We start from the raw sequence: 288,358 nt of genomic DNA, 5'->3' as shown, positions 1-288,358 counted from the left end.
CTGGGCCCACCAGAAGTTGGGAAACAGGCCGTTTCTGGCCTCCAGAGGGCCTCTGGTGCACGGGGGAAGCTGTTTTCACTGTTCATCTCCAGCTGATTTTTTGCCTTGCATTGAGGTTCTAGGGAGGGCATTTTTGGCCTCCGGAGGAACTCAAGAGGGACGGGGGGAAGCCGTTTTCACTCTCCCTGGGCTCCAAGAAAGCCTCTGGCACCTTGGAAGGGTGAAAAACAGGCCTACTGGAAGTCGGGGAGCAAGGGGCCTCATGTGTGGGAGGCAGGGCAGTGGGGAGGGGGTCACACACGCATGTGTCCAGGATGGGAAACTGGGGCACTGAATTATGGATGAAGGCAAATGGGTGCACGCTTTCAGCACCCAAGGGAAAAAAGGGTTTGCCATCACTGGACTAAGGCCAAAGGCTGACCCCTACCCCCTTACCATCGCCGTCGGGGTCCACGGCACGGAAATGCATCTTGTTCTCTTCCACGGCCTCCTGGAAGTGCTCCTCGGTCTTCTCCATGATCCACCGCTGCATCTCCTTGGCACTGATTTTCTTGTCGCGGTTGATGTCAACCCTGCAAAGTTCAACAGGGGTGGGTGGGTGGGTAGGAGCTGTGTTAGAGGATTCCCAATTCCCCTCCGCTTTCGTGTCCAACAAAAAAGCTGGACAAAGAACCTAATAAGATATGGAACAAGTGGTACGAATGGATCCAAAACAGAAATAAGATAGAATGACACAATGTCTATACAGTGGTACCTCTACTTACGAACATAATTCATTCGGTGATCAGGTTCTTAAGTAGAAAAGTTTGTAAGAAGAAGCAATTTTTCGCATAGGAACCAATGTAAAAGCAAATAATGTGTGCGATTGGGGAAACCACAGGGAGGGGGGAGGCCCTGTTTCCTCCCAGGAGATTCCTAGAGAGGCCCCACGGAGGCTTCTCCCTGCCCTTTTCAGCCCTGTTTCCTCCCAGGAGATTCTTAAAGAGGCCCCACAGAGGCTTCTCCCCACCTTTTCCAGCGCTGTTTCCTCCCAGGAGATTCCTAGAGAGGCCCCATGGAGGCTCGGGTTCCTAAGTGGTAAAATGGTTTGTGAGAAGAGGGGAAAAAATCTTGAACCCCTGGTTCGTATCTAGAAAAGTTCGTAAGTATAGGCGTTCATAGGTAGAGGTATCACTGTACATACAATACAGATTTAGACAATAGTAACAGACAAAATAACTATTCATAAGCACACTTACCTTTTTTACCTGTTAGATTAATTGATACTTTCATTTATTCTTATTTTTTCCTTAACTATTACAAATACACACATGTATGAATACATACATACACATTCTTTCCTCTATCTTTACTTTATTGAATTGAACTTATTGCATATGGAAGTATAAACATGAAGTGCAATAAAAAACGGTTATGATCTGTAATAGGCCATCGAGACGTATTCTCTATTTTGTGACAATCAATAGATAAATTAAACAAAAAGCTGGGGTGACGCAGTGGTTAGAGTGCAGCCCTGTAGGCTACTTCAGTTAACTGCCAGCTGTAGTTCACCAGTTCAAGTCTCACCACTGGCTCAAGGTTGACTCAGCCTTCCATCCTTCCGAGGTGGGCCATGTGAGGACCCAGATTGTTGGGGGTGATATGTTGATTCTGTAAACCGCTTAGAGAGTGCTGTCAAAGCACTAAGAAGCGGTATATAAATGCTATTCCTAAAAAGGGGAAAACTCCTCTTTGCTCAACCAAGAAAGGTTAAATAAGGTTCAGGGGGCAAGTGTTTCTAATAGGAAAGTAAACCCAAGAACAAGGGAGCCCAATCTGAGGTTAGTTGGGGGAAAGATCAGAAGCCACGTGAGAAAATATTATTTTACGGAAAGAGTAGTAGATGCTTGGAACAAACTTCCAGCAGACGTGGTTGGGAAATCCACAGGAACTTAATTTAAACATGTCTGGGATAAACATGGATCCATCCTAAGATAAAATACAGGAAATAGTATAAGGGCAGACTAGATGGACCAGGAGGTCTTTTTCTGCCGTCAATCTTCTATGTTTCTATGCCACTTTTGCTTCCTTGCTATGCTCTTTGTTCCCTCCCCCTTTGCTGGCCTCCCTATATTCCCCTCTTTCCTTCTAATTTTAGGAGAGCTGTGGCCATTTTCAAGTTGAAAGCCAGACGGTGCTCACTTTGAGAATATCATCACCAATTTCTTCCGGTTTTTCCGGGGTTCCGAGTCCTCCTCGAACTCCTCCATCTCTTTCCCCAGGAAAACCTCCTGGTGGAAATCTTTGTTCAGATGTCCGTCCAGCTCCATCTTGACCCCGTTCAGGTGGTCCGGAGGGAGGATCTCGTTCTCGTCTTTGCTGTCGGGCGCTTTCTCTTTGAGGGCGGAGCTGTTGGCGGGTCGAGCGTAGACATCCATGAGCAAAAAGACGAAGAGGAGGGATAAATAGATGGAGCCCAGGCTGCAGATGAAGACCCGTTTGGAAACCATGGTTACTGCTCTTCAGGGGTCAGCAGGACGAAGGGTCAGTATGGTGCCCGGATAACCTTGAAGGGAACAATGGGTCAAAAAAATGAGCATTATTTATTTATTTATTTATTGGATTTGTATGCTCCAGAGACTCGGGGCGGCTAACAGCGACAATAAAACAGTGTACAATAGTAGTTTGGTATTGATGATTAAAAATCAATTAATATAAAAACCAAACATACATACATACCATGCATAGAATTGTAAAGGCCTAGGGGGAAAGAGGATCTCAATTCCCCCATGCCTGGTGGCAGAGGTGGGTTTTAAGTTGTTTACGAAAGGCAAGGAGGGTGGGGGCCGTTCTACTCTCTGGGGGGAGTTGGTTCCAGAGGGCTGGGGCCGCCACAGAGAAGGCCTTTCCCTGGAATGAAAAACAGGTAAGGGTCATTCTTTGTCAAGTGGACCAGGTGTCCACTTGACTGATTTTTGCAGCCTTGTTTGAAGAAAAAAACATGACAAAAACAGCATATATGATAGTAAAAACCGTGCTCTTTCTAATGAAATAAAAATGAAGATGACTGAAGGTGAGAAAATTAGTTTTAATTATTAGGTTTATTTTTGTATTGTTTCATTGTTGTTGTGAGCCGCCCCTAGTTTTCGGAGAGGAGCGGCATACAAATCTAATAAATTATTATTATTATTATTATTATTATTATTATTATTATTATTATCAACAAGGTTTTTTTTCTACTGCTGTTTTCTCACCTTCAGTCATCTTCATTTTTATTTCATTAGAAAGAGCACTTTTTTTCCTATCATATATGTTATTTTGGTGATGGTTTCTTTTCAAATAAGGCTTCAATGTCACTTGGTCTACTTGACAAAGAATGACCCGTAACCGTGATTGGTTACGCCCCTAAGAAGGCAAACACCTATGTTTACATTTTCCTCTTTCTTTTAACAAATTTGTTCACTAAAAATCTCATTTAGTGAGATTCCCCCCACCTTCCCACTGGTTACTAACTTTCTCAGCATCAATTGATGTGTTGGAATTTCTTTAATATGAGGGAACTCCGTTTTCAATCAATAGATGGAAGAGTAAAGACCTACTGGCCATAAGAGAATGAGTTAAAATAAGAGAAAACTTTAGTGAGAAAGTAAGAAGGGAGATACAGTATATATATATATATATATATTTATATTGTTTTTAAATTGTTGTATGCCACCCTGAGTCTGTAAGGAGTTGGGCAGCTTATAAATTAGATGATAGGTAGTTAGATAGATAGATAGATAGATAGATAGATAGATAGATAGATAGATAGATAGATAGATAGATAGATAGATAGATAGACATATAGATAGATAGACATATAGATAGATAGATATATAGATAGATAGATGAGAGATAGATAGATAGATAGATAGATAGATAGATAGATAGATAGATAGATAGTTAGTCTCTTGCTTGGGCAGTGGGGTTGGACTAGATGACCTGCAAGGTCCCTTCCAACTTTGTTAATCTGTTAAAATAGGGGGGGTGGGGTTTGATGGTCGTAAATCGAGGACCAGGGGGTTGCTGGTCGTAAGTCGAGGACTGCCGGCATTGCCTTACGGATTTCAAACCTGGCTGCCTGGATATGATCCAGCAGCCTCGGATGGATTCGGCTTCCTCGCCCCCCTTGGCAGAAAAGCCCCCAGGAACGACCAGAGATGAGGAAAAAGGACATTTAAAAGGACAGCACTCTGCACATGCCCAGAGGAACCGTCACCCGAACACCAAAAGAAAGCGCTAGACACTCTGCGCACGCTCGGAGGCGACCGCTCTTCCCCTTCTCCCCGCCCAAAGGGTCTCTGACCTTCCCGGTCGGTCGCCCAACCTCTTCATGCCCGACCCTGGCGCCAGGGCAACGGCGGCCTTTCTTCGCCTTCACACCGGAAGCCGGAAACTTCAGCCGCGCTTGGAAGCCCCGCCTTTTCCGCCCCCCGGGGGGGCTGTCCATCGCCTGTCCCGCGGAAAAGATCCTCCAGCATACGGGGCTCGGTTTTTATTTCCCTCCCTACTCGATAAGATAAAATATGAAATAAAAAATACAATAAATAAAAATACGAAAGGTTTTTAATCTTTTAAATCGATAGTTACGAAACGAGCAGGCGCCCAGTTAGACACCTGAACGATGAAGGCAAACGGGAGTGTGTCCTTCGCAGCAAGCAAACCCAAAACAGCCATCTTTGTTTCGGGCACAACTCCTCTTTGAGGCCGCGCCCAAATCTGGAATCATATTCGGGCATAAAAGCGCATTTTTTCCTCCAGAAAACCATCCCACTATCCTTGCTGGCTGGCATTAACTACGTCCTCAGAAATTTCCCCAAGCCAGACTTCCCTTGCCCTAATCCATCATGGCGCGCCGCCTACCCTCAAAGATGGCGGCAGGCGTCGGCCTCACTTGCCCTGAGACGGGATGGCGTGAGGGAAGGGGGACGCGCGCAGGGGAACGGGGAGAAGAAATGAGAAGCGGTCACGTGGCACTGGCGTGCCTCCCCCCCCCCCAAGCTACAAGACCCCGCTCTTTCGCGTTTTCTCTCCGTCTCAGAAAACCAGCGAGGCCTTCCAAGAACGGACTTTTCGCGGGCCCTCGCGTCAGGACCCGAGCGCGCATGCGCCGCGGTCCATAACACCGCTTCGCCGGGGCTGAACCCGAAGCAGAAGACAATGAACCTTCCGCTGGAGACTATCCAGCAGGCGCCCGGCAGCATCTTCGAACGCAGCCCGAGGAGGTGTGTCCCAACCCGCCGCCCGTAGCCGTGGGGAGGGGGGGGAGGAAATCTTCCCGCCAAAACCTGAGGCAAAACCGCCAGAGAAAGGAGGGGGGGAAGGAAAGCGAGACTCGGGCCTGGCCGAGGGGAGTGGCCAAACTCGCAAGAACGGTGGGCGGGGACTAACCCGCTCTTAAACCAATCGGAACCCAACGGCCGCCGAAGGATTGCATCGTTTCCGCGGAGAGGCGGGGCTGAGCCTTGAAAGAGAGGCTTGGCGCCGCCTTCTGTGGGAGGAGCAGTTTCAGCACCTCCCTCAACGGGGTGGGAAAAAAAGAAAAAGGAGCTGACCATTCTTCCCTCCCTCTTGAGGGCGCTATGAAGCTGGTGCGCCTGCTCTGTCGTCACAAGACCCTTCTGGGGGGACTGTCCCTCTTTGGGATGGTGCTGCTCTACCTGGCCAAGTGCACCTCAGAAGGCCTCAAGCCCTCCCCAGGGTGGGGGCTCCCCCACCAGCAGCAGGCCCCCGCCTGGGGAGGGGCCCAGGGTGGCCCTCACCCTCCCGCAGCGGCCCCTCCGCCCCCTCCAGAGGAGGCCACCTTCCTAGCGGTGCTGGTGGTCAGTGGCCCTAAGTACACGGAGCGGCGGAGCATCATTCGAAGCACTTGGCTCTCATTGGCCGGGCGGGTACCCCGCAGCGACCTCTGGTGTCGGTTTGTGGTAGGCACTGGCGGGCTGACTGGAGAGGAGCTGCACAGCTTAGAACTGGAACAGAGCCGCCACCATGACCTCCTCCTTCTCCCCGACCTGCGGGATTCCTACGAGAACCTGACGGCCAAAGTCTTAGCCATGTATGTCTGGCTGGACCAGCACCTGGACTTCCGCTTCGTCCTGAAGGCCGACGATGACACCTTTGTCCGCCTGGACGTCCTGGCAGAAGAGCTGCGGTCCAAGGAGCCCCGCCGCCTCTACTGGGGTTTCTTCTCAGGACGCGGGCGTGTGAAGTCGGGTGGCAAGTGGAAAGAAAACGCCTGGCTCCTGTGTGACTACTATCTGCCTTATGCCCTGGGCGGAGGCTACGTCATCTCGTCCGACCTGGTCCGCTACTTGCGCCTGAGCCAAGACTATCTCAACCTCTGGCAAAGCGAGGACGTCTCCTTGGGAGCCTGGCTGGCTCCCGTGGACGTCAAGAGAATTCACGACCCTCGCTTTGACACCGAGTACAAATCGCGCGGTTGCAACAATAAGTACGTGGTGACGCACAAGCAGAGCCTGGAGGACATGCTGGAGAAACATCAGACTCTGGCCAAAGAAGGGAAGCTTTGCAAGGAGGAGGTGAAACTACGACTCTCGTATGTGTATGACTGGAACGTGCCTCCTTCCCAATGCTGCCAGAGAAAAGATGGCATACCTTGAAATCCCTGGACTGGGAGGGAAGCCGAACTGGGAGGGCGGGCTGCAAGAGACAGACAGACAGGTGTCACCCTCAAATCTCTCCCCTGTGCTGAACTTTCACCCAGTATGCCTAATCGTACTTCGTCGTTTTTAAACTTTCAGAGTGATTAGACCTAACAAAATGTTACGGAAGAACACAGAGCCATCTGCGTTCCTCTAAAAATCTAGGACCATAAATTTTACCTTCATAAAGGGGACGTCACTCTGTGGGATGTGAAATATTTTTAAAAAACAGAGTTCTGAAACAACTGTGTTAAGTGACACAGCCATTCTCCACAACAATACGCATACATTTTGGGCAAATGCCAGTACCGGCGACCGTTTCTCCCCTATCCCTTACTTCAAAAGGATGTAGATATTTTTTCCACACAAGGCTGTTGTTGCGTTAATAGTGTCCCGTATCAAGAGAGCCATTCCAACATGAACCCCAATGGAATTACAATTTAAGGTGCTGCAGTCGAGTTATTTCTGAACTGATGTAGCGACTTCTGTCGGAGATTCACACACTAACATTTTAAATAAAACAACGGAACAAAGAAAATGGACTTGATGCTTGCATTTCACTTGGATAATTTCTTGAATGTCCGTTATTGCAACATCTTTCACTTCCTGATTGCGACAGTCTGCTCTTTGAATCAACTTTCCCTTTACTCAAAAGGGGGATGTTTTAATTTGTAAGAGCAACATTTCCGGGTGATCCACTTGATCGGATGCTGGGGAAGATCCGCTATTTTTAAGAGTTTGCTAAATTGCTGTAGGAGGCAGCTTCATTTTGACTGAAAATCCACACTGCTTCGTCCCCAAGGGAATTGGATGCTTTTTAAATTGTGGCTGTTACTTTTTTTGAAATATACTGTTGATGGGATTATGTTCTTTTCTTAGGGACAAGTATTTGAGCTAAAACTCTAGATTATGATGAGCTGAAACAGGAGGTGACTAAGTTGGATGCCTTCCTTGATCAATTTCTCTATTTGGACTATTTGAGAGCAAATAGGTTGCAAATAAGGATACTCATTTGCACACCCTGGTTTTTGACAAGTAGAGCTTAATTCACTCAGAATTTATGTGCTGTCACCGCTTTTCTGGTGGTGGTAGTATACAGCCTTCAGTTAAAATTTCCTCAAAAACTTTTATTGTGGCCATGATGCCCAAGGTGTTAAAAGAGTTCTGAACAAAAAGATTTTTGGAAATATCTTATAGATAAATGGAATTGTTTCTTTTAGGGATGAATTGTGTCCAGTTGGATGGAGGGACTCATAATTTTTATATTGTTGGGGATCCTTTAACCGTGTTTGTTTTTTCTGGCATCTACAATAATCCTGGGTCTAAATATTTCCATTTTCCATTTAGATATTTGAACTGTTTCTCTCTCCCCGTCCCCCAGCTTAAAAAAACCTTAGGGCTTAATCTGCTTTTCATTCAGAGAATCTGAGGTACATATCTATTTATGCTTAAATTGAAAAAAGGGAAAATTATAATGCAATTATGCTTTAAGGAAAGAGTCGCCCAATTACATTTTTATTTATTTTTCTGGTGGTCTGCCATGCACCTTCTATCAAGACCGACCGCAATTCGCTTTTTTCTGAGATCATTTTAGCCCAAATAGTAGCTGCTACTTTGCTACTGTTGCAAAATTAGCTTGTTCAAACAATTGACTGTTGGCTCTGTTTGGCCAATCATCAGTTTTTCCAAGCTTCCTTTGAGCAATTAGTTACCAGAAACAATTGAAAATATTTCTCCCTTCCCAAAAGGAGTTAGTATTGTATGTAAAAATTATGTGCTTATAATAACAGTGATAATTTATTTATAAATACTGTAAATGTATTGTGCATAGTTTCAGGCCTGAAGAAAATGGTTGAATGTCATAATAACTTTAATTTATTAAAGGAATGTGTTGAAGCTCAGAATAGTCCTTTATCAAATGTCATTGTTTTCTGCGGCACATTTTTAATTTAAAATTCTCTGGTGCCGACTCTTTATTCAGATTCTGCCATGTTTATCTCTGGAGTTTGCATGAAAGGCAGTATAGATTGATCCTTTCGGTTGAAGCATTACTGCTGCTGAAAGCTGTTTAAATATTGCTGATATTGATTTATAAAAAGGGCCGTTTTCTCCGTTTATCTGCACACAATGGCCTAGGTACCACTATCCTAATTCTTCTGTAGTGATTGAAATTTTTTTTAAGCGTCAAGGGGGGGGGGGGAATGAAAAGATACCAAATGAAATATGACAGTGGGAAGCTCCTGTAGGTATTGCTCATGACTTTTTATAGGGATTTTTATAACTTCCCAGCTGGAAAACAGACCTTTCATTCTGGGCGTAAAGCGCTTATGAAGTTTTATGATGTTTTAAAGCAAAGGGAGCAGATTTGACGCAAAAAGACACACACCAAAAAAGAAAGCTACACATAAACTGCCATTATTTCACTACAGCGAAAGGAGGCCTGTGTAATATATTACATTCCGCAATGCTAAAATTCCGCTTTTTTGTTTTCACATTTGAAACCACGATTGATTTCTGGTGAGAGGATTGACAGTAAGAACCCCAGATTCTACCCTTTAATCCTTCTGCTTTAGCCAAATCATGCCCCCTTTTTTTATTATCTAGCTGCCTTATACCTCTAGTCCTATTAGCCCTGTATCAGAATTAATCCTAAAAGGCTTGCTCTGTATACAGGCAGTCCTTGATTTTCTCCTGGCAAGCAAAGTCGACAGGGAAGGCCGATTAACAACCGTGTTAGTAACTTCACAACTGCAATGATTCGCTTAATAACTCTGGGTAAGGAAAATTACAAAATAGGGGCAAAATTCACTCAACCGTCTTGCTTAGTGACAGAAATTTTGAGCTCAATTAATGGTCGTACGTGGAGGACTATTTGGGCTGAAAATGACTGGAGTGCCCATGTTTGCACGGTTTAATTAAGAAATTTAAAGACCTTCAACATCAAACTATAGTTATATTTCATCGGCTTTAGCAGGATGGAAGAAAGGTTTTCCTCTATACCTACAACTAGGATCTGGAATAAGGAGTATGTTGCATGGCTAAATTGCTCTTGGGAGCATGGCTTTGTATTTACTAGCACAAGCTATGAATCAACACCATATCAACACCACGTCCTGGGAAACCCTGGCACAAGATCGAGGCTGCCAGACATCTGAGGACAGAAGAACAATCCTAGCAGAAGAGAAACGAGCACTCCGCAAAGCCAGAGCTGCAAATGCTGCGACAATGGTGCCCACACATTTCTGCCCGACATGTGGCAGAACATTTTGTGCCCTTATAGGCCTTATCGGCCACCTGCAGACACATTATGGACAGCCCACGACCTGTTAGATGTCAAGGTCCTCTTCGAACATGATGGACAAACATCATGGCTATGTATAATACAGTGGTACTTCTACTTACGAACTTAATTCGTTCTGTGACCAGGTTCTTAAGTAGAAAAGTTTGTAAGAAGAAGCAATTTTTCCCATAGGAATCAATGTAAAAGCAAATAATGTATGTGATTGGGGAAACCACAGGGAGGGTAGAGATCCTGTTTCCTCCCAGGAGATTCCTAGAGAGGCCCCACGGAGGCTTTTCCCTGCCTTTTCCAGCCCTGTTTCCTCCTAGGAGATTCCTAGAAAAGGCCCCACAGAGGCTTCTCCCCACCTTTTCTGGCCCTGTTTCCTCCCAGGAGATTCCTAGAGAGGCCCCACAGAGGCTTTCCCCCGCCTTTTCCAGCCTTATTTCCTCCCAGGAGATTCCTAGAGAGGCCCCATGGAGGCTTCTCCCTGCCTTTTCCGGTTACAGTTTCGGAGGCTCGGGGTTTGTAAATGGAAAATGGTTCTTGAGAAGAGGCAAAAAAATCTTGAACACCCGGTTCTTATCTAGAAAAGTTCGTAAGTAGAGGCGTTTGTAGGTAGAGGTACCACTGTATTGGATTCCATTGTGATTCCCATCAGCTCATCTCTGTGAGTTAAAATATCGACAATATTCTACAATTATGAAATAGTTAAACAACAACAATATCAACAACTACAGTATTCCGTAATTGTAGGATTACCAAGCTATGTAAAATATTGCATTGCTCCCAGATAAAGAGTGGCACAATAACGGTTAGGAATTGTTGTTATTAAATGATCCTGCAGTGGATTCAACCGGCAAGTTCAAGATGCTGAAGGCTTTAAAGCAAAGTATAAAGCCATAAGCTTTGGTTTTTTTTAAAAAAAAAAAAACCCTTCCCTAGCAAGTAGGGTACACGGACAAAAATTGTTTGTATCCATGGGCCAGATTCTTAAGTAGCATTAAAAAGAGAGAGAGAGCAATGCAATTATGTTTGCATTGTCAATAATTAAGTCACTGTCACTGACTTAATTAGATCAGCCATTCAGATAACTCAGGGGAGTTTAGACATCTGTATTAAGTACCTGCAATCACAAAAGAATATGCTGAAGTCAAGTGGTGTCAGGGAATAGTTCAATGAATAAAAGCCAAGTCCTATCGATTTAGTATTCTCATTGAATACTTTGTTCTGTACAAAATTGAATGTGCTGACAACAAAATGAAATTGACTGTCAATCAGTGTTGCTTCCTAAGTGGACAGTTTGATTTCGCAGAAGTTTGATTTACTTGGAGTTATATTCTGTTGTTTAAGTGTTCCCTTTATTTTTTTGAGCAGCGTATATTTCACAACCTTCCCGTTAGCCATGCAAAAGCTGCAAATTGGAGATTTGCCATGGACTCGATACCTCAAAGGTGCTTTTTCAAAAAGCAACTGGACTGTTCCCCCCTCCTTCCTTGAGGAAAAAGGAAGACGTTTGCTTCTCATCTAAGAAGCTTCATCAGTTCTGAACCGATGCAAAACTTCTCCTTCCTCAAGGAGGGAAAAAAAACCCCAACAGTCCAGGTTTTTCCTTGAAGTTTTGAAAAAGCACTTTGGAAACAACCATGACCTGGATGATTGAGAATCTCCAAAAGATGTTGACTTGATGTTGAATCTGCCGTGATGTCTGGAATGTCCAAAACATCTTTTTTGATCTTATTGTGCTTTAAGGCGGGGGGGGGGGGCTTGAGGGGGGGAGAGAGAACACTTCTAGGCTGCATTAACAGAGGGATAGAATCAAGATCACGTGAAATGTTAATAACACTTTATAAGGTCTTGGTAAGATCACACATAGAATTCTGCGTTCAGTTTTGGTCACCACAATGCAAAAAGGATGTTGAGACTCTAGAAAGAGTGCAGAGAAGAGCAACAAAGATGTTTAGGGGGCTGGAGGATAAAATATATGAAGAACGGTTGCAGGAACTGGGCACGGCTAGTTGAATGAAAAGAAGGACCAGGGGAGACATGATAGCAGTGTTCCAATATCTCAAGGGCTGCTCCAAAGATGAGGGAATCAGGCTATTCTCCAAAGCACCTGAGGACAGGACAAGAAGTAACTGGTGGAAACTAAACAAGGAGAGAAGCAACTTAGATCTAAGGAGGAATTTCCTGACAGTGAGAACAATTAATCTGTGAGCCCAATCTTGGGTACTGGTGATGAGTGTAACTCTGGCCCTGGACTCAGGTTGCTGCTGCTTAATGCCAGGTCGGTGGTCAATAAAGCTCTCCTCATCCGGGATCTGATCCTGGATGAGGAGGCCGACCTGGCATGTATTACTGAAACCTGGCTGGGCCCAGAGGGAGGTGTTCCTCTCTCTGAAATTTGCCCAGCTGGGTTTCAGATATGGCACCAACCTCGACCCCAGGGAAGGGGGGGAGGAGTGGCTATTATAGCCAGGGAGAGCCTTTGCCTACGTGGACTCATTGCTCCGGAAATTGCGGGTTGCGAGTCACTCTTGATGAAGTTGGACTTAGGGGTTCAGGCGGGCTTATTTCTCACGTACCTGCCTCCCAGCTGCGTGTCAAAAGCCCTGCCTGTGCTACTCGAGGAGGTAGCCGGGTTGGCGGTGGAGTTCCCCAGACTTATTGTCTTGGGGGACTTCAACCTGCCGTCACTCGGCGAAACCTCTGGGTTGGCACAGGAGTTCATGGCCACCATGACAGCCATGGACCTGACTCAAGTAGTACGGGGTCCGACTCATGAGGGGGGGCACGCACCTGACATGGTATTCCTTTCCGAGCAATTGAGCAATGGTCTGAGACTAAGGGGCTTAGAAGCAGTGCCTTTGTCATGGTCAGACCATTTTCTACTACGGCTTGACTTCCTGGCTCCAATCCTTCCCCGCAGGGAGGCGGAACCAATGAAGATGTTCCGCCCCAGACGCCTGATGGACCCAGAGGGCTTTCAGACGGCGCTTGGGGTTATTCCAGAGGCACTCATCCACAGTTCGGCGGAGTCTCTTGCGGAGGCCTGGAATACGGCTGCTGCGGAGGCTCTCGACCGGATTGCGCCTTTGCGACCTCTCCGTGGCGCTAGACCCCGTAGAGCCCCATGGTTCAACGAGGAGCTCCGGGAGTTGAAACGCCAAAAGAGACGTCTAGAGAAGCGATGGAGGAAGAGCAGGTCTGAATCTGATCGAACACTTGTAAGAGCTTTTATTAAGACTTACAAAGTGGCGCTCAAGGCGGCAAGATGCGCGTACCATGCCGCCTTGATTGCATCAGCGGAATCCCGCCCGGCCGCTCTGTTTAGGGTGACCCGCTCCCTTCTTAACCAGGGGGGAGTTGGGGAGCCCTTGCAGAGTAGTGCCGAGGAGTTTAACACGTTTTTCGCTGATAAAGTCGCTCAGATCCGGGCCGACCTCGACTCCAATTGTAAAACAGAGTCGACTGACAATGAGTCAGTCGAGGTGACTGGGGCACGTACTTGTCCACCTGTCTGGGAAGAGTTTGATCTGGTGACACCTGATGAAGTGGACAAGGCCATTGGAGCTGTGAGTTCCGCCACCTGTTTACTGGATCCGTGTCCCTCCTGGTTGGTCTCGGCCGGCAGGGAGGTGACACGGAGCTGGGCCCAGGAGATTACCAACGCTTCCTTGGGGAGGGGAGTTTTTCCATCACTCTATAAAGAAGCGCTTGTGCGCCCCCTCCTCAAGAAGCCTTCCCTGGACCCAGCCGTACTCAACAACTATCGTCCAGTCTCCAACCTTCCCTTCATGGGGAAGGTTGTCGAGAAGGTGGTGGCACTCCAGCTCCAGCGGTCCTTGGAAGAAGCCGATTATCTAGGTCCCCAGCAGTCGGGCTTCAGGCCCGGTTACAGCACGGAAACCGCTTTGGTCGCGTTGATGGATGATCTCTGGCGGGCCCGGGACAGGGGTTTATCCTCTGTCCTGGTGCTCCTCGATCTCTCAGCGGCTTTCGATACCATCGACCATGGTATCCTTCTGCACCGGTTGGAGGGGTTGGGGGTGGGAGGCACTGTGCTTCAGTGGTTCTCCTCCTACCTCTCTGGCCGGTCGCAGTCGGTGTTAGTGGGGGGTCAGAGGTCGACTCCGAGGTCTCTCCCTTGTGGAGTACCTCAGGGGTCGGTCCTCTCCCCCTTGCTATTTAACATCTGCATGAAACCGCTGGGTGAGATCATCCAAGGACATGGGGTGAGGTATCATCAATATGCTGATGATACCCAGCTTTACATCTCCACCCCATGCCCAGTCAACGAAGCGGTGGAAGTGATGTGCCGGTGCCTGGAGGCTGTTGGGGCCTGGATGGGTGTCAAGAGACTCAAGCTCAACCCGGATAAGACGGAGTGGCTGTGGGTTTTGCCTCCCAAGGACAATCCCATCTGTCCGTCCATTACCCTGGGGGGGGAATTACTGACCCCCTCAGAGAGGGTCCGCAACTTGGGCGTCCTCCTCGATCCACAGCTCACATTAGAGAACCATCTTTCAGCTGTGGCGAGGGGGGCGTTTGCCCAGGTCCGCCTGGTGCACCAGTTGCGGCCCTATCTGGACCGGGACTCATTGCTCACAGTCACTCATGCCCTCATCACCTCGAGGTTCGACTACTGTAATGCTCTCTACATGGGGCTACCTTTGAAAAGTGTTCGGAAACTTCAGATCGTGCAGAATGCAGCTGCGAGAGCAGTCATGGGCCTACCCAGGTATGCCCATGTTTCATCATCACTCCGCAGTCTGCATTGGCTGCCGACCAGTTTCCGGTCACAATTCAAAGTGTTGGTTATGACCTTTAAAGCCCTTCATGGCACTGGACCAGAATATCTCCGAGACCGCCTTCTGTCGCACGAATCCCAGCGACCGATTAGGTCCCACAGAGTGGGCCTCCTCCGGGTCCCGTCAACTAAACAATGTCGGTTGGCGGGCCCCAGGGGGAGAGCCTTCTCTGTGGCGGCACCGACTCTCTGGAACCAACTCCCCCCGGAGATCAGAACTGCCCCTACTCTTCCTGCCTTCCGTAAACTCCTCAAAACCCACCTTTGCCGTCAGGCATGGGGAAACTAAACATCTTCCCCTGGGCACGTTGAATTTATATATGGTATGCTTGTGTGTGTGTATGTTAGTATAGGGGTTTTTCTTAAATTTATAATATTTTAATTAAATTGGATTATGTATTGGATTGTCTTTTCACTTGTTGTGAGCCGCCCCGAGTTTTCGGAGAGGGGCGGCATACAAATCCAAATAATAAATAAATAAATAAATAAATAAATAAATAAATAAATAAATAATCAGTGGAACAGCTTGCCAGCAGAAGTTGTGAATGCTCCAACCCTGGAAGTTTTTCAGAAGATGTTGGATAACCATCTGTCCGAAGTAGTGTAGGGTTTCCTGCCTAAGCAGGGGGTTGGACTAGAAGACCTCCAGGGTCCCTTCCAACTCGGTTGTTATTATAACTTCGGAGTTCCAAGTCCCAGAAGGGTCTAACTCTCCCAGCCAAGTGCATCCTTGCAAACCATTGAGACCCTGAGGCTGGGAAGAGCAGGAAGGAAAAACAATACCTTCGGTTTCCTCTCAATGTTTTTTGGCTGAGGATAAAAGCCTGGTCCTTCCCCCCCGCCCCCGCCCCCGAACCCTTTTTATTTCTCAATCCCTTTTCAGGAAACCCAAGGTTAGAGGAAGGAGAAAGGAGTCGGTTTGCATCTCCTTCCTGGGCGAGGCATGTCCTTTCAATTTGTATCTTTAAAGAGAGGCTTTGCTAGAAGGCAGGATGAATCAGGCATGAGGGTCCCTTGCTCTCCTCCCACCCCACCCCACCCGCCTCCCCTACTGCTGGGGAGTCTGGCCGATCCTTCTCATTAAGGATACACTTCAAAAGAGACATAGAAACTTTGGAAAAGGTGCAGAAAAGATGAACCACAATGAAAAGGGGACTAGAAACCAAGACATACGAAGAGAGGTTGCAGGAACTGGGCATGGATAGTCTAGTGACAAGAAGGGCCAAGGGGGACATGATAGCAGTTTACAGGTACAGTGGTACCTCTACTTAAGAACGCCTCTACTTAAGAACTTTTCTAGATAAGAACCCGGTGTTCAAGATTTTTTTGCCTCTCCTTAAGAACCATTTTCTACTTAAGAACCTGAGCCCGGAAAAAATTCTCAGGAAATTTGAGAGTGGCATGAAGGCCTGGCCAGTTTCCTGCCATTCCTCCTTTAATCCCAGCCATCTCTGGCTTTTCTGGGCTGCCAGAGGAGCCTTTCGGTGGCGCTTAAGGAGGCTTTGGCAGTCCAGAGCGAACAAAGCATTTTCCTTTCTCTGGGCGCTTGGAGAGGGAATGAACCTCTGCCAGCGCCCAGAGAAAAGAAACGCTCCCTTCGCTCTGGGCAGCGACTGTCCTCCTCTTCTTCCTCCTCCTCCCACCCAAATTCCGAGCTTTTATTTTTTTTCCTAATGGGTTTGTATGTATTATTTGCTTTTACATTGATTCCAATGGGAAAATTTGCTTCTACTTACAAACTTTTCTACTTAAGAACCTGGTCACGGAACGAATTAAGTTCGTAAGTAGAGGTACCACTGTACTTGAGAGGTTGCCACTGAGAGGAGGGGGGTCACACTATTTTCCAGGGCACCAGTGGGCCAGACGAGGAACAACGGATGGAAGCTGACCAAGGAGAAATCCAACCTGGAAATAAGGAAGAACTTCCTGACGGTCAGAGCGATCAACCAATGGAATGGCCTGCCAGCGGAGGTTGTGATTGCCCCAACTCTCGACATATTCAAGAGGAGATTGGACTGCTATCTGCTATCTGGGGAGGTGCTGGGTTTCCTGCTTGAGCAGGGGGTTGGACTTGATGACCTGCAGGGTCCTTTTCAACTCTGATAAATAAATTAATAAATAAACAAGAACAGTTAGGAAGTGTGTGTGTGTGTGTGTGCTAGCATGGGTGCATGTGCCCACATCCCTTTCCTGTTCCCCCCAGGTATGCGCACCCTCCCGCACTGCCCCCTGTACATGCACACAATCCTGTCCCCATCCCCTGCAAATGTGCACAGGCCTCACTGAACGCCTGGGACGGTGAACAAATGGGCAAACTGGAAGTTTGGAATAACAGACTTCCGGTTTACCCACTGTGCTGTTTTTCGCCACTGGAATTTTCAGGGAAGCTTCTTGAAGACTCTGGAATGCCAAAAACAGCACAACGGGCAAACCGGAAGTCCGTTTTTCTGAACTTCGGGTTTGCCCGTTGGCCTGTTTTTCGCATTCCGAGCCTTCTGGAAGCTTTCCTGAAGCCTCTGGGGGGCAAAATGGCCTTCCGCAAGGCCAAAAATCAGCTGGCTAGTGTGGGCATGCGCACTGGAACTGAAACAGGGCAATGCTTCGCGTTCCCTTCTATATGGCTCCACGTGTCACCTGTGTATAACAGACTTCCAATTTGCCCCCTGGGCTGTTTTTTGCACTCTGGGGCTTCAGGAAGCTTCCTGGAACCCTCCGGAGTGCCAAAAACAGCACAACGGGCAAACTGGAAGTCTGTTTTTCTGAACTTCTGGTTCGCCTGTTGGGTGATTTTTTTTTTTTTTTTTGCACTCTGGACCTTCAGGAAGCTTCACAGCCTGTTACAACTGCAGAGATTCACAACACCTGAGGCAAGGAAGCTCGTAATCGAAACATTTAAATGATGATTGAAACATTTAAATATGTTAAAGGGTTAAATAAGGTTCCAGGAGAGAAGTGTTTTTAATAGGAAAGTGAACACAAGAACAAGGGGGCACAACCTGAGGTTAGTTGGGGGAAAGATCAGAAGCAACGTGATAAAATATTATTTGACTGAAAGAGTAGTAGATGCTTGGAACAAACTTCTAGCAGACGTGGTTGGTAAATTGACAGGAACTGAATTTAAACATGCCTGGGATAAACCTATATCCATCCTAAGATAAAGTACAAGAAACAGTAAAAGGGCAGACTAGATGGTCCATGAAGTCTTTTTCTGCCGTCAATCTTCTATGTTTCTATGTAAAACGAGGCAAAACTCACTTAACGACTGTATTGTTCAGCCATGCAAATTGTGAGCATAAGTAGAGGATTATCTGTACTAAAGTAAAAAAAAAAGAAAAGGCCAAAAAATTATAAAGGAGCCAACTCGTTTATTGGGCTCAGACCGTTTTTTATAATTGATGGCTGTTTCATTTTAAACAGCCGTCTCCCTCTTGTGGCTGTTTGTGGGTCTTGTGTCTTTTTTGTATACCACATGCCGACTTTTTGATGGAGGGAAAGCCTATAGTCATCCACATGAACGGAGCATTTAAAATAAGAGCAACCGATAATGGGGGATTTTTCTCTATCCAACCATTTGCGTCGGATGTGGTCACTGACCTGGAGCGCCACAAAACTTTTGGCAATAATAAATGTGTACTTTTATGGAAGCTGAATTTGCAGCCTTAGTAATTACGACAAGAAATGTGGGGGGGGGGATTTATGCAGGGAGAAATAAAAGGGGAGAGATTGTGGTGCTTTGCTATAATGTATTTGGTGGGATTTTATCAAACCAGGATTCCCTCTCCTGAACTCATGCTATTCCGAGCTGCAAAAATCGAAATTGCCACCAGATGGCTGCAAAGAGACCCCATGCATTGTCTAGTGCAGTGTTTCCCAACCTTTTTTGAGCCGCGGCACATTATTCACATTTACAAAATCCTGGGAAACATTGAGCGGGGGGGGGGGGCTAAAAAAAGTTTGGACAAAAATAATCTCTCTCTTCCTCCCTTTCGCTCTATTTTTTCTCTCTTCCTTCCTCTTTCTTTCCCTCTCTCTCCATCCCTCTTTGTTTCTCCCTTCCTTCCTCTCTTTTTTGCTCTCTTTCTCCCTCCCTCCCTCCTTCCCTCCCTCTATGTCTTTCCCTCACCCTCCTTCCCCCCTCTTTCTCTCTCTTGCTTTCTCTCTCTCTCTCTCTTGCTGTCTTTCTTTCTCTTTCTCTCTCCCCCATCTCTCTCCCTCTCTCTTTCTCTCTCTCTCTTTCTTGCCTTCTCTCTCTTTCTCTCTCTCTCTTTTTGCTTTCTCTCTTTCTCTCTCCCCCCTCTCTCTCCCTCTCTCTCCCTCTCTTGCTATCTCTTATGTTATTAGATGTTTGCATATCAGTTGACATGTACATGTAATCATTCCCATTTGCATATGCTCCCAAATAAGAGGAGGTGCACAGCTCAATACTGTGTCACATCACCCAGAGAAAAATATGTCCAAGTCTTCTTCTTTCTAGGATTGGCGTTCGTGAGTGAGCCCCCTTGGCTGGGTTGCCCTAAGTCCCTCTGAAGACATCGCTCCCCTCAGGGACTTTGCAGCACCTCAGCGGCACACCTGACCATGTCTTGTGGCACACTAGTGTGCCGCGGCACACTGGTTGGGAAACACTGGTCTAGTGCAGTGTTTCCCAACCTTGGTAACCTGAAGCTATTTGGACTTCAACTCCCAGAATTCCACAGCCAGCGAATGCTGGCTGGGGAATTCTGGGAGTTGAAGTCCAGATATCTTTAAGTTGCAAAGGTTGGGAAACACTGGTCTAGTGCAGTGTTTTTCAGACTAAGTTAACTGAGTGGGTTTCAACTCTCAGATTTCCCCAGCCAGTCTAGGGAATTCTGGAAGTTAAAATCCACACATCATAAGTCCGCGTTGTCTGAAAAACAGCACTAACTCACTCCAGACCCATCAACCATTCCTCCTGGCACTTCATTTCAATGGGGCTCCCTTAAATTTGTGCCAAGAACAAGACCTATGATTCAGAACCAGAGTAGCGATAATGAGGATAATCCGATTTGGTGTATGTCTCCACCTCTTCTTAGCTCAATTCCTACATTTGCAAAGAAGAGACAAGCCAGGATTCCCTCTCCTGAACTCATGCTATTCCGAGCTGCAAAAATCGAAATTGCCACCAGATGGCTGCAAAGAGACCCCATGAGACCCATTGCAGCCCTCTAGAGGCCATCCCAGAGTATTGCTACCTGCTTTGGGCCCCTGAGGATGGCTTTTCGTGAATTGTGCTAAGAAGCCGATGCAGCAGGACTTCATCCTCGGATGCATGTATGCGCACGCCCATCCATGACTGCCCATAAATCCTGCTTAAAGAGCCGTGGTGGTACAGTGGTTAAGAGTGCAGTACTGCAGGCTACTTCTGCTGACTGCCGGCTGCCAGAGTTTTGGCAGTTCGAATCTCAAGGTTCAAGGTTGACTCAGCCTTCCGTCCTTCCGAGGTAGGTAAAATGAGGACCCAGATTGTTGGGGGCTATAAAACTGACTCTGTAAACTGCTTAGAGAGGGCTGTAAAAGCTCTGTGAAGTGGCATACAGTGTTCCCTCGATTTTTGCGGGGGATGCGTTCCAAGACTGCCTGCGAAAGTTGAATTTCCGCGAAGTAGAGATGCGGAAGTAAATACACTATTTTTGGCTATGAACAGTGTCCCAAGCCTTGCCTTAACACTTTAAACCCCTAAATTACAATTTCCCATTCCCTTAGCAACCATTTAGATTATTACTCACCATGTTTATTTATTAAAGTTTATTTTGAAAAATGTTTTTTAAAGGCAGATGAAAGTTTGGCAATGACATATGACATCATCGGGCAGGAAAAACTGTGGTATAGGGGAAAAAACCACGAAGTATTTTTTAATTAATATTTTTGAAAAACCGTGGTATAGACGTTTCGTGAAGTTCGAACCCGCGAAAATCGAGGGAACACTGTATGTCTTGAGCACTATTGCTATTTTCCTTCCTTTCCCCCTACCTTCCTCCCTCCTACCCTTCTAGTGGTTAGAATGCAGTATTGCAGGCTAACTCTGCCCACTGCCAGCAGTTCGATCCCGATCAACTGGCTCAAGCTTGACTCAGCCTTCCATCCTTCCGAGATGGGTAAAATGAGGACCCAGATTGTTGGGGGCAGTAGGACTGACTCTGTAAATGGCTTAGACATGGCCATAAAAGCACTGTGAAGAGGTATATAAGTGCTATTGCTTATCTCCAATGCAGAAGGCCTGCAGAAAGACCCTCCCTGGATTTTTCAACCTTAGCTGGCGGGTCAAATCTCCATCGTTGACTTTTTAGAAGCTTTTTTTTTCTTTTGCAAAAACTCCCACAGATTCCGGAGGGCAGGCATTTGCGTGGGCGGTGGAAGGCTTGGGATAATTCACCATGCAAGCCTCCCCTAAGCCGAAAGTCCACTTATGGCCTTATTAGAGTAAGAATCCGAGTGAGCTCCCGTAAACCTTCACCAACAACCTTTAACAACCTGGATCTGATTTCGTAGGAATAACAGACCCGGCCTGTTTTTGTAATGGTTTCTGATAAGATCGACTCAGGGAGGCCCCAGACGCCGAGGCCGATGGCACTGAAAATAAATTCTAAAAAGCTGAGACCAATTAAGGGCAACCATATGCAAAATCCAGGGGGCTTTTCTCCTCACCCCCACCCAAGCAAGGAACCCAAGGGAGAAATCTGCCTTGTCAGGTGGGGACAGCCATTTTCGCAAGAAGTCAGAGGAGATGGACGCTGACCTCCACTATCTCATATTAAACAATGATGTGTAATGCACATAGAGCAGTGATGGTGAACCTATGGCACAGGTGGCACATGGAGCCACACGAATCCCAGCGACCAATTAGGTCCCACAGAGTGGGCCTCCTCCGGGTCCCGTCAACTAAACAATGTTGGTTGGCGGGCCCCAGGGGGAGAGCCTTCTCTGTGACGGCACCGACTCTCTGGAACCAACTCCCCCCGGAGATCAGAACTGCCCCTACTCTTCCTGTCTTCCGTAAACTCCTCAAAACCCACCTTTGCCGTCAGGCATGGGGGAACTAAACATCTCCCCCTGGGCACATTTAATTTATACATGGTATGCCTGTGTGTGTGTCTGTTAGTATATGGGTTTTTTTAAAAAAAATCTTTAAATATTTTAATTAATTGAATTATTTATGATTTGTTTTACACTTGTTGTGAGCTGCCCCGAGTATTCGGAGAGGGGCGGCATACAAATCCAAATAATAAATAAATAAATATAAATAAATCTGCTGGCACGCGAATGGTTGCCCGAGCTCAACTCCAGTGTGCATGTGTGTACTGACCAGCTGATTTTTGGCTTGCACGGAGGCTCTGGGAGGGCATTTTTGGCTTCCAGACTGCTTCCAGGGGGATGGGGAGGGCGTTTTTACCCTCTCCTGGCTCCAGGGAAGCCTTTAGAGCCTGGGGAGGGCAAAACACGAGCCTACTGGGCCCACCAGAAGTTGGGAAAGAGGCCGTTTCCAGCCTCCAGAGGGCCTCTGGAGGGTGGGGAAAGCTGTTTTCACCCTCCTCGGGTATTAAATTATAGGTGTGGGCACTTGCGCACGTGCGACACAGCGCACACACGCTCTTTTGGCATGCATGCCATAGGTTTGCCATCACTGCCCTACACCATTTCTAAGTCGAGCACTACCTGTATACAGTCTGTTTCTGTTATTGAGCCAGGGCGGCGCAGTGGTTAGAGTGCAGCACTGCAGGTTACTTCAGCTAACTGCAAGCTGTAGTTCAGCAGTTCAAATCTCACCACCAGCTCAAGATTGACTCAGCTTTCTGTCCTTCCGAGGTGGGTAAAATGACCCAGATTGTTGGGGGCAATGGGCTACTTGTGTAAATCGTTTAGAGAGGGTTGTAAAGTCATTATAAGGCGGTAAATAAGTCTAAATGCTATTGCCATTGTTTTTAAAAAAAACCCCAACCCTGGGTTCTTGGAAATCGCTGTTGCAAATTCCACCAAATGTATGCTTGGCACATGCCCCACTCTGTGGAAAGCGAGAACACCCTCAAAGACTATTGAAACCGGGCACTGTCTCTTTAACGGGAAAGACTCCAGGGTCTTCATTTATCCCAGTCCAAATCTTACATTTAGTCATTCATCCTTGGACGATCTTTTGAGTGGATCAATTCCGTGGAATCTGCTTCTGGACACGGTCGTTCGCTGCTGATTGAAGCCAATTTGCAATTCGTTGACCTTTCTCTCTTAAGCAAATACATTATAAGTCTCCCACTTCCATGTAATCAGAGTTTGTTTATGCCTTCCCTTTCATCTTTGGCCTCTGGCTTTTTTTTTTTTAAAGTCCTTCTAGCCTACAAAGAGCAATTTTCTTGTCTTTTGTCAGCTAAATGGGCTGTAACAGACTTGAAAACAAAGAAAATCAGTGACATCCGGTTGGTTTTTTTTTGGGGGGGGGGGCATTCATTAAACATGTTTCCCCCCGGGTCAGCTTCGCCCACTCTCCACAAAATTTATAAGTATATAAATTAATATAAGTATATAAATATATAACCTTCATCATGCATTTTACTATGTGTATATTGATATATACCCACTAAAACCCTCATTGTGTATTGGAGTTTTATATCCTTTCTTTATATATAATAACTCATGTCTATCCTCTTCAATATGTATTGTGCATTGGACAAAATAAATAAATAAATAAATAAATAAATAAATAAAATAAAGTGTGGAAATGTGATTTCCCCCCCCCCCAGATGGGGTAGCTGGTTCTGCTATGCCATTTTGTAGAGAAAGTTGCAATCTTCCCCCTTCGTTTAACCAGACGGTTAACTAACCAAACAGTGGACTTACTGAGCAATCTATGAAAAAAAGTTATTCCATCCCAAATGTTCACCATCGCTCGTGAATAGCAAAACCCAATTTTTTTTTTAATTGACATCTGGCCATGCAGTTTGCAAACTCGCTGGGCCCGTCAGTTCCAAAAGCTGAACGGGGTAACAGAAACACCACAAAATACACGCTTGCAAAACTTTCGGGAATTAAAGAAAAGTGTGCACAAAATACAGTGATACCTCATCTTACAAAAGCCTCATCATACAAACTTTTTTTGATACAAACCCGGGGTTTAAGATTTTTTTGCCTCTTCTTACAAACTATTTTCACCTTACAAACCCACCGCCGCCGCTGGGATGCCCCGCCTCCAGACTCCCGTTGCCAGCAAAGCACCCGTTTTTGCGCTGCTGGGATTCCATTGAGGCTTCCCTCCATGGGAAACCCCACCTCCGGACTTCCGTTGCCAGCGAAGCGCTTGTTTTTGCGATGCTGGGATTGCCCTGCTGGGATTGCCCTGCTGGGATTCCCCTGCTGGGATTCCCCTGCTGGGATTCCCCTGCTGGGATTCCCCTGCAGCATCGCAAAAACACAGAAGTCTGGAAGTGGGGTTTCCTATGGAGGGGAACCTCAGGGGAATCCCAGCAGCGCAAAAATGGGCGCTTCGGCTGGCATAAGGGGTGAATTTTGGGCTTGCACGCATTAATCGCTTTTCCATTGATTCCTATGGGAAACATTGTTTCGTCTTACAAACATTTCACCTGAAGAACCTCGTCCCAGAACCAATTAAGTTTGTAAGACAAGGTATCACTGTATACCTTCCGGGAGAAGATATTTATGCAATTTTAAAAATCCTTGGCAAACCAAATTTGAAAGATGGCTTCGCCCAGGTAGCTTACCCAAAGACACAAACCCTGGAGAGTAAATAAAACATGAATATTGCCTGTTTGTCCAAGACTTAAGTTCCCAGTTGATTTTATGTCTGTCTTTATTTTGCCTTTGATTAATTTAATTTAATTAATTTAATTCATAGCCCACCCAACTCCTTCTGGACTTTGGGAGGCGTATATAGGCCTTCCCACCAAAGGGATATTGTGCTAGACTAGAGCATCTATGAATCTTTTTGGATTCATTGCCTTGCATGGTTAGCAAAGAAGACTGTAAAACAAAATGTTCCCCAGGCCACAAGCCGTTTATTGTGGAATGTTTCCAGCATTTGAGTTGGCTCTAGTTTCACCTATGCTGGGATTTTGGGTTACACATCTATTTACTAGCTCTGAGTATCAGGTAGTTCTCTCCCCTCTTGCTGATCTATTTCTGGGAAAAGCAAAACTTTTTTTTTTAAGGATGGAGGCAGCAGGCGACTGAGAACTTTTCCATTTTTAGCAATTCCCTTGGTGGCAAAAATCTTAATAATTATTTTTATTCCCCCCCCCCTCCAAGTTACTTGGATGTTGGATCATTGGGAGGCTCTGGGGATGGGGATGGGAGTAGTGCTATCTGCTTTAAAAAAAATGGAGAAAAACTTTTGAGGGGTGATGAATATGAGGGGGGGGGAAGGGAAACAAAATTGTGCACAGTTTTATCTGCCCTAATTTCATTCACTTATCTGAATTGTAAGCCTAGGTTCACCCTTGCCTCTTGCAACACCAAATTTAAAATTGAGGATATTTGAATTTCAGGTCTGGCTTAAACAGAAGTGGTACATTATTCAGAAACGATAGAGAAGAGAAGAAGAATAAGGCTCCCTTTAAAGAACGTTCGGAGACTGCAGCTAGTCCCAAATGCAGCTGTGCAAGTCACTATGGGTTATCAAGGTACACCCACATATCACCATCACTCTGTGGGCTGCATTGGCTACCGGTTGGTCTCCGAACGCAATTTATAGTCTTGGTTTAAAGCCCTACATGGCTTAGGACAAGATTACTTATGGGACCATCTCCTGCATCCCAGTGGCCGGACAGATCCCACAGAGTCGGCCTTCTCCGGGTCCCGTCAGCCAAGCAATGTCACCTGGCACAGCCTAGGGAAAGGGCCTTCTCTGTAGCAGCTCCAGTCCTCTGGAATCAATTCCTTGCACCACCCCCATTCTCCTGGCCTTCCGTAAGATTTTAAAAATTCATGTTTGCCGATAGGGCTGGGGCCGTTGAGCACTGACATTCTGCTCCGGTGATAGTATGACTGTGATTGGATGAATCTGGTTGAATGGTTTTAATTGTCTAGGCTAGGGCCAGGGGTAGGCAAAGTTGGCTCTTCTATGACATGTGGACTTCAACTCCCAGAATCCCTGAGCTAGCATGATTGGCTCAGGAATTCTGGGAGTTGAAGTCCACAAGTCATAGAATTAAAATTATTTAAATAATTATTATTTTTTAAATGCTATTAAAATTCTCCCTTTTTTCATTTTTTTTTTATTTTTTTACAGCCTAGCTTCACTTCTGAAACAGGTCTGCAAGTTTATCCTTGCTATACTGGTAATCTGGAGCATCCTAGGGGATGTTTTGTCAATATATTATGGGGGAGAAAGAACAGAAACATTTAGGGCCTCTTAATGAGTTTTTGTCACTCTCTTTTTGAGGCTGTTTCATCTGAATTTTGTAACATTTTACACACACACACACACACACACACACTAACACAGAGACAAACACATATCCATCTACCCTCCCTGTTTATTTTAGAAACAACAGGAGAAGAATTTGGCTGTGGGTGATGATGCTATAATCAGGGCTACTTCCATGGCTAATTTTAAAGTTATCCGGTGAACACAAACAAAATTTCCTGGAATGATTTGTCGGCTGATTTTGTGCAAATGCAAGAGTTCTCTTTTGTGCCTCTCTTGAACGCTCTCCCCTCAGGGATCTGGCTGCCTTTCACCAGTGTTTTCCTACCCCCGATGCTTCCAGAGGAAAAGGGGCAGAAGGGGGTCAATGACAATACGTCTCTTAACGTTGCTGCCAAACACAGAGAGGCTGAGACATTTCCACAGGGCGAACATAATAGCATTGGAGAGCAGAAGAGAACAGAGGAGAGGAGAGAGTATGGAATAGGAGGGGAGAGGAGAGGGAATAGAATAGAATAGAATAGAGTAGAGTAGAGTAAAATAGAATAGAGAATATAAGAATAGAGTAGAATAGCATAGAATAGGAGAAAACAGAAGAGAGAAAATAGGATAGAGAATAGAATAGAAAAGAAAAATAGAAAAGAAAAGAAAATAGAAGAGATTACAAGAGAAACTAGGATAGAGAAGAGAATAATAGAAAACAAAACAAGAGAAGAGAACATAGTATAGACCAGTGTTTCCCAACCTTGGCCACTTGAAGATATTTGGACTTCAACTCCCAGAATTCCCCAGCCAGCATTTGCTGGCTGGGGAATTCTGGGAGTTGAAGTCCAAATATCTTCAAGTGGCCAAGGTTGGGAAACACTGGTATAGACAATAGAAGAATAGAAAGGAAAAGAGGATAGGCAGAACAGAACAGATAATAGAATAGAATGTCCCTCTGACCTTCCTGCCAATCCACTTCAAGCTCTGTTGGAAGAATTGGTGCTAGACTTATGGTTGGGGATCACCACGACACAAGGAACTGTATTAAGGGGTCGTACCATTAGAAAGGTTGAGAACCACTGAATGATAGAGATGCTTTTTCCCCAAAGCTCATAGAGAAGGTAGGTTGTTGTTGTTGTTTTTTAAAAAAACCTCTTGGCAGAGTCGTTTCTGGCTGACCAACTAGAAGACGCGTAAGACGAGAAGGTGTCTGACTTGCAAACCCGCCACAGCTGAAGACGGGCCCAGAACAGAAGGGCTGTGAACACCTCAGTGGAGGAAGAGATGATTTCACCCCTCCCAAGGCAGGACTGCTGAATTTACCCTTGTTTGCTTAATAACTGGGGCATTCTTAATGTGGGCGTGCATGAGGAAGGACAGTGGAACTGATTTAAGGTTTATAGTACTGAAAACGTAGGCCGATTCGCAGAGCAAACCGTTGACTTCACATGACGCCGTCAAAGAGTTCACTCACACAGGGTTGGCAATGAAAGGCAGGAACGAGATAAGACGCGAAGCTCCATGCGGTATGGACTACCTTGCCTGATCTTTCTGTGCATTTCTATGCATCTCTCCATGCGCAAACAATCTTCATTTGGCTCACAACTTGAACCCAGAGAAACTCTGGGTTTCCCAAAAGGAACATCACATATAGAAATTAAGTTAAGTACTATTGAACTCAAAGGACAAAAATAACTCGGAATTAAAGAGACGGTAAACTGTGCTAAGAAAAAAATAAGGGGGCTGTGAAACAATGAAAAGCGATTGATGAAAATACAGTGGTACCTCTACCTAAGAACGCCTCAACTTACAAACTTTTCTAGATAAGAACCGGGTGTTCAAGATTTTTTTTTGCCTCTTCTCAAGAACCATTTTCCACTTACGAACCCAAGCCTCCGAAACTGTAACCGGAAAAGGCGGGGAGAAGCCTCGGTGGACCCTCTCTAGGAATCTCCTGGGAGGAAGCAGGGTCGGAAAAAGAAGGGGAGAAACCTCCATGGGGCCTCTTTGGGAATCTCCTGGGAGGAAACAGGGACAGAAAACGTGAGGAGAAGCCTCTGTGGGGCCTCGAGGAATCTCCTGGGAGGAAATAGGACCGGAAAAGGCAGGAAGAAGCCTCCATGGGGCCTCTCTAGAAATCTCCTGGGAGGAAACAGGGTCGGAAAAGAAGGGGAGAAGCCTCCATGGGGCCTCTCTAGGAATCTCCTGGGAGGAAGCAGGGTCGGAAAAGGAGGGGAGAAGCCTCCATGGGGCCTCTCTAGGAATCTCCTGGGAGGAAACAGGGACAGAAAACGTGGGGAGAAGCCTCCATGGGTCCTCTAGGAATCTCCTGGGAGGAAATAGGACCGGAAAATGCAGGAAGAAGCCTCCGTGGGGCCTCTCTAGGAATCTCCTGGGAGGAAACAGGGCCTCTACCTTCTCTGTGGTTTCCCCAATCGCATGCATTATTTGCTTTTACATTGATTCCTATGGGGAAAATTGCTTCTTACAAACTTTTCTACTTAAGAACCTGGTCACGGAACAAATTAAGTTCGTAAGTAGAGGTACCATTAAATGTCGAAACTGGAAGAAGTTTCCAGCCGATAGTAAGCTCGATCCTTTCCCTTCTCCATAACTTGCTGAAAAATCCCTCCAGGCTGGGGTGAAAAAAAAACGTCAAGAGTGTTGAGTGTTGGTCTTTCTTAGCTAACTGATTAATGAGGAGAAACATCGGAACTGCCAAGAATAATTGAATAACAGGAAAGCACAAGCCTGCGTGCAGCAGGCCAGACGTTGCTTGTTTGAGTTCAAGGAGGGAGGGGAAAAGCTTTACGCCCCGGGAGGCTATTCAAAGCAGCTCTGTTGACAAAGACCTACAAGGAGACTTCAGTTACCACTACCCCCTGTCCACCTCCGTAAGTCCTCTGGAGGTGTTATCATCCCAAATGAAGACCTCCCCAGTTGCAGCCACAAAAGCTTGTTGGGTCAACATGTGGCCACCAGGTGTGATCCCCTCACATCACACTTCTAGTTGGCTGGAAACCTTCTAAAAGGACGTGCGGGCCTTCACACAGGTGCCTCTGGTGTGAATTGATGCTGTCTTTGAGCTGAAGACCTTTGTTCTGGTCATCAGGAGAGTTGATGGATAAGACAGCCATCTTTCTTCTTTTTCTTCTTCTTCTTCTTCTTCCTCCTCCTCCTCCTCCTCCTCCTGCTCTTCCTCCTCCTCCTGCTCTTCCTCTTCCTCCTTCTCTTCCTCCTCTTCTTGTTCCTCTACTTCTTCCCTATTCTTCTTCTTCCCTCTTCTTTTCTCCTCCTCTTCTTCTTCTTCCTCTTCTTCTTTTCTTCTTCTCCTCTTCTTCTCTTCCCTCTTCTTCTTTTCTTCTCCTTCCCCTCCTTCTACTCCTCTTCTTCCTTCTTCATCTTCCTCTTCTTCTTTCATATGCGTCATTGGACACTGGCAATCATGTTGGCAATCCTATATACTGCACAAGTCAAAAAGAGGGCTGTGACTGACCCCTCGTATCCTGGACATAAATTGTTTCAGCTCCTACCCTCAAAACAATGCTATAGAACACTGCAGACCAAGACAACTAGATACAAGAAGAGTCTGCTAAACAAATAATTCCTTCAACACTGTCAAACTATTCACTAAGGCTGCGTTACTATTTCTATTAGTCTTCTCAATGTTCCTATCACCCATCTCCTCCCACTTATGACTGTAACTTGTTGCTTACGATTTATATTAATATGGATAGTTTCCTGATTGCTTATTTGTACTCTATGACAATCATTAAGTGTTTCTTGATGAATGTATCTTTTCTTTTATCTACACTGAGAGCATCTGCACCAAAGACAAATTTCATGTGTGTCCAATCACACTTGGCCAATAAAGAATTCAATGATCTAGGAAGTAGGAAGCTACTTATCATGGGTTAGACAATGATCTTATTTTCTCACCTGCCACAAGTGCTGATTTTAATTCAAAACACACCCCAATATTTGTTTTGGATTTATATACATTTATTTTATTTTTTTTAATAGAGAGGAAAATGGGGAGAACCAACATCTTGTGTTGGAAATGCATCTTCTGCTAGAAGGAAATAATATGTAAGCCTTCCCCAGGAGCAAGAGAAGGTGACCAGCTGCTGTGGCCTATAGGTGGAGCTCTTGCCTCCACAATCAGGAGTTCAATTCTAGGTAGAGGCAGATGTTAGGGTCTCCCGCTTGGTCAGGGGGCTGGACTAGATGACCTGCAAGGTCCCTTCCAACTCTTATTATTATTATTATTATTATTATTTATTCTTTGTCCAATATACAATACATATGAGAGAGAATATACATTATGAATATATATATAAAAATAGGAAGTAAAAAGAAGGGAAGTGGATAGGAAGAGAATATATATAGAGGAGAGAATATATAAGATAAAAGAGGTAAGAAAAGAGAATTGGACAGGGGACGATAGGCACATCAGTGCACTTATATACGCCCCTTACTGGCCTCTGAGGAATCGGGAGAGGTCAATCGTGGAGAGTTTAATGGAGAAGTGTAGGGGATTGGGGGTTGACACTATTGAGTCCGGTAATGAGTTCCACGCTTCGACAACTCGATTGTTAAAGTCGTATTTTTTGCAGTCAAGTTTGGAGCGATTGATATTAAGTTTGAATCTGTTGTGTGCTCTTGTGTTGTTGCTGTTGAAGCTGAAGTAGTCGTTGACCGGAAGGACGTTGCAGCATATGATCTTGTGGGCAATACTTAGATCGTGTTTTAGACGCCGTAGTTCTAGGCTTTCAAGGCCCAGGATGGTTAGTCTATTTTCGTAGGGTGTTCTGTTTCGAGTGGAGGAGTGGAGGGCTCTTCTGGTGAAGAATCTTTGGACGTTTTCGAGAGTGTTGATGTCTGAGATGCGGTGTGGGTTCCAGGCAGATGAGCTGTATTCAAGAATGGGTCTGGCATAGGTTTTGTAGGCTCTTGTGAGTAGTGTGAGATTGCCGGAGCAGAAGCTGCGTAGGATCAGGTTAACAACTCTGGAGGCTTTTTTGGCGATATTGTTGCAGTGGGCTTTAGCACTTAGGTCATTTGAAATGAGTATTCCGAGGTCTTTTACTGAGTGTTGGTTGGTAGTGAGGATTTGTTTATTCAGTTCATATAAGTGGTTTGGATTCTTTTTGCCGATGTGGAGGGTAGAGCATTTGTTGGTTGATATTTGAAGTTGCCAGGTGTTGGACCAATCTGAAATGAAGTCAAGGTCTTTTTGAAGAGTGAGTGTGTTGTCGGTGGTGTTGAAGAGTTTCACATCGTCGGCAAAAAGTACACAGTTGCTTACGATATTATCGCAGAGGTCATTGATGTATAGGATGAAAAGAGTAGGACCTAGTACGCTGCCTTGGGGAACGCCGCTTTTGACAGGGACAGGGGAGGAAATGGCACTTCCGATTTTGACAACTTGTTGTCTGTTTGACAAGAATGTGGTAATCCAGTTGTGGAGGAGTCCTGAGATGCCGTAGGATTTGAGTTTTAGGAGAAGTTTGTCGTGAACCACTGAGTCAAAGGCTTTGCAGAAGTCGATATAAATTGCATCGATGAATTTTCCTTGATCAAGGTGGGTAGTCCAGATGTTTTTGCAGTGGAGTAGTTGTAGGTTGCAGGATAGTTTCTTACGGAATCCAAATTGTTTTTTTGATAGTAGGTTGTTAGATTCTAAGTAGAGAGTGATTGAACGATTTATAATTGATTCCATGATTTTACAAGGTACACAGCATAGTGATATGGGTCTGTAGTTGTCAACTAGTGATGGGTCTCCTTTTTTGAAGATGGGGATGACTACTGCTTTTGACCACAGTTTGGGGAGAGTGCTGGTCATGAAGGAATTTTGGAAGATAATGCTTAGAGGTTCAGCTATGGCAGATGAGAGTTTTCTTAGGAAGTATGCACAAAGACCATCTGGACCGACAGATAGGGAAGGTTTGAGATCACGGATTGCTTTTTCAACGTAGTCTGTGGTGAAGATGATTTGGCTTAGGTTATTTAATGAGTTAGGAGTGCGATTTGCGAAGAGGGGGAATGAGTTATTACTGTTAACAAAAACGGAGCCAAAGAAGGAGTTGAAAAGATTTGCTTTGGATGGGTCGTCGTGGTACTCTTTGTTGTGTGGTCCAATGAGAGGTGGAATAGGTCTGGAGTCGTTAAGTTTGTTGTTGACGAAGTTGTAGAAGGCACGGTTAGATTTGGTGCGTAGGAGGTTTTCCTCTTGTTTACTGCGGTAGTTCAGACATTCTACTTTTATTTGTTGGCATATTCTTCTGTAGCGGTTTTTAAAGTTGTTTACAGGACCTTTTTTGTTTCTACGCCAGAGGGATCTTTTTTTGGTTTGTAGTTTCTTTAGTGAGATGGGAATGTTGTTTTTCTGTTTTCTTCTAGGAGGAGTAATTGGAACATACAGATCTATAAGTCTATTGATTTGGAGTAAGAACGTGTTGTAGAGGTCATCGATGGAGATGCAGTTGGAGAAGAGGGATTGCCAATTAATAAATGAGAGACTGACGTCTATGAGTTCGTAGTTAGCTTTCCTGAAATTGTACTTAGGTGACACGTTGTTCTGTTGAATGTTATGATGGCGTAGGTTGAGGTTGAAGTTGATCATACTATGGTCGCTGTTGGAGAAGGGTTCTATGATATGCAGTCCATAAATAGCACTTTTACTATTGCAGAAGATGAGGTCGAGGCAGCTGTTGAGTCTGGTGTTGTTTAATACTAATTGTTCCAGTCCCAGGCTGGTGACGGTGTTGTAGATGGCGGTATGTATAAGTTCGGTGGAGCATTCGTTTAGTGTCCAGTTGATGTGTGGTAGGTTGAGGTCACCTAGGAAGATGATGGGGTAGGGGCAGGAGGATGCCCATGTTAGTAGGGAAGTTAATTTTGATGCATGGGAAGTGTCATAGTTTGGAGCTCTGTAGCACAGTAAAAAGCGGAGAGTGGTGTTAAGGGAAAGATCGCAGATTAGGGTTTCAGGAAGGAATAAATCTTGTGCAACTTGAATGTTTTTTAGATTGAGTGAGCTTTTGTAGAATATGGCTACACCACCTCCTCTGCGGGATTCGCGGTCGGACCGGAAAACCAGGTAGTTATTTTGTGTAATGATGGAGTCAGGAAAGGAACAGTTGAGCCATGTTTCGCAAACAAAGATTATGTCAAATAAGTTGGTGTTGAGCAGAAGGAGGAATTCTGATAACTTGTTGATTAAACTTCTTGCATTGATTAGTTTGCATTTGAGGTTGTGTTTGAGTTCAGGAAGGGGATTGGATCGCGTTGAGTTGTGGCAGGATTGAGGCAAGGTAGTAAGGGGCGCATTTTCCTATTCATTGCTGGAGGTGCTGGGGAGGTCCGATTGTTGATGTGGGATGGTGGGTGGAGATTGTTGATCTGTTCAGTTAAATCATCATATTTCTTCAAGCCTTTGTGGAACTCTCTGCAATAAGGTTTCACTCTTCTTTTTCATAAACTTTTCAAGACCCCCGTTATTCACTTGCGGCATCTTACATTCCACTTGCCACCCTCCCACCCCCAGGATGACATCTCCAGAAGCAGCAGGAGATTAAATTAATTTGTGTAAACATTACTCATCCTACCCTCCCCATCAGACGGGGGAGAGACCGAGACACCTTGATGATTGGAGCCGAGACGGCTGAAAAGAGCAATGAAGCGAAGATGCCTCCTGGCTCAAGTCAAGGATGGATATCTGTTGTGACACTCAAATGTCTGTCCCGGAATCATCGTCTCCATTCCCTCATCATCGTCCGGTTCCCCCCTCCCCCGTTTCCACCCTTGTCTCTCTTCGCCAAATGTCAAAGAAGAGACGTTAAGCAGGGCAAAGACAGATCAAGATTGTATCTCTAGGTGGCAGATTTGTGGTTCCATCAGGCTCCGGGTAGAAGGAATGAAAAAGCATTTAGCTTCTCTTTCACTTTGCTCAACTGATAAATGGTACCATAATTTTCAAATTCCTATTCCCCCCCACCCTCCCCACTGCTATCTATCTATCTATCTATCTATCTATCTATCTATCTATCTATCTATCTATCTATCATCTATCTACTTACCTACCTACCTACTTACCAATGTATCTACTTATTTACTTACTTATTTATTTATTTACTTATGTATTTATTTACATACGTACATATTTAATTACTTGTTTTCTTTCTTTCTTTCTATCTTTCTTTCTTTTTTCTTTCTTTCTTTCTTTCTTATTTATTTATTTTATCAGAACTTATACAAGATAGCATGTATTGGCCTAAACATGAACAAATTGGCATAAACATAAACATCATGCTACCCTCCCTGTCCTATTGTCCTCATTTGTCATTACTGCCCTTTTTTAAAAATATAATTTTTATTGAAGTATTTATATGAAAAAATACATTAAAAACATTGAAAACATACAATATACAATATATAACATACAAAAATAGAAAAAGAAAAAAGAACAGAAAAAAGAAACAAGAAAAAGAATAAGAAAAGACTTGTTTGTTTGTTTGTTTGTTTGTTTACATTTATATGCTGCTTCCTCTCAGACTCAAGGCAGCGAACAACAATAAAATAAGATACAAAAGTCAAACCCCCCCGGAATATTTTTTTTAAAAAACATTCCTCCATTCAGCAGTTAGGCCAGAGCAAGGTGTTGGTGCTCAACATCCCCCTCAAAACAAATAAAATAAATAAAGTAAATACAGATAAATGAGGATAGTAAGACAGGGACGCCCCCTTACAGACCTCTTAGGAAAGAGGGGAGGTCGACAGTAGACAAGGCCCTGGTTCCCAACGTGGGGCACACTCCCCACATGGGGTCAATTTGATTTTTGAGGGGGGCAATTCGAGAATTAGTTATTAACAGGAACTTGTTTGCATTTCATATGGCTCTAGGGCCCCTGTTACGATAAATACGTGTTTTGATGGCTGATTAGCCTTATTAAATTTAGCAGTGTCTTATTTCTAGCAGAATGTGTGCACTTCTATTTATATCTGTTAAATTCTCCAAAATGCTAACTATAGTTGGATAATTATATTCAACTGAGTTTAGTTAATATTATTTTTCTTCCTTTTAATATTGCCACTTACCACTGCTTCTCTGTACTGCAACGAACCACTGACTGCTCAGTTGAGGCCTGCTTTTTTGTCAGCAACTTTTACCTCAGAATCTTCTGTTTTGAGTAAGATTTTCAATCTTCTCTTCTCCTGAATATTCTTATATTCAGCACTTTGAATTCTTTTCTTTTTTCCCCTCTCAGATTACTGTTTTTCTTATATTTCACTCTTTACTTTTTACATATTTCACTCTTATATTTTGACTCTTTACTTTCTGAGACCTCACAATTTTCCTTTCAGGGCCTATTCTCTTTACTTCCTCTCCCGCAAGTTGTTTTATTTCACTCTCCATAGTTCCCTCTAAGCTGAGCAGTGAGCAATCGCTCACTTAAAAATCATCATCAACTCAGAGTTTTCCAAACCTGCCCAGAAGCCGAGAGAGAAAGAGTGAGAGGGAAGGAGAGAGAGAGGAAGAGAGAGAAACAGATAGAAAAAAGAGAGGAAGGAAAAGAGAAAGAAAAAGAATGGGAGTAAGGAAGAGAGAAAGAAAATCAAAATCTAGTTTGAAACTAGCTCAACTATTTAAGTGGCATTTTGATATTGATAGAGTTGCCCTATTATGAGCTCACTGTTATAGACACACAGTATTTATTTATTTATTTATTTATTTATTTATTTATTTATTTATTTATTTATTTATTTATTTATTTATTATTTCTGTGCCGCCCAGTCCCGAAGGGACTGCCGCTCAGACACTATACTTTTCCGCCCACCCCCCCAAAAAATTAGAGGGAACACTGTCACTCTCTGTCAATTTTTCTATTTATTTGGACCTTTAGCAGCACAAGCTGTATAAAAATGTCTTTATGCTCTGCATATGATTGTAGGAAGACATCTGTGAAAAAAATCCAAAGCACAATTATTACTTTCATAGCTAAGTCAATATTTTAGCAAGAAAATTCATATGAGGCAAAAAAAAGTGCTTAGAGCAGGTAGCGGCCCAGATAGTGGGTATACTTATTTTATAAATAATTTTAAATTAATTATATTAACTTTCTTATATATATTTGATACACTGAATTCAATAATTTGTTTGTCTCATTCATTCATTCACAGAAAGCCTGCTGATAATTTTATAGTCCACATTTCATTTGATATATTAAATTAATTTTAACTGGTGTTTTATTTTAATCTTAAAGTTTGTAACATTTATTTTCTAAATAAACAATGTTATGTATAAACTGAATATTTCTTTTCATAATTTGCATGATTAATTTATTTTTACCATTTTTTTAAAAAAAAGTGTGTGTGTGTGAAACGGACATAACGTTTTAAACTCCAAGCCCAATATCACAATATAGTGTATCACCACCATCGCAACCATCAAAATGAATTTCACTTCATACGTTTTTCTCACATTTATTTCTTTCCGTCCCAAGTCCCATGCATAAAATGAGTAGTGCATGCAAGAAAAAAGTTTGTCAGTATTCACAGAACTACAGTATTTAAAATTTGGTTAATTTTTGTTCACTTTTTGCATAATAAGAATTATACATAATGGGTAGGGGGCATCAGGATTTTAGAGAGGCTTAGGTGGGGCATGGCCAAAATAAAGTTGGGAACCACGGGTCTAAGATTAAAGGTTTTGGGGTTTGGGCAAGAAACCACAGAGTTAGATCACTCTATTGCTGAAGTCGCATTTTCTGTAGTCGAGTTTCAAGCGGTTTACATTCAGTTTGAATCTATTGTGTGCTCGTGTATTGTTTCAGTTGAAGCTGAAGTAGTTGTCAGATCAGACATTGTGGCAGATGATTTTGTGATAGATAAAAATGTAAAAGGAGCTAACTGAGAGATATGTGATTATGATATTTTGGATAGAAATATAAAACTATGCATGTCTTGATAATATGGTTTACGTAGGGATGTTTGTGTAAGTTTGGTGAAAAAAATAATTAAAAGAATAAAAAAGCTGAGCTCCAGCAATGTGAGAATCCAGTTAGTTAGGCAAATGCCGTACAGTCTGCAAAGCAAACCCTGAAAGGCTGCCTAGCCTTGGTTTAGATGGGGACGAACCATTGCCCTCCTTGACAGGTTTGATTAATGAGCCCTCTGGATTTGCAAGTCAGCCATCCAAATTTCCTCTCAAGCATGAACCAGATGAGTTATCAACCGAGAAGTTGGTGGGCTTCCCAACCATCGCTCTCTCTCTCTCTCCTTTCGCCCCTTCGTCTACAAAGAGCAGCGCGGCTCCACCGAGTCTCTATGCATTGTTGTGATTGAAAAACGCAACATAAACTCCACGGTATTATTATAGACTTTCCAGTGATCGTAATATAAACGAAGCAAAAACGTCGTCGCCAAACTGTAGCCCAGCCTGGACATACAATCCAAGTTCTCATAAATAAGAAACTGTCGAAAGTCCAAACCTCGATGTCTGAAAGGCTTCTGTGGAAGCCAAAGAAAGAGAGAGTTTCCCAGGCCAGAAGAAAGCACTCATTTCTGAGTAGAAAATTTGGGGGAAGAAACCCTGCACAGAAAGAAAGTGATTTCCAAATGGAGCCATTTTTGGATTCTGTACACAGCATTGAATCCTAACTCAATTAAGCTACTTTTGTTAAGGTCACACTTGGGATTCCACATCCACAATGGGTGCATTCCTCATCGGTGCGCTCTTCGAGACTGACGCGGGTGTGGCATAGGTGCGGGTGCAACCGGCATCTAACGTGAGATTTGCCTTTTGCACATGCACCACAAGTGAAATCTTGCACGAGTAGATCATCGACTGGTGTTGTGGTGAATATTAGAGATGAGCATCCTCATTCCGTTTCCTGCCAAGTGCGAATTGCGCACTGTAACATGATACCTGGATGCTAAGGGCATGAACGCTGCTGCAATTCACCACGAAATCCTTTCAGTTTATGGAGAGGCCATCATGTCAAGGCAGCATGTGACAAAATGGGTACAGAATTTCAAATTGGAGGAAAAAACTTTTCCAATGACGAAGTGGTGAAAATCGAAATAACGAACTGGCTGAAAAAGGCGGTTGGAGACTTCTACGACACAGGCAACCAAAAACTCATCCCATGGATGACAAAATGTATTGAACAGGATGGTGATTATGTGAGAAAATAATGTAATACCTGTTCTGCTGGCATGTCCCAACCGCCCGTAATTACAGGGTAATAGTCCAGAAAGACACACACCACACAATAGAAGGAAAACCAAAAGTCTTTATCAACAGAAAAGTAGAAAAACTCCCTTTTAAAATGTCAAAGGGATTTTCTGATACACACAAGGCACAGGTTAAATGCAATCCAATTTCTCACCCAGTAACTGGGAAATTGAGTCCAATTCCAAAGTCTAGAAAGTCCACACACAGGCTTGAACAGGGAAACAGCAAAACCACGATCTTGATGAAACTATGAATCAGATAAAGTTCCACAAGGCTAAATCAGCACACTGCTCTTTTTATCTGTAGCACTAATTACAGCAGCCCCACCCAAACACAGGCGGCCTCACTTATCTCCTGTAATAATCCTTCAGTTGTTCTCTTCTATGCATCACTCTCCGCATGCGTGGGTCTGTCATAAGTTCTTGTTCAGAATCCAGGGATGATAAGGAAGATTGATCTCCTCCTGGGCTGTCTGCCAAACTCCCCTCTCCCCTGTCACTCACGCTTCCTTGGTCAAAGGAGACTTCGTCGGCAGATTCTATCGGGAGCAAAACAGGCCTGTGGCATGTGGATGTTTCTCCCACATCCACCTCCACATTCCTTGGGGCAGGAGCTGGGCCAGAGCTAACCACAACAATACCTACGCTACAATCCATGTAACTTTTATTGCAATATCTTCATTCTTTATTTTTATTTTTAAAATCTTGTAACCTCACTTTCCGGATAACCTTCATAGATATATATATGAAAAAGACTTGCAATGCCAGCATTTTAATAATAAATAATAACAACGAAGTTGGAAGGGACCTTATAGTCCAACCCCTGCTTAGGCAGGGAACCCTACACTACTTCAGGCAAATGGTTATCCAATATCTTCTTAAAAATTTCCAGTGTTGGAGTCTTCACAACTTCTGGAGGCAAGCTGTTCCACAGATTAATTGTTCTAACTGTCAGAAAATTTCTCTTTAGTTCTAAGTTTCTTCTCTCCTTGTTTAGTTTCCACCCATTGTTTTTTGTTCTACCTTCAGGTGCTCTGGAGAATAGCTTGACTCCCTCTTCTCTGTGGCAACTCCTGAGATATTGGAAGACTGCTATCATGTCTCCCCTGGTCCTTCTCTTCATTAAACTAGCCATGCCCAGTTCCTGCAACCGTTCGTTATATGTTTTAGCCTCCAGTCCCCTGATCCTCTTTGTTGCTCTTCTCTGCACTCTTTCTAGAGTCTCAATATCCTTTTTGCATCGTGGCAACCACAACTGAATGCAGGATTCCAAGTATGGCCTTTCCAAGGCCTTATAAAGTGATATTAACACTTCCCGTGATCTTGATTCTATCCCTCTCTTTTGTCCTCTTTTCCCAGTCAAAAATGCTCCCCATTTGGAAAATGTCAACCTACAGCACTCGGTAAATGCCAGCCATGCTTGTGTTCCCAAGGGGGTGTGTGTGTGTGTGTGTGTGCTTTGGCAGCAAGGTTTAGAAGCTGATGCAGGGGGTCCAGTCTTCTTTTCTGCCAAGTTGCCCAAGACAGTTTCTAAATGGCACCTCGTTTGCCAAGAGACACCATTCTCGGCTTGTCAGACGCAGCAGCTGTTCTTGGCAACTAAATAGTGAAGGTCTTGATGAGACTTTGCCCATCTGTATCTCCTCCTGGTCCTCACACGCCGTACTGTGTTTCTGGTGCCAACTTTCCATGTAGCAAGCTACTGTTTGGGGCACAGCGGTGGCGTAGAAGGATCATCCCAGGGGGGTATATATAAAATATATATATAAAATTTTCCAGCAAATTTTTGTGTCAGCTTCTCTTCCCCCAAAAGATGTCACTTTTGAGCATAAAAGATGCTTTTTCTTTCTGGAACTAAGAGTCTCCTAGAATGGTTGAACTAAACAAGGAGAGAAGCAACTTAAAACTAAGGAGGAATTTCCTGACAGTTAGAACAATTAATCCGAAGAACTGCTTGCCTTCAAAAGCTTTGTTTGTTTGCTTGCTTGCTTGCTTGCTTGCTTGCTTGCTTGCTTGCTTGCTTGCTTGCTTGCTTGCTTGCTTGCTTGCTTGCTTGCTTGCTTGCTTGCTTGCTTGCTTGCTTGCTTGCTTATTTATTTATTTATTTATTTAATTTAGCATACAAATATAGTATTGTATTGTAGTATGTTTAACATAATATAAGTATAAAGTAGAGATAGAAAAGATAAAAAGACAGGAATGGTAGGTAGGAAGGTGCACTTATGCATGCTCCTCTTAGAAAAGGGGAGAGGTCTATTGTAGATAATGTAAGGTTGAAGATTTTGGGATCGGGGGAAGAAACAACAGAGTCCGGAAGTGAATTCCCGGCGTTGACCACTCTATTGCTGAAATCATATTTTCTGCAGTCTAGTTTGGAGCTATTTACATTCAGTTTGTATCTATTACGTGCTCTTGTGTTGTTGTTGTTAAAGGTGAAGTAGTCACTAACAGGGAGTACATTGTGATGTATGATTTTGTGAACAACAGTTAAATCAGTTTGGAGGTGGCGTAGCTGTAAATTTTCTAAACATAGTAATTGAAGTCTGGAAGAGTAAGGTAATTTGTTGCTTGAGAAGGAGTGGAGGATTCTTCTTGTGAAGTATTTCTGGACTCCTTCAATTGTATTAATGTCTGTTATGCAGTGTGGATTCCATACAGGTTAACCATGTTAACCATAGTTAACCATGTTTTGCATATAAAAATGATGTCAAATTTGGTGGGTTTTAGTAGGAGAAGAAGTTCAGGTATTTTGTTAGCAATGCTTCTTGAGTTTATTAGTTTACATTTAATGTTAGAAGCGGTTGATGATGAGGAAGTTGTGAATGTTGTTTAAGAGAGATGTTTGAATCAACTCCCCCCCCCCCGAGATTCATATTGCCCCCACCCTCCTTGCCTCATTTAAGACTCATTTATGCCGCCAGGCTTGGGCTATTAGATTCTTGCCCCCTGGTCAATGACTGTGCGGAGAGAAAGTTGATTGAATGGGATTGATGCTTTTTATGGCTGGATTTTTTAGATTTTATATTTATTTGATTAGATCTAAAATGTTATACATTGTTTTATTATATGTTGTAAGCTGCTCCAAGTCCTCAGAGAGGGAGGCATAAAAGTCCAATTAATAAAATAATAAATAAATAACCATTTGTCTGAAGTACTTTAGGGTTTCCTGCCTAAGCAAGGGGTTGGACTAGAAGACCTCCAAAGTCCCTTCCAACTTTGTTGTTGTTGTTATTGTTATTTTTGTTGTTGTGAGGGACAGCATAACTAATCTGAATTGGGTAGAGTCAATCCAGTTCCAGAGAGATTGCAGTAATACAGTTTTACCACACCAGGTAATCCTCCCATTCCTGTCAGAGCTGAAGAAGCTTATAGTATGAGAAGCGAAACGTCTTCAAAAGAAAAAAAAAACCAGGAAGTCCAGGTGCTTCTTGAAAAAAGCCCCTTTGGGACAACCGCGGCCTAGATGATTGAGAATCTCCGTAGACACACCCAGTAGCACAGATCAGACATTTGTAAGGGCATCAAAAGTGTTTTTGGATAAGTGACCAGGGCAATTTTTATTCATCGCTCGATCAAATCGTCATTTATAACAGCTGTAAGAGCAATTTAGGGCTCAGTCAATGGAAGCCGTTGGTTGGCAAGAATGAGAAATGGCGCATGGACTTACAAGGGGCCTCTGATCTGATCCAAGGTTAATCCATCACGCCGCCTTTATGGAAGGTTCAGGATTTAAAAATTAGGAAACTCAGACCAGGCTGCCATTTCTGTTAATCCAAGCCCAAGGATGATTCCTCCAGTGTTGTCACTCACACTCTCTCTCCCCTAAAATACTTGACATGACGATTCCGCACAGACGAAACGAAGGCTGTGTGCGAGACGCTGTGTTTATTTTACAAAGAAAAGATATCAGAATTCCAGGCTATCATTAAACCCCCAAAACGGGGCAGCTTAAACTTCAGCACGAGATTCTTGGGAGAGAGCCAAGTATGACACGATCTCAACACACTCTTAATCCTGTTTCGTGTGGATTTGCTGCCGGCTTTTGAGGAAGGCTGCTCTTTTTAAAGGCTCCGTTCTCCTTTCGCCGTTGATCTCAGACACATGGCAGTCACACGAATGTCTGGATGGCTGCAATTATTTTAAATTGAAGTATTTTTATATGGATCCGTGTTTGTTTTTGTTGCGAGCCGCCCCGAGTCCCTAAGGAGTTGGACGGCATAGAAATATAATTAAATAAAATAGGGGAGGGGGACATCAAGAGGGCCCGTGGAGATGCAGACTGAGCTACGGAGCGAGAAAAGCTTGGCCTCACGAGCAGAAACTGAATATTTGGCCTAGAAAGATAGCAGCCTTTGCAGACTTCATTAACAGGAGGAGGTCTTAGAACAGGGATGGCGAACCTTTTTCCCCCTCGGGTGCCAAAAGAGTGTGGGCATGCAATGGAAACTGCAGTTTAATGTTTCCAAATGTAAAATAATGCACTTGGGGAAAAGGAATCCTCAATCTGAGTATTGCATTGGCAGTTCTGTGTTAGCAAAAACTTCAGAAGAGAAGGATTTAGGGGTAGTGATTTCTGACAGTCTCAAAATGGGTGAGCAGTGTGGTCGGGCGGTAGGAAAAGCAAGTAGGATGCTTGGATGCATAGCTAGAGGTATAACAAGCAGGAAGAGGGAGATTGTGATCCCCTTATATAGAGCGCTGGTGAGACCACATTTGGAATACTGTGTTCAGTTCTGGAGACCTCACCTACAAAAAGATATTGACAAAATTGAACGGGTCCAAAGACGGGCTACAAGAATGGTGGAAGGTCTTAAGCATAAAACGTATCAGGAAAGACTTCATGAACTCAATCTGTATAGTCTGGAGGACAGAAGGAAAAGGGGGGACATGATCAAAACATTTAAATATGTTAAAGGGTTAAATAAGGTTCAGGAGGAAAGTGTTTTTAATAGGAAAGTGAACACAAGAACAAGGGGACACAATCTGAAGTTAGTTGGGGGAAAGATCAAAAGCAACATGAGAAAATATTATTTCACTGAAAGAGTAGTAGATCCTTGGAACAAACTTCCAGCAGACGTGGTTGGTAAATCCACAGTAACTAAATTTAAACATGCCTCGGATAAACATATATCCATTGTGTTGTGATTCCGTCTGAGGCTCCTCAGGGAACGGCTGAACCTCTGCCGGCTCCATGCTCAGAGGGGGAGGATGAGGAACAGGAGGAGGAGGCCTAGGCAGATGGGGAGGAGGAATATCAGGCCGAGGGAGAGGGAGAACAGCCTGAGTCCCCTGGGGTGGAGCTCTCCCCAGCAAGCAGCCTGGAGTCCTTGGATGAAAATGCACAAGCCATCATCGATCTCAGGCAGAGAAGAGCAGCACAACGAAGGGGACAATTAGCCAGGTATTTCCAGCCCTAAATAGGCAACAGCTGGGTTTGGGTGTGGTTCTCCCCAGAAAGGCTGAAAAGGCAGACCCACCCTTCCTGTATTGTGGAGTATTATCTTTGGGAGTCCTGGGACCTGGCTGTGATATTTGGCGTTTCTGACTCTGGCTTGTGGCCCTGAAGGCTGAAACCTTGGGGGGAAAGACGTGGGTCTTATTCTCTACAGTGGTGTGTGTGCCAGCAAGAAGTCTGCTGTATTGTCTGGCCGTCATGACTCTGCTGTGAAGCCTCATAGCCTGTCTGTTGGGAAAAACAGGTTTTCCTCTGTGTTTGTTTTTCCAACTATAAAGTGCCTTTGCTTTTACCAGCGTGTCTGGCTGCTTTTTCCAGTTGGTGTTGAAGTCTGGGGGTACCCAGACAGAACACATTGTAAGATAAAATACAGGAAATAGTATAAGGGCAGACTAGATGGACCATGAGGTCTTTTTCTGCCGTCAGTCTTCTATGTTTCTACACCAATAATTCAATGCCTGGGGAGGGCGAAAACAGCTTCCCCAGCCCCCTGGAGGCCCTCTGGAAGCTGGAAACGGCTTGTTTCTCAGCTTCTGGTGGGCCCAGTAGGCTCTTGTTTTGCCCTCCCATGACTCCAAAAGTTTCCCTGGAGCCAGGGGAGCCGGAGGCTCTCTGGAAGCCAAAAACGCCCTCCCAGAGCCTCTGTGCGAGCTAAAAATCAGCTGGCCAGCAAACACATGCCGTTTAGAGCTGAGCTAGGGCTACAACTCGTGTGCCAGCAGATATGGCTCTGCTGCCACCTGTGGCACCCGTGCCATAGCTTCGCCATCACTGTCTTCAAATCACCCATGCTTCCCCTCTTTGGATCCAGAGCTTCATGTCCCTGGAGAATTTCCCTCGAAAACCTTTCCCAATGATCCCTGCAATCTAGATCTAGGGAGGTACCACTCTATAAAGCCTTAGTTAGACCACACCAAGAGTACTGCATCCAGTTTTGGTCGCCATACTAAAAAAAAAAAGACGTTGGAAGTCTACAGAGAAAGTGAAGAGGAGAACCAGGATGATAAGGGGACTGGAGACTATAACAAACGGAAGAGCGGTTGCAGGAACTGGGCACGGCCAATCTGGCAAAGAGAAGGACCAGGGGTTGTCATGATAGCAGTGTTCCAATATTTGAGGGGCTGCTCCAGAGAGAAGGGGGGGCAGATTGTTTTCCAAAGCATCAGAGGACCAGACAAGGAATAATGGATGGAAGCTGATGATGAGGGGACTGGAGGCTAAAACATACGAAGAACGGTTGCAGGAACTGGGTATGTCTTCCAATATCTCAGGGGTTGCCACAAAGAAGAGAAAGTAAAGCTATTCTCCAAAACACCTGAGGATAGAACAAGAAACAATGGGTGGAAACCAAACAAGCAGAAAAGCAACTTCCTGGCAGTTAGAACAATTAATCTGCAGCAGTTAGAACAATTAATCTGCAGCAGTTAGAACAATTAATCTGCAGCAGTTAGAACAATTAATCTGCCTCCAGAAGTTGTGAATGCTCCAACAATGGAAGCTTTTAATAATAACAATAATAATAATAATAATAATTTATTAGATTTGTATGCCGCCCCTCTCCGAAGACTCGGGGTGGCTCACAACAATAATAAAACAATGTTACAGTGGAACAAATCTAATATTAAAAGCGAAAAAGACATATAAAACCCTATCATTTAAAACCAAACAACACATACATACCAAACAAAGTATAAAAGCCTGGGGAAGGTGTCTCAATTCCCCCATGCCTGGCGGTATAGGTGGGTCTTGAGTAGCTTACGAAAGACAAGGAGGGTGGGGGCAGTTCTAATCTCCGGGGGGAGTTGATTCCAGAGGGCCAGGGCCGCCACAGAGAAGGCTCTTTCCCTGGGGCCCGCCTAACGACATTGTTTACTCAACGGGACCCGGAGAAGGCCAACTCTGTGGGACCTTATCGGTCACTGGGATTCATGTGGTAGCAGGCGGTTCCAGAGTTACTCTGGCCCAGTGCTATGTAGGGCTTTAAAGGTCATAACCAACACTTTGAATTGTGACCGGAAACTGATCGGCAACCAGTGCAGGATGTTGGATAACCATCTGTCTGAAGTGGTGTAGGGTTTCCTACCTAAGCATGGGGTTGGACTAGAAGACCTCCAAGGTCCCTTCCAACTCTGTTGTTACTAGTCAGGGTTTCCTGACTAAGCAGGGTGTTATTGAGCTGAGTGCTGACAAGGGCGGTCAGGAAGGGTCTGAGGAAGCTTCCGACAGCGAAAAGCCAACAAAAGGCATTTAAAATCCTCGTCTCTAAGACAGTCTGGCCCTGTCCTCAGCTTCTAAATCTCCTGACTTGCAGGGTTAGCTGATTAACCCAACCGTCAACCTGCTTCAGAAAAACGCCCTGATCTCCAGGCCCCGATCTCCCAAACCCGAATTTGCTCCCTGTTTTTTCTGCAGCCCCACAGGATCCGTCCGCTCTCTTCAACATTTTTCCAGCCCTGAGTCCTGGAATGCAATCGGGGTGGGCAGACAAACGGCTCATCTTCGCCAAGTATGGACCAACTTTGGCTCCGGCGAGAAGTTTCCAGCCACCGCGGAGCCAGACACATTTACATTCTTCTATTTGAAGTTAAACCCTAATCCTTTGAAAGATTTGCAGTCTGAGTTGTGGAGTCACTACTCGCCCCCGTGGTGTGGAGGGGTCTCATTGGGTCTTGGAACCTGAAGCAAATACAGGGGTTGTGCGAGGGAGGGACAGAAATTGGGGAGGAAAGTCAAAGAAGAAGCTTTTTGATTTGAGGGGCATTCCTTACAAGGCAAGGATGGACCCCAAAGTTCAAATCCAAATCCAGTTAATAATAATAACAACAGGGTTGGAAGGGACCTTGGAGGTCTTCTAGTCCAACCCCCTGCTTAGGCAGGAAACCCTACACTACTTCAGACAGATGGTTATCCAACATCTTCTTAAAAACTTCCAGTGTTGGAGCATTCAGAACTTCTGGAGGCAAGTCATCCCATTCGTTAATTGTTCTAACTGTCAGGAAATCCCTCCTTAGTTTGAAGTTGCTTCTCACCTTGTTTAGTTTCCACCCAGTGCTTCTTGTTCTACCTTCAGGTGCTTTGGAGAATAGCTTGACTCCTTCTTCTTTGTGGCAAGCCCTGAGATATTGGAACACAATTCTTCTGACTGAATTTAAAACAGCACTACTTAACCTTTTAGGCACCGGAAAACTGGTTCCACAGAGGGCTTTCTGCAGATCGGCAGGCATGGTGCCTGCACCCCCCAGGTGGGATTTTGCTTGTTTGTGTGGTCTTGTGGCTAGCATGCCACGGACAGGTGCCAATCCACAGACTGGGGGATTGGTGACTCCTGCCTTAAGTCATCTGCCCACCCCAATTACTTTAGTGACTGGCCAGGCAACCCCATTGAAGGTGGAATGGAATGGAATGGAGTGGGGTGGAGTGGAATGGAATGGAATGGAATAGAATAGAAAAGAATAAGAGAATAGTATAGTATAGTATAGGATAGGATAGGATAGGATAGGAAAGAAAAGAAAAGAAAAGAAAAGAATAAGAGAATAGGATAGGATAGCATAGGATAGCATAGCATAGAATAGAATAGGACAGTATAGTATAGTATAGTATAGTATAGTATAGTATAGGATAGGATAGGATAGGATAGGATAGAAAAGAAAAGAAAAGAAAAGAATAAGAGGATAGGATAGGATAGGATAGGATAGGATAGGATAGCATAGCATAGCATAGAATAGAATAGAATAGGACAGGACAGGACAGCACAGAAATTAAATAATATCATAGCATAGCATAGTTGGAAGAGACCTTGGAGGTCTTCTAGTCCAACCCCCTGCTCAGGCAAGAAACCCTAAACCACTCCAGACAAATGGTTATCCAAATGGTTATCCAAATGGTTATCCAAATGGTTATCTTCTTAAAAACTTCCAGTATTGGTGCATTTACAACTTCAGGAGGCAAGTTGTTCCACTGATTAATTGTTCTGTCAGGAAATTTCTCCTTAGTTCTATGTTGCTTCTCTCCATGTTTAGTTTCCACCCATTGTCATACCCTCAGGTGCTTTGGAGAATCTTCTTTGGGGCAACCCATGACGCCATCCTGATGTCACTAGCGGGTTGCTAGCAGTTCGGGCAATCTTGTCCGAACCGGGAGGAAGCCACCCCTGGAGTAGAAGCTGGAACAGGTAAATCTAAGTACAGTGGTACCTCTATCTAAGAACACCTCTGGCGCAGTGTATGGGAGGCAGCCTTACACCTGGTGTATGGGAGGCACGTGCTTCTCCTCGCCGCCTCAGAGTCCCTCTTTTTTCTTTTAAGTCTTAAAGTTTTGGATTTTTTTTATTCCCCTCACCCTCACCTTCTTCCTTCGGCAGCGACTGTCCTCCTCCTCTTCTTCCTCCTCCTCCCACCCAAATTCCAAACTTTTATTATTTGCTTTTACATTGATTCCTATGGGAAAAATTGCTCTTTCTTTCAAACTTTTCTATTTAAGAACCTGGTCACGAAATGAATTAAGTTCTTAAGTAGAGGTACCACTCTATACCTAAGTATATTACTGCAGCTTTAACTGCAATAATACACGGGCAAGCAATAGAGACAAACTCAAGGTCAACTGCTCCAAACACAATGGCTAAAAATACAAATTCAACCCCAGAGTGGTTAACGCTGAAATGCTCCATCTGAACTCTGTTTTTACTTACTCAAATCCCCACAGCTTCAACCTTAAACTGTCTACCGCGAACCTCACCCCATTCCTAAGAGGTCCATAAGGAGCGTGCATAACAGTGGTGAGTAGCACTGGTTCTATGAACCAGTAGCATCGGTGATGGATAGCGCTCAGCGGTTGCAACACAGGGCAGTGGAAATGATGGTGAATTTCAGACAGTGCCCTGAAAAGGAATGGAGTTTTGAGCCACATTCTCTAACCCCCAAAAACCCCTTCGGCCAAGCCAGGAAGACACAGGGGAGCCTGGTGAAATCTAAGACGTTGGCATCCATTGTGTGGCTCCGAGGGAAGCGAAATTGGTTAGAGAACGGACTTAGGAGCTGGGCTATTGGGAGCTCATTAATATCATCCACAAAGCTATAAATCCATCCAAGGTTCTGGATTTCCAGCCGAGGGCTTGGATCCAATTATGCTGACCTTAGTGGATTCTCAGCCTCCCACTCCACATTTGAAGCCTATGATGTGAATTTAGATTGGCTTTTCCCCCTCTCCTTCCTCCTCTCGTTTTCCAAATTTTCTCTCTTATTTATTTATTATTTATTATTTATTAGTTGGACTTGTATGCCGCCCCTCTCCGAAGACTCGGGGCGGCTCACAACAAGTAAAAACAGTCACAACAATCCAATTAATTAAAATATTTCAATTTCGTACATTCTTCAATTTTGTACATTGTAATTGTATTGTATTGTATACTGTATTGTAATTACAGAAATTGTAATTTTTCAAAAGTACAAGCCTGCCTCAGGGATCCCTTAACATGGATTCCTCTTCCCCACCCCATCCCCGCACAAATAATTCGTTTTTTCTTCAGAAGTAATGATTCTCAGATACAGTGGTACCTCTACCTATGAATGCCTCTACTTAGGAACTTTTCTAGAGATTTTTTTTGCCTCTTCTCAAGAGCCATTTTCCACTTACAAACCCCTAGCCTCCGAAAAGGCAGGGAGAAGCCTCTGTGGGGCCTCTCTAGGCATCTCGTGGGAGGAAACAGGCCTGGAAAAAGTGGGGAGAAGCCTCTGTGGGGCCTCTCTAGGAATCTCGTGGGAGGAAACAGGCCTGGAAAAGGTGGGGAGAAGCCTCTTTGGGGCCTCTCTAGGAATCTCCTGGGAGGAAACAGGCCTGGAAAAGGTGGGGAGAAGCCTCTGTGGGGCCTCTCTAGGAATCTCCTGGGAGGAAACAGGGCCTCCACCGTCTCTGTGGTTTCCCCAATCGCACACATTATTTGCTTTTACATTGGTTCCTATGGGAAAAATTGCTTCTTCTTACAAACTTTTCTAGTTAAGAACCTGGTCACGGAATAAAATAAGTTTGTAAGTAGAGGTACCACTGTAATTAGATCCTGACAGCCTTGTAAATAACCCGTTGGCACCAAGTAATTATGGTTGTTATACCATATATATATTAAAAACCTAAAACAGGCTTCCAATTTTGCGTATGATACAACAAATTAGATAAAGACCAAATCTGAAGACTGCAAACTGAGGTATGTTAATTGTTGACCAAGCCTGGCAGAAAAACATAAACATTTAGAAGGTGCCTGAAATGTGAAATGAATTGCACTGATTTGAAAAAGGGGATAAATTGTAAGGATACAAGCAACGTGTTACAGTTATGCAGTCATAAGTGGGAGGAGATGGGAATGAGAAGGCTAATAGTGATTGTAATGCAGCCTTAATAATAATAATAATAATAATAATAATAATAATAATAATAATAATAATTTATTAGATTTGTATGCCGCCCCTCTTCAAAGCCTTAGTAAATAGTTTGACAATGGTGAGGGAATAATTATTTCTTTAGTGGAGTAATGGCATTCGGAAAAAAGCTGTTTTAGTTGTTCTGGTGTGGAATGCCCTCTAGCATCATTTTGACGGTTAGGAGTTGAAACAGTTTGTGTCCAGGATGTGTTCTGGTCTCCGTCTAGGGCCACAGATAATTGGAATAAAGGATCGCTAAATGCATATATTTGTAAAACACCACATCATCTTTATTTTTTTTCCCTTTGTTCCACACTGAGTCATCTCTGCACACAGCGCTAATCTCTTATCTTAAAACTTCAGTATGCAAGGCAACATCAAAATCATTAAAACATTCCACAAGTCATTCTAAGATTTATTGCTAGTCAGAGCTAGCCCAGAGTCATAAAAACTGCAATTAAAAGCACAGAAGGCATAGCTTATATTCGGAGCTGCTTGAAAAAACCTCCATATTTCTTAACGGCAGATTGACGACTCAACTTTTCTCTTCCACTGACACCCAGACGTGACATATTAATTACTTAATTAATTAACCCATTCATCTCCTTAATATTTCTTACCTGGCACTTGCTCTTTTCTCCTCTGCAAGTATCTGAAATAAGGATTTATCCATCTAGCATCTGTTTCTCCTTCACTTGAATCTGAACCCAAAGAAACATCCTGTGGTTGGTCTCCTACTTCTTCTACCTCTAAATCAGGCTCTACCACTAATTCATAACCACTTTCTGAATCAGAATCTGAAAAATCCCCAAACTGAACAGGAGTATACACAACAGGATGCGAAGAGTCTGTAAATATTTTCATGACCCTCTTTTTAACACATGCAGTATACAGGTCCTCAATGGAAGGCAGCAATTGGTTTTTCCTGCAGTTTTGATTCTCTTCTGTGTCTGACTTGTTGGGTTGCAGAACTAAACCAGACAGTTATAGAGGTGCAGATGACAGACTCAATGATTCCTCTGTAGAACTGGATCCGCAGCTCCTGGGGCAGTTTGAGCTTCCTGAGTTGGCACAGAAAGGACATTCTTTATTGTGCTTTTTTGATGACGTTTTTGATGTTAGGTGACCATTTTAACCTGCTTATTCTTAACAGAGATCTGAATTGGTCAACTGCAAAGAGCTCAGAAATGTCAAATACGATGCAAGCCTGGTTGTTCATATATGATCACATTGCCCCATGAGAACTTGAATTCTTAAACTAAGTTCATGCAAAGCCATGTTTTAACTTTAATTTGTGAAATGATCCACCGCTGGTGGGTTTAGATTTTTGAGTTGAGCCCTAATCCCGATTTACAAGCCACCGTGGCTGGATTCAACAACTCAGAGTGTAGACTTCAAGCAAGGCACGTAATGGTCTAGTAGTGTAGCAACTAAACCCAGCCAACATCTCCCCCGAACTCAGTCAATGACGGCTAATGGGGAGCTAACCAAGGTTCTGAACCGGATTTTTGCCTCTCTTGACCTGCCTTGAAAGGATTTCCCCCCCAATTAGCTCCACTTGTAATTTGAGGAGTCTTTGAGAACCATATTTGATTCCTCTTGTGGCTAAATAGAGAAAATTTAGAGAATAGATAAAATAGAGAAAAAGCAAAAAGGACAAATTGTGGCAAGGTTTGTTTTTTTGGGGGGGGCAGGGGACAATTAACCTCTAACTCCTAAGTCTTTTCCCAGTTTGGTGGCTTCCAGATATGACAAGATTATATCTTCCAAATTTTTAGCACTGGGCACACAAACTGAGTTGCACCTGATTTAAAGAATGCTGGTTTGAACCTATTCTTGCCTTTGCCCCTAATGGAGAGTGTTTTCCCAGTTGCATTCTGCTTCGAGCCCACAAGAAGAGGCGGCCAGGTGGGGCAGCTGCGTGGGTTCTTGTCCTTGGTGGGCACCATGATACTCATGAACGGCAGGGCAAACCTGCTGCTGGACAAGGAAGAAGCTGGGCGAAAGCTTCGAATGGCACCTTAAAGCCTCCTTACACACCATTCGCTGTGAGCGCCTGGCAGAGGCAGTGCTTATGGGCCAGGCCGGTGACCCCAAAACACCGGCTTGATTAAGCCGGCCTGTCCTTGTGGCAAAAGAGGACCCTAACGGATGGAAGGAAGGGGAAAAAAGGATTTCCCACCCACCCCGGTTCTTTTGTTTATTTGTTTCTCTTCCTATTTTTATTATTTTTTATTTTTTCTATTTTTTTCCATTTCCATTTTTTTATTTTTTTTTATTTTATCTATTAAAAAGAATTATTATTAATTGGGCTAATTGGGACATATGTGATAAATTATTTGGACCTCTCTGTTCCCCCCCCTTGAATTAATATACAGTGGTACCTCTACTTAAGAACGCCTTAAGATTAATTAGCCTTAAGGTTTTGGATTTTTTGACTCCTCTCACTTCATTTGTTCCATGACCAGGTTCTTAAGTAGAAAAGTTTGTAAGTTGAAGCAATTTTTCCCATAGGAATCAATGTAAAAGCAAATAATGCGTGCAAACTCATTGGGAAAGAAATAAAAGCTCGGAATTTGGGTGGGGGGAGGAGGAGGAAGAAGAAGAGGAGGAGAGTCGCTGCCGAAGGAAGAAGGGGAGGGGAGGGGAATCAAAATCTTAAGGCTAAAAAAAAGGGGGGACTCTGAGGCGGCGAGGAGGAGCACTCGCCTCCCATACATGGGAAAAATTTTCCAGGCTCGGGTTCTTAAGTAGAAAATGGTTCTTAAGAAGAGGCAATTTTTTCTAAAATTAGAAACCAAAATGCTCAGATTGCAATACTACAAGAAGTTCATATTAAAAAAGATAATCAAAAATTACTGTTGAATCCCAAAATTGGAAAAATGTATGCTGCATTAGCAGACCAAAAAAAAAGAGGTGTAGTGATGTATGTCAAGAATTCTATAAATTCCAAACAAATATATAAGGATAAAGAGGGTAGGATATTGATTGTACAAGTAGATATTGAACCTAGACCTCTAGTGGTTGTTTCTATTTATGCTCCCAATGAAGACCAAATGACATTTTATAAAAATTTACACCAAACAATAATAGATTTAGCTATTGACAATGTATTGATAATAGGTGATTTCAATGCTATCGCGAATAGACAACTAGACCACTCAGGAGGGGGAGGTAATAAAAAAAGGGGAAAAGGTAAAAAAACAAGAAGAAATTTGTTACCTAGTACTTTTCAAAAAATGAAAGCGGAATTACTACTAAGCGACATTTGGAGGGAAAGACACCCTCACAAAAGGCAATTTACCTTTTACTCCAATCCTCACAAAATTTGGACGAGAATTGACATGTTATGGGCACCAAAAACGGTGGCAGAACAAATAAGAGAGGTCGAGATAGACGTTAATACATGGGCTGATCATAACCCAATAGTGGTCTATATGACGATGAACAATAAACAGAACAACTGGGGGATGAATAGGTATATATTAAATGATAAGAAATATAAGGATTGGATTGAAAAGGAATTAAAAATATTTTTTGAAATTAATAAAACATCAGACACTACTCCACAGAATTTATGGGACACAGCTAAAGCGTATATAAGAGGTTTAACAATATCTTACACAGCAAAACACAATAAGGAAAAGAAATTAGAGTACTCACAATTAACAAATGAACTAAAACAATTAGAATCCTTATCGCAGCAACATACTAAGAACAGAGATCTAAAGACAGAAATAAACGTAATTAAACATAAAATTAGAGTTATAGAACAAAACCAACTAACTGAAAAGATCAAAAGAGCAAAGCAACACTATTTTGAACATGCAAATAAACCTGGCAGATGGCTAGCGTACAAACTTAGAAAACAGAGTCAATCAAAATTAATCCAAAAATTAGAAGATAAAGATGGTAAAATAAAATATGATACAGAAGGCAAGGCAGACATTGTTTATAATTTTTATAAAGAATTATATGCTAAAGATCATGTTATCGAAGATGAAGTTTTTAACTATTTAGAGGCTTCAAATTTACCACAAATAACAGAAGATCAACAGGCCACCATGGACGGACCAATAACAATGGAGGAACTCTTAACAACAATTAAAAAACAGAAAAACAACAAGGCTACAGGCCCAGATGCCATACCTGCAGAATGGTACAAGATAGACAACGAAATAATAAGAAACCATATGTTAGAAACTTTTAATTTATGTAGACTGGAGGGGAAAATTCCCAAATCTTGGTCAGAATCACTGACAACCTTAATACATAAACAGGGTACAGAACCAGAAAAGATTAAAAACTATAGGCCTATATCACTATTAAATGTAGATTATAAGATTTTTATTGCCATCTATGCAGAGAGACTCAAAAGAGTTATAAATGGAATAATACACCAAGACCAAAATGGGTTTCTTCCAGGGAGACAAATTAAAAACAATATTAGAACTGTAATAAATATACTAGAGTACTATGAACAACACCCAGACAAGACGGTATCTTTAATGTTTTTGGACGCTCAAAAAGCCTTTGACAACGTTAATTGGATATTTATAAAAATGCAATTAAATAAAATGAGATTTGGCCCAAAATTTGTTAACCTAATAGATACCATATATTCAAAACAAACAACGAATATAATATTGAATAACAGTCAATTACCAATACTTGACATAAATAAGGGAGTTCGCCAAGGATGTCCTATATCACCATTGCTATTTATTATGACCCTTGAAACCTTATTAATTAAAATAAGAGCGGACCCCAAAATAAAAGGTTTAACCGTAGGAGATGAAACCTACAAACTCCAGGCCTTTGCAGACGATCTAATGTTTATAATTGAAGAGCCGATTACAACAGTTCCTACTTTATTACAAACCATTGAACAATATGGAAACGTAGCAGGTTTAAAGATAAACAAAAGCAAAACACATTACTTGACTAAAAACATGAATAAAACACTAGAAACGAAATTAGAAAGTATTTCTGGAATAAAGATTGTAAAAAAGGTAAAATATTTAGGAATAAATTTAACAGCGAAAACAATAACATTAAAAAATGATAATTATATGAAATTACTAGCAGAAATTAAAAATGACTTAGCAATGTGGAATAATTTGAAAATATCTTTCTTAGGAAGAATTGCAACAATCAAGATGAACACTTTACCCAAGGTCTTATTTCTTTTCCAGACAATACCAATAAACCCAGGGGGTATCTTTTTAAAAACTTTAACAAACTTAGTTAAAAAATTTATATGGCAAGGTAAAAAAGCAAGGATAAGAATGAATTGTTTAGAAGATATTAAAGAAAGAGGCGGATTTGGCCTTCCAAATTGGAAACTATATTATCAGGCCGCTGCATTAACATGGCTTAGAGATTGGATAACTTTAGATAACAAAAGAATACTTGACCTAGAAGGACATGATTTAATGCTTGGATGGCACACATTTTTATGGTATGATCAGGACAAAAACCATTCATATTTTAAAAGGCATACGTTGAGGAAATACTTATTAGAAGTATGGAAAGACATAAAGAAAAATCATTTTTTAAGTATCCCAGACTGGCTAGCTCCTTTAGAAGCAATAATACATCCAAAGTCTATAAAGGATAGGAAAATAACTTATAGATATAAAGAACTATTAAATGATCAGATGAAGCTTAAATCTAGAATTGAATTACAAGAAGAAGGGATAATAATAGATTGGTGGCACTACGCCCAGATCCGATCTAGATATCAGAAGGATAAAACTCTTTACATTTTTAATAAAAGTAAAAATCCTTTAACTACTTTAATCACCATGAATTCAACAAAAATGATAGGGAAAATATATAAACTACTTATCGCTCATAAAAATATAGAGTTGACTTTAAAAGATACTATGATAAGATGGTGTAGAAATATTGGCAAGGAAATAGATATAGACACATGGGAGAAAGTATGGATTAATAATTGGAAAATGACTAAATCAGTTTCCCTAAAAGAAAATCAAATTAAAATGTTTTATAGATGGCACCTTCCACCAAATAGGATAGCAAAAATGTTTCCTAAAACATCCCCAATATGCTGGAAATGTAAGAAGGATATAGGAACCTACTATCATCAATGGTGGACATGTGGTAAAGCAAAAATATATTGGAAAATGATTGAAAAAATATTAAAAGAAATAATAAAGCAAGATATAGATAATACCCCGGAATTTTATTTACTAGGTGTTACAAATCAGACCTATAAGAAAGAAATCTTTTATTTAATCATACACATATTAACTGCGGCTAGAATAATATATGCGCAAAATTGGAAAGGGGAGGAAATCCCCAAGGAAGAAGAGGTTATAGGTAAAATATTAGATTGCGCTGAAATGGATATGATGACAAGAAGATTAAACGATCAAGAGGATACTAAATTTTATGAAACATGGAACAATGTCTATAAATGGATAGATAAGAAAAAATAAGATATATCTTTAGTTGTTTTTCTTTGTATTAGTTTTTACCTAGGTGATAATAATATTAATATTAGTTTAAAAGGACTTTTTGACGATTATGATATAGTAGTGTATGTATGCATAAGTATAAGCAATATACCAAGATGCATAATAGTTGAATTTAGCTTTATTGTTTGAATTGAAGGTTTGACACTATTTTACTATAGTAATTAAGATTATATTAAAGGTATTTTTTGGTAATTATGTTATACTAACCCTACTTAATACTCACATCAAGATTTGTAAAACTTTAACTCAAATTTATTAACTTTTTTTTTACTATAATAGTTAACATATATTTAACTATGTATTCTTTTTCTATATTTGAATGTATACTTTCAAAAGAAGCGGGGGAAATATACCCCCACTTTATGTTTATTGTTTGTATGTATTTGTTTGTTTTTATGAAAAAATAATAAAAAAAATTGGAAAAAAAAAAGAAGAGGCAAAAGAATCTTGAACACCCGGTTCTTATCTAGAAAATTTCTTAAGTAGAGGCAGTCTTAGGTAGAGGTACCACTGTATATTAATTCAAGGGGGGAAAACAGAGAGGTCCAAATAATTTATCACGTATGTCCCAATTAGCCCAATTAATAATAATTCTTTTTAATAGATAAAATAAAAAAAATAAAAAATTTCAAATGGAAAAAAATAGAAAAAAGAGAGAGAAAAAATAAAATAAAATAAAATTCCACGGCTGTGAGAAGAAAAGTTTCTTGTAGAAACTACTGCGGCTAAATTTCCAAGCCGCTTGATTGGGTTGTGCGGATGTAACCTTCCTCTTACAATTGAGTCATTCTTGGAGACCAAGTGTTATGACATGTCACTGGAAGGAAGGAATGCCTTAAACACACACATACACACACACACACATTTTGGGGAGGGGCAAGAAATAAGCCCATGTATGTGTGTGTAAGTAGAGTGTAAGCAAGCACCCACCAAATGCCTCCGAGCGAGAGTATGTCATCAACGTTATGTTGAGAGGCAAAGACAGATCTTTTAACAACATGTCAGCAGTGTTGCTAATTTAGAAGGAAAAATAATTCACTCAAGGCCTTAATTCCTCCTCCCCACCCTCCCTCTCCCGCCTCCCAATATTTTTCTATCTTTCCTCTCTTCCTCCTCCTTCACCTCCTGGTTCTCCTTCCGGGCAGATTAAAAATTCTGTTTGGAACTTTTTTTTAAAAAAAAGGGACAGAAAAATTAATGCATACCTGAGTCTCAAATGGAAAATTGAGCCTTATGTTGGCCCGTTTCACATAAGGACAGATAGTCCTTGACTTACGAACACCGTTAAGACCAAAAATTCCATTGCTAAGTGAGATAATGTGCTTACCTGCAAATAAGACACTGTCTTATATTTTTTTGAACACTTAATGATTGTCATAGGGTACAAATAAGCAATCCGGAAACAATCAATATTAATATAAATCGTGTTGTGGTTGGCTCTGGCCCAGCTCCTGCCCCAGGGAATGGGGAGGTGGATGCAGGGGAAACTTCAACATGTCACAGGCCTGTGTTATTGCCGACAGAATCAGTTCAGAGTTTAGTTTCCTTGGACGAAGAAGAAGGTGGGAGTGACTCGGTAGAGGAGGGCTTGGCACACAGCCCAGGCAGTCACTGTCCCTTATCTTCCATTGATTCAGATGATGAATCAATCTAGACCCAAGCAAGTGCAGAGTTATGCGTAGAAGAGACCAAGTAAGAACATATTACAGGAAATAAGGGAGGCCACCTGTGTTTGGGTGGGGTTCCAGTAATTAGGGCTGCTGCTATAAATAGCAGCATGTGGGTTTGGCCATTGTGGAAGAATATCTGATCGCAGTTCGTCAGGAATCCTGTGTTGTTGGTTTGTGGACTTTGTTTGTTGATTTTTCACACCTTTGAAACCAAAGCAGAGCAACGTGTGTGTGTGTGTGTGTGTCTCACTTCTTGGAAGAAGAAGAGGTGTAAAGTTTCTTCACAGATGCTAGCTAAGTACTTAATGACTGTTAAGGGAATTTGTACAGACTACCCAGTTGTTTTGGGACGAGTGCTCTTTGCAATACAAAAAGAGTGCTTTAGTTTATTTTGAATTTTGTGATAAAGAACATTGTTTTGAATTTTCAAACGTGTGTGTGTCTGAAATTTGTACCCTTGAATTTTCAGGAGGCTCCTATCAGAGAGCCCAGCAGTACAAACCATAAGGATACAAGCAGCAAGTTATGGTCATACAGTCATTAGTGGGAGGAGATGGCTGAGACTAGTAGTAATAGTAATGCAGCCTTAGTGAATAGTTTGACAGTGGTGAGGAAATTATTTGTTTATCAGAGTGATGGCATTCAGGAAAAAATCTGTTCTTGTGTCTAGTTGTCTTGGTGTGCAGCGCTATATAGCGTCGTTTTGAGGGTAGGAGTTGAAACAATTTATGTCCAGGATGCGAGGGGTCTGTAAAACTAATTCCGATTTAATGAAATAAAAACACCTAGTGTGTGTGTGTTCGTGTGTGTTTCTTTGATTGTGAAGATCACTGATGTCAATCAAGAGGCAGGAGGAAAGAATGCATGTTGTTAGGGAAGGCACATCTTGTCCTGGATAAAAAACCTTGCACCCTTTTTATTGTCATCCACTAGTCCTCAAGTTACATCTCATTGGATATAAATAAATAGGCCTTTATTACAGTCAAAGACCATCAAATATAATATTTTTTTTTTTTAAACCAGAACATCCAAGAACCATTTCAGATTCTTAGAATCTAGACATTTTAGTATCTCTTTGATCCTAGTAGCAGATTCTTGGGTGATAAATGTAGTCCTTGACTTACAGCAGTTTGTTGACCAACCAAAGTTGGTCGTCACCCATGTCAACAAAGACGTGCTAGGTGTTGAGTTTCTTGGACATCTGGAGACAAATTAATTCATGACTTTTAGCTGACCAACCAAAATTGACCCATTGTAAATATACAAAAGATGTACATATCTCGCTATGATGAAGGCACACACTTGCGACGAATCCCCACTGCTAAAGCGCAGAATCTGGCCACCTGTGTTGTAATTATGGCCTGTTTATCTTTAAGCAGCCACTGGAGATAGGTAGTGTCTGAGTGGCCAGGGATACTTTGCAATTAGTGGCAAAATATGTTTTTTTCCTAATGTCTGTATAAAAGGAGCATCTCAGGAGCATGTGTCCCTCAGTCTCCACCTCTCCTGAGCCACAAGGGCAAAATCTTTCAGTGAGTGGTATTTTTTTGTACTTGCCATACAAAACGGCGGATGGAAGCGCATGGCACCGTATAAGATATTAGAGAAAACACAATCTTATTGGCTAGTTTAAAGCATGGGTTGCCTCATGTTTGCCCCGTGGACAGTGAATGATCAACTGTGTTGTTTCATGGCCTACGTGCAGTTTTTGGGGTATCTCTTCTCTCCAGGGTTGATCAAGGAGGAAGTCTGTTTTTTAGGAAAGGTGGTATCTGTGGAATGCCAGTAATTTATCTAGTGCCTTATCACAGGATTTTAGCCAACTCCGTGGTATGCTAGCCAGAAACTGCTTTTAATCCTGTCTCCACAATCACAACTATGTTTTTTGCAACATGTAGCACACAAAAAATGTGTGAGTTGTGCGCCCTTAAATTAGAAGGGGGTTCCTCGGTGCTTCAGAGGGATACACGGTTTTATCTTGGATCATAAGGGGTGTACATAAGTGCACTGATGTGCCTAACGTCCCCTGTCCAATTACGTTTCCTTTTCTCATATATCCTATATATTCTCTCCCTCTCATCCACTCCTCTTCTTTTTTACTTACTATCCCTATATATACTACTTAATGTCTATTTCATTCTATATGTATTGTATATTGGACAAAGAATAAATAAATAAATAAATAAATAAATAAATAAATAAATAAATAAATAAATAAATAAATAAATAAATTGCTTCTAACTTGCTCCCTGCAAACTTTTGAAGGAAGGGTTAAACTCTGTGCCACTTAGAAGATGCTTATATAGCCTCTGCTCTTCATCTATTTTTCTCTGGTGAGAGAAGGCAGAAAGCCGCTGCTAATCCAACATAAATACCCATGGAGTCAGTCTGGAGCGTGGCATCAAAATCATTTATGCACATAAAAATAAAACTCCCTGAAATCTGAAGAAAGCTTTAAAAATGACATAACCTGTTGGAAACTCTGCCAGGGTAAACATAAGAGCGGAGCCGTGGAGCTTTCGGAGTACCAAATGAGTTGGTAGCAATGAAGGAGAGAGGGCAGGCACGCGATGGAAAGGGCAGGGGGCAACTTTGGGGCAAGGCATCCCCTTTGAGACCTGAAAAACAGGGTGTCCCAATTTTTTCTACAGAACATTTTAATAGGGAATCTATCTACCATGTTTCCCCCCCCCAAAAAAAATAAAACATCCCCTGATAATAAGCCCAATTGAGCTTTTGGAGTGCATGGCAATAAGACCCAGCGCTTATTAGAGGGTTCAAAAAAAATATAAAGCAGGGTCTTATTTTTGGGGAAAGGAAGGAAGGAAAGAAGGAAGGATGGAAAGAAGGAAGGAAGGAAGGATTGATTTTTTTTTTGAGGAATGCTTTGCCTCGAACTTTGATTTAGTTTTGGATGCTATTTGGAACCCTGACACAGAGCATGTTAATATGAGGCAACTGGCAGTTGGAACAGTGTTTTTTTTAGGTGGGGAGGGGGAGTGGACTGTTTAAACTCCCAGCTCACAGGCCAGATGAATCACACGCTGGCCGTGACCACACCCAGTTTAGTAAAGGGGTAGCATTAGAGCATGTTAATATAAGACAACTGGCAGTTGGAACAGACAACTGGCAGTTGGAACAGAGTTCTTTTCAGGTGGGAGTAGAATATCTAACTCCTTAGCATCAGAGCATGTTAATTAATATAATACTGTATAAGAAATATTAATCTCGTAAGCAGAGCTTCATGCTTCCCTTAAAGCAGCCCAATGCTATTCCTTGAGCTCTTTAATCCTTTTGTTAAAGTCAACATGTATCTTGCCAGCCAGCTAATAACATGGCAGACCACTTGGCAATGAACCTGGTGTGCTGTGATCTGTTTACAACTTTCTAGACTCACCCTGGCAGGGGAGAGAAAGGAAGGAGTAAGACAGCAGTGTATACAATACGGCTAAATATACAGATTTATTTATGTATCTTATTAAAACATAAGACAGCAAAGAAAAGCTAAGACATTTTGCTATAACAGTTGTACTTGCTTTGAAATGTTTTCCCCCCTCCCTCCAATTTTTTTTTGACATCTTCTTCAGCCTCGAAATAAGATAAAATAGAGTGTCACCCAGCCAAGAGGAAAAGGTCATATATATGTGTATCACATGTTTTTGCTGAATTTTCAAAATTAAGGAAGACTAGGATAGTACTATTTCGACCTTGTTCTGGCCTCATCAGCTAGCCATACCCTTACTGGGATTTGATCCTGTAGCTTCTGCCTTACTCTGTCATGTTTCTCCTTATGGCAATTCTTTCTACAATTTCGTCTGTATCCTGGCAACGTTGTGTGTTTCTCACGATGTATACCAAGAACGTATACCAAGCTCCCTATCTGGGACTGAGGCTGGAAGGTCTTCCCATAGTTACTATATATTTTCTCCCAGAAAGCAAGTCCTTTCCAGAGCAGGCCTGTCATCAATTCCCACCCTGCTGATGAACGCTGGGCAGGCCATGTTGCAAAGATGCCAGATCATCACATCCCTAAAGAGCTCCTCTATGGTGATGTGTCTCAAGGAAAGAGATCACATGGGGGACAAAGGAAGCGATGCAAAGACGCATTGAAAGCCTCCTACAAGTCCCTCGATATCGACACCACCTCCTGGGAAACCCTGGCACAAGATCGATCGACGTGGCGCATGCCGATCCACCAAGGCTGCCAGACCCCTGAGGACAGAAGAACAATCCTAGCAGAAGAGAAGCAAGCACTCCACAAAGCCAGAGCTTCAAATGCTGTGAGAATGGTGCCCACACATTTCTGCCCGACATGTGGCAGAACATTTTGTGCCTGTATATGCCTTACTGGCCACCTGCAGACACATTATGGACAGCCCACAACCTGTTAGATGTCATGGTCCTCTTTGAACACAATGGACAAACATCATCATATATATCTCCCAGAAAGTAGCCATACTATTAAATTGGGAAATTATACACACCTATGAAGGAGGCGTTCTTCTAGGTCTGGGGCTTTTCTGAAGTATTAGAAAGAGAGAGAGAAACCAGGCCTGCCACAAATCTTTAGCTGCCAGAACTCCTTCACTCACTGCTGATATTCAGTGAGCAGAAGGAAAGGAGCCATCCCACTATTTCATTGTTGGCTAGTTGTTGGGAGTCACAGGTGGACACCAAAGCCAAGTTGTTAGTACTATGTACAAGACAGTTGGGTTTGCAATATATTAACAAACTAACAATGAATGTTGCTTTGTATTGGCGTACTATAGTTTTAAGAGGTAGTGTTGCAGATTGCCACAAGAGGGAGCCAGAAAGCATGATTCTCTCTGTTCTTTCTGCTGATTCACTGTGACTAATGTAGTAAGCTCTGTGTATTCATATACACAGTGTTTGATATATTTGTAAGCTGATATATTTGAAGGGCTACCAAAAATTTTACTGCCACACCGTGGGCGTGGCTTATGCATTTTCTTTCAATGTCTTTCAGTATAAATTGGATGCTCTGGGGTGGAGCACCATTTTCGCTACCTCACTGCATCCCCCCCCCCCAATCCGGGCAGTAACCCACCCCTGAATGTATGTCTGATATGTAAGACAAAGGCAGGCTTGTAATATTATTATTGTATTGAAAAATATTGACTCATTTAAATGTGTATGACCGGACTGTTTAATTTGACTGTGTTATTTCTCTAGTAAACACTATTTTACACACTTTAATGTATATGTCTCGTATGACTGAATTGTTACTCGTATCTCCTGGGTATCTCATGTTTTCCCCTGTGCATGTCCTTGATAATTCAAGGGTTCTGCTCATTCCTTAACACAAGTCACCTTCTGCGATGGACAAAGGAAGGTGTCACAGACAGGGAAAGGGGGCAGCCCCTCTTATTTCACACAGTGTTCTCTTTCTGAAATCCTTTGAAATCCCACGCGAGTCTGAACGGGGTCACTTTCAACTTCTTTGGCACCGTCCCAAGTCACATCACAGTCACTTTCTAACAAACCAAGGTTGTATACTTGATTTCAGATGTGTCCAAAGATGGGAGCGGATTATTGGCTCCTGCAGTTCTCGTGCATATGTATTTCCTTCTTTTTGGTGTATGCCCGAGGTGGAAAACCGTGTTTATATTCCTCCCCCTTCACTTGCAATGGTCTCAACAAAGCCAGAAAACAGTTCAGTTTCACGTTGAAGCTTCACTCAGAACTGGTTTTGCACAATGAGGGCTGGGACCTTAGAGTTTAAATAACATACACTTCTTTCCATTATAATAATGTTTTAGGAACGGCCCTGGTAGCAAGGCATGGTAAAAAACTCGGAAAAAAACCACCGGCACCATTTCTGAAAATTGAGCTTAGAAGCAGATATCAAGAGCATGACACAAATGATGTGTGAGAAGAGAGAGGCTTAAACTATGCCGGTGTGGGTATATCATTTTCAGTTAACACGGTCTTGTCTCCTAGGCCTAACTCAAAACTCAGATTTTCAGCTTTGATTTGGCCAGTATAATTATTTCAATCATTATATCCCAGGGTTTGTTTGGGAAGAAACAATCGGTTGCTGCTTTTTCCTAAGCCGCCTCTAATTGTTCTCCAGAATTTCAGGTAGGAAGCCCTACTAGCCTTTCCCGGAGACATGAAAATTAAAATTGGGGTTTTCTGCAACCAAACTACACACCCATCCTTTCCAAGAGGTTTATGGAAGGGCCCTGCAAAGTGACCCCTTTAGAAATGACTCGAGGTCAAATGAGCCCCTCCTAATAAAACGACTTACCAGAAGAATTTTTCAGCCAGGCATAAACCGGCTCAAGCATTTTTAAAAATATTAAGGTAAATCTAAAAGGGTGCCCAAGTCTTCAAACTAATGAGAAGAGGGGTCAGAAAAAATGAACTGTCTTGAATTGGGACAGAGAAGAACTCTAGGTATCAACACAATACTCAGGATCGGGGAAAGGAGAGTGTTTGATGCGTTTCCCACCACCATCTGGCTGGCTAGTTCAGAACCCAAGATGAGGAACATAAGAAACGTTAGCTGCGTATTCATCCATTGTCTTTTTCTACGTGAATTGGCAGTGGCTTTCCAAACCCTAACCGATCTGGGAGATACCAATCTATAAAGACCAAATCTATTTTGCGCTAGGGTAGTGGGCCCCAAACCATGATTTGCGGCAGGGGCAGATTCCTGATTCCGCTGCTATCAGTGCATTGTGCATGCTTCTCCCCACTTTTTCCAGCCCTGTTTCCTCCCAGGAGATTCCTAGATAGGCCCCACGAAGGCTTCTCCCTGTCTTTTCCGGTTACAGTTTCGGAGGCTCGGGTTGGTAAGTGGAAAATGGTTCTTGAGAAGAGGCAAAAAAATCTTGAATACCCGGTTCTTATCTAGAAAAGTTCATAAGTAGAGGCGTTCTTAGGTAGAGGTACCACTGTATGTACCAAAACCCAATACTGACTTGCGGCCATCAGCACTTAAGATGGTTGGCCATTGTCTTCTCCTGACATTGCTTTTGACAACCAGATTGCCAGAGGTCTCCCATACACTAAGTCAGCAGGATTTCAAGTCCAGAAACGGTCCAGATTCCAGACACATCCTATAGTTTCTCCCAACGTATATTGTCTTCTTCCGTAGGTGTATGGGTGTTGAGGGAAGGGTAGCATCTCTGGTGTAGGAGAATGTCATGTCTTTTTAGATCAGCCCATTTTAGGGCAGCTTGCTCACCTTTGGTCCCCACCTGTCCCTCAGCTCTCACCTGTGGCTCCCAATAGTTTTAGCACGTGCAGCAACCACACCCAGCTCCAACAGGCTGGCTAAACCAGGTTGAGAGTAGCTGTTGGGTCATTGACCTTTGGTGAGATAGGGACTTGTCTATCCCAAGCACGTGGAGACAGATTCCGGCGGACTGAGCAGACGAAACCTACTAATATTAGCACAATTGTCCCAAAGGCGGTCACTAAAAGCAATGTGGTACACTAAGAGCGCAGCAAGACACGAAAGACACCCTGGTCAACTACTGCAGCCAGCTCATCTCCAACTGTCTCGACTCTCGTCCTGCTATTGGAGCAGGATGGAATCTGGGAAGAGAGAGTGAGGATGACTATGCGCACCTCTTCCTCGCTTTAATCCAAGTCACACACAACTCTTAACATCCCCTCCAAGATTTCACGGTCCTCATCGAAAGCAATGGACGAATGTCATCAGACAGGGGAATGAACATTTTCTATAAGAACCCTCGTTGCAGCTACCTTAAATTAGAACCCAAGGCATTCCTTGAGACCAAAATAATACTAAGAGCACAGGGGGGCTTTATTTTCTAGGGTTTGGACTTCCTGAATATATGGGAGAAACACTGGTTCTACCAATAAGCTCTGATGACCAGCAGATTCTCAGCAGCCTTACTGGAGTCAGAGATTTCCTTGGATTTCAGAACTGAGAATCTGCCAATGGAAGGAAACTATATCTGGGTTTTGAGTTCCATGTCAAAAACGATCTTCTCTCTTTCTCTTGGTTGCGTAGGCCTCCCTGGACAAAAAACCCAAAACACATTGAGCTGCAGAAACGCTATTGGCGAACAGGAGGTGGGTCCTTTGGGCAGGCAGGGTTCAGAGTTCAAGCTTCTCCATCGGAGGGCCAGGCCGCATTTTCTCCCCCTTCCTTTCCTCCGTTGCCGATCGTCTTGGGAGTTAGACCCCCACAAACATGCCCATGAAATCAGAGCCGTTCTGTATGGTGACGGGAGCCGCAGCGCTGTTGTCCACGAAGATGGAGGTATATTGTCCAGCCTGTGCCAAAAAAGGAATAATGGGCGAAAGGAAGAGGGAAAAAAATGAATGTGACATACATGGATGCTAAACCTCTGTTGGCTTCATCAACAAGCCACAATAGCAGAATAACAGAGTTGGAAGGGATATGGTCAGCTTCCTAGTTTCCTAAACCTTCTGACAAGCAACGTTTTTTCCCGAATGCCATTGCTCTGCTAAAGAAATATTTCCCTCACCTCTGTCAAACTATTCACTAAGGCTGCACTACTATTACTATTAGTCTTCTCATCATTCCCATCACCCATTTCCTCCCACTTATGACTGTAACTTGTTATAACTTGTAACCTTCTGATTTATATTAATATTGATTGCTTCCTGATTGCTTATTTGTACCCTATGACAATCATTAAGTGTTCTCGACAAATTTATCTTTTCTTTTATGTACACTGAGAGCATAGGCACCAAAGATAAATTCCTTGTGTGTCCAATCACACTTGGCCAATAATTCTATTCTGTTCTGTTCTGTTCCATTCCGTTCTGTACTGTACCATATCATACTATACTATCTTCTATTCTATATTCTCTTCTTCTATTCCATTCCATTCCATTCTATATTCTCTCCTCTTCTCTTCTCTATTCTATTCCATTCCATTCCATTCCTTTCCATTCCGTGTCATACCTTACCATACCATACACCATATCCTACCCTACACTACACTACACTACACTATACTATTACTATTACTATTACTATTACTATTACTATACTATACTATCTTCTATTCTATATTCTCTTATTCTATTCTATTCTATTCTATTCTATTCTCTCTTTTCTTTTCTTTTCTTTTCTTTTCCTATTCTATTTTCTCTTCTCCTTAAGCACTGCAACAAGAAAAGTCATAACATCAAATCAAACTTTCCGTGGAGCTCCGCGCTAGGACATGACGATGACAAGGCAGTAGGCAGGGATGCCTTCTGCAGGGCAGATCATTCACGGGTGCCAACATGAGTAAAATCTTGAGGGAGATGCAAGTGATTTGAAACTGTGAGTCCAATGAGCAGAGCTCAAATGGGTGACAACTAAGAACTTCTTTGATTGCAAATGAATTCCCAGAGCAACTAATTGAATCCCTATGAGATCTCGTTGAGCTGGTCACCAAAGATCTCTGACATGACCGTCTAACTGGCATCTGTCTGACATCCAGCCTTTATTTATTCCTAGAGTGCCCTAGTTGAAACTGGACTCACTGAACAAGACAGCTGGACACAGCCAGACATAGTGGCCGGCAGCATTTGGACACAGAAAAAAGAAACGGTGGGCAAAATTATTGGAACTTGGAATTCACCTGAGCCATCTTGTTGCACAGTCCTTACCTGGAGTTGAAGCAATCCATGAACGTAAACTGTAAATATTTTACTGTTGCTTTCCAGCCCAGCAATCACCTCCAAAGATCTAGGCAGATGCAAAAAAAGAGGAGACAGAGAGTCATTTGCTGGCCAGGATGTAACTACTGAGATGACATCAAGTAAGAAAGAGGGTGTATTGTTCTAGCACTGAGCCCCTCAGGAATCAAATACAGACCACCGGATTGACATAATAAAGGAATTTACTTTGTATAAGGGATATACACTGCTCAAAAAAATAAAGGGAACACTCAAATAACACATCCTAGATCTGAATGAATGAAATATTCTCATTCAATACTTTGTTCTGTACAAAGTTGAATGTGCACAACAGCCTGTGAAATTGATTGTCAATCAGTGTTGCTTCCTAAGTGGACAGTTTGATTTCACAGAAGTTTGATTTACTTTGTGTTATATTGTGTTGTTTAAGCATCCCCCCCCTTTTTTTGAGCAGTATATTTACAAGGAAAGTTTTTTGAATAAAGTGAAAGTCTTTTGGAGAAAGCAAAAGGCTATAAATGTCTTTGCCGAAAATGAGCAGGGAGAGTATTTCAGCTGGCAAGAGTCCCAGAAAGAGAGATAAGCACAAATAATTACCCAGCTGTAAATAGTCTGCAGTAGAGCTGCACAAAAATAAGCTTGAAGCTTGAAGTTTTTCTAAAAGCCAAGAATGTTCTTTCAAATACAGGGTGGAAAGATCATGAAACCACAAGCCAAAATGAAACACGTTGTTCTCTGCTCTGTTTACTCTTCAATACTCTGAGGGTGTGACCCATTACACAGCATTACTAATCATGAGCGACTCTTCTCTTAGCCAACCATTCAAGTCTCCTGGCTGCCCTCTGCACTCTGGCATCCAGAAGAGGCTCCTCCTCTTCCCCTGAGTCACTTAAGACAGGAAGTGCTGATTCATTCCTGACAGGAAGTGCTGATTCAAATAAGGTTTTTTAAAGCCTTAACCAGGGGATAAAATAATGTGCTGAAGCTGACCAGACTAAGGACACTAGCCAGATGAACACCAGGTAGGTAGATTTCCCCCCCTATTGTCCTCCCACAAAACTAAGTTGCGTCTTATACTTCAAAAATACAGTACTTACTAAAATACAATGTCCAAAAGTGGAAACCCAAAAATATAAAAATATTTTAAGTTTTCAATGTATTCTTGCAAGTATGGGTCATGGAAGAGGCCCAATGAATTTTGCTAAGAAGCTACCAAGTTTGGAAAAAAAGAGGATAGGAGGGAAGGAATAAACTGGCATGATGAGATAAGAGAAAGAGGACACTTATCAAAATAGAAAAGTATATAAAGAAGGAGCTCATAGCACCTGGGAAAGACAGCTCCTGCAGAAAGAAGAGGCAGGAATAACCAACTTAAAATGCTGAAAGATAATTTGTGGTAGATCTCCAGTGATCCAGTAGACCCACAAGTCTAGCAATTCGAAGGCACTTACGTATATCGGTGGCAGAGGGATTCAATGCAGATCAAAACACGGACGTTGTCTCTTGCTCGAAGCTGCAGTTTACTTTTCAGCTCACTGTGGTCTTGGAGAGAAAGAAAAAGAAAGAAAGAATTTGTGGTCATGGTGTGAGTGGTTTTTAGATAGATGAGAGAAAGAGAGAAAACAGAGAAAGATAGATATGGATAGACGATAGATAGATAGATAGATAGATAGATAGATAGATAGATAGATAGATAGATAGATAGATAGATAGATAAATAAAGATTGGGCCTAGAGGCAAAAAGGAGCTGTGACGTTCCTTCAATATACCAGGGTGATCCGACATTAAAAAAAAAACATATAGCCCCTCCCTGGTACAGAGCTGGAAGGGATCTGATCTGATAGCTCAACTGCTAATTCTCTGCCTTACAAGGCAGAGTCCACCAGATCAAATCCCAGTAAGGAAGGGTGTGGCTAGCTGATGAGGCCAGAACAAGGCCGAAATGGGACCATCCTAGTCTCCCTTAATTTTAAAATTCCAGCTAAAAAAAACATTTCACACACACACACACACACACACACACACACATATATATATATTCAAATAGATAGATAGATAGATAGATAGATAGAGAGAGAGAGAGAGAGAGAGAGAGAGAGAGACAGACAGACAGACAGACAGACAGACAGACAGACAGACAACATCAGAGAGCTCTCTGGTAGATGTGGCAAATGGATCTTTTTTAAAGCGGTTGAAGGAGAGTGGGAAATTAAATGTAATATTGGGGAATGATCTTATTTGTCTTTTTGGGAGCAGAGATAGCAATAGCACTTAGACTTATATACAGCTTCATAGTGCTTGACAGCCATCCCTAAGCGGTTTACAAATGTCAGCATATTGCCCCCAATAATGTGGGTGTTTGTTTTACCGACCTTGGAAGGATGGAAGGCTGAGAATGGTCGAAAGCCAACCGATAGATTGGAAATTGGACTTATTGTCTTGAATTGATCAGCAATTGAAAAGAGACCAATTAGGGTTAATATTTGGAATGATTTGGGATTGAAGTTGTGGTAAATGTCCTAGAGTTGATTTTTAAAAAGAGTTTGCGAACAGGGATTTTTGGAATCTCAACCTTGCCTTTATTTAATTATTAATAACAACAACTCTTTTTGATTTCATACTTTTATATAACATGTTTATTATTGTTACTTTTCTGTGTTAAATACACTGCTCAAAAAAAAATAAAGGGAACACTCAAGAAACACATCCTAGATCTGAATGAATGAAATATTCTCATTGAATACTTTGTTCTGTACAAAGTTGAATGTGCACAACAGCAGGTGAAATTGATGGTCCATCAGAGTTGCTCCCTAAGTGGACAGTTTGATTTCACAGAAGTTTGATTTACTTGGAGTTATATTGTGTTGTTTAAGTGTTTTCTTTATTTTTTTAAGCGGTATATTTTGTTATGGAATATAGATGACACAGGGATCTATGAAAGAGCCTGAGAAAGGGGAAACGGTCCAAGAAGGATAAAACAGGCTTGACTAACACAATTTGGATGCTTAGAGCTGTCCAAGGTCCTGTAAATTCAGCACCACGGCATTGTGCAACTTTACGTTAGTGTATGAATCCTGTGTCCTTGGCCATGTGCTGCTGCTTCAATTTCCTCACACAAATAGCACCCGCTATGATTCTCATACACTTCCTCACAGTGGACACATTTAGCCACTCTGTCTTTTCGTGTCCACAAAATGTTCTTTATGTGACGCAATAGACATGGAAGATACGGATAGTAAAAACCTAAGCTTTAAATGTATTAGGATGGTGGCGACATTATATAATAATATGATACAGATACTGTATAATGTAGTTTATGTTGGATATTACTTTGAATAAATCCTAATACTACTAATATTACTTTGAATAGATAAATTTTAATTTGATCTGTTGGGAGTGACGGAATTTTTGTTTTAGACGGTAAGAAAATGCTATAAGTATGGATAGACATTGGTAATTTTGATTTTTGTAGTTAATTTTTTTTTCTAATTAATGAGCTTAGATTTTGGAAGGATGGAGATATGATTGTTTAAATGTTAAAACAAAGTGGAAATGCTCCTGAAAGTTTTCTTTTTTTATTTTTCATTAGATAAGAAAATTTCATATATAAATAATGTTAGGCATGCAGGATGCGTTTTTACTTATGTATATTTTTATTGTATGGTGGAAAAAAAGTATTAGGATCCGAAAAAAAGTATTAGGATCTCTAACTAGCTAGACCTTTTATGCCTTGGCTATCAGCAGCAACCAATAATAATAAGCATTTGAAAATAATTGGCCAGTATAAAATCAACCAGAAGAGTTTTGAATGTGTATGGAAAACTCTTCCATTGATTTTTATCCTGCTCCATATTTTGTTTGTTTGTTTGTTTGTTTGTTTGTTTATTTGTTTATTCAATTTTTATGCCGCCCTTCTCCTTAGACTCAGGGCGGCTTACAACATATTAGCAATAGGACTTTTTTAACAGAGCTAGGCTATTGCCCCCACAATCCGGGTCCTCATTTTACCCACCTCGGAAGGATGGAAGGCTGAGTCAACCTTGAGCCAGTGATGAGATTTGAACCGCTGACCTTCAGATCTACAAGTCAGCTTCAGTGGCCTGCATTTTGAGCAGAAGACATCATTTTCTGGCTATTGATCTTCGGCAGCATAGATTTGGGGGTGGCTGGGGGTAACATTCATTCTCTTAAAGCAGAAAATTGCCCATAGAAAGGAAAAAAAATTGTTTTTGAACCCATACCATAGAAACATAGGAGATTGACAGCAGAAAAAGACCTCATGGTCCATCTAGTCTGCCCTTATATACTGTTTCCTGTATTTTATCTTAGGATGGATATATGTTTATCCCAGGCATGTTTAAATTCAGTTCCTGTGAATTTACCAACCACGTCTGCTGGAAGTTTGTTCCATAAATAAAATTCTAGCACTTACCTACATGGACGTTGGCTGAAAACTGATAAATGCCAGATACTGAAGCTGTATATCTCCCAGTTGTTAAATTTAATCCAGATCCTCGGAGAAAAGCTCCTTTGGCTAAAGGCTGTGTAGAAAGGGGGAAAAACAGAATGGAAATTTTGTTCCAGCCATTTCAACCATTTTGTATTCCCATTCCATAATATGCAAAGAGGTGTAATCAGCTAGGTTCATATACATTATGCCTGTCATCAACCTTCCCATTTTTCTCCCTCCCCCCCGCAAAAAAAATAATTTATTAGAGTTGTATGCCATCCCTCTCCAAAGAATTGCCCTTAAACTTCATGAAAATTGTATTCCTGTGCAAAAGGAAAATTTGGGATTTCTTTTAAACCAAATTTTCAGTCTTTTGACATATCTTTCAAATTTTCATGAAGGTGTATATGTTTATTTCATTGTCAATATCTGGAATGCTAACAGCTGCTTTCAATTAATATAAGAATAATAACAATAGAGTTGGAAAGGACCTTGGAGGTCTTCTAGTCCAACCCCCTTGCTAGGCAGGAAACCCTACACCACTTCAGACAAATGGCTATCCAACATTTTCTTAAAAACTTCCAGTGTTGGAGCATTCACAATTTCTGGAGGCAGGCAGTTCCACTGATGAATTGTTCTAACTCTCAGAAAATTTCTCCTCAGTTCTAAGTTGCTTTTCTCCTTTCCACCCATTGCTTCTTGTTCTACCCCCGGGTGCTTTGTAGAATAGCTTGACTCCCTCTTCTTTGTGGCAACCCTTGTGATATTGGAAGACTGCTATCATGTCTTCCCTGGTCCTTCTTTTCATTAAACTAGACATACCCAGTTTCTGCAACCTTTCTTCGTAGGTTTTAGCCTCCAGTCCCCTAATCCTCTTTGTTGCCCTTCCGTGCACTCTTTCTAACATCTTCACATCCTTAGCAATTATGTAAAATATGGAGATCAGGAAGCACAGTCTCTATGCTTCCTGGTCTTAAAAAAAAATCCACAGATACATTTCCCTTGGGAGATTGGCAGGCTGCAAAATTCAGGAGAGTGGATTGTACCCTGGCAGTCCCTGACAGGTGACTCTCTGCCCCTCCTAGTCACTTTCATAACTACATAAGTACTAGAACCTCAGAAATGAGAACATTCTTCAGTTATTTATGTATATACTGCTCAAAAAAATAAAGGGAACACTCAGAGAACCCATCCTAGATCTGAACAAATGAAATGTTCTCATGGAATACTTTGTTCTGTACAAAGCTGAATGTGCTGACAACATGTGAAATTGATTGTCCATCAGCGTTGCTTCTTAAGTGGACAGTTTGATTTTACAGAAGTTTGATTTACTTGGAGTTATCTTATATTGTTTAAACGTTCCCTTTATTTTTTTGAGCAGTGTATAAATGATAAATGATTTTTCTCCCAAAAAAAGTTCACAAAAGTTCATCTTCTCTCCCTCCCCCCTCCCATCCCAAATTTGAGCCAAACCCACACTGCATGAGCCAAAAGTAACAATAAACACGCCACGCTGGGTTTATTTTAACTTAAGTCCGATAATCTTTCCTGCACGCAGCCTGTCTAGAAGTGGTTTGTCGGGGAGTTGCTAAACCGGAGGCTTTAGACCGGCTCAATTTCCCCCGACACCCTTTATAAAAATAACAAGGACCAGAAAGACCCCCAGCATTGACCTCTGCAGAAGAAAGCAATTTAGGTTGCTTGAGGGAGGTGGGAAAATACCTGGAGCATTTTTGGGGCTAGTCATCTTTGCTTTTTTAAATATACAGTGGTACCTCTACTTACTAATTTAATTCGTTCCGTGACCAGGTTCTTAAGTAGAAAAGTTTGTAACAAGAACCAATTTTTCCCATAGGAATCAATGATTGGGGAAACCACAGGAGGGTGGAGGCCCTGTTTCCTCCCAGGAGATTCCTAGAGAGGCCCCACGGAGGCTTCTCCCCGTCTTTTCCCACCCTGTTTCCTCCCTGGAGATTCCTAGAGAGGCCCCACGGAGGCTTCTCCCTGCCTTTTCTGGTTACAGTTTCGGAGGCTCAGGTTTGTAAGTGGAGAATGGTTCTTGAGAAGAGGCAAAAAAAAATTGAACACTCGGTTCTTATCTAGAAAAATTCATAAGTAGAGGCATTCTTAGGTAGAGGTACCACTGTATATGTAAAGATTTTGCAGGAGAATGAAATGAGAAATGAGATGATAAATATGTGGGAATATCTGTATGTACCACTGTGTACATACATACATACTGTACATACATACATATTTCTGTCTGATCACCCTGGTATATTGAAGGAGCGTCACAGCTTCCTTTTTGTCTCTCGGCCCAACCCAAAGCCGAAATACTGTAGTGCTATCCTAGTTTTAATTTTACTCTTAATTTTAAAAATTCAGCAAAAAACATGTGATACATATCTATCTATCTATCTATCTATCTATCTATCTATCTATCTAAATGACTTTTTTGGTTCCTTTTGAAATGCCACAGGTGTTTTGCCAACTTAAAAACAATAACTGGTCTCTACGTATTTGCCGTTTTTCTTTCAAAGGTTTTGGGGATCTTTCCCCTTCTACCCCTTTCCTTTATCCTTCTTAAATTTGAAACATTGGGGGATTGAACCCGCAAACCTCTGAACATTAGGATGTTGAAATCACTGAGGTAAAAATCCTCCCTGCCTCAGCTGAGAGACTCCAAGGCATATCTCAAAAGTTGCCAAGTTTGGTGGGAGGGGCGGGGGAGGAAAAAAAACCTAGTTTGGACAGTGGACGAGGAAGAAATTAGACTTAAGGACCTCTGTCTCGAAATTCTTCGCAGTTCTTTGATCCCCTGCTAAGGTTTACTCCCGTCGTCTCAGGAGATGGCAGTGCTTTCTGACAGCTCCAACGTCTTGCCTTGTTTCATTAAAACCAATTAAACCCCCCAAAATATAAAATAAAACAGAGGCAGTGACTTAATTCCCCTCAAAACCGCTGACTTGAAAAATATAAAAAGCAAGTTTTCCGGCACCAGTAAATTGCCGCTTGAAACAACATTCCTGTTTCTTCACGTTTGGCTCCCGCTCTCTCAACACACCCACAAAGAGAAAGAATTAATGTGGTGCTGTGGGAAGGAATGGAATTAATTGCGATACGCTAATAGGTGAAGCCGCTCGCCAGTTATAGAACAATCTGCCAGTTTCTCTGACACAGCCCTTAAGCCCTCCAAGATAGCAAAATTGGTTTAATTATAGCTGGGGAAGGGGGATACAGCCATGAGATAGTTATGTGCGCCGCTGTAAACGTCCCCCCCATCCCAACTTCCAGGTACGGTGGTACCTCTACCTACAAACGCCTCTACTTATGAACTTTTCTAGATAAGAACCGGGTGTTCAAGATTTTCTTGCCTCTTCTCAAGAATCATTTTCCACTTACGAACCCGAGCCACCGAAACTATAACCGGAAAAGGCAGGGAGAAGCCTCCGTGGGGCCTCTCTAGGAATCTCCTGGGAGGAAACGGGGCCGGAAAAGGTTGGGAGAAGCCTCCGTGGGGCCTCTCTAGGAATCTCCTGGGAGGAAACGGGGCCGGAAAAGGTGGGGAGAAGCCAGACTATTTATGGGACCGCCTCTTGTCACATACAGCAACATCTCAACTTAGAACTTAAAACGGAAGTTTAGAACTAAGGAGAAATTTCCTGAGAATTAGAACAATTAATCTGTGGAACAAGTTTGCTCCAGAAGAACCGTTGAACTTACCTGAACGGTCTTCTCGCTGCACTGCGAAGAGAGTCCAACGTGGGGTAGTACTTCAGTCTTATTGGTAGGAACTGAGTTTAGAAATTAGCATAATTAACATGTCCCGCCCACCACTGCCCCCTCTTAGCCAGTGATAAAAACGAAGGAATAGTAAAGGAACAAAAACTTTATTTAACAACTGTAACTTCAATTAAACTGTGCACCTGGGCCAAAACAAGGCCGGGCGGGTTTGGACTCTCTTCGCAGTGCAGCGAGAAGACCGTTCAGGTAAGTTCAACGGTTCTTCTCCACTGCACTGCTCAGAGAGTCCAACGTGGGATATACCCAAGCCACACTTCAGGGAGGGATCGGCTGGCCCAGGGGCGCAGGAATACAAACTCCCTGTAGCACTCTTCTGCCGAAGGCTGCTTCCGTAGAAGCAAAGGAGTCTATACGGTAATGTCTGATAAACGTTGTAGGGGCAGCCCAGGTCGCTGCCCTGCAAATGTCCTCTAATGGCGCCTGAGTAGTCCAAGCGGCTGAGGTCGCCGCGCTTCTGGTAGAGTGGGCTGTAATTCTACCTGGTAACGGTGTCGTTGTGGTTCGGTAAGCTTTGATAATACAAGTCCTGATCCATCTGCTGATGGTTTTCGACGAAACCTTTCCCCCCAGTGAAGATGGGAGAAAGGATACGAAGAGAGCCTCCGACTTCCGAAAGGTGCTAGTGCGGCGGATATAAATCTTGACTGCTCTTCTAACGTCCACCTTATGCCACCGTAGCTCTGATGGGTGAGAGCCATGGGTGCAGAAATCTGGGAGGATAATGTCCTGGGCCCTGTGAAACCTGGTGTTAACTTTGGGAAGAAAACAGGGGTCCAGTCTTAGAGTAACCTTATCCGGATGAAAGACACAGAGGTCCGGCCGGACCGATAGTGCTGCAAGCTCCGACACCCTGCGGGCGGAGGTGATGGCGACTAGAAAGGCCACCTTGGCTGAGAGAAAACGAAGCGATACTTCCCTCAGAGGTTCAAAGGGTGGAGCTGTTAGTGCCCTGAGGACCAGCGGTAAGTCCCAGGATGGAAAGTGGTGTATGACAGGAGGAGACAGGTTTGCCGCTCCTCGGAGGAAGTCCTTCACCCAAGGGTGATGAGAGATTGGGGAAAATGGGTCTGGACGCAGGATTGTCGCTATAGCTGCCACCTGTCGGCGGAGTGTGTTGGGCGCCAACCCCTGGTCTAGTCCCTTCTGGAGAAATTCCAGAAGATGCCGTACTGATGACGACGAGGGCGTGATGTGTTGGGTCCTGCAAAAGGTGCTGTAAGCCCTCCAGGTAGCCTGATAAATACGTGTCGTTGATGGTCGCCGTGCTGCCTGAATGGTGTTAATGACACTCTCCGGAAGCTGTTTCTCCCTCAGGCGGTCCCCTTCAATCTCCACACGGCAAGCTTCCACCACTGTGGGTCTGGATGCACAATGGATCCCTGTGCCAGGACTAGGTGCTGGAGCGGGATTCTCCATGGTGGTAAGGTTGACAGTCCCATGAGGTCGGCAAACCAAGGGCGTCTGGGCCAGTATGGGGCCACGAGGAGGATGTCCGCCTCCTCGGCCAGAATCTTGGCCACCACCTTCTGCAAGAGACTGACTGGAGGGAAGGCGTAGAGAAGCCCCTTGGGCCATGGTGATAGCAGTGCATTGACCTGCTCGGCCTCTGGTGTCGGAAAGCGGGAGAAAAATCTTGGTAACTGCCTGTTGTGCTGTGTGGCAAAGAGGTCCGCTACCGGTACCCCCGTACCTCTGGGTTATCAGTTGGAAGGCCTCCGGGTTTAATGTCCATTCCCCGGGGTCGATAGTCGTGCGGCTCAGCCAATCCGCCTGGGTGTTTTCCACTCCCGAAATATGCTCCGCTCGTATTGATGCTAAGTGTCTCTCTGCCCATGACATTAGCTCGTGGGCCTCCTGCATCAGACGGCCTGAGCGCGTGCCACCCTGATGGTTCACATGTGCTCTGGTTGCCACATTGTCCGTCAAGATTAGGACATGTTGGTTCCTTACCATGTCCGTGAATGCCAGTAGAGCGTTGAATACAGCTCGTAGCTCCAGTCTGTTGATATTGGGGTCCCCCAAGTCCTCTGGGGACCACCTGCCCTGGGCCACTTGTCCCCTTGAGTGTGCCCCCCAGCCAGAAAGGCTGGCGTCGGTGGTTATTGTTACCTCCTGATGAGGTAAGAAGGGGGAGCCCCTGGAGATGGCTGGTGAGGTCCACCACGGGAGGGAAAGTCGCACTGTCGTGGTCAGGTGCACTTTTCGTTTTGAATTGCTGAGACGAGCTTTTTGGAAGGGAAGGAGGTACCATTGGAGGGGGCGAGCGTGAATCCGAGCCCAAGGAACGATGTTGATGCAGGAAATGAACATCCCCAGTAGTTGTGACAGCTGTGCTAGGGAGGTCCTGCTGTGATGCGAGACGGAACGAACTAACGCCCGTATCTTCTGCCTCCTCTCTGATGAGAGGAAGACGAGACCCGCTGAGGAGTCTATTATGGCGCCTAGATGAAGCAAGCGCATAGTTGGCTCTAGATGACTCTTGGCTCGGTTGATAGTGAAACCTGCCCTCTCCAGCGCATCTATTGTCCTGGCCAGGTCGTGCCTGGCTTGCTGAGGGTTTCTGGAGAGAATGATAATGTCGTCTAGGTATGCTAGAAGACGGATAGATCGAGCCCTGAGACTCGCTGTCAAAGTGTCCAAGATCTTGGTGAATGTCCTCGGGGCGGAGGACAAGCCGAAGGGCATGGCCCTGTACTGAAAGTGTTGGTTGAGAAGATAAAAGCGGAGAAACTGCCGATGTTGCGGATGAACCGGGATATGGAGGTATGCCTCCTTGAGGTCGATGGAGGTCATCCAGTCCCCGTGCCGGATAGATGCCAGTATGGAGTGCAGGGAATGCATCTTGAAGCGTTGGTACCTTATGTAAAGGTTGAGTTGCTTCAGGTTCAAAATGAGACGGCAGCCGCCGGAAGACTTGGGGACCACAAACACGATGGAGTAGAACCCTAGCCTCTGCTGATGCACTGGTACAGGTTCTATTGCTCCTATGTCTAGGTGGTGTTGGACCTCCTGCAGGATGATGACTCTCTTTTGTGGTTGTCCTAATGAGGTTTCTACAAATCTGTTGGGAGGGTGGTGGAGAAATCTTAGTTGCAGACCCTGGGCTATGGAGTCCAGAACCCAAACGTCTGTGGAGATGGACTCCCAAAAGTCGGTGAAGCACTGCAGGCGCCCACCTATGGGAGTGTCCCGGAAGGAGTCATCTCTGTTTGCGGTAGCCTCCCCGGTTACCTCCTCGAAATGGTCTACGGGATTGCTGGAACTGTTGGCCCCTGTTCCCATAACCTCCTCGCTCGGTACGATAGGTGGGATTATAAGTCCCCTGTCCATATGGTCTGGAGGCCGGGGATGAAACCGAGGTGGTGTCTGAACGAAAGGACTGCCGTCGGTAATAAGGGGCTCCCCTCCTGTCCTGGCGCCTCGCAGAACGTGGTAAGACTTTCTTCTTGTCACGGTCCTCAACAAGAACCGAGTCCAGGGATTCCCCGAAGAGCTTGGAGCCCTGATACGGGGCCGCAGCAAGACGCCATTTTGACTTGGCGTCTGCCTGCCACGAACGGAGCCAAAGCAGGCGTCGTGCTGAGAGGTTTGATGCCAAGGCGCGGGAGGAGAACCTTGCTGCTGCTAAGGTGGCATCCGCGGAGAATTCTGTAGTGGCAATCAATTTATTCACATCTTGGCGCAGCCTGGCGTCCTCCGGGCCTAGTCTGGTTAGCATGTCTTTTAACCAAAGAATAGAGGCCCTGTTAAAGAACGATGCGGCCGATGCCGCTCTGAGAGACCAGGCTGTCAACAAATGCATTCTTCTGGTCATATTCTCCGCCTTCCTATCATCCGGCTTTAGCCCATCTGCCATGTCTGATGGTACGAGAGCATTAGACATCAAGGATGTCACCGGGGTATCCACTGTAGGATACTGGAGCAATTCCTCCACCTCAGGGTCGAAAGTATAAAATTTTCTGTCCCAGGCTGATGGTCCTAGGGCTGCAGTTGGCTGTTGCCAGGGCTTTTTGATGTTTTCTGCGAATATAGGAATGGCAGGGAGGTGTTCAGACTCCCTCTGGGGCTCGTTGATGAGCCTAGCTGCTGGCATGATGCCCACCTCCTGTGCTGCTGGCTTGGCTGAGTTGTCAGGAGTCAAGGTGGCCTTAGCCTTATTCAATAGGACTCTGAAAAGAGATTGCTTGAAAAGGCCTGCCAGTGGAGGCTGCTCAGGTAAGGTGGTCTCATCTCCTGAGAGTTCATCCTCCTGATCCATGGGCATCTCCCCCATGTCCTGCTCATCCTGGAAGGAGTCCTGCACAGATGTGGCTACCTCTGGCACAGTCCAAGGGCTCTGTCTGCTAGGTCTAGGCAGTGGTGAAGGCCTTTGTTGAGCGCCTACTGCAATGCCTTGCGAATATGCAGAGGCAATCATGTCTTGCAAGGATGGAGACATTGTTTGCCAATTGTCTGTGGGTCCTCTAAGGCCCGCTGCAGTAGGAGTAAATGTTGCAGCCTGAGTGGCTTGTGGCCTTGGTTGAATAGCCTGTCTAGTCCACTCTGTCTCCTGCCCCCCTTGTGATGGGGGGGGCGCTCAAGGGGTGATCTGGTGATAATCCCCCTGTCCCAGAGAGTAGCATGCCCTCTAATGGTGCTTCAGTGACCGAGGGGCTTAGGTGCTGAGTGGGAAACATACTGGAGGGGCTAAGACCCTGCTTGGACTTACTCATTTCCAGTTGGGCCTCTAGGGCCTTGATCTTTTTCTCAGCCTCCTTGAGGGCAGTTGCTGATTGTGATGATTTTCCCTTAGATTTGCTACTGTGAGATTTCTCCTTCCCCTTACTAATTGAGGGGGCAGCCGGTTCACCGGTATTGCTCTGGGGTAACTGCGACATTTCTGAGTCAGTAATTGATCACAATAATTGCAGTTGGAAATGGCTTCTCAATGTAAACCACGCTGTGAATGATTCAGCTTAGTGTCGCCTGCTTAAGGCGTCATAGCTGTCTGGAGCCCTGATTGGTTCAGGAGGGCGTGACCTATGCCCTCGGCTCCTTGTCATGCCCTTCCAAAATGGCTGCCCGGGAGGATAGATTTTGCCTTCTCATCCAATATGGCGGCCGTGACGTAGTCTAGGGGGCGAATAATGGCGGGAAAGGACTTACAGTCCAACAATCTGCCCAGTGCTGGTTTAGGAGGTAAGAAGACTCTCCCTGCGGTCTGTAAAAAACGGGCTCTCTTTGCCTGCCGCTTCCCAGCTATTTCGCTCTCCCCCGTTTTCCTCGATCGTTGCCTTAGGGCTGCCTAGTGCTAGCCGCTTGGGCGCCGCCTTCCAAAGCCGCCTCACAGCTGATGGACACCCCGCGGCTGTCCGGGGCTTCCCTTGCCGCCGCGCTGCTTCCAAAGCCGCCCTACGGCCGTTTGGAATCCCCGCGGCAATCTGAGGCTTTTCCCTTCGCCTCGCTGCTAGCCGCCGCTGTTAAAGCCGACTCCCAGCTGATTCAGCTGCTCGTGGCAAACCGGGGGTTTTTGCGGCTCCTCTCTGATGGCCGGAGCCGATCCTGGAGGTGTCTGCCTGCGCTGGGTGTCCAGGAGGGCAATTTGGACAAGGGGGTTATGATCGCGGGCGTCAGGGACCCCATACCAGCGGACCCTGTCGGCAAGGCAATACTCCGGGGAGCAGAGGCCTCTCAGGGTTTAACAAGTTGGAGAACTATACCCCAGAGGGCAGAGGCTCTCTTTCCAGGAACTCTTCTTCTTCCTGTAGAAATGGAGAAAAAAGGAAAAAAATTATTAGTGTACAAACTTTATTTTACAAGGAGAACAAAACTCATATGTCCCTACTCTATGAACTGAGTTTTTAAAACTGGCTAAGAGGGGGCAGTGGTGGGCGGGACATGTTAATTATGCTAATTTCTAAACTCAGTTCCTACCAATAAGACTGAAGTACTACCCCACGTTGGACTCTCTGAGCAGTGCAGTGGAGAAGTTGTGAATGCTCCAACACTTTTTAAAGAAGAGGTTGGATAACCATTTGTCTGAAGTGGTGCGGGGTTTCCTGCCTAAGCAGGGGGTTGAACTAGAAGACCTCCAAGGTCCCTTCCAACTCTGTTGTTGTTGTTGTTATCATATTAACAATACAACACAGTAAACGAGATCACTATGCTGGATTTCGTACTTTATCACCAGCCGGGCGCTTCCCAAGCACCTAGGACTGTGTGATGTAGCGGCGAATTATGTTTGCCGATCCCAGTAAAGTGGCCTTTTGCAATTGACAGGTGGAGATTTTGTCAATTCTGATGGTTTTTCAAATGTACACTGAGATCCTTTGGCACTGCGCCCAGCATGCCAAGTACCACTGGGACCACTTTCACTGGCTTATGCCAGAGTCGTTGCAGCTCGATTTTTAGATCTTTGTATTTCATTAATTTCTCTAGCTGCTTCTCCTCAATTCTGCTGTCTCCTGGGATTGCGATGTCGATGATCCATACTTTCTTTTTCTCCACAATCAGTATGTCTGGTGTGTTATGTTTCAAAATTTGGTCAGTCAGAAGTCCCACAGAAGTTTTGCTTGCTCATTTTTGATCACTTTTTTGGGCCTATGATCCCACCAGTTCTTTGCCACTGGTAGATGGTAGTTCTGGCACAAGTTTCAGTGGATCATCTGTGCCACAACATCATGTCTATGCTTGTAGTCAGTCTGTGCGATGTTTTTGCAGCAGCTGAGTATGTGATAAGTTGTTTCGTCTGTTTCTTTACAGAGTCTGCACTTTGGACCATCTGTTGAGTTTTTCATTCTGGCTTTGATAGAATTATTATTATTGTTGTTGTTGTTGTTGTTGTTGTTGTTGTTTATTAGATTTGTATGCCGCCCTTCTCTGAAGACTCACAAGATACAATGCAAACAATACAACAAATCTAATCAATTAAAAAATTACAAACTAAAATCCCAATATATTAAAATCAGTCAGCCAATTCATTCACAATCACACATCTCATTTAGTAAATGGGGGCGCTTGATCTAGTTGCCCCATGCCTGGCGACATAAATGAGTCCTAAGACTCTAGCAAAAGGCGAGGAGGGTGGGGGCAGTGCGAATCTCCATGGGGAGCTGTTTCCAGAGGGCCAGGGCCACCACAGAGAAGGCCAGACGACATTGTCTTACGGGACCTGGAGAAGGCCAACTCTGTGGGACCTCACCGGTCGCTGGGATTCATGCGGAAGAAGGCAGTCCTGTAAATTATTGTTGTTGTTATTGTTATTATTAAAACACTCTTTCAACCAATATTGGGGGGTTGCCTGCTAAGTTCCCAATATTTCTCACCCACATGCCCTCACCCCCCTAAAAAAATCAACATTCCTGAATTACGATTGTCTTCCTCCTGTTCAATCTGGGCAATTAACGTCCTCTCCTTGCCAGGGATGTCGTCCAAGCGCCTTCGAAGTCAAACAGACTTTTAAAGCCCCAATAATTGCTCTTCGTCAACACAGTTTGCTGACGGAGGATCAAATGCCCAATTAAGAGAAACCCGGGCAGAGACAGGAGCGTTGAAACCCTTTCGGGATCCTCGGCCTCGTTTTCTTGTCATCGCTAGCCGGCCAAGGACTCTGTCATCGGGCCAGCCGTGCCTCCGATACATCATTGTGAGGAATGCTCTAAAACCCACCTGGCTCGGCCCTGCCGAAGATGGCACGAACAGCGCTGGCTGGCTGGCTGGTAGGGCCGGCGTCTGAGAACCTGCCCAAGCCCAATTAGAAAAATCACAGCCTGCCTCAATCCGGCCTTGGCCTGCACGTTGATGGCTATTAAGGTGGCGTCTTCTCCACGCCAATTAGAGCAGCACCAAAGTTATCCTCGAAGGGAACTTTGACCCCACTTGGACTCCAAGAGACTCTAATCTCTAATCTCCACTCCCCAGTACAGTGGTACCTCTACCTAAGAACGCCTCGACTTACGAACTTTTCTAAACAAGAACCGAATGTTCAATATTTTTCTGCCTCTTCTCAAGAATCTTTTTCTACTTACAAACCTGAGCCTCCAAAACTGTAACCGGAAAAAGCGGGCAGAAGCCTCCATGGGGCCTCTCTAGGAATCGCCTGGGAGGAAACAGGTCCAGAAAAGGCGGGGAGAAGTCTCCCTGGGGCCTCTCTAGGAGTATCCTGGGAGGAAACAGGGCCAGAAAAGGTGGGGAGAAGTCTCCATGAGCCCTCTCTAGGAATCTACTGGGAGGAAACAGGCCCGGAAAAGGCGGTGAGAAGCCTCCGTGGGGCCTCTCTAGGAATCTCCTGGGAGGAAACAGGGCCGGAAAAGGTGGGGAGAAGCCAGACTATTTATGGGACTGCTTCTTGCCGCATACCTCCCAGAGACCAATAAGAGCACTCAGAGTTGGCCTTCTCTGGGTCCCGTCGATGAAGCAATGCAGGTTGGCCGGACCGCGGGGGAGGGCCTTCTCTGTGGCCGCCCCGGCTCTATGGAACACCCCACCACCACCCATAAGGCCATAAAGACCAGGCTTTGCCGGCAGGCCTGGGGGGGGCACACTTCATGGATGGTATATATGTATGGAATTAGGATTGTTTTATAATGAATGGGTTTCTTTTAATATGGGGTTTTATAGTTTTGGTTGTATTCGACTTCTTTTTATTGTTCTGTATTTATCTCCATTTCTTTTAAAATTATTATTGTAAACCGCCCTTAGTCCTTCGGGATTGGGTGGCATAGAAGTATGGCATAAATAAACACAGAGGTTTTTCCTTGCATAAGAACTCGTGCAAAGAAAGGGTAGAAAATGTAACTCCAGCACAAATGAGAACAAATGTTGGAAGAAGCCAATACGATTTCATGTCTTTCCTACTAATCCTAATCTGGGCCGTCTCAACTGCTGTGATAACCGCATGGATAGGCAGACCGTGGAGAGGTTGGGGTTTTTTTGGCAACGTTATACAAATGGTTGCCACTGCCTTTACCGAGACCTTTTTTAATTCTGACCACCCAGGCTACTTCTGCTGCCTGCAATTGGACAGTTGGAATCTCACCAGGCTCGAGGTTGACTCAGCCTTCCATCTTTCCAGGGTGGATAAAATGAGGACCCAGATTGTTGGGGGCAAGAGGCTGACTCTCTGCAAACCGCTTAGAGAGGGTTGTAAAGCCTTGTGAAGTGGTGTATAAGTGCCATTGCTGTTTTTCCTTTTTCCTTTCCTTCCTTCCTTCCCTCCCTCCCTACCCTTCCTTCATTTTTCCCTTTTTTCTTTCCTTCCTTCCTTCTTTCCTTCCTTCCCTCCCTCCCTCCCTACCCTTTCTTCATTTTCCCTTTTTTCCTTCCTTCCTTCCTTCCCTCCCTCCCTTTTCTTCATTTTTCCCATTTTTCTTTCCTTCCTTCCTTCTTTCCTTCCTTCCCTCCCTCCCTACCCTTTCTTCATTTTTCCCTTTTTTCTTTCTTTCTTTCTTTCCTTCCTTCCTTCCTTCCTCCCTAATTCCCTCCCTAACTCCCTCCCTCCGAGTGGTTAGAATGCAGTATTGCAGGCTAACTGTGCCCACTGCTAGCAGTTCAATTCTGACCGACTGGCTCTAGGCTAACTAAGCCTCCCATCCATCCGAGCTGGGTAAAACGAGGACCCAGGTTGTTGGGGTCAAAAGACTGACTCCATAAACCACTTAGAGAGGGCTGTGAAGCCTTGTGAAATGGTATATTAGCCTAAGTGTCATTGCTATTTTCCCTTTTCCCTTCCTTCCTTCCTTCCTTCCTTCCTCCCTCCCCCTCTCCCACCCTCCCTCCTGCCTTCCACTCCCAGTGGTTAGAATTCAGTACTGCAGGCTAACTGTGCCCACTGCCAGCAGTTTGATTCTGACCGACTGGCTCCAGGTTGGCTCAGCCTTCCATTCTTCCAAGGTGGGTAAAATGAGGACCCAAATTATTGGGGGCAAGAGGCTGACTCTGTAAACCATATAGAGAGGGCTCTAAAGCTTTGTGGAGCGGTGTATGTCTAAGTGCCATTGCTATTTTCCTTCCTTCCTTCCCCTCCCTCCTTTCTTCCCTCCCTCCCAGTGGTTAGAATGCAGTATTGCAGGCTAACTGTGCCCACTGCCAGCAGTTCGATTCTGACCGACTGGCTCCAGATTGACTCAGCTTTCCGTCCTTCCAAGGTTGGTAAATTGAGGACCCAGATTTTTGGGGACAAGAGGCTGACTTCATAAAATCACTTAGAGAGGGCTGAAAAAGCACCATAAAGCAGTATCTGAATCTAAGTGCTATTGCTATTGCTAGTTGTGTTGTAATCAAACCCTGCGATGTGCATGTTGTTAGGGTTTTTTAAAAAAAAGATCTTTCCCAACCACCTAATAACCACCATTGGCCTCACCATCTGAAAGTTTTGGAGTTCCATCAAAGTTTTCTTGTCCACAATGATTTGTCCCTTGAGCTTGCAATGGAAAGCTTCCTCCACTCGCCGGTAGAAGGAGACCTCCTCCAGAGGCGGTAACATCACCGGCATCTCACTGGGATGGACTGGGAGAACTGGAGATGACCGCCGTTCGGTAGCTTCTGAGATGAAAAAATAAATAAAAGGATTGCAAATGCGATCAGCCCTAATCTAAACAAGTGCAAAGTTGTTGTTGTTGTTATTATTATTATTATTATTATTATTATTATTATTAATTAGATTTGTATGCCGCCCCTCTCCGTAGACTCGGGGCGGCTCACATATCGCATATCGGGGCAAAGAACCGATGGGGACCAAGCTTTCTGAGACAACCCAAGAAAGGGATAGAAATATAGAAACATAGAAGATTGACAGCAGAAAAAGACCTCCTGGTCCATCTAGTCTGCCCTTACACTACTTCCTGTTTTTATCTTTCGGTAAAATAATATTTTCTCATGTTGCTTCTGATCTTTCCCCCCAACTAACCTCAGGTGGTGCCCCCTTGTTCTTGGGTTCATTTTCCTATTAAAAACACTGAGGATCTTGGGATTTTGGTGGACAGCTCAATGAATATGTCAACCCAGCAGTAAAAAAAATAAAATAAAAGCAAATTTCATGCTTGGCATGATTAGGAAGGGAATCGAAAATAGGTCAGCAAGCGTTGTATTGCCTCTGTACAAATCGATGGTGAGACCACACTGTACAGTTCTAGTCACCGCACCTCAAGAAGGATAGAACTGGAAAAGGTGCAAAAAAGGGCAACAAGAATGATCAAGGAAATGGAGCCCCTCCCTTATGAAACCAGGTTGCAACGCCTGGGTCTCTTCAGCCTTGAGAGACGGCGTTTAAGAGATGACTTGATCGAAGTGTATAAAATCATGCATGGGATAGAAAAGGTGGATAGAGAGAAATTATTTTCTCTATCACACAATACTAGGATGAGGGGGCACTCCCTAAAGCTCATAGGTAAGAAAGTGAGGACAAATAAAAGGAAATATTTCTTCACCCAGAGGGTCCTTGGTTCATGGAATTCACTTCCAGAAGAGGTCGTGACAGTTGTCAGCCTGGAGAGCTTCAAGGCAGATTCATGGAGGCCAAGTGTATCAGTGGTTATTGAAACGGATGTCCATGTGCCGCCTCTATGTTGGTTGAGGCAGGCAGGGTTCCCTTGGGTCCCATTTGTTGGGGGGTCAAAGGGAAAGGGAGGGTTTTCTCCTTCTGCTCAAGATCCCCATGGAGAATTGGTGGCCCCCTGTGGGACACAGAATGCTGAACTCGATGGGCTTTCATGCTCGATTTAGCATGGCTTTTCTTATGTTCTTATGTTCTAACCTGATCTTTGTTTCCAAGTCAAGTCAAAGAGCTGGGGAAAAAGAACTGCTTTACCTTTTAACAGGTCTTTAAATTCTTGCATTAAGACTTCATGGGTGACTTCAGCCCCAGGAAAGCCAGGGGGCCCTGGAGGACCAGGGGGCCCTGGAGGTCCAACGAGACCACGCTAGGAAGGGGGGAAAGGTGAAGAAATAGAAGATGGATTTTTTTTAATAGCACAACTAAAATATATGCAACAAATGTATTAAGGTAATGGAATTAAAATGCTTCAAACAAACAGCAAAAGATCAACGGTGCTGGTTTCATTAGCCAAGTCCCCAATTTCGTGGTTTGATTTGCACCTGGTCTAAGACCTCAAACAGAGGTTATTAAGTGGGGCCAAAGACTTACTTACTTACTTTCTTTCTTTCTTTCTTTCTTTCTTTCTTTCTTTATTATTTATTTATTTATTAGATTTGTATGCCGCCCCTCTCCGAAGACTCGGAGTGGCTCACAACAAGAAACAATACAAATCCAATGATTAAAACAAATTTAAAACACTTAATATAAAAAAACCCAATCATAGATCTCATACAGACCATGAAGATCATCCCCACTGCTTCGGCACAATTCTCCAGGGAATTGTTCAATATTGCTTCCTTCTGCGGTCTTTCCCCAGGGCGAACAGAATATGCGACAAGGAAATGACAAAATGCCAGGGATTGTTTGGACAAAGAGTTGGCCAAAGACTCAACTAGGATGGATAGCATCATGGATAGCCGCATGGTAACACCAAAAATCTATCTATCTATCTATCTATCTATCTATCTATCTATCTATCTATCTATCTATCTATCTTCATCCAATTATCCAACTATCTTCCTCCCTTCCTTCATAGAAGAAACATAGAAGATTGATGGTAAAAAAAGACCCCATGGTCCATCTAGTCTGCCCTTATACAGTATTATTTCCTGTATTTTATCTTAGGATAGATATATGTTTATCCCAGGCATGTTTATTTTGTTCCAAGCATCTACTACTCTTTTAGTAAAATAATATTTTCTCACCTTGCTTCTGATCTTCCTCCCAACTACTCAGATTGTGCCCTCTTGTCCTACTGTTCACTTTCCTATTAAAATCACTTCCCTCCTGTACCTTTTTAAACCCTTTAACATATTTAAATGTTTTGATCATGTCCCCCCTTTCCCTTCTGTCCTCCGGACTATAATATGGAGTTCATGAAGTCTTTCGTGATCAGTTTGATGCTTAAGGACCTTCCACTGTTTTTGTAGCCCGTCTTTGGATCTGTTCAATTTGATCTGTATCTTTTTGTAGGTGAGGTCTCCAGAGTTAGAAAATCCAAAGGCTACCATCCCACCCTGCAACATTTTAATGCATCAACATCTCGGTCAGCATTATCAAACACCACCACCGCCACCCAGGCTTGCAAAAGCTTCCAGAAATGACCTACTTTTTTATCTTTCCCTTTGCATTTCTTTTTGGAGTTGTTGCCTTCACCCGGACGCCGTACAAATGAAATCCATGTCCGGCGTGGATCAGTGAGGCGGGGGTCTGGGGATTCTAGCATCTAAAGGTCGAAAGGATGAAAAAGAAAGGACACTGAGATTCTTTGTTTGATTTGTATGAGTATCAAAAATAATAATAACAACAACAATAGAGTTGGAAGGGACCTTGGAGGTCTTCTAGTCCAACCCCCTGCTTAGGCAGGAACCCCTGCACTACTTCAGACAGATGGTTATCCAACATCTGCTTTAAAATTTGCAATGTTGGAGCATTCACAACTTCTGGAGGCAAGCTGTTCCACTGGTCAACCATTCTGACTGTCAGGAAATTTCTCCTTAGTTCTAAGTTGCTTCTCTCCTTGTTTAGTTTCCACCCGTTGTTTCTTGTTCTACCCTCAGGTGCTTTAGACCTGTGTTTCCCAACCTTGGCAACTTGAAGATATTGGAACATTGCTATCATGTCTCCCCTGGTGCTTCTTTTCATTAAACTAGCCATGTCCAGTTCCTGCAACTGTTCTTCGTATGTTTTAGCCTCTTTGTCTCTCTTCTCTGGACTTTTTCTAGAGTCTCAACATCCTTTTTGCATCGTAGCGACCAAAACTGAATGCAGCATTCCAAGTGTGGCCTTACCAAGGCCTTATAAAGGCCCTTCACGTGGTCTTGATTCTATTCCTCTGTTAATGCAGCCTAGAATTGTGTTGGCTTTTTTGGCTGCCGCTGCACACAGCTGGCTCCTATTTAAATGGTTGTCCACTAGGACTCCAAGATCCCTCTCACAGTTACTACTGTTGAACAAGGTACCACATATACTGCACCTGTGCATTCTGTTTTTCTTGCCTAAATGTAGAACCTTACTTTTTTCACCATTGAATTTCATTTTGATAGATAGCACCCATTGTTCAAGTTTGTCAAGATCCTTCTGTATTTTGCACCTTTCTTCTGGAGTGTTGGCTATTCCTGGTATCATCTGCAAATCTGATCAGTTCCCCATCGATCCCCTCGTCCAAGTCGTTGATGAAGATGTTGATGAGTCCTGGGCCTAAAACAGAGCCTTGGGGTACTCCACTGCATACATCCCTCCATGTAGATGTCGTTCCATTGAGCAGCACACGTTGAGTGTGGTTACTTAGCCAATTTTGAATCCAACTGGTGGTATTGCTGTTTATCCCACATTTTTCTACTTTACTTAATAGTAGGTTATGGTTTACTTTGTCAAACACCTTACTGAAGTCCAAGCAAACTACATTGACAGCATTCCCTTGGTCCACTAATATTGTCACTTTGTCAAAGAATGCTGTAAGATTAGTGTAGCATGATCTGGTTTTGACAAACCCCCCCCCCCAAAAAAAAACCACCCCAAAGCATTTGCATATCTGTAGGAATTAAAAAGAAAGTAGAAGGGGGAAAGAAGAAGGTAGAAGGAAGAGATGGAGATAGAGGGAGGGGAGTGCAACGGAAAGAAGAAATACAGTCTGACACACAGGAATCAAAATATGTGCAAAATAAGATACTGAGCGTTGACTGATTGAATTCAAATGTATAAATATACTGTACAGTGATACCTTGTCTTACAAACTTAATTGGTTCCAGGACGAGGTTCTTAAGGTGAAAAGTTTGTAAGATGAAACAATGTTTCCCATAGGAATCAATGGAAAAGTGATTAATGCGTGCAAGCCCAAAATTCACCCCTTTTGCCAGCCGAAGCGCCCGTTTTTGCACTGCTGGAATTCCCCTGAGGCTCCCCTCCATGTGAAACCCCACCTCCGGACTTCTGTGTTTTTGTGATGCTGCAGGGGAATCACAGCATCACAAAAATGAGCACTTCGCTGGCAACGGAAGTCTGAAGGTGGGGTTTCCCAGCGAAGGGAGCATCAGTGAAATTGCAGCATCACAAAAACACTGAAGTCCTCGAAACCCCACCTCTGAACTTCTGTGTTTTTGTGATGCTGCGATTTCACTGAGGCTCCCCTCGCTGGGAAACCCCACCTCCGGACTTCCATTGCCAGCGAAGCGCCTGTTTTTGCACTGCTGGATTCCCTTGCAGCATCACAAAACCACGGAAGTTCAGAGGTGGGGTTTCCCATGGAGGGGCGCCTCAGAGGAATCCCAGCAGTGCAAAAACGGGTGCTTCGCTGGCAACAGAAGTCCGGAGGTGGGACATCCCAGCAGCGGCGGTGGGTTTGTAAGGTGAAAATAGTTTGTAAGACGAGGCAAAAAAATCTTAAACTCCGTGTTTGTATCTCGAAAAGTTTGTATGACGAGGCGTTTGTAAGACGAGGTATCACGGTATATGGTATTGATGTATTTTAAGGTATGCATGTATTGATATATAATGGAATTGTGGGGGGAAATTAAAAAAAAATATTTATTTTTTTTAAAGGAAGGGCCATTTTGGGGCCAATTGTAAGAGATTCCTCCGTCTCTGTTGCCCCAGGCAGATGTTTTGCGGAACCACAGCTGTCTGCACATCGAGCCAAGAGGGGAACCCGAATCACTGCTAAGCGCATTCCACGGTAATTAAATAATTAGTGTCAATGTTAGATCCGTCAGGCACACCCTGCAGCCAAGTAGATTTTGCTGGCACTGGACCAAGACTCTACCGTTTTTCCCCAGGACCCCAAATTGCTATCCGTGAAACGAGAGGACTGATTCTCAAGCGTCATTTTTCTGGTTCACTCGTGGTATGCAAATAACTCCAGGGTGCCCTTAAATAAGACCTACTCTTGTTTCTCCTTCCTTAAGAGAGAGAGAGGGAGGAAGAGAGAGGGAGGGAGGGAGAGAGAGAGACAGAGCGGGACAGAGAGAGAAAGACAGAGACAAGAGAGAGACAGAGAGAGATAGAGAGGGAGAGAGACAAAGAGGAGGGGAGAGGGAGGGACAGACAGAGGGAGACAGAGAGAAAGAGAGAGGAGAGGTAGAGGCAGAGGCAGAGAGAGATAGAGACAAACAGAGAGACAGAGAGGAGGGGAGAGACAGAGACAGACAGAGAGACAGAGAGGAGAAGAGAGAGAGAGACAGAGAGAGGAGGGGAGAGCGGGGGAGAGAGAGACAGAGACAGACAGACAGACAGAGACAGAGGTGAGAGACAAACAGAGACAGATTGAGAGATAAGAGAGACAGAGACAGAGAAAGACATAGAAACAGAGACAGAGACAGACAGAGAGATGAGAAAGACAGACAGAGAGAGGCAGAGACAGAGAGACAGAGAGGAGGGGAGAGAGACAGAGAAAGAGAGAAAGAGAGGAGGGGAGAGGAAGAGTGAAAGAGGCAAAGACAGAGAGAGAGGAGTGGAGAGGAAGAAGGAGAGGAAGAGGGAAAAGAAGAGGGAGAGAGACAGACCGAGAGAGAGAGAGACAGAGACAGAGACAGACAGGGAGACAGAGATTAGGGGAGAGAGTGAGAGAGTGAGAGAGAGAGGGGGAAGGGAAAAAACCCACTCTAGTCAATTTAGACAAGCCTGAGATGGAGGCTCTTTTAGCCAATAGTGACAGTCTGTCCGTGTGTTTTTCTTCGTTGGATTGAGAGGTCGGGAAGAAAACTTTTCGTTTCAATATTCGTGCCTCTCAAAAACCCGTCTCGACTTAGATCAGCCTTCCAAGAACTGTTGTTCCTGGACTCCAGTCCCATTGTCCTTCAGTGTTGACATGGTGGCTAAAGCTTGCGGAAGCTGGAATTCGACCACATGTGGACGACCACAAGCCAAAAACCTTGCTTGCCCTGTAACGGATGATACTCTTACCCAAGTGCAAAATAAATATAATTGGGGCCTTTTGCATTGCTAGGCTTCAGTGACGGACTGCCAAATTCTTTATTGCCATATTGTGGGCGGGGCTTATTCTGTGGGTGTGGCTTGTTGACCATGTGACCAGGCGGGAGTGGCCTGACAATCATGTGATTGGGGGAGTGGCTTAAAGGTCATGTGACTGGGTGGGAGGGGCTTACCAACCAAGATAAGTTTTCAAATAGATGCTTGTACTCTTTTTTCAGTTGATTAAGTCCCATTATTTGAATAGGCACAAAAAGGACAAAGGATAGACAGCATTATTGGTTGAGGAGCACAGTCACATTTTAAGGTTTTGTACTGAACCCACAAGGTTCCGTATGATAACAGATTAGGCAAGCAGCTCAATTTTCTTTAATTGCTATAAAGGATCAGTGTGATAACAGATTAGGCAAGTAGCTCAATCTTCTTTAATTGCTATAAAAGTTCAGTATGATAACAGATTAGGCAAGTAGCTCAATTTGATAACAGATTAGGCAAGTAGCTCGTATGATAACAGATTAGGCAAGTAGCTCAATGTTCTTTAATTGTATAAAAGTTCAGTTCTAGGTAATGATAAAAATGATTAAAGCAGTTACGGGTGGAAACATGCTATTTAATTATCCCCTATTTTAAAAGGAATTGAGGATCACACAAAGGTACTAGAGAAAGAAGGACAATAAAAAAAACTATTAAGATAGAGATAGATAGATAGATAGATAGATAGATAGATAGATAGATAGATAGTTGATAGAGATAGATAGATGATAGATAGATAGATAGATAGATAGATAGATGATAGATAGATAGATAGATAGATAGATAGATAGATAGATAGATAGATAGTTGATAGAGATAGATGATGGATGGATGGATGGATGGATGGAGAGAGAGAGAGAGAGAGAGATAAAGATAGATATAAAGAAAGAGGGAGAGAGAGAGAGGCTTTCATGGCTGTCTATGAAGTTAATTACTTCCCAATCCTACCCCAGTTAGTTAATTAACCAACCGGGGATAATTACCTACTTTGGCGCAGACAACCACAGCTTAGCAATAAATGGCATTTTTAAGTATTTTTGAGACTCTTGTCAGAACAAAGGAGCTATTAGTGGTTTTGAAGACTGCCGCTATTGTGATGGCAGCCCTTGAAGCTGGGGAATTATCAGCTTCGGTTCCAGGCCGGGCCAAGAGACACAACACCTGCGAGTTGTGTGGGGCACCACATCGTCTGCAACTTTGCAAATGTTGGGGTGGTGGCGGTGTCATTCAATAAAATGGAGGCGGCCACCGGGGGTATATTGCCACTACCGCCGCTCCTGATGCACTGTGCGCACAGCTTCGGTTCTCTTGAGTGCGCGGGTGCATAGCATGCGCAGAAGCAAAAATTCACCGGAAACTAATAAATAAATAAATGTCCCCTCACAAGATTTTGCTTCTGCACAATAATAATAATAATAATAATAATAATAATAATAATAATAATAATTTATTAGATTTGTATGCCACCCCTCTCCGAGGACTCGCTCATGAAGCAAAAATAAGGCAAAATAAGGAAAAATGAAGCAAAAATACAGCAAAAAGATGGTGTGTACCATATGTTTCCAAGTACAAGAGGCATCCAGTGATGGGCTCCTACAGGTACGGTAGAAAAAGTTTGATTTTTTTCCCTGTTTTTTCTCTGGGTATGTTTTTCCTAAAGCAGTAAATGAGGTTGAATGTGTATAATTTTAAAAACATATAAACCTAGAAGATTGCCGGGGGGGGGGGGAACCTCATGGTCCATCTAGTCTGCCCTTATACTATTTCCTGTATTTTATCTTAGGATGGATCTATGTTTATTCCAGGCGTGTTTACATTCAGTTCCTGTGGCTTTACCAACCACGTCTGCTGGAAGTTTTTTCCAAGCATCTACTACTGTTTCAGTAAAGTAATATTTCCTCACATTGCTTCTGATCTTTCCCCCAACTAACCTCAAATTGTGTCCCCTTGTCCTTGTGTTCACTTTCCTATTAAAAACACTTCCCTCCTGGACCTTATTTAACCCTTTCACATATTTCAATGTTTTGATCCTGTCTCCCCTTTTCCTTCTGTCCTCCAGACTCTACGTATTGAGCTGATTAAGTCTTTCCTGATAAGTTTTATGCTTAAGACCTTCCACCATTTTTGCAGCTCATCTTTGGATCCGTTCAATTTTATCAGTACAGTAGTCCCTCGCTGTATCGCGCTTCACCTGCCGCGGCTTCACTTCATTGCGGGTTTTGAAGTCAGCTTCATTTGAATCATTTCACCACACAAACGAGCGCTAGAATAATTCCAGCGGGACTCCCAAATGATGAGTGGGGCGGGGACTGAGCTCCGGCGGAGGCCCGTCCCCTCGTTCAATCCCCCTCGCCAGTGCCGAAAGGGGAAAAAAGAAAGGAACGCGACGTGGCGGGGATTTCCAGACTGGGCTCGAGGGCGGAAGAGAGAGAGAGAAAAAAAGAAACAGCCGGGGCAGCTCACCAGGGACTTTACAGCCGGGGCAAGGCAAAAAAGACAACATTTGGCCGAACTGCTGCAAAGAACAGAGTAAGTAGTAGTGGGGGGAAAGGTTAGCCGGCCATTGCTTGCCTCCAGGCATCCGGAGCTGGTGGGAAGGAGGATAAATTCCCCATCGCGGATTTCACCTATCGCGGCCAGGTCTGGAACGTAACTCCCGCGGTAGGTGAGGGACTACTGTATCTTTTTGTAGGTGAAGTCTCCAAAACTGAACACAGTACTCCAAATGGGGTCCCACCAGCGCTCTATAAGAGCTGTACGTGCGTTTATACAGTTTATATAGTACATAAAGTATATTTTTGTGTGCCTGTGTGTAATATGGATGCACACATATGGCATATATACATAGAATTATAGTATATTTTGGATGTTCAGTAATAGTAAATAGATAGGGAAATTGTATCTCTTTGAGGCGAGGAGAGGCCAGGCACCCTAACCCGAACCCTTGACGTAAGTGACATCAAGTTGGTCACCTTTAAGCCAGTCACATGGCCTTTAAATCCCCTCCTGGTCACATGATCTTCAAGCCACTCCCACCTGGTCACATGGCCGGCAAGCCCCACACACACAAAAAGTCACACCCACACTGTGGTAATAAAAATTTTTGTAGCCCTTCACTGGAGGCATCTTAGTTTTGGGGAGGAAATTAGGGAAAAGAATCTTCTTACCTGGCTAATGTCCTTAGCCAGCACATTATTTTATCTCCTAGTCAGGGCTTTAAAAAAACTTTATTTGGAGAGAGTAACAATGAAAGAGCTTGCAAACCAGTAAGAGCTGGGAACATCATTAGCTCCTGGAAATAAACATTCAGGGCAAGTAAAGCAATGGAAAAAACCCCTGCAAAAACCTAGGGCTTGGAAAACATTCTTCACAGAGAGTAACAATGAAAGAGCCTGCAAGCCAGTAAGAGCTGGGGACATCGTTGGCACCTGGTTAGGGCTGGAAAGAAACATTTGGAGCAAGTTAGACCAATGGCAAAAAAACCCTGCAATGACTTAGGGCTTAGAAAACATTCATTGGAGAGAGTAACAATGAAAGAGCTTGCAAGCCTGTAAGAGCTGGGAACATTGTTAGCACCTGGTTAGAGCTGGAAAGAAACTTATTCAGAGGAAGTTAGAGCAATGAAAAAAACCCTGGAAAGACTTAGGGCTTGGAAAACATTCTTCGCAGAGAGTAACAATAAAGCAGCCTGCAAGATAAGAGCTGGGAAATTCATTAGCAGCTAGTTAGGGCTGGAAAAAAACTACATTCAGATTATAAAATGCACCCTAATTATCAGCCTCTTTTAGGGAGGCAAAAGGTGCATCATATACAAGCACGGAGACCAACATGTCCCCTTTCTGCCAAATATCAGACTCAGGAGTCAAATCAATGAAAGACCTCTTCGGTGTACATATGAATGTGGACGTGGTTTGCAGTGGTTTCTTTGGGAAGTGTAGGTTCTTTGGGAAGTCAGGAGGGACATGTTTTTAATAGGAAAGGGAACCCAAGAACAAGAGGGCACAATCTGAGGTTAGCTGGGGGAAAGATCGAAAGCAACGCAAGGAAATATTATTTGACTGAAAAAGTAATAGATGCTTGGAACAAACTTCCAGCAGACGTGGTTGGTAAATCCACAGTCACTGAATTTAAACATGTCTGGGATAAACATATCTCCATCCTAAGATAAAATACAGGAAATAGTATCAGGGCAGACTAGATGGACTAGGCGGTCTTTTTCCTGCCGTCAATCTTCTATGTTTGTTTCTATGTTTCATTCCAGAGCTTCTGCAGGATAAATGTAGCTCTCGCCGTGGGAGGATAAATCAAAAAGCCTCGATGATGTACGCAAATCATCCAGAAATCCATTTGCCTTTTATGGTCTTAACTGCAGGATTAGTGTTTGCAATTTGAGGCCAGTTCATCATTCACAGTGGCAACACAAAAGTCTAGAGATCCCAAACGGGGCGGGAAAAACTTTCTCTGCTGGTTAGATCCTCTTTTATTTTTAATTTTTTTAAAAAAATGCTTTTATAAAACACTCATCACTGCGACCAACTTTAGGAGTGGAAACGCTTGGCGTTCGGAGATAGAGTGTGCCTCTGATCCATGGATACGCGGAGCATTTAGCAATCCATCCCCCAGACAGATTGCAATTCTGCGGCTCTATTTAAAAACTTTGTCTACATTTAATGTAAATTTTGTTCTCCTTTAAACACATAAGCCCGCCTTAGAAAGTTGGAATTAAAAGGAATGGAAATAAAATAATAGGAATCTCCTTTGAGGGCCTCCGAGGCTGTTACGTGAAAAGTTTCCTTTTTAGGAAGGATGAGAACATTTAGAGGCAGCAGTTCGGGGTTTATTTATTTATTTATTTCATCTCCCTTTTCCATCTCCCATTTTTGATCTTATAAAAGGTGGTTTCTTTTCTGCAATTAAGGGGATAATTCTTCCCTCCTGGATACGAAAATTGGGATTCTCTTCCCAGCCAGGCTTAGCCCCTGACATGTTTTTATTTATTTATTCGTTTGTTTTGTCACGTATGTATTGGTGACATGCAATTATATACATGATACTAATAAAAGAGAAACATTAGGACAGGGGACGGAAGGCACTCTGGTGCATTTAGGCACGCCCCTCACTGACCTCTTAGGAATCGGGACAGGTCAACAGTGGAGAGTCTAAGGGTAAAGTTTTGGGGGGTTAGGTGATGATACTACAGAGTCAGGTAGTGGGTTCCAGGCATTAACTACTTGGTTACTAAAGTCGTATTTCCTGCAGTCAAGTTTGGAGCGGTTTACTTTGAGTTTGTATCTGTTGTGTGCCCGTGTGTTGTTGTGGTTGAAGCTGAAGTAGTTGTCGACAGGAAGGACGTAGTAGCAGATGATTTTTATGGGCTGTGCTTAGGTCGTGTTTAAGATGACGTACAGTAGTTCTAAGCTTTCTAAACCTGTTCTGTCGGGCTCTCTGATAGACTTCTCCCAAAAATTCACAGGTACAAATTTCAGACACACACACATTTGAAAATTCAAAACAATGTTCTTTATAATGAAAAGTCACTTAAACTAAGCCCTCTTTTTGTATAGCAAAGAGCACTTGTCTCCAAACAAACTGGTAATTTGTACAAGTCCCTTATCAGTTCTGTGATACTTAGCTTGCAGCTGTGAGGCAATTCACAGTCCTTCTTCTTTCACAAAGTGAAACACACTTTGCTCTGGTTTAGTTTCAAAGCGGGGAAAAATCAGCACACAAAAGGTCAAAGTCAGTAAAGCAGTCACGAAACACAACGATCAGATAATCCTCCACAATGGCCAAAACCACAGCCCCACGGCGCCCACCCAACCACAGGTGGCCTCATTTTCTTTGATAATAATCTTTCAGTTGTTGTTGCCTATGCATCACTCTCCGCATGCGTGGCTGTATCATTAACTCTTGTTCTGAATCCAAAGAGGAGCTAGATAATTGATCTCCTTCTGAGCTGTCTGCCACACTCTCCTCCTCGCTGTCACTCATGTCTTCTTGGTCAGAGGAGCCTTCATCAGCAGATTCCACCAAGGGCAAAACAAGCCTGCAGCATGTGGATGTCTCCCCCACATCCACAGTCCTTGGGGCAGGAGCTGGGCCAGAGCTAACCACAACAAAACCTAGGATTGTAAGTCTAGTTGTGTAGGGTATTCTGTTATGAGTGGAAGAATGGAGGGCTCTTCTAGTAAAGTATCTCAGGCAGTGATGGGCTACCAAAATTTTTACTACCACACTGTGGGTGTGGCTTATGCATTTTGTTTCAACATCTTTCAGTGCAAATTAGGTGCTCTGGGATGGAGCTCCAAATTTTGCTACTGGAACTACGTTCCTGACCATTCCCATAGGAGCCCATCACTGATCTCAGGACATTTTCTAGGTTGTTTATGTCCGAAATATGCGGGTAATTATTAGCTAATAATCTTGGCTAATTATTTCCCTTGGCTGACTGCTGCTGGTTTGTTTTATTAGCTTACTTTCGCTGTGTCTTATACCATTTGGGGGAAATGGACCAGTAGATTAAGCCAGTGTTTCCCAACCTTGGCAACTTGAAGATATTTGGACTTCAACTCCCAGAATTCCCCAGCCAGCGAATGCTGGCTGGGGAATTCTGGGAGTTGAAGTCCAGATATCTTCAAGTTGCCAAGGTTGGGAAACACTGGATTAAGCCATTAAGATTAATGTCCAGAGATACTTTACTGGAGGAGCCCTCCACTCCTCCACTCGCAACCGAATACCCTATGCAACTAGACTTACAATACTAGATTTAGAAAGCTTAGAACTACGTCGCCTTCAACATGACCTAAGCATAGCCCATAAAATCATCTGCTACAACGTCCTTCCTGTCGATGACTACTTCAGCTTCAACCACAACAACACACAAGTACATAACAGATACAAACTTAATGTAAACCGCCCCAAACTCGAATGCAGGAAATACGACTTTATTAACCAAGTAGTTGATGCATGGAACTCACTACCAGACTCTGTAGTATCATCACCTAACCCCCAAAACTTTACCCTTAGACTATCCACTGTTGACCTCTCCCGATTCCTAAGAGGTCAGTAAGGGGCGTGCATAAGTGCACCAGAGTGCCTTCCATCCCCTGTCCTAATGTTTCTCTCTTACTAGTAGAATGTATATGAATATTATTATATCTAATGTTCCTTTTTATTTTTTTACTAGCATCATGTATATGAATATTATTATATCTAATGTTTCTTTTTATTTTTTTCTTATTACTAGCATCATGTATATGAATATTATTATATCTTTACATACTTCCAGTACTTGACAAAACAAACAAATAAATAAATAAATAAATAAAATATACAAATGAAACGAGTGGGTAAAGGAAAAATAGTTCGTGTAAACTGAAAGAAACCCCTAACGACATTGGATGTGAATAAACACTTCTGTCTCCTCTGGGTTTTTCTTTTTTTAATTTTTTTTTGCCAGCTTAGTTTATGGGAGGAGCTGTCGGAAAGAGATGGTGAAGTTACTTGTGTATGCTTACACAAACCTCCAGGGCTTGTAACGTTATAAACCTCCCCCTTCGCCTCTGCCACCCTGAGTTAATCCCACGTCTTCTAAACCTCCATCATCCCTTCCATTCTCAGCCTGCCTTTTTCAGATGGTTTGGATTCCCATCTCCCATCAAAGCCCAGAACTAGGGGTTTGTCATCCAGCATCCTGGAATGGCAGCCTGGTCTACATGGGCTGTGGGCTGCTGTTGGGTGGTGGAATCCTGCCTGACCCGGAGGGCTGACCCCCGTGGATGTGGCAATAGGATAGGGATAGGGACAGGGATAAGGATAGAGATAAGGATAGGGATGGAAATGAATAGGAATAGGTACAGTAAAGTAGAGTAGGCGTAGAATAGAATAAGGAATAGAGAATAGGGGATAAGAGTTAGAATAGAGTAGAGTAGAATGGAATGGAATAAAATGGAATAGGGAATAGGAATTAGAGTAGTGTAGAGTAGAGTAGAATAGGGAAGAGGAACAGGAACAAGAAAAGGAATAGGAATAGAGTAGGAGTTGGAGTTGGAGTAGGAGTAGGAGTAGAATAGAATAGAATAGAATGGAATGGAATAGGGAATAGGGAATAAGAATTAGAATAGAGTAGAATAGAATGGAATGGAATAGAAGGGAATAGGAATTAGAGTAGAGTAGTGTAGAGTAGAGTAGAATAGGGAAGAGGAACAGGAACAAGAAAAGGAATAGGAATATAGTAGGAGTAGGAGTTGGAGTAGGAGTAGAATGGAATGGAATGGAATAGGGAATAGGGAATAGGGAATAAGAATTAGAATAGAGTAGAGTAGAATGGAATGGAATGGAATGGAATAGAAAGGAATAGGGAATAGGAAGTAGAGTAGAGTAGAATAGGGAACAGGAACAAGAAAAGGAATAGGAATAGGAATAAATAGCTTTATTGTCAGTCATCATCCACAACACTGGCAAAAGGAAAGAGTCATAGAAATTATAATCTTTCCCACCACCACCACCACCACCATTCCTCCTCCTGCTTTTGTTTCTGGATCATGAGATCGCTCCAAAAGTTACGACAGGATTTGCTTGGATTGATCAGAGCAATTTCCCTCGTCCCCATTTCCAACCCGACAGATTACTCATAGGGGGTAGGGAAGAAATCCTACAAGCAGGGTACGGTGGAGGTCTTGCCAATGTCAGGTAAACCACCTTTGCTAACCCAAGCTGGCTTTTTCTGGTCTCAGACCCAGCAGTCGCTTCCTCCAGTCCTTCAACCCCAGCTGAGACAAGAGGAAGCTTGACCATATGACCTGAGTGAATGTCATCAAGCCGGTCATCCCAATCTTACGTTCCGCCTAAAAGGCCTTGGCAGAAAACATGTCTCCTTCAACCCTGGGGTCGGGCGCTAACTTTTTCGAGGATTAGAAAAGAATTTTGGAATCCCGACCTGTTGGCCTGTTGACCTTCACTCTACATGGAGGGAAGTATGCAGTGGAGTACCCCAAGGCTCTGTTTAAGGCCCAGGACTCTTCAATATCTTCATCAATGACTTGGACGAAGGGATAGATGGGGAACTCATAAAATGTGATATCAAACTGGCAGGAATAGCCAACTCTCCAGAACACAGGCTCAAGATACAGAAGGATCTTGACAAGATTGAACATTGGGCGCTATCCAACAAAATGAAATTCAATGGTGAAAAGTAAGGTTCTACAAGACTTAACTAACTCAATCTGTATAGTCTGGAGGACAGAAGGGAAAGGGGGGGACACGATTGAAACATTTAAATATGTGAAAGGGTTAAATAAGGTTCAGGAGGGAAGTGTTTTTAATAGGAAAGTGAACACAAGGACAAGGGGGCATGATCTGAGGTTAGTTGGGGAAAGATCAGAAGCAACATGAGAAAATATTATTTGACTGAAAGAGTCGTAGATGCTTGGAACAAACTCCCAGCAGACATGATTGGGAAATCTACAGTAACTGAATTTAAACATGCCTGGGATAAGCATAGATCCATCCTAAGATAAAATACAGGAAATAGTATAAGAGCAGACTAGATGGACCATGAGGTCTTTTTCTGCCGTCAATCCTCTATGTTTCTACATTTAGGCAACAAAAACAAAATGCACAGGTACAGTATAGGTGGTACCTCACTCAACAGTAGTAACTGTGAGAGGGATCTTGGTGTCCTAGTGGACAACCATTTAAATAGGAGCCAGCTGTGTGCAGCGCCTGCCAAAAAAGCCAACACAGTTCTAGGCTGCATGAACAGGGGGATAGAATCAAGATCACGTGAAGTGTTAACTCCATTTTATAAGGACTTGGTAAGGCCACATGAGGAATACTGCATTCAGATTTGGTTGCCATAATGCAAAAAGGATGTTGAGACTCTAGAAAGAGTGCAGAGAAGAGCAACGAAGATGATTAGGGGACTGGAGGCTAAAACATATGAAGAACGGTTGCAGGAACTGGGCATGGCTAGTTTAATGAAAAGAAGGACCAGGGGAGACAGGATAGCAGTCTTCCAATATCTCAGGGGTTGCCACAAAGAAGTCAAGCTATTCTCCAAAGCATCTGAAGGCAGAACAAAAAGCAATGGGTGGAAACTAATCAAGGAGAGAAGCAACTTAGAACTAAGGAGACATTTCCTGACAGTGAGAACAATTAATCCATGAAACTACTTGCCTCCAGAAGTTGTGAATGCTCCAACACTGGAAGTTTTTAAGAAGACATTGTGGTGCTGGGGGTTGGACTAGAAGACCTCCAAGGTCTCTTCCAACTCTGTTGTTAATATATAAGACTTGTCTCATCTGGATAAAACCTTGTTCAAATGGGGTGGGGGGTCTGTGTGAGAAAAAAGAAAACCCACTCCAATTTTCTGGGATTTTCCTCCCTCCTCCCTTCTTACCTTGGCGTGCCCGTTCAATTCTTCACTGTTGGAAAGAGTGGTGTTGGGAAGCGCCTCCTCCGTGTATTGGTTGGGCTCCTTCGGTTTCTTCCGCTCTTTCTTGGCCAACGCCAGTGGGAAATTTGGGAATTCTTGGCAGATCAGCATGGCCAGGACGAACCAGCTCCAGCAACGTCTCTTCTCTTTCGGCGACATCCTCTTCGAGCGAGAGATCAGCAGCCTTCTCAAGATGGGAAAATCAGAAACGGGTCGGATTCAGGTTAGTCTTTATTTTCTGCGTCTCTTTCTGGTCAATGGGCTTTGCTCCCGGTCAGCCCCAAGCTAATCCCATTTGCAAGCAACATGGAAGCATCACCAGCAACGTTTTGACGTTTCGCCTTCGGAGAGCCCGTTTAAAATGTCAGCCAAGCCAAAGCAACCCACGTTGAGCTGTCACTCCGTTCTCCCAGCAGCTTCCTAAAAACCCAAAATCTTCAGCTCTTTTAACTGCCAGCTCAGAGCAGAAATTCGACCGGCATTCCTCGTTTCATCATTTTCTTCTCCTCCTCTTCCTCCTTTTGGTAATAAATGTCCGAAGGGTCAAAAGTGGCAGAACCCGCGGCAGATCCCAAAGGTGGACTACAGAGTCAGGTGCAGGAGAAGGAAGGAAAGAAGGAATCAGGGCCTCCTCCTGCTGGTCTCTTTTTGACCGTCACAACCCTGCAGATGTCCAAAGCTCTCTGCTCAAAGTCTACCCCTATATCGGAAATTGGGCAGAGTGGCTTATTATACAGATCATTTTAAAGAAATCATATTTCTGGATGCACCGTGTCGCAAAGTCCACAATTTCCCTCTGAATCAAAAAATAAAAATAAAAGCAAGGTGGGGGGGAAAACCCCACACAAACTTACTCAAATCTTTCCTGAAGTTTTCAACCCCCTAAGAAACATCGCTTTCTCCTCCAAACCAACTTTTTTCTCTCTCTTTTCCCACCCCAAAGCACATTCCCAAGAAAAATGTCTCGCTGTTCCTGTTCTCTTGAGCTGAGCCTTTTGGTAGGGCAGTTTTCTCAAATTCGCCCGCTTCTTGTGCTTCCTTCCTTGCCTGGCAGCTGAAGGCTGGCAGAAACCTCTCCCTGGAGTTGCACCGCCCGTGAATAAATACAATTTTTTTTTTTTGGTGGGAGAGTTGAAAAGGGAGTGAAAAAAAAGAAGAGGAGAAGGGGAGGTGGGGAAGAGGGAGGCAACCACATTCTAAAGAGCTGTCGAGGCTGGTCTTCTCGCATTCCTATTAAGGGGAGTCTGTCTGGGAAGGAGCAGACTCTTCCTCTACCCCTTCATGTGCAGAAGACGTTTTAAATCAGAAACAAACTTCTTTCCCCTGCCTTGTTTAGCCCTTTGCAAATGGTGAGACCCCGTTTGGAACACCGTGTTCAGTTCTGGAGACCTCACCTACAAAAAGGTATGGATAAAAATTGAACGGGCTACAAAAAATGGTGGAAGGTCATCAAACTGATCAGGAAAGACATCATGAACTCAACTTCACAAGTCAAAAAGAGGGCTGCTGACCCCTCGCATCCTGGACATAAACTGTTTCAACTCCTACCTTCAAAATGTTGCTACAGAGCACTGCACAACTAGACACAAGAACAGTTTTCCCCTGAACGCCATCACTCTGCTAAACAAATAATTTCCTCAACACTATCAAATTTTTTACTAAGTCTGCACTTCTATTTCTACTAGTTTTTTCTCATCATTCCTATCACCCATTTCCTCCCACTTAGGACTGTATGACTGTAACTTGTTGCTTGTATCCTAATATTCTTATTAATATTGATAGTTTCTTCATTGCTTATTTGACCCCTATGTCAATCATTAAGTGCTGTACCACATGATTCTTGACAAATCTACATTTTCTTTTATGTACACTGAGAGCATATGCACCATGACAAATTCCTTGTGGGTCCAGTCACACTTGGCCAATAAAGAATTCTATTCTATTCTATTCTATTCTACTCTGTTCTGTTCTGTTCTATTCTATTCTATTCTATGGTCTCACCATCTGCGGAGAGGGGCAGATACAAATCTAATTAAATAATAATAATAATAATAATAATAATAATAATAATAATAATAATAGTAATATTCTATTCTATTCTATTCTATCTGTATAGTCTGGAGGACAGAAGGGAAAGAGGGGGGGACATGATCGAAACATTTAAATAAGTTAAATGGTTTAATAATTCAGGAAGGAAGTGTTTTTAATAGGAAAGTGAACCCAATAACAAAGGGGCACCATCTGAGGTTAGTTGGGGGAAAGATCAGAAGCAACGTGATAAAATATTATTTGACTGAAAGAGTCGTAGATGCTTGGAACAAACTTCCAGCAGACATGATTGGGAAATCCACAGTCACTGAATTTAAACATGCTTGGGATAAACATAGATCCATCCGAAGATAAAATACAGGAAATAGTATAAGGGCAGACCAGATGGACTATGAGGTCTTTTTCTGCCGTCAACCTTCTATGTTTCTATGTTTCTATCTATCCCCGGGATTGCCACAAAGAAGACAGAATCAAACTATTCTCCAAAGCACCTGAGGATAGGACAAGGAGCAATGGATGGAAACTAACCAAGAAGAGAAGCAACCTAGAACTTAAGAAGAAATTCCCTGAAAGGGAGAACAATTAATCAGTGGGACAACTTGCCTCCAGAAGTTATGAATGCTCCAAAACTGGAGGTTTTTAAGAAGAGCTTTGGCTAACCACTTGGAAGAGGGTTTGAACCCCTTCCCAGGATGAGTGGTTTTTCATTTGTCAAGTTTGTATAACCGACAACTGCACGCCAAAAGAGCTAGAGGGGAAAAATGGCAAAATATGACATCTTTATTTTTAAAAAAAAGTTTTCCAATTGAAGAGGAGGTGCCATAATCCACAACACAACCACAACAACAGATACAAACTTAATGTAAACCGCTGCAAACTCGACTGCAAGAAATACCCTGAGATATTTTACTAGAAAAGCCCTCCACTCCTCCACTCATAACAGAATCCCCTACGCAACTAGACTCACAATCCTAGGCTTAGAAAGCTTAGAACTACGCCGTCTTAAACATGACTTAAGCCTAGCCCATAAAATCATCTGCTACAACGTCCTTCCTGACAATGACTACTTCAGCTTCAACCACAACACACAAGCACACAACAGATACAAACCCAAAGTAAACCACTCCAAAGTCGACTGCAGGAAATACAACTATAGTAACTGAGTAGTTGATGCATGGGACTCACTACCAGACTCTGTAGTATCATCTCCTAACCCCCCCAAAATTTTACTCTTTGACTATCCCAATTCCTCAGAGGTCAGTAAGGGCGTGCATAAGTGCACCAGCATGCCTTCTGTCCCCTATCCTAATGTTTCTTTATATATATATTTACTAGTATCATGTATGTGAATATTATTACGGTATATCTAATGTTTTTTTTCTTATTTTTCTTTTTACTAGTATCATGTATGTGAATATTGTTATACCTAATGTTTTTTCTTATTTTTCTTTTATTTATTTATTTATTGGATTTGTATTTTTCTTTTTACTAGTATCAAGTATGTGAATATTATTATACCTAATGTTTTACTTATTTTTCTTTTTACTAGTATCATATATGTGAATATTATTACTATACCTAATGTTTTTTCTTATTTTTCTTTTTACTAGTATCACATACGTGGATATTATTATATCTAATGTTTTTTCTTATTGTTCTTTTTACTAGTATCATGTATATAAATATTAGTATATCTTTATATACCTCCAAAAACAAATAAATAAAATCAATAAATAAATCCATGTTTTGCAACGCCCTGCGCTCCATCTGAAGGGAGGATAAGTAAGGAAGGCAGGAAGGACCGTGTGAGAAAAAGCAAGGCAGGATCTACCACGCAACCACAAGAAAAGCTCCCCTTCGCCACGGTCTGCAGAACTGTCTGGGCTGTTGAGCTGCCATATGACAGATTGTCCTATTAACATGTCATCAGTTTTCCCCCCCCTCCTCCTCCTCCTCCGACAGATTCGCGGCCTGTCTCCAGCTCACCCTTAACAGGGCTCGAAGCGCAAGGCGACGCCACAGCAAGTTAAATATTATTAACCAAGAATGGGTTGCCAGCATAGTCTGCAAGGAATGCAAGATAGTTTTTAATTTGGGGTGGGGGAGGAAGAGAGAAGGGGGAAAAAAGACACTGGGTGAAGAGAGATGGGCTATTTTAACTATTTCGTAGTTCTAAGATGGTTCTGTTTTCTGAAGTGTTTGCTAATGTTCTCGCTCAAGGCAAACCAGCATGGTTTGAAATTGACAACTTGGTTTTTTAAGCCCAGCCGTTTGGTATCACTGGATATTCGGGAGACATCATAGAAACATGGAAGATTGACGGCAGAAACATAGAAACATAGAAGATTGACGGCAGAAACATAGAAACATAGAAGATTGACGGCAGAAACATAGAAACATAGAAGATTGACGGCAGAAACATAGAAACATAGAAGATTGATGACAGAAACATAGAAACATAGAAGATTGATGGCAGAAACATAGAAGATTGACGGCAGAAACATAGAAGATTGACGGCAGAAACATAGAAACATAGAAGATTGACGGCAGAAACATAGAAACATAGAAGATTGACGGCAGAAACATAGAAACATAGAAGACTAACGGCAGAAACATAGAAACATAGAAGACTGATGGCAGAAACATAGAAACATAGAAGATTGACGGCAGAAACATAGAAACATAGAAGATTGACGGCAGAAACATAGAAACATAGAAGATTGACGGCAGAAACATAGAAGATTGACGGCAGAAACATAGAAGATTGACGGCAGAAACATAGAAACATAGAAGACTAACGGCAGAAACATAGAAACATAGAAGACTGACGGCAGAAACATAGAAACATAGAAGACTGACGGCAGAAACATAGAAACATAGAAGACTGATGGCAGAAACATAGAAGCATAGAAGATTGACGGCAGAAACATAGAAACATAGAAGATTGATGGCAGAAACATAGAAGATTGACGGCAGAAACATAGAAACATAGAAGATTGACGGCAGAAACATAGAAACATAGAAGACTGATGGCAGAAACATAGAAACATAGAAGATTGACGGCAGAAACATAGAAACATAGAAGACTAACGGCAGAAACATAGAAACATAGAAGATTGACGGCAGAAACATAGAAGCATAGAAGATTGACGGCAGAAACATAGAAACATAGAAGATTGATGGCAGAAACATAGAAGATTGACGGCAGAAACATAGAAACATAGAAGATTGACGGCAGAAACATAGAAACATAGAAGATTGACTGCAGAAACATAGAAGATTGGCGGCAGAAACATAGAAACATAGAAGATTGATGGCAAAACCTAGAAACATAGAAGATTGACGGCAGAAAAAGACCTCATGGTCCCTCTAGTCTGCCCTTCTACTATTTCCTGTATTTTATCTTAGGATGGATCTATGTTTATCCCAGGCCTGTTTAAATTCAGTGACAGTAAATCCACCAGCACTGACTTTAAAAATGCCTGGGATAAACATAGATCCACCCTAAGATTTACCAACCACGTCTGCTGGAAGTTTGTTCGAAGCATCTACTCCTCTTTCAGTAAATTAATAATTTCTCACCTTGCTTCTGATCCTTCCCCCAACTAACCTCAGACTGTGCCCCCTTGTTCACTTTCTTATTAAAAACACTTCCTGCCTGAATCTTACTTAACCCTTTCACATATTTAAATGTTTTGATCGTGTCCCCCCTTTCCCTTCTGTCCTCCAGACTATACAGATTGAGTTCATGAAGTCTTTCCTGATCAGTTTCATGCTTCAGACCTTCCACCATTTTTGTAGCCTGCTTTGAACCCATTCAATTTTATCAATCTCTTTTTTTAGGTGAGGTCTCCAGAACTGGACACAGTATATTCCAAATGGGATCTCACCAGCGCTCTATACAGCGGGATCACAACCTCCTTCTTCCTACTTGTTATAGACTGTTTTCTGAAGCATTGGCTGGGATTTCCGGTCAAGACAAACCAGCATGGTTTGAAATCGACAGCTTGATTTTTTTTTAGCCCAGCCATTTGGTATCACTGGATATTTGGGAGACATCCTGGATTGTTTCTTCAGGTCGCCTCCACGTTTAATTGGATGAAGTTTTACTTTGGCTAAAACCACTGATTGTAAACACCGGCGTCAAGGTTCTAGATAGCATCCAAACTTAAATCAAGAGTCCAAGTCAAAGTGCTCCTCAAAGTTCCAATTTATTGCTGGAGCAATTCTGACACCTACACTGGGAAGCCTGAATCTGAGTGTCCCCCCACCCCAGTTGAAATTTCACACCCCTGGTCCCCCTCTCACCCACAAACTTGTCACGTTGCCCACTCAGATTGTGCCAGCGTGGCCAGTCCTCTTTCCGCTTCCGCCCAGGTGGGTGGGCATAGAATGGCCTTGAACTGCTCGAAAGAAACATACAAGATTGACGGCAGAAAAAGACCTCCTGGTCCATCTAGTCTGCCCTTCTACTATTTCCTGTATTTAATCTTAGGCTGGATCTATGTTTATCCCAGGCATGTTTCAATTCAGTTACTGAGGATTGACCAATCACGTCGGCTGGAAGTTTGTTCCAAGCATCTACTCCTCTTTCAGTCAAATCATATTTTCTCACGTTGCTTTTGATCTTTCCCCCAACTAACCTCAGATTGTGGCCCCTTATTCTTGGGTTCACTTTCCTATTAAAAACACTTCCCTCCTGAACCTTATTTAACCCTTGAACATATGTTTCGACCATGTCCCCCCTTTCCCTTCTGTCCTCCACTATACAGATTGATTTCATTGAGTCTTTCCTGGTAAGTTTGATGCTTAAGACCTTCCACCATTTTGTAGCCCGTCTTTGGACCTGTTCAATTTGATCCATCTCTTTTTGTAGGGGAGGTCTCCAAAATTGAACACAGTATTCCAAATGGGGTCTCACCAGTGCTATATATCAGTGTTTCCCAACCTTGGCAACTTGGAGATATTTGGACTTCAACTCCCAGAATCCCCCAGCCAGCGAATGCTGGCTGGGGGATTCTGGGAGTTGAAGTCCAAATATCTTCAAGTTGCCAAGGTTGGGAAACACTGCTCTATACAGCAGGATCACAATCTCCCTCTTCCTGCTTTGTGGCTGCATCTGTTCTCTCATGAAAACCTGCCCTCCCAAGTTTATTTATTGGATTTCTTGATTAGCAACATCCTGGCACCAACACTGGGAAATCTGAATCAGAGCTCCCCCCCCCCAGTTGAAAGTTCATATCCCTTGTCCACATACCCCACCCCCAAACTTGTCACCTTGTCCACTTAGATTGTCCCACCGTGGCCAGTCCTCCTTCCGCTTCCGCCCAGGTGGCTGGACAAAGGATGACCTTGAACTGCTCAAAAGAATGCTTTCTGGCTGCATCTGTTCCCTCCTGAAAATCCCCCCTCCCAAGTTCCCATAAACATCAGGCCATCTATAGTGTGGCAAGCTGTTGGTTTATTGCCAACTTCTGGTTTCTCCTGGCGTTCCTCATTTTTGTGGCAGCTTTCAAATCCTGGGCTTACACGATTAGGGTTTCTCAAAGTGGGCCTCCCTTATTTTACACCCTAGCAACAAGGGGTTGTGTGACCAAGGTTAGACTCAATTCATCCCCAATAAAACTTCATTGCTTATCTGCCATTTGTCAGACGATGGTGTTGTAGCGACACCTGCTGGTTAAGCTGTTGCATGACAGTTGAAATTACCTGCATCTAATGCGTTATTCAGCCAGGCGAAGGCTGCAGAAGTAGGGAAAGCCACTGGGTCGTCTTGTATCTCGAGGCCATTTGTTTCATCTTCTTCTCCCTTATCTCAAGTCAAATTCCAACCCAGGCCTAAGAATTTAAGCCTATTAAAAACAAAAATGAGTGTGTGGTCCAAAGCACAAAGGACCTTCTCAGTTAATAGGTCTTCCGTGAAAAAGGTACTTCGCCCAGTGTAACTTCTTGGCAGCCATAGGTGAAATGCCCCCCCCACCGATTTCTCCTGGCATCCCAGTGTGGTCCATTATACTATGTCCCAGTGTGGTCCATTATACTACTAGGAGTCTATGAAGGTTCTTCTTCCAAGCTTGCTTTGTCTCAAAAGGGGGAGGACCTCTGCTACCTGTGTTTCCCCAAAAATAAGACCCTCATTTTTTTTTTAATCCTGAAATAAGCACTTGGCCTTATTGCCATGCACTCAAAAGTCCGATTGGGCTTATTATCAGGGGAGGCCTTGTTTTGGGGAAAACAGGGTATCTCTTTTTTTTCTTATCTCCATCCACCTATCGATATATCTTCTTCCTTTCTTGTTTTCCCAAAAGTAAGAACCTTTCTTATATTTTTTTTGAACCCTGAAATAAGCACTTGGCCTTATTGCCATGCACTCAAAAGTCCAATTGGGCTTATTATCAGGGGAGGCCTTGTTTTGGGGAAAACAAGGTATCTCTCTTTTTTTCTTCCTATCTCCATCCACCTATCCATATATCTTCTTCCTTCCTTGTTTTCCCAAAAGTAAGAACCTTTCTTATATTTTTTTTGAACCCTGAAATAAGTGCTTGGCCTTATTGCCACGCACTCAAAAAACCCAATTGGACTTATCAGGGGATGTCTTATTTTGGGGAAAACCGGCTATCTCTATCTATTGTATCTATCTACTGTTTATCTATCAGATTCCAAGAGAGGCCCCACGGACAGTGTTCCCTCTAATTTTTTGGGGGGGTGGGCAGAAAAGTATAGTGTCTGAGCGGCAGACCCTTCGAGACTGGGCATCACAGAAATATTAAATAAACAAACAAACAAACAAACAACCCACCGTTTTGCCTCAGAGAATTTCAAAATAAAATACTGTACTGTGTGTCTATAACAGTGAGCTCATAATAGGGCAACTCTATCAATATCAAAATGCCACTTAAATAGTTGAGCTAGTTTCAAACTAGATTTTGACTTTCTTTCTCTCTTCCTTACTCCCATTCTTTTTCTTTTCCTTCCTCTTTTTTTTCTATCTGTTTCTCTCTCTTCCTCTCCTCTTCCCTCTCACTCTTTCCCTCTCGGCTTCTGGGCAGGTTTGGAAAACTCTGAGTTGATGATGATTTTTAAGTGAGCGATTGCTCACTGCTCAGCTTAGAGGGAACTATGCCCACGGAGGCTTCTCCCTGCCTTTTCCAGTTGTTTCCTTCCAGGAGATTCCTAGAGGCCTCACGGAGGCTTCTCCCTGCCTTTTCCAGCCCCGTTTCCTCCCAGGAGATTCCTAGAGGCCCCACGGAGGCTTCTCCATGCCTTTTCTGGCCCCGTTTCCTCCCAGAAGATTCCTAGAGAGGCCCCATGGAGGCTTCTCCCCACCTTTTCCGGGTAGTTTCAGATGCTCGGGTCTGTAAGTTGAAAATGGTTCTTGAGAAGAGGCAAAAAAAAATCTTAAAACACCCGATTCTTATCTAGAAAAATTCGTAAGTAGAGGCATTCTTAGGTAGAGGTACTACTGTATATATGTAAAGACTTTGTAGAAGAATGAAATGAGAAAGGAGATGATAAATATGTGGGAATGTCTGCATGGGAATAAAATTTTAAACTTTTTTTTTTAAAAGAGAAAACATACATCTAAAAATTCCACTTTGGCCAGCAGGTCCAATTATGTCATTAAGCTGATTTAAGCTACATGTGGAAGTTAAACCCGTCTGTCACCTCCCCATCAGTGCAGCTCGCAAGCCACACACACACCCCCGCACGAAATCGAGCACAAAGTGTGAACTCAGACAGTGATTTATTCAACAAACTATGGTTTAAAACAAACCCAAGCTTAGCTCCATTTGTGAACCAAGTGCACTGAACAGGCCTCTTTCTCCCACCCCTTTTAAGGTACTAACGAATGTGACGTACGCTTTTTTTATTTTGTCCAAGTAGAAAGAAATGCCTTCGTATGAATATGTACATTTAAGATCTTGGTACAACCGCCGGGTGCAAAACATGGGACACAAGGCCAAGCTTTAAGAAGAAGTAAATAAATCACAAAGTTTCATCAAAAGGCAGGGAGATCGGAGGCCTTCACACAATCCCTGAAGTATTTCTAAAAAAAATGGAAATACATATTTTAAATTGGCCTTTCCAATCGAGAACCCTTCTCTAATTTGTCATAGAACCCTAGAGCCCAAGGATGACGGGAGTCATAACCCCACAATGGTGCCTGGCATATTGAGTTGGCTTTCTTTAAATAAAACCCCCACACACATTTTCAATTGTGGTCCTTTTTTCTCTCTCTCTCTCTCTCTCTACCATCCCTACGATTTATTTTAACAAACGTCTTGTTTCACGGATGGAGCTACTTGGGAGAATCACAACTAAACCACACCTAACTGGCAGGGAAAATTGGTCAAAAAGCAGATTGTTCGCTTGTCTGTCTTAAGTTATGGATGCAATTCGTCCTTTTCTTGGTTGCCTTCTCCCCCACTCCCCCCGCCCCGGTTCAATACTTCCGGTTATCCTTAAAAGTCAAAAAACTTTTTTCCCTCCATTTCATTTTGTACGCGGGTTCCAGAAAAAAGAAAAAAAGGGGGGCGGGGAAAGCTACGCAAAAATTGGTACAAAACCAATAACTCCAACCTTAATGAAAAACAGAATTCTCATCTTTAAAATACTTTTGATATTTTAAAATACCACGAGACCATCCTACCAATTTTGGAAGCGTAACTTGGGGGGGGGGGTATGTTTCTTTCTTTCTCCTGGTTTTGGAAAGATACCTTCAACCTAAAGCAAGAGAAGTAATGTAGACAACAGCCCCAGCAGCCTTCTGGGTGTCAAACCCAGAAGGAATGTATTTTTAAAAATTCCTTCCCACGCTGCCCGTCGGGGCTCCAATTTTTCATTTCATTTCATTTCCCTTCTCTTTATAGCAGCAAAAACCTGGAGATGAATTGCAAAGGCGTTCACACCCAAACTTGGCAACTTTTTTAAAACTTGTGGACTTCAACTCCCAGAATTCTTGAAGTCCACAAGTCTTAAAAAGTCACCCAGGTTTGAAAGACCTTTGATATAACATGATTGCAACCCCAAGTCATCAAACAAGGGGTCCTTCCAAGAGGGGGGGGGGGGAATGCAGAACATCAAACTTTTAAACTTAAAAAAAAAAAAAAAAAGATACGCCCATCAAAGGCCAAGGAGAACTGGTCAGGCCTGGCCATTTATTGTCATGTCTTCTTCTCTCTCTTTTTTTTTAAAGAGCAGCAATTGGGCAAGTTTTTATCGGGCCAGAATTTTTTTTCCCCTTTAAAAAAAGGGGAAAACAACTGTACTTCTGTGATGAAGTTTGGGCGAAGGACATGCCTGCTTTAAAAACGCACCACGTTAATAATTCTTCCGATGACCATTATTGGGGTTTGTCTGGGAGAGGAAAAAGCCGCCTCCGTTAAGAGCCAAAAAAAACTCCTCCAACTTTTTGGGGATAGCTCGATGTCGATTCAGAGTGTACGCACGTCTTCAACTCCACGCTTGACTTTTAAATACCCTTTTTTTAAAAAAAGTTCATTCTCTCGCCAACTTATTACGCGAAATGCTTCCCAGAGAATCTAGCATTCACACGCACAAACTCCTGCGGACCCGAAGACATCAAAGCGGAAGCGATCTAAGGAGGGCATCTTTAAGGAGACGAATACCGCGCTCCTTCTTATTCCTCTACCCACCCTCCTCCGCTACCCCACCCGTATTAAAATAGACAAGAGCTGCCCATCCTCTCCCAATCAACCCTGTCTTCTCTATCGCCCCCCCCAAAACCCCACCCGCGTTCTCGAAAAAGTGCCAAGGCCATTAGAACAAATTCAAGAGTGCGGTGGGGTTGTGTGTATGTGTGGAAATAAAATAAAAATTAAAAGGACCACGGGGATTTCGTAGGCTGGTAACTTTAGATCCTACAGTTTCGAGAAAGGGGTTTTTCTTCTTCTTCTTCTATTCTTGGGCGACGGCAGATTTGTCCTCTTCCTCGTCCCATCCCATCTTTCCCCCCCTGAATCCCAAGCAGGGTTTTCCCTCCCCTCCGACAAAACTAATTCCATGGGGCCAAAAAGCCAGTAATGAAAACGAAACGAAATGAAAACCCTGTACACATCACAGCAGTTAGCCCAACAGTCGGGAGTATGGGACCCTGCAGAGTCCCAAATGTTTTTGCTTTTTGTTTCCTTTTCCCGCCACTACTGTTATTTTGGTCTCGGAATCCGGATTGAGGAAGAAGGGAGAACTCCGGCACGTGTCTTTCTCACTCCTGCGCGATGCTCCTCAAGACGTACTTCACTGTGTAGGCGAAGGCCGCAAAGCCCACTATAACAAACAAGTTCGCCAAAGCTCCACCCAGGAGTCCGTGGTGACGGTTGGCTTGCTGGAGGCCGAGGGGATTGTTAGCCGCGGCCAACGGCGGGTGCCCGTTAAGGATGGGCAGGCCGTTCTGACCGTGGTGAACTTCTCCGTCAGGGATGACATCCGGAAGCGGGAGAGTCGTCGGCCGGCTACGGAGATCGTCTCGGGCCTTCTGTTTCTGCTTGATTTCCTGGAAAGCCGAGAAGAGACGGAGAGAGAAAGAGGTAACGGGGAGAGAATTATCTGGGTCTTTAGTAAATTAAAATTAAATCGTCATGTATTCCTTCAAAAGTGATCAAGAAAATTATTTGTAGAAAAGCAAATCTGTAAATATGCAAAGCAATATGTTAACTAAAATAAGCTAAAAATGTATAAAATTCTGAATGAGAAGGGATGTAAATATCCCAAATGTATGTTTTAGTTATGTCTGTTTCCTTTTCTCTTCTCTCTTTCTTATTTGATTTCATCTTTCTTTTTTCTGTTGTTTTTTTATTTCCTTAGCATTTATATTGAAAGTTTAATGGGATTGTTGCTGCTTAGTGTTTTGTTTGTTTTTTAAAATTCAATTAAAAAAAATAAAAAAATAAAATTATTTCTCAATTATTTTTAGTTTCCAACCATTCATAAAACATTCCCCAGATCTTACAGTAATCACACTCTTCTTTAAAGTAAGCCTGTTCATTTCAGCATCATCTAAAATCTTATGTAAAATTTCTCTTTCATCTGGAATTTTATATTCAGCTTCCAATTTTGCGCATATGCTATTCTAGCTGCTGTTACAATACCTACAATCAAATATACACTGCTCAAAAAAAATAAAGGGAACACTCAAAGAACACATTCTAGATCTGAATTAATGAAATATTCTCATTGAATATTTCATTTGCACAACTACTCCATTTGCACAACGATGTGTGAAATTGACCATCAATCATTGTTGCTTCCTAAGTGGACAGTTTGATTTCGCAGAAGTTTGATTTACTTGAAGTTACATTCTGTTTTGTTCCCTTTATTTTTTTGAGCTGTGTATTTCCTCTTTATTAAAATTTTCTGGTAGAATACCTAATAGGAATATTTCTGGTTTAAATTCAATAATCCTTTTCAGAATCTTCTGTATCCAGTGCTGAATCTCTTTCCAAAATTTCTTGGCTTCCATGCATGTCCAACACATATGATAAAAAGAGCCCGGTAACTGATTACATTTCCAACATTTCATTGATCAGGAAAAGAATCAAATATCAAACAAGCCAGGTTGAAAATTTCTCAGGTTAAGCAAACCAAAGCTCAGGTCAAGGTGGAACTTTATTTATTTGTTTGTTTATTTAGTAAAGTTTATATATGCCGCCAATTCAAATGGACTCTGGGTGGCTCACAGCAATAACAGGAATTAAAAGCAGCGTAAAAAGATTACAATATCAACAGCAGAAATATAAAGCATAGTCATTGTTAGTACAGGGTACATGGTTGTTAGGGATTGCCATTGTAAACTGCATATTGTACACTTGTACCAAACTTGTACTTAAAGAGTTAACTTGTCCTTGAAGAGTTAATATTCAAGGCTGTTTCGTCACTTCCTCATTAAATCTATAAAAGCTCATTATTCTGCTCAGTCACTTCCTTTTACTTTTGCCTGAGAAGGGGGAGTTGTGTTTAAACTTCGTGCTTATTATCTATATTGTATTTTGATTTGTGCTTCTATCTTGTGATTGCTCAGTGCTTATTATTCTGTATTCGCTACGTGCTTATTCTGGATTGTTTATATTTTGTTTATATGTAAATAATACTTATTTAACTAAGTCTGTGTCTTGGCTTTATCACACATCCACGCTCTGTTAAAATTCTCTGTTCGGTGTTGTCGAAGGTTTCAAGCCTAGCTAACCGAGACAGGCCAACAATCGTAACAAAAGCAATAAAAAACACACACAATTGGAAATATTGCATAAGAAGAAAAGACTAGCCTGTCACTTACCTCCACCATGTCAGGAAACAATTCACAAAAGACTTTGTCTTTTACGTTAAATTCTAAACTCTGCGAAGCCAGTTGCCTCTTCTGAGGGAGCAAGAAGAGAAGAGGAGGAGAGGGAAAAATAATCAGTTCTGGGACTATCGTTTGAATGGAAAAGAAATCAGAGTCCCATATTTGCCTCTGGATTCCTTTGTGGCTGATTTTTGAATCAGCAGCGAACGAAGAGCAAGAGAGACTCACCGTAAATTCTGTTGTTTCTATACTGCCCAGAGTGGGCCCTTTTTCAACCATAAAACTAAGAAGGCCTGTCAAGATTGTAGAGACTGACCAAGCTGGGTTCCAGGTGTCCGGGTGGAAATCAGTGATGGAGAGACACAACCTATAGCAAATAATAATAATAATTTTAAAAATGCAGAAACACTGAAGCTCCATTGCAGCAGAGATACAGAAAAATGTTCCCCACGACGAGATTACTTTTGATGCCATGTGTTAGTACTATGTGTATAACTGTCTGGGTTTGGCAATATATAAACAAACTATCAATGTATGTTTAAATGAATTATAACACTATAGCTTTAAGAGTTAGTGTTGCAGTTAGCCACAAGAGGGAGCCAGAAGCAGCTGCCTAGCTTAGCAAAGGAAATTTGGATGAATCAATTTATTTATTTACTTATTGGATTTCCATGCCGCCCCTCTCTGAAGACTCGGGGCGGCTTACAACATGTAAAAAACAATAAATTACAATAAAATGAATCCAATTAAATTAAAATTACATAGCTATCTAAAATCCCTAATTATATTAAAAATCAATCACACCACTCCTACATCAATCATGCAATCATTCGTTGGCCAAGGGGCTAAGATCTAATCAGCCCAAGCCTGATGACATAACTGAGTCTTAAGACTCTTGTGAAAGGCGAGGAGGGTGAGGGCACTACGAATCTGAGGGGGGGTTTCTTACGTCGAGGATTACACCAATATCCAATATCAGTGAAAACGCAGGGCAGAAGCAATCACGTTCAAAGTAAAGATGCTGATTTGCAGTATTTTTTGGAATATAGTGGGTGGAAATATTGGCGTGTCTTATACATCGAGGAAACAGGGCCGGAAAAGGCAGGGAGAAGCCTCTGTGGGGCCCCTCTACGAATCTCCTGGGAGGAAACAGGGCCGGAAAAGGCGGGGAGAAGCCTCCATGGGGCCTCTCTAGGAATCTCCTGGGAGGAAACAGGGCCAGAAAAGGTGGGAAGAAGCCTCCATGGGGCCTCTCTAGCAATCTCCTGGGAGGAAGGAAACAGGGCCAGAAAAGGTGGGAAGAAGCCTCCGTGGGGCCTCTCTAGGAATCTCCTGGGAGGAAAGAGGGCCTCCACCCTCCCTATGGTTTCCCCAATTGCACGCATTATTTGCTTTTACATTGATTCCTGTGTGAAAAATCGCTTCTTCTTACAAACCTTTCTACTTAAGAACTTGGTCACAGAACGAATTAAGTTCGTAAGTAGAGGTACCACTGCACTTCAAAACATGGTACACCTTGAGATCAAATGGTCTCGAGCGAAAATATTTCTCATATTCTTAAAGGGCAAGAGGGGAACGAGGTGTTTTCAAATCATCGGCTCGGAAAAGACCAGGAAATAATTAAGCCAATTATCTTACCTCGTGTTGCATTTAAATCTTCCATTTGGTGTGATCATATAAATACTAGGAGGTTTAAAAGGAAATTCTCTGGGGAAAATTAACTTGCCGTGGTAGTAGCCACCTGAAAAGAGGAATAGCAGAAAAAGAGAGAACCGTTTTTCGATTTCACAAGCAAAGCGTGTCATCCAAAGGAACTTATTGAAGAGGCTTTTGAGAAGAGAACATCTGGATTTCACTTTTTGTTTCCAAACTATTCGACGAAAAGGAGAAAGTCCTCTGAAATATGCAGAGGAGATTAAAAAAAACAAGTCCTGCCTGATGAGTGACTCGGGCCACCTCCTTCATCCTCCTACGATGCTAGAACTTCTAGATACCAGCCCTTCACCCTTTTAATTTTTCTCAACCAAGCATCTGAAATTCAACTGGCATCTACAAACATTCCAAGAATACAAATTTTGTACACTGATCCTCGACCAACTAGCAATAACAATAGCACTTAAGACTTATATACTGCTTTCCATTGGTTAAAGACGTATACAGTGGAACCTCGACATACGAGCAGCTCTACTTACGAGCTACTCGAGATAAGAGCTGGGAGGGGAGCGACATTTTTGTTCGCCTCCCGAGCTCACATTCGGGATACGAGCGCCAAGGAGCTGTCTCCTGAAGCCGAACGCTAACTTCCGCGTTCGGCTTCAGGAGACAGCTCCTTGGCGCTCGTATCCCGCGTGTTTTAAAAGGTTGCAGCCGGCCTGGGGGGCTCGGGGGGAAGCCCCCGAGCCCCCCAGGCCGGCTGCGACGTTTTAAAACACCCGCGCCGCTTTGCAGCTGTCTCCTGAAGCCGAACGCTAACTTCCGCGTTCGGCGGCAGCGGTTTTTTTTTGTTGTTGCACGGATTAATTGACTTTACATTGTTTCCTATGGGAAACAATGTTTCGTCATACGAGCGTTCCAACTTACGAGCCTCCTTCCGGAACCAATTAGTCTCGTAAGTCGGGGTTCTACTGTATACTACTTTATAATGGTAAATATTTATATAGTGATTTCCAGTGCCTAAAGATGTATATACTGCTTCACAGTACTTTCCAGCAGTTAAAGACGCATATATTGCTTCACAGTACTTTCTAGCTAGTAAAGATTTATATACTGCTTTTGAGTGCTTTCCAACGTTAAAGATGTATATACTGTTTTCCAGTGGTTAAAGATGTATATACTGCTTTCCAGTGGTTAAAGACTTATATACCACTTTACAGTGCTTTCCAGCAGTTGACAGAGTCAGCCTTTTGCCCACAACAATCTAACTCTTCATTTTACCCACTTCGGAAAGATAGAAGGCTGAGTCAACCTTGAGCCTGGTGGGATTGGAACTGCCAAATGGCAGGCAGCCGGCAGGCAGCAGAAGTAGGCTGCAGTACTGCACTCTGACCACTACACTTCCGAGGCTCATCTACATAGGATTCTATGATATATATATACACACACGACTATAAAAATATTCAACAAGGAGGGTGGGGTGGGGTGGAGTGAGTGAAACAGCTCTGGAACTCTGTTCTCAAGCAAGATTAAAACACATGTTCCCAACTTCTCCATGAGGGAGGCTCATGTTTAGGGAGAGTTTACTCCATTGCCAAGCTCCGATTTATTATTATTATTATTATTATTATTATTATTATTATTATTATTATTATTATTATGTCAATGCAACACAGCTAACGACATCACTATGCTGGATTTCGTATTTCATCACCAGTCGGGCGCTTCCCAAGCGCCTAGGACTGTGTGATGTAGCAGCGAATTATGTTTGCCGATCCCAGTAAAGCGGCCTTTTGCAATTGACAGATGGAGATTTGGTCAATTCCAATGGTTTTCAAATGTCCGCTGAGATCCTTTGGCACTGCGCCCAGCGTGCCAAGTACCACTGGAACCACTTTCACTGGCTTATGCCAGAGTCGTTATTATTATTATTATTATTATTATTATTATTATTATTATTATTATTAATTAGATTTGTATGCCGCCCTTCTCCAAAGATTTGGGGCGGCTCACAGAATACAAACAAAAAACCCAACCTTACCTTCATATGGCGTCATTTCAGGTCCTCGTACAACATAATGCCTGCCAAAAAAAAATACAATTACACAAGTCATATTTCAAATCGGAAGTGAGGCATGAGGGTGTCCTATTCTTTCAAAAGATCCCCAGGTGGAAATCTGCTCTGTCACGCCCGCTGCCCGCTAACAAGGTTTTGTTATACCACAGCCTTATTTCTAAATTTCTGTATCATTTCCGACTGCCATTTTCTTATGTCTGCTGCGTGGTTTTTTTCTTGCATATTTATCTGCAAATTTCCGTTAGTGGATGTGGGTATTTATTACAGAAGAGGGGGGTTTTTTTAACAAAAAAACCACAGGTAAATAATGCTCCCAATTTCCAATAGTGTGAAAAATACCGTATTTTTCAGAGTACAAGACGCACCTTTCCCCCACCCAAAAAATTATATTGTATTTTATTTTGTTGTGAGACGCCCTGTGTACCAAGATATTGGGCGGCATAGAAGTATGTATGAATAAAGAAATACATACATGAAACAGGCTGAAAATTTTGGTGCATCTTATTTATTTATTACTTCATTAATTGGACTTGTATGCCGACGTATTGGACCTATATGTATGTATTGGACTTGTGTGCTGACTTGTTGGACTTATTGGACATGCTTCAAATGTAGCTTTTTCAAAGCTTTTTTCCCCAGCCCTAACAAGTGCTAATGATCTTCCAGATTCTTCCTGGTTTGCAGGCTTATTTTCATTGCTACTCCCTCCTAAAAAAGGTTTTTTTCAGCCCTAACAAGATGCTAATGATTTTCCCAGCTTGCACGATTTTTTTAACTGCTACTCGCTTCAAAGACGTTTTTTCCAGCATTAAGTCTTTGCAGGCTTGTTTTCATTGATACTCCCCACTAAAAAGGTTTTTTCAGCCCTAACGAGATGCTAATGATATTCCCGGCTTGCACGATTTTTTTCACTGCTACTCACTGAAGACGTTTTTTCCAGCCCTAAATCTTTGCAAGTTTGTTTTCATTGCTACTCCCTCCAAAGGTTTTTTTCCAGCCCTAACCAGGGATTATAATAATGTGCTGAAGCTGAACAGGCCAAGGATGCTAGCCAGATGAATACCTGGTAGGTAGATCCCCCCCCCCCCCGATTTTCCTCCCCCAAGACTAAGGTGTGCCTTACACTCGGGTGCGTCTTACACTCCAAAAATACGGTAATACTCCCAACTTTCCATAGTGTGAAAAAATACTACTTAAGCAGCTGGTGAGACTTTGGGAAAAACGAGCCCGATCGGGAATTTTAGCCTCTAGAGCTGGAGTGTCAAATTCAATTTCAGGGCTGTGGTAGACCTGGGTTTAGATTGACGAACTGGGTGGGTGTGGCCAACTGGGTGGGTGTGGCCAGCTTGACACCACTCCCCAAACTGCTGCCATGTTACCGCTTCGCATTGGGTAGACAGGACAGAAGCAACACTGGCCTGATCTTTCCTCATTGGGGAGACCAGGACAACCCCATGTGCCAGATCTGGCCCACGGGCCTTGAGTTTACACCCCTGCTCTAGGAAACTCTCCCACCACTGGTCCCCCCCCCCCCAATTCTCATCTTAAGGTGGTTCACTCTCTTGACATCTTTCAAGTTCAGCCAGTAGTGGGATGCTGCCAGTACGGAAGGGGATAGCGCACCAGTAGCAGCCGCCAGATTGCACAATTTGCGCGCAACCATTACGGTGCCATCTTTTTTTCTTCAATTTTTCATATTTCTGCTTCGCGCACATGCGCAGAAACAAAGTCCCACAAGGGGAGAAACGTATGAGAGATATTTCAGTGATTTTTTGCTTCTGCGCATGTACAGAAATCCCCCTGCACACCAAAATCTCGCACGCGTGTCCCCTTGCGAGATTTTGGTGTGTTTTTGCTTCCTGCACATGCGCAGAAGCAAAAACACCCCGGGGACATACGGGCACAGCTGTGCACACAGCATACCGGTAGCCCCTGGGTTCAGCACCCTCGCCCGACCCCACCTCCATTCTTACCACTCAAGGATATTGGATGGCAAAGGCTCAGCACAAATATAAGGCACTGGATCTTTTTTGATGCGCAGGTAGTCCTGTTTGAGTCGCTGGGTGGCCGTGGTCGGGGCGCGCTTGTTGCTGGAGTTGCTCATCTGAAGGCAAAGAGAGGAAACTCGTAAGGAACAACCAAGCCAAAGGAATTTTAAGCCCCGCAAGCTGAAAAGAGAAGCTTGTGGAGGAGGGAGAAATAAAAGTTATAATCGTTGTCGAAGTGGAAAAAAAATACCACTGCATTATACACTGCTCAAAAAAATAAAGGGAACACTTAAACAACACAATTCCAAGTAAATCAAACATCTGTGAAATCAAACTGTCCACTTAGGAAGCAACACTGATGGACAATCAGTTTCACATGCTGGTGTGCACATCCAACTTTATACAGAACAAAGTATTCAATGAGAATATTTCATTCAGATCTAGGATGCATTATTTGAGTGCTCCCTTTATTTTTTTGAGCAGTATATTACATATTCTTACTGCAGCTAGAATTAGCCTTGAACAATATTGGAAACCAAAAGAAGCACCAACTGAAAGTATGAGAATTAAGAATATTTTTGATTGTGCTGGAGGGGGAAATAATAATATTACAGTAACTACGTAATTATACACTTTAATCAATCATAAATTCTTGGTGTATATAACACTTTTTCCAAGGTATTTTTTTTTTAAATTGTGTGCTTGTACAAAAATAAAAAATATATAAATCTAATTTTGTCATCAGGAGTACCAATTAATTTCCAAAAGGCCCCCCCCCCCCCCGGCACGTTAATCACTAGCAGCTTAATTTACCATAGTAGTTATTTATTTCTGTGGGAGGCTCGGCCCTCTGGAATCAGCACCCCCTGGAGATTTGTACTGCCCCCCACCCTCCCTGCCTTTTGTAAAAATCTGAAAACTTATTTATGCCGCCAGGCTTGGGGTCACTAGATTTTTTTGCCTCTTCTCAAGAACCATTTTCCACTTACAAACCCGAGTCTTCAAAACTGTAACCAGAAAATGCAGGGAGAAGCCTCCGTGGAGCCTCTCTAGGAATCTCCTGGGAGGAAATGAGGTCAGAAAAGGCAGGGCTTCCGTGGGGCTTCTCTAGGAATCTCCTGAGAGGAAACAGGGCCTCCACCCTCCCTGTGGTTTCCCCAATCGCACGCATTATTTGCTTTTATATTGATTCCTATGGGAAAAATTGCTTCTTCTTACAAACTTTTCTACTTAAGAACCTGGTCACGGAACGAATTAAGTTCGTAAGTAGAGGTACCACTGTAAATTAAGGCGTCACTTAAACACATTACACCCCAATCACACTGATAAGCCGCTCAAGGTTCTTTAGCGAAAACGTACTGAATATTGCAAACAATCATCCCGGTGGAGAGTTGAGGGGGGCGCAAAATGTATACTTCTTCCTAGGAGGCAGCGTAACAAAAAAATAATTGAGAGACACTGACCTAGGCTAGGGGACCATCTCTACTTGGGATGGTGCTTTGATTTGATCATGTGATGGACATGTGGGTGCTGCTGAGGCAGGGACTTGGGCTCTCTTTTGGGTGGGGCAAACCCAGAAGCTTTCAGATTCGGATTTTCCAAGATGCTGCCAATGTGACATCGCTAATAAAGCGGAGCTTTGAGGAACGCCCAGTCTCGGAGTCTTCTTTCGTTGGGGGTGTTACTTGGAACTCTGTTACGAAGGAGGTTAAGTTGTATTGTAACAGAGTTATGTCTTTCACTATAGGGAGAAGCCCTATGAACTTTGGTCCTAGCTACTATCACTATTGCAACTAATACAATTACTAGTACAGTGATCCCTCGATTAGCACGGTCTCGATTAGCGCGAAATGCTGCAATGCAGTTTTTCAAAAAATATTAATTAAAAAATAATTAATAATAAAATAATCAAAATAATAATCAGTCTTCTATGTTTCTATGTTTCTATAAGTCCGCGCTAGTTCTCTCTCTCTTTCTCTCCCTGTTGCCGGCGTGGTATATGAGAGAGAAAGAGAGAGGCAGAGGTCGGGCGCATTACCGGGAGGTGGAGGCGGCGTGGGGACGCTGGGTGCCGGGAACACCGAGGAGGGGGTGGACGTGGCCTCTCAGCTGCAGAGCCGAACAAGGGCGGAGTCCGGCGCTGGGGCCATGCGGGGCCGCTCATCCAGGGGGGCGTGGACTGGCAAGTCGCCCTCCTTTCTCTTTCTTTCTCTCTCTTATACCACACCGGTAACAGGGAGAGAAAGAGAGAGAGCAGAGGGCACCTTGCCGGTCCACGCCCCCCTAGATGAGCGGCTCCGCATGGCCCCAGCGCCGCCCAGGCAAAGGGGAAACCCCAAGATCGCTTGCCGCTTGCCGTATTGCAGCGAAGGAGGCGAAGCAAGGCTCCAAGCTGCAATACGGCAAGCGGCAAGCGGCAAGCGATCTTGGGGTTTCCCCTTTGCCTGGGCGGCGGGAAGACCAAGGGAAGGTTCCTTCAGCCGCCCAACACCTGATCCGCTCCGCAACGCGGCAGCAGCGAGGAGCCGAAGATGGGGTTTCCCCCTTTGCCTTTACCCCATCTTCGGCTCCTCGCTGCTTCCGCGCTGCGGAGCAGATCAGCTGTTGGGCGGCTGAAGGAACCTTCCCTTGGTCTTCCCCGCCGCCCACACGCAAACTCCACCATCTGCGCATGTGCGGCCATGAAAAAAAATGGCGCGCATGCGTAGATGGTGTTTTTTACTTCCGCACCACTATAACGCGGAAATCGATTAGCGCGGGAGGTCTTGGAACGTAACCCCCGCGCTAATCGAGAGATCACTGTAATTACATTACTTCTCATCGTTCCTATCCCCCATCTCCTCCCACTTATGACTTCATGGCTGTGACTTGTTCCTTATATCCTTACGATTTATATTAATGTTGATTGTTTCCTGATTATGATTAAGTGTTGTACCTTATGATACTTGACAAATGGATCTTTTCTTTTTTCTACACTGAGGGCATCTGCACCAATGAAAAATTCCTTGTGTATTCAATCACACTTGACCAATAAAGAATTCCATTCTATTCTATACTCTATTCTATTCTTCGTTCCAATATTCTATTCGCTAGTCTATTCTCTTCTACTCCCTCTTCTCTATTCTATTCTACATTCCAATATTGTATTCTATTCTGTTCTATTCTCTATTCTATTTAATTCTATTCTCTATTCTATTCTATTTCTACTCAATTATATTCTCTATTCTACTCTCTATTCTATTCTATTCCATTCCATTCTATTCTACTCAAAAAAAATAAAGGGAACACTTCAACCACACAATATAACTCCAAGAAAATCAAACTTCTGTGAAATCAAACTGTCCACTTAGGTAGGAAGCAACACTGATTGACAATCAATTTTACCTGCTGTTGTGCACATTCAACTTTGTACAGAACAAATATTCAAGAATATTTCATTCATTCAGATCTAGGATGTGTTCTTTGAGTGTTCCCTTTATTTTTTGAGCAGTATATATTCTATTCTATTCATTCCAATATTCTATCCTATTCAATTCTACAAGTTCACCAGTCTTCAAATTGCCTTATCTTAAGAACTGTTTTTAAATTGTTGGAATAATTGTTGTAAGCAGGGAAACCTTTAAAAAAAAAAACCCATGTGAGAGTTGACAGTGTTAACCTAACCAGGGCAACAGCCATGAGAATCATTTCCTTCTAACCAGGGTAACAGTCATAAAAATAGCTTCCTCCCTTCATCCAGGAGCAACCTAAAAGCAACACGGGAGCATCCCACCATCCTCATTTGGATTTAAATAGACAAATATTGATATATTTATTTATGCTAGTTAGGTATTGATAAAATTGAACGGGTCCAAAGATGGGCTACAAAAATGGTAGAAGGTCTTAAGCATAAAACCTATCAGTAAAGACTTCATGAACTCAATCTGCATAGTCTGGAGGACAGAAGGAAAAGGGGCGACATGATCGAAACATTTAAATATGTGAAAGGGTTAAATAAGGTTCAGGAGGGAAGTGTTTTTAATAGGAAAGTAAACACAAGAACAAGGGGGCACAATGTGAGGTTAGTTGGGGGAAAGATCAGAAGCAATGTGGGAAAATATTATTTTACTGAAAGAATAGTAGATGCTTGGAACAAACTTCCAGCAGACGTGGTTGGTAAATCCACAGAAACTGAATTTAAACATGCCTGGGATAAACATAGATCCATCCTAAGATAAAACACAGGAAACAGTATAAGGGCAGACTAGATGGACCAGGAGGTCTTTTTCTGCCGCCAATCTTCTGTGTTTCTATGTTTAAAAAAAAAATCCCCCCAAAATTAAACCCCTTCCTGTTTAAACTCACTGAGCTCTTCTCTTCATCCCTGTTACAGGATTCCCCTCTTTCCCATCGCTTCTTCTATGTTTGCAAACAGGATCCAAATCCCCATTCCAACATGCCCAAAGTTTGACTCCCATTTTTGGCCTTGATCAATTTCCCCTTCCCTAAGCAGCACCCAAATACGAGAGCCTTGCTTGCCTAGCTTCATCTAGGGACCTTCCAGAATTGCCACGCCAGATAAAACATTGTGTTGTTGACTTAAGGATGATGGAAGGGTCAAAATCCAGTTCATCTCACCGGTTCTTTGCTCGGGTATAGCTGAATCATAAATACAAACAGCTGAATCTGGAAGAGGTCACCAGGGAGCCGGGCTAGACTCTAGGAAGCATAGGCGCAAATCAAACAATCCCAAAAGGACTGTTGTGGCAGAAAAAAAGAAAACACCCTTATTGTGCTTAGATACAAACATACCATAAATTAAAAAAGAAAAGTAAATATGCATTACTTCTATTCCCTGGCACAAAAAGAATAGAATGGAATAGAATGGAATGGGAATAGGAAAAGGATAGGGATAGAATAGAATATATATTGCTCAAAAAAATAAAGGGAACACTCAAAGAACACATCCTTGATCTGAATGAATGAAATATTCTCATTGAATACTTTGTTCTATACAAAGTTGAATGTGCTGACAACATGTGAAATTGATTGTCAATCAGCATTGCTTCCTTAGTGGAGAGTTTGATTTCACAGAAGTTTTGTTAGTATTGTGTTGTTTAAGTGTTCCCTTTATTGTTTTGAGCAGTGTAGAATAGAATATAGAATAGAATATAGAATAGAATAGAATACAAATAGGAATAGGATAGAATTATTTATTGGCCAAGTGTGATTGGACACACAAGGAATTTTTCTTTGGTGCATACACTCCCAGTGTACATAAAAGAAAAGATACATTTATCAAGAATCATGTGCTACAACACTTAATGATTGTCATAGGGTACAAATAAGCAATCAGGAAACAATCAATATTAACATGCCATCTATCTATCCATCCATCCATCCATCCATCTACATATACTGTCAAAAAAATAAAGGGAACACTTAAACAACACAATATAATTCCAAGTGAATCAAACTTCTGTGAAATCAAACTCTCCACTTAGGAAGCAACACTGATTGACAACCAATTTCACATGTTGTCAGCACATTCAACTTTGTACAGAACAAAGTATTCAATGAGAAGATTTCATTCATTCAGATCCAGTGTGGGTTCTTGAGCGTTCCCTTTATTTTTTTTTTCAGCAGTGTATAAATATTAATATTAAAAGCCTACCAGTTTAATTTCCAAGGACAAGATTTTTGGAATATTAATGACGGGGAAGCTTTCATTGAAAGGAAAACGTGTTATATAGAGGCTCGGGTTAATTCCACAAGATCGTTTTCCTCGCAAGAAATGAAGAATTCCTTAGAAGATTGTATTTTCAGAGAAAATAATTCGGGATTACTCCCATCTTGTTGGCAGGCCGGTAGTTAATTTGAGGCACCCAGCAGAAAAATTATCTTACTCCCCGCTTCTCATTTCTGTAGTTCTGGTCTGCTCTAAACAAGGATGTCATTGACAGTCTTCTAAAAGAACGCCAGAGCCGGAAGGGACCTTGAAGGTCTTCTAGTCCAACCCCCTGCTCAAACCCTAATTCCATTTCAGAGAAATTGCTGTCCAATCTCTTCTTTCAAAACTCCAGTGTTGGAGCACCATGGTCGAGAAATCTCTGCTTAATTCTAAGTTTTGATAGCTTCCCCAGAGACAGGATTGGTCTCTTCCAGTGAGCAAAAGCTCAAAGATGCTAAGGACAAACAAGATAGATAGCACCATGACCTATGGGGCAGCCATGGCTGGAATGGTGACCCAGATAAAGGAGGAAAAGCATTTCCTTTATTTATGAAAGGTTAAAGAAGGTTACACCAGACAAAATTTACGTGCGGCTATTAACTGGGACAATCCAGACATTTCAGAATCTGCCTTAAGATTCTGTTGAAGCTTTATACCAAGTCAATGTTGCCTGAAAATCAGATATACTACTGCATCCTAAACAAACTAGTCTGAGAAGAGTGGCATAGAAATCTAATTCATAATAAAATAAATAAATAAAATAAAATAAGATTCTTTCCCAGTGGCTGAAGACTCTGGGGATCAGGATATTGAGAAATAAGCTTTCTTTTATTTAGCCAACAATCCAGAAGGTAGGCTTAAGATACAGAAGGATCTTGACAGACTTCAACATTGGATGCTACCTAACAAAATGAAATCCAAAGGTGAGGCAGGAAAGACAGGTACAGTATATGTGGTACCTTGCTTGATGGTAGTAACTGTAAGAAGGATCTTACAGTTGGACAACCATTTAAACATAAGCCAGCCATGTGCAGCAGCTGCCTAAAAAAAGCCAACACAGTTCTAAGCTGCATTAACAGAGGGATAAAATCAAGATCATGAGAAGTGTTGATATCACTTTATAAGGTCTTGGTAAGGCCACAATTGGAATACTGCATCCAGTTTTGGTCGCCACAATATAAAAAGGATGGTGAGACTCTAGAAAGAGTGCAGATAAGCGTAACAAAGAGGATTAGGGGACTGGAGGCTAAAACATATGAAGAATAGTTGCAGGAACTGGGTATGTCTACTTTAATGCAAAGAAGGACCACGGGAGACAAGATAGCAGTCTTCCAATATCTCAGGGGCTGCCACAAAGAAGAGAATGTCAAACTATTCTCCAAAGCACCTGAGGGTAGAATAAGAAGCAATGGGTGGAAACTAAACAAGGTAAGAAGCAACTTAGAACCAAGGATAAATTTCCTGAGAGTGAGAACAATTAATCCATGGAACAGCTTGCCTCCTGAAGTTGTGAATGCTCCAGCACTGGAAGTTTTTAAGATGATGTTGGATAACCATCTGTCTGAAGTGGTGTAGGGTTTCCTGCCTAAGCAGGACGTTGGACTAGAAGACCTCCAAGGCCCCTTCCAACTCTTGTTATCCTATTCTATTTAACAATTTTATGAAGAAAAAATATTATATTACACATTATGTTATATCTCATCCCAAACAACCTGCAGGTTTTGAGTTTGATGCATTTGGGGAGTTCTCTTATTTTATTTATATATTTGTGACATTTATATTTTCTTTCTGGGTGGGGAAGTATTCCCATGATCAGAAATGAGACGCAGGGCAGCTGTGGCTAGAGCCCCGTCCCGCTGGTCTAGAAACATAGAAACATAGAAGATTGACAGCAGAAAAAGACCTCATGGTCCATCTAGTCTGTCCTTATACTGTACTATTTCCTGTATTTGATCTTAGGATAAATAGGTAAATGTTTATCCCAGGCATGTTTCAATTCAATTACTGTGGATTTACCAACCACGTTTGCTGGAAGGTTGTTCTATCGTTGGTTGTCAATTTGTGCCTAATCCTAAACCCTGTTTTCATGATCACTCACGCCCTGGTCACTTGTCATTTGAACAACCACAATGTGTGCTGCGTGGGAAGGACCTTGAAATCCAGGCTCCAGAAGCGGTTCCAGAATGTGGCAATGCGACTAATTACAGGTGCCACGTTGATGAGCTCGCATAACACCCATCAGTTCCACAGGGCTACCTAACGATTTCCAAGTTTAATTCAAGATTTGAGATGAATAAGCCAATACAAGCCTCTTCATGGCACAAGGCCAGGTTACCGCCCTTCTCCATCTCTCTCTCTCTCTCTCAGCTCATCCTGGGTTGAAACCATGTCACCTGTCAGGGACCAAAAAGTATCATACTTCCCTGCTCACCTGGACAAAGCGAACCTCTCTCCAGAACGAAAGGCTTTTGTGAATGGACTATACAATAGGCGGCCCCAGCCTTTTGGTTTTTCCCTGTTATGTTGTTCTCACATCCTGGACATAAACTGGCCCTTTGGAACCAACTCCCCCCAGAGATTAGAATTGCCCCCCCACCCTCCTTGCCTTTTGTAAGCTTCTTAAAACCCACCTATGGCGTCAGGCATGGGGGAACTGAGATATTCTTTCCCTTTAAGCATTACAATTTACGCATGGTATGTTTGTATGTATGTTTGGTTTTATAATAAGGGTTTTTTTAGTTGTTTAGTACTGGATTGTTACATGCTATTTTTTATGACTGTTGTTAGCCGCCCCGAGTCTGCGGAGAGGGGCGGCATACAAATCCAATAAATAATAATAATAATAAAAACTGTTTCAACTCCTACCCTCAAAACAACGCTAGGGCACTGCACACCAGAACAACTAGACAAAAGGACAGGGTTTTCCCCCCCAAAACGCCATCACTCTGCTAAACAAATAATTCCTTCAACACTGTCATTACTATTCACTAAGGCTACACTACCATTAATCTTCTCATCGTTCCCATCAGCCATCTCTTATGACTGTATGACGGTAACTTGGTTGCTTGTGTCCTTACAATTTATATTAATGATATCTCCTGACTGCCTATTTGTACCCTATGACAATATTTAAGTGTTGTGCCTCGTGATTCTTGACAAACGTATCTTTTCTTTTATGTATTCATATGCACTAAAGATAAATTCCTTGTGTGTCCAATCACACTTGGCCAATAATGAATTCTATTCTAGTCTAGTCTATTGTTTTTCTGTTCTATTCTATTCACTAAGGCTGCATTATTACTACTACTAGTCTTCTCATTGTTCCTATCCCCCATCTCCTCCCACTTATGACTGTAACTTGTTGCTTACATCCTTACGATTTATAATATGGATTGTTTCTTGATTGCTAATTTGCACCCTGAGACAATAATTAAGGGTTGTACCTCATGATTCTTGACAAATGCATCTTTTCTTTTATGTACACTGAGAGCATCTGCAACAAAGACAAATTCCTTGTGTGTCAAATCACACTGGGCCAATAAAGAATCGAACTGAACTTAATTGAATTATATTCTATTCCTCTGCTATCCTGTTTTTGCTGTACCAGATTTTTGCTACGTTTTGTTTTCAATTCTTTGGCTGTTTCTTTTTTAAAAAATGTTTCCACGCAACCTTAAGCTGCCAAATGTTTTCTTGTGCAAGTCTGGGAAGTCGAATAAACCAATCAGGGAAGTTCAGTGAATAAACCATAATAGCTGAACTAAGCCTAACTACTAAACCAAAACCTCCAGCTGAGCACCATAAAGTCAAAACCATCCAATTTCTTTTCTGTCTGCTTTTGCCTTAAGTGCCCCCATCACCATCCCTGCCACCTCAGTTCTAGCAAATGGCTTTATAATAGCCAGAGACAGGAGCATTAATTATCCTAGAACACAACTCCTAGAATTAATTATAAATTAATTACCCTAGAACACAACACAACTCCCAGAAGCCCCCAGCTGGTAGCCAGGAATGATGGGTAGAGGAGTTTATCATCACCCTACTATCTGATGATAAACTCCCCTTCCCATAAACTATTATTCCACAGACAAGTAGACACCGGAACAGTCCTCCCCACCCAATACTATCATGCTGCTAAATAAATAATTCCCTCAACACTGTCAAATTATTTCCTAAGTCTGCACTACCATTAATCTTCTCATCGTTCCATCACCCATCTCCTCCCACAAGGGACTATGACTGTGACTTTGTTGCTTGTATCCTTACAATTTATATTGACTGGTTCATAATATGATTTTATTGCTTATTTGTACCCGAACTATCATTAAGTGTAGTACCGCATGATTCTTGACAAACTTTTCTTTTATGTACACTGAGAGCATATGCACCCGAGACAAATTCCCTTTATTGGCCACACTTGGCCAATAAAGAATTCTATTCTATTCAATATCTATTCTATTCTATATACACTGCTCAAAAAAATACAGGGAACACTTAAACAACAGAATATAACTCCAACTAAATCAAACTTCTGTGAAATCAAACTGCCCATTTAGGAAGCAACACTGACTGACAATCAATTTCATTTTGTTGTTGTGCACATTCAACTTTGTACAGAATAAAGTGTTCAATGGGTATATTTCATTCATTCAGATCTAGGATGTGTTCTTTGAGTGTTCCCTTTATTTATTTATTTTTGAGCAGTGTATATTCAATTCAATATCTATTCTATTCAATATCTAATCCATCCTATATCCATCCTATCCTATCTGCATCTCTATCTATCCTATATATCTTATCTATATCTCTATCCTCTCTCTCTCTCTCTCTCTCTGTATATGTATGTATGAATGTATGTCACTTTTTTTGCTCAATTTGAAAACTAAAGGAGACTAGAATAGATCTATTCTGGCCTTATTTTGGGCTCAATAGCTAGCCCTACCCACTGGGACTTGAACCTGCAACCTTTGCCTTGTAAGGCAGAGAATTATCCTCTAGGCTACAGTATCCAATCCCTTCAGCTCTGCACCAGGGAAGGGTTACATATTTTTGTGTCGAATCACCCTGGTGTATTGAAGGAACATCACAGCTCCTTATTTGCCTCTCAGCCCAACCCAGGGCCATTTCCAAGGCAGTTAATTTTATTGATAGCCGACAATTCTATCTGTATGTGTCACATGTTTTTTTGCTGAATTTGAAAATTAAGGGAGACTAGGATAGATCTATTTCGGCCTTATTTTGGCCTCATCAGCTAGCCATACCCATATATATATGGGTGTGTGTGTATATATATATATATATATATATATATATATATATATATATATATATATATCTCCCCCTCTTCATCTATTTATCTCTATCCTTTCTCTCTCTTTCTCTTTCTCTCTCCCTATCCGATATCTCTATCCTACCCTATCTACATCTCTATCTATTCTATATCTCTATCCTATCCGATATCTCTATCTATTCTATACCTCTATCCTATCCTATATCTCTATCCTATATATCTTATTCTATATCACTATTCTATCCTATCCTATATCCCTTATCTCTATCCTATCTCTCTCTATATATACTGCTCAAAAAAATAAAGGGAACACTCAAAGAACACATCCTAGATCTGAATGAAATATTATCATTGAATACTTTGTTCTGTACAAAATTGAATGTGCACAACAGCAGGTGAAATTGATTGTCCATCAGTGTTGCTGCCTAAGTGGACAGTTTGATTTCACAGAAGTTTGATTTACTTGGAGTTATATTCTGTTATTTAAGTGTTCCCTTTATTTTTTTGAGCAGTGTATATCCTCTCTCTCTCTTTTTATCTAGCTGTCTGTAGATCTATCTATCTCTATCCTCACTCTCTCCCTATCCTATCCTACCTATCTCACGCATAGATGTATCCGGGGTGGGGTGGGGTTTAGTTAGCATCCCGAAAGCCAAAGCTGCGGTTCCCAAAGCAATCAAACCCGACTAGGTGGGAGAAGGGGGGAGGGGGGCTTCCTTTGGCCAGCTACCCAAGGAGCCGTTTGGAATACACGTGTTCGGCTTCCAAGCCTTAGCAGCCTCCGCCCGGCTGCATTCACACGACCTGCTGCTTCCCGGATTCAGCCCCACCCCTTCCTAACCGATCTCCGGCCCGCCCAGCCCTTTTATCCGCCGGAGGGTCCAGATGTTCCCCTGGCTAGGGCGCCCAGGCTGTGCCCGATGGGAGCCCAGCACCATGGGAGCCATTCAATAAACAAAAGGGGCTTCCGGCTCTGAGTCCTTACCGCTCTCCGCTAGGCTCCGGTCCTCCGGCTCGGGGCGGGGGAAGGGGAAGGAGGGCAGCTGAGCGCCGGAGTCCGCTTGTCAACCGGGCGGCGCCTGATCTCCTTCAGACGCGGCTGCCCAGCTCCGGCCCACCGCGACCCTCCAAGATGGCCGCCCAGGGCAGGCCCAACTAAAGGCCGGCTTCCCTCCTTGCTCGCCACTTCCTCTTCCGGCTAGAGGAGAAACTTCCGGGGAGGCCCGACATCGACGGAGAGGGATGGGAAGAAAGGTTTTTTTAAAGGGCGGGGTTGCCACAGAGCTCCGCGGAGGGCGGGCTAGAGCGACGCCCAGGACCGTTGTCGTAGTCGGGAGGAAGGAGCGGCCTCGGCCTTTTGTTGTTGTTCCCCCCCCCTCAGGGGCGGAGCGTTCTTTTACCCCTTCACAACTACAGTACATCTCATTCGTTGGGATGGTTTAAGTGTGCGCCTGCGCGGGGTCGCTCGAGATGCATTGGTCCTTTTCCCGCGCGTTGCTGGTCCGTTGCCGTGGAAACCGCACGAGAATGAGGCCGGGATGAAGCGAGCGGGGCCCAAAATAGCGCCATGCTATGGAATAGAGTAGAATAAAATAGAATAGAATAGAATTCTTTATTGGCCAAGTGTGATTGCCTTTGCCTTTGGTGCATATGCTCTTAGTGTACATAAAATAAAAGATACATTTGTCAAGAATGATGAGGTACAACACTTAATGAATGTCATAGGTTACAAATAAGCAATCAAGAAACAATGTTAATATAAATCGTAAGGATACAAGCAACAAGTTACTATCATAGTCGTACAGTCCTAAGTGTGAGGAGATGGGTGAAAGGAATGATGAGAAGACTAATAGTAATGCAACCTTGGTGATTAGTTTGAAAGTGGCGAGAAAAGAATAGAATAATTAATAGAACTTTGAATAGAATGAGGAAGAGGAGAGAATAGAATATAGAAGGGGAGAAGAGAAGAGAAAATGGAATAGAACAGAATAGAATTCTTTATTGGGCAAGTGTGATTGGATACACAATGAATTTGTCATTGGTGCATATGCTCTCAGTGTATATAAAAGAAAAAATAGAGGGAGAGAACTGCAAAGCTTTACCCTCAGTCTCTAATCTCAGAAGTCGAGAAGAAACCAAGCAGCATTTGTTTGTTTCAGTAGGTAGCAATGAAGCTTTTCAATGCCCACACTCAGAAAATATGCAGTGATACAACACCTATTTTACTTGAAGGCGCCTGTGCCATCTCAGAGCATTTTTTTCAAACTGTTTTTTAAAAAATGGATATTAGTTAAAAGTAACTCAATAATGTAATTTCGTTATGCATAGAAAAAAGGAAATTTTTCAATAGAAAATAGAAAACACATCGGGAGTATTACCTTGAGGGGATCTCTTATAGTTTAAGACAGGAGGGGGCTTATAAAGTACTTAAAGTAAAAAGGTGTGTTGGTGGGGTGGGGTTGGAATATGCTGTCATGATTGGAGGAGCATGTAAATTTAGTAAAAATTATATATGTGTGAATGACTTTCATTTAAATGTGCTAGTGGTAGTTTTAGATGTTATGCAATACATCTTAAAACTTCAGTTTTCAAAGGTTTCTATAGAGAAGGAACACAAACTGGTGTACAGTATTTTGGCCTCAAACTTTACTAGGTTTCTGTGAGAAAAATGAGAAGGAACACAAACTGGTGTACAGTATTTTGGCCTCAAACCTTACTAGGTTTCTGTGAGAAAATGAGAAAAAAACAATCTAAACAGCAAATTAAGAGGTGGGATATTTTGGGCATGAAAAGGAATGTTGAAAACCGATCATTAAAGAGTTTTTATTATTTTTAGAAAGAAGGAAGGGACTCTACATTACAATTTCTTCTGACAAGTTCAGCCAAGACAAGAAACAGGCATAGCAGGAATTCCAGCAATGCTCTTTTTTTTATAATAGGTTGGCATAAAGTTTCTTGAAAACTTATCCATCTTTCTTTCTATTCCACCTTATGCAGGTAGTCCTTGACTTACAACCATTCGTTTAGTGACTGTTCAAAGTTAAATGCAAATGCAAAGTTAAAAGTCTTCGGAGAGGGGCGGCATACAAATCTAATGAATTGAATTGAATTGAATTGAATATGCAAATACTGTACAGTGGTACCTCTACTTAAGAATTTAATTCATAACATGACCAGGTTCTTAAGTAGAAACGTTCTTAAGTAGAAGCAATTTTTCCCATAGGAATCAATGTAAAAGCAAATAATGCATGCAAACCCATTAGGAAAGAAATAAAAGCTCGGAATTTGGGTGGGAGGAGGCGGAGGACATTCGCTGCCAAAGAAAGAAGATGAGGTGAGGGGAATCAAAAAAATCCATTAAAAAAAAGAGGGACTCTGAGGCGGCAAGGAGGAGCACGTGCCTCCAATACACCCGACGTGAGGCTGCCTCCCATACACTGCCTCCAATACACTGGCTGCTGCTGCTGCTACCTGCTGCCTCTTCCTTCCCATCCTGAAGGGCTCCCCTCTCGTCTTGCTCACTCGCTTTGTAGCCAGCGCCTTTCCTTCACTGTGGTGACTCCTCGGCTTTCCAGAGCGAAGAGAGCATTTCTTTTCTCTGGGTGCTGGCAGAGGTTTATTCCCTGTCCAAGCGCTCAGAGAAAGGAAAATGCTTCATTTGCTCTGGACTGCCAAAGCCTCCTTAAGCACCACCAAAAGGCTCCTCCGGCAGTCCAGATGGCTGGGATTAAAGGGGAATGGCAAGAAACTGGCCGGGCCTTTGTGTCGCTCTCAAATTTTCTGGGAATTTTTTCCGGGCTAGGATCCTTAAGTAGAAAATGGTTCTTAAATAGAGGCAAAAAAAATCTTGAATGCCCGATTCTTTTCTAGAAAATTTCTTAAATAGATGCGTTCTTGAGTAGAGGTACCACTGTACTTGAATGAAAGGAAAAATAAAGAAGCACTACTAAGGGAGGAGATAGAGTTAGAGAAAATAATAAGAGAAAAAAATGATGGCACCAAGGCGCAAGCAAGTAATATAAATAAATGTGAGTAAATGTGATCCATTGGTGGCAAAGTGAATTACAAATAGATGTGCAAGAGATGAAGAGTATAATGGAGAATATAAAGAAAATTAAGAATACAAGGGTTAGGGAAATCAGAAGGAAAATATTGCATGTGGTATTACACATCCGCTGAGCTTGCATACTTTCAGCAGAATGTTAAGAATACTTGTTGATACGGGTGTCAAGATAAAGGGGTATTTATGCATATGATTTGGGAATGTCCGGTAGCACAGAACTTTTGGAAAGAAGTGCAAGAGGACACCAATATGATGTTAAACATACATTAGACAATTACAAAGGAAATGGTGGTACTAGTCAAAAGGAACGAGATGGGAGAATTTAGAGAAATAAAAGAAGCAGCGATAGAAAGCGCTCAGGCGGTAATAGTCCTAGGTTGGAAGGATGTGACAAAATGGACAATACAAAATTGGTATCGGTACATGGTGGATCATATTCAGTTTTAGATCATGGAGTCTGCGGAGAGGGGCGGCATACAAATCTAAATAAATAAATAATAAATAAATAAATAAGAAGATGAATTCAGCCAACGAAACTGAGTTGCGGGAACTGATGGGATGATGGGACAAGGTAAGAGGATATGTGGTCAGTAGAATTCAAGACCAAGCTATAAAGAATGAATTAGAATTACTTTATAATATGTAAAAAGATTTATTGATCTTGAGTTAAAGTGGTATATAGAAATACTGTATATATATATATATCCCAGTAAGGAAGGGTGTGGCTAGCTGATGAGGCCAGAACAATTGACTGTTCAAAGTTACAATGGCAGTGAAAAAAGTTATGACGGTTTTTCACACAGTGGTTCGTTGCAACAACCCCAGGGTTATGTGATCATAATTTGGGCATTTGTCAACTGCTATGTATTTAAGACAGTTACATTGTCCCCAGGTCACATGATCACCTTTATGACCCTCCCAGAAGGCTTCTGACCAGCAGGATCAATTGGGGGAAGCCAGATTTGCTTAACAACCACATGATTCACTTAACAACTGTGGCAGGAAAGGTCATACAATGCTGTGACTCACTTAAGAACTGCTTTACTTAGCAGCAGAAGTGTTGAACTCAATTGCGGTCATAAGGACTACCTGTATTAAGAACATACCCCTTTAACCTTCCTTCCTTCCTTCCTATCCATCACATCTTTCCTTCCTTTCTTCCCATCTATTCCTTCCTTCCTATCTATCACTTCCCTCCCATCCATCACTTCCTTCCTCCCTCCCTCCTTCCTTCTTTCGTTCCTTCCCCTCTTACTTTTTCTTTCCCCAAGGTTTGTTCTAAATTTCTATACAAACCATGAATGTAAGTAAATACCCTAGTCTGCACCCCTATGGGTATCAATTAGCTTGGGCTGACTGCCCACTTTTCGGCCAACCTACCTACCCACCTATCTACTTTCCTTTCTACAACAAAAGGCCCATTTAGTTGCATTGGCCTAATAGGACAGTCATCTGTCAGGATAAAAAAGGCATCCATCAGACTCAGGGTAGCTTACCGAACACGCCTTATTTCTCACCACTATCCAGCTCAACCCATGGAATAGCTAATGCTGCTTGACAGGTTACAGTCATTTCCCTGGTATTTTAATACTGCTATTAAGTGATGCCACGTGCATTGCTAGGGCAGCCGGGACTCATTTGCAAAAAAGATTTCAACACGTCTTGTTTTCTCCTCCTGCATGTGGATTAATCAAACTATAGGCTCAGGGATCGCCCCTCTTCCCATTGGAAGGCCGAAACTCTCCCAGTCTGCTGAGCCATTTTGAGGATGGAAACACTTCTCCAAGGCAGAAAAGAACCTGGGGTTTTGTCCTTTCCTTCGTCAGGGATCCACTCCAGATGCAGAGTTTTGTCCACTCGACCGGCATGGAGTCAAAGCTGAAGGTAAGCAAAATATCGCTATCATTAAAACTAAAAAAAAATCTCCTTCACTTTGAGCTCAACTCTTGAGGAATTCCTGGATTACAATTGTGGCTCTTTCTAAATGTTGGTCGGCTGGTTCTTTCTGCCGAAGAGAATCAGCCCACAGCGAAACAGCCCTTTCAGCTTTTGATTCAAATAAAATAGTCATCAAAACATTTCAATAAATTAAAATATAAACTAAATATTTATCGACCAGGTGACACCCTCGGGCATATTATCCCAGTCGCCATGTCCCAGATCTTTTTCCAGTTAAACAAGTGCACTAAGAGGTCATTAGCTTTTGTTCCGCTGAAAGAAATGGGGAGCAAACCCAAGAGAACCGATGCAAGGTGGCACAGTCCCTTGCCCCGCCGTCTTGGGTTGCTGAAGGATGGAGTGCAGTTCTGTTGTTTCATTTTTCTCCCTATTGTTTCAACGTTAGGCATGTTGGAGAAGGCAGGAGAATAAACATCCCAAATTGCTTTTCCAAAAGACCACCTGAACTTTGTTTTTCTTTGAAGATGTTTCACTTCTCATCCAAAAAGCTTCTTTGATTATTGACACATAAAAAAATAAAAATAAATGAAATAAATAAATAAGAAGTGAAACATTTTCAAGGGGGAAAAAAAGCTCAGTTGCCTTTTGAAGAAACACCTTTGAGACAACCATGACCTGGATGACTGAGTGCCTCCACAGGCAAGCAGAATAATCGCCGTGGATCATTTGAGCTATGGGTTTTTGCACCCTGTTGCACAAGGTGGGAATTGCACATGCCATAATTGGTTCTGTGAAAACTTCCCTCACTCAGGATTTTCTGATCATTGCCTCGACAGGCTCTTTTCAAAGTAATTTTTGGGTAGGGCCTTAGCATAAACTTTGAAACTGCCAATCCTAAATTTAAGTCGTTTAATTGCTGAAAGAAAGAGGAAAGGGTGCTTAGCTCTAGCGAACACACGAGTCATGGTGTGGAGATTAACTCCAAGGTTTCAAACAATACAGGTAATCCTCGACTTGCAACCATTCAGTTAGTGACCAAAGTTACAACAGTGTGTAATTTATGGCTGTTTTTCACACTTCCATTGAAAATTCCTCGTGTTCTTGTGATCAGTATTCAAACACTTGGCAACTGGCCCATGTTTATGATGGTTTATTTATTTATTTATTTATTGGGTTTGTATCCCGCTCCTCTCCAAGGACTCCGGGCATCTGGTTGCAGAATTAGTGTCCTGGGATCAAGTGATCCCCTTTTTGCAACTATCTGACTGTTGTGGTCAGGTGGGAGTTGCCGCTCCTGTTGCTACCGGTGCACTGAGCGCACAGCTTCGCATATCTGGCATACATACGCACGTGTCCGAGTGAGATTTTGCTTCTGCGCATGAGCAAAATCTCACAAGGGGTCGTGCATGTGTGTGAGGTTGCAGTGATTTTTTTGCTTCCACGCATGCACAGAAGCAAAAAAAACCCCCACCAAAATCTCTCTCTCTGCGTCCCTTTCTGAAATTGCGGTGATTTTTTGCTTCCGCGCATCCACAGAAGTAAACAAATCACCAAAATCTCTCGCATGCGCGTCCCCTTGTGTGATTGCGGTGATTTTTTTGCTTCCGCGCATGCACAGAAGCAAAAAAATCACCAAAATTTCTGTTGTGCACATGTCCTCTTGCAAAATCTTGTTTTCTGCACATGTGCAGAAACAAAATCTTGCTCAGAAGCGTGCGCATGCATGCCGGAGATGCAAAGCTGCGCGTGCACCTTAATTTTTGCTACCAGTGCAGCGTCCTTATCCGTGCTGGTAGCAACCCATTATTGGTTGTGGTCTGCAAGCAGTCTGCTGAATTGCAGCAGTGTTGGACAGAAAGGAGGCTGGGGAGGAACCTGGGCCAGTCCTGGAGTCTGGAGAATGCTCTGCGTTGGAGGCAGAGATCCCGCCTGAGCCATTTGGGAGGTCTCCAGAGCCTGATCAAGGAAGAGGAACAGGGGGAGCCTGTTTCCAATGTGCTCATGTGCAGAGCTGCCGGAAGGTAAGAACAGTTACGGAGGAGAAGGACTACTCGGGAGTAAGACCTGTAGGTGATTGGCTCCTCCCATATATAAAAGTGGAGCAAACAGAGGTGCTCCTTGCAGGAAGCAATTTTGTTCATCTCAGTGTCATTTCAGTTCTGATTCTGTGTTTCTGTTTGGCCTTGCCAAGCTCCTTGCTAATTGGTCTTTGTCAGCGTGTCAAGAAAGATAAAGGTTGGTGCTTAACTGCCTTCTTCCCAAAGACTTTTGTCAGACTCATTAATATCGTTTGGGACTTATTACAGCTGTGAATGAACCGAATTCACAGCCGTTAAAATAAAAAGAGGTTTTTTTGGGGATGCCTTTTGTGCTTAATAGGAAGCCTAGGTCAGAACACTGTCAAGCAAAAGTCCATGGAGCAGCCAGATTCACTTAGCAACACTGTTACTATTCTAACAACTGCAGTGATTTGCTTAACGACTAGGGCAAGGAAAGTCATAAAGTGGGGCAAAATTCACTTAACAAGCGTATCACTTAGCAACAGAAATTTTGGGCTCAATTATTTCATTTATTTATTAATCTAATTTATATCCTGCCCAACTCCTCAAGGACTCTTATGGTCATAAGTTGAGGACTGCCAGTATTTATTTATTATTATTATTTATTTATTGGATTTGTATGCCGACCCTCTCTGAGTATACCCTTGTTCTTTTAGAGAGAACACCAGGTTTATTTTGAAGTGCTCATGAATTAAATAGGTCAAGTTAACTTCAAAAACTCCTAAACTTCCAGTCTATTACCCTCTAAAGATATCGTTATATCCTACATTCTCAGTCTGTATTTTCTAGGCTGGCAGGTCTACCAGGTATCCACTCTTGGGTATTAAAATAGACCATGTGTCAGGGTTCCAAATAGCATCCAAAATTAAATCAGAGTCCAAGGCATAGCATTCCTCAAAGTTCTAATTTATTAGCAGTGCCACATTGGCACATCTGTGAGAAACCTGAATCGAAGGCTACCAGCATTTCTCCACCCAGTTTAAAATTCATTCCCTTGTTCCCACATCCACAAGTTCATCAGTTGACCAGTCTCCCTCATGCTGTGTCCGTTACTCCCATCAACTTCCAATCAGGTGTCAACCAAAGGATGACCTTGAGAATCTAGAAGGAATTTGTTATGGCTACATTTCTGCTTCCCTCATGCAGCAACCCATCCCAAAATCCCACAACACAAATACAGTCTAATGCATAATATGTGAGAGGCCATAGTCTCCAAATCAAATGATGGCTTTGGCCTGATACCATGACCAAATGCATATATATATATTTCTTGTTGGGGAGATCACTGCAATGCAAGTCTGGGATAATACGTTAAAAATCTCACCAAGTCACAAAAGATCTCAGGATGATTTTAAATTGGTTTCTCTGAGTCTCGGTCTCTTTTTACAAAACTGTTGCGTGCATAACATCCAGAGGCAGTGACAGTGATTGATGTACAGACACTGTTTTGAATTCACTGGAACAGATAATTCAATTTGGTGGGAGAAACTTTATCTGTTTCCCCCCCCCCTCCTGTTTTGGAGCACCAAGCTTATGTAACACAGATAGGAACAGGGCCAGGTGATAAAAGTGAGTGTGAACCCAAACTTCAGGATATTTAAATAAGGCAAACGTCCAAATGTAAACGAGTCAATCAGAAAGGTATTTCGTAATTCATCATAACATTTCATAATTCTGAAGCCTGGCTGGCGTCATCGAGAGCTTTCCAGGTTTGCTGAATCAGGTTAGCAAAACTGCAAAGGGCTCCTTTTATATTTGTCTAGTTATCAGCGGCGAGTCAGCAGAACTACCGTAGGTAAGGAATAGATCTAGGGATACACAAGGGAACCTGGGTTTTTAAAAAAGCATCAGATGGCATCAGAGCCAACGTCATCTTGTCTGGCAGCCGTTTTAAAGGTCAGTCAGATGCCAGCCAAATGCTTTCAAGGGGTCAACAGGTAGACTGAACACAATCTTTTTGAGATTCCCACTGAAATGCTTTTTAAGGAAACTTTGGCAAATGTTTTTTTACTTTTTCAATCCGTGCATACATCCATATACCTTCAAATATTTTATCATTACAGTAAATACATAATTATACACTTTAACCGATCATATGTTCTTTATATATGTAACACTTTTTCCAGGTATATTTTTGCTTGTTTTTTAAAAAAAGGGAAAAAAAGAATACAAATACTGTATATAAGTCTAATTTTGTGGTCTGGAGTATCAATTACTGTAATTTCCAAAAAAAAAAAGAACCCTTCAAATTATAGTAGTCAGTAATAGCTTAATTAATCATAGAAGTTATTCTTTCCCTCATTTTTTAATTTTAAGGCACATTTGCTTCTTAATCTTTCTTCTAATTTATCATTGATTCCCACCCCCTGTCTTATCCTAATCAAATGCCCCATAGACAAAAATCATAATAATTCAGCACGGAAGGTTCTCTTGGAAGAAATCTGGAAATAAAGAGGGAGGTGTTGATATATTTTTTGAAAAGCAAGATTCTTCCTGGATTTCCCTTTGAAGCTGCAAGCAGAAAAAGAACAGGCCAAAGCCAGTTATACATATTGTACACCTTTGACCTGCAATAATCATATGTCATCATCAGCTTGAGGAAGGACCTTGCTGCTGTTTTGCTCGCTCCTGCTCCGCGCGCACATGCGCAGTGCCAAAAAATCCATTTTTTTAAAAAGCGGAAAACAAGATGGTGACTGTATACACAGTGTTGGAAACTCGGCTTCTGTGCATGCTCAGAAGAGACATAGAAAATTGACGGCAGAAAAAGATGGACCTCATGGTCCATCTGGTCTGTCCTTATACTATTTCCTGTACTTTATTTTCTCCGGGTCCCGTCGACTAAACAATGTCGTCTGGTGGGCCCCAGGGGAAGAGCCTTCTCTGTGGCGGCCCCGGCCCTTTGGAATCAACTCCCCCCGGAGATTAGAACTGCCCCCACCCTCCTTGCCTTTCGTAAACTACTTAAGACCCACCTATACCACCAGGCATGGGGGATTTGAGACATCTTCCCCCAGGCTCATTATTATTTATGTTTGGTATGTATGTGCTGTTTGGTTTTAATTATGATAGGGTTTTTAGTTATTTTTAATATTATATTTGTGCCATTGTAATATTGTTTTTATCGTTGTTGTGAGCTGCCCCGAGTCTTCGGAGAGGGGCGGCATACAAATCTAATAAATTGAATTGAATTGAATTGAAATTTATGTAAGAAAATGATAATTTTTTTAAAGATGGCCGCACTCACGAACTGCTACCAGTATTGGGTTGCTAAGCCATAAATTACATGTCATTGGCGTACGCGTCCCAGTGAGATTTTGCTTCTGCGCATGCGCGGGAAGCAAAATCTTCTGAGAGACCGCATGGGGGTGTGAGGCTCCTACGGGTAGAGTCAGGTACGCAGTACTGGTAGCAAAAGTTTGATTTTTTTTTCTTTTTTTCCCTTCTGGGCTCTGGGTGTTTTCCTCTCCCAGTAAATGAGTTTGAATGTGTATAATTTTAGAAGAGCTGTGTGTGTACATGTACTTTATATGTTTGTTTGTTTGTTTGTTTGTTTGTTTGTTTGTTTGTTTGTTTGTTTGTTCGTTCGTTCCTTCATTCATTCATTCATTCATTCATTTATTGGATTTGTATGCCGACCCTCTCCGTGGACTCGGGGCGGCTAACAACAGTGATAAAAACAGCATGTAACAATCCAATACTAAAACATCTAAAAAACCCTTATTTATAAAACCAAACATACATACAAACATACCATGCATAAATTGTAGAGGGAAAGAATATCTCAGCCCCCCCATGCCTGACGGCAGAGGTGGGTTTTAAGGAGCTTACGAAAGGCGAGGAGGGTGGGGGCAATTCTAATCTAGTAGATAATATAGTAATTCTAATATAGTAGATAATCAAGGGTGGGCTACTGCCCAGATGGGGGAGAATGCAGTGGGGTAGCGAAAATGGAGCTCCACCCCAGAGCACCCAATGCATAAGCCACGGCCACAGTGTGGTAGTAAAAATTTTGGTAGCCTATCACTGCGTGCATTGTACCGGTAGCAGCAGTAAGTACCAACCGGCACTAACCGAACCGGTTCCATGACATCTTCGTGACATCACCAACAGGTTGCTACCGGTTTGGGCAAACTGGTCTGAACCAGGAGGAACCCACCCCTGGCTTGAGGCAAATAATTGACTTGTTGCTTCTTGCAACATGGTCTTCTTCCCTAGAGGAAAGTCTGAGTATGTGTGGTGGGGGGGGGCTTTGTTTTCGCCTCCATTTATGAAATCCTCAGAGGGAAATCACCAGCTGCCTTGGCGCCGTCTCTTGAGCTCATCTCCCCCCCCCTTTTTTTTCTTTTGGCCTCATTCCTGGGATGCTTTTCTTCTAGACAAAAAGCTCTTCAGGGGGTATCCTGAGCTTGAACATGACGCATCAGTGTGTCTTCAACGGCACTCTAAACACCCGGTGGGAGGATAATTCACATGGTCCGTTGCTTGCATTTTCCTGCCACCTGAGATGCAAGGGCGATGCCTCACTTCCAGTCTCGTGTCGCTTGTTTGTTTGAGAAATGGCTACTTCATCCAAGCCACAAGGAGCTTACGGTTTCCTAAGGCTGGAAAAGCGCGGGAGATTTGACAGCGCACCCTGTTGTCTGAAAGATGCATACACACCACACACGCACACACCCTGGGTGATACTGCCAAATTCACTTTCATTTCTTCTCCTATCTTACAAACTCTGACAATCAATCTGCAAGGAGGTTCCCCCCCCCCAAAGCATGTGAAAAATGTATTGTATTCAACCAACTCCTTCAATTAAGTGTTGTACCTCATGATTCTTGACAAATCTATATATTCTTTTATGTACACTGAGAGCATCTGCACCAAAGACAAATTCATTGTGTGTCCAATCACCCTTGGCCAATAAATAATTCTATTTTGTTCTGTTCTGTTCAACTCTACTTTACTCTATTCTATTCAACCATCTTTTCCCCAGCAATATTTATTCTTCAAGCCTTCTTGGTGCTAGGTAGGGAAAGGGGGTCTGCTCTTATTTGATATGCTACTAGCACTGATGACATTAACTGGTTTGGTAATGAAATGTCTGCAAAGAAACAGCCAAGGGCAGAGAGCACTGAGAACTCTATAATTCAACCTTGAGCTGCAAAGTACGTATTCTTTTTTATAATAATAACAGAGTTGGAAGGGACCTTGGAGGTCTTCTAGTCCAATCCCCTGCTCAGGCAGAAAACCCTACATGACTTCAGACAAATAGTTATCCATTCTCTTCTTTTAAATTTCCACTGTTGGAGCATTTACAGATTCTGGAGGCAAGATGTTCCACGGATTAATTGTTCTCACTCTCAGGAAGTTTCTCCTTAGTTCTAAGTTGCTTCTCTCCTTGTTTAGTTTCCACCCATTGCTTCTTGTTCCCTCAGGTGCTTTGGAGAATAGCTTGACTCCTTCTTCTTTGTGGCAACCCCTGAGATATTGGAACACTGCTATCCTGTCTCCCCTGATCCTTCTATCCATCAAACCAGACATTTTCATCAACTATCGACATTCCTTCTTGCAAGCAGTTTTCAATAAATGAATTCCACACACACACCCCTTCTCCAATATTTGACATTTCCACTTATTGATATATTATGGTCAAGCCTGGAACTTTGGGATTGGCAGTTGAAAATAAATTCTCTATCTTTCCCAGAAGCACCGGTTTAGGAATCTAAAGCCAAAACTAGCATCCAACAGACCAGGACTTATAAGTCATTTCTGATGTCTTCCTCTTTGCTCAAAAGTTTAGCCTTTTTCCTCTTAAGTACAGGAGATTGTCTCTTGGCCAATAAAGGAAACAATATCCTTTTCATAGATAGCAAAGATGAATTGATTGTGATCACATTTTCAGGGGCATTTTTTTGGTCATTATTCGCTTAATGAATCCTCAGATGAGCAGACGTGTACACTTCCCTGAGCCATCTGAAATATTTCTTTGCCCACAAGAAAGGAGTGTCTTCTCGACAAAGGCATTCCCCTCTAAGCACAAGGCATCTTAAAGGGATTTAAAGAAAAGGAAGAATAATAGAGTTACAGATTTGGAAGGGACCTTGGAGGTCTTCTAGTCCAACCCTCTTCTCAAGAAGGAAACCTTATACCATTACAGACAAACAGTTCTCCAATCTCTTTTTAAAACTTCTGGAAGTAGGTTGTTCCATTGATTAATTGTTATATTTGTTCTTTGTTGAAAATGCTGCAGTTTCACAACACACGGGCAGAATTAATCACAGTTTCAACTGGGAAATGGTGACCACCTGAGACAAAGCCAATTCCCCAACACACTAGAGCAGTGATGGCGAACCTTTTTTTCCCTTGTGTGCCAGAAGAGCGCACATGTGCGCTATCGCGCATGCACGAATGCCCACATCCATAATTTAATGCCTGGAGAGGGCGGAAACAGCTGACCCCGCCCCCTGGAGGCTAGAAATGGCATTACCCCCCTACTTCTGGTGGGCCCAGTAGGCTTGTGTTTCACCGTCACCAGGCTCCAAAGGCTTTCCTGGAGTCAAGGGAGGGTAACATACTGTGCAAAAGAAACCATCAACCAGCCAAAAAAGGGAACCAAAAAACTAAAAGGTCTACACACTAGGAGTCCACATCCAAACGAGCAGAGATCTACACCAAGATTAATTCCAGACCAACAATCCAGAAGTAAACAATACCCCAATCAAGAAACTTCCAAACAAGCTAACAACCCAACCACCAACATTAAAAGCGTAAACCACCAGAATATAAATTGAGAACAAACCCCCTTTCTTACCAGCAGCACTGATGATGTTACCTAGTTGGGTGATGAAACGTCTGCAAGAAAACTACCAAGCTCACAGAGCACCAAAGACCCCTCATGTCAATCCTGAGCTACGAACATCCTCCTTTATAGACGTACGTTTATCCAGGGGGAGATAAATGTGAAAGCTCTTTACGAAAACTATCAAGGAGGCACATAGAAACATAAAAACATAGAAGATTGATGACAGAAAAAGACCTCATGGTCCATCTAGTCTGCCCTTATACTATTTCCTGTATTTTATCTTAGGATGGATCTATGTTTATCCCAGGCATGTTTCAGTTCAGTGACTGTGGATTTACCAACCACGTCTGCTGGAAGTTTGTTCCAAGCATCTACTACTCTTTCAGTAAAATAATATTTTCTCACGTTGCTTCTGATCTTTCCCCCAACTAACGTCAGAATCTCCTCAGTAAGAAATATCACCTGACTGATGATAAGCATAAACCTGTGAATTTAGCTTTTCAATGCCCATGTAAAAGTTTACATTGAAGGACATATCCAAATGAGCGTTTGTGAATTATGGACTTGACTTAAGTACATAACTATGGACTCGACTTAAGTGCATTTATTTACAATAATTAAACTGTCTTGAAGTTTAAGAGCCTCGGTGGTGCAGTGGTTAAAGTACAGTCCTGCAAGAGATTAGAACTGCCCCTACCCTCCTTGCCTTTTGTAAACTCTTTCAGCTGTGGCGAGGGGGGCGTTCGCCCAGGTTCGCCTGGTGCATCAGTTGCGACCCTATTTGGACCGGGAGTCACTGCTCACAGTTACTCATGCCCTCATCACCTCGAGGCTCGACTACTGTAATGCTCTCTACATGGGGCTACCCTTGAAAAGTGTTCGGAAACTTCAGATCGTGCAGAATGCAGCTGCGAGAGCAATCATGGGCTCCTCTAAATATGCCCATGTCACACCAACACTCCGCAGTCTGCATTGGTTGCCGATCAGTTTCTGGTCACAATTCAAAGTGTTGGTTATGACCTATAAAGCCCTTCATGGCACCGGACCAGATTACCTCAGGGACCGCCTTCTGCCACACGAATCCCAGCGACCAGTTAGGTCGCACAGAGTGGGCCTTCTCCGGGTCCCGTCAACTAAACAATGTCGCTTGGCGGGACCCAGGGGAAGAGCCTTCTCTGTGGCGGCCCCGGCCCTCTGGAACCAACTCCCCCCAGAGATTAGAATTGCCCCCACCCTCCTTGCCTTTCGTAAACTACTTAAAACCCACCTCTGCCGCCAGGCATGGGGGAATTAAGATTTCTTCTCCCCCTAGGCCGTTACAATGGTATGCATGGTATGTTTGTATGTGTGTTTGGTTTTCTATATTAAGGGGTTTTAATTTGCTTTTAGTATTGGATTATTATTGTATATTGTCTATGATTGCTGTTAGCCGCCCCGAGTTTTTGGAGAGGGGCGGCATATAAATCCAATAAAACTTGAAACTTGAAACTCCTTAAAACCCACCTCTGTCGTCAAGCGTGGGGGAACTGAGACATCTCTCCCTGCCTATGTAGTTTTTTTGCATGATATGACTGTATGTATGTTTTTTATATTGGGGTTCCTTGCTTTTAGATTTTTAAATGTACAATTGTTATTTTAGATTCTAGTTATTAGATTTGTCATTATATATTGTTTTTATCAATGTTGTGAGCCGTCCCGAGTCTGCGGAGAGGGGCGGCATACAAATCTAATTAATTAATCAATTAATTAATCAATCTGTCTGTCTGTCTGTCTGTCTGTCTACCTACCTACCTACCTATCTACTTCTACTGATCACCTGCTGCCAGCAGTTTGGCAAATCGAATCCCAGTAGGCTCAAGGTTGACTCAGTCTTCCATCCTTCCGAGGTCAATAAAATGAGGACCCAATTTGTTGGGGGCAATTTGTTGATTCTCTGTAAACCGCTTGGAGAGGGCTGTAAAGCACTATGAAGCGGTATATAAGTCTAAATGCTATTGCTATTGAATACTTTTGGATTCAGTACTGAGTTCGAAAAAGGAAAACTAGCAGGCAACTGAAGATCCAACAGGGTTTGATTCAAAGTGTCCAAATCAGTTCATCTTTAAATATTCACACACAAAAAAAAATGAACGATTTCCTTTGCTTTCTGGTAAGGAGAAAATCTTGGCATCAAAACATTGATTTTGGCATCAAAAATCTTGGCATCAAAACATTGAAACATAGCTGCCCCGAGTCGTCGGAGAGGGGCGGCATACAAATCTAATAAATTAATTAATTAACTTTAGAGTTTTCTTTTTTGAGGGGTAGCACATGTGAATTCAAGAGTCACGTCCCCAATTTATTTGCTAAGTTTTTCTTTAATTACCCTGTTTCTCCCCAAAATAAGACATCCCCTGAAAATAAGCCCAATCGGGCTTTTGAGTGCATGGCAATAAGGCCAAGCGCTTATTTCGGGGTTCAAAAACAGTTTAAGGCAGGGTCTTATTTTTGGAAAAACACATTTTTGGGCTGGAACATTTTGTTTGGCCTGAAGATGATTGGAACAGAGATACCAACAGGTTAGAGAAGCTTGAGTTTTGTTCTTGTTTTTTTTTTAAAAAAAAAGTAGAATTAGCCTTACACAAGAGATGAGTAGCAATAAAAGGTCACAGTACACAAAGGGGAAAATTAGTATTGCTCAAGGGGTAAACAGCACTTGCTACATCAAAGGAAAAATTAGTCAGTGTAGAAGTGGGAGATAACCTGTTTAAAGTAACTGATCAAACTCTTGCATGCTTTGCTTTGTATAACCAGCTCTGAACCGTATGGTGACATACAACTTGCATCTTTTCTATGATGCAAAGGTGAGAAAAGGCAATGAGTACACAGAATTCATTTTACAAGGCCACTTCATGCGCCTGAAAGAAATCCCAGAGTATTGTGGGGTCCCCAACCTTTTGGACTTCAGGGACCACCAAGATCATATTTTTAAGTCCCACAGATCATTAATATGATTTTATTACATTTATAAAATAATGATCAGAGACCTTCCATTTTATTAATATAAAATGCACCTATTTAACATAACAAATTTATAAATGCTTATTTAAGTTATAACGAAGTAGATGCTTATTTAATTATAACAAAATCATAAATGCTTATTTAATCATGACAAAATCTTTAAAGGTTGTTTAATTGTAACAAAATTATTAAAGGTGGTGTGGTTATTACAAAATAATGGAAGCTTATTTGATGGTGGGTTTCTGATGTTGTTGGGAAAGTTAGTCCCAAATTCTAGAGCTGTTGCTGTAGTCCTTTTCCTTCCCTCCCTTCCCTCCTTCCCATTCCTTTCCTTTCCATTCCTTTCCTTTCTTCTTCCTTTCCTTTCCTCTCTTTTCCTTTCTTCTTCCCGGACTGGATTAATTGCTCTCGGCCATATCTGGCCCAGGGGCCAAGATTTCTCCATGGACCACAAGTTGGTGACCTCTGGTCTAAATAGTATCGTGGTGTGGACATTGCTCTCAGAGTCACAAGATTTAGGAGAAAATGGCGGCTTGAGAGCCTCATTCTTTCTACTTCCAATTGTCATGCCATTTGTTTGTGTGTGCGTGCGCATGTGCGCTGTTCCTTTTCTAGACAAAACAACTGTGCACAAGAGGGAAGTGCATCTCAAATGTCACAAAAGCATCAAAACCTTTGGCCTGGCGGAAGGAAGTCTCCAAGCAGTTTGGGGAGGAAAAAAGTATACGCAGATTTACTTCAGTGGCTACTGGGAATGGGAAATAGGGAGTGAAATGAGATGGCTAGAATCCTGAAAAGCAGCATCACATCCTGCAACATATTGTGCACTTCCTTGGCTTATATTAATAAATACAGTTGCTCTCAGGTGTGGGCAATTTAGTTAACTGCCATCTCTATCTCTTAATTTCACTCATTTCTCAGCTATCCTGCACCAAACACAGTTCAGCTCTGTTTCTATATCGGTTTATGAATTCCTTTGACTCACACTACAAACTGTTCCTGCATCTTATCCTCTCCGGAGAAGGGCAGCATACAAATCTAATAAATAATAATAATAATAATAATAATAATAATAAATATTAATTTTTCTAGTATTTGTACTTTTGGACAAGCAGTTTTGGACAAGTGAAGTGGTGTAGGGTTTCCTGCCTGAGTAGGGGGTTGGACTAGAAGACCTCCAAGGTCTCTTCCAACTCTGTTATTATTCTGTTCTATTCCTATTTTCCATTATTTTATTTTATTTTATTCTATTCTATTTTTTATTCTATATTATTTTCTCCTATTCTATTCTATTCCTATTTTCCATTATTCTATTCTATTCTGTTCTGTTCCCTACCCTCACTCTCAAGGCCATATATTTTGATGTATCATATGCGTGCCTTGCCATATTTATATCCTATAATAAAGGCTTGCATTGCACATTAATTCAAAAGGTTGCAGTCTGTCTCACTTTGTTTCAAAATGTGACACCTGCACCCTTTTGCTTAACCTACCATTTCCTTATGCCCTTTGAATGAGATCAATGGGTATAAGATTTTACAAGGAACAAGTTTCTGACGCATCCCAAAACCTGCTGTAACTTTGCGTGATGAGGAATGGCTTAGTACTGTTTTAGTCACGTTTCAGGTTAAGATTGTGCCCTCTCAATGGAACTGAGTTTGAAAAAGGTTCCAGGCATTGCAACAGGTTCGAAGGAATGTTGCAACAACTTTTTCAATGGAAACAAAACTGGACTCCTGACTTGGATATTTTTAATATTCGTTTCAGAAAACTCTCTTCAGTTGGACTGTTTAGTAAACCTATGTTGTTTAAGCACACAGCATTGCTGAAGTGCCACCCTGTCTGGCTTTCCTAATTCTCACCTGAAAATTCAATAAAATAGAAAGTGTGTATCGTAACAACAATGCTTTCTTACAGTAAAGTGATACTTCATCTTACAAACTTAATTTGTTCCATGAAAAGTTCGTAAGACGAAGCAATTTTCCCCATAGGAATCAGTGTAAAAGCAAATAATGTGTGCAACCCCATCCCCAAAGTCATCCCTTTTGCCTTGCGCCACGGGGAATCCTCACCTTCGGACTTCTGTTGCCAGCCGAAGCTCGGGGATTCCCCTGACGCTCCCCTCGTATCCCAGCGGCGGCGGCTCAGGTTCATAAGGTGAAAATAGTTTGGAAAAAGAGGCAAAAAAATCTTAAGCACCGGGTTCATATCACGAAAAGTTTGTATGAAGAGGGGTTCATAAGACGAGGTATCACTGTATCTACAAGAGCAGTTTATAACAAAAAGGCAGAAGCAGTTGGCCAGATAGCCCAGGGAAACAATGATTCTTCAGGAGCAGCAGGTTACTTCTAAGATAGGTGCTGTAAAATATTTAAGATTACATCTTTGGGTTCAGTTCTGTTCCCTGGTCAGCAATGTTCACATCTAGAGTCTGAGACAATTTAAGTTTCATCTGTTAACAAATATATTTCTGGCTGTCCTGATCGCAAGAAAATAAAGTGTGCATGATTGTGCATAAGAATCTCCCATGTAATTTTGGAAGATTCATTGCAGGGTTTTACCTGTTGTTTTACAGTGTTTCCTGCCTTTACATCTGTATGTAAATCTAAGAGACAGTTTGATACAGTGATTAAACTGTCTGGATATATGTTTATCCCAGGCATGTTTAAATTCAGTCACTGTGGATGTTCCATGCATCTACTACTCTTTAAGACTAAGAAATGAGGAGACAATAAGTTCTAGTCCCATCTTAGGCATGGAAGCTGGCTGGGTGACTTTGGGCCAGGGTGATTATTGTTACAGAGAAAATAGAAGGAAGGGAGGTGTATCAGGTATATTATTATTATTTATTAGATTTATATGCCACCCCTCTCCGAGGACTCGGGGCGGCCACCTCAAGTTATTTATAAAAACAATAAAGGCAAGATGGAAAATCCAATAAATAAAAACATTCTTAGTGTGTTGATTAGATTCTCAGACAAGAAATGCAATTGATAGAATATGAATATGGGCTTTTTGCAGTGTGCTTTTATTATGCCTTTAGACATTGGCATGTGCAAGGAATAGGATAAAAGACTAAAAGTTGCTTAAATTGTAAACCTGTAAGACATTTAGGTTCTGCTAAGAGTGTGAGTACCCTTTATTTCTGATTATATTATCTCATAACAGAGTAGCTCTTCCATGAAACCACTTTGGGACCGAAGGAGATACAGGAAAGGACTTGACATCAACCTGAAGTCCTAAAGCTCCTAAAAGAAACATCCAAATTATTTGGAGTGATGAAAAGCGATGGGAACCTGGACTTCCAAAGTGCATCTTTGAACTTGGAACCCAGGAGCAAGCGGTTCCGAAAAGGAGCACAAGACAGCCCAAACCACATCTAAAAAACCTCCTAAGAGCCTTTCTGTTCCAGAACCATCAGCATTCCAACAAAGTGAAATTTGTATTCCCCTCCCTCCCCTTACTAACTGGCTTTTCTGGTCCAATTTCTTCTGGTTTCCCTTGAAAAGGCAAAGAAGTCCAGCTGAGAAGCTCCAGCCCCTTGGGAAGATGACTCAACCCGTCTCAATTTACATACTGAGGCTGGACAGCTCCTAGCCCTTATCTGTGATTATAAAGGAACACTTTCGGGATCTCCCTTTCTGATACTTTTGCCGGCTGCTTCAGGCCAAACCCGGAGACGCCTTCTCACCGCGCTGCCAAACTCCACTCAGCAGAATCCTAGAGACAGACCCAGCAGGCACCAAGACTAGAGGTATTGTGTTCTCCTTTTTCCTTTGTGTGGTCCTGCCGTTGGTGCCCGAAACAAGTTTATAATTGCTATACACTGGATGAAACGTATCTTAATTGTAGTGTAGTGTGTGTGTGTGTGTGTGGCTTCAGGATACAGGTGATACTTATTCTTTTCCACTGCTGATAAACAATTAAGGATAGATCCAGCGGAAGCTGAATGAGCTAAGTGAATCAAGAGGTTTGGAATAAGTTGATCCTGTCACATGCGAGGTATCTGTTTTCCTCACCATATTAACAGTCCCCCACACATCAACGTTGTTTCATCTGACTGCATTTTTTGGAATGACAGCCTAAAGTAGGAGTGTCCGATTTTGGGAACTTTTAATTTGGGAACTGGCTGCATAGCTAGAGGTAGAACAAGCAGGAAGAGGGAGATTGTGATCCCGCTGTATAGAGCGCTGGTGAGACCCCATTTGGAATAATACTGTGTCCAGTTCTGGAGACCTCACCTACAAAAAGAGATGGATCAAATTGAACGGGTCCAAAGATAGGCTGCAGCATAAAACATACCAGGAAAGACTTCATGAACTCAATCTGTATAGTCTGGAGGACAGAAGGGAAAGGGGGGACATGATCAAAACATTTAAACATGTTAAAGGGTTAAATAAAGTTCAGGGGAGAAGTGTTTTCAATAGGAAAGTGAACACAAGAACAAGGGGGCACAATCTGAGGTTAGTTGGGGGAAAGATCAGAAGCAACATGAGAAAATATTATTTGACTGAAAGAGTAGTAAATGCTTGGAACAAACTTCCCTCAGACGTGGTTGGTAAATCCACAGTAACTGAATTTAAACATGCATGGGATAAACATATGTCCATTCTAACATAAAATACAGGAAATGGTATTCAGGTCTTTTCCTGTGTAAGATTGATAGAACCTTGGCAACATTTTGACGAGGTGCCCACTCGTCATCTTCAGGCTGGCGTTTTCGGCTTCACGCTTTGTTTGCCCTAGCACGAAGCCAAGAACACCAGCCTGAAGATGATGAGTGGGACCTTCTTGGAACGTTGCCAAGATTCTATCAATCTTACATGGGAAAAGACCCAAATACGCCAAGACCTACATAAATGTGTGTGTGTGTGTTTGTGTTTATGTGTGTGCGCGCACGCGTAACATGTGTTTTTGCTGATAATGAAAAGGAAGGAAGACTAGTATAGTTCTGTTTCAAGCTTATTATTAGCCATACCCTTACTGGGATTTGAACCTGCAGAGTCATTATCAGCACATATAGATTATAGTTTGCCAGCTATAAAGGTTTAACTGCCTTGGATATGGGCCCTGGAGGGGCCGAGAGGCAAAAAGGAAGCAGTACACTCCCTTCCATATTTGCTTATACCAGGGTGATTTGATGGAAAAAAACATGTATATATATGTTTTATATGTTTATATGTTTTATATATAATTTTATGTTTTATATTTATATATGTAGATTGCTGGGTTATATGTGAGTTCGGGGTTTTCCCCGTGTAATATTGTGGTGCTACAAAGCTTCACATATTCTCCCTGGATAAGCATAAGCTTAGAAACACATTTTGCTGATTTATTCTGTAATGCTAATGCTGCATTAAAACTTAGCAAATACTTTATATGCTCTATGTATATGTGTATGTACTGTATATGTGTGTGTGTGTGTTTGTAGATTGTTCTGAGTTCGGGTTTTGCCCTGTGTAATATTTTGCATGTTTATGCGACGTTTCGGTGAAATCACATTCACCATCATCAGGCTGAAGTTTCCAAGCTTCAACAGCAAGAAGCTTGCAAACTTCAGCCTGATGATGGTGAATGTGATTTCACCGAAACGTCGCATAAACATGCAAAATATTACACAGGGCAAAACCCGAACTCAGAACAATCTACATATATATATATATATATATATATATATATATGTGTGTGTGTGTGTGTGTGTGTGTGTGTGTGTGTGTGTGTGTGTGTGTGTGTGTATATATATATATATGTTTTTTTCTGTCAGATCAGTAAGGGTATGGACAGTAAGGGTATGGCTAGCTGATGTGGCCAGAACAAAGCAGAAATAGTGCTATCCTAGTCTCCCTTAATTTTAATTTTAAAAAGTCAGCAAAAAACATGCGACACACATACATACTCACACATATGTGTGTGTGTGTGTTTTCTGTCGGAAAGCAAAAACATGTGACATATATATATATATGTGTATATGTATATATACATACATAGACACACACATACTCACACATACATACATATAAGCAGCCAACAATCTGAGTGCTCATTTGACCCACCTCGGAAGGATGGAAGACTGAGTCAACCTTGAGCCGGAGGTGAGATTTGAACTGCTGAACTACAGCTAGCAGTTAGCTGAAGTAGCCTGCAGTGCTGCCCTCTTCTCTAACCTCTATGCTACCCTGGCTCTTTTCCACACATTGTTACACAACCCAAGCCGAAAATGGAGCAAAGGGAAAAGGGGAAAAAAGTGAACATAGTAACGGATCCAAGTTTTATTTATTTATTTGTTTGGTGGGGGGTTTTTTTGCAAATCTTCTCCCAATTTGAGAAACCTTCCTCTTTTTGGCTTTATAGTTAGAGAACAGACACAGCAAATTGTATCCCATCGACCGATGAAGGCCCACAAAGTTGGCCTTCTCCAGGTCCCATCAGCCAGACAATGCTGGCTGGAGGTCCCTAGGGGAAGACCTTCTCTGTGGCAGCCCCTGCCCTCTGGAATAATAATAATAATAATAATAATAATAATAATAATAATAATAATAATAATAATAATTTATTAGATGTGTATGGCGCCCCTCTCCAAAGACTTGGGGCGGCTCACAACAATAAAACAATGTTACAATGGAAAACAAATCTAATATTAAAAAACAGTTAAAAACCCATCATTTAAAAAACCAAGCAACACACGCATACCATATATAAAATGTAAAAGCCTGGGGGAGGTGTCTCAGTTCCCCCATGCCTGGTGATACAGGTGGGTCTTAAGTAATTTGCGAAAGGCAAGGAGAGTGGGTCAGTTCTAATCTCTGGGGGGAGTTGATTCCAGAGGGCTGGGGCTGCCACAGAGAAGGCGCTTCCCCTGGGGCCCGCCAAATGGCATTGTTTAGTTGACGGGTGCAGAGAAGGCCAACTATGTGGGACCTAACTGGTCGCTGGGATTCGTGTGGTAGAAGGCGGTTCCAGAGGTACTCTGGTCCGATGCCATGTAGGGCTTTATAAAGGTCATTACCAACATTTGAATTGTGACCGGAAACTGATCGGCAGCCAGTGCAGGCCACAGAGTGTTGGAGAAACGTGAGCGAATCTGGGAAGCCCCACGATAGTTCTCGCGGCCGCATTCTGCACGATCTGAAGTTTCTGAACACTTTTCAAAGGAAGCCCCATGTAGAGAGCATCAACTCCCTCCAGAGATTCACACGCTTCCCACTCTTCCGGCCCTTCTGGAAAAGCTTAAAAACATACTTATGCTGGCAGGCTTGGGGCTGTTGAGCTTGGTCACTCTGCTCCAGCCTCTCTTTTACTCTTTGATTGGTGGAAGTGTGATTGAGTTGTATGTTAAGGCATTGATAATCATATTTAACGTTTTAGGGTGTTTTTAGCTATTTTAATTAACTTTGATTTCTCTTATTGTTCTGTATTATTATGCTGTAAGCCACCCTGAGTCTCAGGAGAAGGGCAGCCTTAAAAATTGAATGAATGAATGAATGAATTGATTAATTGATGAATGAATTGATGAATGAATGACACCATAATTCAGCGTAGAGGCAGGGCGAGGGCAAAACTTCTGAGAACCGGCAAATAGCACTTCTGGCTGCTAAAGTAGGGTGGGAATGGTGATTTTGCAGCATCCTTCCTCCAGGAGTGGGGTGGGAATTGAGATTTTACAATATCCTTCCCCTGGCACGCCTACCAAGCCATGCCCACAGAACCGATAGGGGAAAATTTTGAATTTCACCCCTGCATCAAACCATGGGTTAGTGATGCTTTGATGATTCCACCTGACTGAGTAGACGGGACAAATGATGTGATGGGCTTTTCCTGTTAGCTAGTGAATTTTGGTGGGAGGATCAGTTGGTGGCACCCATCCTCCCGCAGGATTTCACTATATCCAAAGCCACAGTGTTGGAGGATGAGCACAGAATCTGCTTCTGACTCACTGTAATGTCTGCAACAGACTGTTGGAAATGCAAAGATTATTCAGTAGCTACTTGTCCTGGGCCCAATGATATCATTAGTTCATAATAACATTTGGCTTTTTAAAAAACCTGATGATGAAATTGGTATAACTCAACTGCTTGCATCACATAACTATCACGTAAGCCCCTTTTCTACCTGGAATCCAGCATAAGTGAAATGCAAATAGCTTCAGAAGTCAGATAATTTCACTTTTTCTTGATTATAATTATAATTAATTATTATAATCAATGGACAGAGAAGAGGTAGGACTCAAACTAAGTGTTTCCATGTTTAAGGCAGAGACTGGATTTTTAAAAATGTGTGTTATAAGATAGCAGAATTTTGAATTGTATGTAACTAAACTCTAAACACTGAAAAGGTGAACATTTCTGAGACGAGGTGAATAAAAGAGAACCATATGAAAGCATATTGAAATCAGAACCAGAGTGAAATCCGAGTTTGGAATTAGGATGCTGATTTTTGTGCATATTCCAGTAACTTCTCTGCTGTTCAAAATATTTCCCAGGCAGAACGACTCTTCTTGCAAAGACACAGAACTCAGTTCTTGGCTATACTGCTCAACCCCCACTCCCCAAGACAAATATATCAACTGATTATCTTATTTCAGTGATCTTCTCTGCAAGAAATTCATTGTAATTCTGCTCGCTCATAAAACTGAGAAAAATTCTATACTTGTATGACAAATATGTAATAAATAATTTTTTTAAAAAAAGTTTTTGTTCCCCACCTGTAGCCACCCATACCAGTTTTGCTTTGCTTTCTAGCATTCAGCATAGAAAGAATGCTAACTACAAATGGAAATGAGATGGATTTGGTAACTGCCGTCCAGATTTAGATGTTTCTGCAAAACACATCCAAAAAATAATAATCATAGTCCCTTACAGAGACATCTGTAAAGGCAAATGCTTTCACCTGTTCATTTCCGTACAGCTTCTATTGTCTTCTGCCCTTTCTGGAGCCATGGAATTCCTGCTTTTTGGCTTTTTTTGTTTTTTAGAACAATCCCCTGAAAAGCTTTTGTCATACAAGTCTGAAACTTCTAAATTTGGCCTGACGTGGAACATTTTTTGTGTGGAAAGCCTTGAAAGTATGTACATGAATATTGCTACTGATTCTTCCCAGTGTAACATACAGTACACATTTATCTTGTCTTTCGGTCGCAGCCAGCAGAGAGCAGCATCTTATAAAGACTTTGCTCTGTTCTTTTTTTAAAAATAAATGTTGTAAGGACTTCTTGGAAATAGGTGTCTATTTTTTTTTATAATTCAACTGTCACTGCTTTAAAAAAAGTTGGATTAAAATGATAATTTAAAAAAATCAGAGTACAATCTTGCCTAATCAGATTTTAGCATAGGTTCCAAGACTGAAGAAGAAACAGTTGTTTTCTTAAGACAGCTGCTGTATTCCCTTCCTTGATTCGACAAGCCTTTCAAAATAAAATTAAAAAATTAAAATAAATCATCTACCCAGCCCACCCATGGGACACTGCAATTTGTAACTAGCACTGACACACATGTAACCAGTCAATGTGTTGAAATATGGGAAACAGAACGATACTCCTGAAAGTTGTATCCTGTGATTTAAATTCCTCACTCCTCCTCCTGCACAATTATTGGACTTGGAGACCTATTTAAGGTTTCTAAGAATGAGGAATTATGACAGACATCAAGCTAGTAAGATAGGCGCCGGATTAATCACGGCTGCTTGGGAATTCTCAAATTTGAAAAAGGAGAAAAAGAGGAGGAGTGATGGGTTATAAAGCCCTGAAAAGGGCCTGACTCTGGTATTTTACCACTGGGTTGCCCTAATTCACAGTTCCAAACTCCCTGTTTCAGATTTACAGAATGGGGGAAGTTGTGCCAAAAAAAACGGAGGACAAAGCGAAGGAGGAGAAAGAGGAGGAGGACGCAGCCCTAATCGAATTCTACAGCTCTTTCAGGGACCTCTTTGAGTTCTTCTGCCTAAACACCACTATCCATGGCACCATTCGCTTGGTCTGCTCGGACAGCAATAGGATGAAAACAACCTTCTGGGCTCTGCTGTTCTTATCCAGCTTTGCTATGCTCTACTGGCAGTTTGCCATGATCTTCAACCAGTACTTTGCCTACCCTGTGGTCATGTCCATGTCAGTCCATTCAGAGCCAAAGATGTTCCCTGCCATCACGCTTTGCAATTTGAATCCTTATAGGTAAGTTTCCCCTCCCATCATTCCCAGCCCTTATGGATGTTGGGAAACTGAACGGAAAGTAGTTTCCTCTACTCCAAAAAAAGCTCTTTACCATCTTAATTATTACAGTTGTTCCAGTTGATGATAATGATGATGGTAATAATAATAATAATAATAATAATAATAATAATAATAATAATAAAGAGATGGGGTGGCGCAGCAGTTAGAGTACTGTACTGCAGGCCACTGAAGCTGACTGTAGATCTGTAGGTCAGCGGTTCAAATCTCATCACTGGCTCAAGGTTGACTCAGCCTTCCAGGTGTGTAAAATGAGGACCCGGATTGTGAGGGCAATATGCTGGCTCCGTTAAAAAGTGCTATTGCTAACGTTGTAAGCCACCCTGAGCCTAAAGAGAAGGATGGCATAAAAATCAAATAAATAAATTAATAATGATATTGATATTAATATTAATAACAACAACAACAACAATAATAATAATAATAATAATAATAATAATAATAATAAATAGTAGTAGTAGTAGTTGGAAGGGATCTTGGAGGTCTTCTAGTCCAATCCCCTGCTTAGCCAGAAACCCTACACTACTTCAGACAAATATGGTTATACAACATATTCTTTAAAACTTCCAGTGTTGGAGCATTCACAATTTCTGGAGGCAAGCTGTTCCACTGATCAACTGTTCTGACTTATTGATTGATTGATATACTGCCCCTCTCTGGGGACTCGGGACGGCTTACAACATATAAAAAGAACAATGCAAATCCTTAGTTCTAAGTTGCTTCTCTCCTTGTTTAGTTTCCACCCATTGCTTCTTGTTCTACCCTCAGGTGCTTTGGAGAATAGGTTGACTCCCTCTTCTTTGTGGCAACCCCTGAGATATTGGAACACTGCTATCATGTCTCCCCTGGTCCTTCTTTTCATCAAACTAGACATATCCAGTCCCTGTGACTGTTCTTCATAACTTTTAGCCACCCATTTATATGGGTATCCGTAGCCAATCAGGGATCAGAGAGTAATTGGGCCAATGTTATGGCTCTAGACAGCTGAACCCATTATAGCTCTTGCTGATGTCCTTGAGGATTGTTAACTATGAGTGCAAAGGTTCCTGGAGACTAATCAAACATAATTAATGGGATAATTAGCATAACCCAGCATACTCTAGTGTTTAGGGAATAGGATAATGTTTCCTCCCAAACAAGACAAGGTTTTCCCCTGGTTTTTATAATCCTTTGTCCTTTCCATCATCTTCCCAGGATCAGCCCAGTCAATCAAGATATAGCCGAACTGGATAATCTGGCAAGGGAAACCTTGTATAGTTTATATGGCTTCCACATTCCGAAGAGCCCTCGAGAAGACGTCAACATCAACGTTTCAGAAGAAAATCCCGGCAAGGCCAACAGCTCTAAGTTTCACCTGGATCGTAACATCGCCCTACTGAACATGAGTGAGAAAGTGGGTTTTCGGCTGGTAAGTAGAACATCTCCTCCCGCTTCCCCTACAATTATAATGCCTCCCTTTCTCGATTGTTTGCATCAAATTAAGAGTTTGAAGGATTCTTAATGTAGACCAGTGGTCTTCAAACTTGGCAACTTTAAGACTTGTGGACTCCAACTCCCAGAATTCTCCAGCCAGCCGTATAGGGTGCCTTTCTTCATAGATGGTGGGTATGCAGTAAGCATAATATATCTTGACCACAGCAAATTGAAACAAGGAGCTGGCTGGAGAATGCTGGGAATTGAAGTCCCCAAGTCTTAAAGTTGCCAAGTTTGGGGACCTTTGATGTAGACCTTTTGGGAGGGAGCAAGGGAAAGCTGCCCCGAGTCTTTGGAGAGGGGCAGCATAGAAATCCAGTAAGTAAGTAAGTAAGTAAGTAAGTAAGTAAGTAAGTAAGTAAGTAAGTAAGTAAGTAATCCTCTGAACAAAAGATTAATGAGAACATAACATATTTAGTACAGGCGGTCCTTGGCTTACAACCACATTTTTTTGAAATTTGTTAACTGGGTTTTGCCCCATTTTATGACTGTTCTCACCGCACGTTGTTAACCGAATCACTGTAGTTTATAAGTTAGTAAACCCGATTGTTTAAGTGAATCTGGCTTCCCTGTTGACTTTGCTTGTCAGAAGGTCGCAAAAGGGAATCACATGATCCCCACCCCACCCCGTGGCACTGTGACCGTCATATATATGAGGCAGATGCGTCCGAATTTTGATCATGAGATCCTGGAGATGCTGCAATGGTATCCATGAGAAAAGGTCCTATGTCACATATTTCAATGCCATTGTAGCTTCGAACAGTCACAGTCGAACAGTGATAGATTAATAGTAGATACTTCACCAGAAGAGCCCTTCACTCTTCCACTCGAAACAGAATACCCTGCGAATCTAGACTTACAATCCTGGATCTAGAAAGCTTAGAACTACAATGCCTTAAATATGATCTAAGTATTGCCCACAAGATCATATGCTGCAACGTCCTGCCTGTCAATGACAACTTCAGCTTCAACTACAATAACACAAGAGCCCACAACAGATTCAAACTTAATATTAACTGTTCCAAACTTGGCTGTAAAAAGTACGACTTTAGTAATCAAGTTGTCGAAGCGTGGAACTCATTACCGGAGTCTGTAGTGTCATCCCCTAACCCCCAATATTTTACCCTTAGACTATCCATTGACTTCTCCAGATTCCTAAGAGGTCAGTAAGGGGCGTGCATAAGTGCACCAGAGTGGCTTCCGTCCCCTGTCCTACTGTCTCTATCTCCTAGATATTTTCTTCCATTCCTATATCTCTTCTTCTATTCTCTCATTAATATATTTTATTCCTATATTTTCTCTTTTATTTTTTCTTTGATATATTTTACTTCAAGTGTATCCTCTACAACCTTCATTGTGTATTATTGTGTTTTGGACAAAATAAATAAATAAATAAAATAAAATAAATAAATGAACACCGTAAGTCGAGGATTCCCTGTATTCCAGTCCTTCTCAAATAGTGGGGCGCACCCATCTGGAGGGGGTGCGGAGTGATACCAGTGGGGCATGTGTGACCCGAGGGAACATGGGTGGTCCCTCTCAATCGATTCCACCAGACGGGGAGTGTTTTCCCAGTTACACGCTGCTCTGAGCCCAGAAGAGAAGGCAGCCAGGCAACGCAGCTGTGTGAGTTTTTGTTGTTCTTGGCGGGCGCCATGGTAGCTATGAACGGTGTGGCGAACCTGCTGCTGGACAAGGAGGAGCATCCTCTGCAGCTGGCGGAAAGCTTCGAATGGCACCCTAAATCCTCCTTCCACACCGTTCGCTGGGAGTGCCCGGAAGAGGCAGCGCTTATAGGCCCGGCTGGCAACCCCAAAACACCGGCTTGATTAAACTGGCCTGGCCCTGCATCAAAAGAGGGCCCTAACCACGGTATCCTATGCCTGCCTAACCAAAAACATGCTTCACTGAGCTCAGTGTGACTTACTCCCAGCCAGGTAAGTGGGTAGAGCAGCCTTCCTCAGCCAATAGTTTGCTTGCAGCTTATAATAAGTAAAATAATAAATATGAACACTAAAATTCCATTGGGGCCCAAATCGGAGAGTTTGGGGGCATGCGAAATGTTTACTTCTTCTTAGGGGGGCGCATAACAAAAAATACTTGAGAAGCGCTGCAGTGAATTGATCTGGAAAAGAGAAACAACTTTTGCCCGCTAACCTTGCTATCTTCCTTAAATTTCTTAATTCCCTGATTAGATAAGCCTTAATCGGAAGGAGATGACCCCCACTTGGATAAGAACTCCTACTGTCAATCAGTCAGTTGAGAGGGAGTGATAGAAAACTCAGGGCCAGGGCATCCAATCTGGAGGAAGTGAGACAAGCTTTTTATTAGTGTAGAAGTACAGTGGTACCTCGAGATACGAGTTTAATTCGTTCCGGACCTGGGCTCTTAAGTCGAGCAGCTCTTATCTCGAACGACTTTTCCCCATAGGAATTAATGTAAATAATTTTAATTGGTTCCAGCCCTCAAAAAACTCACAAAGTTAGTCTAAATTATGCAGAAAGACATGTTTTTAATGAAGAAATGTACATGTACATATAAATGAATAATGAAGTTTCTTTCACTTAACTTGTAAACTTTCTTAAACTTTTAAATTTACATATGTTCAACTTCTCTGCCACCCAATCCTGTAGGACAGAGGTCCCCAACCCTTTTTGCACCAGGGACCGGCTTTAAGCGATCAAGAGAGGAATGGGTGAATGAATGGACGGAGGGTGGGAAGGAAGGAAGGAAAGAAAGAGGGAAGGGACAGGAACAGAGGAAGGAAGCAAGGAAACTTATGAAAGGGGAGAGTAAGAGAGGAATGAGTGAAGGGAGGGAGGGAGGGAAGAAGGTGGGAAGGAGAAAGAAAAGAAGAAATAGAGGAAGGGAAGGTAAAAGAGAGAAAGAAAAAGAGAAAGAAAGAAAGAAAGAAAGAAAGAAAGAAAGAAAGAAAGAAAGAAAGAAAGAAAGAAAGGGGGAAGGGACAGGAACAGAGGAAGGAAGCAAGGAAACTTATGAAAGGGGAGAGTAAGAGAGGAATGAGTGAAGGGAGGGAGGGAGGGAAGAAGGTGGGAAGGAGAAAGAAAAGAAGAAATAGAGGAAGGGAAGGTAAAAGAGAGAAAGAAAAAGAGCAAGAAAGAAAGCTGCAAGCACCCCCCCGAGCCCCCCAGGCCGGCTGCAACCTTTTAAAACACGCGCGCCGCTTCGCAGCTGTCTCCTGAAGCCGAACGCGGAAGTTAGCGTTTGGCTTCAGGAGACAGCTCCTTGGCGCTTGTATCTCGAATTTGGGCTTGTAAGTAGAACAAAAATATCTCTCCCCTCCCAGCTCTTATCTCGAGTTGCTCTTAAGTAGAGCAGCTCTTATGTCGGGGTTCCACTGTATCAGGATAAAAGAGGGAACTTTTTGTTTTTTTAAAAAAGTGACTTAATCTAGCGCATGGCACTTGCCCCAGCTCCGTTCTTGCCTCTCCCACAACAGCCGCACTTCTTTTGTACCTGTGAAATAAATAATAATCATGGGCTTAAGGCATGTGTTATTGTTAAACACCAGCGACCAACCCGACAATTAAGAATAGCTTAAGGAAGGCAAGAAGCGTATTGCTCAGAGCTTCCATGGGACAGCTCATGAGATACTAGCTCAGTGAGAAGATCCCGTAGTATCTTGATCACTGGATTCAAGATTTATGGATGGCTATATGGTCCATATACATCTATCGTATTTTTCGGAGTACAGTGGTACCTCTACTTAAGAACGCCTCTACTTAAGAACTTTTCTAGATAAGAACCGGGTGTTCAAGATTTTTTTGCCTCTACTTAAGAATCCAAGCCCGGAAAAATTTCCCAGGACATTTGAGAGCGGCACAAAGGCCCGGCCAGTTTCCTGCCACCCCCCCTTCAATCCCAGCCATCTCGGGCTTTTCTGGGCTGCCAGAGGAGCCTTTCGGTGGCGCTTAAGGAGGCTTTGGCAGTCCAGAACGAACAAAGCATTTTCCTTTCTCTGGGTGCTTGGAGAGGGAATGAACCTCTGCCAGCTCCCAGAGAAAAGAAACCTTTCCTTTGTTCTGGGCAACTAAGGAGTCACCACAGCGAAGGAAAGGCGCCGGCTACAAAGCGAGGGAGAGGAGAGGGGAGCCCTTCACCATGGGAAGGAAGAGGCAGCAGGTAGCAGCAGCAGCAGCCAGTGTATGGGAGGCAGCCTCGCGCCAGGTGTATGGGAGGCGCGTGCTCCTCCTCGCCACTTCAGAGTCTCTCTCTTTTTTTTTTTAGCCTTAAAATTTTGGATTCTTTTGTTTCCCCTCACCTTCTTCCTTCGGCAGTGACTCTCCTCCTCCTCTTCTTCCTCCTTCTCCTCCCACCCAAATTCCGAGCTTTTATTTCTTTCCTAATGGGTTTGCACGCATTATTTGCTTTTACATTAATTCCTATGGGAAAAATTGCTTCTTCTTAAGAACGTTTCTACTTAAGAACCTGGTGACGAAATGAATTTAGTTCTTAAGTAGAGGTACCACTGTATAAGATACACCTAAATGAGGCTGAAAATTAGGGTGTGTCTTATATTCCGAATGTAGCTTTTACTAAACATTTTTTTAGCCCTAATGAGGTGCTAATGTCATTTTCCATGCTTTGCTAGCTGAAGCAATCTTTCTTTTGCCTTCTTCTTTCATTGCTGCTCCCTCCAACAATCAGCTGAGCCTTTTTTCAGCCCTAACCAGATGCTAACAGTGAAGCGATCTTCTATGCTTTGCTAGCTAAGCAATCTTCCCTTTGCCTGCTTCTTTCATTGCTGCCCCCTCAGACAATCAGCTGAGCCAGTCCTCAATCAAGGCTGTTGATTTAGCATGATTACTTTGTGGACTCGTGTGGCTGTTAATGAAGTTGAATTAACAGCCGGTGTTCAGAAAAGACTGCTTTAAACTGTATTTGTGTTTGATGACTACTAAGAAAGCTCATTAGTAGTCCTCAATTAGTAAAACTAAGGTTTGTACAGACCTTGTTGCGTTCTTTGTGGGGCAGAACAGCCAGATTCACTTAACACCCATGTTACTAATGTAACGATGGCAGTCTTTCCCTGAGCAACTGTGTCAAAAAAGGTCGTAAAATGCGGCAAAACTCACTTAACAACTCTCTCGCTTAGCAACAGGAATTCGGAGTTCAGTTGCAGTTATAAGTCAAGTATTACAGTTTCAATTATTGCCTGTATTACAGCTTTACAGTTTCTTCAAATTCAGCATATTTATCCTCTTTTTTTGTTTGTTTGTTCCCAAGTGCAACATAACAGGTGGAAATTGTTACAACAAAGTCTACATTTCTGGAGTGGATGCTGTTCAAGAGTGGTACCGTTTCCACTACATGAATATCATGTCACAGATGTCACCCGTTATCCAAACATCCCCGAAGCACGAACACATCAAAAACATGATCTATTCTTGCCAATACGATGGGGAGCCGTGTCGAACAAGGTAATTGACATCTGTATTTGCTATTGGGGGGGGGGGATTCTCACCTCCCCAGTATGGAATTGCTTCCCCCATCCAACTTTTTGACTGACACCATTAAATATCGTGCTTCATGATGTCTCTTTCCTTTTATGTCCACCAAGAGCATCTGCACCCCAGACAAATTCCTTGTGTTTCCAATCACACTTGGCCAATAAAGAATTCTATTCTATTCTTTCCAATATTCTATTCTATTCCAATATTCTATTCTATTCTATTCCATTCATTCTATTCTATTCCACTATTCAATTCTATTCCACTATTCTATTCTATTCTATTCAACACCATTTGAAAGGCCCCCGGATACAATCGCAAGCGGAGATTTCCCCAATTCAAATGCTTCTTAGCTATATGCAGGCAGTCCTTGACTTATGACCACAATTGAGCCCCTCCCAAATTTCTGTTGTTAAGTGAGATCATTGTTGAGTTTTGTCCCCCTTTTATGACCTTTCTTGCCACTGTGGTTAAGAGAATCAGTGTGAGTTGTTCGGTTAGCAGCCCGGTTGCTAAGCAAATCCAACATCCCCCGTTGACTCCACTTATCGGAAGGCTCCACGCTAAGCGGAGATCATAAAGTGTGAAAAACGGTCATAAGTCACTTCGCTCAGTGCCGTTTGAATGGTCGCTAAACAAAATTTTGTAAGTTGAGGACTACCTGTATATGGTATCGAGTCGAAGAGATTGGGGGGAGGGGAATGAAAGCAACAGCAGGCGAATGCTGCAAACAAAAATCACCAAAATCTCGCATATGTGTGCGCCCTCTCATGTACATGCACAGTAGCAAAATGTCACTGGGATTTACACATCACATCGGTACCGGCAGTAAGTAGCAACCTCCACCTGGGTTGCTTCACTTACCTTCACCACCGGTTCGCATCACGACATTGATTTCGTCGTGCATTTCTGCTTCCGCGCATGCTCACTAGCCCAAAAGAGCCCGAAACACAGCTGAGCTCAGGTGCTCAGCTGTGCTTCGGAGGGAAGAAATAAAGCACAGGATCAGGAGGGCTTTTTTTCCCCCAAGTAGAAGAAGAGGAAAAACCATCCAAAGGTGGAAAAATTCACCCAAAATTCTAAACAAAAAAAAAGATGGCGGCGCCCAGGGACCAGCACCAACAGAACCGTATGCACGACACCACAAGCAGGTCGCTAACATTTTGGCCAATCTGGTCGAAACTGGGAGGAATCCACCCCTGCATTGCTCCAAACTCCCTCTGCTTCCTTTATCTTAGATAGAAGCTGATGTAGGTTCTCCTGCTTGGACGGGGGGGAGGGGGGGTTGGACTAGATGACCTGCAAGGTCCCTTCCAACTCTGTTAAATCTGTTAAATATCTCTCAAGTGAAGGGAAAGCTAGAGCTATGTAGAGCGTGAGCCCGATGCTCCCATTAGCTTTTTCCATCCCAAGGCAACAGCCGTTGTGTTGAGAACAATCTGATAAAACCATTGCAAACCATACCTATCCCTGGTTAAATAACTTGCCCCTGAACATTGCCATGGGGAGATTGCAGAGGCTTTGCAACTCACCTGAACAAAAAAAGAAGGGCAAAAGGTACATTTTTTTCCACCTTTTGCCGGTATTGTAAAGCCACCCAGCCCAAAGCTAGTCGGATTGCATAAATAAGTGATAGGTTTCACTTTGTATCGCTGGGACAGCACATGGGTTGGTTGGCCTTCTCTATTTATTTGCGATATCTACAGATACCCAATTTTAATCTTTAACCCGTCAGAAAGGTGGAATGCTCAACGGCCCGCTTAGAGAGTAATCAGGTGAACAGCATGGTCTGTTGTAATTCAGAAACAGGCCTTGGTGCAATCCAGGTTTATCTTTCTCTTGGCTCCACCTGTTCCTTCTCGCAATGTAGCCAAGCACCATCGTGTCCCTCAGAGGCCACCAGTGACTTTCAACCTAGAAAACTTGCAACCCAGAAAAATTTAATAAAATAAAATAAATAAAACTGCAGCCCTTCTGAATCTAGTCCATTCCTCAGATGGGATGGGAGTTGAAGTCCACACGTCTTAAAGCTGTCAAGTTTGGAGATCTCAATTTAGATAGATTTGCAAGATGAAGCGTGGCAAATAAAATAACAAAAGTTTGCTAATCATTTTTTAAAAAATGTCTGTCCTGGGGATTGCACCTAAGACTTTTCCATTCCATCCAGAAATCTTGAAACTGATGCCACCCTGTTTTCCCCAAAATAAGACCTCCCCTGATAATAAGCTCAATCGGACTTTTGAGTGCACGGCAATAAGGCCAAGCGCTTATTTCAGGGTTGAAAACAATATAAGGCAGTCTCTTATTTTCGGGGAAACAAGGAAGAAGGAAGGAAGGAAGGAAGGAGGGAGGGAGGGAGGGAGATGGATAGGTGAATGGGGATAGATAGATAGATAGATAGATAGATAGATAGATAGACAGACAGACAGACAGACAGACAGACAGACAGACAGACAGACAGACAGACAGACACCTTGTTTTCCCCAAAATAAAGCATCCCCTGATAAGCCCAATCAGGCTTTTAAGTGCATGGCAATAAGTCCAAACACTTATTTCAGGGTTCCAAAAAATATAAAATAGGGACTTATTTGGGGGAAAACAAGGAAGAAAGGAAGGAGGGAGGGAGAGATGGAAGGAAGGAGATAGGTGGATAGGTGGATGGAAATAGAAAGAAAGATAGATACATAGATAAATAGATATAGATAGATAAATACTCTGTTTCCACCCAAATACGACATCCCCTGATAAGCCCAATTAGGTTTTTAAGTGCATGGCAATAAGGCCAAGTGCTTATTTCAGGGTTCCAAAAAATATAAGACAGTCTCTTATTTTCGGGGAAACACGGTATATCTCTGTGCTAAGCAAGATTTTGATCAAAAACTCTAGCTAGCTCTTCCAGATTAAGGGCATCAAATCCCTTTCAACTTCAGAAGGCATCATTTGATGAACCAAAGAATCCTAATCGGCCTGTTTTCAACCTAAGACCTTTTGACTATCAGCATTTGAATTTTCAGAAAACCTTTCACTTTGTAGCTCTCTGATTACACTTGGGCTTGAATACCCTGCAGGGACCTTAGAACTTTGTGACCTTAGAATTGACCATTTAAAAAAAATGTTGCCTCACCATCATGTCTGTATGTACGCAGATGTATATGAATGTATCACCTTTCCTAGGGTTTTTTTTCTCCTTTTGGTGGAGCCCAAGCAGGAAATGTTCAAACACTGCCAAGTCTGTTTTGAGATTAGATACGAAGGAACAGACTTTAAGAAGCAAAATCACCACCATCTCTGCTAAGCAAACATTTGTTTTAGATTTATCCAGACAAAAATTTAAAAATTCATCAATGCTTGGATATACTGTACTAAGGAATTGATAGGCGTGAACTTTACTCAATCGACCAAGCAAGGTGTATATGTAACAGATTACCCAATGTCTCTACGAGATTTAGATTAAATTGAATCAATTGAATCAAAAAAACTGCCGTAAAGATATATTTCTAAAAATCTCTCGGAAGCCATCCTAGAGAGACCACTGTAGTGTATTAGTAGAAGCCCTGGATGGGGACATTAGGGCCCAGTTTAATTGACCATTTGATTATGGGTGACTTGGCTTAGTCCAGCCTATGGATAGCTGCAAGGCGTATATGGGGTGAGACCATCTTCTATGAAAAAAGACTGTTTATAGCAGGGGTACCCAAGCCCCAGGCTATGACCCCAGTACCTGGCCACAACCCGTTCAGAATGGGGCCGCAGAAGCGCCAAGCGTGCATGCATGGCTCCATTTTTGCGAACAAATGGAGCTGCATGTGTCTGCACTTCCTTGCCACTCACGTGGAACCATGTCGTCCTACCTCAGGGATGGGTGAAGTGGCTCTTCTATGACTTGTGGACTTCAACTCCCAGAATTCCTGAGCCTATCATGCTACTTCAGGAATTGTAGAAGTTGAAGTCCACATGTCTTAGAAGAGCCAACTTTGCCTATCCCTGCCCTACTCAGTCCACAATGCTGCAAAAGTTGGGAAACACAATAATAATAATAATAATAATAATAACAACAACAACAACAGAGTTGGAAGGGACCTTGGAGGTCTTCTAGTCTAACCCCCTGCTTAGGTTTATAACATTTATCACAACCGGAACGAATGAAACATAAAAATCCTTTCAAATTTGGAGAAAACTGGTCTACTGTTAACAATCACCATGCCCAGAAAGCGTTTATATTACTTCAAATTTGTTCTGGGCCTATTTTCATTCTTTCTTTCTTTTTGTGATGTCTTTTCACAACAGCGATTACGAACATTTTCACCACCCGGTTTACGGAAGTTGCTTCACCCTGAACAAGAATGGAACAGATAAGTTCTGGAAAGCCTACAAGCCAGGAATTGTTTACGGTATGTACAGATCCAAACAAATGAGCGAATTAATCCAGATCTTGCAAAATTAGATTGAAATGCCAGTGGTTGGGGGTTGCTGCGCTGTGCTTCTGTTTTCCTTTTTTTCAGGATTTGATTGGCTATTGGGGGCAGGACACGACAAGATACTATCTGTAGGTTCTTAGATTTTTAAAGGCAAGGTGATAACTCAACTGCTGTTTTTCTAAAAAAAAAAAAAAAAAGCTTAACAAACAGGTTGATGCAGGTTTTTTGGCAGGGTTATTGGTTCACAATCACCTTCCTTGAGTTGCTTCTCCAGCTTCCAAAAGTAGCTCTAACTTCTACCCTGTTTTCCCCAAAATAAGACATCCCCTGATGATAAGCCCAATCGGGCTTTTGAGAGAATGGCAAGAAGGCCCAGTGCTTATTTCAGGGTTCAAAAAAATATGAGACAGGGTCCTATTTGGGGAAAAACATGGAAGGAAGGGACGGAGGGGGGGAGGGAGTGGAAGGAGGGAGGGGAGGGAAAGAAAGAAAGAAAGAAAGAAAGAAAGAAAGAAAGAAAGAAAAACCCTGTTTTCCCCAAAATAAGACCAGAAAAGGGCCTTTTTTGTTGCCGCCCTGGCTCTATGGAACCAACTCCCCCAAGATGTTTGCACTGCTCCCACTCTACTGGCCTTTCAAAAAGCTGTTAAAACCTGTCTTTGTCGACAGGCCTGAGAGCCGCGAAGTTTAACATCAGACATGCCCGAATTATGTTTGTTTGGTATGTATGTTTGTTAAGATTGGTTTTTTGGGGTTTATATGGGTTGTTAGGGACATGGGGTTTTATTTACCGTAGTTGTCCGACTTCTTTTTATTATTCTATTATTGTATTGTTTTTATTGTTGTAAGCTGCCCTGAGTCCTACGGGATTGGGCAGCATAGAATCTAATAAATTATAGAAGTCGAATAAATTAAATTAAATAAGACCAGTCGGGCTTTTGAGTGCATAGCAATAAGGCCAAGCACTTATTTTAGAGTTCAAAAAATATAAGATAGGGTCTTATTTTGGGGAAAACACTGCTCTCGCTCTCTCTCATCCATCCATCCATCCATCCATCTAATCTAAAGTATGTATCTATCTAATCTTATCTATTTACCTATCTATCTATCTATCTACCTACCTACCTACCTACCTACCTACCTATATCTATCTATCTATCTATCTATCTATCGTGTTTTCTGGGAAACAGGTGTGTATACAAACACACACACACCCCTGTTTCCTTAGAAAATAAGACCCAACTAGAAAATATGCCCTAGCATGATTTTCAGGATGCTCATAATATAAGCCCTATCCCAAAAGTAAGTCCCACTTAAGATTGTCAACCAAACGGACACATTTAATAAAGTATTTCCCTGAAAATAGGACCTAATGGGAAAATAAGCACTGATGCGTCTTTTTGGAGCAAAAATTAATCTGAGACCCAGTCTTACTTTTGAGGAAACATGCGTGTGTGTGTGTAAGAAACCTGAAGACTGATTATAATCAAGGAAAAAGTAGAAGCAGGATGCTGTGACCTCATGTCACCTTCATGATAAAGAACAGAGAAAGTGAGAGGCAATGAGAAAAAAATCTGGAGATCAGGCCGGACGGATAGAATGAAAACAGCGCTACAGTCCTGGGCAGCCATTTGGGGAATCACAATTCCAGATACAGGTTTCTCCAAGCTTAGCAGCTCATAAGATATAGAATGTGTTTAAACAGGCAGACAGCAAGCTTATGTCACACTAACACTGTTTTTAGAACTAACATGTTACTCTGGAGAAATCGGAAGAGGAGAGGGTGAGTGAGTCACAAAGATTTTTCCATCTCAGTACAAACTGGGCATTAAATCTCCCTGAGCCTTTACAGCACTTTTGCTGCTTTTAAAAGTCCTAGGGGAAAAAACAACAACATTGCTGTATTATTTTTGCAAATTGACAAAAGATGCTCGAAAATATAGTTCTTTTTTTTTAAGGCAGTAAAACAATAAAGTAGAGCAAACTACACTAAATAAACTTAAAACAAGATAAGATCTACTTGTTATAGACCAGTGATGGCAAACCTTTTTTTCCTCAGTTGCTGAAAGAGTGTGGGCATGTCCTATTGCGCATGCATTAGTTCCTAAACCCATAATTCAATGCCTGGAGAGAGCTAAAACAGCTTCGCCCACCCTCTGGAGGCACTCTGGAGGCTGGAAACAGCCTGTTTCTCAATTTCAGATGGGCCCAGTAGGCTCGTGTTTCTCCTTCCCCTGGCTCCAACTTCCAGCTTCCTTGGAGCTGGATCCCCCTGGAGGCTCTCTGGAAGCCAAAAACGCCCTCCTGGAGCCTCCGTGCAAGCCAAAAATCAGCTGGGCAGCACACACATGCAAGTTGGAGCTGAGCTAGGGCAATGGCTCATGTGCCAGCAGATATGGTTCCGCGTGCCACCTATGGCACCCATGCCATAGGTTCGCCATCACTGTTATAGACAACACCAGTGATATTAATAAGAAAGGCAGCTTCAGGGAAACTCAAATGGAAACATTAAAAGCAAAAGAAGGATCAGGCTTCATTTGCAGAATTTAATGTTCTCCACCAAAGGGTTTTGTACATGCAGTAATGGGGCTCCAGTAGTTGAAATGGAGATACACACGCATCTCTGCACGCCCATGTGAGATTTGGCTTCTGTGCATGCACACAAAGCGAAGGCATGAGATTTTGCTGATTTTTGGTGGTTTTTTGCTTCTCCGCATATGCAGAAGCAAATAAATCACCGAAAATAGGCGAAATCTCATGCGCAAGAGCATTGTCGCCGCTGGGCACGTGCCGATGGTCCCAAAGAGCGTACCGGTAGTGGCCAGTAAGTGAGCATAGCCAAAAAAAATAAAAACTCAGAATTTAGGGAGGCCAAAACACCAAGTTAAAGATATCTGCCTTTTTGATATTGCAAAGGGCCTAGAGATAAGAACACTTTATTGGCGTAATGAACTCTTTATGAACCTTGGTTTCAGAGACAGCAGGCCTTGCCAGGAAGGGACTGCAAAACGGCAAAAGAGGAGAAAATCATGTTGCTATTTTAGATGAAAATTCCTAGAAAATGGGTTTATAATAAGTTAAGGGCAAAGTGACCCCAGACTCCAAGCCAGGAAACAATCAGAGGAGGGGGGAAAACAACACAATAAATGATATTAAAAGGTCCTAAGAAAGATGATGAAATAACTCCAAATATGGACAGAAGGAAGGGGTGTAAACAAGACCCTGTATGATCATGCCAGATTTTTTTCTGTATTTTTTCTGTATTTTTTATATTTTGTTGTTAATAAAGACTTTTGCTTTTATTCTCTTGGTCTCTGGGAAATTTTTCTAACAGATATAGAAATGGTCAGAAGAATATATTGAGGAATAGTAACATTCCAGTTCATGTAAATGTGTGGGTGGTACAAAGGATATAAAACTGCGCTTCAATATGAAGAGACATTTCCCCGCATCCCTGGACTATTTGAAACCTGTCATCTTCCTCAATGTGTACAGGAGAAGCTAAAAGCACATGCAACTCCAACTCCACTGCACCTTCCTCAGGGCAGATACTCCCTCCTCTCTTCACATGGGAGGCTGCGGAGTCACAGTGAATAATTCACAAGTGAAACGTAACCCCCACACAGCCGACATTGCTTCCCATACCCGCTAATCACAACACCAGAGGCAAGCCACGTGCAGGCGAGATTCAGTTTCTATCAGCCTCCTCACTGCAGCGCAATCCGAGCACGATAGAAACAAACCCTGCCCTCTTCCACAAGATCCTGATTTTTAAATGTATAATGTTTTCAAAAGTAAAATAATGCACTTGGGGAAAAGGAATCCTCCATCTGAGTATTGCATTGGCAGTTCTGTGTTAGCAAAAACTTCAAAAGAGAAGGATTTAGAGGTAGCGATTTCTGACAGTCTCAAAATGGGTGAAAAGTGCGGTCAGGAGGTAGGGAAAGCGAGTAGAATGCTTGGCTGCATAGCTAGAGATATAACAAGCAGTAAGAGGGAGATTGTGATCCCAGGGTATAGAGCGCTGGTGAGACCACATTTGGAATACTGTGTTCAGTTCTGGAGACCTCACCTACAAAAAGATATTGATCAAATTGAATGGGTCCAACGACGGGCTACAAAAATGGTGGAAGGTCCTAAGCATAAAATGTATCAGGAAAGACTTCATGAACTCAATCTGTATAGTCTGTAAGACAGAAGGGAAAAGGGGGACATGATCGAAACATTTAAATATGTTAAAGGGTTAAATAAGGTTCAGGAGGGAAGTGTTTTTAATAGGAAAGTGAACCCAAGAACAAGGGAGCACAATCTGAGGTTAGTTGGGGAAAAGATCAGAAGCAACATGAGAAAATATTATTTGACTGAAAGAGTAGTAGATGCTTGGAACAAACTTCCAACAGACGTGGTTGGTAAATCCACAGGAACTTAATTGGAACATGCCTGGGATAAACATATATCCATCCTAAGATAAAATACAGGAAATAGTATAAGGGCAGACTAGATGGACCAGGAGGTCTTTTTCTGCCATCGATCTTCTATGTTTCTAAAAACGTCCTCCCATTTCTCCTTCCCAATACAGGCCTATCCCTTATTCTCAAAGTGGAGAAAAATGACCACATGCCTCTGCTCTCCACTAAGGCCGGCGTGAGAGTCATGATTCACCGGCACAACCAAACCCCATTTTTGGAGCACGAAGGATTTGACATCAGGCCTGGGACCAAAAGTACCATTGGGATCAAACAGGTGGGATTTCTGCTCTCTCTCTCTCTCTCAAAGGTGACTTTTGAGAACTGGAAATTTATTTTATTTATTTATTTATAAGATAAAATACAGAAAATAGTATAAGGGCAGACTAGATGGACCATGAGGTCTTTTTCTGCTGTCAGACTTCTATGTTTCTATGTTTATTGGATTTATATACCAGCCCTCTCTGAAGACTCGGGGCTGCTTACAACACATAAAAAGATGAACAATACAATATAATCATCTAAATGCAATTAATTTAAAAACTAAATGTACTAATCTATAAAACCCAGTATTGTTTTTAAAAAAACCAATCATATCCACTCAAACAACAACCATACGTAACATTCATTGACCAGGGGTCTAGAGTCTAATCGCCCCAGGCCTGGCGATATAGGTGAGTCTTAAGACTCTTGTGGAAGGTGAGGAGGGTGGGGGCAGTGCGAATCTCTGGGGGGAGCGGATTCCAGAGGGCCAGAGCCCCCACAGAGAAGGCTCTTCTCCTAGGCCCCGCCAAGCAACATTGTCTAGTAGTTGACGGGACCTGGAGAAGGCCGATTCTGTGGGACCTAACTGGTCGCTGGGATTCATATGGCAGAAGGCGGTCCTGCTGTCTTGGAGATTCTTAGGTCTAGAACAGGGATCGGCAACCCACGGCTCTGCAGCCGCATGTGGCTCTTTCATCCCTCTGCTGCGGCTCCCTGTCACCGGTCAGCTCCTCAACTTATAGGGCTTTCAGTTAGGACAGGGAGAGGGAAAAGGACGCCGCGCTAGGAGGAGACTCCATGTTGGGGGACCAGAATTGAACAGGGGTCTTCCAGTTAGGACCTTTGTGGCTCTTTGAGTGTTTAAGGTTGCTGACCCCTGGTCCATAGGTTGTTCAGCAGGTGATTGACAGGTAGTCCTCTGCCTAGGGCAGTGATGGCGAACCTTGTTTTCCTCGGGTGCCGAAAAAGTGTATGCGCACACTATCATGCATGCATGAGTGCCCACAGCTATAATTCAATATCTGGGGAGGGTGAAAACAGCTTCCCCCACCTCCTGGAAGCCCTCTGGAGGCTGGAAATGGCCTGTTTCCCCATTTATGTTGGGCCTACTAGGCTCGTGTTTCACCCTCCCCAGGCTCCAAAGGCTTCCCTGGAGGGTAAAAATGCCCTCCCCCATCCCCCCAGGAGGCTCTCTGGGAGCGAAAAACACCCTCCCAGAGCCTCTGGCTGCATCTAACTGGCACACTCATGCACATTGGAGCTGAGATTGGCAAAGGCTCACATGCCAGCAGATATGGCTCCGCATGCCACCTGTGACACCCATGCCATAGGTTCGCCATCACTGGCCTAGGGCTACAATGGAGCGCCATGCTTCCGTTGCGAACCAAAACAGCTGTTAAGTGAGTTTTGCCCCATTGTATGATCTTTCTGGCCACAGTTGTTTAAGTGAATCGCTCCAGTTGTTAAGTTAGTAGCCCAGTTGTTAAGGGAATCTGGCTTCCCCTTTGACTTTGCTTGTTGGAAAGTCTCAAAAAGTTATCATGACACTGAGACTATAATAATTAACATGCCAGTTGTCAAATTTTGCCCATATGAACGTCAAGATTCTGCAGCTGTTGTAAGTTTGAAAAACAATACTATTTTCGGTGCTGTTGCGACTTCAAATGGTCACTAAATAAATGGCTGTGAGAACTACCTGTACAGTTCAGTGTTGACTAATGAGGAACCCCATTAGCCATATGAGCAGTCGACTGTTCCCTATACATATATACTCTCCCAAACAACCAGCCAGAGGCAAGCAAACAAGCATATTCCCAAACTGATAATGTATGGAAAGTATTTCAACTTAGTCCAGAGTTTACCAAGTATCAGCAGCTGGGTTTGGAAGATTGACAGGTAATGTACCAATTGAATTTTGCAATAAAATGCTTTTTTTCCTCTCTCCCTCTCAATGCCATAGGATGAGGTGTCACGCTTGGGTGGGAATTATAGCCAATGTACCAATAATGGGGAAGATGTCGACATCAAATTAGTCTACAACAGCACGTATACGATGCAGGTATGGAGAAAGCAAAACGGGTGTGGTCCCCATTTATTTGTTTCTGAAATAGAAATGCATCTTTGAATCCCAATCCCATCTCTGTTGATCCTGGCCAAAGTTACGACTTCCCCTTGGAAAGTCTAAGACAGATGCATCCTTTGAGTTACTGAACTCCTCAGGAAATTAAATTGATCAGTTTTACAGTTTCCATTGCTTGAGAAAATATACAGTCATTATGATGTAGTCCAATGACGGCGAACCTATGGCACGGGTTCCACAGGTGGCACGTGGAGCCATATCTGCTGGCATGCAAGCCGTTGCCCTAGCTCAGCTTCAATGTGCATGTGTGTGCCTGCCAGCTGATTTTTGGTTCGCTCAGAGGTTCTGGGAGGGCGTTTTTCCCTTCCAGAGAGCCTTCGGAGGGATGGGGGAAGGCGTTTTTACCCTCTCTCGGCTCCAGGGAAGCCTTTGGAGTCTGGGGAGGGTGAAACACGAGCCTACTGGGCCCACCAGACGTTGGAAAACAGGCCATTTCCAGCCTCCAGAGGGCCTCTGGGGGGTGGGAGAAGCTGTTTTCCCCCTTCCCAGGCACTGAATTATGGGTGTGGGCACTCGTGCATGCGCGATAATGCACAACCATGCTGCTTTGCCACCTGAGGGGAAAAAGGTTCACCATCACTGCCTTAGAACCATGATGGTGAAACTTACGGCACACATGCCACAGGTGGCTGTACAACGGGGGAATTGTTGAAAGATAAGCAGAAACCCTCATAGGAGTCAAAGAAGCCAACTTTTTTCCAAGAGCGAATGCATCAATCCATCAATCAATGTGCGCACGCTCTTTCGGCACCCAAGGGAAAAAATGGTTCGCCATCACTGATCTAGTCCATTCATTTGTCTAGTCAGTGATGGCAAACCTTTTTTGGTTCTCATGCCAAAAGGTCATGTGTACGTGTGCTGGCACACGTGCACATGCCCACACATTCCGTCCCCTCCATGCATGTGCACACACCCCCGCGCTGCCTTTGTGCATGCACACAATCTTCCCCATCTCTGCGCATGTGCATAGGCCTCACTGAAGCCTGGGACGATGAAAAAAAACGGTCCAGTGGGCAAAACGGAAGTTCAGACACACGGACTTCCAGTTTGCCCGTTTGTGCTGTTTTTTGCACTCTTGAGGCCTCCTGAAGCCCCAGAATGTGAAAAACAGCACAATAGGCAAACTGGAAGTCCGTTTTTCCGAACTTCCGTTTTCCTTGTTGGGATGTGTTTTGCACTCCAGGAAGTATCCCTGAAGCCTCCGGAGGGCCTTCCCCAAGGCTGAAAATCAGTTGCCTAGCGCATGCACATGCATGCTGGAAGTGATATAGGGCAACACCTCCCGTGCTCTCTGATATGGCTCTGCGTGCCATCTGTGGCATGTGTGCCACATTTCACCATCATGGGTCTAGTCCCTCTTTTTCAAGTCTCCCCATTTGGCAGCCATCACTACACTCTGTGCCGTGTTTTTCACAGTATAAGACGCACCTTAGTTTTTGGGAAGGAAAATGGGGGGGGGGAATCTGCCTCCCAGTTATTCATCTGGCTAGCATCCTTAGTCTGGTCAACTTCAGCACATTATTTAATCCCCTGGTTAGTCTGGGGGAAAAAATATTCAGAGCGAGTAGCAATGAAAACAAGCCTGCAAGCTGGTAAGAGTTGTGACGATCATTAGCACCTTGTTAGGGCTGGGAAAAAGTTTTTTTTAAAAAAGCTACATTCTGAGTATAGGACGCACCAAAACTTTTAGCCTCTTGAAGATACATCTTATACTCTGAAAAATACGGTAAATATATAGCATATACACTGCTCAAAAAAATAAAGGGAATACTTAAACAACAGAATATAACTCCAAGTGAATCAAACTTTTGTGAAATCAAAATGTCCCCTTAGGAAGCAACATTGATTGACAATCAATTTCACATGCTGTTGTGCACATTCAACTTTGTACAGAACAAAGTATTCAAAGAGAATATTTCATTCATTCAGATCTAGGATGTGTTCTTTGAGTGTTTACTTTTTTGAGCAGTATATTTAACATATTCCCCACTCAAACAATATCCAGGTCCACCTCTATCAATGCCTGGGCTATAACCCCAGTTGCAATCCCAGTATGAAATCAAGCATTTTATCCTCTGGTCAATAGATCTTTTCCCTGCTCATTCCCAGAGCAGTATCATTTGCGTGTGTCTGTCTGTCTATCTATCTATCTATCTATCTATCTATCTATCTATCTATCTATCTATCTATCTATCTATCTATCTATCTCTACACTGCTCAAAAAAATAAAGTGAACTCTTTAACAACACAATATACCTCCAAGTAAATTAAACCCCTGTGAAATCAAACTGTCCACTTAGGAAGCAACACTGATTGACAATCAATTTCTCATGCTGTTGTGCACATTCAACTTTATACAGAACAAAGTATTCCATGAGAATATTTCATTCATTCAGATCTAGGATGCATTTTTTGAGTGTTCCCTTTATTATTTTGAGCAATATATATCTGTATCTCTATCTATCTATCTATCTATCTATCTATCTCTATCTACCTATCTATCTATCTATCTATCTATCTCTATCTATCTATTTATCTATCTATCTCTATCTATCTATCTATCTATCTATCTATCTATCTATCTCTCACTGCTCCTCTTAACTGTCTTAATTGCATGTTTCTCATGCAATCTAGTGAATCTGTTTTGCTCTGCTCCCTCACCAACATTGCCATTTCACCGTCTCACAGGCCTGTTTGGATTCCTGCTTCCAGCATCATATGGTTAAGGACTGTGGCTGTGGATATTATTTTTACCCCTTACCTTCCGGAGCCGAGTATTGCAACTACAATAAGCATCCTGCCTGGGGTAAGGAATCCAGACTGACGAAGGGATCGATCTGGTTCGGTGTCCTTCACATCTTTCTCCCTAAGCTTGTTGGATGTCTCGCTTCACTGTATTGTAGTTAGACTTTGGGGTGGAGAGATGGCTAACCTCCCGCTCTAGGCTACAGTACATCATTGCCTCTGCGGCCATTTTGAAACTCCCGAGGGCTGCCTTTTCTTTGTCCCGTCCAATTTTGCAGCGCCACTTGACGCCAATCTGAGTTCTCACGCTATACATTTTAAGAGCTTCAATACAGGGGCAGGTTTCTTACCTTTTCCTACTGGTGCGCTGCGTGTGCATTGCAACATGTTGCGTGCACACACACACACACATCCCCAGTGCAATTTTGCTTCTGTGCATGCACAGAGGGATGGTTTTCCTTCTGCGCATGCTCAGAGAGCCAAAAATCACAGAAAATTAGGGGAAAAAGGATGGAGACACGCATGGACCAGCAAAGACAAACCGGAGCCTTCGCTCCAAAATTGTGCAGTCGGCAGTCCACTATCGGTAGGAACCCATCTCTGCTTCAATACCATCCTTTTGCTTTTGCAAGGCTACAGTACAGTTTAACAATTCCTATTTATTTCGCCATTGTGATTCCTGTTCCATAATTGGCTATGAGAATAACCTTGGGGGAGATGGGAGGAAAAGCATTAACATGGGCTTGCCCAGGCACAAACATATCTCTCCAACACTCTGCGGTCTGCATTGGTTACCGATTGGTTTCCAGACACAATTCAAAGTGTTGGTTATGACCTATAAAGCCCTACATGGCATCGGGCCCAAATACCTCCAAGACCACCTTCTGCTGCATGAATCCCAGTGACCGATCAGGTCCCACAGAGTCGGCCTCCTCAGGTTCCCATCAACTAGACAATGTCATTTGGCAGGACCCAGAGGAAGAGCCTTCTCTGCGGTGGTGGGTGGCCCTCTGGAACCAGCTGCCCCCAGAGATTCGTACTGCCCCCATCCTCCTCGCCTTCCGTAAGAGTTTAAAGACCTATCTGTGCCGCCAGGCTTGGGCCATTAGACCCCAGCTCCCTAGCCAACAAGTGTAGTATGTCTGGCAGCATGAATGGGAATGAATGATTTTATATGTTATTAGAGTTTTAAGGTTTTTTTAGCAATATTAATTGGATTTTTAGATTTGTACATTGTATATTGTTTGATATGTTGTGAGCCGCCCCGAGTCCTCAGAGAGGGGCAGCATACAAATCCAATAACTAAATAACTCAATAACTGAATAACTCAATAACTAACTAAATAACTAACAGCAGCAGCAACGGTTTGACAAGAGATATTCAGCCCACAGAAGGAATGGAGGAAGCAGGTCAGAAGGAACCCTCCCTAGTTCCCTGAAATAGAAAGACAACAGCGGGGGAGGCTTGCTTTCAGACCTGCAAGATCCTATTGTCGCAACCTTACAATAAAAGTAGTGTTAGCGCTTGTAGTTTTGGTTCCTCATCTGGGCTTTCTCAAAGGGCTGGTGCATCTACTGAGAAATTGACGGGGGTGGGAAACTTTGAGAAAAATAGGGGAGGGCGGTGGCAGTAATCTTCCCTTTGTTCTTAGAGCCGCTGCTGGACAGTTGTCTTGTTCCGTAATCTGTCCTTCCAAAGGATAAAGGCAGCCTAAACGCCCACTCAGTGTTTTAGCATTTGGACAGCAGCCGGAACCCAACGTTACTCAGTTGGAAACAGAAAGGGAAAGCCAGATTATTGCTCCTTTGTCAATAGGAAGTGACAATCCAGCTGTATTCCCTATTAGTCTCCCGGCACAATTCAAGACGTTGGTTATCACCAGTCATGGGCTACCAAAGTTTTTACTACCACTCTATGAGCGTGGCTTATGCATTTTGTTTCAACATCTTTCAGTGCAAATTGGGTGCTCTGGGGTGGAGCTCCAAATTTTGCTACCGGAACTGCGTTCCTGACCATTCCCGTAGGAGCCCATCACTGGTTATCACCTATAAAGCCCTATATGGCTCAGAGCCAGATTATTTACGGGACTGTCTCCTGCCACATACCTCCCAGAGACCAATTAGAGCACACAGAGTCAGCCTCCTCCAGGTCCCGTCAGCTAAACAATACAGGTTGGCGGGACCACAGGGAAAGGCCTTCTCTGTTGCTGCCCCATCTTTATGGAATCAACTCCCCCCCCCCCGAGGTCGGTATGGCTTCCATACTGCTGGCTTTTCGTAAGACCATGAAGACCTGGCTATGCCGGCAGGCCTGGGGGCCCTAAATCAACCACTAGCTTGTCCATGTATATGAATCGGTATGAATGACTAGTACGTGTGTTGTTTTTAATTTTTAATTAGGATTTCAGAAATTAGTTCATTTTTTTCTTGACTTTTTTTAATTGTTATTGTTACTTGTAATTGTATACTGTTGTAAGCCGCCCTGAGTCCTTCGGGATTGGGCGGCATAGAAGACAAATTAAATAAAAAATATTCATTTGGAAACAGGAATTGGGGGTTTCTTGAAACCCAGGCTCAGCCCCCTTGGGATCTTCCAACCCGGGTGAATTTTCAGCTAGAATTATATCTATGCCAGTTGCCTTCTATTGACCTCCTATTCCTCTTCTCTCCCCCAGGGCATTGCTTCTATCTGCTGTACAAAAAGCTCACCGACCACCAGTTAATCTGCTTTCAGCAGTGCCCCAAGCTGTGCAAGTGAGTAGCAGAGGGATGTTCATCTAGTTGGAGGGATAGCAGGTTTAACCTCCCCTCGTTTTTTCTGCCGTTCCCTGTCTTGTCCGGCGAAATGTCATCTCCTCCCATGCTTCAAATCCTCCAAGTGTGCATGCAGACATAGAAGCCATTGCAGGCTTGAATCTTGCCTGGGCCATCTTTCTCCACCTCAGGATCTTGTAGATCACCTAGACCAGTGTTTTTCAACCAGTGTGCAGCGGTACACTAGTGTGCCGCGAGACATGGTCAGGTGTGCTGCGAAGCTCAGCAAGAGAGAGAAAGAGAGAGAGAGAAAGAAAGCAAGAGAGAAAGAGAGAGAGAGAAAGAAGGCAAGAGAGAGAGAGAGAAAGCAAGAGAGAGAAAAAGAGAGAGAAAGAAAGCAAGAGAAAGAGAGAGAGAGAGAGAGAAAGTAAGAGAGAAAGAGAAAGAGAAAGAAAGCAAGAGAGAGAGAAAGAGAAAGAAAGCAAGAGAGGCAGGGAAGGAGGGAGAGATAGAGAGCAAAAAAGAGAGAAAGAAAGGGATGGAGAGAGAGAGGAAGGAAGAGAGAGAAAGAGGGAGAGAAATAGAGCGAAAGGGAGGAAGAGAGAGAGAGAGAGAATTTTTTTGTCCAAACTTTTTTTAAGCCCCCCCACTCCCCCACATGATTTTTATATGTAAAAAATATGTAAAAAAATGTGCCGCAGCTCAAAAAAGGTTGAAAATCACTGACCTAGACCAGGGATAGGCAAAGTGGGCTCTTCTATGACATGTGGACTTCAACTCCCAGAATTCCTGAGCTAGCATAATTGACTCAGGAATTCTGGGAATTGAAGTCCACAGGTCATAGAAGAGCCAATTTTGCCTACCCCTGACCTACAAGAAGTAGTTTCTAGTATTCTATAAACGTAGAATAGGAATAGGACAAGGCTGGGTTCCTTTCACCTTTTCCTACCAGTGCACATCGTGACATCCCAGTGCATGATTTTAGTTCCATGCATGCTCAGAGGGAAAATCTTACTTCCATGCATGCTCAGAGAGCCGAAAAATCACTGAAAATTAGGAAAAAAATATGGAAGTGTGCGCAGACCGGCACAAACAGCACTGGAGCCATTGTGCCAAAATCATCAGGTGGGCTACTACTGGAGTGTCTCCACTGGACTGCATCTCTGGAATAGGAATAGAATGGGAATAGGAGTAGAATAGGAATAGGAATAGAATAGAATAGAACAGAATGAAGAAAGAGTGGAATGGAACAGAATAGAATAGAATTCTTTATCAGCCAAGTGTGATTGGACACACAATTAATTTGTCTTTGGTGCATGTGCTCTCAGCGTACATAAAGAAAAATAAAATACATTCATCAAGAATCATAAGATATGAATGAAAAAGATATGAATGCAAACTTGTTAGACCGATATGGAATTAACAGCAAACTCTATGTCATTGGCAGGGAAACTTGGTATAAACTCTCTGCGGGATACGCTAACTGGCCATCAACTAAATCTGAGGTAAGGCAATGGGTTTTTGTTTTGTTTTTTTTGCAAGAGTGGGAATGGGAAAGCATGTACTATTGACTTACAGTGGACCACATAACAATTAAAACTACTCAGAGTTGCTTTCACCCCACCATTCTTTAAAGGATTTGGAAGCTGTCCACGCTTCTCTTGAGCTGAGAACAGAGAGGGCATACCTCAAGCTAGATAGCTCCTGATAGGCTATAAAGGTCATATTTCATGAGATATCTCTCGGGGATAAGAATTCACAGAGACACATGGGTATATATATCTATAACCCCTAGGCGAGCACAGAAAGTCAAGTCAAACTTGTTTTTAAAAAAAACAAAACTCCAAAAGAGGTTATGAAACAGAGAGAAAATAGCAGAAAGAAATGAGATAAAGCTCACTAAGAAATCCACCACAAACTCTGAATTCAGGTTGCAGAACTGTGAGATAAGAAACTGTAATAAAAATCCCAGCCTTGCAAACTGCAATATATCAGCAACCTGTCTCACATCATCGTTCTAAGTCGAAGTCAGAATTCTTGGCAGAATTCCCTATTCCTACCAGTTCTCCCCATCTAGTGTGCAGCTTTCTGTCCCCTTATGACTTCCCTTTCAGATTTTAATTTCGATCCCTGCGCTTCTATTTCAGAAATGGATTCACAGAGCACTGCAGGCAGACAACAGGTACAACAACATCACCATAACGAACAGGTTAGTGACATGATTTTCTTGTTTCTTGGCTGGAGAAATCCTGATTTTGCAGGTGGTGTGTGGCTTGCTTGCTTTCCTGATAGGAAAAACAATAGCTTCCATTCGGGGACTTAACGGAATTTTTCTAATTTTATCAGGGCTCTCGGACTCAAAGAACAAACTTTTATACTAGAGAAATTTGGTTTGCTCACATTTTATTTCCTTCCATTTCAGCAAGGACATTGCCAAGGTGAATATTTTCTATGAACAATTAGATTACTACTCTTGGGATGAGTCTCCAGAATATAACGTAAGTTGGGGTGATTCAGTCTCTCACGCACGCACTTTATGCCGGGAAGACAACAACATTTGAAGCCACTAACCGTACGGTTCATGTCTTTACTTGGGGTTTTAGGTGACCCTGGTGATGTCCAACATGGGAAGCCAGTGGAGTCTTTGGTTTGGATCGTCTGTCCTCTCGGTGGTCGAGATGCTTGAGTTCCTCGTAGATGTCACCATCTTATCTCTCATCTTCTTCTACCGGCGGCTTACGGCCAAGAGAAGACACAAGGTCTCAAGCCCCCCTAAGGTGCCCAGTGTGAGTTTGACTTTGGAGAAATACCGCTACATCGAAGAAGGTTTGGCCACGGACCACGATGCAGAGATGTCTCAGACCAGCTACGAGAATCCATCCTTCGTTTACGACGAGGGACTCCCTCCGTATTCCAGACATAACAAATATCAGATGCCGGAGCTATATCCACGCGTGGTGCTTCACCGATTTAAGCACCAAGAAGACCAAGGGACATGGCAAGATCCTAAGAGTTAACGGCCCACGAAGTCGTTTTCAAAGGACAGTTTCTCTACAGGGGAAGGTGGAGCAGTGAATTGCCCACCCTTGAAAATGTCAAAGCCCCAAAGGATAGGACCCATGGGATTGGGCATTCAACAGGTAGTGGAATGGGTGTTTCTTTCAGGTTCTCCTTAGATGCTCCTAAGGCAAATCCATGACTACGCCTGTAAGCGAAATACAGGGCTTCCTCAATGAGCTCATGGAAGTCACAGAGATCAACAACCCTCCCACCCCTTTCCCCACGGACTAATAGGCCGTTGAGACATTGCGTGCTGACAAATTCCTGGATTGACTTGAAAATGTTTCTTCTTCCTTCTGTTATATCTGTTGCAACATTTGTCCTATGGATAATCAAGTTTAATTTTGAGCTGTTCCGCGGCCTCTTTGAAAAGAGTAATCTATATTTTTTGTGAGCTGGGGCAGTAGGAGGCTGCCTGGCCGTTGTCCAGTTCCATATTTTTATTTTTATTTTAAAAACTATCTTACTTTTTGAAACTCTCCCGAGAAAACCAGATTCAGCTGGGCTCCCTCAACTAGAATAAATCGGATCCTCAACATTTCACAGATTTACTCAGGTTAAATGTTAAACCATGGACGTATTTTTTTCTTCTTCTAAAAATGCCTCTTAAGTGGACGTTTATGAGGAAATGTTCTGTATCGTCTGCATTAACGGGACCACCAGGACCTTGGGAGGATGAGATAATAGCCACCAATGCTCTTCATTTGAGCAAAAGGACTTCTTGTACTTGAGTTGACCCATAAAAATCTATGTTGGGTATTTCTGATGTTCTGTTTCTCTTTGAGAAACATGAAGTCCTGTGTTCCCTAGGCCAAACAGGAAAAGGGCACAAAGCAATAGTTATCACAATTCAAGTCGGCGGTTGTGCAAAAATTAAGTCTAGCCTTTTTTCTGAAACCGAATATAGTCGAACCCTCAGGCGAGCAAGAAAAATAGCGGTGCACAACTACATTTCTATGATTGGCTGGCAACAACCAGTCTTCGGATTACTTGAATGTGATCCCGCTGCCTGGAAACACATTTCAGCCATCGCTTTTGTCAATTTATGGCTAACGTCAGCATGATTATTTTTAGACCAGAGTAGAAGGAAATAAGAATTTCTGAATGCAAAATGCCAGGGGCAGAATGTTTGCCGGTTCTCATAGAAGATAGCTTTAGCAATGGGAACTAAGGGAGCTTTTGCCATGGACATTAAACAGAGAATTGGGGGTATGCAGTTAAATTCTTTTAAGAATCAACTCTGTTGCTGGAGGCTGAAAAGCAAGTTATATTGGGAGGATCCCTCTTGCCAGTACTGTTCATATGTTGCTAGATAAAGCAAGTCAATTGGTTAGCTCAACTACCCACGTCAAATACCCAACTGACATGCATGTGGGTGCGTTCTCTTTAAAGATTTTGCTTTTCTTCAAAAAAATGAAAAGAATGAAAACAGTTAGAAGGGGATACTACCAAAGATCCAAATAACTAGGAATGACTAATAATGGGGGAAAGGGAGACAGAAAGTAGACAGCTGACAGCCTTAACAAAAGCACCCCGCCTAGGTCTAATTTGCAGGGACTAATGGCAATTGAAACCAACACACCTTCTAGAAAGGTATCAAGAAACATGTGACAGCTTGTTCTAGGTCAAGCCAATCTCCTCTTCCAAGTGCAAACAATTCAGCAGTTCAGGAAAGCCAATATTTTAAATTCTCTCTCTCTCTCTCTCTTGCCCCCCCTGTTCCCATCTTCCAGATCTCTGGCAGACAAAGGTGTATTAATCTCAGGTATGAAGGTTCACTTTGGCAGCAGGGGATGGACACGCTCCCCTCAATCAGCCTAAGTAGAATTATGTCATAAGACACCTGTCAACGATCGCTGTTCCCTTTCTCTCTCCTTTGGTTTCGATTTTGTTTCTCTCAACCATTGTGCTGCTCTCGAGATCCGGCTGTTATTGTAAACATGAATATCTGACTGTAAATTATTTTGAATGTGTGTATGTATGAGTGGGAAGATTAAAAAAAATCTGAAGCTTTTTTTTTTGCTTACACGGTGTGGTTTAACAACTTTATTTCCCTTGTATGATGTTCATTCGTTCTTTTGATTTTGGAAAGTTTAAATGGCAGACAGGAATTTGTTCAGATTACTTTATTGTCCTTCAATATCATTGGATCATCCATCCATCTACTCACACATACACATGAACATAGATCTATTTTCTATTTTAGAAAGATAGATGGATAGATAGATAGATAGATAGATAGATAGATGATAGATAGATAGATAGATAGATAGATAGATAGATAATTAGATAGATAGATAGATAGATATTTTATTTATTTATTTATTTATTAGATTTGTATGCCGCCCCTCTCCGTAGATAGATGCATGAAAGATAGATAGATAGATAGATAGATAGATAGATAGATGATAGAGAGATGATAGATGAATACATAGATGAAAGATAGATAGATAGATAGATAGATAGATAGATAGATAGATAGATAGATAGATAGACAGATATCGATTGATATATAATCGATGATGGATAGATAAATGGATAGAAAAGATTTCATGTTTTAATTCTAAAATTCTTTTGCATACCGCAGTCAGGCGGTAGGGAAAGCAAGTAGGATGCTTGGCTGCATAGCTAGAGGTATAACAAGCAGGAAGAGGGAGATTATGATCCCGCTATATAGAATGCTGGTGAGACCACATTTGGAATACTGTGTTCAGTTCTGGAGACCTCACCTACAAAAAGATATTGACAAAATTGAACGGGTCCAAAGACGGGCTACAAGAATGGTGGAAGGTCTTAAGCATAAAACGTATCAGGAAAGACTTAATGAACTCAATCTGTATAGTCTTGAGGACAGAAGGAAAAGGGGGGACATGATCGAAACATTTAAATATATTAAAGAGTTAAATAAGGTCCAGGAGGGAAGTGTTTTTAATAGGAAAGTGAACACAAGGACAAGGGGACACAATCTGAAGTTAGTTGGGGGAAAGATCAAAAGCAACATGAGAAAATATTATTTTACTGAAAGAGTAGTAGATCCTTGGAACAAACTTCCAGCAGACGTGGTAGATAAATCCACAGTAACTGAATTTAAACATGCCTGGGATAAACATATATCCATCCTAAGATAAAATACAGAAAATAGTATAAGGGCAGACTAGATGGACCATGAGGTCTTTTTCTGCCGTCAGACTTCTATGTTTCTATGTTTCTAATTATTGGTTTTCAAAATGATTTTTTATTAAGCACCGCCTCAGTGTCATATAAACATTACAAATAAAATGAGTGATGCATTTCTGTCCTGAAAAAGGGCTCATCTACACCTCCCTCCCAACTTCCTGGCTCCCTTGCCACCCCTGTGATGGACCGTGAGGTTAGCTAAGCTAGTGTGGGCATTAGTGCACTTCGTTTCTTGGGCAACCTTGGAAAACTGCTTCGCAGCAGCAAGGCAACCATATACTACCGGCTTTCCAAATTAGGACAGCAGACGGCAGCTTAAGCCTCTTTACCTTGATTGAGTTTTTGGCTTGGCTGGTGTTGCAGTGGGTAATGCTTTCGTTCCAGAACAGCGGCGCCAGTCTTAACAGTTGATGGGCAGCCCATTTAACCCCACTAGAAAGACTTAGTCTGACTGAAGACAAAGAAGGGAAGGCGTATTCTCCAAGGCCGATCTGCATGGAAAGGAAAGGACTAGGTAGAAAGGCAGGTTTTCCCCACATCATGTCACGAACCAATCCATGAATGGATACGCTTCAGGGAGGAAGAAATAACATTGCAATGATGATTCATAGCCAAGAAAGTAAAACAATTCCAACATGGTTTTGTTATCAGGAAAGACTTCATGAACTCAGTCTGTATAGTCTGGAGGACAGAAGGGAAAGGGGGGACAGGATCGAAACATTTAAATATGTTAAAGGGTTAAATAAAGTTCAGGAGGGAAGTGTTATTAATAGGAAAGTGAACACAAGAACAAGGGGGCACAATCTGAGGTGAGCTGGGGGAAAGATCAGAAGCAACGTGAAAAAATATTTGAAAGAGTAGTAGATGCTTGGAACAAACTTCCAGCAGATGTGGTTGGTCAATCCACGGCAACTGAATTTAAACAGGCCTGGGATAAACATAGATCCATCCTAAGATCAAATACAGGAAATAGTATAAGGGCAGACTAGATGGACCATGAGGTCTTTTTCTGCCGTCAATCTTCTATGTTTCTATGTTTGGCCTCAAAAGCAGCATGATACATCAAATTGCAGGCCGATACATTTAATTTACGGCATTTGTTGCCTTGCTCAGCAAGAAAAGGTTGGCAAATAAGCTCATAGTTGGGAATATGGAACTAGACCAATTTGCAACACCCACATTTAAAACAAAAAAGCTACTAGCAATAGCACTTAGACTTATATACCGCTTTACAGTGCTGTAGCGCCCCTCTACGCGGTTTATGGAATCAGCATATTGTTCCTAACAATCCAGGTCCTCAGTTTACCCACTTCGGAAGGATGAAAGGCTGAGTCAACCTCAAGCCTGGTGAAGATAAAAATATCAGGATTAAATAACATTTAAAGAAAGTGCGTATGGAGGGAAGTCGCATTTTTACAAAAAAATCCTGAAGAAAGGGAAAACTTTTTTTTTTTAAAATGACACAAATGGTATACAATCCATAAAGAAGGTAAGAACCAGAGGGAAAGCTGCATCGGAGCTTTAAAAATGATAGTAAATGTATAGCTAACTGTACTATAAATATATGAACAAATAAACAAATAAGAACGCAAGCTAGGAACCGTAGGAAATAGCCACAATCGTGCAAAGAAAGGGAGGCATCTACACAAACAATTGTGATCATTGTATTTAATTTTTCTTGAAGACTTCAGAGCACCGTACCCACACGCCCTGTTTTGGGCCTAGGAGGCCTCCCTGCAGCCTCCTGAGACAAAAAATGGGCTGTGAGGGAGTGACACCCCCCCCATGCCTCATTTTGGGCCTAATAGGCTTCCTGGCACCAAAAATAGGCCAGGGGGGGCATTGCACCCCCAAACCCTATTTTGGGCCTAGGAGGCCTCCCTGCAGTCTCCTGGGACCAAAAGCGGGCTGTGGGTGGCACCACACTCCCCAAACCTCCTTTTGGACCTAGCAGGCCTCCCTGCAGCCTCCTTGGAGCAAAAACGGGCTGTGAGGGAGTGTGACCCCACCATGCCCCATTTTGGGCCTAGTAGGCCTCCTGGGACCAAAAACAGGCCATGAGGGGGGCACCACAACTGGGTTTTTAGATTATCTAGTTTAAATTAATTGGATTAGGATGCTTACATTGTTTCTTTTATATGTTGTAAACTGCCCTGAGTCCTTGGAGAGGGGTGGCATATAAATCCAATAAATAAATAAATAAATAAATAAATAAAACTTATGTCTCTCCTCAATCTGATATCAGCTTGCTTTGCAGAGTAGAAGTAAGGGCTGTTGTGGCATGATGAAATTGTTCCTTCTTCGGTTGAAGCCCCGTGCCAGAAGGACAGAAAAGGAAAAAGAAAGTTGTTGGATTTGATGAAACACTCAGTTCAAGATAGGGTCAACATTCTACCCACATCCTATGCATCAGTGGAGGAAAGCTTACTTACTCAACTGATGATGTTACCTAGTTGGGTAATGAAATGTCTACAATAGAATAGATTTTAAAAAAAATTGGGCAAGTGTGATTGAACACATCCTTCCAACTTTTTCTTTTTTTAATAATTTTTATTGATTAAAAAAAAAAGAAAAAACAAACAAACATAACACATAGGACATAACAAAACATTAAATGAGCATTTCCAAAGTGTGAACTGTAGGTGGTACACAACACAAAGGTAAAAACTTAATGCTGTGACTATAAAAAGTGATTTTCATGAATATATCAAGTTAATATATACCGTAGTAATTTATCACTAAGTAGGGATAACATATATAAGTTAAGATCAGCATAATTTACATTTTCATTCTTATTTTACTTATATTTGGAACTTATATAGTCAAATTTAAACAACATAGAATTGTAATGATACCATCCGAAGATGTTCCAACTTTTTCTAGTGGTATTACTTCCAAATTTATTGGTGGTAAATTAATGGGGGTATTGCTGATGACCATGAGAATAGAATAGAATACAGGAGAGGAGAGGAGAGGAGAGGAGAGGAGAGGATGCATATGCTCTCAGTATACATAAAATAAAAGATAAGTTCATGAAAAATCATAAGATTGAGCCGGGATGGCGCAGCAGCTAGCGTGCTGTACTGCAGGCCGCTGAAGCTGACTGTAGATCTGTAGGTCAGCGGTTCAAATCTCACCACTGGCTCAAGGCTGACTCAGCCTTCCATCCTTCCGAGGTGGATAAAATGAGGACCTGGATTGTGGGGGCAATAGGCTGACTGTGTTAAAAAGTGCCATTGCTAACATGTTGTAAGCCGCCCTGAGTCTAAGGAGAAGGGCGGCATAAAAATCAATCAATCAATCTATAAATCTATAAATATATAATAAATAGATAGATAGATAGATAGATAGATAGATAGATAGATAGATAGATAGATAGATAGATAGATAGATAGATACAAAGATACAACACTTAATGATAGTCCAGGTACAAATTAGCAATCCAGTTATATTAGGAACAAGTCAATTTAAACAACAAAGTTACAATCATACAGTCATAAGTGGGAGGAGAGGGGCGATAGGAATGATGAGAAGACTAATAGTAATAGTAAGGCAGCCTTAGTGAATAGTTTGACAGTGGGCGAGGGAATTATTTGTTTAGTGGAGTGATAGCATTTGGTGGAAAAAACTGTTCTTGCGTCTAGTTGTCTTGGTGTGCGGTGCTCTATAATGATGTTTTGAGGGTAGGAGTTGAAACAGTTTTTGTCCAGGATGCGAGGGATCAATAAATATTTTCACAGCCCTTTTTTTGACTCGTGCAATGTACATGTCATCAATGGAAGGCAGATTGGCAGTAATTGTTTTTTCTGCAGTTCTGATTATCCTCTGAAGTCTGTGTCGGTCTTATTGGGTTGCAGAAAACAGCCAAGCTCGGAGACCCCGCAGAGAACAGGCTTAATGGACGAGTGGAAAACATGAAAGCATCAAGCAGGAACAATAAACAGAAGATCCAAACCTCTGGCCTCAGATCATTGGACTCAAAGATAGGCCTATAAAGTCCGCAGGGAAATTCTGACTCACTCACCCACCCACCTACCCACCTTCTTACCATGAGCCCCTGAGTCAAATGCTGATTTCATCTCCTTGGCGCATCCCAGCTAAATGAAGTATGATCCCCCTGTAATACCATAACCCTCGAGTCTTCAAAGTGTCGGCTGGGCCTCTCTGGAAATTGCAGAAATCTTAGAAAGGTGTATAGGTGTGTGTCATTTTTAAAAAATAAAATAAAAATCTGATCGAGCTTGCCCAGGCAAAATGAAATCATTCTTTGAACTCAACGACCCTAGCACAAAGCCAAAACCACCAGCCTGAATATATATATATATACAGTGGTACCTCGTGATACGAACCCCTCGTGATACGAACCCCTCGTGATATGAACCCGGGTTTCGGAAATGTTTTGCCTCTTCTTACTAACTTTTTTCGGTTTACGAACCCACGGCAGATCGCATCCGTTTTTAAAATTATTTTAAATATTAGATTTGTTACATGTTGTTTCATTATTGTTGTTAGCCGCCCCGAGTCTATGGAGAGGGGCGGCATACAAATCAAATCAAATCAATAAACAAACAAACAAACAAACCACAGGGAGGGTGGAGGCCCTGTTTCCTCCCAGGAGATTCCTAAAGAGGCCCCACGGAGGCTTCTCTCTGTCTTTCCCGGTTACAATTTCGGAGGCTCGGGTTTGTAAGTGGAAAATGGTTCTTGAGAAGAGGCAAAAAAATCTTGAACATCCTGTTCCTATCTAGAAAAGTTTGTAAGTAGAAGTGTTTGTAGGTAGAGGTACAACTGTATATCTATATATAACGCTAGAAATGAATAAAAATTAAAACGGCTAAACTGAAGCTCTTGTTCAGCACTAAACGCTATGAAATTCATGGAGAGTTTCGCATATTGACTAATTTAAACAAAATGGCATCAAAAAGGTTAGAATTTTTAAAAGTCCATTTTTGTTTCTTGCCAGAAATTTACCTGGATGGGCACTGTTTTTAATTTATTTTCTCCATTTCTTTAAGAAGCTGAAAACAGCACGGGGTAGCAGTTCCCCCATAGGAGAAACTCCATGATTGAAACAAGATCTCCCCTGCTGAGTCCCTTGCAACCACTGTATGTTTGCCAGAAAAATATACTGTATTTCTTCAGACTATAAGAACCACCGATGTATAAGACACACTAAGCTTTCAAAGAGGTAAGTAAGGAAAAATAGTTTTTGTCCTCCCTGGACCCCAAAAGTACTCTGCAACCCTCCCAAACCCTTTGCATGCCCTGTTTTGGGGGGTTTTTTTTGCAAAAAACAGGCGTTTTTGCCTTCCCCCAGACCCCCAGGAGCACTCTGCAGGCTTCCCAAACCCTCTGCACATCCCATTGTTGCGAAAAACGGGCCCATTTTTTGCAAAATTGGGATGCGGAAACAGAGCTTCAGGAGGCCAAAAATGGATGTATTCGATGTATAAGATGCACTGACATTTCCACCCTCTTTTAGAAGGGAAAAAGGTGCATCTTATATTCTGAAAAATATGGTAGGTTGAGTTTTGCTAAGATGTTTCATTGGGTTAATTTCAATCCATGGAAGCTCAGCCCTTGTATGTATCATAGCAATAACCCATAATAGCCTTCAGTTACCTTGTAAATAGTTTTATTTATCATTTAGTGAATATAATATTAGAAAATAAATGTATAAAGCTTAATGTATACAATGGAATGTAACAGGTAAAAAAAAACCCTACTATAAGAACGTTAACAGAGATGGTTTATACTGTAATCTGTAAAACGGAATAAACAGTGAGTTGAATTATATATGAAAACTCAATAATTTTTATTTTTTGCAAAAAATAGCCTTCATTTGTTTGACTGTCATCTCTTCCATCCAAGAATTAATCTGGATTTAGGGTTGTGTGTTTCTGGGGCACCCATCAGTTAAGTTAGATCCCCAGTAAACTCAGTTGAACTTAATTCAACTCTACTCTCTCTGACCAATTTATTTTATTGATTCCAGCAGCATCAAAACCCAGCCAGCTTTATCTGGAGGCAAACCAAGGGGATATCAGTACAGTCTGGAAGAATAATACCAAGGTTCCCTCACATGCAACAATGGAAAGCTTTGTCTTTGTAAGTAGCTTCACTGAGGTCTATTTATTTTTTGTTAGAAATAACACATAATTTTGTTTTGCTTTGGTCTGCCTATGCTCATGAAAGCCGTAACGTAGCCATTTATTACCCAAGGTTGTAATTTACTGCTCCCTGTTCCAGAACTAAAACTGGCCAGAGAGACAAGTCAGTTTCAATCAAAGTCAACAAAGCGATACGGAAGTTTCCCGTGTTACAGAACTCCGTTTCAGCAGAAGGGCATGTGTGGTGTAGGCTTGGCTGCATTTGGTATGGGGTTACGGTGCTGAAACTGGATTTGTGAAAGGAGTTTCAGGTCAATGAGGTTGAAAAGGAACATGGGGCTTGGGTAAAACGAGAGTTGACCAAGACAAGGAAAAGGTGAAGCAGTGAGAAATGTTTACAATTACATATCAGCTGTTTTGCTCAGATGTCCTTTGGCTTCACCTGTTACTTAACTATTACATCTTACTGCAATTCAATTTTCCAGGAATCTTATCACTTCAGAAGGAGTGACTCTAAATTCCCCTTCTTTTGAGAGCGATCAATAATTCTCCTGGCCATAGAATCCCATCCGATCCCATAAAACTCACTTTCACACTAAGCTGCCTTGTAAAAACAGGTGAAAGGATGAAAGGAAAAATAGCAGAAATCTAATAGTACAGTTAAAGAGTAGAGTAGAGTAGAATAGAATATAATTTTATTGGCCAAGTGTGATTGGACACACAAGGAATTTGTCTTTGGTGCAGTGTACCTAAAAGAAAAGATACATTTGTCAAGAATCATGAGGTTCAACACTTAATGATTGTCCTACAGTACACATAAGCAAGCAGAAAACAATCAATATTAATATAAATCGCAAGGATAGAAGCAACCAAGCTATATTCATACAGCTATAAGTGGGAGGAGGTGGGTGATGAGAATGATGAGAAGACTAATAGTACGGTAATAGTAATGCAGCCTTAGTGAATAGTTTGACAGTAGTGAGGGAATTATTTTTTTAGCAGAGTGATGGCATTCGGGGGGAAAAAATCTGTTCCTGTGTCTGTCTGTCTGTCTGTCTATTATCTATCTATCTATCTATCTATCTATCTATCTATCTATCTATCTATCTATCTATCTCTCTCTCTCTCTCTCTCTGTCTCTCTCTCTCTCTCTCTCTACCTACCTACCTATCATATCTATCTATCTATCTATTTATCTCTCTCTCTATCTATCTATCTACCTACCTACCTACCTATCATATCTATCTATCTATCTATCTATCTACCTATCTCTATCTATCTACCTATCTCTATCTATCTACCTATCTCTATCTATCTACCTATCTCTATCTATCTACCTATCTCTATCTATCTACCTATCTATCTATCTATCTCTCTCTCTCTCTCTCTCTCTATCTATCTATCTATCTATCTATCTATCTATCTATCTATCTACCTACCTACCTACCTACCTATCATATCTATCTATCTATCTATTATCTATCTATCTATCTATCTATCTATCTATCTATCTATCTATCTATCTATCTATCTATCTATCTATCTATCTATCTATATCTTTGTCTAGGGAGGAATCTTCCCTGAAGCCCCAGAGTGCAAAATACCACCCAACGTGCAAACCGGAAGTTGAGAAAACAGATTTCCAGTTTGCCCGAAGGCATGATGGGCAAACCGGAAGTCCGTTTTTTGAACTTCCAGTTTGCCTGTTTTTTCACCGTCCAAGGATTCAGCGAGACCTATGCAGATATACGGGGATGGGGTGGGGATTGTCCACATGCGCAGGGGCAGCATTGCGGAGTATGCATGCGTGAAGGAGGAGGAAATGGGCGTGAACATGTGCGTGTGTGCTAGCACAGGCACACACATACCCTTTTGACACACGAACCAAAAAAGGTTTCGTCATCCACTCCCTATAAGAAAAGGAAACATGAAGACAAGTGGGAACGTTGTGTGCCGGAAAAGGCCACCTGGCTGAAACTCCTAGCTGGAGCGCAGATACTGTATTACCAGCCTCACATCTTGCATTCCTGATCCAGGACACCTTATTCCCAAAGGCGTTGTTCCTTCCAAAACAAAATCATTAACTTGCAGGGAAGGGAAGGGTCATCTCCTAAGGACAACCAGAAGAGCCCTTCACTCCTCCACTCGAAACAGAATACCCTACGAAAATAGACTAACAATCCTGGGTCTAGAAAGCTTAGAACTATGACGCCTAAAACACAATTTAAGTATTGCCCACAAGATCATATGCTGCAATGTCCTACCTGTCAATGACTACTTCAGCTTCAACCACAACAACACAAGAGCACGCAACAGATTCAAACTTAATATTAACCGCTACAAACTGGACTGTAAAAAATATGACTTCAGCAACCGAGTTGTCGAAGCGTGGAACTCATTACCAGACTCAATAGTGTCAACCCCTAACCCCCAACATTTCTCCCTTAGACTATCCACGATTGACCTCTCCAGGTTCCTAAGAGGTCAGTAAGGGGCGTACATAAGTGCACCAGTGTGCCTTTCGTCCCTTGTCCAATTGTCTTTCCTTTATCTCATATATCATATATATTTTCTTCCTTTCATATATCTTCTCCTGTATTTTATATTTTTCTTTATATATATTACCTCATGTCTATTCTCTTCTATATGTATAGTGTTTATAGGACAAAATAAACAAATACATGAAAATACATTGAAAAACCTAGGAGTGTATTTTTTAACATGTACCTTTTTCCCCGTTTTTAAATTTTTCTGTGTGCGCATGTGAGAAAGAAAAATGCGTCGATAACACTCCAGGCGGTGAGTCACTCCAACTAGCTGCTCGGAGAGGCTCACGCCTCCTTGGGCATTTGACCTGGGGTCAAGCTATTTTATTTTATTTTCCGGGTTTGCTATTGCAATGACGTGATCATGACCTACTTGCCCGGCTACGAAAAAAGCCACCTGGAGCTAATGATAATGATAATGATAATAATAATAATAATAATAATAATAATAATAATAATAATAATAATAATAAACAAAATCATGATCTGTCCGTTGCAAAAGGCCACCGTACTAGGATTTGTGCACATCCTAAGAAAATGCATCACACAGTCCTAAATGCTTGGAAAGTGTTCGACTTGTGATATTGTGATATGAAATCCAGCATATTATAGTTTTTGTGGTGATGATGATGATGATGGTGACCCCTTAGCTACTATGTTTTTTTATGTATGGTCCGTTAGGTTGTGTGATTGTTTTTTATAAGAAGGGTTTTAAATTGCTTTTAACATCAGATTTTTACATTGTGTTTTGCTGTTGTGAGCCGCTCCGAGTCCTCGGATAGGAGCGGCATACAAATCTAATTATTATTATTATTATTATTATTATTATTATTATTAAAACAATAACAACAATAATATGAGAACAACAATAACAATAACAACAACAACAGAGCTGGGAAGGACCTTGGAGGTCTTCTAGTCCAACCCCCTGCTTAGGCAGGAAACCCTACACCACTTCAGACAGATGGTTATCCAACATCTTCTTAAAAACTTCCAGTGTTGGGGCATTCACAACTTCTAGTGGCAAGCAGTTCCACAGATTCATTGTTCTAACTCTCAGGAAATTTCTCCTTAGTTCTAAGTTGCTTCTCTCCTTGATTACCTTCCACCCATTGCTTCTTGTCCTACCCTCAGGTGCTTTGGAGAATAGCTTGACTCCCTCTTTGTGGCAAACCCTGAGATATCGGAAGGCTGCTATCATGTCTCCCCTGGTCCTTCTTTCCATCAAACAAGACATGCCCAGTTCCTGCAACAGTTCTTCATATGTTTTCGCCTCCAGTCCCCTAATCCTCTTTGTGGCTCTGCTCTGCCCTCTTTCTAGAGTCTCAACATAATTTTTGCATCGTGGCGACCAAAACTGAATGCAGGATTCCAAGTGTGGCCTTACCAAGTCCTTATAAAGTAGCATTAATACTTTGGGTGATCTTGATTCTATCCCTCTTGTTATTCTATTCCTATATCTTCTTTTCTATTATTTCTTAGATATATTTTACTATGAGTATCTCCTCTATAACCTTCATCATGTATTTTACTATGTGTATATTGATATATACCCACTAAAACCCTCATTGTGTATTGGACTTTTATATCCTTTCTTTATATATAATAACTCATGTCTATCCTCTTCAATATGTATTGTGCATTGGACAAAATAAATAAATAAATAAATAAAATAAAATAAATAAATAATGCAGCCTAGAACTGTGTTGGCTTTGCGGGGCTTTTTTATTGGAGTTGTCCAATACGACGAATAATTTAAGATTCCCCTTTCAAATAGAAGATGTCATCAGACACAACAAATTTTGATTAAAGAAGTCTTTTTTAAAAAATAAACCCATTAAAAAGTCAAAAGGTCACCTAACTGTCTGGTTTGGTGCTGCAACCCAACAGGACCGACACAGACTTCAGAGGATAATCAGAACTGCAGAAAGAACAATTGCTGCCAACCTGCCTTCCATTGAGGACCTGTATACTGCACAAGTTAAAGAGGCCGGGGAAAATATTTACTGACCCCTCACATCCTGGACACAAATTGTTTCAACTCCTACCCTCAAAACGTCGCTACAGAGCACTGCACACCAAGACAACTAGACACAAGAACAGTTTTTTTCCAAACGCCATCACTCTACTAAACAAATAATTCCCTCAACACTGTCAGACATTCTACTAAATCTGCACTTCTATTCTACTAGTTTTTCTCATCATTCCTTTCACCCATTTCCTCCCATGTTGACTGTATGACTGTAACTTGTTGCTTATATCCTAAGATTTTTATTAATATTGCTTCTTCATTGCTTATTTGATCCCTATGACAATCATTAAGTGTTGTACCACATGATTCTTGACAAATGTATATTTTATTTTATGTACGCTGAGAGCATATGCACCAAGACAAATTCCTTGTGTGTCCAATAACACTTGGCCAATAAAAATTCTATTCTATTCTATTCTATTCTATTCATTACTTTACTGTACCGCCCCCATTTTTGATGGAACCAGTTACCTAACAGAACATTTTGAAAACCTATTTCCCCATCTCCGAGACATCAGTTTGTGTCATAAGGCAGGCAGATTGGTTCTCATTTTATTGTGCCTTAAACTGCCCCAACAAAACGCCTGTTTCACCCCTGGTTCTCCTCCACCAACACCAACACCATGTGATCCAGAGTTTCTCCCCTATGATTAAACCCTTCCTTCTGGTTGCCAAATTGCTGCAGGTGGTTTTTTCCATCCCTGGAGACAAGAAATGGCCCATGACCTCAGCTGATAAATACCCTAAGATCACCTCATTCTCCACCAAGTTGTTTACGCCAGGGACAATTGGTGGGCCAGAAAAGAAAACAAAGAAACTCTCATGAGGAACCTCCCTGTTCCTTCCGATGTAATGAACATGTCATCAAGTATAGATAAATGAAAGGAACCATCCATTTATTTTAGATAATAATATTTTGTACTTTGCACTGCTATTGCTTATTTGTACCTGGACTATCATTAAAAGTCGTATCCTATGATTCTTGATGAACTTATCCTTTCTTTTATGTGCACTGAGAGCATATGCACCTAAGACAAATTCCTTCGGTGTCCAATCACATTTGGCCAATAAAGAATTCTATTCTATTCTATTCTATTCTATTCTTTATTCCTTGTTCTATTCTATACTATTCTCTATTCCTCATTCTATTCTATACTATTCTCTATTCCTTATTCTATTCTATTCTGCTCTGTTCTATTCTATTATTTTTATTCCTTATTCTATTCTATTTTCTATTCCTTATTATGCTCTACTCTACTCTACTCTATGCTATTCTCTATTCCTTATTCTACTGTACTCTACTGTATATTCTATTCTCATGGTCATCAGCAAACAACCCATTAATTTACCACTGATAAATTTGGAAGGAATGCCACTAGAAAAAGTTGGAAGGATCACCTACATTTGGTTTTAATTTATATGAAAGCTGGGACATGATCAACAAATTAAAGACAAGGATAGAGAAAGCTCGGTCAGCATTCTTCAAGATGAAAAAGGTTTTCTGCAGTCACAACATAAGCCTAAGACTGAAAATCAGACTTGTCAGATGTTACATCTTTTCTATCCTGCTCTAACTGAGTAGAGAGTTGATTTCTGACAGGAAACCACTTGAAGAGACTAGAAGCATTTGAAATGTGGATTTACAGATGGCTGTGTTACGTATAAGCTGGGTTGACAAAAACAGAAATGAGGAGGTGATAAACTACCTGGGAAAGCAAAGGAAAATAATCAAAACCATTAAAAAGCAAACATTAGAATATTTTGGACATGGGATGCAACACCCGGAAATATACAGCATCCTTCACTTAATCTTCCAGGAAAAGATTGAAGGGAAACGAGATCCAGGCAGATGAAGAAGATCATGGCTTTAAAAAGTAAAGGACTGGTTTGGACAAAACTCAATAGCACTTTTTTGTACGGCTGTTTGATAAAAGTAGGATTGCCAAGATGATTGCCAACATCTGATAATGGATATGGAAGAAGAAGAAGGGGGAGGAGGAAGAAAGAAGAGGAGGAGGAAGAGGAAGAGGAGGGGAAGAGGAAGAAGGAGAAGAAGTGGAAGAGGAAGGAAGAGAAGGAGGAGAGGAACAGGAAGGAGGAGGAGGAGGGGAAGAGGAAGAAGGAGAAGAAGTGGAAGAGGAAGGAAGAGAAGGAGGAGGAGGAGGAGAGGTAGAGGAAGAAGTGGAAGAAGAAGAAAGAGAAGAAGGAGGAGAAGAAGAAGAAAGAAAGAAAAAAAAGGAAAAAAGAAAACTAATTTCAAATGGACCTCTGCATAGGCTTAAACAAGCATGATATCGACCAGAAAATGTATTGATTTGACTCTCACTAAACCAAGATAGCTCTTGCCTCAAGTTGTTGTTTTCCTCGTGGTTTTAAATAAATAAAAAGCAATGATCGGTGACCAATAATTATAATTATAATGCTAGGACGAAGGCTCTGCATTCATCCTTTGGATTCCATCCAACAAAAGTATCCCAGGTTCCCCCCCCCCCCCAAGACCTACTTGGTAATTATGGTCCATAGCTTTGTTTTGTTTTGGTCTTTGGGTATAATTATTATGAACGGTGGCTGGAAGGACTGGTCATTTCATCTAAAGATTTGATCGTTTGGATGCTTATAAAGGGCGATAGGTGGTTCCAGAGAAATTGCACAGAACCAGCCCTCCAGCAGCTGAACCAGGTTTGTTTTGACATTGCTGCGTGGCAGAAATGAAGCTTCTGGTCATCTCCCTGCTGGTTTTGGCTTGCGGTAAGTGAATTCCTCTCTTTTGAGAGTCTAAAAGTCTGTTTACCATGTATTTCATTTTTTAAAAATGTGCTTCCAGGAGATTTTTCTCAATTTGTGCTTCCTCCGGTGGTTGCAATTATGTTCTTGTTACACCGGCGGTATTTCGCTTCCCAGAAAGCTTCGGTGAATGGAGAGAGACAGTCACCCTGATTCTGCGTTGGCTCCAACGTTGGCACCACATTGGAATGGGGGCATGGCTTCATGGTTCATGATCCCGAAGCATGCTGGGAAGGGAAAGAGGGCAGACTTTAACTAAGACTCTATGGCAGTGATGGCGAACCTATGGCACGGGTGCCACAGGTGGCATGCGGAGCCATATCTGCTGGCACATGAGCCGTTGCCCTAGCTCAGCTCCAACGGGCATGTGTGTGCCGGGCAGTTGATTTTTGGGTCACACAGAGGCTCTGGGAGGGCGTTTTTGGCTTCCAGAGAGCCTCCATGGAGATGGGAGAGGGCGTTTTTACCCTCCCCGGCTCCAGGGAAGTCTTTGGAGCCTGGGGAGGGTGAAACACAAGCCTACTGGGCCCACCAGAAGTTGGGAAACAGGCTGCTTCCGGCCTCCAGAGGGCCTCCGTGGAGTGGGGAAAGCTGTTTTTGCCCTCCCCAGGCATTGAATTATGGGTGTGGGTACTCGTGCATAGCATACCCATGCTCTTTCAGCACCTGAGAAAAAAAAGGTTTGCCATCACTGCTCTATGGCCTTGAGACTCCTTCCAAAGCCCTTTTGCTTGCTTCAAATGAACAATTCCTCTTTTTCAGGATTGGCTCTTGTGACCAGCACACCTTCTCAATTGAACGAGATGATCCAGCTCAGTACCATCACCTTCGGCCTGGCTAACTTCACCAACTATGGGTGCCACTGTGGACCTGGGACTCAAGGCCTTCCGGTAGACGCCATCGACAGGTGAGGGATACCGTCATTTTTTTCATCCAACGGGCTGAACGTCTCAATGCTCACCAGGGGGCATTGGGATTTCATGTTGAAAAGATACCGTATTTTTCAGAGTGTAAGACGCACCGGAATATAAGACGCACTTTAGTTTTGAGGGAGGAAAATAGGAAACAATTCTACCTACCAGGTATTCATCTGGCTAGCGTCTTTAGTCTGTTTAGCTTTTATCCCCTGGTTAGGGCTGAAAAAAATCTTCGGAGGCAGTAGCAATGAAAACAAACCTGCAAAGACTTAGGGCTGGAAAAACACTTCAGCACCTAAGATATGTAATGTTTTTTTGTTAGATGCACCATGGAGTATTTTTTTCAGTTGCCGTGTACATATATCATTTAGGCTGCTGAGGGTCTTCAAATCGTGGTGGCATAGACAGCATAATAAATGCTTTCCCTACTGCCTGACTGCACTATTCACCCATTTGGAGACTGTCAGAAATCACTACCCCTAAATCCTTCTCTTCTGAAGTTTTATACAGTTTGTTTATTATGCAGCCAAGCTGTATAGCTAGAGGTCAAACAAGCAGGAAGAGGGAGATTGTGTTCCCGCTGGTGAGACCCCATTTGGGATACTGTCTCCAGTTCTGGAGACCTCGCCTACAAAAAGATATTGATAAAATTGAACGGGTCCAAAGACGGGCTACAAAAATGGTGGAAGGTCTGAAGCATAAAACGTATCAGGAAAGACTTAATGAACTCAATCTGTAGGGTCTGCAGGACAGAAGGGAAAGGGGGGACATGATCAAAACATTTAAATATGTTAAAGGGTTAAATAAGGTTCAGGAGGGAAGTGTTTTTATTAGGAAAGTGAATGCAAGAACACGGGGTCACAATCTGAGTTTAGTTGGGGGAAAGATCAGAAGCAGCATGAGAAAATATTATTTGACTGAAAGAGGAGTAGATGCTTGGAACAAACTCCCAGCAGACGTGGTTGGGAAATCCACAGTAACTGAATTTAAACATGTCTGGGATAAACATATATCCATCCTAAGATAAAATACAGGAAAATAGTATAAGGGCAGATTACATGAGCCATGAGGTCTTTTTTTGCCATCAATCTTCTATGTTTCTAACTGATAAAACAACTAGAGAGGTTCACCCAAGATGCAAACCACCCAGAAAAGAAAGTTACCAAGATCAAAACAACCAAAACTTCTCATTTTTGTGCATGCATTGCTGGTTTCTTTTTCAGATAGAATACATGTTGTGCCAACAAAGGTTTACTTCTGCCTACCCCGCCCCTGTATTTTTGAATTTTATCTATTCTTAAAATTGGTATTTTTAATTTGCTTACCAAAAATTGCCATCATTTCGGAAGAAGCTCTGGGTGAATTCTACATCCAGATCCAAAGTAGGAATGAACTTACTGATTTCGGATATTTCCTTTCTGCTTGGCATCAATGTGGAACAGGCACCGTCTTGCAGATAACTCGCATGTCAAAACGAATTATTTGCTCTGCAAAAAAACAGTCAATCATCGGTTGGCAGATATAGGGAGGTCTCTTTGTTCATTGCGAAGCAGGGAAGAACTCTGCCAGCCAGCTCCCTCAGTGTATGCCATTCCGTATTGCCTTCAACTGTATTGAGAATAGAATAGAATAGAATAACAGAATTGGAAGGGACCTTGGAGGTCTTCTAGTCCAACCCCTTGCTTGGGCAAGAAACCCTAAACCACTTCAGAAAAATAGCTATCCAATCTCGTCTTTAAAACTTCCAGTGTTGGAGCATTCACAACTTCTGGAGGTAAGTTGTTTCACTGACTAATTGTTCTTATTGTCAGGAAATTCCTCCTTAGTTCTAAGTTACTTCTCTCCTTGTTTAGTTTCCACCCATTGCTTCTTGTTCTACCCTCAGGTGCTTTGGAGAATAGTTTGACTCCTTCTTCTTTGGGGCAGCCCCTCAAATGTATTTATTTAGATTTATAAGCCGTGCCCCTCTCTCTCTCGCTCTCTTGCAGTAAAATTCTATTCTATTCTATTCTATTACTTAGATTTGTATGCCGCCCCTCTCCGAAGACTCGGGGCGGCTCACAACATGTAGAAACAAATCATGGGTAATCAGACAAGTTTAAAATGTTTAAATATTAAAAAACCCATATGCTAACAGACACACACACAGACATACCATGCATGAATTAAACGTGCCCAGGGGGAGATGTTTCAGTTCCCCCATGCCTGACGGCAAAGGTGGGTTTTAAGGAGTTTACGGAAGGCAGGAAGAGCAGGGGCAGTCCTAATCTCCGGGGGGAGTTGGTTCCAGAGGGCCGGTGCCGCCACAGAGAAGGCTCTTCCCCTGGGGCCCGCCAACCGACATTGTTTAGTTGACGGAACCCGGAGAAGGCCCACTCTGTGGGACCTAATCGGCCGCTGGGATTCGTGCGGCAGGAGGCGGTCTCGGAGATATTCTGGTCCGATGCCATGAAGGGCTTTAAAGGTCATAACCAACACTTTGAATTGTGACCGGAAATTGATCGGCAGCCAATGCAGACTGCGGAGTGATGTAAGTATTAAAATAAAATAAGTATTAAACGTATACTGCTGGTTTTAAATAACAGAAAGAGAAAGAAACAGAAGTCCACAAAGTTGCCAGAGACCCTTTAGTTTTAAACCATGCCATGACTTAGCAGAGCAACACAAGGAGTTTGTTCTGTGACAAAAAGAGGAGATGCGACCAAAGGTGCAGTAAGGACTGAGCTGTATTCTTTTCTCATTCCATTTCTGTAGCATATTATATTTATTCTAGGCCAGGGGTAGGCAACTATGACATGTCTCTGACAGTCACAAAATGGGTGAGCAGTGTGGTCGGGCGGTAGGAAAAGCAAGTAGGATGCTTGGCTGCATAGCTAGACTTATAACAAGCAGGAAGAGGGAGATTGTGATCCCCTTATATAGAGCGCTGGTGAGACCACATTTGGAATACTGTCTCCAGTTCTGGAGACCTCACCTACAAAAAGAGATTGACGAAATTGAATGGGTCCAAAGACGGGCTACAAGAATGGTGGAAGGTCTTAAGCATAAAACGTATCAGGAAAGACTTCATGAACTCAATCTGTATAGTCTGGAGGACAGAAGGAAAAGGGGGGACATGATCGAAACCTTTAAATACAGTATGTTAAAGGGTTAAATAAGGTTCAGAAGTGTTTTTAATAGCAAAGTGAACACAAGAACAAGGGGACACAATCTGAAGTTAGTTGGGGGAAAGATCAAAAGCAACGTGAGAAAATATTATTTCACTGAAAGAGTAGTAGATCCTTGGAACAAACTTCCAGTAGACGTGGTTGATAAATCCATAGTAACTGAATTTAAACATGCCTGGGATAAACATATATCGATTGTAAGATAAAATACAGGAAATAGTATAAGGGCAGACTAGACGGACCATGAGGTCTTTTTTCTGCCGCCAGTCTTCTATGTTTCTATGTGGACTTCAACTCCCAGAATTCCTGAGCTAGCATGATTGCCGCAGGAATTCTGGGAGTTGAAGTCCCCAAGTCATAGGAGAGTCAACTTGGCCTACTCCTGTTGTAGGCTCCTTGGCCAAAACAATTGTGGACCTAGAGCTGTGATGATGAACCTATGGCATGGGTGCGACAGGTGACACGCGGAGCCATATCTGCGGGCACGTGAGTTGTTGCCCTAGCTCAGCTCCAGCGCACATGCGCTTGCCAACCAAATTTTCATCTGGCCCCGCTCACACCGCCCCTCCCCTCCCAGGAGTCTTCATGCGGCCTGTTTGGGATGCCAGGTAAGTATAGGGATCGCGCAGAGGCTCTGGGAGGGCATTTTTGGCCTCCGGGGAGGAAGAGGAGACCATTTTCGCCCTCCTCAGGCTCCAAGAAAGCCTCTGAAGCCTGGGGAGGGTGAAAAATGGACCCAGCGGGGCCCCCAGAAGTAGGGAAATGGGCCGTTTCTGGCCTTCAGAGGCTTTACAGAAGCCTGTGAGGCCCAAAATGGGATGTGTGCACACGTGTGGGGAGACGCACAGCATGTGAGGTGCTTATGTGTGCATTCACAGGAGGCCAGGGCCAGGAATGGGCAGCCAAAATTTTTACCACCGCACTGTGGGTGTGGCTTATTTTGTGGGTGTGGCTTAATGGTCATGTGACTGGGTAGGAGTGGCTTGCCGGCCATGTGATCAGGTGGAAGTGGCTAAAACAATCATCGTTCAAGTGACCTGTTAAGTCCTCGACTTACAACCTTACCAGTGTCGCTCACTGGGGTGACAATATGCTTCGCGATTCCCGCGCTCTCCTTCCTGGGTCGCCCCCCCCCCCGCCCTCTCAGGCTGGGTAGCTAGGTGAACAGGTGCTGCCAGAAGCTGCTCTGAGTCTTCCGAGAGGGGCGGCATACAAATCTAATAAATTATTATTATTAATAATAATAACAACAATAATATACTGTAATAATAAATGCTGCCAGGACAGCTTCCACCCACGCCTTCTGCTTGCACCTCAGGCGGGAGGGGCTCGCGTGAGGCTGGAGGGGAGCAGGGCAGGAGAGAGGGAAGCTCGTCTGGAGCCAGGAAGGAGGAAAGAGGAAAAAAGCAAGGAGTGCAGACGCAGCAGCAGCAGCAGCAGGGAAAAAGGAGAGCTCAGCCGAGACCAGTAATCCAGGAAGTGAGAGCCGCCGATCAGCTGGAGCTGCGCACACATCTTCATTTCTGCCGGTGGAACTGCGTTCCACTCCGTCCTGCCTGCTGCCCACCCCTGGGCAAGGCACAAGGGAGGACATTGAATTACAGGTATGGGCATATTGCATGTGTGCGCATACTTTGGCATCCAAGGAAGAAAAGGTTTACCATCACTGACCTAGAGTCTGAGTGCTTAGTCCTAGGAAAACAAAACCGAGTTTGTTAATGTCATTCTGCGCGAAGGCATTTGGTGTGCAAAGACCCCTCTCCTGACCAAGCCACGCTCGTTCATTTATTGCCTCTGAAACTGACAGGTAAGTTCTGACCACAGGTGCGTTTTCTTTTTCTATCCAAAGGTGTTGCCACAGCCATGACTGTTGTTACAACAAGGCGGAAATGTATGGCTGCAACCCCAAAGCCCTCACCTACCGGTTCTACGCCCAGAGAGATAAAATCAAGTGCGGTAAGTTAAAAAGAGAATTGGATGAAGGTAGCGCCCTGCATGAAGACCAAACTGGGAAGGAGAAACTCCAGCTAAACTGGCCGCTGGGTTGCTTAGATTTAAACTTTTTGCGACGTGGGAACTCTGCCGTTAACATTTGCAAGCTGCCGTTTACGGTTTAGCAGGATTACTAGGGCTTCTGTGACAGCTTGTTAAAACACAGTTTAGTCCAAAAGCTGGCTTATTTGCAGCTGCTTTTCACATGGGTTAGATTTTTGTAAGTAGGCTTCATTGGGCTGCAAGGGGAGATGTCACTCCAAATTTCATATACCCTTTTTTTAAGGCAGAAGAAAAAACCCCCAAATGAACCGGGAGTGTCCAGGCAATGCAAAGACTTGTGGATTTCAACTCAGCCAGCCAGCCGAGAGTTATAATAATAATAGAGTTGGAAGGGACCTTGGAGGTCTTCTAGTCCAACCCCCTGCTTAAGTATGAAACCCTATTTCAGAGAGATGGTTATCCAACATCTTCTTAAAAACTTCCAGTGTTGGAGCATTCATGACTTCTGGAGGCAAGCTGTTCCACTGGTTAATTGTTCTAACTATCAGGAAATTTTTCCTTAGTTCTAAGTTGCTTCCCTCCTTGTTTAGTTTGCACCCATGGCTTCTTGTCCTACCTTCAGGTGTTTTGGAGAATAGCTTGACTCCCTCTTCTTTTGTGGCAACCCCTGAGATATCGGAAGACTGCTATCATGTTACCCCTAGTCCTTCTTTTCATTAAACTAGATATAACCATTTCCTGCAACCGTTCTTCATATGTTTTAGCCTCATGTCCCCTAATCCTCTTTGTTGCTCTTCTCTGCACTCTTTCTATAGTCTCAACATCCTTTTTTTGCATCGTGGTGACCAAAACTGAATGCAGGATTCCAAGTGTGGCCTTACCAAGGCCTTATAAAGTGACATTAAGACTTCACATGATCTTGATTCTATCCCTCTGTTGATGTAGCCTAGAACTGTGTTGGCTTTTTTGGCAGCTGCTGCACACGGCTGGCTCATGTTTAAATGATTGTCCAGTTGAAGTCCACAAGTCTTAAAGTTTGCCAAGGTTGAACTTCCCTGAGGTAAACCGTACCAGCTGCTGTATTCTAATCTGATCACAGGTTACAGATTATTACTAGAGTTGGAAGGGACCTTGTAGGTCATCAAGTCCAGCCCTCCCCCCCCCCACTCTATTAGGAATCCCTACACCAGTGATGGCGAACATATGGCACGGGTGCCACAGGTGGCACGCGGAGCCATATCTGCTGGCACGCGAACCATTGCCCTAGCTCAGGGGTAGGCAAAATTGGCTCTTCTGTGACATGTGGACTTCAACTCCCAGAATTCCTAAGCTAGCATGATTGGCTCAGGAATTCTGGGAGTTATTTATTTATTTATTTGTTTGTTTATTTATTTATTAGATTTGTATGCCGCCCCTCTCCGTAGACTCGGGGCGGTTGAAGTCCACAAGTCATAGAAGAGCCAACATAGCTCAACTCCAACATGCATGTGTGTGCCAGCCAGCTGGTTTTTGGCTCACACAGAGGCTCTGGGAGGGCGTTTTTGGCTTCCAGAGAGCCACCCAGTGGGATGGGAGGCCGTTTTTACCCTCCCCCATCTCCAGGGAAGCCTTTGGAGCCTGGGGAGGGTGAAACACAATCCGACTGGGCCCACCAGAAGCTGGGAAACAGGCCGATTCTAGCCTCCAGAGGGCCGCTGGGGGAATGGGGGAAGGTTTTTTCGCCCTCCCCAGGCATTGAATCATGGGTGTAGGCACTCATCCATACGCGATAGCATGCATACATGCTCTTTCAGCACCTGAGGAATAAAATGTTCGCCCTCACTGCCCTACACCATTTCGGACAAATAGCAATCCTGTGAATCTGCCCAAATCAGGATGTTGGTTTGTGTCTTATGTGAGCTTAGCCACTGTCTTCCCTCTCTGCAGTCAAATCAAGAGACCGCTGTGAAAAAATGGTGTGTGAGTGTGACCAGAAAGCCGCCAGTTGCTTCCAGAAGAACCTTTTCACCTACAACCTTCAATTCCGAAACCTTCCGGCAACCAACTGCAGGGCTCAGCGGCCATTTTGTTGAAGCTCGTTTCTTTCAGGCAGTAGAAGCAGCTGCTTCTTCCCGGTCGAAATTCTGCCTGCATTTTCAGTCAATTTCTCTATAAAAATGGAACCACGCGGGGACACTGAGATATATACATTATACACACATGTATTAACCTAGGGCAAAATAAATATGTCTCCAACCTACCCTCTTGTTGTTCAGTGCACAATTTAGTCTGGCTTCAAAGAACCTGCTGCATTACATTGAGGGTGGGGGAATGGAAAATATAGAATTCTTTATTGGCCAAATGTGATCGGACACACAAGGAATTTGTCTTTGGTGCATATGCTCTCAGTGTACATAAAAGAAAAAAGACATTTGTCAAGAATGTCTTAAGCATAAAACTTTCTTAAGCATAAAACTTATCAGGAAAGACTTAGTGAACTCAATCTGTATAGTCTGGACTCTGGAGGACAGAAGGGAAGGGGGGGCACGATTGAAACATTTAAATATGTTAAAGGGTTAAATAAGGAGGGAAGTGTTTTTAATGAGAAAGTGAACACAAGAACAAGGGGGCACAATGTGAGGTTAGTTGGGGGAAAGATCAGAAGCAACGTGATAAAATATTATTTGACTGAAAGAGTAGTAGATGCTTGGAGCAAACTTCCAACAGACGTGGTTGGTAAATCCACAGGAACTGAATTTTAACACACCTGGGATAAACATAGATCCATCCTAAGATAAAATACAGGAAATAGTATAACAGCAGATTAGATGGAACATGAGGTCTTTTTCTGCTGTCAATCTTCTATGTTTCTGTGTTTAGAATTATGAGATGCAACATTTAATGATTGTCGTATACCATTTCAGAGAGGTGGCTGTCCAGTTTTTTCTTAAATTACGCCCCCCCCCCCCTTTCCAGTGATGGAGCACCTACAACTTCTGGTGGCAAGCAGTTCCACTAGTTAATTGTCCTCATTGTTAGGAAGTTTCTCCTTAATTCCAGGTTGCTTGTCTCCTTGGTTAGTTTCTGACTATTGGAAACATTGACAATGGTTGCCGTTTCCGTGTGTGTGTATATGTGTGTGATCACATCGCCATTTTCAACCTTTCCAGCTGGATTTCTGACCATTAAGTCCAAGCAGGTGGGATTTGCTTAATGACACTTAGCAATTCGCTATACAATCATAGTAATTCGCTTAACAATCACAGCAAAAAAAGTCACACAATTGGACACAAGTCTTTTAACAACCATCTTATATGGCAACATATGTCTGTCATAGTGTGCATTTCTAGGCACCGGGATTTTTTTAAAGCATCAGAAATGTTTGCTCTTAGAAGCCTGCAATTAATCCTTCCCTAACATAAAATTTCGTAGTATTACTAAGAAAGCAGAAATAAACTGGTACCTCTACTTACGAACTTAATTCCTTCCATGATCAGGTTCTTAAGTAGAAAGGTTTGTAAGAAGGAGCAATTTTTCCCATAGGAATCAATGTAAAAGCAAATAATGTGTGCAGGGAGGGTGGAGGCCTGTTTCCTCCCAGGAGTTTCCTAGAGAGGCCTCACGGAGGCTTCTCCCCGCCTTTTCCGGCCCTGTTTCCTCCCAGATTCCTAGACAGGCTCCATGGAGGATCCTCCCTGCCTTTTCCGATTACAGTTTCCTCTCAGGATATTCCTAGAGAGGCCTCATGGAGGCTTCTCCCCGCCTTTTCTGGCCCTGTTTCGGAGGGTCGGGTTTGTAAGTGGAAAATGGTTCTTGAGCAGAGGTAAAAAAATCTTGGAACACCCGATTCTTATCTAGAAAAGTTTGTAAGTAGAGGCATTTGTAGGTAGAGGTACCACTGTATAAACATTTCAAAGGAAAATATTTTGGCTTCTTACCAAAAAAGAAGAAGAAGTAGCCACTTGGCTTCCAGGCCATAAAACTGTTCCCAATAAATTTTATCCTATGAAATATAGCATGACTTAATTCCTCACCCTATTTAAAAGAGGTCCAAACCAGAAAAATTACAAGGAAACTATAGTTGGTTTACTGGAAGAAAAATATCTCCCAAGTTTATTTATACTTTTGTAAATAAGACATTGCTGTCCATCTCTCCCACTCTCTCTCTCTCTCCCCCCCCCCAACAAGATTTTACAAATACATATATTTTGCTTGGCGATATATTACATTTTAACATATTAAACAAGGACTTCTATACACACTAAAAAAAATTAAACACTGACATGAAGAAGTCTGTACCAGTACAAACTCTTCCCTATAATCTTGTTTTTAAAAAAACATCAACACAAAACCATGAAAACAATACAAGTTTTATAAAAATAACACTTCCCATCAATTCTCATTGTTTAAAAAAAGAGAGAGAGAGAAGGAAGAAATGATATTATCAAGACACTGCTCAAAAAAATAAAAAAAACACTTAAACAACAGAATATAACTATGTAAATCAAACTTCTGTGAAATCAAACTGTCCACTTAGGAAGCAACACTCATGACCAATCAATTCCACATGTCAGCACATTCATCTTTGTACAGAACAAAGTATTCAATGAGAATATTTCATTCATTCAGGTCTAGGATGTGTTCTTTGACTGTTCCCTTTAATTTTTTGAGCAGTATATTTTAGCAAGCAGCGGCATGTCGATGGGTACAATTACTAGATTATGGCTAAGAGCCGGGCCAGCCGTCTCCCCAGAATAAGGCTGTATCAAGTGTTCTGGTGCATAATTGAAATTCAAATCCTCATAATCAAACTTCAGTTTTCACCAGAGGGGTTCCATTTTACCAAGCAAGATGAATTAAGTTTCTGTAAAACACACTGCCTTAATGTTTCCAGTTTTGAAAAAGACAGAAACTTGGTAATGACAGGAATATCTCTGGGACTCAGCTTTTGAGTTCTGCATCCACCAATATTTTCTTTCAACCGTTCACCCCCATCCATTCAAAAAGAGAAGGAAGGGAGGAAAAATGAATTGGAAATAAGGAAGGACAGATGAGGAAGGAAAGGAAGGAAGAGATGGACGAAGGAAGGAAGGAAGGAAGGAAGGAAGGAAGGAAGGAAGGAAGGAAGGAAGGAAGGAAGGAAGGAAGGGAAATCAATTGGAAATAAGAGTGGGAAGAGAGGGAGGGAGGAAGGAAGGGAAGGAAGGACCCCAAAGTATCTGAAATAGACTTCGTGCTAATCCATCATGCAGCTGCCCTTGGAATAGGCCCCATCAAACTGTGTTTCCTTTAATAAGCTGCAGTTGAACCATGGTTTTGAACCCTTGATGAGCCAATATTAGTAATACATGGGAATAAACAATAGTGGGCAGCAGAGGGTGTGCGCAGATGTGTGGCTCTGGTAGGAAATACCAGGATGTGTACACAGCCGCGTGCCCAGGGGTGGGCTACTGCCCAGACAGGGGTGGGAACACAGTGGGGTAGCAAAAATGGAGCCCCACCCCGGAGTGCCCAATTTGCAAGGAAAGATGTTGAAAGAAAATGCAGGGCGTCCTGTATAAGCCACGGCCACAGTGTGGTAGTAAAAATTTTGGTAGTCCTTCACTGTGCGCCCCTGACGTGCCCCTGTGTGAGTGCGAGATTTTGGTAATTTTCACCAATTTTTTGCTTCGGCGCATGCGCGGAACCAAAAATATTGGCAAAAATCACCGAAATCTCACATTCACGCATGTCCTCCCACGAGATTTGGCTTTCGGCACATACGCCGAAGCCAAATCTTGTACCGACAGGTGTGTGTGTGACCGATAGGCACATGTGCGCCCATCACGGCCTACAAGCAAGCTCCGGTAGTAGGCAAGTCAAGCGGCTCATCCCTGGGAATAAATCTTCTGTATCTGACCCTATCAGGCAGCCATTATGGGCCTTGCTTGTCTTATGTTTGCAAATGGCGGCCGACTGCCAGCAGCCGGCAAAGAAGACTCCCCGGCCAGCGAGGAGGAACGTTGTAGAAAAACCTCTTTTTGTGGATCCATTTCTGTGGCTAATCATTTCGGCAGGTGTATTTTTACAAGGCCGTTGTCGAAAAACCTCTTTTTGTGGATCCATTTCTGCGGCTAATCATTCCGGCAGGTGTATTTTTGCAAGGCCACATCACATTGTTTCAGAAAGTTTGGGGAACAAAAATTCCTTGTGGGGAGATCTGTTGAAACTGGCATCCGTTTTAGAGGATGGGTAGAGATGTGGTATCTCACTCTTCACACGTTGTCCCTCCTTGTTTTTGTGGTTCTTGTTCTTTTTGTCACACAGGACCCCTTCATCTCTCGGTTGGAGGTCAACCCTCCGAAGCAGACATCCAAAGGCGAAAGCTTATCGGTAAGAAGGATGGAAGTGGAGGCTGCGCCGATTGAGTTTTTCGGGATTGTTGGATGCCATGTGAGAAAAATCCCGGAAGATGTCAAGGTAGGTGGCATCTCCTGCGAGAGAAAGAAAAACACAACATAGTTGTGTGTTGGCAGCTCTGTGTTAGCAAAAACTTCAGAAGAGAAGGATTTAGGGGTAGTGATTTCTGACAGTCTCAAAATGGGTGAACAGTGCGGTCAAGCGGTAGGGAAAGCGAGTAGAATGCTTGGCTGCATAGCTAGAGGTATAACAAGCAGGAAGAGGGAGATTGTGATCCCGCTGTATAGAGCGCTGGTGAGACCCCATTTGGAATACTGTGTCCAGTTCTGGAGACCTCACCTACAAAAAGAGATTGATCAAATTGAACAGGTCCAAAGATGGGCTACATAAATGGTGGAAGGTCTGAAGCATAAAACTTAGCAGGAAAGACTTTCCTGAACTCAAATCTGTATAGTCTGGAGGACAGAATGGAAAGGGGGGACTTGATCGAAACATTTAAATATGTTAAAGGGTTAAATAAGGTTCAGGAGGGAAGTGTTTTTAATGGGAAAGCGAACACAAGAACAAGGGGGCACAATCTGAGGTTAGTTGAGGGAAAGATCAGAAGCAACATGAAAAAAAATATTATTTGACTGAAAGAGTAGTAGATGCTTGGAACCAACTTCCAGCAGACGTGGTTGGTAAATCCACAATAACTGAATGTAAACATGCCTGGGATAAACATAGATCCATCCTAAGATAAAATACAGGAAATAGTATAACAGCAGACTGGTGGGATTTCAGACAAGGTTGCTTCTCCTCTTGGCAAATACAACATTGCGGTTAAGTTCGGTTTCTTGGGAGAAGAAGGGGGAAGAGAGGGGATGTCTGAGAATGCTGGCCATGTTCACACCACCCCATTAAGCCATGATTTAGTCCGGAAATCACATTGATTGGGTTCGTGCCACGTGCCAAGTTTGTAAACAGTAGCTTGTAAATCTCTCTGGCTGTGGATATGGTTATCTACCTAGCACTAATGCAATCAGTACTAATTGATTTCTTGATGGGCCCATCACACAAACCACATGGGTGGTAAAATAGGAGAAAAGCTCTTGGCACGGCACATTAATTTTCTGTTTCGGGGTATCCACAGAGCCCAACCATTCTCAGGTGGCAAAGGCAGAAATTACGGGCAGTAGAAAAGCTTGTTTTCCTCAAACTTGATAGTAATAGGCACATGCAAATTATCTTGAAGGGCAAGACCCCAAATATCGTGTATTGTAGAAACACACAAAGCCTGCAGTCATTTCCCGAACGAACTATCCAGGGAAAATCTCCAGGAATCCTAACCTCTGTTCTTGGCTCCCGTTTCCTTTTGAATTGTGATCAAAAAGATGTTTCAAGCATTAAATCCCAAATTGTAGAATCTAAACTGTATTTCTCATAGCATTCTGTGGCAGGGTTCGTTTCTCCCACGCTCCCATCCAAGTTTTTGAAATCTCAAGATTTTTTATCAGTGATGGTAATGTCTACAATATGCAAACATTTGCAAAAAAAAAAGGAAAACAAACTTTGATAAAAGTTTTTTCTGGGCCATCTGTTGCTGGCGTATTACTCTTGGAACGCACTAGCAAAAAACAACAACACTTGCATACACAACAGCTTGTTACAATCATCCAGATGATTACAACAACCCTAATTTGGTATACAACTTGGAAATGGAAACTAAGCAGGAAGTCTTAAGAAATTGATTTCCATCTGGAAACAAGATCAAATGATTTGGAACGCCCAACGTCTCAGAAGAATTTTTGGAAAACTGGAAAGCCTCCAAAAAATACATATATCCACTGCTCAAAAAAATAAAGGGAACACTCAAATAACACATCCTAAATCTGAATGAATGAAATATTCTCATGGAATACTTTGTTCTGTACAAAGTTGAATGTGCACAACAGCATGTGAAATTGATAGTTAATCCGTGTTGCTTCCTAAGAGGACAGTTTGATTTCACAGAAATTTGTTTGACTTGGAATTATATTATGTTGTTTAAGTGTTCCCTTTATTTTTTGAGCAACATACATACATTCATACATACATACATACATACATACATACATACATACATACATACATACATACATACATAAAAACAGAGAAGATTGACGGCAGAAAAAGACCCCATGGTCCAGCTAGTCTGCGCTTATACTATACTGCTCAAAAAAATAAAGGGAACACTTAAACAACACAATATAACTCCAAGTAAATCAAACGTCTTTGAAATCAAACTGTCCACTTAGGAAGCAACACTGATTGACAGTCAATTTCATATGTTGTCAGCACATTCAACAAAGTATTCAATGAGAATATTTCATTCATTCAGATCTAGGGTGTGTTCTTTGAGTGTTACCTTTATTTTTTTGAGCAGTGTATTTCCTGTATTTTATCTTAGGATGGATATATGTTTATCCCAAGCCTGTTTAAATTCAGTGACTGTGGATTGACCAACCATGGCTGCTGGAAGTTTGTTCCAAGTATCTACTACTCTTTTAGTCAAATAATATTTTCACACGTTGCTTCTGATCTTTCTCCCAACTAACCTCAGATTGTGCCCCCAAGTTCTTATGTTCACTTTTTATTAAAAAAAAACTTCTCTCCTGAACCTTTTATATATATATATATGTATCAAATGTTTTTTTGGCTGAAATTTTAAAATTTCAGCTAAAATTTTAAAATTTCAGCTAAAATTTTAAAATTTCAGCTAAAAAAACATTTGATATATACAGAATATAGTTGTCGACTATGAATACATTAACTGCCTTGAAATGGTCCTGGGTTGGGCCTAGAGGCAAAAAGGAGCTGTGACGTTCCTTCAATATACCAGGGTGATCCGACATAAAAAAACCACACACACACATATATAAGAGGTGTGAATTCTTCATCTTTCTTTATGTCCACATCATTCCCCACGAAAGGATCATAGTTTCTACATCACCTATTTTCAGCTGGCAGTTTGGCGCAGCAGCAGCGCGTTGTTGGGAAATTGACCGAATTGACCAGGCCTAATGTGATGAGGTGGAGTGAAAAGAAAAGCAAATCTAATGGATTGCCACTTTGGGGAGTTTTTAAAAGCAGCCAGGAACTACCACCCCAGAAGGAAATAGGGCAGTTGCAGTTTATGCAGCAAGGAGATTAAATCGGCGGAAAGAGATAATGAAGAGGAGAGAGAGATCCTTAGAAACATAGAAGATTGACAGCAGAAAAAGACCTCCTGGTCTATCTAGTCTGCCCTTATACTATTTCCTGTATTTTATCAGGATGGATTTATGTTTATCCCAGGCATGTTTAAATTCAGCTACTGTGGATTTCCCAAACACGTCTGCTGGAAGTTTGTTCCAAGCATCTACGACTCTTTCAGTCAAATAATATTTTTTCACGTTGCTTCTGATCTTTCCCCCAACTAACCTCAGATGGTGCCCCCTTGTTCTTGGGTTCACTTTCCTATTAAAAACACTTCTCTCCTGAACCTTATTTAACCCTTTAATATATCTAAATGTTTCGATCGTGTCCCCCCTTTCCCTTCTGTCCTCCAGACTAGACAGATGGAGTTCATGAAGTCTTTCCTGATCAGTTTTATGCTTAAGACCTTCCACCATTTTTGTAGCCCGTCTTTGGACCCGTTCAATGTTATCAATAGTTTTTTCTAAGTGAGGTCTCCAGAAGTGTTCCAAATGTGGTCTCGCCAGTGCTCTCTACAGCGGGATCACAACCTCCCTCTTCCTGCTTGTTATACCTCTAGCTATGCAGCCAAGCATTCTACTTGCTTGGCTGCATCCTTCTATTAAAATGTTAGGCAGGGTGCAGAGAAAGCCAAGTTGATCTCTTTTTCTTTGCTTTCCACCCAAGTGGTCAGCAGGAAGCTTTGGATAATTGAAAATCCTCCTCCTCCATAAGTCTGACTCGAGGAATGGCCAACGATCCTTTGAACTTAAATCTTTACACCCACACACCCAGGGAGCATGAGTGGAGAAAATGCCTCCTGTTATTTTCAAATTAACAACAGTAGGAGCTTCAGTTCCCACCTACGTCGAAGACGTTACGGAGATGTCTTTGCCACTATTCAATAGGCCAGTGATGGCGAACCTATGGCACAAGTGCCACAGGTGGCACATGGAGCCATATCTGCTGGCACGCAAGCTGTTATCCTAGCTCAGCTCCAACATGCATGTGTGTGCCGACCAGCTGATTTTTAGCTCACACAGAGGCTCTGGGAGGGCGTTTTTGGCTTCCAGAGAGCCTCCAGGGGGACAGGGGGAGGCGTTTTTACCCTCCCTCCGCTCCACGGAATATTTGAAGCCTGGGGAGGGCGAATCATGAGCCTATTGGGCCCACCAGAAATTGGGAAACAGGCCATTTCTGGCCTCCAGGAATTGGGGGGAGCTGTTTTTGCACTCCCCAGGGATTGAATGATAGTCGTGGGCACTCGAGCGTGCACAATAGCATGCATGCACTCTTTTGGCACCCGAAGAAAAAAAAGGTTCCCCATCAATGCAATGGCATTGCAGTCCTTTCCACATTATTATCACCAGGGGGCGGTACCGAAGTTACTTCCATTTGCTGTGATCTGGTTGAGCAAAAAAAGGAGACCAAGGCCAAAAATCTTAATCCTAACATTAATAAGGGTCAGGCATTTAAAAAGTGGGGTCTTTACTCACCCTCGTTTGGCCGCTTGTTCTTTTTAAAGAACTACACTACTCAAAAAAATAAAGGGAACACTCAAAAGAACACATCCTAGATCTGAATGAATGAAATATCCTCATGGAATACTTTGTTCTGTACAAAGTTGAATGTGCTGACAACAAAATGAAATTGACTGTCAATCAGTGTTGCCTCCTAAGTGGACAATTTGATTTCACAGAAGTTTTATTTACTTGGAGTTATATTGTGTTGTTTAAGTGTACCCTTTCTTTTTTTGAGCAGTATATTTAGATAGATGGATAGATAAATAGATGGATGGATAGGTAGGTAGGTAGAAAGATAGATAGATAGATAGATAGATAGATAGATAGATAGATAGATAGATAGATAGATAGATAGATAGATAGATGGCATGTTAATATTGATTGTTTCCTAATTGCTTATTTGTACCCTATGACAATCATTAAGTGTTGTGGCTCATGATTCTTGATAAATGTGTATATTTCTTTATGTACACTGAGAGTATATGCAGCAAAGACAAATTCCTTGTGTGTCCAATCACATTTGGTCAATAAAGAATTCTATTCTATTCTATTTTCTATATTCTATTCTACACTGCTCAAAAAAATAAAGGGAACACTTAAACAACAGAATATAACTCCAAGTAAATGAAACTTCTGTGAAATCAAACTGTCCACAGAAGTTTGATTTACTTGGAGTTATATTCTGTTGTTTAAGTGTTCCCTTTATTTTTTATTTTTTTGAGCAGTGTATTTTCCCCCAGCGGCATTTTTTTTAAGGCCCTCTTATAAAGCGGCTTCCCTTATCCCAGTAGCTATCGGCAGGAGGATTTTTTTTTTGGCCTGTATTGTTAATCTGTCTTATCTCCTGGGGAAGCCGGCACAATGAAAGGGCAGGGGAGGCGTTTGAATTACAGCCCTCATCCTATTCCCCAGCTGATTCCTTGGAGGATATACCTGGCATGCACTTCTCTGGTGGCACGTCGAAGCCAACGGCCCAATCTTTTGACCTAGTGTCTTTCTTTTATTTGCACAAAGCAGCCATAAACTACCTGTGGTGGAACGATGGCCAGGTGGGATGCGCCTTGGGTCATACAGTAGTCCATGCTTGGATTTTCGGGAGATAACAGTTCCCCAAAAGACTTAAGAATTTTGCCATTGGGAGGTTTTTCTTGGCTGCCCACTCTAGCCAGTACCCCAGGCCTCGTACCCACCTCCCCCCAGTCGAGAAGCACTGGTTTCTAACCTTGTTTAGCTTCCAAGTCCAACCAAGATGAATTCTGGACATTTTGCTTAGAATCAGGGGATCGGCAAAGTTGGCTCTTCTATGACGTATGGACTTCAACTCCCAGAATTCCTGAGCTGTTCATGCTAGCTCGGGAATTTTGGGAGTTGAAGTCCACATGTGGTAGAAGAGCCAACTTTGCCTATCCTTGGCTTAGGTAACCTTAAAAGCAGTACAGGCTGCTGTCCCCACGGAAGGGGAACACAATGGGGCTAGTAAATATTTATTGAATATTTAATAGTTATTTTATTGTCCTTCTCTAGTACCTTAGTATGATCCTTAATTACTTTTATTGTCCTTCTCTAGTACCTTAGTATGATCCTTAATTACTTTTAAAATAAGAATTAAATACACTGCTCAAAAAAATAAAGGGAACGCTTGAACAACACAATATAACTCCAAGTCAATCAAACGTCTTTGAAATCAAACTGTCCACTTAGGAAGCAACACTGATTGACAATCCATTTCACATGCTGTTGTGCACATTCAACTTTGTACAGAACAAAGTATTCAATGAGAATATTTCATTCATTCAGATCTAGGATGTGTTCTTTGAGTGTTCCCTTCGTTTTTTTTGAGCAGTATAGTATGTTTTTACCCATAAACGCTTTAATCATTTTAATCATTATCATTATCTAAACCTTTATAGCAATGAAAGAAAATCGAGCTACTTGCCTAACCTGTTATCCTACTGAACCTTGTGGGTTCAGTACAAAACCTTAAAATGTGACTGTGCTCCTCAACAAATAATGCCGCCTATCATTTGTCTTTTGTGTGGCTCTTCAAATAATGTAATTTAATCCACTGAAAAAAGAGTCCAAGCACCTATTTGAAAACTTTATCTTGGTCGGGAAGCCACTCCCGCCCAGTCACATGACCTTTAAGCCACTCCCCCGGTCACATGATTGTCAAGCTACTCCCACCTGGTCACATGGCCAGCAAGTCACACCCACAAAGTAAGCTATGCCCACAGCTGGGATAGGAGGAGACTTAACAACTCTGCTTGGCAGCTTCCCAGAAAACTGGTGGCATTCTATTATTATTATTATTTAGATTTGTGTGCCGCCCTTCTGCAATATTCAGAAATAAGTTTCCCAGTTAAGCAAAGTTTCCAGCTGCGAGTTAGGTGGACCCTCTTCCATCGAAATTAAAGCAAATAATAATTGCTGGAGAAATCAATTAGAAGTGGACCGCCTAAAATCATTTCTGGTGGGGTGCTTTTAATAATTCCACGAAGATCCGAGCTTCCCCCTGCTTCCATCACTAAGGACCGTTCACATCACATCTAACGCCAATCTTGGAAGGGGGTGTTTTTATTTATTTTATTATTTAATTTTATTTAATCCCCCCCTCCCCAAAGCTTGAGTGTTAATATGCAGGTGTGAAGCGGGGAGGGGGGGGAGGAAAGAAGTGAGAGAGATCGCCGAATAAAGACCAAGATGCAAGAAGAAGAGGAGATAAAAGCGTTTACTCTAGATTTTTATTAACAGTGTTTCAAGAGACAATAGAAGGAAGAAGAGGAAGGAAGTAAGACATCAGAGCATCGGAATAAATTTTTTTTTTGCTCTCCCCCTGCGCCCCCTCCCACCGCACGCTTCCCACCCTGGCTTAATTTTTTTTCTCTGTAGGTGCCAAACTTTTCTTTCCTTGTTGTTGTTTTTTTTAAAAAAAACCCATACAAAGGTAAACAACGTACAGAGAATTCAAGTTCAGCAGACAGACCAGTAAGGGCAAAATAAGGGGGGGGGGAAGGAAGATAGGAAGTTCTAAGAGGTCGGGGGGGGCTTCCGTTTCATTTCCCCCACCCTGCTGACAAGAAAGAGGAAGAAAATTTAAAAAAATAAAAAAAAATTCGAAAAGGAACCGGTATGAACAAAGGCTGTCCTCAAAGCAAAGCCTAAAGAGATAGGAGGAAGGGATGATTAAGATGCAGGAATATACAGTGGTACCTCTACTTACGAACTTCATTCATTTTGTGATCAGGTTCTTAGGTAGAAAAGTTTGTAAGAAGAAGCAATTTTTCCCATAGGAATCAATATAAAAGCAAATAATGCCTGCGATTGGGGAAACCACAGGGAGGGTGGAGGCCCTGTTTCCTCCCAAGAGATTCCTAGAGAGGCCCCACGGAGGATTCTCCCCGCCTTTTCCGGCCTGTTTCCTCCCAGGAGATTCCTAGAGAGGCCCCACAGAGGCTTCTCCCTGCCTTTTCCGGTTACAGTTTCAGAGACTTGGGTTTGTAAGTGGAAAATGATTTTTGAGAAGAGGCAAAAAAATCTTGAACACCCAGTTCTTATCTAGAAAAGTTCGTAAGTAGAGGCGTTTGTAGGTAGAGGTACCACTGTATTTTACAGTTTCTCAAATCCACCCTTTCCCAGAACTTAAAAAACTTAAAAGAGCCGTACATCTGGTTGTTTTCTGTGCATCCAGCTGAAACAGGTGGCTACTTTCAGGGCGCAAAGATGAAAAGCTGGGTTATTCCCACTAAACTGCTATTTTTCTCCTGAGCTACGAGGTTTATTCCCAACTATCTCCCCTGGTATCAAAGACGGGGAAGGGCCTTCTCTGTGGTGGCTCCGGCTCTCAGGAACCAGCTGCTCCTGGAGATCCGTACCCTCCCCACCCTACCGGCCTTCCGCACAGTTGTAAAGGCCTGGCTGGCTGTTGACCGAAGGAGATACCATCGAGATCCAGCCATGAGAGATATTGAGATATGTATGGCTTTTACTAGGGTTTTGTAATTTATTTTTAAAATCATTATTTTTAAATATTGTTTTTATTTGTCACAAGCCGCCCGGAGTCCTTGAGGAGTTGGGTGGCATATGAATTAGATTAATAAATAAATTAGATTAATAAGACAGCAAAGAGTCATCATCAAGCAATTCGGCAGAATATATATCATTCGTAGCTCGAGAGGAGAAAAAAAAAGCAAGAATACTACCACTCAACAATACATCGCCCTCCCCTTTTTATTTAATTCGGTGCTGTTGAAATAGGAAGTATGGGACCCGCTGGGCTCGGGAAAGGGCCGGGATTCAATATGGAGTTCTGGCTTTTATAATACAAAAATGTCTTCCTTTTCTAATATAAAAAAATAAATATGTGTTTTTTTCCCCTTGAGGTGAGGATGCCCAGCGTTGTGGAAAACATCCAGGGGTTCAGGTTTAAACCCAATGAGGTCCCAATAGGGTTTGCTGTTCTGTACTGGTTAGAGTTTCTGAATTTCGGCCATTAAGGTGGACTTCAACTCCCAGAATTCCCCCAGCCAGTCAGCCAGCCACAGCTGGAGAATTCTGGGACCACCTGTCTTAAAAAATGGCTGAGGTTGAGAAACGCTGGGTTAAGGCACAGGACAATGGGTAGGAAGCAGTGATGGCCTGCTACCGAAACGGTAAGGTGCTCCGTCCCGGTAGCGATTTTGGGGATGCGTAGGCAGCTGCGCACATGCGCCCCTGCGGTGAGATTTCGCTTCTGAACAGAGAAATCTTGTGTGAGGACGGACGCGAGAGCGAAATTTCAGTGACTTTCGCTGATGTTTTTGCTTCCATGCATACACAGAAGGAAACTATTGGTCAAAATTCACCAAAATCTTTAAATATTTATTATTTGTCAATCTAATTCATGTGCCCTATGTGAGATTTCACCTCTGCGCATGCATAGCAAGAGAAATATTGTGTGATGATGGTAGCATGAGCAAGAGGGGTTTTTTGGCTTCTGAACATGCGCGGAAACAAAAACTTTGGCAAAAGTTGCAGAAAACTCGCTCTCGTTCGCAGAAGCAAAATATCGGTGAAAATTCACCAAAATCTTTAAATCTTTATTTATTATTTATTAATCTAATTCACGTGCCCCTGCGTGAGGTTTCACCTCTGCACATGCGTAGCAAGAGAAATATTGTGTGAAGATGGTTGCATGAACGAGATTTTGGTGGGTTTTGCTGATTTTTTTCTTCTGCGCATGCGCGGAAACAAAAACTTTGGCAAAAGTTGCCGAAAACTTGCTCTCGTTCACAGAAGCAAAATATCGGAGAAAACCACCACCCAGCCCTCTGCATAAGGAAGCTAAGCGGAAAACCAGGAATCAGGCGTGTCGAACCCGAGGAGAGGAAGGATCTAAATCTAATGAAGAAATCCCTAAAAGGTCTTAGCGTTTAGGTTACAACCTTGAGACGCGGAAAGTGAAAAGGCGCTAGGCCTGACTCAACGCGTCTCCTTCCTCTGCTTTGGGATGGGGAAAATAGATTACAGCACTTTCCATTTCTCCGGCAGGCAATTCCTGGTTTTCTCCAGGGAGGGAAAGGATTTTTCCCAGGTTGCGTCACTACGGATGTTGGGAGCCAGGTGTACAAATCCCAAATGGGAAAGCGTTCTGTCTCCCTTCTCCTTTCTTTTCCACCTTGGAAAATTCCCGCATTCTTAGCTGTCGGTTCCTGCCCCCTGGTGGATACAGCTGTGTACTGCAGGAAGGGAAAGTCACATCGAGCAATTGAGAGGAGTGGGGAATTTATTTATTTTTTAACCCAGTTAGGAGATTTAATCCATCGACTCACCCAGCTGAACAGAAGATCCGCAACCCTTTGGGCATTTGGACATTTCCCTGTAGAGAAAAAATTCCCTAATTTTTTAATCGGGTCATCTTTCCAAACGGAACAGGGCTTCACAAAACATCTGCTCCGTGCAGACCTAGGATTGTGGCATGTGAGGAGGCAGTTTTATGGGTACCCCAAATTCCTATGGAAACAGCACTCGGCTTATTCCCAAGTTTTTAAATTTCTACGTGTTGTTTTCTTATTGATTCCTTTGCACGGCTGCAGTTTTGTCTCCAACTTACATCACACCCACCTGTCCCAGTGGACAATGCAACACAACCACTAGCCACTTGAGCAATGCGTACACATTTCGGCATGGCTCCAATCCTATTTTAAATTTCAAAGGATGAAAACCAACCCAGCAGATATTCGGAAACTGTAGCGATGCATTTCATCCCTGGTACTCCAAGACTTTTTTATACCAAAGCCAAAGAAAAGTTTCAATAAAATATATATATATATATATATCTTCTCTCCTCTGCTTACATACATACATACATGCCTGTGTGTAGAGGAGAGAAAGAATGAAACCAATTGGCTGATTATTATTTCTTTTGGTAAAAGGTACGTTCCCTAGCAACTGTACAAAAGGAAAAAAAATAATTCCTGACATTAAATACACCATAAAGGATACTGAAAGCGAGGTGGGCAGAAGAAAATAAATAAAAATACTTGCAATGGTCCACCCACGCATCTTTAGTAATAAATTAAATATTTAACAATGTCACCCATTTTTAAAAGACGGCACATAACTCATAATAAAAAGAACATTAAAAATCCTTTTTCTTTTTAAAAAAAGAGAGAACCCAATACTGTTAAATAGGAAAAAAGTGCACAAAGTCAATTTTATACATTGCATCTAGAGAAAGTACATCTTAAATACATAAATCGCCATTGTGTCAGAAGGGCAAAGACCAATTCCTGCCCTTAGGATAAAATGAAGAGCCCGGAGGTGGGCATCCATAATGGGACGCTCGTGCCATTTCTGATCTCGTTCGCCTTTCTAAACACGGGCCGTTTCTTGCCAACCTCAAAACTGAAGAAATGTGTTCCACCCCGAGACAACCACAGCACAGTTTCATAACACCGTGGACATTTCCATTTCTGGAGGACCTCAAATTGGTTTTGATCCCTTTTCCTGTACGTGGGTGCAATCAACTCCGAAAGAGAGTTTGCCAGACGAACGGGAGTAAGACCAGAATTGGACGCGGGTGAAATATCAGGGCTGCTGGCCGCAAAGAATTGCCTCCTCCAAGAACCATTTTGAGAGATTGGGCGAGAAGGAACATCTGGTTGTGTAGAACTTTCAAACAAGATTGGAAGGATCGGTTTTGGACAATGAAATGATTTGAGAAAAAGAAGAACGGCGTCACTAGGAATGTACGTCCTTCTTAACTGATGGGCAACTAGTCCCCTCTTCGCTGGTTGGCCTAAAACATCAAGGACATCTCTCCTTGTTGGTCATCTCTCGTTTGCGATCTTTTAATAATACCTGGCAACAGCTGTTTAATAATCCTGAGGCATTATTACATTTGCTTGGAAGCATAGGGGAAATGCTTTTTTTTTCACCCAGAATGGACCTCTGGTTAAAAAAAACAATAAACCCCTCATCTTCCTTTCAATTTCCTGAGCAGACGACAAGACGGTCAGTCGTTGAGAAATGGTACAATTCCACTTTCTTTGCATCTCAACCTCTGGATTTATTTTGTTTGGCTTGCTGGTCTGGCCATCATGGTTTGCAAGGCTGTCCGTTTCTGTTTCCTGATTGCAGCACTTTCAAGGTGTAATCGTGGTTTCCCGTTTGCTTGAACCATGGATCCCGCACTGCTTCTCACCATCCCCAAAATTCAAGTGGTCAATTTCAACATTTTTGTTTCTAATTTTTTTTTGGGAATCTCCCAAAGGCACTGGGACAGCCTAACCCAGGTGAGAAATATAACCCCCCCCTTAAAAAAAAATTACATCTAAGGGTTACTTCTACAGCAGGATGATTGGGCATAAAGAATACGTCTTGAATATTCCCTCTGGGTTCTACGTATTTGGCTGGAATGGAACAGAATCTAACCTTGTCATAGACCAGAAGATCTCGAATGACTTTGGAATCGGAATAATAAGAATCGAGAGAGAGAGAGCGGAAATAAACAGCGGGCAATGGGAGAAACCAAGAATTCGTGAGCAAAGTATCAAAATCAGCAAAAAAGCTCAGAGGGAAGACTGAACTAATAACATGCTCGTGAGGAATGTTTCTGTTTTCTCCAACGATTGGTCAAATTTTGATGATGCTCGAAAGAAAAATCCATGCCACCCCATGAAAAAAAAACCCAACTGGAAAAAGCATTAGAAGCGATGAAATTTCTTGCATACTCTAAGCCAGTGATGGAGAACCTATGGCACGGGTGCCAGAGGTGGCACGCCGAGCTATATCTGCCCTAGTTGAGCTCCAATATGCATGTGTGTCCTAAGCAGCTGATTTTGAGCTCACATAGAGGCTCTGGAGGGCATTTTTGGCTTCCAGAGAGCCTCCGGGAGGATGGGAGAAGGAGTTTTTACCCTCCCCAGCTCCAGGGAAGCCTTTGAAGCTTGGGGAGGGCGAAACACAAGTTTACTGGGGCCACCAGAAGTTGGGAAATGGGACGTTTCTGGCCTCCAGAGGGCCTCCGAGAGGTGGGGAGGCTGTTTTTGCCCTCCCCAGGCATTGAATTATGGGCATGGGCACTCCCGCATGTGCAATAGCGTATACCCACGCTCTTTCGGCACCCGAGGGAAAAAAGGTCCACCATCCATTCACAAGCTAAGCCTAACCGAACCTCACAGGATGAGGCTTGATAATGGGGAGGGGGGAAAGGGTTAGGGTCTCCTACACTCCCTGAGCAGAAAAAAAAATGGAATGCAAATGGCATCTGACTTCCTGCTTTTACAAAAATATATCAAGGGTAAAGTTGTACGTCAAGAAGAAGGCGTAAGGTCTGGACGTCCCTATTCTAATATGCCAGCGACTCTACTATAAAAACTAGTTATCTGGAGAAGGGGTGCAAATGTGAATTGGAAGCCCAGCTCGAGACAAGACTGCGGAGCCTAACAGAGTTGACCACAGATGGTGAGAATAACTCCTCTTTGACGCAGCAACTCCTTTTGACGCACCGTCTCAACCGCACAAAACGACCTCCGAGTGTGGAGAGAGAGAGAGCTAGGCTGACGACGTACATAATCCAGGTTGACTACAATCTGATAAAGTTGTGTGAAGGAGGCGACGGCCATAACCCAAATGGGGATGATCAAGTCAGAGGTTGCAAGACAACGTAGGACAAGAGGACAGCTGGATGGCCCCTGAATTGGCCAAAGGATGTTTGGCGGAAGATGGAAGGGAGCGAAAGTCAACAAGGTAGCTCGGAGCGAGCATGCGAGGTGAAGCCAAGCTGGATTACAGTCCAGAGAATCTACTCTAGGGAGCAGTAGATCCTCCGTCCTTCAAGGAACCTGATCCCCAAATCTTAGCCTCATGTTTGGAACGACTCAACCTTCTGGAATATCCGTTTGCCAACTGGGAGGGCCCAACAACCTCTTGCTCACTAACTGCTCCTGTTCTTACTTTTCTTCCACACCCCTGTTCCTCCTAGGAGTAAGAAGCAAGAACAGAGTCCTTGAGTGCCCTAAAAGCTGCTCAGGGAGAACTTTTTTTTTTTTAAAAAAAAGGAAATTCCACTCCCAACTACTGTGGGAGCCTTTTTCCTATACTTCCCACCAGTGACAGGTTGCCCATCACCAGTGCTACTGGTGCGCTCCCAGCAACGGGTATGGGCGAGTCCACCGTGCGAATGCGTGCATGCCAGCGTGAGATTTGGCTTCTACGCATGGGCAGGAAGCGAAATCTGGGGCAAGGAAGCTTGCGCGAGATTTCGCCAATTTCTGACGATTTCTTGGCTTCCGAGCATGCGCAGAAGCAAAAAAAAATAAATTGCCAAAAATCGGCAAAATTTCACGCGAGCATCCTCGCACGATATTTCACTTCCTATGTGTGCGCATGTGTTCTGTTTTTCAAAACAGGGATTGTGGATTGGTCCATGCGTGCAGCAGCCTACTACTGTCTCCTTTGCTCTAACACCGCCATCAAATTCCAGCAGGAAATCTGATGGAAGAATCCCGAGAATCCGCCCGGATTTAACCCTGACTCAAAGCCACGACTGACTTCACCCATTGGTGCAAGACTGTGTCGCTCCCAAATTGCATGAATTGAATCAGCCTGCCTCTATGGTTTGAAAAGGAGAATCTGTAATGATTTGACGCCGCGGAACGTGGTGGGAGATCCCAAGCCATCGTTGCCGGTTTTCCATCACTCTGAGAAACTTCCCTCTTTTTTTTCTTTCTTCCCAGCCTTCTTTCTTCCTCTTCTTCCTCCCAAGTATCACCGAACCAATATGGCTGCTTTGGCGTCGACACCCCACCCTCAAGAGAAAAACTGCCTATACTTTTCTAACTCTAAAGTAAAAATCTGTCTTTGTTCCCACCCTTCTTTCTTTCTCTCCTCCCAAGTACCACCTGAACAAGACCGCCTTAAAAAAAACCCAGAGCGGGTTTCCGAGAATAACCATTTTCTGTTCTACCCCAAAAAAAAGCAAAACCCCCACCCCATAATAAAATAAGTAGTGCCCCCCCACACCCTCCATAACCTGAATTCTGGAAATTCTGTGAGCCCTCTGCAATCATGCATTGGTGAGAAGGGGAATCACAGCCTTTGTTAAGAGTGCACATGCAAAAAATAATAATTATAATTAAAAAAGGACTTATTTCTGAATTTCCCCATTTCCCAAGAGATTTGATCAAGGGAATTCAGTTATTTAGGTATATCAAAAACCTCCCACCCTCCCACCCCCCCAGGTTTGATCTAGCTATCTAGTTATATGTTGCTTTAAGAAGTGGGAAGAGAGAGATCTGCTATGGTGCTCCCTAGCTGTGGTTGTGTTTTCTTTTCTTTTTTTAACAAAAAAATGGGGGTAGGGAAGAAAGAAAGAGAAAAGGGGAAACCCATCGCCGGCAACGAGTTCATTCTTCCAAACCTCGCCACTTTTGGAAGCCGAGGGTGAAGACAGGGCGCAAAAGGTTGCAAGGACAAAGACAGAGGAATTCTTCCAAGAATACGTTGGCCATGTTTTTGTCTCCTGGCTGGAGGCTCTTAAAGTCGGTTTTCCAACACGCCAAGTGCGTAGACAAGTCTAAAAAAAAGACCCGTGGTCTGTATTTCCCTCCTCCATATCATTTTTCCCTCCAGGATGCAGAAAGAAAATTCAAAGACGGAGAAAACCAGCGCATCGGGGAAGAAAGAGATGGCCCAGATACTCTAATTTTCTACGCGCAGGGATATTTTTTTCTTTCATCCCTTTATTTATTTTAGTACGGAGGAGTGTTATACGGTGAGATAGTCCTTGGAAACTAGTTGATTGCCTCTAGCAGAAATAGTCCAAAACCAGATGCCTGATGGGTTTATTCCTCTGTCTTTCATGGGTGAGAATTGCTCTGCGGATTGGGCCAAGAAGTATCCGACGAAGGCCCAGGTCAAGCATCCCAGGAGTTCAAAGCACCTATTCTGAATTTTCCAGGTGATGGAGAAGGAAGAGGAACCCTCCGTGATGGACCATCTGGGTCACTGGCTTCAGGAAGGCCAGCCAACCGTATTGCATGCACCAGGTTTTCTTCTCACCAATCCAGACGCGAATTGACATCTGTCTTCGCCCTACAAGGATTGCGTCCACGTCTTGGAAGCGGGCTGAGTTATGGCTTGAACCAGCTAAGCTAACCTCCTGGTTGATTTCCATCAGTCATCACCAGAGGAAGCATTTGGCTTGCAGGACCTGAGCCGCCTTGGTGGAAGGGAGGGAGGTTCCCCCTCACCCCCACCTACCCACCCTCCATGCCTCTTGATCCATGAACTGCCGGCATGTGCTGAGAAAACACCTAACTGGCAGCCCAGCCTGCTCGATGCTCAAAACGGGCCGTGCGTTAACAGCGTATGCGTGTGTGTACACTTGCGTCTCGTGCATCCGTTTTTTCCGGATCTGCGAGCCGATGCCCATCAGCCTTGCCAAGAGTGTGCACAAGACAAAGAAGAGAGACAGATGCAGGGAGAGAGAGAGAGAGTAAGAATAAGCCTCCATCTGGGATCACTTTCCAAATGTAGCTTCCCGCCTCCTAAGCACATTTCGCTCCTGTTTTTAGGCCCGAAGAGACCATTTTACACAGTCGATTGCTTTTTTGGGGGGTAGGTGAAGAGAAAACCGAAGGGCAGATTTAAGTTCAGATGCACCCACTCCACCTGAACCAAATGCAAAAAATAAAAAATAAAATCTGATCCCAGTTGGTTTTTAAGGGTCGTCTCTCGCTCTACTCCTCCTCTCGCTGTGCAGCTTTCAGCCCATCCATCCACCTCATCGATCAGCAAATCCCACCCCCCTTATCCCAAAACACATGTCTAGAGTTTGTTTAGTTTCCTTGGGCTCAGTTCAGCTTCCTTTAAATTTTGACCCGAATGCGGAGGTGGGCAGCAGAGTTGCCGAAGTTTTCACTAACACTCATCTATGTTAAGGCTGATGAACTCCTGTATACATTTTCGGTACTGAAGCTCTGTAGGGCTATTGTTGGTATATTGACCTGGATGCCCAAAGGGACCCTCGGCTTCACGCATCTCTTCGTTCATCCGAGCCAGACGCAGCCTGTAGAAGGAGAAGCGGAGAGGAATTTTAGTTAGCCAAGGGAGAGAAAGCAGCGCTTGGAGCAAACAGGAATTGTACAGGCAATCGGGAGTTAAACCGTTTGTCAGGGGTCCAGAAAACAGCCTCCCAACTGTTCTGTGCACGACCCTCGGATCAAAACCCCTGCGTTTCTAGTCAGCCTCTTTCAGCCCCAGCATGCATTTCATCTCCGATGCAGGAAGGACACACTTACAAGGTCACGATGTCCGCATTCGCGGCCTGGACAGCGATGCTGAGGGGGTCCTGCCCATCCTCGTCCACGGCGTGCTGGTTGGCTCCTCTCTTTAGGAATAAGCAGACCTGGCTGCCAAATGTCGAAAGAGAAGAGGGAGAAAAACCGGAGAGAGAAAACGTAGGTCAGTCGAGAAAATGCTGTGACCGGGAAGGAGAGTTAGAAGAGACGGGTGACACAGAGGTTAAGAGGCATGAATGAGTCGTGCCAGACTGTCATTGGAAGCTACTTTCCACTGGATCGGTTCCTCTCTTTAGACTTTCCACCCACAAATGACTACCACCTGGGTCAGATACATCAGGAGTTGCTGTTCTAACTAACCGGGGTCAGTAGCCTGAAGGCACAGCAGGTGACTTACCCAGTGTGGCCCAAATATGTGGCGTGATGTAAAGGTGCCCTCCCACGGATATCTCTTTGGTTAACGTCTGCCCCGTTCTGGAGCAAAAATTCACAAGCTATTAGTGAGCCCTGTGGGAGGGAAAAGGGAAAGAAAAGTTAAGTTTTGGAGTCTTGGATTTCTCTTACATTATATAGACACTCCTCAACTCAATGACCAGTTCGTTTAGTGACCGTTCAAAATTACACAGCACTGAAATAAGTGACTGACGGCCTTCTTTCACACTGATGGCCGTCGCAGCATCTCCATGGTGTCTTGAACAAACTTCAGACACTTGGCAAATGGGATAAGCACAGTTGTTAGTACTATGTACATAACTAATTAGATTTAGCAACATATAAAATAAACCAACAATGTATGCTTACATGTATTAGAATGCTATTGCTTTAAGAGCTAGTTTTACCGATTACCATATGAGGGCACCAGAAATGTAATTCTTTCCCTCTCGGCTATTCTCTGCTTATTTCTGTTTTGTCTTGGTGACTATGCTGTAGTAAGAACTGTGTGCTCAAATGATGGTTTATGTATTTGTAAGCTGGACAAGTAAGCTTATAGTAAGCTCAATATATGTATTGAGAGTTATTGACTGATTTAATTGTGTATAACTAGGACTGTTCTTGACTAAAATATTTGTCAAAGTAAATAGTATTTACACACTAAATGTAACTGGACTGTATTACTGATTACTCGTATCTCTGGGCTATTAGCTGAATATCTGCTAGACCTCCATGTTTCCTCCGTGTACGTGTGTCTGTGACCATTCAGAGGTAACTTTCCACACTCGCTTAACAACGGAGAAGCCGGATTCACTTAAACAACAATGACAAGGAAGGTCATAAGACGGGACTAAACCCAACAACAAATGTCTCACTTAGTGACATAACTTTCGGCCTCCACTGTGGTCGTATGTTGAGTATTATTCATATATCATAACTTTAAGGAGAAAGCCCAAATTTGGAGATCCACCGGGGATTCTCCTCCACCTGAATAGATCCTTGGGCCTACACTTAGCGGGAGGCGGTGGAATCTAGCTGGCGCTGATGAAGACCATTTCATGGCACATAAGAATGCATCAGTCCCGCTTTTGCCCAGAGGGAGCAAACTCGAAAGCGGCCCAGCAGCGTGTGGATATCGCTCACCCCCATGACGGCCTGGATCAGCGGGGTTTTGTTCTCATCCTCTCCGTTCACCCAGTTGACGTTGGCGCCGTGGGCCAGGGCCTCCGCCATAACCGGCAGGTTTCTGGCCCGCGAAGCCTTGTAAGCTAGCAAACCAGGATGGAGCTCCCTCAAGTCTTCCAAATCGGATGCCTCCTGCTCGATTTCGACTTCCCCGCTGGAGTCTTCCGACACTTCACATTCTGCAGGGGAGGAAGAGGAGGGGATGAGACACCATTTACGGGGAGGTTCTCAGTCGTCTAGGCTGGAGGTCTCCAACCTTGGCAACAGTAGGGAGTTGCTACTAGTACGGTAGAAGATGGCACACTGGTAGCTCAGGGTGTGCTGCTTTGGTTCTCTTGCCTGCGCATGCGCAAAACCCAGCACATTTTTGCTTCGTCCACATGCGCAGAAGCAAAATCGGCCAAAAAAATTTGCCATAATCTCTACAAATGCGCATTCCCTTGCGAAATTTCGGCGTGTTTTTGCCTCCTGCGCAGAAGCAAAAACACGCTGGGACATGTCAGGAATAGCAGTATATATTGTATTGCACCTTTGCATGGTTGTGGTCTGATAGTGGTTTGTGGTTTGGTTTGGTTTGGTTAGCAGTGGTTGGTTGGTCTGTGATAGAGTCGTCTAGTGTAATAGTTTGGTTAGGTGTTCCATAATATAGCATAGAGTTAATAGTTTTGATACTAAGAAGAAGTAAAAGCCTTCTGAAGAAAGAACTCCTGCTGTAAAGAAACTGCCTAGTACAGTGATGGCGAACCTTTTTACATGGGGTTACCTATGAAAAGTGTTCGGAAACTTCAGATCATGCAGAATGCAGCCGCGAGAGCAATCATGGGCTTCCCCAGATACGCTCATGTCTTGTCAACATTCCGCGGCTTGCACTGGCTGCCGATCAGTTTCCGTTCTCAATTCAAAGTGTTGGTTATGACCTATAAAGCCCTACATGACATCGGACCAGAATACCTCCAGGACCACCTTCTGCCGCACGAATCCCAGCGACCGATTAGGTCCCACAGAGTTGGCCTTCACCATGTCCCGTCGACTAAACAATGTTGTCTGGCGGGGCCCAGGGGAAGAGCCTTCTCTATGGCGGCCCCGGCCCTCTGGAACCAACTCCCCCCAGAGATTAGGACCGCCCCCACCATCCTTGCCTTTCGTAAACTTCTGAAAACTCATCTAGGTCGCCAGTCATAGGGTAATTAATATACCCCTTAGCTATTATAATTTATGTATGGTCTGTTTGAGCTGTATGATTATTTTATAAGGGTTTGTAAAATTGTTTTTAACTATTAGATTTGTATATTGTGTATTGTTTTGTTGTGAGCTGTCCTGAGTCCTCAGAGAGGGGCAGCATACAAATCTAATAAATTATAATTATTAATTATTGATTATTAATTGTTGATTGTTAATTATTATTTTCCTTGGGTGCCGAAATAGCGTGCACACGCGCTATTGTGCATGAATGAGTGCCCAAACCAAACTAGTCCATGTGTGATACGCCATAAGCCAAGTAAATAGTAAGTAAGTAAGTGTCTAAATAGGATAATGATGGCAAACCTTTATTCCCTTGAGTGCCGAAAGAGCGTGTGCATGCGCTATCACAGATGCACAAGTGCCCACATCCATAAGTCAGTGCCTGGAGTGGGCGAAAACAGCTTCCCTCGTCTCCGGGAGTCCCTCTGGAGGCTGGAAACAGCCTGTTTCCCAAATTCTGGTGGGCCGAGTAGGGCCGCGTTTTGCCCTTCCCAGGCTCCAAAGGCTTCCCTGGAGCCAATGGAGGGTAAAAACACCCTCCCCATCCCCCTGGAGGCTCTCTGGAAGCCAAAAATGCCCTCCGGCCCCGTCTTCTCCCTCTCTGGCTGAAGATCTCACCTTCTTCCGTGACACTATCAACCACCGAGCCAAACACCAAGACGTCTGTGCTCCCGTCAGTGCTACCACCCAGGCCGCTGTCACTGCTTAAACCTATGGGATCAAAGGAGGAACCAAGTAAACCTTTTTTTAATACGGAGATACCGTAAACTAGTAGCGGTCTTTCCCTGTGTTGGTTGGTCAAGCTTCCTGCACTTCTCTTCTGGTTACCCATTGTTTACTAGGCAAGGGTGGGTTCCTCCAAGTTCGCCTGAACTGGTAGTAACCCGCGGGTGATGTCACGATGACATCACTGAACCAGACGTCTTAGTGCGGTTTCGTGGGCGCTGCCATCTTTTTTTTAAAAAAATATTATTTTTTCCTTCTGAGCATGCGCATAAGCTGAGTGCTGATCGGTTTCCAGACACAATTCAAAGTGTTGGTAATGACCTCTAAAGCCCTACATGGCATTTGGCCAGATTATTTACGGGACCGCCTCCTGCTACATGAATCCCAGCGTCCAGTCAGGTCCCACAGAGTCGGCCTTCTCCAGGTCCTGTCGGCCAGACAGTGTCGCCTGGCAGGGCCTAGGGGAAGAGGCTTCTCTGTGGTGGCCCTGGCCCTCTGGAACAAACTCCCTCTGGAGATACGTACCGCCCCCTCCCTCCTGGTCTTTCGTAAAGCTCTTAAGACCTACCTCTGCCGGCGGCCATGGGGGCCGTGAGCGATGAGGTTGTCTCTGGCCGATATTATGAATGATTGAATTGGATGAATGCATCTGATTGTACATAGGGGTTTTTTAAAAATACTTTTTAGTAATTTGTATAATTCTTTTATAGTAATTTAGATTTCTTTACATATTTTACATTTATAATATTGTACTTTATACAAAGTCGCCTCGAGAAGGGCGGCATAGAAATCTAATAAATAAATTAAAAATTACACACACTTGTTGCAAAGTGAGAAATTTGTCTGCCGGTGACACTAGATTTCACCGCCGCTTACCTCCATCCAGCAGAAAGGGCGAACCGCTACCCCCGGGGCCATTGCTAGTCTCACTCCACGGGCTGGCCCCCACCGACGGTTGAGTTGACGCCTGGCTCCCACCTGAAGAGGAGGAGGTCAGAAACATGGCAATGGCTATCTGCCCTCATCACATCGAGGTTGGACTACTTCAATGCTCTCAACATGGGGCCACCCTTGAAGAATGTTCGGGAGCTTCAAATAGTCCAGAATGCAGCCGTGTGAGCGATATTGGACTTTCCAAGACATACTCATATTTCTCCAGCACTCTGCATTGGCTGCCGATTGATTTCAGGATGCAATTCAAAGTGTTGGTTATGACCTATAAAGCCCTACATGGCATCAGATCAGATTACCTTTGGGACCGCCTTCTGCTGCATGAGTCCCAGCAACCGGTTAGGTCCCACAGAGTCAGCCTTCTCCGGGTTCCGTTAACTAGACAATGGCATTTGGCGGGGCCCAGGGGAAGAGCCTGCCCCCCCCTTTGCCTTCCGTAAAAGTTTAAAGACCTATCGGTGCCGACAAACTTGGGGCCATTAGACGAGTTTAGTATATTTTGCTGTGTGAATGGGAATGAATTATTTTAAATGTTATTAGAGTTTTAAAAGTTCTATTAGCTATATTAATTGGATTGTTTAGATATGTACAGTAATCCCTCGCTACTTCACAGTTCATCTTTCACGGATTCGCTATTTCACGGGTTTTCAAAGGGGGCTTAAATCCATTTAAATCCATTGAAAATTTTAAATCCATTAAATATTCATAAAATTATTCTACAATACTACTGTACTCTATTAAAGAAACTGGTAGGATATCACATGTAGTTCCAGCTGAGAAACATTATAGAATGACTGTTTGTGAGATTTAAAAGTCCAAATACTCGTTAAATACATAAAAAACTATCTTTCCTCTACTTCACGGAAATTCATTTTTCATGGCTGGTCTTGGAATGCATCCCCCGCGAATAGCAAGGGATCACTGTATATTGTTTATCATTTTGATATGTTGTGAGCCACCACGAGGGTGAAAACTGGGCCTACTGGGCACAGCAGAAGTGGGGAAACGGGCCTTTTCCAGCCTCTGGAGGCTTCAGCAAGGCCTGCTAGGCCCAAAATGTGTGTGTGTGTCGTGCACGGTAATGGGCTGCTGCCCCCATGAGGGGGTGGGGCGCAGTGGGGATAGTAAGTTTATACACTATTTATTGAATACTTAACAGTTTTTTTATTGTCCTTCCTATTGTCCCTACACTACTATTACTACTAGGTTTTTTTTCCTCATCATTCCTATCGCCCATTTCCTCCCACTTACCGTATGACTGTATGACTGTAATTTGTTGCTTGTATCCTTAATATTTTTATTAATATCGTTTCCTAATTGCTTATTTGACCCCTATGGGGGGTCATCAAGTATTTGACCCCTATGGGGGGTCATCAAGTGTGGCACTACATGATTCTTGACAAATGTATATACTTTGTATCTGCAGCAAAGACAAATTGCTTGTGTGTCCAATCATACTTGGCCAATAAAAAATTCTATTCTATTCTATATTCTATTCTATTCTATTATTTAGTACCTTAGTATGATCCCTAATTACTTTTAAAATAGGAAATAATTGAATAGTGTGTTTTTACCCATAAACGCTTTAATCATTTTAATCAATATCTAGAACTGAACTTTTATAGCAATGAAAGAAAATTGAGCTGCTTGCCTAATCTGTTATCCTACTGAACCTTGTGGTACAAGGTTTAAGGTACAAAACCTTAAAATGTGACTGTGCTCCTCAACCAATAATGCTGTCTATCCTTTGTCCTTTTTGTGGCTATTCAAATAATGGGACTTAATCAACTGAAAAGGAGTCCAAGCACCTATTGGAAAACGTATCTTGGTCGGTAAGCCACTCCCACCCAGTCACATGACCTTTAAGCCACCCCCTGGTCACATGATTGTCAAGCCAGTCCCACCTGGTCACATGGCCAGCAAGCCATTCCTACGCGGTTACACAACCATCAAGCCACGCCCACAGCATGGCGGTAAAAGTTTTGGCAGCCCATCACTGTGTATACAGTGTGTGAAGGATCAATGTACCAGACTTACTGCGTGGTCCAGCCCCTGTGTCAAAATACGAGAAGAGGGAATCCAGTTCATCAGGACAAAAGAGGGAGTCTCGACGGAACTTCCTTTCCAAAGTGGCGGCTGTTTGAAAAATACCTTTTTATTACTATTTTTCTAACCTACCAACACATACCTATAGCTGCGTTTGTATAAAAATGGCAAAGCCAGGATTTTTTTTAAACTGGTTTTTTTTTTTGACAAATCGCAACACTAGGGGTGGCTTCCTGATAATGGCCTGTTACCGGCAAACCTCAGAGCCCAACAAACCATATCCAAATCAGGTTAGATCACAGCATGATACGTGAACCAGTTCAGCTTGTGTTTCAGGAATCTGGAATGGAGTGACTTTGGCTTCATTCCAAACCTGGTTAATTCTTGGGTGAGAGACCTTTAGGCAATCACAAAGGCAACACTGGAAATTTTTGTTGTTTTTTAAAAAACTTATTCAAGAAAACAAACGTTTCTGTTTTTATACCATTGCCAAGAACACTGTGTTATTGTGTTCAGATGTTCGCCCCCAGCATTGTCAAAAGATCGCTACTTGCCAATACAATGTAAGAAAGAATACAGTATATTTCTACAAGATTTCGAATCTTTACTGCATATCGATATGTTGGAAAGAACTGAAGGGAAATCAGTGTGAAAACCAGCACAACGGGCAAACTGGAAGTTTGGGGAAAAAAACCACGGACTTCCGGTTTGCCCGTTGTGCTGTTTTACGTACTCTGGAGCCTTAAGGGAAGCTTCTTGAAGCCCTAAAATGCAAAAGAACCAGCACAATGGGTAAACTGGAAGTCTGTTTTTCCGAACTTCCAGTTTGCCCATTGGGCTGTTTCTCGCACTCTGGAGGGCGAAACGGCCTCCCCCAAGCGCGAAAAACCAGCTGGCTATGCATGTAGCACGCTAGAGGACAACACTCACATGCCCTCCAATATGGCTCCGCCTGCTACCCGTAGTATTCCTTGTGTAGGTCTAAGGCCACATGGTTGGGCAGGCCCAGATGTGACCCAAAACCAAATATGGGTGCTCAGTTCACATTATGCTGTTAGCATAAGTTAGCATCAGTTTTGAACCTCAGGCTTTGCAAACATGGAGCTCTGGGTAGGCCTGGGAAAATTCTAGCTTGTAGCCAAATGTAACAGGACCCTTCCCCGTTCTACAGCCACCTGTGGCAGGCGTGTCATAGGTTTGCCATCATGGTTCTAAGGGATATCAGAACACAAACATCCCGTCTGAACTGTCCGTCAAGCTCTCGTGATGTGGACTGGCCTACCTGAAGAGTGGGCAGCCGGAGACGCGTTGCCCGCCTCGTGCCGATACTTCCTACGAGTCGTGGGCGCTTTCGTGGTGCTGTTGCACCTTTGGCATTTCTTCACGCTCCAGCGACGTGGCTTCTGCTCGCTGTCGGCCAGGGGTTCCCCACAAGGTAGCTTCTTCAGAAACTTCTTTTCCACGTATTTGACTTTGATCCACGCTTCTTTGTCCTGCCTGCCAGAAAACCATTTCCCGCGCCATTCAACGTCTGAATTTATTATTATTATTATTATTATTTATTAGATTTGTATGCCGCCCCTCTCCGTAGACTCGGGACGGCTCACAACAGTGATAAAAACAATACATGGTAACAAATCTAATGCTTAAAATCTAAAATAACAGTTTTACATTAAAAAGTCTAAAAAGAAAAAAAAAAACCAATAGATAAAATACATACATACATTTGCATACCGACACACCTGACATATTTAACGCTGATCATAGTTAAGGGTTTTAATCTCTTTTTTGGTCACTGAGAATGGTGATTTATGGTTTGATGCAGGGGTGGATCCCTCCTGGTTCGGATCGGTTCACTTGAACCGGCAGTGACCCAGTTGATGTCACAATGACGTCACCGAACCAGATCGGTAGGTGCCGGTCGATAGGCGCCGCCATCTTTTTTTTAAAAAAAATCTGAATTTTCCCCCCAAAACTTTTTAAATTTTTTTTTCTTCTAAGCATAAGCAGAAACTGGGTTTCCGGCACTGTGCACTTGGTTGCCATCTTGTTTTCAGCTTAATTTTTTTAAATTATTCATTCATTCATTCACTCATTCTGAGCATGTGCAGAAGCCGAGTTTCCAGTACTGTGCATGCAGTCGCCATCTTGTTTTTGGCTTTCTTTCTTTTTTTTTTAGATTTTTTAAAAAATACCTTTTTTTAAAAAAATTCCTCTGACCATGTGCAAAAGCTGAGATTCCAGCACTGTGCATGCGGTAGCCATCTCGTTTTTGGCTTTTTAAAAAAAATATTTATTTTCAGATTTATTTTTGGCACTGCGCATGCGTGTACGCAGCCACAAGGCGCAACCCACGCAATGTGGGAAGAAGTAAACCGGCAGCGATTTGTTTCTTGTACAGTAATACCTCGCTACTTCGTGGTTCATCTTTTGTGGATTCGCTACTTCACGGGTTTTCAAAGGGGGCTTAAATCCATTAAAAATTTAAATCCATTAAAAATTCATAAAATTCTTCTACAGTACTACTGTACTGGTAGGATATCACATGTAGTTCCAGCTGAGAAACATTATAGAATGACTGTTTAATGCAAAGGGAGGGGGTTTAAAAGTCCAAATACTGATTAAATACATAAAAAATATCTTTCCTGTACTTCACGGAAATTCGTTTTTCACGGGTGGTCTTGGAACGCATCACCCGCGAAAAACAAGGGATTACTGTATACCCCAGGAAAATGGTTTAATCCGTTAACCGACTTAAGGGGTGTCATCTAAACATGGCAACAGCACAAATAGTCCACAACTTCCAACCGTTCCTTTAGGGACCATTCAAAGTTACAATGGCACTGAAATACAGTGGTACCTCTACTTACGAACTTAATTCGTTCCGTGACCAGGTTCTTAAGTAGAAACGTTTGTAAGAAGAAGCAATTTTTCCCATAGGAATCAATGTAAAAGCAAATAATGAGTGCAAACCCATTAGGAAAGAAATAAAAGCTTGGAATTTGGGTGGGGGGAGGAGGAAGAAGAAGAGGACAGTCGTTGCTGAAGAAAGAAGGTGAGGTGAGGGGAATAAAAAAAATCCAAAACTTTAAGGCTTAAAAAAAAAAAAAGAGGGACTCTGAGGTGTCAAGGAGGAGCACGTGCTTCCGATACATCTGGCGCGAGGCTGCCTCCCATATACTGTGCCACAGAGAGAAATAGCAGGAAACTGGCCGGGCCTTTGTGCTGCTCTCAAAAATTTCCTGGGAAATTTTTCCGGGCTCGGGTTCTTAAGTAGAAAATGGTTCTTAAGTAGAGGCAAAAAATCTTGAACACCCAGTTCTTATCTAGAAAAGTTCTTAGGTAGTGGCGTTCTTAAGTAGTGGTACCACCGTATATCCATTTTTCACTCTTATGGCCATTGCAATGTTATTCCTAACTTAACTGCAGCGATTCACTTAGCGAGAAGTTCATAAAATGGGGGCAAAACTTACTTTACAACTCCCTCATTTTTTGCAAGGGAAATTTTGGGCTCATAAGCCGTCAGTTCCCTTACCCTCCACAATAAACCATGTTACTTTAAAATCCTGCTTTGGCCTGTCTGCTGGAAAGCAGAACTTCCCTGATAATTCACGGCAGAACTAAAAAAACACGGGAAAAGCTTTACCTGGAGCTTCCAGCTGTCGGCTTTTTCAGCCCCATTTCCTCACACTGCGCCTCGTAGATTTGATTCATGGTAGCGTTGCCCAGTTCACACATCAGCTTTTGAACACAAACACACAAAAAAATCAGAATGACGTGTGAACCAAAGTTGCTCTTTTGGCCTCTCCGGGTTTCAAATCACATCATAAATATATGACGATAGTTCTTAATCTACGATTTTTCTCCTCAAAGCGGCGATTTATACGCGGTGGGTCTCAACCTGGGCAGCTTGAGGACCGGTGGACTTCAAATCCCAGCAGTCCCTGGCTTCTTCAAAACAGCAGCACTGTTTTACTCTTCCTTTTTGAAGCGAATGCGAAACCGAGTGTGGGAAACACATTTCCTTTCTCGAGAGTGTCTGTGTTACGGACGTACATATGTCAAGTCACTGTATTTTTTTGGGTGTATATGACGTACCTTTTTCCTCCCTAAAAGAGGCCGAAAATTTGGGTGCGTCTTATACATCAAATGTAGCTTTTTCAAAGCTTTTTTCTCCCCAGCCCTAACTAGGTGCTAATGATCCTCCTGGCTTCCTACTCTCTCCGAAGACGTTTTTTTCCAGCCCTAAGTCTTTGCAGGCTTTTTTTCATTGCTACTCTCTCCAAAGAAGTTTTTTTCCCAGCCCTAAGTCTTTGCAGGCTTTTTTTCATTGCTACTCTCTCCAAAGAATTTTTTCCCCCAGCCCTAAGTCTTTGCAGGCTTGTTTCATTGCTACTCTCTCCGAAGAAGCTTTTTTCCAACCCTAAGTATTTGCAGGCTTTTTTTCATTGCTACTCTCTCCAAAGACGTTTTTTTCCCCAGCCCTAAGTCTTTGCAGGCTTGTTTCATTGCTACTCTCTCCAAAGAAGTTTGTTTCCAGCCCTAAGTCTTTGCAGGCTTTTTTTCATTGCTACTCTCTCCAAAGAAGTTTTTTCCCAGCCCTAAGTCTTTGCAGGCTTGTTTCATTGCTACTCTCTCCAAAGAAGTTTTTTTTCCCAGCCCTAAGTCTTTGCAGGCTTTTTTTCATTGCTACTCTCTCCAAAGAAGTTTTTTTCAAGCCCTAAGTCTTTGCAGGCTTGTTTCATTGCTACTCTCTCCAAAGAAGTTTTTTTTCCAGCCCTAAGTCTTTGCAGGCTTTTTTTCATTGCTACTCTCTGTGAATAATGTTTTTTCCAGCCTAACCAGGGGATAAAATAATCTGCTGAAGCTGACCAGACTAAGGATGCTAGCCAGATGAATACCTAGTAGGTAGATTTCCCTCCCTCTTTTCCTCCCCCAAAAGTAAGGTTCATCTTTTACTCTAGTGCATCTTATAGTCTGAAAAATACGGTATTTGCATAGTAGCCATTGATTGCTGTTCACGCAGTGGGAACTATGAATGACTGTCAGTGGCTGGCAGCCTTCAGGGAAACCTTTAAATGCAGCTTCCCTGCAGTCTTCCGGCAGTTCTGCTACCACTACAGCTTGGAGAAAAAGTGCTGAACTGTTACTGTGGCTTGCGGCTTCAATTGCTCGTGAATCTTGTTTTGATTCAAGGTGTGATTTGGACTTTCCTTCCTTCCCTCCCTCTTTTGATGCATCCCTGGTGGGGGTAAGAGAATTTGGCCTTTACCTTCAATAATTCTGGTTCCCAAGAATCCAACGTGAGCGACCGTACTTTGGAGCAGTGAACTCCCAAGCTCCTGTAGGGCAAAATGAAGAGAAGCAGGGTCAACTTCTATTGCTGTTTAAGCCAAAGTCAAGTTGCAACTGACGATTCCACAGGTGCATTTCGAAATAACTGCCTCGCATGGCAGGAGAACAGCCTCCTGGGCCAGCTAAGAAGCTGGAGATACTTTAAAAAATATATTTATTGAATATATATACTGTTCAAAAAAATAAAGGGAACACTTAAACAACACAATATAACTCCAAGTAAATCAAACTTCTGTGAAATCAAACTGTCCACTTAGGCAGGAAGCAACACTGATTGACAATCAATTTCACCTGCTGTTGTGCACATTCAACTTTGGACAGAACAAAGCATTCCACGAGAATATTTCCTTCATTCAGATCTAGGATGTGTTCTTTCAGCGTTCCCTTTATTTTTTTGAGCAAAAGAACAAAAAAAGGACTAACAAGCATATAAACAAATAAAACATATCATCACGCATGCACAAAAATGTTTTCCATTATGTACTTAATTACAGTTGTAATTTATAGTCACTTGTAACTCTCTATGTAAATATGTTTATATACTGCTCAAAAAGTAAACAAATAAAGGGAACACTCAAAGGCCGGGATTAAAGGGGGAATGGCAGGAAACTGGCCGGGCCTTCGTGCCGCTCTCAAATTTCCTGGGAATTTTTTCTGGGCTCAGGGTCTTAAGTAGAAAATGGTTGTTAAGAAGAGGCAAAAAAATCTTGAACACCCAGTTCTTATCTAGAAAAGTTCTTAAGTAGAGGCATTCTTAACTAGAGGTACCACTGTACAGTGTTCCCTCGATTTTCACAGGGGATGCGTTCCGAGACGGCCCACAAAAGTCAAATTTCTGCGAAGTAGAGATGCGGAAGTAAATACACTATTTTTGGCTATGAACAGTATCACAAGCCTTCCCTTAACACTTTAAACCCCTAAATTGCAATTTCCCAATCCCTTAGCATCCATTTTGATTATTACTCACCATGTTTATTTATTAAAGTTTATTAAAAAAAATATTTCTTAAAGGGAGACGAAAGTTTGGCGATTACATATGACATCATCGGGCGGGAAAAACCATGATATAGGGGAAAAAACCCGCGAAGTATTTTTTAATTAATATTTTTGAAAAACCATGGTATAGACTTTTCCCGAAGTTCGAACCCGCAAAAATCGAGGGAACACTGTATATTGTTTTACTTTATGGTGGAGAAAAAAAAAAATTATACCGAAGGAAAAAAAAGACCCCACAGTTCTCCTCCTCCATCACTAACATCACTACCAAAAACAACAGCACTCCTCCAACTCCACTTCTTTCTAGCACTGATAATGTTATATAGCTGGGTAATGAAATGTCTCCAAGAAAACCAGCGAACTAGGAGAGCAGCAAAGATTCCACAGTTCTCCTCTTCCTCCACTCTACACCCCCCTCTTTTCTAGCGCTAGTTGGGTAATGCAACGTCACCAAGGACCCCACCGTTGAGCTACAAATGTTCTCTTCGACAGGGTGGGAAGTACCTGTGTATCCCTGAACATTCGATGCATAGTAAGATGCCCAAGTTGATGCTCGCCCACCGGGGATCGGCCTGCCCACAGTCACAACACTGGTCGTTGCCCGAGATACTCTGCACCCTCTGCAGGATGGTCTCCCCTTTCCCGCTTCGGTCCCGGGAATCGGAGGCGGAATCGATACTGCTGGTCGAAGGGGAAGCCGTCCGATCCAATTTCTGGAGTAAGAGAAAAAGGCAGAGATTAAAATATCAGGCAAAGACACGGCTTGTCAAATCTCCCTCGAGGGGGTGGGGGTCCTTTGCTTTTTTCACTTCTCTTAATTACAACCCCCAAAATAATTTTGGTCTCGTTTTCAAACTGGAAAGCTGATTGGATGCAAACGCCTCCCGTCGTTCTGAAATGGAAAAGGATGCTCCATATCTGTTTTCTAATTTCTAGGAAGATTTTTATGAGCATGTGTCAGAGTGTGCACAGTGTGGCTATGTGAGACAACCGAAGAACAAATACAGTGATCCCTCGATTTTCGCGATCTCGTTCTTCGCGAAACGCTATATCGCGATTTTTCCACCCGATGACGTCACTCTCTTCCTTCCTTTCTCATCTTTCTTTCTCTCTCTCTTTCTCTATCTTGCTTCTTCCTCTCTCACACTCTCTTCCTCCCTCTCTCATCTCTTTCTTTCCTTCTCTCTCTTTCTCTATCTCTCCCCCTCTTGCTGGCGGGCGGCGGGCGGGCGGGCGAGCGGGGGCATCAGCGTTCGGCCGCCCAGCAGCTGATCTGCTCGGTAGCGCAGCAGCAGCGAGGAGCCGAATCGGGGTTTCCCCTTTGCGTGGGCGGCGGGGAAACCCCGATCTTCGTCTGCTCGCTGCTGCTGCGCTACCGAGCAGATCAGCTGCTGGGCGGCCGCAGCAGCAGCGAGCAGACGAAGAGCGGGGTTTCCCCGCTGCCCACGCAAAGGGGAAACCCCGATCTTCGTCTGCTCACTGCTGCTGCGCTACCGAGCAGATCAGCTGCTGGGCGGCCGCAGCAGCAGCGAGCAGACGAAGATCGGGGTTTCCCCGCTGCCCACGCAAAGGGGAAACCTCTATCTTCGTCTGCTCGCTGCTGCTGCGCTACCGAGCAGATCAGCTGCTGGGCGGCCGAAGGAACCTTCCCTGGGTCTTCCCCGCCGCCCACGCAAACTCCACCATCTGCGCATGCGCGGCCATGGAAAAAAAGGGCGCGCATGCGCAGATGGTGTTTTTACTTCCGCAACCCTACATCGCAAAAAATCGATTATCGCGAGGGGTCTTGGAACGGAACCCTCGCGATAATCGAGGGATCACTGTACACTAAACAGAGCTTTTTACGAGGGTCGCCCAGAAAGTAATGCACCAATTTTTTTTTCCTTCAACAATTATTTATGGAACACCATGAAACTTACACAGAAGAAAGAATTATGTTTCTTCTACATTCCCTATTTCTCATGTAATCTCTGTCCCGTTCTATGGCCTTCCTCCCGCGAGACAAAATGGCATGTATGCCCTGTGGGTACCCCTCCTTGTTCTGGTCACAAAGCCGTTTCTACACTGTGTGAATCACCTCTAATGGCCTCCCCCTCTGTGCCCAGCAACTAACCGTACTTCTGTCGACTGCAGATTCTCCATAAACTATACACAAACATTTGTGAATGTCCCCAAGAGTGATAAATTCAACGACGACACACTGCTTGTAATGTATATCACTTATAGACACCGTTTTGAAACACTGCTGCAGCTACACTATCTGTCCGAAGAAACGCAAAATTTACACGTGCACTCCTGACAATTCAAATCATGTATATCTAAAGTTTCACATTTGTACCGTTACTGTGGGCTGAGAAAAAAATGTGGTGCGTTACTTTCTGGGCGACCCTCATATATAACCGTAGTTTTATCTACAAAGGATATATACATACACATACTTCAGTCAGACTTCAAACAAACAGCAATTACAGCACAGAAGTGCACACTTTGAGGGCCTCTTATTATTACCGGCTCTTAAGGTGATATCGGCCCAAAAACTTTGCTGACTCATTCCCAGCATTACATCATCGTAGTAGCGGGTTAGCTCTTAAATCACGACCCCGACAGCATGTCTATGACAAATGTATGGGTATGACTCCTGCAAGCCTTTTGGCAGACTGCTCTACTCACTTCAATGTAGCAGCTATCAGGGCTTTCCCGATATGCGGAGGCTATGCTCGCTTGGACAGCCTGGATCCATGCTTGGCGCAGTTTCTCTGAATCGGCTTGTAGCATGCAGCTCCTGCACGGAGGAAAACGAGAAGGAGCTGCTTACCAGGAAAAGTGTTGGTTATGACCTATAAAGCCCTACATGGCACCGGGCCAGATTACCTCCAAGACCGCCTTCTGCCGCATGAATCCCAGCATCCGGTCAGGTCCCACAGAGTCGGCCTCCTCCGGGTCCCGTCAACCAGATAATGTCATTTGTTGGGGCCAGGGGAAGAGCCTTCTCTGTGGGGGGGCCGGCCCTCTGGAATCACCTTCCCCCCAGAGATTCGCACAGCCCCCACCCTCTTTGCCTTCCGTAAAAGCTTAAATACCTATTTATGCCACCGGGCTTGGGATCATTAGATCCTAGCCCCCTGACTGACGAGTGTCTTAGTATGTTTGGTTGAGTGAATGGTGATGAATGTTTTAAAATCATATTAGAGCTTTTTAAAGTCTTTTTAGCTGTATTAATTGGATTTTTAGATGTATTTGTTATATTGTTTCTGATATGTTGTGAGCCGCCCTGAGTCCTCGGAGAGAGGCAGCGTACAAATCCAATAAACAAATAATAAAAACAGAACCAAAGTCTGGTCCAGTGAGGTCCAATCCTCCTATTCTCAACCCCAGAAAATATTAATTTCCCGTTTGCTTGTTCTTTATCGATTACGACTGGTTGGCGTAGCGGCAGCAAATTTGGTTAAACACAGAAGTTCTTGACAGTTAATGCCCACTAACTTGCCCCTCCAAAACCGGGATTTAAGGGCAGTGTGTGAAGGTACCCCGTTATGGCTTGGTTAACAAAACCGTGGGTAAACAAATCGTGACTTGTCATAAGAAGTGGCTATGGGCCCAGCTGTTGTGGCCTAGAGGTGGAGCTCCCGCCTCACAATCAGGAGGTTGTGAGTTTGATCCTAGGCAGAGGAAGATGTAGGATCTCCTGCATGGGCAGGTTGGGAGTGGGCGACATGATCCAATTCTTGTGAATCTGAATCCGAAGCAAAACCAGACAGAATTAAGGGAGAAGTGACTGAACTCTAAAGGCAACCTTCTAACAAATTGACTCACAAATGACTCACAAAACCTTCCTTTCCTGTTTAACCTCCATCTCCCCTTCCCTTCTCCTTCCTCTTTTGATGGAACAAATGATACAAGGATTCTCCCCCACCCACCCTTTCTTCTAAGGAACCCGTAACTTACTTGGTGGGAGAGACCACTTCGAAACAAAACCTCCGCTCTATGTCCTCGCAAGGCTTGACTGTGCAAAGTCGGAGATCTTCCACCACCACTGTGAGTACATCCTGGAAGGGAAAGGATAAAACATCTGTGTTAAGGCTCCCTACAACTGGATCTCCTATGGCTAATGACAGTAGCAGGCACTGAAAGAGTGTCCGTTTATATAAATATACAGTGGTACCTCTACTTACGAACTTAATTCATTCCATGACCAGGTTCTTAAGTAGAAAAGTTTGTAAGAAGAAGCAATATTTCCCATAGGAATCAATATAAAAGCAAATAATGCGTGCGATTGGGGAAACCACAGGAAGGGTGGAGGCCTTGTTTCCTCCCAGGAGATTCCTAGAGGGCCCCACAGAGGCTTCTCCCCATCTTTTCCGGCCCTGTTTCCTTCCAGGAGATTCCTAGAAAGGCCCCACGGAGGCTTCTCCCCACCTTTTCCGGCCCTGTTTCCTCCCAGGAGATTCCTAGAGGGCCCCACAGAGGCTTCTCCCCATCTTTTCCGGCCCTGTTTCCTTCCAGGAGATTCCTAGAAAGGCCCCACGGAGGCTTCTCCCCACCTTTTCCGGCCCTGTTTCCTCCCAGGAGATTCCTAGAGAGGCCCCACGGAGGCTTCTCCCTGCCTTTTCCGGCCCTGTTTCAGAGGCTCAGGTTTGTAAGTGGAAAATGTTTCTTGAGAAGAGGCAAAAAAATCTTGAACACCCGGTTCTTATATAGAAAAGTTTGTAAGTACAGTAGAGGCGTTCTCAGGTAGAGGTACCACTGTACTAGTAGCTGGATAGCTGTGCTTCGCTATGAAATTATGTGATTGTGTTTTATACATTGACACTTAAAGCTTAAAAATTTATGTAAAATGTGTAACTCTTTAGCATCAGAGCATGTTAATATAAGGCAACTGGCAGTTGGAACAGAGCTCTTTTTAGGGGGGAGGAGGAGTAGAATGACTAATTCCCAGCCTGCAAGCCGGATGAGTCACATACTAGCCAGGCCTACACCCTGTTTAGCGAAGGGATAGCATCAGAGCATGTTAATATAAGGCAACTGGCAGTTGGAACATAGTTCTTTTCAGGTGGGGAGTGGGAGTAGAATGACTAGCTCCCAGCCTGCAGACCGGAGGAGTCATGCACTGGTCATGCCCAAGCCCTGTTTAGCGAAGGGATAGCATAAGAACGTGTTAATATAAGGCAACTGGCAGTTGGAACAGAGTTCTTTTCAGGTGGGAAAGGGGAGTAAAACATCTAACTTCTTAGCATCAGAGTGTGTTAATATAGTAATACTGTATAATAAGAAATACTACTGATCTGATGGTCATTTTGAAAAATCCTTTCTTAGCGAGCACCTAGATGCCAAGCTCAGTTAACCCTGTTACTGAAAGTAAGGAACTAACCTTTAGCTTCTTCTGGTACACCAGCTGGCTATTTTGTATGGAGAACCACCTCCTGCAAAGAGAAACAAATTGCAGTGGGGAGAGGAGACATAAACAGCTTGAATTAAACAGCTTGTTGTTGTTGTTGTTGTTATTATTATTATTATTATTATTATTATTATTTACTACTACTACTACTTTTAGACTTGCAAAATTCTGTTACTCTGCCCTTACATCAGAGCTTGTAGTTTTGGGTTTGCTTCCTGTCTGAACAACCTCATAAGACAGTGATGGCAAACCTATGGCACTAATTCCATAGGTGGCGCATGGAGCCATATTTATTTATTTATTTGGACCTGTATGCCACCCCTCTCCATGGACTTGGAACGGCTCCATCATATACACAACATATACCAAAATACATAACAATAGTTTGTCCAATTAATATGCTAAAAAAGGATTCTTAAAATTCTAATTTAAAACATATCTGCTGGCACACAAGCCGTTACCCTAGCTCAGCTCCATATGCGTGTCGGCCACTTGATCGCCCGAAGGCTCTGGGAGGGGATTTTCGGCTTCCGGAGAGTCTCTGGGGGGATGGGGGAGGGCATTTTTGCCTCTGGATTTCCCCCATTTTTGCCTCACATTTCCACCAGGTAATTTTTCTTTATACTTTAAAATTTTAGTATGCTGTGACGGTTTGGCCTTTTCTCTAGCCAGCGATACAATAAATCCCAACAGTTATAAAATATAGATTCTTCTTTGTTTTTGAGTTCTCATGTTAGTTTGTCCATCTCTGCGCAGTATATAATTTTCTTCAGAATCTGCCCTTCCTGTGGTGTTCCTTCATTTTCCCACAGTTGTGCCTAAACTATTCTGGCTGCTGTTGTTAATATAACTGGTTTTTATCCAAATGTTGACAAAAAATTCCTAGAAGATGTTGTGGTTAGCTCTGGCCCAGCTCCTGCCCCAAGGACTGTGGATGTGGGGGAGACATCCACATGCTGCAGGCCTGTTTTGCCCCTGGTGGAATCTGCTGATGAAGGCTCCTCTGACCAAGAAGACATGAGTGACAGGGAGGAGGAGAGTGTGGCAGACAGTTCAGAAGGAGATTAATTATCTAGCTCCTCCTTGGATTCAGAACAAGAGTTAATGATACAGCCACGCATATGGAGAGCGATGCATAGGCAACAATAACTGTGAGATTATTATCAAAGAAAATGAGGCCACCTGTGGTTGGGTGGGGCTGTGGTAATTAGTGAGGCTGCTATAAATAGCAGTCTGTGGGTTTGGCCATTGTGGAGGATTATCTGATCGTTGTGTTTCGTGCCTGCTTTACTGACTTTGAGCTTTTGTGTGCTGATTTTTCCCCACTTTGAAACTAAACCAGAGCAAAGTGTGTTTCACTTTGTGAAAGAAGGACTGTGAATTGCCTCACAGCTGCAAGCTAAGTATCACAGAACTGATAAGGGACTTGTACAAATTACCAGTTTGTTTGGAGATGAGTGCTCTTTGCTATACCAAAAGAGGGCTTAGTTTAAGTGAATTTTCATTATAAAGAACATTGTTTTGAATTTTCAAACGTTTGTGTGTCTGAAATTTGTACCTGTGAATTTTCGGGAGGATTCTACCAGAGAGCCCGACAGAACAGAAGGAAGCACTCTGGAGTTTTTTCTAGTTTAATACCCCAAATTTCCTCAAGCCAATTTCCTATTTTTCCCCAATAGGTTTTGATCGCACAGGCCTTACTGAAGCCTGGAACATGAAAAAAATGCCCAAATGGGCAAACTGTAAGTTCCAGAAAACACACTTCCGGTTTGCTATTGTGCAGTTTTTTGCACTCCGAAGGGCTGAGGGAAGCTTCCTGAAACTCGAAGTGCAAAAAACAGCACAACAGGCAAATCAGAAATTCAGGAAAACGCACTTCCGGTTTGCCGTTGTGCAGTTTTGTGCACTCTGGAGGGCTCAGGGAAGCTTCCTGAAACTCTGAAGTGCAAAAAAAACAGCACAACGGGCAAACCGGAAGTTCGGAATATGCACTTCCAGTTTGCCCATTGGGCTATTTTTTTGCACTCTGGGGCTTCGGGGAAGCTTCCCTGAAATGTCCAGGGGGCGAAACGGCCTTTCCCAAGACCGAAAATTAGCTGGCCAGCACGTGCTGAGGCGCGGTAGAGCTGAAATATGGCAAAGTCTCGCTTTCCCTCCGATTTGGGTCTACATACCACCTGGGGCATGCATGCCATAGGTTCGCCATCACTGGAGTAGCCCATATTTTGACTCAGTCCTTCCCATCCCTTGTACAAAACACCACCCGACCGTTCATGATGCATCTTCCCAAGAACTTACCGATTCCAGGTCTTGAATGCGTTGCTGGCTCTCTTGAAGAGGTATCCTTCCATGACTACTCCGTTGGGAGCGTCAACGTTGAATTCCACTTTGGATTCATCGTAAGAGAAATCCTGAGTTACAGGGGACAAAGGAAAAATAAACACATCAGGAAAAATAAACACATGTTGGAATTTGCTTGGATACAACGAAACTATCCTAAATATACCTTTACGCTAACAAGGCTTGTTAGTACATGGTACTCACCTATTTTTAATTTAATTTAATTTAATTTATTAGATTTGTATGCCGCCCCTCTCCGAGGACTCGGAGCGGCTCACAACAGAATACAATATCACAAATCCAATATGTTAAAAAAGCACATTAAAAAACCATTATTAAAACCATACAACTCAGTCATACCATATACAAATCTACCATACCAACCTCATGCCTGGCAACATAGGTCGGTTTTGAGTAGCTTACGAAAGGCAAAGAGGGTGGGGGCGGTTCTAATCTCTGGGGGGAGTTGATTTCAGAGGGCCGGGGCCGCCACAGAGAAGGCTTTTCCCCTGGGTCCTGCCAGACAACATTGTTTAGTCGACGGGACCCGGAGAAGACCAACTCTATGGGACCTTATCTGTTGCTGGGATTTGTGCGGCAGAAGACGATCCCGAAGGTATTCTGGCCTAATGCCATATAGGGCTTTATAGGTCATTACCAACACTTTGAATTGTGACTGGAAATTGATCGGCAACCAGTGCAGGTCGCAGAGTGTTTTGGGGTTGCCATGTATTAGACTACCAATGGTAGTTTATAACTGTAAAGATGTAATATGTTTTTAAGAGCTCTGGCTGGTTTGTCCATAAGAGGGCGCCAGTACCTTTCCCTGTGGGGGAGTTTACTTTGAGATATTCTTAGCTGTGTTGTATATATGTAAATAATACTTTGTTAAATACTAAGTCTGTGTCTTTTACTGGCTAGCCCACACAATAACTCTGCTGTGTGTATGTCGACAGTTTAACACAAGGCTGCACCAAGACATACTAACGAGGCTGTCTTGATTTGACCAAGGAAGTAGGATCATAGCCGCAATCTGGATGACAGTTGAGCCTGTCCATCAATGAAGCCGTCCGCAATGAAGCCGTGTTCATCCATTAAGCTAAGTCAGTGATGGTGAACCTTTTTTGGTTTGCATGCCAAAAGGGGGGGGGGTGCCTCCCGCCCCACGCATGTGCACCCCCCACCACCCCTGTGCATGCGCAAAATCACACACACACACCGTGTATGCGTACAGGCCTCAGTAAAGCCCGGCACTGGAATTTTGGAAAAACGGACTTCTGGTTTGCTGGTGGTGCTGTTTTTCAGACTTTGCAGGGAAGCTTCCTGAAGCCTCTGGAGTGCCAAAAACAGCACAACAGGCAAACCGGAATTCTGTATTTCCAAAGTTCCAGTTTGCCCGTTGGGCGGTTTTTGGCACTCTGGGGCTTCAGGGAAGCTTCGTCCAGAGAGCGAAATGGCCTTCCCCAAGCAGGCGGGGGTTCCAAGTTATTGCCGCTACCGGTGTTAATACGCATTTGACCAGCGGGTGCATGAGTCTGCCAGGCGCGTGCAGATGTCTGAGTATGATTTTGCTTCTGTGCATGTACAGGAAGCAAATCTTGCGAGATGATGCGCGGACGCCTGAGATTTCAACAAATTTTTTGCTTCGCATGTTTCGAAGCAAAAAAATTGCCAAAAATCGCCGAAATCCTTTCACAAGATTTTGCTTCCTGTGCATGCACAGGAGCCAAATCTCACTCCAATACATGCGCCCGCCCGCTAATCTTCTCATCATCCAATGATGCTAAGCCATCATCGGATTTGTTTGGTTTTTCAGTTCACGGGGAAATTGCAATCGCCAACCACAATTGCCGGAAATGTCCAGATGGGAAGAAAAATAATCCGAAAATGGTCCTACAATAAATCTAAGACGATGGAAACAACAATGGTGTAAGGGAGTGTGTGAATGGAAAAAAACCAACCAGGAAAATTCTAGCCTCGCTCAAAATATTCAGCATGACTCTATCAAAATGCTTTTTTTTTTAAAAAAAAAGGCTCAGACTTTTTTTTAAAAAAAGTTGATTAAGTGTGGGTTTGTGTTGATAAATCCATATGAAGCCGCAGAGCCATCCAGCTGTGCAAATCAAAAAGCCAGCAGAGGGCTCTGCGGTTCTTTTCAAGCCACATCGTGGTTTGTTAGGCTTGGTTTATTTTGGTTTCGATGTATAAGATGTCTGTCCTACTTTTAAAAACGGTGCCTGAAAAAGCAAACCATCTATAAATAAATTAAAAGCAAGCAATAAACATATATGTGTATGTATATATGTTTAGGATCCACGTGTTGAGTGAATCCAGCCATTCCACGTTTGAAAACCACAACGTATATAATCTTGCCTAGGGAGGTTTTACCCAACTATGGGTGATTTATTCTAAAACACGGCTTAAAGCAATATGGAAACCTGGCTCAGTGTACGCTGATAAAACACAGATAGAATAGGAATAGTAATAGGAATAGCATAGAATATATTCAAAGTGTTGGTTATGACCTATAAAGCCCTTCATGCCATCGGACCAGAATATCTCCGGGACCGCCTTCTGCCGCACGAATCCCAGCGACCAATTAGGTCCCACAGAGTTGGCCTTCTCTGGGTCCCGTCGACTAAACAATGCCATCTGGCGGGACCCAGGGGAAGAGCCTTCTCTGTGGCGTCCCCGACTCTCTGGAACCAGCTCCCCCCGGAGATTAGAACTGCCCCCACCCTCCTTGCCTTTCGTAAACTCCTTAAAACCCACCTCTGCCGTCAGGCATGGGAGAATTGAGACATCTCCCCCGGGCCTATACAATTTATATATGGTATGTTTGTGTGTATGTCTGCTTTAATAACAGGTTTTAAAAATGTTTTTAAATTATTAGATTTGTCATGAATTGTTTTATTGTTGTTGTGAGCCGCCCCGAGTCTACGAGAGGGGCGGCATACAAATCTAATAAATAATAATAATAATAATAATAATAATAATAATAATAATAATAATGATAATAATAATAGAATAGAAATAAATATAGAATTAGAATAGAATTAGAATAGAATAGAATAAAGAGTAGAATAGAAATAGAATTAGAATAGAATAGAATTCTTTGTTGGCCATATGTGATTGGTGTCTCAGTGTACATAAAAGAAAATATAAATTTGTCAAGAATCATGTGGTACAACACTTAATGATTGCCATAGGGGTCAAATAAGCAATGAAGGAACAATCAATATTCATAAAAATCTTAGGATACAAGCAACAAGTTACAGTCATACAGTCCTAAGTGGGAGGAAATAGGTGATAAGAATGATGAGAAAAAACTAGTAGTAATAGTAGTGCAGACTTCGTAAATAGTTTGACAGCGTTGAGGGAATTACTTGTTTAGCAGAGTGATGGCGCTCGGGGGGGGGGGAAACTGGGCTTGTGTCTATTTATCTCAGTGTGCGGTGCTCTGTAGCGACGTTTTTCTCACCAAAGGAGGGATATCACATGATCATTGTGAATACAAACCCGTTGCCGAGCGTCCGAATTTTGGACATGTCGCGTAAAAAATCTCCCCTCTCCTGCAGTGCCGTTGCAACTTCGAACAGTCACTAAAACGAGCTGTTGCGAGTCAAGAACCATGCCCTTCTTTCTCCCCCTCCTCTGGCCTGCCCTTTTCCGGTCGCAGGGTTCCTCCTTTTCCTATCAGATGTTTTATATCTTTATTTATTGAATTGATCCGCTGTCCGTTTTTCACGACAGGAAGCCGTTCTTGGCTTGGCCGAATGAAAAACGGGTTGCCAAAGCAATAGCAAGTGGCGAAGCGAGGCAAAGGCACCATTAGCTCGGAAGCTTTTTTTCCGCTGGTTGGGAGCCACACAGCCGCCTCTGGCATGTACAGTTGCTAGGCAACAAACCATCCTCTCTGCTTAGGATGAGTGCATCCCTCTCTCACACACACACACGCACACGCATTCACGCCCCCGCAAATGCTAAAGCTGGCTCGCTCTGGCTCATGTCACATTAAAGAGAATAAAAAGCAATGTGACCGGTGTCCCCCCAATGCTCGCGAGGGATGCTTGGAACCTCCTGGCGTTTTGACCAAGCCCTGATTTCATAATCAGAACTGCAGGGGGCAAAAAATACCAATTACAGTGGTGCCTCTACCTACAAACGCCTCTACTTACGAATGTTTCTAGATAAGAACCAGGTGTTCAAGATGTTTTTTTGCCTCTTCTCAAGAACCATTTTCCACTTACAAACCTGAGCCTCCGAAACTTTAACCGGAAAAAGCAAGGAGAAGCCTCCGTGGGGCCTCTCTAGGAAATTCCTGGGAGAAAACAGGGGCGGAAAAGGCGGGGAGAAGTCTCTGTGAGGCTTCTCTAGGAAATTCCTGGGAGGAAACAGGGTCGGAAAAGGCAGGGAGAAGCCTCCGTGGGGCCTCTCTAGGAATCTCCTGGGAGGAAACAGGATCGGAAAAGGCGGGGAGAAGCCTCCGTGGGGCCCCTCTAGGAATCTCCTGGGAAGAAACAGGGCCTCCACCCTCCCTGTGGTTTCCCCAATCGCACACATTGTTTGCTTTTACATTGATTCCTATGGGAAAAATTGCTTCTTCTTACAAAATGTTCTACTTAAGAACCTGGTCACGGAACGAAATAAGTTCCTAAGTAAAGGTTCCACTGTACTGCCAACCTGCCTTCCATTGTATACAGGTCAAAAAGAGGGGTATGGAAGTATTTACTGACCCCCTCGAATACTGAACATAAATTGTTTCAACTCCTACCCTCAAAACGACGATGCTATAGAGCTATAGACAATGCACACCAAGACAACTACCGTGTTTCCCCGAAAGTAAGACAGTGTCTTACTTTCTTTTTATACCCAAAAGCCCCACTATGTCTTACTTTCGGGGTATGTCTTATATTGTTAAAGGGGCACTGACAGCTAAAAAAACTGTGTAAAATGTGTTCTTTTAGTGTATATGCATTTTACCTTCTGTGACGGGCGGGGGGGGGGAGGTTTCTTTGGAGTAGGGACGTGCCCGAGTAAATTTGCAGAGGCGGCAGTGACAAGTGCAGGGGACGGCGCGGCGACGTATGGAGAGGGGGACGGTGCGGACGTGGGCAGGAGGCGTCGCGCAGCTAGATGAGAGGGAGGCGGCAATACCCCCCGTGTTTCCCCGAAAGTAAGACATACCGGTATGTCTTACTTTCGGGGTACGGCTTATATTAGCCGACCCCCCTGAAACCGCCGATACATCTTACAATCGGGGGTGTCTTACTATCGGGGAAACAGGGTAGACAGAAGAACAGATTTTTTCCTGAACGGCATCACTCTGCTAAACAAATAATTCCCTTACCACTGTCAAACTATTCACTAAGGCTGCACTACTATTACTATTAGTTTTCCCATCGTTCCTATCACCCATCTCCTCCCACCTAAGACTGCATGATTGTAACTTGTTGCTTGTATCCTTACAATTTATATTAATATTGTTTGCTGATTGCTTATTTGTACTTGTGACAATCATTAAGTGTTGCACCTTATGATTCTTGACAAATTTTTATGTACACTGAGAGCATGTTCAATCATACAACATATATCTCATTTCGTTGGCCAAGGGACTGAGACCTCATTGCCCCAAGCCTGGCGACATAGATGAGTCTTAAGACTCTTATGTAAGGCGGGGAGGGTGGGGGCAGTGCAAATCTCAAGGGGGAGTTCGTTCCAGAGTGCTGGGGCCCCCACACAAAAGGCTCTTCCCCTAGGCCCCACCAAACGACATTGTCTTGCTGACGGGACCTGGAGAAGGCCAACTCTATGGAACCTAATAGGTCGCTGGGCCTTATACAGCAGAAGGCGGTCCAACAAGTAATCTTAATACGCTGCTCAAAAAAAAATAAAGGGAACACTTAAACAACAGAATATAACTCCAAGTAAATCAAACTTCTTTGAAATCAAATTGTCCACTTAGGACACAACTCTGATTGACAGTCAATTTCACATGCTGTTGTGCAAATGGAATAGTTGTGCAAATGAAATATTCAGTGAGAATATTTCATTCATTCAGATCTAGGATGTGTTATTTGAGTGTTCCCTTTGTTTGTTTTTTTGAGCAGTATATTTTACTTGAGTGATTTAATATTTTACATGAGTGTTTTTCCATACAATAAAAACATAATCACTCGCTTCGTGATGCTGTTCTTTTTTTAAATCCTTCCGCTTTAACAAAGACAACGAAGAGAAACAAGAGGAGAAAGGCGGCAGACATCAAGACACACCACCCTTGGGTCTGCCGTGGTGACAGAGATGTGGAATGACAGCCAGAAAGCCAACCCTGGTCCCGGTTTCTGCATTCGCCCGAGAGGAAGCCTCGTCATGAACAGTGACAGCTGGAGCCCATCGGTGGCGGCTGCTACTCTGTGCAGAAGTCGCAGGTAAAGCGACGCAGCGCCACTGAGCTTTTCTGAAAATTTATCCATCGAGATCTAGAACAGTCGGCTGCTTTTGTTGAGTTTTTAAATGGTGGGCACATCCCTTTCCAAAGCGGGCATTCAGAAGAAATCTCGGTCTGGCAGGACGAGGCCTCTGCCAGCCGAGCCCAAGTTTTCCCGCGCCAAAGTTGGCCAAAGGAAATTTTAAAAAACAACAGGCAGTCCTGAATCAGAGGGAGCCCATGAAAGACACCGCCCCCTCTACTTTGTTACCTGCTCCAAGTATGTTTCCTACCCGAGCCCCCCAAACCATGCCATCAATTTATAAAGGGAGTGGAGGGATACCCCCAACGCTATTCAATTGTTCAAGGAAGGAAGGAAGGAAGGAAGGAAGGAAGGAAGGAAGGAAGGAAGGAAGGAAGGAAAGGAAGGAAGAAAAGGAAGAAAGAAAGAAAGAAAGATGATAGATAGATAGATAGATAGATAGATAGATTAGATAGATAGATAGATAGATGATAGATAGATTAGATAGAAAGAAAGAAAAAAAGATAGATGATAAATAGATGATAGATAGATAGATAGATGGATGGATGGATGGATGGATGGATGGATGGATGGGCAGGTAGGTAAATTAGATAGAAAATAGTTCCGAACCCAAACAGAGTCGTACGTTTTGCTGTTTTTGCAGCGACGGCCAGAGGCGGCCAAGCCTTTCCCAGCCTCCTCCTCCTCTTCCTCCTCCCAACCCCAAAATATGCTGTTCTCTTCCCCCCCCCCCACATCACCATTTCTTTTCCCTTACCAGAAGATACTCCAGCCTTCCAAAAATCTTCATGATACCCCTGTTGTGCCCTGTGGCTGTGCTCTGCCAAGCGTACCAGCCTTCACGCTCCGAGCGGGTAATTCTACATAGCGTTACTAAGGGGGGGGGGGTGTTTTCTTCTGCCTCCTCCTCCTCCATCTACCCACCCTCAACCCACGGGCCATATGGGGTGTGCTAAGAATCTTTCTTACGTTCCTTTTATTGGTTATGTTATTTCCCCCTCCTCCCCTGCTCCAAGACGGGCCCACTGGGTCCTCTCGAGGCAAGAGACACGCCGGGAGAGTGAACTCAAGTGCAGAGCCGGCCTGAGGACCACCTGCCCATGTTGCCCCCCCTACCCCCCGATCCCCCCCTCTAGGGCTCACGGCTTCCCTTTCAGAATCAATCAGCTTAGTGCATGAGCTCATTTCCATACAGCTGTCGCCTCTGGATGGAAGTGGGGAAAGCAGGGAAGGCTGAGAGAGAGAAAGGAGAGCCCACACACCATTATCTATCTATCCCTATCTATGTATGTATCTGTCTATCTGTCTGTCTGTCTGTCTGTCTGTCTATCTACCTACCTTATGTATGTATGTATCTAACTACCTACCTATCTACCGTATGTATGTATGTATGTATGTATGTATCTATCTATCTATCTATCTATCTATCTATCTATCTATCTATCTATCTATCTATCTATCTATCTATCTATCTACCGTGTTTCCCCGAAAGTAAGACAGTGTCTTACTTTCTTTTTACCCCCAAAAGCCCCACTACGTCTTACTTTCGGGGTATGTCTTACATTGGAAAAAAATTGAAAGGGTCGCGTTCCCGAAGGCATCTCCCCAGAGTCCAGAAGGGCAGCCGCGGGACAGGAGCCTCGTGAGCCCTTTTCCAAGTTCAACCTCAGGGCTCCAAGCGGCATGCACGCGTGGAGCCACAGACGCGTGTCGGGGAAGCGTGTGTCTGGAGGGGAGAAGCCGCTCTGCGCAGTTGGGCAGCCCCACCTGCCTGCCGGAAAGGAGGCGGGCGAAGGAGGGCGCAGCTCCGGCCGCTCGCCTCGGAGCTGGTCGGCCTCGCTGGCCGCTTGCAGCCGAGCCTCGGCAGGACTCGGCTGCTGGGACGAGCGCCTTAGCTGCAAGCCGCCGCCCGCTCGGCTCGCTTCGGACCAGCGCCATCCTTCGCTTTGCCAAGCCAGGGAAGAGGCGGTGGCGCCGCGTCGAGGCGAAGGCGAGGGGCGCGCGGGGAACTTAGAAGCGACGTCATCGGGCTCCCCCCCCGGCAATACCCCCGTGTTTCCCCGAAAGTAAGACATATGTCTTACTTTCAGGGTACGGCTTATATTAGCCGACCCCCCTGAAACCCCCGATGTCTTACAATCGGGGGTGTCTTACTATCGGGGAAACAGGGTATCTATCTATCTACCTACCGTATGTATGTATGTATGTATGTATGTATGTATGTATCTATCTATCTATCTATCTATCTATCTATCTATCTATCTATCTATCTACCTTATGTATGTATGTATGTATGTATGTATCTATCTATCTATCTATCTATCTATCTATCTATCTATCTATCTATCTATCTATCTATCCCTATGTGTCTGTCTGTCTGTCTGTCTGTCTGTCTGTCTGTCTATCTATCTATTCTAATCATATAGATTTAGATTTAATTGAATTTGTATGCCGCCCCTCTCCGAGGGAAGCCCCAGAGGTGTGAAAACAGCACAAACAAGGGTTGGAAACAGCCTCCAGAGGGCAAAATGGCTTTCCCCAAGGCCGAAAACCAGCGGGCTAGAGTGTCCATGCGCGCTGGAGTTGACATAGGGCAATGCCTTGTGCGCCCTCTGTTATGACTCCACGCATGCCATAGGTTCACCATCAACAGCACTGAGCCGTAAACTGACCACACACTGCTAACCAACAGCAACTACTCCTATTGCAGTAAGGCCGCAATCCCAATGTAAACGGCATTTTATTTAAACTATCCGATTAAGGATGTTCTTTGAATTGGTCTTGTCATTTAATGAACTTCTGGGGCTAAATTGGGCGCCGGTGTTCAGCTCCGAAACAAATAAACCAAATCAACACCTGACTGAAGACAGGACAGAAGAATATGAGGCATTTCGATCACCTGAAATAACTTCCAAAATCCAAACAAACAGAACATTTAAATCTTTTACTCACCTGTAAAAGAGTCTGGGTGGAACGTTGAAGGGGAGCAAGAAAAAATGAAAAGAAAACAGTGTTATTGGAATCTACTCGTCTGTAAGGGGGGAAAAGCGAGTAGAATGATTGGCTGCATAGCTAGAGGTATAACAAGCAGGAAGAGAGAGATTGTGATCCCACTGTATAGAGCGCTGGTGAGACCCCATTTGGAAGACTGTGTCCAGTTCTGGAGAGCTCATCTACAAAAAAATTGACGGCAGAAAAAAACCTCCTGGTCCATCTAGTCTGCCCTTATACTATTTCCTGTATTTTATCTTAGGATGGATCTATGTTTATCCCAGGCATGTTTAAATTCAGTTCCTGTGGATTTCCCAACCACATCTGCTGGAAGTTTGTTCCAAGCATCTACTATTCTTTCAGTAAAATAATATTTTCTCACGTTGCTTCTGATCGTTCCCCCAACTCCCCTCAGATTGTGGCCCCTTGTTCTTGTGTTACCTTTCCTATTAAAAACACTTCCCTCCTGAACCTTATTTAACCTTTTAACATATTTAAATGTTTCAGTCATGTTTCCCCTTTCCCTTCTGTCCTGCAGACTATGCAGATTGAGTTCATGAAGCCTTTCCTGATAAGTTCGATGCTTAAAACCTTCCACCCTTTTTGTAGTCTGTCTTTGGACCCGCTCAATTTTGTCAATCTCCTTTTGTAGGTGAGGTCTCCAGAACTTAACACAGTACAGTGGTGCCTCTACTTACAAACGCCTCTACTTACAAACTTTTCTAGATAAGAACCGGGTGTTCAAGATTTTTTTGCCTCTTCTCAAGAACTATTTTCCACTTAGATACCCGAGCCTCCAAAATTGTAACCGGAAAAGGCAGGGAGAAGCCTCCGTGGGGCCTCTCTAGGAACCTCCTTGGAGGAAACAGGGCTGGAAAAGCAGGGGAGAAGCCTCCCTGGGGCCTCTCTAGGAATCTCCTGGAAGGAAACAGGGCCGGAAAAGGTGGGGAGAAGCCTCCCTGTGGTCTCTTTAGGAATCTCCTGGGAGGAAACGGGGGCAGAAAAGGCGGGGAGAAGCCTCCATGGGGCCTCTTTAGGAAACTCCTGGGAGGAAACAGGGCCGTGAAAGGCAGGGAGAAGCCTCCATGGGGCCTCTTTAGGAATCTCCTGGGAGGAAACAGGGCTGGAAAAGGAGGGGAGAAGCCTCCCTGGGGCCTCTCTAGGAATCTCCTGGAAGGAAACAGGGCCGGAAAAGCTGGGGAGAAGCCTCAGTGCGGCCTCTCTAGGAATCTCCAGGGAGGAAACAGGGCCTCCACCCTCCCTGTGGTTTCCCCAATTGCAAGCATTATTTGCTCTTACATTGATTCCTATGGGAAAAATTGCTTCTTCTTACAAACGTTTCTACTTAAGAACCTGGTCATGGAACCAATGAGAGGTACCACTGTATTCCAAATGGGGTCTCACCAGTGGAGTGGGCTCTTGTTTGAAAGTGGTATTCCAGTTCAGGAAAGGAAGCAAAAGACCTTTTCCTACCCAAGCATGATTCAAGTCCATCTAACCAGATGCCTGGGCCTGAGACGAGAGGAGCAACCGAGTTTTTATGTCATGCTTGGCTGCATTTCTCCGAGGTACCGGGCCTGATTATTTTTGAAAGCAGGATGCTGCGTCTCTGCTTGTGTGACTCTGGGATTCAGACTCACCCGTTGCTGAATCAGGGCGTGCTTATGCTCCATTTCCCTCTTCTCCACAGCCGAGTCGATCACCAACTGGTCCAGCTTCAAGGGGGTGAGCGAGAAGAAACATTAAGGCAGAGGCGACAGGCTCGTTTTTCAGCTCTCTCTCTCTCTCTCTCTCTCAGGCCAAAGAGAACTATCTTTTTCCCAATGGCCACATGAAACCCCATGGGAGGCAAGGGTAAAAGTCACCTAGGAAGGGCTAGCCCAAAGCGTACCCTCTCTCTCTCTCTCTCTTTCTCCCCCCCCCATGCAGTAGAGTGTAGTGTAAGAGAGAGGGAGGGAGAGAAAGAAAGAAAGAAAGAAAGACAAAGAAAGGAGAAAAAGAAAGAAAGGTGGAAAGAAGGAAAGAAAAAAGGAAGGGAGGGAGGGAAAAAGACAAAGAAAGAAGAAAAAGGAAGAAAGATGGAAGGAAGGAAGGAAAGAAAGAAAAGGGAGGGAGGGAGGAAGAGAGAGAAAGAAAGGGGAAAGAAAGATGGAAAGAAGGAAAGAAAGAAAAGGGAGGGAGGGAGAGGAGGGAGAAAAAGAAAAAGAAAGAAGAAAAAGAAAGATGGAAGGAAGGAAAGAAGGAAAGAAAGAAAAGGGAAGGGGAGGGAGATAGAGGAGAGAGAGAGAAAGAAAGAAATACAAAGAAAAAAGAAAAATAAAGAAAGATGGAAGGAAAGAAAGAAAGAAGGAAAGAAAGAAAAGGGAGGGAGGGAGAGAGTGAGGAGAGAGAGAAAGAAAAAGAAGAAGGAAAGGAAGGAAAAGAAGATGGGTGAATGGAAGGAAGGAAAGAAGGAAAGAAAGAAAAAGGAAGGGGGGAGCGAGGAAGAAAGAAAGAAGGATGGATTGAAGGAAGGGAAAAAAGGAAGGAAAAAATGATGGAAGGATGGCTGGAAGGAAGAAAGCAAAGAAAGAAAAAGGAGGGATGGTTGGTTGGTTGGAAGGAAGGAAAGAAAGAGAGAGAGAGAGAGAGAGAAGGAGGAAAGGAAAAAAAAGAAAAAATACACAAATTTAAACCAATATCTGTAAATAGACCAAGTGCCACAATTTATTTTAGGCATATTTGCATCACAAGCCATCCGTAGGTCAGAAAGTGTAGATCCTAGTCCTCATCATTCGGAACCAAAGGATGATTTGAAAAAAACCCTCAATCAGCCTATTAACGTTGACTGGATTTCCTGCCCCTCCCCCCAAGTGTACCGAAAGATGCTTCCATTTAATTAAACCCTGCCAGGAGGCAAGTCAGTCCACATGCCAACTAGCTGAGCTGTCCTTTGGGTGACCTCCAAAGACCACAGCAGCAATCCAGGAATCCTCCCGGCGGCTGCCAAGGATCAACTACCAGGCGAAGACCAGGCTGTCTTACTCCAGGTTTCCTGGCGGTCTTCTCTTGAACTCAGGTCAGCCTTGAAGGTCTAGAGCAGAAGGCTCAAAAACCAATGAACGAAGGGCTGAGCTGGGAGATCTTTAGGAGTCTCCTCATCTTCTTTCCTTCCCCAAATCTCTTTTGATCTTTGTTCCTTTCACACCTTTCTCCCAGTTTGACAGACTTTTATTCCTCCCCATTTCCTTTCCTTTGGCTTCCGTTTTCTACAATTCTTTCTCTGTCTCTGTCTGTCTCTGTCTATCTCTTTCTCTCTCTCTCTCTCTTCTCTTTCTGTCTCTTTTTTCTGTCTTTCTCTCTCTCTGTCTCTTTTCTCTCTCTTTCTCTGTCTCTCTCTGCCTGCCTGCCTCCCTCTCCCTCTCTATCTGTTTCTTTGTCTATCTCTCTGTCTTTGGCTCTGTCTTTCTGTCTGCCTCTCTCTTTCTCTGTCTCTGTCTCTCTCTTGTTCTCTATCTGTCTGTCTGTCTCTCTTTCTCTCTTTTCTCTCTGTTTCTCTTGCTCTCTCTTTTCTGTCTCTTTCACTCTGTGTCTCTGTCTGTCTCTCTTTTTTCTGTTTCTGTCTCTGTTTCTCTCTCTCTCTTTGTCTTTGTCTCTCTCTCTCTGTTTCTCTCTCTTTGTCTGTCTGTCTGTCTCTCTCTGTGTCTTTCTCTGTTGCTCCCTATCTCTCTTTTTTCTGTTTTTTTGTCTCTCTCTGTGTCTCTGTCTGTCTCTCTGTCTCTGTCTCTCTCTGTGTGTGAGTATCTCTCTGTGTGTGAGTCTCTCTCTGTCTCTCTTTTTTCTGTTTCTCTGTCTCTCTCTCTCTCTGCCTGTCTCTGTCTCTCTCTCACACACACACACACATACACACACACGCAAAAGATTCAACTGCTTCCTCACCTCAGTGGCTAGCTTCTTCATGTACGGATCCAATTCGTGCAGGAGGCTGTAACCTTGCTGGAAAAAGGTGTACTGGGCGTGCATGAAGGACAGCATCTGGGAGGAAGACAAAAAGTCCATCTATGACCCACTCCGATGTCACCTGCGGCCCTTTGGGGCACTTCTATGTACCTGAGATCTTCTCGGCCTATGGAGAGGCCTCTTCCCCAAGAGGGATTAAAAGAGGCATTTCCCTTTCTCGGCCTCAGTGGGGAACGAGAGACCTCTCTCTTAAAATGAGGCCGAAACAAGATTGGGAGAAAGGTAACCTGGTTTACAGCATCCCTGCTGACCAACCCTTCACATCATTTGTGGTTTAGTTGCCCGGGGGGGGGGGGGGCGGGGGGAAGCAAGAAGGGGGAAGAAATTCATAAAGTTCTTACGGCATCCAGGATTTCAAATTTCTTCTTGGCCTGGAGAACGTTGATCTGGAACGAAAAGAAAAAAAATGGGGGAAGAAGTGAAGTTTCATGACTCACAAAATCGGAAATAAACACTAGATGGGTCGTTCTCGAAATTAAAAACTTCCGGTGGGCCTGTTGGGCCGTTTGTCGCCCTGCCCAGGCTTCAGGAAAGCCTCCAGATCCTGTGGATGATGAAAAATGAGCCCAAAAGGACTACGGGAAGTTTGGAAATGGGAAGTAGGCCTGTTGAGCCATTTTTCACCATCCCCAGGCTTCAAGTAGGCCCGTTGAGTTGTATTTCGCCCTCCCTAGGCTTTAGGAGCCCCTTCCGGTAGGCCCGTTGTGCCATTTTTCACCCTCCCAAGGCTTCAGGAGCCCCTTCCGGTAGGCCCATTGTGCCATTTTTCACCCTCCCAAGGCTTTAGGAGCCCCTTCCGGTAGGCCTGTTGTGCCATTTTTCACCCTTTCCAGGCTTCAAGTAGGCCCGTTGAGTTGTATTTCGCCCTCCCTAGACTTTAGGAGCCCCTTCCGGTAGGCCCGTTGTGCCATTTTTCACCCTCCCAAGGTTTAGGAGCCCCTTCCGGTAGGCCTATTGGGCCATTTTTCACCCTCCTCAGGCTTCAGGTGGCCCTTCCGGTAGGCCCATTGGCCCATTTTTTGCCCTCCCCTTCTGAGGCCTTCCTGAAGCCTCAGAAGGATGAAAAACAGCCCAACAGGTTCTACTGGAAGTTCATTTCCGAACTACCAGAAGTTTTATTTCCGAACATCCGGTAGACCTGTTGGGTCCATTTTTTGCCATGTAAAGGCTCCGGAAGCTTTCCTGAAACAGCCTCCCCTCACAATAGCGTGTGCATGCGTGCTTTTGTCACCCGAGGAAAAAAAATTCATCATCACTGCAATAACATATCCAGATCCACATAAGAGGAAGCAGGGTGAAAAAGCGAAGCAATCGTTGGAAGCCCGATTCAGCCCAATTCATAGCAAAATGTCTTTTTCCTCTTTCTCTCTCTCTTGCTTTCCCTTTCTCTCTCTTCTCTCTCTCTCTTTCATCTTTCTCTATCTTATGCTTCTCTCTTCTTTCTCTTCTCCCTCCCTCTCTTTCTCTCTCTCTCTTTCATCTTTCTCTATCTTATGCTTCTCTCTTCTTTCTCTTCTCTCTCCCTCTCTTTCTCTCCGTCTCTTCTTTCCCTTGCTCAATCATTGGAGAAACCTGGGACTTTCCCACGCACACACCAAGATGGGACCCTTTTCAAACTAATGCCCAAAGCAGACCAAATATGGGTCCGAAGAATGAAAACCGCCTAATTCTAAGGAAGCCACCTTAAAAGAAAAAAAGCTCACCTACCTGCAAAACGTAATCCAGGGCCAAGTGCCGGAAACATTTCCTGGTGATAGTCAGCGTGCCCGTGGCCTCTTCTACTTCGTGAGGTTTGTGCCGTGGAGCTTGGGCGTTTTTGACCAAAGCGATCTCCATGTCTTCTCGGACTTTGTCGAACTGTTTTTTGGTCTCTTTGAACTTGCGGACATCCCTGTCAAACAAAGGAAGGGGGTGGGCCTTACTTTGGTACTTTGTTGACTTCAAAGTCAACACCAAAAGTGGCCCGATTGGTCTTCGTTAGGTGTGTCCAACCATTGGCAACTTTCGGACTTGTGGACATCCACGCCCAGAATTCCCCAGCCTGGAGCGAAAGTCCACAGGTTATAATAGTAGTAGTAGTAGTAGTAGTAGTAGTAGTAGTAGTAGTAGTAATAATAATAATAATAATAATAATAATAATAATAATAATAATAATGTCTTAGATTTGTATGCCACCCCTCTCCGAGGACTCGGGGCGGCTAATGTAGCCAAGATTGGACGACGTTAGTCTACCCCAGTGCTTCTCAAATATTTTCTGTTACAGCCCCCCTAGGAAGAAGTAAACATTTCATGCCCCCCCCCCCAAACTCTCCACCAGGACTATTGTTTGCAATATTTGGTGCGTTTTCGCTGAAAAAAATCAAGCGGCTTATCAGCGTGATTGGGGGGTAATGTGTTTAAGTGATGCCTTAATTTATTTGGCTTCATGCCATCTGCTGCCAACATTGTTAAGACACGGTAAACATAGCGGTCTTTCCTTGTTTCCCACCATAGTCACAATGAAGCCAAGCACTACATACACTTCGTCCTATTTCCTCGTGTTAGCTTTGAAGAGACTTTTGTTTGTCTCATTATCTCCGTCTCTCTCCTCCTTTCTTTTCATCCCTGTTAAATGTTCTTCCCATGGTGTCTCTTATTAATATTGATTGTTTCTTCATTGCTTAGTTGACCCCTATGATAGTCATTAAGCATTGCACCACATGATTCTCGACAAATGTATCTTTTTCTTTTATGTACACTGAGAGCATATGCACCAAGATAAATTCCTTGGGTGTCCAATCATACTTGGCCAATAAAGAATTCTATCCTATTCTATTAAGGATTTGTAATATGAACTTCATCTCTCTACTCAGTGCTGTGGGCTATTGTCTGGTGCACAAAAAAAGCACATTCCCCAGGGTCACGTGCGCCCCCCCTGGCATCGGTCCCTGCCCCCCCCCCTCAGGGGGGCTCGTCCCATTATTTGCAAAACACTGACTTATACAAAGAGATAGTCAAAGGTGGTGTGAACCAACATCCAGGAAGGAAAAGAGGTTTGCATAAACTAATAATTCAGGCAGAGTTCAGTTGCTGCCTTTTAATCCAATAATAAGCACATGGATCTTATTGAGGAAGAGAATCATAGAATCGTGAAAGGGAAGAAGGACCCCTGAAATGATTATTTGCCAGGAATTCTGACACACACACACACACACACACACAATTAGTAGAACTGGATACTCACTCCTTCACAAAGTTGTTCAACTGTTGCCGGACAGATCTCTGCGCTTGGTCGAAAAGGATCTAGAGAGAGCAAGTGGAGAAGGAGGGGGGAAAGCACATAAGGCCATCAAAAAGCATTCAACTCTGGATCGTTCCAGCAATCCTTTTTTTTTTTTTTAACGGAGGACTTTTAACATAAGCCATTAGCCCAAAGCACCAACAACGTCCTGGTGGATCTAGTCCACAAGTGGGGGAATCAATAGCAGTGCCCCATTGTTTATTTCCCTGCGGCATTTCTTAAGAGATAGACTACTACTAAGCCTGGAGGTTCCGGACTTAACAGTCAGCATTTGGCCTGCCACCGCAATCATAAGTTAGTTAATCGTGCAAAATTGCCCAGCCCCAAAATATGTGATGCCATGCTCCACTAGATAACTATTTTACTTATATATCTACCTATAAAAAGGATAGGCTGTCATTCTGTCTGGAAGGCAGCCAAACCAGGTAATAAACCAACAGTCACCAATTAAAGTACAGTGGTACCTCTACTTACGACCTTAATTCGTTCTGTGACCAGGTTCTTAAGTAGAAAAGTTTGTAAGAAGAAGCAATTTTTCCCATAGGAATCAATGTAAAAGCAAATAATGTGTGCGATTGGGGAAACCACAGGGAGAGTAGAGGCCTTGTTCCCTCCCAGGATATTCGTAGAGAGGCCCCACGGAGGCTTCTCCCCACCTTTTCAGGCCCTGTTCCTCCCAGGAGATTCCTAGAGAGGCCCCACAGAGGCTTCTCCCCACTTTTTCCAGCCCTATTTCCTCCCAGGAGATTCCTAGAAAGGCCCCGTGGAGGCTTCTCCCTGGCTTTTTCGGTTACAGTTTCGGAGACTTGGGTTTGTAAGTGGAAAATTGTTCTTGAAAAGAGGCAAAAAAAATCTTGAACCTCCAGTTCTTATCTAGAAAAGTTTGTAAGTAGAGGCGTTCTTAGGTAGAGGTATCACTCTACCATTAAAAAACAAAGGACCGTAACTTTAAAAATGAGAATTAATCAAGAAACTGAAGCAAAGGGGGGGGAAAAACCCCAGTTGTAATCCCCACCTGTTCCTATAGAGGGCACCCTCACTCAACAGGCCAATATCTTTGCTGGCACCACTATGAAAACTTATGTCTAGCAGCTGCTTCTAATTTATTCAAATCTGCGATGACTATGTATTAATTTATTTTCTTTCCTTTTTAGTATTTGGCCATCAAACCTTTTCTCAGCATTTTAATATTCTAGGCCACTTCACAGGCTATTGACTCCATCCTGTCTTCCCCTCTGCTTCTTATATGAATATTATGGGTTTTTTTTTAAAAAAAAAACACCTTTCTTTTATAGAAACATAGAAGATTGACGACAAAAAAAGATCTCATGGTCCATATAGTCTGCCTTATACAAATTCCTGTATTTTATCTTAGGATGAATATATGTATACATTCAGTTACTGTGGATTTACCAACCACGTCTGCTGGAAATTTGTTCCAAGCGTCTACTACTCTTTCAGTCAAATAATAATTTCTCACGTTGCTTCTGATCTTTCCCCCCAACTAACCTCAGATTGTGCCCCCTTGTTCTTGTGTTCACTTTCCCATTAAAAACACTTCCCTCCTGAACCTTATTTAACCCTTTAACATGTTTAAATGTTTTGATCATGTTCCCCCTTTCTGTTCTGTCCTCCAGACTATACCGATCGAGTTCATGAAGTCTTCTTATTTTTATTTTATTAAGTTTTATGCTGAAGAGCTTCCAACATTTTTGTCGCTCGTCTTTGGACCGGTTCAATTTGATCCATATCTTTTTGCAGGTGAGGTCTCCAGAACTGAACACAGTATATTCCAAATGTTATAAGAAGGTGGGAGCAATTCTCCAGTTTCAAATTCCAACCAATCAGATTTCTGGCTCCTGTCATTTTTCTGGCAATAGTGGTATATATCCCGTAGCCTTGTTCCAAGCTGTTTCTTTGGCAGCTTCGGGACTGCGTGTTGGCTTTCCATCCTAAAAAACCCTGAACTTAGTCCTACTTTCCGGAGGCCAAACTTGGCCGCAGAGGTAGCACCCACACCGAGTTGTATCTGTGGGTTGTTGGGGGGTTTTTTTCTCAGAGAAAGAAGGAAAAGTAAGTATCCTCTTTTCTCCTCCCACAAATTCTTTTGACTTTTGAAAATCCCCTGGGAATATATATATATGCCCCCCCCCCCACCACCACCACCAAAGCCCTGGCATTTACATCCTCCACACTTGAAATAACACAAATGTTTGTTTATCCAAGTGTGGGTTTCCTGAGAAATTATTTGAAAACCCTGCCAAAGCAGAGGGCCCCCCTCAATCTTTGCTGGCAATATGATGTGTACCTTCCCTGGGAAGGCTTTTTAGCTCCATCGGTGCCTCCTTCGGCCAAAGGGAATAGCCCAAGACACAGGCACCAACTCGAAAAATGGTCCCGAGTGGGTTTTAAATGCAAACAGATGCGAGCGTTTAGGAAAGTACGAGAGACCACCTAGCTTGCCTTCTTTTGTCACTTTAATTTTATTTTTTGCCCGGGCGACGTCGATGAACAAAAAACCATAGCACAGGGAGCTGTTGTAACACAATTGCAAGATACAGTGGTACCGCTACCTAAGAATGCCTCTACTTATGGACTTTTCTAGATAAGAACTGGGTGTTCAAGATTTTTTTGCCTTTTCTCAAGAACCATTTTCCACTTACAAATCCGAGCCTCTGAAACTGTAACAGGGAGAAGCCTCCGTGGGGCCTCTCTAGGAATCTCCTGGGAGGAAACAGGACTGGAAAAGGCGGGGAGAAGCCTCCAAGGGGTCTCTCTAGGAATCTTCTGGGAGGAAACAGGGCCAGGAATGGTGGGGAGAAGCCTCCGTGGCACCTCTCTAGGAATCTCCTAGGAGGAAACACGGCCGGAAAAGGCGGGGAGAAGCCTCCGTGGGGCTTCTCTAGGAATCTCCTGGGAGGAAACAGGGCTGGAAAAGGCGGGGAGAAGCCTCCATGGGGCCTCTCTAGGAATCTCCTGGGAGGAAACAGGGCCTCCACCACCCCACCCCCGTGGTTTCCCCAGTCGCATACATTATTTGCTTTTACATTGATTCCTATGGGAAAAATTGCTTCTTACAAACTTTTCTACTTAAGAACCTAGTCACAGAACAAATTAAGTACCACTGTAGTTCGTTCAAGGTAAAAGTCAATTTTTTTCCCCTCCCAAATTTCTGGCAAGCCATGTTTGCCGAGGACTCATATCCATGCTAAGGTTCGGACTGGAGATTAAGCAAATTGAGAATCTACAGGCCTGCATTTCTGGAGAATTCGAGGCCTAGAGTCCAATCTGCCTAGAGCCCACATCTAGATCCATCTTGGATGCTGAAGGGGTTGCCTATCTCAGAGGTCGCCCCAAAAGAAGAGGGAGTTTTAATGAAAACAAGGACCAGGGGAGACAGGATAGAAGTCTTCCAATATCTCAGAGGTTGCCACAAAGAAGAAGGAGTCAAGCTATTCTCTAAAGCACCTGAGGGTAGAACAAAAAGCAACAGGTGGAATCTAAACAAGGAGAGAAGCAACTTAGAACTAAGGAGGAATTTCCTGACAGTGAGAACAATTAATCTGTGGAACAGCTTGCCTCCAGAAGTTGTAAGAAAGGTTGCAGGAACTGGATATGTCAAGTTTAATGAAAAGAAGGATTAAGGGAAACATGATAGCAGTCTTTCAATATCTCAGGGGCTGCCACAAAGAAGAGGGAGTCAAGCTATTCTCCAAAGCACCTGAGGGTAGAACGAGTAGCAATGGTGGAAACGTAACAAGGAGAGAAGCAACTTAGAACTAAGGAGAAATTTCCTGACAGTGAGAACAATTAACCAGTGGAACAGCTTGCCTCCAGAAGTTGTGAATGCTCCAACATTGGAAGTTTTTAAGAAGATGTTGGATAACCATCTGTCTGAAGTAGTGCAGGGGTTTCCTGCCTAAGCAGGAGTTGGTCTAGAAGACTTCCAAGGTCCCTTCCAACTCTGTTGTTGTTGTTGTTGTTGTTGTTGTTATTGTTGTTATTATTACAGTATTATTATTATTATTATTTTCAATACAACACAGCAAACCAGATCACTATGCTGGGTTTCGTATTTCATCACCAGTCGGGTGCTTCCCAAGCACCTAGGACTGCGTGATGTAGCGGTGAATTATAATAATAATAATAATAATAATAATAATAATAATAATTATTATTATTATTATTATTATTATTATTATTATTATTATCATCATCATCATCATCATCATCATCATTATCATTATTATTATTATTGGACCACAAACTGGCAGCAGACTGAAGATGTTGTGAAAGGGCAGAAAATTGTTGTTTTACGGGTCTTGATTTCAACAAATCCATCAGCTTCAGGCAGCCAAACGGAAAGGATCGACACATCTCCACTGCTTCCAAACACAAATTCCCAGTCCTTTCTTCTTACTCCGAATCCAAGGAGGAATTCTTTGCTTTACTAGATAAGTGGTCAAAGCAATGGAAGCGACAGTTTAATGTTTCCAAATGTAAAACAATGTACTTGGGAAAAAGGAATCCTCAATCTGAGTACAGTGATCCCCCGCTCGTTGCGAGGGTTCCGTTCCAGGACCCCCCGCAACGAGTGGGTTTTCGCGAAGTAGCGCTGCGGAAGTAAAAACACCATCTGCGCATGTGCAGATGGTGTTTTTACTTCCGCAGCGCTAGCGAGGAGCCGAAGATTGGGGGCGGCGCGGCTGTTTTAAAACGTCGCCGCCGGCATGGGGGGCTTCCTAGCAGCCCCCCAAACCCGGGTTGGGGGTCCGGGGGGTGCTGGCAAGCCCCCCATGCCGGTGGCGACATTTTAAAACAGCCGCGCCGCCCCCAATCTTCGGCTCCTCGCTAGCGGGCAGGCAGGCCGTTCGCTGGCGCTCCCTCTCGCCGCTTTGGAGCTGAGTCCTGAAGCGAATTCGCTTCAGGACTCAGCTCTAAAGCGGCGAGAGGGAGCGCGGACAAACCGTTCGCTGGCGCTCCCTCTCGCCGCTTTGGAGCTGAGTCCTGAAGCGAATTCGGGCGGGCGAAGGGCGGGCGGCAGCGAGGAGTTTGCGTGGGCAGTGGGGAAACTCCTTGCTGATGCCCGCTGCTCGCCCTCCCGCCAGCAAGAGGGGGAAGACCCAGGGAAGCCGCCCAGCAGCTGATCTTCCGGGCGCCATCTACGCATGCGTGCCCATAGAAAAAAGGGCACGCATGCGCAGATGGTGTTTTGACTTCCGGGTTGAAAAATCGCAAATTACCCTGTTCGCAATGGTTGGGGACGCAATAACCGGGGTATTACTGTATTGCATTAGCAGTTCTGGGTTAGCAAAAACTTCAGAAGAGAAGGATTTAGGGGTAGTGATTTCTGACAGCCTCAAAATCGGTGAACAGTGTGGTCAGCTGGTAGGGAAAGCAAGTAGAATGCTTGGCTGCATAACTAGAGGTAGAATAAGCAGGAAGAGGGAGATTGTGATCGCTGGTGAGACCCCATTTGGAATACTGTGTCCAGTTCTGGAGATCTCACCTACAAAAAAATATTGATAAAATTGAACGGGTCCAAAAACGGGATACAAAGAATGGTGGAAGGTCTTAAGCATCAAACTGGTCAGGAAAGACTTCATGAACTCCATCTGTATAGCCTGGAGGACAGAAGGAAAAGGGGGGACATGATCGGAACATTTAAATATGTTCAAGGGTTAAATAAGGTTCAGGAGGGAAGTGTTTTTAATAGGAAAGTGAACACAAGAACAGGGGGACACAATCTGAGGTGAGTTGGGGGAAAGATCAGAAGCAACGTGAGAAAATATTATTTGACTGAAAGAGTCGTAGATGCTTGGAACAAACTCCCAGCAGACGTGTTTGGGAAATCCACAGTCACTGAATTGAAACATGCCTGGGATAAACATATATCCATCCTAAGAAAAAATACAGGAACTAGTATAAGGGCAGACTAGATGGACCAGGAGGTCTTTTTCTGCCGTCAATCTTCTATGTTTCTAAGAGAATCACTCATGGGCATACAATTTTTCTGAGAGGTTTGGCACATGACCAGATTTAATTCAAAGACTGATGTAGATGACCAAGCTTAGAAGAAGGGAGGGATGAGCCAAGCGCGTCATTAGTCATGAGTTTCCGCATGCCCCGAAATATGAGTCCAGCCCAATTTGAACTCCTTTCTGCTCTTCATTCCCACTCGTTTCCCTCGACTGTTAGTAGCTGTAGAGGACTTAAGCTTGCAATAAATATTTACACTCATTCGTATCTCCTGATTTTCTCCTTGACAACAGTTCAAGAAAATAACTGACTTGGAGAAAAATCAACCAGACATGGAACAATTTTTTAAAAAAAACAACAACACAAACCGCTGAGTACATTTTCCTGGTTAATATACCAAGAACATAAGAACATAAGAAAAGCCATGCAGGATCAGGCCAAAGCCCATCGAGTCCAGCATTCTGTGTCCCACAGTGGCCCCCCAATTGTCCATGGGGATCTTGAGCAGAAGGAGAAGGCAAAACCCTCCCTTTCCCTGGACCCACAACAAATGGGACCCAAAGGAACCCTGCCTGCCTCAACCAACATAGAGGCAGCACTTGGACATCCCTTTCAATAACCACCTATGATACACTTGGCCTCCGTGAATCTGTCTAATCCTGCCTTGAAGCTATCCAGGTTGACAGCTGTCACGACCTGGAAGTGAATTCCATCAACCAAGGACCCTCTGGGTGAAGAAATATTTCCCTTGATTTGTCCTCACTTTCTTACCTATGAGCTTTAGGGAGGGTCCCCTCGTCCTAGTATTGTGTGATAGAGAAAATAATTTTTCCCTATCCACCTTTTCTGTCCCCTGGATGATTTTATACACTTCGATCGAGTCACCCCTTAAACGCCGTCTCTCAAGGCTGAAGAGACCGAGGCGTTGCAACCTGGTTTCATAAGGGAGGGGCTCCATTCCCTTGATCATTCCCCTTTTTGCACCTTTCCCAGTTCCATTCTATCCTTCATGAGGTGCGGTGACCAGAACTGCACATACCAGAGCGCTACAGTCAACTTACACTACTTAGTCAACCTGACAGAACTCTCCATCCGACAGTGGAATGATGGAATCCTGGTTGAACGATTTAAAATAACAAGTAGGTATCCTTGTGTTCAACTCGGTTTTGGAACCGCTTGAGAGAGGTTTTGGGGTAGTGCCTAAAAGTGGTTTGTGAAGTCTGTACTCTCTTTCCCCCAAGACAACAGAAGAATTTTGTGTGTATGAGTGTATGTGTGGGTGTGATTTTTTTTGTCGAGTCACCCTTCTATAGTCAAATATGGGAGGGAGCATACTGCCTCCTTTTTGCCCCTCAGGCCCACTAGGGGCCATATTCCAAGGCAGATAAACTTTTATAGCCGACAACTAAACATTATAAGTGTAACATTTTTTGCTGATAATGAAAATGGAGACTAGTATAGATCTACAGTGGTACCTCTACCTGAGAAGACTTCGACTTATGAACCTTTCTGGATAAGAACTGGGTGTTCAAATTTTTTTTTGCCTCTTCTCAAGAACCATTTTCCACTTACAAACCCGAGCCTCCAAAACTGTAACCGGAAAAGGCAAGGAGAATCCTCCATTGGGCCTCTGTAGGAATCTCCTGGGAGGAAACAGGGCCGGAAAAGGCAGGGAAAAGCCTCCATGGGGCCTCTCTAGGAATCTCCTGGGATGAAACAGGGCCGGAAAAGGCATGGAGAAGCCTCTGTGGGGCCTCTCTAGGAATCTCCTGGGAGGAAACAGGGCCTCCACCCTGTGTGGTTTCCCCAATCGCACACATTATTTGCTATTACTGTACATTGATTCCTATTGGGAAAATTGCTTCTTCTTACAAACTTTTCTACTTAAGAACCTGGTCACGGAACAAATTAAGTTCGTAAGTAGAGGTACCACTGTATTTCGAACTTATTTGTTCTCGTCATCTAGCCATACCCTTACGGGGATTTGAACCTGCAGACTCTGCCTTGTAAGGCAGTGGCCTTAGCCTCTAGACTACAGGCTCTCCTGCTTCTCAGCTTGCACCAGAGAAGGGTTATATGTGATTATTTTTGTCAAGTCACCCTGGGTGTACCCAAATATGGGAGGGAGCATACTGCTTCCTTTTTGCCTCTCAGCTCCAACAGTAAGAGTATGGCTAGCTGACAAGAGCAAATAAGCTTGAAATAGATCTATACTAATCTCCCTTCATTTTCATTATCAGCAAAAAATATGTTACACTTATAGATTATAGTTGTTGGCTATAAAGGTTTATCTGCTTTGGAATATGGCCCATGGTGGAGCCAAGAGGCAAAAAGGAAGCAGTAGGCTCCCACCCATATTTGGCTATATCAAAGTGACTCAGCAAAAAAAATCATATATATAATGTATGTATAATAAATCATATGGAAAATACAATAGGAGATTAAACAGCTATATAGATAGACTTAGATAAATGATAATGAAGGTTAAAAGAAAACAAATAGTATTGTAACATGAAATTAGATATAGAAAGATTCTGAAAAAGCTGTAAAAGCAAGTAATCACTTTTTGGGTTTGTTTTGATGTGTGTATTTTTTGCTGTATTTTATGGGAGGTTTTTTTTGTCTGTCTGTCTTGTATGTCTTTTTTTTAAGGGAAAAACTGAACAAAGACTTTTTTAAAAAAAATCCCATCATTTTTCGCAAATGACTTTTTTTTTAAAAAAAAGTGGTTTGCGAAAAATGATGGGATTTTTTTTTAAAAAAAAACCTATTTCCCATCCATCGTATAGATAACAACTAATGGAAAGATCATCTTTCAAACTTTGATAAGATCACCTAGAGATAATTTTCAGAGAGGTGCAATATTCATTCCACACACATAAAAAAAGGAATGAAATATTTATATTTTTTAAAAAGAACTTGGCGTGAAGTTTAAAGGGGGAAGAAACACACACCATGATTTTAAACTTCTCGGTCGTTTTCTTGGCTTTCAAATTAGCCTTTGGAGCCGATTGTATAAAATAAAAGTTTCCAGAAAGCCTGTCTCTTTTTTCTGCCCACCCAGTTCCAAAATAATCACCAGGATGTGAATCACTCAGCATTGGTCACTTAGAGAGGGAGATATTTGTCTCCGCTGAAGTTTCGACTCCAGCCCAACTATAAAATCAACCTAAACCAAGTCTTGGGGGTGCCAAAATTTCAGGGTGGCATCGCACAACATTTTTCTAATTGTGTAAGTCAGGGGTCCCCAAACATTTTACACAGGGGGCCAGTTCACTGTCCCTTGAACCGTTGGAGGGCCGGACTATAAAAAAAAACTATGAACAAATCCCTATGCACACTGCACATACTTTGTTTTAAAGTAAAAAACAAAATGGGAACGTACTATTTAGAGGGGGAGAAGATCTGAAATTCATATATGTTTATGTTTTGCTTTTAATTTTCTTTTGTTAACATCTGATTGGCTATACAAGGTTTTCTTGGCTTATGAAAAATGTATAAAGAAAGAAGGAAGCACTTTGGCATAATGGTTAATAAGTTAGAAATATAATTGGTGTTGCACTTTTTGAAGGAACATTAAGGAGGGAATTTAATTAAAAGAAAATGAATGTAACTGGATGACAAAATTAGAAAAAAAACCTTTTGCAACTTTTTTGATGATTGATATTAGTTACTAACAAAGTACACTGTGTTGTTTGAATGTATGTTGAGAGAAAAATTTTAAAAAATTCCCCCCCAAAGTCCTTTCTTCCTTGTTCCATCCATTTCTCCTTCTTTCCTTCCTTCCTTCCTTCCCTCCTTCATTCCTCTTCACTTCTCCTTCCCTCCCTCTCTTTCCCTTTTTTTTCTTTCTCTCTCTCTTTTCCCTGTGCTCTTGTCACTCACTGGCAGGCCGGATAAATGGCCTCAGTGGGCCGCATGTGGCCTGCGGGCCGTAGTTTGGGGACCACTGGTGTAAGTGGAACCAATTAACTAGAAATCTTGCCCATTCCCTTTAAAAGCAACAATAATTTCAAGATGTACAGGGAATATGCTATCAGTCTGTTAAATATAAGATGAATTAGGATTAGAACCACTTACAGAAAGGTTAAGGAGGGAGAAAGAGGAAGTAGAAAGGGAAGGAAGAAGAGAAGGAGTGGAGGGAAGTAGGAAGGGGGGAGTGAAGGAGTAAGAAGGTAAGGAGGAGGAGTTGGAGATAGAAGGAGAGGAACGAAAAGAAAAGAAGAAAAAACGACTGATGAATAACAGCACATAAAAATAGGTGCAAAAATACAAAATGTGATATTAATGATAGAATAGACTGAAAGGTGAAAAAGAAATACAGTTAGCTTACTAGAATTGATATGGAAATATAACATCAACACAGTTTACCTTAAAAGAGGGTTAGAAGGTTTTCGTAGGGTTTTTTTTGTCTGTTCGTATGTTTTAATGTTATAATAATAATTAATTTAATAATTTATTAGATTTGTATGCCACCCCTCTCCGAAGACATGGGGCGGCTCACAACAATAATAAAAACAATATTATAGCGAAACAAATCTAATATTAAAAAAGAAGCATATAAAACCCTATCATATTTATGTTTGTATAGGTTTGTTTGAAGTTTGTGGTTTAATGTTTTAAATGTATTTTTTAACATTTATATTTAATAAAAATGTTTTTAAAAATAGGTGCAAAAATAGTATATTGATTCATGCACGATTGGATTAAAAAAGCAGAATTATCTATCTTATTGGTATGTTTTAAGGTATATGGCATTGATGTGTATATGGAAATTGTGGAGAGAAATTTAAAAAAAACAACCTCTTCATTTTGTAGAAGGCATGGTTCATCTTCCATTTTTTTTACATTCTTTTGAGAGTGCGTGTCGCCAGTATTAGTGATTTCAGCTTCAGAAGAATAAGCAGCATAAATCTGCTTTGGAGAGGATGTTTCATATCACATCGCTTCATTGCCTAAGTTGCAACAAAGCTAGAAACCAACAGTCTGCCTTCAGGGGAATTATGGTTTTTCTTAGCAGTGGTGTAGGAAGAGATGTTTCTGTTATCCTTTTCCTCAAGCCAGAGTTAAACCGGTCATAGGTTTCTACTTTACTTTATCTGTATTTGGGGTCTCCAACCCTTGGCAACTTTAAAGACTTGTGAACTTCCAATTCCCAGAATTCCCCAGCCGATGCTTGTTGGCTGGGGAATTCTGGGAGTTGAAGTCAACAAGCCTTAAAGCCTTAAAGTTGCCAAGGGTTGGACCATCCCTGGTCTGGGCTGAACCAGCTTCTTTGCTGCAGGACTTTGTTACAAGAGTCCAAAGCAACAAAGATGAATAAGACACTGGAGGCTAAAACATATGAAGAACTTGTTGTAGGAATTGGGTATGTCTGGTCTAATGAAAAGAAGGCTATAGAACAGAATAGGAATAGAATAGATTAGAAAAAGGAAAAGGATGGAGTGGAATGGAATAGAATAGAATAGCAGAATTGGAAGGGACCTTGGAGGTCTTCTAGTCCGACCCCCTGCTCAGGCAGCTGACCCTACACCACTTCAGACAAATGGTTATCCAACACCTTCTTAAAAACTTCCAGTGTTGGAGCATTCACAACTTCTGGAGGCAGGCAGTTCCGCTGATTAACAGTTCTGACTGCGGGATGGTTACAAGGGGAGAGTTGCGAGAGAAGCCATGAGAGACCAGCATCTCCAAAAGGTGGGCAGCAGTGGTCAGGTGTTCCATCCTGATAGGAAACTCCAGGATGCATGCGCAGCTGGGCACCCCAACGGACCCCCGCGCGAGATTTGACATCTGCGCATGCTCACCAGTAGCGGCGGTAAGTGGAATCCACCCCTGGGGGGGCCCTCCCACAGCTCCCCCCCCCCCAAGAGAAACACTCTGGTTTCTCTTGTGCTCACCCACGCGGCCACATAACACCCTATGGCCCCCGATTCTCCAACCCCCTCCCTCCCTCCTGCTTTCCGCATCTCCTCTGTTGCCATGACAGATGCTCCAAACTCCCAGGGGGGGGGGATTTTCAACTCGGTTCTTCCTCCCCCGTTGCAAGAGGAAAGCGCAAAAACTCAAGGCCTTGCAGAAATTTGGAGAAAAAAATAACAGGCCTCCCGTCGCTCTGCATTTCTTTCTTCTTGGGGAGAGGAAAAAAAACCCTTCTCTCTCAGCTACGGATTTTACACCCTCCCTGTCCTTGCCCTCGGCCTTCGCCTGTCTCCAGAGACCGGTTTCAATCCAATCTAAGGAAAAATCTCAACCCCTAGGAGCCAAAACCTTCTCCTCCCTCCCCCCAAGAGCATCGTAATCCTTCCGAATGGTCCTCTCCCTCTGTCTGGAGTTTTGCTGCAAGCGAGAGTTTTGGCCAGCCGGAGGCTAAGTCAGCAGCTTCTACGGAACCACCGCCGAGCCCTGCCCTGATGAACTCATGGGTGAGTGACACAACATTGTGCTTTCGAGCTTCAAAATGCAACACAAGGATAGTCAACGTATTAGTTGACCTTGTCTTTTTCCTTCTTTCTTTCTTTCTTTCTTTCTTTCTTTCTTTCTTTCTTTCTTTCTTTTCTTTTTCCCTTCACTTCTTTTCTTTCTTCTCTCCTCCTTTCTTTTCTTTTCCTTTTGTGTTTTCTTTTTTGCTTGTCTCTCTAACTGTACAGTAATCCCTCGCTACTTCACGGTTCATCTTTCGCGGATTCGCTACTTCAAGGGGGCTTAAATCCATTAAAAAATTTAAATGCATTAAAAACTCATAAAATTCTTCTACAGTACTACTGTACTCTATTAAAGAAACTGGTAGGATATCACATGTCGTTCCAGCTGAGAAACATTATAGAATGACTGTTTAATGCAAAGGGTGGGTTTTCAAAGTCCAAATACTCATTAAATACATAAAAAAATATCTTTCCTGTACTTCACGGAAATTTGTTTTTCATGGGTGGTCTTGGAACACATCCCCTGTGTTTGATTTTTTCCTTTTTTGTCTGTTTTTATATGCAAATAACTAATAAAGATATTTAATTAAAAAAACCAGAATGTAACACACATATGTCATTTGGGGGGTGGGGGGGTTTCCACCTCCCCCAAAGTAGATTCCTAAGAATGATGTATCTCATAATCAGGGTGTCAAGCCTGTGCAGAAGTTGGTGAGAAATTAACAGCTTGCCACACTTATCTATAGAAGGCCTGATGTTTACGGGAACTTGGGAAATTCAAGACTTGAGATGTTGTTTTTTTTAGACTTCTACAGTCTAGAATGAGAAAAATTCAGCTAGGCACAATGTTGGGCAGCTGAGGTGTGGCTCAAAGGGATCTCTTATGACACACACCCCTCCCAAATTATCTCGCTGTTGGCTGGAAAGATGCTGGAGGTGCTCCTAATTCAGGTGTGACTCCATCAAATTTTGTCTGCACAGAAAGGAAAGGAAGACCACTCACCATGTGATAGTTGACCATTTCTTGCAAGCTGTCTCCAAATTTATCCAAGCATTCCTGCAGAAGGAAAAATAATAAATAAACAAACAAAAAAACAAATAAATACATGCACACATACATGCACACATACATGCACACATACATGCACACATACATGCACACATACATGCACACATACATACATACATACATACATACATACATACATACATACATACATACATACATACATACAGTGGTACCTCTACCTAAAAACACCTCTACTTATGAACTTTTCTAGATAAGAACTGGATGGTCAAGGTTTTTTTGCCTCTTATCAAGAACCATTTTTCACTTACAAACCTGAGCCTCTGAAACTGTAACTGGAAAAGGCATGAAGAAGCCTCCATGGGGTCTCTCTAGGAATCTGCTGGATGGAAACAGGGCCGGAAACGGCGGGGAGAAGCCACCATGGAACCTCTCTAGGAATCTCCTGGGAGGAAACAGGGCCAGAAAAGGTGGGGAGAAGCCTCTGTGGGGCCTCTCTAAGAATCTCCTGGGAGGAAACAGGGCCGGTAAAAGCGGGGAGAAGCCTCCGTGGGGCCTCCACCCTCCCTGTAGTTTCCCCAATCGCACACATTATTTGCTTTAACATTGATTCCTATGGGAAAAATTGCTTCTTCTTACAAACTTTTCCACTTAAGAACCTGGTCACAGAGCGAATTAAGTTCGTAAGTAGAGGTACAACTGTATAGGGGCGTTTAATTCCATGCATCAGATATCTGAGAAAAAAGACCATTATTTGTATCGGAATATCCAACATCTCTGGTAGTATCGAGGCCCAAAGCCTGTTGAACAGATTTGCCTAGCCCAGTGATGGCAAGCCTTTTATGGCTCGGGTGCCAAAAGGGTACGCGTGAACACATGCGCGTGATAGCAAGTGCACATGTACACACACCCATAATGAAGAGCCCTCCGCCCCCCCACGCATGCAAAAAACCCCGACTGTTCCCACAAATGCGCACAACTCCTAACGCTACTCATCGCCCACACATGTTTACAGGCCTCACTGAAGCCTCTGGACTTCCATTAGGCCCGTTGGGCTGCTTTTTCACTCTCTCCTGGGTTCAGGGAAGCTTCCTGAAGCCTGTGGAGAGTGACAAACAGCCCAACGGGCCAACCGGAAGTTCAGAAATGAACTTCCGGTTGGGCCATAGGACTGTTATTTCGCAGTCCCCAGGGAGGCTTCCCTGAACCTTGGGGAGAGTA

General features: G+C 43.1%; 7 protein-coding genes across 7 annotated transcripts in view; 3 read left to right on the top strand and 4 right to left on the bottom strand.

Moving 5' to 3' along the window:
• SDF4 (stromal cell derived factor 4) overlaps window positions 1–4,840 on the bottom strand; it is a 14,332-nt gene extending 9,492 nt beyond the window's left edge. Inside the window, exons 1-3 of the mRNA XM_070759147.1 lie at window positions 4,325–4,840; window positions 2,182–2,545; window positions 436–572 (exon numbers count right to left, since the gene is read on the bottom strand). Of these exons, the coding sequence (XP_070615248.1) occupies window positions 436–572; window positions 2,182–2,489 (445 nt within the window). The 5' untranslated portion in view covers window positions 2,490–2,545; window positions 4,325–4,840. The remainder of the gene's footprint in view (window positions 1–435; window positions 573–2,181; window positions 2,546–4,324) is intronic.
• An 80-nt stretch (window positions 4,841–4,920) lies between these two features.
• B3GALT6 (beta-1,3-galactosyltransferase 6) lies at window positions 4,921–8,581 on the top strand. Its single transcript, XM_070759148.1, has one exon. The coding sequence runs from the start codon at window positions 5,601–5,603 to the stop codon at window positions 6,636–6,638; it is 1,038 nt and encodes a 345-aa protein (XP_070615249.1). The 5' UTR covers window positions 4,921–5,600; the 3' UTR covers window positions 6,639–8,581.
• A 57,350-nt stretch (window positions 8,582–65,931) lies between these two features.
• On the bottom strand, window positions 65,932–104,439 carry C1QTNF12 (C1q and TNF related 12). Its single transcript, XM_070759209.1, has 8 exons — window positions 103,762–104,439; window positions 89,512–89,628; window positions 88,116–88,227; window positions 86,670–86,851; window positions 72,509–72,617; window positions 69,528–69,618; window positions 68,047–68,125; window positions 65,932–66,693 (listed from the first exon to the last, which is right to left on the bottom strand). Exons 1-8 carry the CDS (start codon window positions 103,954–103,956, stop codon window positions 66,595–66,597), a joined length of 984 nt encoding a protein of 327 aa, XP_070615310.1. The 5' UTR covers window positions 103,957–104,439; the 3' UTR covers window positions 65,932–66,594.
• A 9,134-nt stretch (window positions 104,440–113,573) lies between these two features.
• Window positions 113,574–136,239, bottom strand: UBE2J2 (ubiquitin conjugating enzyme E2 J2). The gene is made up of 7 exons (XM_070759146.1): window positions 135,851–136,239; window positions 123,851–123,981; window positions 121,842–121,882; window positions 119,786–119,888; window positions 118,376–118,514; window positions 118,139–118,219; window positions 113,574–116,359 (listed from the first exon to the last, which is right to left on the bottom strand). Exons 2-7 carry the CDS (start codon window positions 123,979–123,981, stop codon window positions 116,072–116,074), a joined length of 783 nt encoding a protein of 260 aa, XP_070615247.1. The 5' UTR covers window positions 135,851–136,239; the 3' UTR covers window positions 113,574–116,071.
• Window positions 136,240–142,546: 6,307 nt separating this feature from the next.
• Window positions 142,547–189,680, top strand: SCNN1D (sodium channel epithelial 1 subunit delta). The gene is made up of 16 exons (XM_070759686.1): window positions 142,547–142,848; window positions 143,663–143,693; window positions 157,430–157,544; window positions 159,035–159,087; window positions 162,493–162,845; window positions 164,097–164,310; window positions 169,623–169,816; window positions 174,134–174,237; window positions 178,844–179,007; window positions 180,955–181,053; window positions 183,823–183,940; window positions 186,554–186,632; window positions 188,080–188,137; window positions 188,780–188,841; window positions 189,055–189,130; window positions 189,236–189,680. Exons 1-16 carry the CDS (start codon window positions 142,547–142,549, stop codon window positions 189,647–189,649), a joined length of 2,436 nt encoding a protein of 811 aa, XP_070615787.1. The 3' UTR covers window positions 189,650–189,680.
• A 16,585-nt stretch (window positions 189,681–206,265) lies between these two features.
• Window positions 206,266–214,492, top strand: LOC139170757 (phospholipase A2 homolog otoconin-22-like). Its single transcript, XM_070758255.1, has 4 exons — window positions 206,266–206,305; window positions 207,104–207,248; window positions 212,275–212,381; window positions 214,347–214,492. The coding sequence occupies exons 1-4, from the start codon at window positions 206,266–206,268 to the stop codon at window positions 214,490–214,492; spliced, it is 438 nt and encodes a 145-aa protein (XP_070614356.1).
• A 1,988-nt stretch (window positions 214,493–216,480) lies between these two features.
• ACAP3 (ArfGAP with coiled-coil, ankyrin repeat and PH domains 3) overlaps window positions 216,481–288,358 on the bottom strand; it is a 136,036-nt gene continuing 64,158 nt past the window's right edge. Inside the window, exons 4-26 of the mRNA XM_070759208.1 lie at window positions 287,114–287,167; window positions 273,650–273,708; window positions 272,134–272,317; window positions 270,768–270,812; window positions 270,346–270,441; window positions 268,068–268,142; window positions 266,389–266,400; window positions 256,925–257,037; window positions 254,600–254,651; window positions 253,177–253,277; window positions 251,902–252,013; window positions 249,736–249,944; window positions 248,153–248,222; window positions 246,527–246,621; window positions 244,163–244,377; window positions 242,872–242,970; window positions 240,760–240,861; window positions 239,776–239,868; window positions 237,874–238,094; window positions 236,696–236,805; window positions 236,299–236,409; window positions 236,005–236,066; window positions 216,481–218,872 (exon numbers count right to left, since the gene is read on the bottom strand). Coding sequence (XP_070615309.1) covers window positions 218,766–218,872; window positions 236,005–236,066; window positions 236,299–236,409; window positions 236,696–236,805; window positions 237,874–238,094; window positions 239,776–239,868; window positions 240,760–240,861; window positions 242,872–242,970; window positions 244,163–244,377; window positions 246,527–246,621; window positions 248,153–248,222; window positions 249,736–249,944; window positions 251,902–252,013; window positions 253,177–253,277; window positions 254,600–254,651; window positions 256,925–257,037; window positions 266,389–266,400; window positions 268,068–268,142; window positions 270,346–270,441; window positions 270,768–270,812; window positions 272,134–272,317; window positions 273,650–273,708; window positions 287,114–287,167 — 2,397 coding nt within the window. The 3' untranslated portion in view covers window positions 216,481–218,765. The remainder of the gene's footprint in view (window positions 218,873–236,004; window positions 236,067–236,298; window positions 236,410–236,695; window positions 236,806–237,873; window positions 238,095–239,775; window positions 239,869–240,759; window positions 240,862–242,871; window positions 242,971–244,162; window positions 244,378–246,526; window positions 246,622–248,152; window positions 248,223–249,735; window positions 249,945–251,901; window positions 252,014–253,176; window positions 253,278–254,599; window positions 254,652–256,924; window positions 257,038–266,388; window positions 266,401–268,067; window positions 268,143–270,345; window positions 270,442–270,767; window positions 270,813–272,133; window positions 272,318–273,649; window positions 273,709–287,113; window positions 287,168–288,358) is intronic.

The sequence above is a fragment of the Erythrolamprus reginae genome, chromosome 8 (assembly GCF_031021105.1).
Source record: "Erythrolamprus reginae isolate rEryReg1 chromosome 8, rEryReg1.hap1, whole genome shotgun sequence".
Taxonomy (NCBI): domain Eukaryota; kingdom Metazoa; phylum Chordata; class Lepidosauria; order Squamata; family Dipsadidae; genus Erythrolamprus; species Erythrolamprus reginae.
This window is presented reverse-complemented; position numbering and strand designations above follow the sequence as displayed.

Excerpts from the sequence above, each read along its gene's own strand:
- B3GALT6 (XM_070759148.1), top strand. The coding sequence starts at position 5,601 with ATGAAGCTGGTGCGCCTGCTCTGTCGTCACAAGACCCTTCTGGGGGGA.
- C1QTNF12 (XM_070759209.1), bottom strand. The coding sequence starts at position 103,956 with ATGTCGCCGAAAGAGAAGAGACGTTGCTGGAGCTGGTTCGTCCTGGCC. Across the intron at positions 89,629-103,761 it reads AATTGAACGGGCACGCCAAG|ATGCTAGAATCCCCAGACCC; the intron begins GTAAGAAGGGAG and ends TTCGACCTTTAG. Across the intron at positions 68,126-69,527 it reads TCCCTCTGCCACCGATATAC|ATCTTTGGAGGTGATTGCTG; the intron begins GTAAGTGCCTTC and ends GCATCTGCCTAG.
- UBE2J2 (XM_070759146.1), bottom strand. The coding sequence starts at position 123,981 with ATGAGCAACTCCAGCAACAAGCGCGCCCCGACCACGGCCACCCAGCGA. Across the intron at positions 119,889-121,841 it reads TGAAATGACGCCATATGAAG|GTGGCTACTACCACGGCAAG; the intron begins GTAAGGTTGGGT and ends TCCTCTTTTCAG. Across the intron at positions 118,220-118,375 it reads TAGAAACAACAGAATTTACG|AAGAGGCAACTGGCTTCGCA; the intron begins GTGAGTCTCTCT and ends TTGCTCCCTCAG.
- SCNN1D (XM_070759686.1), top strand. The coding sequence starts at position 142,547 with ATGCATGCCGGAGATGCAAAGCTGCGCGTGCACCTTAATTTTTGCTAC. Across the intron at positions 143,694-157,429 it reads TAGGCTGGCAGGTCTACCAG|CACGAAGCCAAGAACACCAG; the intron begins GTATCCACTCTT and ends TGTTTGCCCTAG. Across the intron at positions 186,633-188,079 it reads CAGTGCCCCAAGCTGTGCAA|GGAAACTTGGTATAAACTCT; the intron begins GTGAGTAGCAGA and ends TGTCATTGGCAG.
- LOC139170757 (XM_070758255.1), top strand. The coding sequence starts at position 206,266 with ATGAAGCTTCTGGTCATCTCCCTGCTGGTTTTGGCTTGCG. Across the intron at positions 206,306-207,103 it reads CCTGCTGGTTTTGGCTTGCG|GATTGGCTCTTGTGACCAGC; the intron begins GTAAGTGAATTC and ends CCTCTTTTTCAG. Across the intron at positions 212,382-214,346 it reads GAGAGATAAAATCAAGTGCG|TCAAATCAAGAGACCGCTGT; the intron begins GTAAGTTAAAAA and ends CCCTCTCTGCAG.